Raw genomic sequence first — 261,439 nt, 5'->3', positions numbered from 1 at the left:
TATTCCTTTCAGCCCTCCATCCATATCAGGTTCTCTGGGCGATTCATAATAGCCCTAAATAAACTGCATTACCCAGGGGGCACCGGGGGTACCATGTGACGCTCACCTGTTCCCGTTCTCGCCTGCCTGCTTTCCTCCGTCGGGGGCTAGTTTAAGTAACGTTACATTAACCTTACAATAATAGCCTGGAGGACAACTGGACATAGAGCATAGTGATGCAGAGGGGCTTAGTTTGTGTGACACACTAAAAGTAGAGGGAAGAGAAAGTATCGGATTTCGCCGGGAATACAAGGAACTAAGGGCATCCCGGCCTGATGACTTCAGTGCACCACACGCTAAAGCTAGCGTAATCAAATATTTTTACTCTGTTAATTGAAATGATTGTCCCCTAGTATCTTTTATTCACTGTAGATTAATAATGATTTGCTGATGCCAACATGTGAATACGGGGTGGGGGGATACCACGTGGCCACACGGTCGCAAAGTCCCCCGGTTTGATCCCAGCCGGTGACCTTTGTTGCACGTCATACCCCTCCCTCTCTCGCCCTCATTTCCTGTTTACCTCTCCACTGCCACTGTAACAAGAAGGTTAAAATACACCCCCCCCCCAAAAAAAATTCTAAAAAACAAAACATCTGAATAAAGGGAGTACTGACACGTTTTTTTTTACACTCCAAGCACTGCTTTTATCGGCAATGAGGGAAATTTCACAGTTGAGGCCCCACCTTGTTTAAAAAGGGATGTTCAGCAAGTGACTCTTCTACGTCTGTATTGACTGAACATGCCTTGATATTAATTCTGAAATCAGTCCAGGAAATTTCAGCAGAAACTGTTGAATGGGTTGGTCAAAAAGGATGGGGGGGTGATCTCAAAATTTGGAGCATATTCTTTACAGTACATATGCAGGTTATACAGGTGTGAAATCAAGAGGATAAGACATAATTTAGTATAAATGAATGTCAGTGGCTATTTGGATGTATTGGAATAGTTAGAATCCTGTTTGAAGTCAGAGAATTGAAAGTATTGTGCTCAGGCCATCTTTGCGGTATGCCTCGTTACCCATAAGGTACCTATGTACACACAAAACTCTTTTTTAAAATAAACAATACAACAATACAATACAAACAATCAAACATATGCATTCCCCCCCCGCCCTTCCATCCCCAGAGCAGAGAAACGGGAAAAAAATTGTAGTACTGGTGACAATCATAACAAAGACAGAATTTCATACAAAGTCATGCCATTGCAGAAACAATAGCGTTCCTGCAGTACATGCATGGAAAGAAAAAGGGGGGACAAAATAACAACACTGTGTGTGCATGCATGTATGTGAAATACTCTCTCTAACCTTCTGCAGCTTTAGCTGTCCCCATCCTCTGGAGCAACTGTTAAGGTCTCTATATACTACTACTACTACTTTTGGCTGCTCCCGTTAGTGGTCGCCACAGCGGATCATCCGTTTCCATTTCTTCCTGTCTTCTGCGTCTTCCTCTGTCACACCAGCCACCTGCATGTCTTCCCTCACCACATCCATAAACCTCTTCTTTGGCCTTCCTCTTCTCCTCTTCCCTGGCAGCTCCATATTCAGCATCCTTCTCCCAATATACTCAGCATCTCTCCTCCACACATGTCCAAGCCATCTCAATCTTGCCTCTCTTGCTTTGTCTCCAAACCGTCCAACCTGAGCGGTCCCTCTAATATAATCGTTCCTAATCCTGGCCTTCTTCGTTACTCCCAGTGAAAATCTTAGCATCTTCAACTCTGCCACCTCCAGCTCCGCCTCCTGTCTTTTCGTCAGTGCCACTGTCTCCAAACCATATAACAATGTTGGTCTCACAACCATCTTGTAAACTTTCCCTTTAACTCTTGCTGATACCCTTCTGTCGCAAATCACTCCTGACACACTTCCCCACCCACTCCAACCTGCCTGCACTCTCTTTTTCACCTCTCTACTGCACTCCCCATTACTTTGGACAGTTGACCCCAAGTATTTAAACTGAAATGCCTTTGTCACCTCCACTCCTTGCATCCTGACCATTCCACTGTCCTCTCTCTCATTCACGCATAGGTATTCTGTCTTGCTCCTACTGACTTTCATTCCTCTTCTCTCCAGTGCATACCTCAACCTCTCCAGGCTCTCCTCAACCTGTACCCTACTCTCGCTACAGATCACAATGTCATCCGCGAACATCATCGTCCATGGAGACTCCTGCCTGAGCTTGTCCGTCAACCTGTCCATCACCATTGCAAACAAGAAAGGGCTCAGAGCCGATCCTTGATGTAATCCCACCTCCACCTTGAACCCATCTGTCATTCCAACCGCACACCTCACCATTGTCACACTTCCCTCATACATATCCTGCACCACTCCTACATACTTCTCTGCAACTCCTGACTTCCTCATACAATACCACACCTCCTCTCTCGGCACTCTGTCATAAGCTTTCTCTAAATCTACAAAGACACAATGCAACTCTTTCTGGCCTTCTCTATACTTCTCAATCAACATTCTCAAAGCAAACATCGCATCTGTGGTGCTCTTTCGTGGCATGAAACCATACTGCTGCTTGCTGATCGTCACCTCTCCTCTTAACCTAGCTTCTATTACTCTTTCCTATATCTTCATGGTGTGGCTGATCAACTTTATACCTCTGTAGTTGTTACAGTTCTGCACATCGCCCTTGTTCTTGAAAATCGGTACCAGTATGCTTCTTCTCCACTCCTCAGGCATCCTCTCACTTTCCAGGATTGTGTTAAACAATCTAGTTAAAAACTCCACTGCCATCTCTCCTAAACATCTTCATGCCTCCACAGGTATGTCATCAGGACCAACTGCCTTTCCACTCTTCATCCTCTTCATAGCTGCCCTCACTTCCTCCTTGCTAATCCGCTGAACTTCCTGATTCACTATCCCTACATCATCCAACCTTCTCTCTCTCTCATTTTCTTCATTCATCAGCCCCTCAAAGTATTCCTTCCACCTTCTTAGCACACTCTCCTCGCTTGTCAGCACATTTCCATCTCTATCCTTGATCGCCCTAACTTGCTGCACATCCTTTGCAGCTTGGTCCCTCTGTCTAGCCAATCGGTACAAGTCCTTTTCTCCTTCCTTAGTGTCTAATCTGTCATACAACTCACCATACGCCTTTTCCTTTGCCTTTGCCACCTCTCTCTTTGCTTTACGCTGCATCTCCTTGTACTCCTGTCTACTTTCTTCATCTCTCTTACTATCCCACTTCTTCTTTGCCAACCTTTTCCTCTGTATAATTTGCTGTACTTCCTCATTCCACCACCAAGTCTCCTTGTCTTCCTTCCTCTGTCCTGATGACACACCAAGTACTTTCCTAGCTGTCTCCCTCACTATTTCTGCAGTAGTTTTCCAGCCATCTGGCAACTCTTCACTACCACCCAGTGCCTGTCTTAACTCCTGCCTGAACTCCACACAACAGTCTTCCTTCTTCAACTTCCACCATTTGATCTTCGGCTGTGTCTTCACTCGCTTCCTCTTCTTGGTCTCCAAAGTCATCCTACAGACCACCATCCGATGCTGCCTAGCTACGTTCTCCCCTGTCACCACCTTGCAGTCTCCAATCCCTTTTAGATGGCGCCTTCTACATAAGATATAGTCCACCTGTGTGCACTTTCCTCCACTCTTATACGTCACCCTGTGTTCCTCCCTCTTCTTGAAATATGTATTCACCACAGCCATTTCCATCCTTTTCGCAAAATCAACCACCATCTGTCCTTCCACATTTCTCTTCATGACTCCATACCTTCCCATCACCTCTGTTCCCTTCACCAACATGTCCATTGAAGTCCGCTCCAATCACCACTCTCTCCTCCTTGGGTACCCTCTCCACCATGTCATCCAACTCACTCCAGAATTCTTCTTTCTCCTCCATCTCACACCCAACTTGCGGGGCATATGCGCTGATAACATTCAGCAATAAACCTTCAATTTCCAGCTTCATACTCATCACTCTGTCTGACACTTTCTTCACCTCCAGCATGCTCTTGACATACTCTTCCTTCAGAATTACCCCTACCCCATTACTCCTCCCATTCACACCATGGTAGAAGAGTTTGAACCCACCTCCGATACTCCTGGCCTTACTCCGCTTCCACCTGGTCTCTTGCACACACAGTATGCCTACCTTTCTTCTTTCCATCATGTCAGCCAGCTCTCTCCCTTTACCAGTCATAGTGCCAACATTCAAAGTTCCAACTCTCACCTCCACATGCCTACCCTTCCTCCTCTCTAGCTGCCTCTGGACATGCTTTCCCCCTCTCCTTCTCCTTCACCCAACAGTAGCATAGTTTCCACCGACACCCTGCTGGTTAACAGTACCGGTGGCGGTCGTTGGTAACCCGGGCCTCGACCGATCCGGTATGTAAGTCTTATTTATGATCCGCATATTTGATTTGGCAAAGATTTTACGCCGGATGCCCTTCCTGACGCAACCCTCCCCATTTGTCCGGGCTTGGGACCGGCACTAAGGATGCACTGGCTTGTGCATCCTCAGTGGTTGGGTTGTTAAGGTCTCTATATAGTAGTCCAGAAAAGTTGACCATGTTTTTTCAAAGCTTCTCATTGAACCTTTCAGGAAAAATCTAATCTTCTCTAATTTGATGTAGTATAACAAATCTTTGATCCATCTACTGTGGGTAGGTGGCGATACATGTTTCCATTTCAACAGTATTAGACGTCTAGCTAAAAGAGAGGTGAACGACAAAATTCTATGAAGATACAGGGGAGTGTAAGTCCTAGGGGAATGCCAAACAGGGCCGTAAGAGCATCAGGTGGAACGTTCACACCAGATATATCCCTAAAGGATTTAAAAATGCCTGTCCAGAATTCAAGTAAGCAAGGGCAGGTCCAAAACATGTGAAGCAGGTCTGCAGGTGATTGTCCACAATGGTTATATGCATCACTTATACCAGGAAATATCATTGCTAGTCTAGTATTAGTACAATGAATGCGATGTAAGAACTTACATTGTATAAGACTATGTCTAGCACATATTGAGGTGGTGTGAACTAGCCCCAGCACAGTGTCCCACATCCCATCCGTCAGCTCCACACCCAAATCCTGCCCCCAAGCAACTTTACAATGGCTAAGAGTTTTGGACTTGATGGAATCTATTTCAGTATATATAACTGAAATTTGGCTCTTTACATTGGGGTTCAAAGAGAGAATGGAATAAATTTTAGAATGAGTAGAATGGTTTGAAATTCTGGAAGTTGCTTTTGTAAGAAATGTCTAACCTGGAAATAGCGAATTGTGTCCAAATCTTGATAGTGTGCGTAACAGTTGGCATAGAGCTGACGACAGAGACAAGCGGTAAGCCTGAACATATTCCAGTCCAAAGACATGTAAGTCAGGTGAATTGGCCGTATTAAATTGTCCCTAGGTATGAATGGGTGTGTGTGTGTGTGTGTGTGTGTGTGTGTGTGTGTGTGTGTGTGTGTGTGTGTGTGTGTGTGTGTGTGTGTGTGTGTGTGTGTGTGTGTGTGCCATGTAACGGCCCGGCAGCCTGTCCAGGGTGTCTCCCTGCCTGCTGCCCAATGACTGCTGGAAAAGGCTCCAGCATCCCCGCGACCCTGAGAGCAGGATAAGCGGTTCAGATAATGGATGGATGGATGGATTTAGTGATGCAAATGCCCAAGTATTTAAACCCACTATCCCTCCATTTAAAAGAAAAGAGTGAATAAGGCATTCTTGTGGTAATTGGGTTTATAGGAAAAAGTTGGCTTTTCCGAAAATTCAGTTTATACCATGAAAATCTGCCAGACTGCTCCAGTATAGACATAATAATAGGAATGGAAGAGGTTGGATTAGATATATACAAGAGTAAGTCATCCACGTACAAGGACACTTTGTGGGTGATCCCACCTCTCCTAATACCCTCAAACCCTGCTTACACTGGGGTTCAAAGAGAGTATTGAATCAATTTCAGAATGAGTAGGATGGTTTGGAAATTCTGGAAATTGCTTTTTCTAAGAAATGTCTAACCTGGAAATAGCGAAATAGATGAGATCCAGGCAAATTGAATCTTTCAGACAGGTCTGAAAATGATGAGAAAGTCCCTTTGCTGTACAAATCTTCGACAGTTTTGTTTCCCTTGTCAAACCAGGTTTGGAAGGTGAGATCAATACACGATGGTTTAAACAAGTGGTTAAAACATATTAGGGAATGAGAAGATGGTCTGTTAAGACCAAAATGCCTCCTGAATTGTGTCCAACTCTTGATAGTGTGTGTAACAGTGGGCATAGAGCTGACGACAGAGACAAGCGACAAGCCTGAACATATAAAAGAATAACGAGACTGCTGCGAAGAGGGCATCTCCATTTGTGCCCAAAGAGGAGTGTTCACTAGGTTGGGCCAGTAGAGAAGCTTCTGAATATTACATGCTCAATAGTAATTAAGAAAATTTGGAAGAGCCATCCCACCTTTCGACTTAGGCTGTTGGAGATATGCTTTCTTAATGTGCCATGGTTTGTTTCCCATAGATAGGGGATATAGTCTGGTCTAATTTTGTGAAGAAGCTTCTCCTAATAAATACTGGGATATGTTGGAAGAGGTATAAGAATTTGGGTAGGACCATTTTGATAAGGTTAATACGGCCAGCCAGCAATAGGGGCAGAGTAGACCAACGGCTAAGATCTTCTCTACAACGTTCTAGTAAAGGTAGGAAATTTTCCTTGAAAATATGATGGAATGATTTAATGAAAATGCCCAAGTATTTAAACCCACTATCCCTCCATTTAAAAGGAAAGAGTGAATGAGGCATTCTTGTGGCAATTGGGTTTATAGGAAAAAGTTGGCTTTTCTGAAAATTCAGCTTATACCCTGAAAATCTGACAAACTGCTCCAGTATAGGCATGATAATAGGAATGGAAGAGGTTGAATTAGATATATACAAGAGTAAGTCATCTGCGTAGAAGGGCACTTTGTGGGTGATCCCACCTCTCCTAATACCCTCAAACCCCACTTCACTATGAAGCCAAATAGCTAATGGTTCAATGGCAATAGCAAATAGCAGTGGGGATAGAGAGCAACCTTTTTTCATGCCACATTTCAGAGGAAAGAAAGGTGAGTATAAGTCATTGGGGATAACTGAAGCTACAGGGGTTGAATATAAAAGTTTAATCCACAAAATAAAATCTTTACTAAACCCCATTTTTCCCAGAACAAAGAAAAGGTAAATCCACTCTACCCTATCGAAGGCTTTTTTTTTTTACATCCAACGAAAGGCCAAATTTGGGGGATTCAGAGCTTGGTGTATGAATTATGTCAAGAAATCGCCTTGTGTAAAAGAAAGAATACCTTCCTTGGATAAAGTCTGTTTGGTCAGTCGTTATCAGGCCTGAGACCACTTTTCGGAGACAGTTAAAAAGGACTTTGGCTAAAATCTTTTAGTCCACATTCAGAAGTGGGCTTGGTCTCCTGCTGCTACAAAGAAGTGGGTCCTTATCTTTCTTAAGCAACAAGGGAACAGAAGCTTGGAATAGTCTTTCTGGCAGCCTACCATTCAAAAATGATTCGTTATACATGCTTTGTAATTCAGGGCAGATAAGGTGGGAAAATGCTTTATAAAATTCCACTGTATATCCATCAGGCCCGGGGGACTTGCCATTTTGCATGGATTTCATGGCTTCTTGGATCTCAAGAAGTGAAACTGGTCTGCCAAGGCTGCCGGAAAGCATTTTATCTAGTACAGGTAACCTATATTGTCAAGAGGATTATTGTGGTCCCAAATATCGGGGACATTCAGAAGAGTAAAGATCCGAATAGAAGTTTAGAAAAGTATTGTTTATGTCTCTTGTGTCTGAAAGAACAACACCAGTGGATAATTTTATTTTAGTGATTCGCCTAGAAGCTGCAGCTGAATGAGCTTGGTGTGCAAGAAATTTACTCGCTTTGTCCCCTGACTCAGAAATACGTTGTCTAGATTTGAGCAGAAGTAATTCCACCTTACTTGTTGATAACATATCAAACTCAGCCAGGAGGTGAAGGCATCTATTATACAGAGCAGAGGTTGGAGCTGTTGCATACTGATTGTCTAATTGTAAAATTTCATCAGAGATGTCAGACAGTTTGACTGCTTATGACTTTTTGGCATGTGAAATAGAAGAGATTATCTGACCCCGTAGGCAGGCTTTAAATGTGTCCCGCATGGTGGACTGAGAGACATCGGGGGTTTTACTAATTTCGAAAAAGAATCCAATTTGAGAGGTAAGCAACTCCTTAAACGTATTATCAGACAGCATTGGAGAATTAAAGCGCCACTGCCTTGAGGGGGCATAGCTTCTAGAAAAGGTGACCTCCATAGAGGTAGGGGCGTGGTTCGATATAACAATACTGTGGTACTCGCATGACTTAACCTTCGATAAAAGTCTATCATCCACAAGAAGAAAAGTCTATCCGCGAGTATGTCTGGTGTGGGTGGGAAAAGATAGAGAATGATTTGGCTGATGGGAAGGTGAACCTCCAGGGGTCAGATAAGCCCAGCTGCTCAGTATGGGAGGCCATAACCTTAGCAGAACCAGAAAGGACCGCGTGTAACTTTTGACCCATGATCAAATTGATTGATTAAATTGTAATTTTGGTGTCTCTGGCTTAGCTCTCTCTTGGCTTAAGTCCTACTTAACTGAAAGAACACATTGTGTCTGCTATAATAATATTATATCAACATTTTCTGACATTAAATATGGTTTGCTTCAGGGCTCAGTACTTGGCCCTCTACTTTTCTCTCTTTACATTACACCTCTTGGCCAAATTATAGGCAGTTATGGAATAAATTTCCATTGCTATGCTGATGATACTCAGTTGTATGTGCCTATAAGGGCTGATGATCATACTCAAATCACTAACTTAGAGGCCTGCTTGGCTACTGTGAAAAACTGGATGTCACTTAACTTTCTGCTTTTAAATTCGGATAAAACCGAGATGCTAGTCACTGGCCCTGCTAGACACAGATACCAATTTGATCAAGTAACGATAACAATTGACAACTCTGTGGTTTCACAAAGTGTGGCAGCCAAAAATCTCGGTGTTACGTTTGATCCCAGCCTTTACTTTGATAAGCACATTAAAGAAATCACCAAGACTGCCTTTTTTCACTTACGTAACATAGCTAAAATTCGTTCTTTTCTCTCCATGGCTGACGCAGAGACTCTAATACATGCATTTGTTTCATCCAGACTTGATTACTGTAATATTCTGTTCTCAGGTCTGCCACATTCTAGTACTAAAAGGCTTCAGATGGTTCAGAATGCTGCTGCTAGAATCCTAACTAAAACTAGGAAATTTGACCACATTACACCAATTCTTGCCTCCCTTTATTGGCTTCATATCCATGTTAGATCAGAATACAAGGTGCTTCTGTTGACTTATAAAATCCTAAATGGGCTTGCCCCATCCTACTCGTCTGATCGCCGTAAACCTTACATGCCATCTCGAGCACTTCATTCTCAAAATACAGGGCTCCTGTGTGTACCCAAAGTTAAAAAGAAGTCAGCTGGTGGCAGGGCCTTTTCCTATCAGGCTCCATTTTTGTGGAATAACCTACCTGCTGCCATCAGACAATCAGAGTCTGTTGAGTCCTTTAAATCCAAATTTAAAACTCATCTTTTTGCCTTAGTTTACAATTAGTTGCCTTTAAGTTGAGTGCTTCACAACCTGTACTGGATGGCGGGTTGGTTTTCTGTCTCAATGAATTTACCAACCACTGTTCTGCCGATGAGATTATTGAGTATAGATTACAGTGTATAGATTATGATGAATTGATGACTTAATTGATTATGGCTAATGACTATTGCAAACTGTTCTCTTCTCTAACATATTTTTTCTCTCTCTCTGAATGATGTCTTCTCCTTTCTCTTTTTCTGTGTTTGAATGGTGTTATGTGAGTCTCTCTTGCATGCATGTGGAGTTGGTTCTCCTCCCAGGTCTCCGTGGTGATGGTGGTCGCCATTTGGATGCTGCCTGCCCCTCCACTCCTCACATAAATTCTTCTTTTATTACATGATGATGCTGGTCACGTGGCTTGGGTCCTGGACTGCTCCGTTGGCATGTGGACACTGCTTGGCATCCTGTGCATCATGTTCTTCATAAATTTTATGTCCATTATAATTCTGTTATCCTCTTTCAATGTTGTATTATGTAAATTGCGTGAACACAACATCCATTGCACGCTGTCCATCTTGGGAGAGAGATCTCTCCTCTGTTGCTCTCCCTGAGGTTTCTTCCTATTTTTTCTCCCTGTTAAAGGGTTTTTTAGGGAGTTGTTCCTTATCCGATGAGAGGGTCTAAGGACAGGATGTTGTGTTGCTGTTAAGCCCACTGAGGCAAATTTGTAATTTGTGATATTGGGCTATACAAATAAAATTGATTTGATTTGATTTGATTGAGATGACCTATCAAGAGTAGTGTCTTGGACCATGTTAAATCCATCCATTATCCAAGCCGCTTATCCCAATTGGGGTTGCGGGATGCTGGAGCCTATCCCAGCAGTCACTGGGCGGCAGGCGGGGAAAAGCCCCCCCTATAATTAAAAACTGTTGTCAGGACCTGGTAATGTAGAAAAGAATTTGGAAATAAATTGACTGTCGTCCCAATTAGGTGCATACACGCAGGCAAGGACTACAGGAGTGTTTTTGATGAGACCAGATACAATAGCATAGAGGCCATTGGGGTCAGCAGTGGAGCCGAGTAGTTCAAAAGCAATGTTTTTCTGAATTAAAATTGCAGCACCCCTGGCTCTACCATTAAACTTGGAGTGGAATAAATGCTCAACCCATCCCTTTTGAGCCTTGGAACCTCGGATGTGCATAGGTGTGTCTCTTGAAGATAAGCTATGTCAGCCTTCAAATGTTTTAAGTGGGACATTATTCAGTTTAATTTAGTGACCTTGTTTAAACCCAGGAGACAAAGCGGATACTACCCTGAGTAATGTTTAAATTAGCCATTTTTAATGTGGAGGAAGTAATGTTCAGTATATTGTCGTTGCAACCAAAGCCATAGAGTAGCTACACACACATGTGAGGAAGAAGCGAAAAGAGTAAATAACAATAAAAAAATTTAAAAAAATACTCTGCCCCCACCCATCCACCCCAAGTGCCTTCCCAATTGAGGCATCTTGAACCCAAAACCCCGTCACAACAAACGATTGTGCAGTTAACACAATTGTTCTTTGTCATGAAACTAACAAAGTAACTCCACTGAACAATTGACAGAAGTAGCTTGAGTTTAAATGTAAACCCTCGTAGCACCAATCAGTCCTATTCTCAAGTGAGAGGGGAAAAAATAGTTAACGACATACCACTGACACAATCTGAATAAAACAAAAGCAGCCAACTTTTTAAGCAGCAACTATTGAAAATTAAGCATAAAATAAATGAAAAACAAAAACATTTTACAAGCTGCTGCAAAATATGACGTGGGTCACGTCAACAGAGGCCCACTATTTCGAAAATGGCAAGACACAAAGCAAATCACATAGTAAGTCGTGTTCTCCAACGATAAGAATAATAATTAAAATGTGTCCTATGTGGCCCACAAACTAAATAAAGGCAGCCACTGACTGAATGGGATTTTAAAAAAAAAGTTACACCAAAAGGTGCTGCTATGGATTAACATGAATTTCCCAAAATTATATAATAGATAGAGGGAAAAAATTCCCTACGCAGTACACACAGCCAAAGCCAAGATATACCTCTCTCCTTTGGTAGGCTACATTATCTGCTGTCCGGTCGCTCGGTCGTAGGTTGAATTGTGGTCTGGAAGAAGAGGGGCGCCGCGTCAGGATTATCGAAAGTGTGGACAGTTCTGTTATGTATGCACACATCGACAGTGCTGCATTTGATTTGGTGCTGTTCTATTGTGCTGGGATCGATTGGTGATGCCTGCGGGCTCTGGGTTGTTTGATCGGGTCTGCCTTTGATGCTGTGTCAGTCTAAATAAAGAATGCCACGGAGAGGGTGTGTCGAGCGACAGCGCTGTGTCCTGACGTGATTTCTAAACTTAATATTGGCGACGAGGATGGCTGATATCTCCCTCCCACCACCTGCCCCCTTCCTGGCATTACCTGGCGAGCCTCCGGTACCATGGACTCGCTGGCTACATAGTTTTGAAAATTACATCATCGCCTCAGGGCTCGACGACGTGAGCCAGGCTAGGAAGACGGCTCTGTTGCTACACTGCTTGGGAGCAGAGGGCCATCGTGTGCTCGGGTCTCTGGGGAACGTCACAAGCTTTGCCGAAGCTGTGGGACTTATGAGCACCCATTTCGCTGCTCCACAGAGTGCCCTCCTTCGGCGATTTATATTCCGTCAGCGACACCAACTGCCTGGTGAGTCTGTGCGGCAGTACGTAGCTAATTTGCGAGGGCTAGCTAGCTCATGCAAGTTTGGCGCGCTTCAGGACGAGATGGTTCGCGACCAGCTAATCGAACACACCAACAACGCAAAGGTGCGTGAGACTCTCCTGCTGGAAAAAGACGGTCTGCTGCTGTCCAGAGCAATTACCATCGCACTACAGGTTGAGGTAGCAGCTGAGTGTGCTGCTATGCTAAATACACAGCAAGTGGCCACCTCCAGTCAAGCTGCCAACGACTCCTCCCTCTACTCACGGCTGCCCCTCGGGACGCAACCCAGCCAGAGCGAGGCGGGCGCCGACTCCACTGGGGACGTCTTGCAACTGCAACGACGGCGTTCTCGGCCCCGCCCTCAACAGTCCTGTGGTAACTGTGGATCTCGGTCTCATGTTTCAAGGGCTCAGAACTGCCCTGCCCGTGGCCAGACATGCCGTAGCTGCGGTAAGCACAATCACTTTGCCAACGTCTGTCGATCTTCCCCGGCTGGGTCAGAGGGCCACACCCCCCAGTCTTCAACCGCCGTCATTCACAAGGTGAGCTCTGGGCCAGTGTCATTCAAATCATGCACAGTCAACATTAATGATGTGTGCATCCCCCTGCTGTTGGACACCGGTGCAAGTGTGTCTCTCCTGAATGTTGATACCTACAGTCAATTTTTCGGTTCACTGCCACTGTCCGCACCCTCAGCTGTCCTCTGTGGGTATGGTGACTCCAAAATCGATCTGGTTGGCTCTCTCCAACTGACTGTCCGCTATGGAACCAAGCTGGTGCCTAATGCAGTTTTTCATGTGGCACGCCGTGGGGCCAACCTGATGGGCCTGGACCTGTTCTCCGCTCTGGGGTTCTCCCTCTTAGACACAAGGGGGGCAGCAATCCTGACTGTCGCCACACCTTGGCAGCAGAAGTGGCCATCGCTGTTTATGGGGCTGGGCTGCCTCTCCGCCTTCCCCCATCAACCTCTCCTCAACCCTGCTGTGAAATCTGTCATCCAACCACTGCGCCGCATCCCGTTGGCTCTCCGTGATGGGGTCTCCGCCGAGCTGCAACAACTGCTGGAAGCTGGCATCATTGAACCGGTGGACGCGTCACCTTGGGTCTCAAACCTCGTGGTGGCTAAGAAGAAGTCGGGGGGCCTGCGTGTCTGCGTCGATCTACGTGCAGTAAATAAGGCAGTGGTCCCTGATAAGTATCCACTGCCCACCTCAGAAGAACTCACTGCTCAGTTCTATGGCTCTGAGGTGTTCTCCAAGCTCGACCTCAGACAGGGGTACTTACAGGTGCCCCTCCACCCCAGGAGCCGAAACCTCACAGCCTTTGTGACACATGCAGGAGTGTTTCGCTACACCAGGATGCCTTTCGGTCTCAGCTCCGCCCCTAGCTGCTTCCAGAAAATCATGGTCTCCGTGCTGGCTGGCATACTGGGCGTGGCCATTTATCTGGACGATATAGTGGTACACGGGCCCACCAGTGAAATCCACGACAAGCGCCTTAACATGGTCTTCGCAGCCCTGTCCAAGCACAAGCTAACTCTCAATGCTGAGAAATGTGTCCTCTCTGTGCCAGCCATCGACTTCGTGGGGTTCCGGCTGTCAGCGAGCGGTGTAACTCCACTACATCCAACGTGGACGCCATTCAGGCCATCCCTGAGCCCAGCTCGGCCGCCCAGGTCGCCTCCTTCCTGGGTATGACAAGTTACTACCTGAGGTTTCTTCCCCAGTACTCTGCGACCACAGCCCCCCTGCGCCAGCTGCTGCGTAAGGACGAGCCATGGGTGTGGTCAAAGGCATGCAGTGACGCTGTGCGTGATCTCAAGACTCAACTGACTTCACCACCAGTGTTGGCTCACTTCAACATCTCCAGCTCCACCTTTGTGACCTGTGACGCATCAGCCACAGCGATAGGGGCCATGCTGTCTCAAACCCAGAACGGTGTGGAGAAGCCCATTGCCTTCGCCTCCCGTGCCCTCAACCTGACCGAGCAGCGGTACTCCGTGGGTGAGCGTGAGGCGTTAGCCTGTATCTGGGCTTGTGAAAGGTGGCACCTCTACCTCTATGGCCGCTCCTTCACCCTCAGGACAGATCACCAGGCCCTGACAGCGCTGCTGTCCACATCTGGGACAGGCCACAAACCCCTGAGGCTGCACCGCTGGTCTGACCGCCTCCGCCAGTACAACTTCAGCCTGCAGTTCACCCCAGGCAGAGACAATGTTGTCGCCGACCTGCTCTCTCGCTCTGTCTCCACCCCAGCTCCACAGACGGACACTGACTGTGTGGAAAAGGACATTGTCCAAATGCTACACACACCCCTCCAGGCCACTGTCTCTCTGCAGGAGCTGAGGGCAGCCTCCGAACAGGACCCTGTCCTCTCCCAGCTCCGCACCTACATCCAGAACGGCTGGCCTCACAAGGTCCCAGAGGAGCTGGCTGCGTTCGCCCGAGTCAGACAGGAGCTCTCCTGCTGGAACGACACCTGCGTGGCACGTGGGTTTTGCACAGTGGTCCCAGCTGCTCTCCGTGCACGTGTTTTGAATACGGCGCATGAAGGCCACCTGGGCATTGTGAAACTGAAACAGCGCTGCCGAGACCTGGTGTGGTGGCCGGGGATAGACAGAGATATTGAGGCTCTGGTGAAGGACTGTTCTGCCTGCCTTGTGAGTGGCAAGACTGGCCACCAGGCTCCCCCACCCCTGCAACCTCTCGCCTGGCCCTCTCAGCCCTGGGAACACCTGCAGTTGGACATTTGTGGTGAGATCCATGGAGTTCCCCACCACCAACGCTTCATGGTGGTCGCCTACGATCTACACTCAAAATGGCCTGAACTCACCACTTCCGGCACTGTGACCTCACAGATCATCATCGACTTCCTGGACTCTCTTTTCTCTCGCTGGGGCCTCCCAAAGGCCATCACCACTGACAACGGCCCTCAGCTGGTCTCTGCTGAGTTCACTGCTTATCTCGAAAGCAAGGGCATCCGTCATATACGCACTGCGTACTACCACCCCCAGGCCAATGGCGGCGTTGAACGTTTTCACCAGTCACTGAAGAACGGCCTCAGAGCACACATGGCCCAAGGGTGCTCTTTCATGCAGGCCATCCGTCACACTCTGCTACACTATCGGGCCACACAGCACTCGACCACAGGCGTCTCCCCAGCCTCTCTCATGCTAGGCCGGGAACTGTGCATGCCCCTTGACAGGCTCCGCCCCTCCACACCTCAGGCACCTCCCTCAGGGGTCAGAGCCTCAGTCACTCGTCAGCAGACGCGGATGAAGAAACGGTTTGACCAGTCAAAACGAACCAGGGTGCCAGACATCAATGTGTCAGACTGGGTCAGGGTCCGCAGGCCCCACAGGGACAATAAAATGGCTTCATACTCGTCCTCTCCTCTCCAAGTCACCCGTCAGCTGGGCCCAGCCACTTACCTCCTCAGCGATGGCACTCGGTGGCACTCCAGTCGTCTACGGAAGGTGTCAGCTCCGCCACACACAGCTGGTGACACAACCATAGCCATTCCCTCAGCATGGCGAGACGCCCCGGGGCTTCATGCAGCTCCTACACGGGCCCCAGACATTTCTGGGCCTCAGCTCCCCCTGCCATCTCCCTCCCCGCCTCGGCCTGCCCAGCCTCAGGCCGCCCCGCGACCTGTTCGCACACGTTTACGCCCTGGCCACCTAGAGGACTTTGTGTCAACCTTTCATGTTTGAAATCCTGCCGGGGGGGGGGGGATGTTATGTATGCACACATCGACAGTGCTGCATTTGATTTGGTGCTGTTCTATTGTGCTGGGATCGATTGGTGATGCCTGCGGGCTCTGGGTTGTTTGATCGGGTCTGCCTTTGATGCTGTGTCAGTCTAAATAAAGAATGCCACGGAGAGGTTGTGTCGAGCGACAGCGCTGTGTCCTGACGTGATTTCTAAACTTAATAAGTTCCCTAGCACGTAAACCGTAGTTTGGCAGGATGGGCCAGACCAAACTTCACGCCGGCTTGGTGGAGCAGTGCCGGCACGTCCTTAAACTCCGCTTTGCGTCGGGCCACCGCTGCAGTATAGTCCGGGAATATAGAGATCCTTTCCCCTTTGTATGACAGCTGTCCACGTTCACGGGATGCGCGGAGAATCAGCTCCTTCGTCTGGTAATAGTGCAGCTGCACGAGCATAGCCCTCGGAGGTTTGCCTGGTGGCGGTTTGGCCGCGACGGTGCGATGTGCTCTGTCTATAACCGGTGTGTTGGCGAAAGTTTCCTCGCCCAGGATTTCCTTCAGGAAGGGGCCCATGAAGGCAGTCCGGTTGGTGCCCTCTTCGCTCTCAGGTAAGCCAACCACACGTATTTTCTGTCGACAGGAGCGATTTTCTTGGTCATCCACTGCGGTTTTAAACTTGACATTCTCCGCAGCCAGGGCGGCTCAACGCCTCTCCAGCTCCGACAGCCTGTCCGTAACTTCATTGTGGGAAGTTTCCAGGGCAGCGATTTTATTTGCGTGGTCAGTCACCGATGTTATTTCTTCGCGCATAGTTAGAGCTGTTGTACGAAACTGAGCCATAATTTCTGCCTGTAGCGCTTTAACGTCTGTGAGGATGGTGGTTATCACTTCGTCCCGAGTGAGTGTTCAGCTCCGCCATTTTACCTGTTATTTGGCTAGCTAGCAGAGAGCTGTCGGTCGGCTTTGTTGACCTACTGTTCCCAACGCGGTTCTTATTTCTTCCGGACATTAAGAATTAATTAGTAGTTGTTGAGCTGGGGTGCGCAGTCTTCTTCTTGCATGTGGGAAATAAGCAAAGCTTGACTCTGTTTTCTCTTTAGCCCAGGGGTGTCAAACTCCAGGCCTCGAGGGCCGCAGTGTCTGCAGGTATTTGTTGCAACCGTGCACTACACCACCTGATTAAAATAGTTCCTTTCCCTCCTTGATCCAGGTGAGCTAATTAGTTAAATCAGGTGGTGTAGTGCACGGTTGCAACAAATACCTGCAGACACTGCGGCCCTCAAGGCCTGGAGTTTGACACCCCTGCTTTAGCCTTTAACGTTAGGCATATTTATTTAGGCAAATACAGCAGGTCTTGGCTCTATTACCGACTCTTCCAACACACACTGTCGCACACTGAGCACGTGGCGGCGGCACATCCGAATGTACCGCAATACAATGAGTAAGGGCGCCATCAAATAACAACACTTAACACCCCCACTCGCTCTTAGCTCATTGGATCGGGAAAAAAAGGCTTCTTCTTTACCTTGACAATGAGAACACACTCTTTGCACTTCTAAGTGCCAAACATGTCTTGAGCAAACCTCTTTAGCTTTAGCTTGGTGGCTGGCTTTGTCATTACATCAGCGATCATTTGCTCAGTAGGACAGTATTCCAGGATTACCTTTCCATTATGTTTTTTTCTTGTATACACACAGTGATCAGCGGGATTCTGTACAAAACCATTTTCACTCAGACATGTATGTAACATAGCGTTCCAGTTTCTGCCTGACTGCTTTAGACCATAGAGAGACCTATGCAACTTGCATACTAGCTTTTCACACGTTTCTGACTTTTTCTCATAACCCTCTGGTTGCTCTATATAGATTTCACAGTCAATTGGTGCATGCAAATAGGCTGTTTTAACGTCCATCTGGATTAAGACTAGGTTCTCCTGCGCTGCCTTCTGCATGACCACTCTTACACTTGTCATATCAGCTGTGGGTGAGAATGTCTCCTCGTAGTCAGTTCCTGGTTTCTGACTGTAGCCTTTTGCTACGAATCTCACCTTATACTTATCAGATCCATCAATATCACACTTGAGTGTGTAGACCCATCTACCCCCCCCCCCCCCACTGCCTGTTTAACTGGTGGCAAATGGGTGAGGCTGAAGGTCTCGTTCTCCTCCAGTGATCGCATCTCCTCGTTCATGGCATTTTTCCACTGCCTTGATTTGGTTGATGCTATGGCGTCCTGGTAGGTTTGAGGAATGTCGCATACTGCTCTATAACAAGAGTCCACGCATGTTTGCAGTTTGTCCTCTGTATCGTCAGTCTTGAATTCCTGTAGGTAAGCTGATCTCCTCTTGGTTCGCGGTGGGTTTCTTCTGATTAGAGTCTCGGTGACTTTGCCCGGCTGTGTGCGTTCCCAGAAACTCCACTCTGAACACCATGACCTGGTACATTTTCCACATTTTTATCAACAACATTTTCTTCACTGTCATTAACCCTGGGATGTACATTCCTATCACCATATTCTATGTATGACTCAGGTGTTTGTTTCGTTTTCTTTGGTTGTCTTGGTTGTGAACTTCACCAACGTGTGCTTTTGAACCGTCTCTGTGTCTGAATAGTACACTAGATAAGCTGGGCAGTTTTTATCGTAGCTAATGAAAACACCTTGCTCGCACCTAGTCTAGCGCCCCTTTCTCTTGCTTGTAAGCAAAACACATTGATCCAAGTTTTTGCAGTTTAGATATGTTTGGTTTCTTGCCTGTGAACAGCTCGTATGGCGTTTTCTTTGTGCACCTGCTCCTCACATAAGCTGCCATTTTGCTAATGCGGTAATTTTACCGTGGCCTACTAGCTTGCTATTGTAACGTGCATGGATAAGTAGACACGTTGGTCCTTGACTAACGGGTCGTACCCTTTAGTCGAGCGGTGAGTGACGTCTCCCGCGGTGCGGGCGATACGGGTTCGCGCCGCGGCAGTTCCTGTGGTTGCCCCCCAAATTCGCTACATTGGTGTCAGAAGTGGGATGGTGAGACCGTAAGGTCATCGGAGGCGTATAGGAGCTGATATGCTTAAGCGCAGGGACGCGGTTCCCGAAGGAGGGGGTAATGTTACATGCATGGATAAGTAGATACGCTGGCTAACGGATCTGACCCTTTAGTCGAGCGGTTACCGATGTCTCCCGCGGTGCGGGCGATACGGATTCGCGTCCCGGCCGCGGCAGTTCCTGTGGTTGCCCCGCGAATTCGCTACATTGGTGTCAGAAGTGGGATGGTGAGACCGTAAGGCCATCGGAAGTGTATGCGCCCAGAGGCGTATAGGAGCTGATATGCTTAAGCGCGGGGACGCGCTTCCTGAAGGAGGGGGGTAGTTTAACGTGCATAGATAAGTAGACACGTTGGCCCTTGGACTAAGGAGTCTGACCCTGTAGTCGACTGGTTAACGTTGTCGCTTGCGGAGTGGGAGACACGGTTTCGTGTCCCGGCTGTGGCGACGGTCTCCCGGGTTGTCCCCCCGAATTCGCTACGCCATACTTTTTCTTTGCTAAGCTAACTTGTTAGCTTCATTGGCTAACGCATAATACGTCGCGTAAAAGTTCTTCCGATAATATCAACACAGATTAAGAAACTCTGTGATATTAATGCTCAGTTATCTCCAAGCTTGTCCACATAGCCTGTAGAGGTTCCCTGTAATACTTTGCGTTAAACTTCTTCTGGAATGCTAGCTTGTGTCCAGCTCTGCCTGGGCCCATAACCTGTTGAGCTGGGGTGCGCATTCTTCTTCTTGCGTATGGGAAATAAGCAAAGCTTGACTCGGTTTTCTCTTTAGTCTTTAACATTAGCCATATTTATTTAGGCAAATACAGCAGGTCTTGGCTCTCTACTACCGACCCTTACAATACACCCTGTCACACACTGAGAACGTGGCGACGTCACATCCGAATGTACCGTAATACAAAGAGTAATGGCGCCATCAAATAACAACACTTAACAGTAGTAAATTACAGCAACAATGTGCAATGTTTCGAGAATTCAATCGTTGTATTTGTAGGAAATGTATGAAAGTTCAGTGGAGAGATTTCCGAACACGTCCTGACTCAGTCATGCCAAAACCGGAAGTCATCCACACAAAGCTCATTGATGGAGTGATGAAACATTCTCAAGGTATATAATTTTAAGAAGAATTGTAGGAATACAGTTGCACCCTAGGTGTGTGTGTGTGTGTGTGTGTGTGTGTGTGTGTGTGTCTCGGCCCTGTGATAGCCTGGCGGCCTGTCCAGGGCGTCTCCCCGCCTGCCACTCAATGACTGCTGGGATAGGCTCCAGCTTCCCGCGATGCTGGAATGACTCGGCGTCGTGCGCTGCTCTGGCGGCACATGATAGCGAAGGCTGACAGCGGCTTGAACAGTGCCACGACCCCCGACCGGTACCCTGTCCCACATATTCAAGATTTCTCCACCCACCTGGTGGGGACTACCGTTTTCTCCAAGGTGGACTTGGTGTGGGTCTACCAACAGGTGCTGGTCCACCCTCAGGATGTGCCGAAGACAGAAGTCATCACAGTATTTGGACTCTTCAAGTTCCTGCGGATGCCCTTCTGCCCAAGGGAGCGGTGCAGACGTTCCAGCAGCTGATGGACTGCTGCGGGACATGCCGTTCGTGTTTGTGTACTTGGACAACATTCTCATAGCCAGCACATCCGCGGAGCAGCACCTGGCCCACCTCTGGTGGCTGCTCAAGCAGCTCAGTGAACACAGGCTCATTATCAACCCAGCCAAGTCCAATTCGGCCGGTCAGCCATAGACTTCCTCAGACACCGAATCACCAAGGAAGGACCAGTCCCACTCCCCGCCAAGGTGGATGCCATGGCGAACTTTCCTTGTCCCAGGACCGTGAAGTCCCTGCAGGAATTCCTGGGGATGGTGAACTTTTATAACAGGCTCATTTCCTGGGTGGCTCACATTATGTGGCCCCTATATGAGACCCTGCAGGGTAGGAACCCTAAAAGTGTGATAGACTGGTCCCCAGAGATGGACAAAGCCTTCAAGAATGCTAAGGCTGCGTTGGCTAACATCGCCTTGTTGGCACACCCATCACCCACTGCCCCGGTTGCCCTCACAACTGACGCATCTGACTATGCTGTAAGAGCGGTGTACGAGCAGTGGGTAGGCGGGACCTGGCAGCCGCTTGCCTTCTTCAGTCGCAAGCTACGTGACAGTAAAAGGAAGTACAGTACTTTCAACCGGGAGCTCCTGGGGCTGTTCCTCACCATCCGGCACTTCAGGTTCCTGCTGAAGGGCTGCCGTTTCGTTATCCACAAGCCACTAGCATCAGCCATGACCAAGGCTGAACTGCCGAAGACTGGGTGCCAGCAATGCCATCTCTCGAAGATCTCTGAGTTCACCACAGACATCCAGCATGTGGCCGAGAAACACAACTTCATTGCTGACTGTCTCTCCCGGGCTGTGGCAGGTGCCGTACACCTGGGTCTCGACTACGCTGACATGCCTGTGGAACAGGTGGATGATGCTGACCTGCAGGCTTATCGGTTGGTGGACACTGCACTACAGTTGCATGATGTGGTGTTCGGCGACACTGGCACCACACTCCTCTGTGACTTCTCCACAGGTCAGGCTTGACCCATGGTTCCCATCGGTTGGCACCAGTGCATCTTTGACGCGGTTCATGTTGGTGGCTACTAAGTTTGTCTGGCCTGGACTGAAGAAGGACGTGAGGGACTGGGCGAGATCCTGCGTGGCGTGCCAGCACGCCAAAGTCCACCTTCACACCAGAGCCCCATTGGCCCCTTCCCTGGTTCCGGAGAGATGCTTTGACCATGTCAAATTGGACCTGGTGGGGTCCCTTCCCCTCTCCCGGGGGTTCACCCACCTCCTCACTATGATGGACATAACCGCCAGGTGGCCTGAGGCAGTCCCACTGTTGTCGGTGGAGGTGGCCTGGGCATTCATTCAATCCTGGGTAGCCCAGTTAGGCACTCCGTCCGACCTCTCCTCAGACCAGGACCCTCAGTTCACATCTGAACTCTGGACAGTCATCACAGAGGGCCTGGGAATACAACTCCATCGCACCATGGTGTACCACCCACAGAGCAACGGGTTGTGTGAGCGTTTCCATTGCTCCATGAAAAATGCTTTGTGGGCCAGCCTCACCGATGCCAGCTGGGTCGACCGGCTTCCTTGGGTCATGCTAGGCCTGCGGTCCGCCCCAAAGAGGATCTCCAGTCTTCATCGGCTGAGCTGGTCTATGGTCAGCCGCTACGGGTCCCGGGGGACTTCATTCCCATCACCACAACCCTGGTCCACCGCCTGTCAGCGGACCGAGCTCCTGGAGGATGCCAGCGCCTTTGCTCCTGTCCCCAAGTCAAGACATGGCCTGTCTTATGCCAATGTTCCTATGGACCTACTGTTGGCTGGGTACGTATTTATTCAACATGATGCACACATCGGCTGTGTGTTGTTAACGCACATTTCAAACTTGTCAGCTTTTATTATATTTACACCCTAAAAATGTAAAAAAAAAAGTAAAAGAAAATCAAAAACACATGCGCATACAGAAGGCACAGCTTTAAAATACTGAGGTTTTATTTAAAAGCCATCCATAAGAGCATTTGTCATTCAATCCAAAATGGAATCAAAAAAAGGAAGAAAAAAGTAACCGCATTTGATATTTACCTTCTAAAATTCAATATTACAAATCATTATTTTTATATATATAAAAATGCAGCATGCAACTTCTAGAAGTAGTGAACAGACTCAAATATGCCACATTTCGCGATCAGCAACTGAACAGCAGCATATCCACACTGTGCAGAGGCTTTGAGAAATGCATCTGCACAAAACTCGTGTTCCCTCTACTCAACACTAATGAAACCCAAAAGATGGCTGCCCACTATACTGAAAGGATAATAGGCATGATGGTATCCCCTTCACACAAATTAAAGTAAGAAGCAAGGGAGGAGAAATATCGGACATCTTACGTGGTCTTAAGTGGCTCCATTTCCTAACTCCCTGTGCTCTTTATTCTGATATTCTGACGCTTTCTGGGTTTGAGTGAAGATGTGATGATGATACGAAGGTGACTTGCTGTAGGATGCAGCAGAACAATAAGCCACTTGTGTCTACCAAATACAAGTGAATGTGTTCTCATCTCAGTAAACCAAGGAGAGAAGTGGAGATTATAAGCCTACTGATGGTATGAAGCTCTATTCCTAAAACATAGTGCACTGCACTGTGACCAATGCAAAGAGACATCCATTCCTAAACACGACAGAGCTAGATCTGATTTTGGCACTTGCAGATTCAGAGAAACTGAAAAAAAAAAAAAATCAGCTAAAGGTAATGCTAGATAGTGAGCTTGAGGATAAGCGCTTGGAGTTTGGGGTTCAGAAACGGATGCGGATTCGATCCAATGGATCCGTCTCCCACATCTTGGGATCCCACGCCTGGAACCAGCCAGTGAACGTTGGGGGCTCCGCTCCCTGTTTGATGGTGGTGATGGGCAGTCCACGGCGACCAGAGGGGTCTGAGTCCACATATTCTCTGGCTGAAATATAGAGAAGCAGATAAGCAGGGGAGGAGGAGGAGGAGGAAGGGGGGGCGGTAGAGTTCATGCTACAGTTACATTTTGTAGTTTGTCTTTTTTGGACACTTTGCAGTGTGGATTACTTCAACAGTTGGTAAATCTTTTTTTTTCCTCCCTTTTTCTCCCCAGTTGTACCTGGCCAATTACCCCACTCTTCTGAGCTGTCCCGATCTCTGCTCCACCCTCTCTGCCCATCCAGGGAGGGCTGCAGACTACCACATGACTCCTCTGATACATGTGGAGTCGCCAGCCGCTTCTTTTCACCTGACATTGAAGAGTTTCACAGGGGGACGTAGCGTGTGGGAGGATCACGCTATTCCCCCCAGTTCACCCTCTCCCCCAAACAGGCGCCCCAACTGACCAGAGGAGGCGCTAGTGCAGTGACCAAGATACATATGCACATCCAGCTTCCCACCAACAAACATGGCCAATTGTGTCTGTAGGGATGCCCGACCAAGCCGGAGATAACATGGGGATTCGAACCGGTGGGAAGATGGTGGCGCGAACTTGCGTTCGTGGCGGCCTCACCAGTGTCTTTGTCCACGTCTGCGTCTAAGTTTGTGTCTTCATGTGATGTTTTTTATTTTGTTCGTCGATTTTTTTTCGTTTAATGGCTAGGAGAGCTGGTGTTGGATTGGCTGAAAGAGCTTACAGCCCTTTCTGGAGCTGTACGGCCCTGCCCGGAGCTGTACCCGAGAGGAAACACCGAGGCGGTCTGGTGGCGGCCTCGCCTGGCGTCGACTGTGCAGTGTTTTTGTCTGTGTCGTTGTGTGGAGTGTGGGGAGGTGTGTCAAAGGTGTCCGGCTGGGAGAGCTAGCGTTGGATCGGTTGAGGGAGCCTGGTCTGCTTCGCCCGATGGGCCCAGGGACCATGGCCCCTGCCCGGAGCTGCGCCCAGGGAGGAAACACCGCGGGCAGTCAGGCAGGATGCAGAAGCGGAGCAGGCTAAGCTAACTGCTAGCCCATGCAGACCAGCAGTTCTGACGGTCATCCTGGCTGGCATTTGTTCTCTGGACAGAGGAATTTTTTGGACTGTGTTGCACTAAGTGGACTGTGTTGTTAACTGTTTGTGTTTTTGTTGCTTTGTTCTCGTTGTTTTTGGTGGTGTCGTTTTGGGGAAATTTGGATGTGTTTTTGTGTGACACTGCTGTGGGCTGGGAGAAACAAAATTTTGTTTCTTTGTGTATGCAAGTACATGTAGGAAATGACAATAAATTGTTCCTGATTCCTGATCCCTGTGTTGGTAGGCAACGGAATAGACTGCCACGCTACCCGGATGCCCGACAATTGGTAAATCTTGCTGTCTGTATGACCTACCATAAAAAAATACTCCATTACTGTGGAATGATCTTAGTATTTAGTACACATACCATAGGCTGTTCACTATTATTTTCTAATTCATTTAGAAAGCTTTTTTTCCCCCCTTTAGAGTCTTTCCTCGCCTGAATCTGAACCTGCTGTGTTGCCGTAAAGCCCCTTGAGGCAAATTTGTAATTTGTGATATCAGGCTATACAAATAAAACTGACTTGACTTGAATCGGGGGTCTCAGGATAGGGGGTGTTGTACATTGTACAGTGACTGTAAAGCCCTTTGGGACTAAAGTGTGATTTAGGGCTATACAAATAAATGCAGTTTAATTTTACTTGACTTGAAAGCACATTCTAAAGAACATACTTCACACATCGACAACCAATGATAAATACACCCAGGTAATATGTGATTTCATTCTATGTCCCCAAATTATGCATTTCAGAATACAGTTTTACAGTCCATGCTGCGAGATAGGGAAAAAGTCTGCATGTTGGTGGCGACAACAAAAATCCAGATCAGGTCATGTTGAATTTTGCAAATAATCTGAAAAGTACAACGTTTCACATAGACAAAATCATTACTTTAAAATGGACAGACATCCTCCAGGTATAAAAAAAAAATAATAATAATTATGCTCCCAGCATGTTGATGAAAAGCACCGTAAAACTGTATAAATACATTATCCACATGGGTGGGTTTCAGTGATAGATGGTTGTTTGGATGTGTGAACTAACCTCTTATGTAATTTAAAAGACAGACTGTTGACCTCATGTCAGTTTATTTAATCAATAACATAGCATTGAGGCAACATCCAGTTGCTTTAATGTACAGTATGTTGGATAAAAACTGTATTTAGGGATAAAAAATGGAGAAACAAGTTAGCTAACCAAATGGTTTCTGCAAGCCTTAATAGATCTTAACAAATAGATTTTCTTTTGTCTAGTTTGGATTTTTTTTCTCCCCCTTTTTTCCCCAATTGTATCCGGCCAATTACCCCACTCTTCGGAGCTGTCCCAGTCTCCACTCCACCCCTCTGCCGATCCAGGGAGGACGGCAGACTACCACATGCCTCCTCCAATACATGTGGAGTTGCCAGCCGCTTCTTTTCACCAGACAGTAAGGAGTTTCACCAGGGGGACGTAGCATGTGGGAGGCTCATGCTATTCCCCCCAGTTCCCCCTCCCCCCCGAACAGGCACCCCAACCGACCAGAGGAGGCGCTAGTGCAGCGACCAGGACACATACCCACATCCGGTTTCCCACCCGCAGACAATTGTGTCTGTAGGACACCCGACCAAGCCAGAGGTAACACAGGGATTCGAACCGGCGATCCCTGTGTTGGTAAGCAACAGAATAGACCGCCATGCCACCCGGATGCCCTATTTTGGATATTTACATATAAGTATACCCATATACCCCTGCCTGGATATTTCATTTGTGACAGTAAAATATATCTAAATAACACAGAGAAAAGCTTGATACTTAAGATTGTTTAGCTTCATATATATGTACAGCGAGGCAGTACGATGAGCATTACAGGTGATTCTTTCTGTGAGAATACAATGCAACAAACCTATCTTTGGCGCGCCAGTCCTCTCCTCTGCATTCGCGTCCTTGCCAACCCAAATGAAGATCTACAGGAAGGAGAGAAACACTCAGTTCACAGTCATTCAACCCAGAGAGCATTCACATACAGATTCACATGTGCATGCAGGTTCCTCAGTCCAGGCTGTGTGGGGCCTCTTCAGTGTGATTCAACAACTAAATTTTGTATATTGATCCAACTGTTCCTAAGGTTATCGTGATGATGACTGCAATAATGATGACTGAACGATGATTGGAAGTCATCTTACCTGCTCCCAGGTGTCCAGGAGCATGACATCATCAGTGGCCAGGTCCAACTGGGTGAAGTCGCCTGGTACCTCCTCCACCTTAGAGACAGTGCAAAGAAACACAGAGAGAACGTGTGTTTCTATGGATTGTAATGCTTATGTTTGCCTTACAGGGAAACAATAACGATTTTCAACATTATATTCATCTACATGTTGCAGGGATAATGCCCAATGAGCAGCCATAATGCTGAGCAGTCCTCTTTGTGCCTCTGAAACGCTGCCAAAATTGTGCAAAAAAGGTGTCCACTAGTGATGATGACATTCGGTAGTATTCGTTACAACAGCTGTATTTAGAACAGCAAATTCGGAAGTAAGGGTTGTAGTTTTCACAGTCACGGATTTTCCGCCAGTGACATGTTGCAATCATGACAGTTTCCTTTTCAAGTGTACAATATCTTTGTGTTGTGCAAAATGGTATGTTGGCGAAACAAAACTTTAACATACAAGCTTAAATAATAATAATAATGAAGAATGGTGCTCTCTTAAAGGGACAGTTCACCCCAAAATCAAAAACACATGTTTTTCCTCTTACTATTCCTCCATCTAGATCATTTTGTTGCGAGTTGCTGAGTTTTGGAGATATCAGCCGTAGAGATGTCTGCCTTCTCTTGAATACCATGGAAGTGTATGGCACTTGGCTTGCTCAAAGCACCAAAACAATTCATTCGAAAAACTCAACAGCAATGCCTCTTTCCAGAAATCATGACCCGGTTACTCAAGAATGTCCACAGGCCTTGTTGTGAGCAGTTTCATGTAGGAACTATTTTCTTAAGACCGAAATACACCTACATGAAACTGATCACGACAAGGCTTGTGGACTATCTTGAGTAACCGGGTCATGAATTCTGGAAAGAGACATTGTTTTTCAAAAATTTTCAAATGTATTTTTTTAGCAACACAACCCGAGTGCCATCCAGTTTCATTGTATTCGAGACAAGGCAGACAACTCTAAGGCCGATATCTCCAAAACTTGGCAACTCACACCAAAACAATCTAGATGGATAAATAGCACTAACGGTAAGAGGAAAAACATGTTTTGTTTTTGTTTTTGGGGTGAAATGTCTCTAACTTTCTGGGACTTACGTCGAGTCTGCCGGTTTTGTTGGAGCAACCAAAGAGACGTGGAGGCTGGATCACATTCTGCAGACTCTTGGAGGTTTGGTAGTCTTTCTTACCTCCCAGAGAAGACCAGAAGTCAGCTGGAAGGAGAAAGGAAGACAACAGAGTTCATGTGTTTGGCATTTTGTCATTTTCCCATTTGGCCAAAGCCACAATTCAAACGGGACTGTGTGGCAGCATTAAACATTGCAGTGAATGTACAGCCCACCGTTCAAATTGTTTTTACCTTTAGTCTCGTGATTTTGCAATATAACCTACTGTTGGTGTAAGCTCAGAGGACGCCTACCTGGCTCTTTGCCCTCTGACACATTGTTAGCGCTGCCACCCAGGAAGCCCACCACATGTTTGGCAGCTTCCATTTCCTCGTCACTGGCACCCACGCCTCGCCACACAAACATGCCGTTCGGGGCTTTGAGCACAAAAATGTCATTGGTGTTCAGATTGGAAGCAGAGGGCTCCACCTGGAGAGAGAGATGCACATCAGTTCGAGGTAGAGAAGGGAACGGGAACAGGGGACAGATTAATGTTAGGAAGAGTTCTATCTGGGTGTCCGGGTAGCATAGCAGTCTATTCCGTTGCCTACCAACAGGTGAATTGCCAGTTCGAATCCCTGTGTTACCTCTGGCTTGGTTGGGCATCCCTACAGACACAACTGGCCGTCTCTGCGGGCGGGAGGCCGGATGTGGGTATGTGTCCTGGTCGCTGCAGTAGCGCCTCATCTGGTCAGTTGGTCAGGGTGCCTGTCGGGGGGGGGGGGGACTGGGGGGAATAGCGTGATCCTCCCATGCACTACATCCCCCTGGCAAAACTCCTCACTGTCAGGTGAAAAGAAGCGGCTGGCGATGCCACACATATCGGAGGAGGCAGGGGCGTAACTACCATATATGCAGGGTATGCAGCTGCATAGGGGCCCGCAGTGATTTGGGGCCCGCCCTGCACGGCTGAATATGGCCAAGGCAGGCAGCGCGGCTGCACTGGGCCCCGCCGACGGAGGTGAATGGGCCTGTGCAGCGAGCCTATGATGTAAGTAGAACTTCTTTGGTGCACCATCACGTTATGTTTTCATCTGTGTTTAGAGGTGTGCCGTCACCGTTACGTTTTCATCTGTGTTTAGAGGTGTGCTGTCACTGTTACGTTTTCATCTGTGTTTAGAGGTGTGCCGTCACCGTTACGTTTTCATCTGTGTTTAGAGGTGTGCCGTCACCGTTATGTTTTCATCTGTGTTTAGAGGTGCGCGTTATGGTGATCCGACCTATTACTATAGGGCCCACTTTGACCATCTTGCATTAGGGCCTGATGCTGATTCGTCACGCTCCTGGGAGGAGGCATGTGGTAGTCTGCAGCCCTCCCTGGATCGGCAGAGGGGCTGGAGCAGCGACCGGGATGGCTCGGAAGAGTGGGGTAATTGGCCAGATACAACTGGGGAGAAAAAAGGGGGAAAAAATCCCCCCCCGCCCAACAAAGGAAGAGTTCTATCTCTGCCTCTTCTTCCTGGCTGACTTTTCGACATGCTTAGCGTGCTGCTGCTTGATTTATTACGTTGGTATGTCATACAGTGGTTCATGCAGGCACAGGCACAGGCATAAAGCATGGAAGCATACATGCAAACAAAGCTTACCTCCACAGCCCGTGTGGCACGGGAGGAGCTCTGCCTGATATGGAAAAGACGCGTGCTGCCGGCCCTCGTCTGTCCACCTTTGCGTGACGTCCCACCGTTGTGGATTATCATGGGTTTCCCCTGGAACAGGCTCATCAGGTGGGCAGGCTCCTGGCCTTGGGTAACTCTTACCTGTACATATTTGGTTAAAATTTAACAAGATGTAGGACAGGTAGAAAAACTGTTTTCTGCCATTTATTTTTTTTGCCGTAGTCTGCATGCATGTTGACTGACACAAAGTTTTGTTTGTTTTTTTTTTTGTTTTTTTTTTGCAAGGTTCTGTAGTTGCACTGTTAGGTACATTTGGCTTGGCAAGACTTATACAAACATGAAAAATATATTTATAACTTGAAGACGTATAAAAAAAACATACTGTGACACTGCCCTCTGCTGGTTACCTACAGATGACAATCATGCTCGATTGTGTGAGAATCATCACGCAATCAAGCGTGACTTTGTGATGATTCTCACTGTGATGACACAATCATCACACAAATGACTGCGTGAGAAACACAATCATTTGTGTTTCTCAAAGGGAGAAGGACGAGGGTTTACTGCAATAACTGATCTGCTGTCGGTTGTATGATTACCTAACCAGTGGTGATGATTGGGAAAGGGGAAAAAGTCACTGATGCATGTTAGGTCTGGGACACTCATTTCCTTTGTCTTTAACGTTTTACTTTAGAAATGTGATTTCTATGAATAAGGCCATTGGATGACTGAGCAGGATCAATTTAGAGGAAGAAATCAAAACAAGAATTATTTGGTCACAATTCCCAAATCTGTGACTCTGGGCAAAGTTTTTGATGCAGTTTGCCCATTTTCCTTTTCAAGTATTTTCAGCAATGTGGGACTGTACAGTACACACAGAGGGCAGTTGAAAAGTGTTTCTCACAGGCTAAGTCAACAAAACAAACCTGGACTGGGGATCCTCCCATTGAGTCATCCAACTTCACTGTCAGGAAAGCAGAGGCTGTCAGCTCATCTTGGGAGGACTTCAGCCCCTGCCTGAGAAAGGCACACACACACACACACACACACACACACACACACACACACGCATGCATGCAAACACATGCATACAGACGCACACTCATGCATGCACGCATATGCACACAGATGCGCACGTACACACACACAGCTTGTTTTAAATTGTGTCACTTTGTGCTCATTATATGGTCTTTCTTTGACTAAGTGTGGTTGTGTACAGTGAGTTGACTGCCATGGACACAGCTCCAACTTCACAATATCATAGTAAAAGCAGAATAATTAAGAGTCAAGGAGTCAAGTAGAACACACACATAAACACACACACACACACACACACACACACACACACGCGCACACACACACACACACACACACACACACACACACACACACACACACACACACACACACATATGTATATATAGCATTTTTTTCCGAAACCATTAATGCTGTTGTTATAAGTGCTCAACTAATGAGGAGCGGAATATCAATAAAGATACAGGAAAAAAGGTTAACACATTGCAGTACAGGCCTGTTTTGTGCGTCATGCACTCATCAGCTGCTAATACTATCTATCTATCTATCTATCTATCTATCTATCTATCTATCTATCTATCTATCTATCTATCTATATGTACGTATATATATATTTTTGTTAAAAGAAACAATCAACGGTAGGAAAAGGGCTCAACAAAATCATGCTGATGATTGCTTATGGCATGAAACAGGCTTATACTCTCTCAAAGAATTTACTTGAACTACTGGATTATATATTATATAATGACTGCTGGGATAGGCTCCAGCATCCCGTGACCCTGAGAGCAGGATAAGCGGTTTGGATAATGGGTGGATATATATAGTATATATATATCGATACAGATGCAGGAAAAAATATATATAAAGAAAAAAACTTTAATTCATAGCAGTACAAGGCTGTACAAGCTGCCAGTAGCCAACTTGGCAGCTGATGAGTGCGTGATGCACGAAACAGGCTTGTACTGCTATGAATTAAAGGGTTTTTGTCCAACATCTATCTTAATATTCCATCCCTCATTTGTTGAGCACTTTTATCAACACCATTGACGGTTTCCAAAAAAAAAAACACACACATATATATATATAGAGAGAGAGAGAGAGAGAGAGAGAGAGAGAGAGAGAGGTAGTCATAGATGTATAGCTCACAGTATAAACATAACTTCTCACATAACCAATGCCCTCACATCCTACCAAGTGTATATGATGTGTTGCTCTCGGCTTCCCTGTTTGTAGGTGTAGAGGATGAGGTAACAGTCTCCTCCAAAGAAGTGTCCGTAGGAGGAGGGGTCCACAGCTACACTGTCACCGCCCTCAACACGCCAGATCTGCAAACCAAAACACACCCGCATACAGCCGATAAACACAACTCACCTCTCTTATTTCTAAGCCTTTTCTCACATGATCTAAATTTTATCAAACCACATCATCTTGAGCCTGTCGGAATAAGTAAACAGTGGCCAACAGTGAGGCATACACACATGTGCACACATACGAAGACACACACACATATGTATGGACAGTCGTACCTGGACCTTCCCCTTGCCATCATCCACCATGCCATGCTGGGCAGCCATGACCTTGTTGGAGTGGAGGGTGGAGGCATCGAAGGGTACCTGCTCCACCTTAGCTATGCGACCAATGGTGTAGGCCTTAGTAGGGCCAGTAGTCTGGTCTTTGTCCTTCCAGTCACTGAAGAACTGCTTGAACAGGGTGGTCTCCCCCCCTGCAGGAAGAACCTGGATCTGCAGGGAACAGGAGGGGGATGAGGCTTAATAGTAACACTCAGCTGCTCTTCCTGTATTTACTTTGTTGCCATTTTGTTTCCTAGACACCATTTCCCAGTTGCTTCTGCGAGTGGCTTCTCTATTTATGCTCACAGAACTCGCAGAACTTGCAGAATCTTCCATATATTCAAATTTTACAGAAAAAAAATACATCCATGGTAATTATTAATTTTTCCCCCCTAATAGGCTGAGGTGGTGATACAAGGATTTGAAAACAAAGGTGTGATGCATTGCTACTGCATGAACCTGTTGTCTTATAAAAAAATAGTATACTTATCAGAGGGTCTCTTTACATATCTGGCAGGTTACCTGTGTCTTCTTGGAGTATCCCTTGTCTCTGATGAATTTCTCTGCTGCTGACATGGCAGCTTTACGCTCCGACGTGTTGGCCTTGGGACCTGTGTAGAACCAGATAAGGACGACACAACGGAAAAGTCATAATTCCCAACCAGTAACATTTACCAACATACAGGATCTGGTGGGGGGGGGGGGGGGCGTTCTTTTGCTATATTTGGGAGGGCATTTATGCAGGTGAAATGTAAGAAGAGATAGGGAGGGGCCAATTGAGTATGTCATCATTGTCGCTGAGTGGATACCTCCTATTTCAGATGTTTTGTTGAAGGTGTCCTTCAGCATCAACCACTGGGATGCTCAACAGTTGAGTTATCAACACCCAAAATCTTCCCATCGAAAACCGACACTGTCAACACGGATCAGTCACCTCGCGTATGTGCAAACTTACTTAGGCATTCAATGGAAATAAAACTTGAACTTGAATTTCATGCTTTGGTGCTACAACTGTAATCAAATTAAATCTGGGCAAGTGCAGCTGAGCATGCATTGCTGTATGCATGTCTTGAACGCCGTGTTTTGTGTGCGTAGGTGTTTTGCCGCCTAAATGAGTCCATTTTAAGTGTATAAATCAGAAAAGCAGTGGTGGGAAATGGAAACCTGGCAGCAATGATAAGGAGAACACAACGGCAAGTTACAGCCACAGCCATTCAGCCAACATTTCACATCCTCCTATAATCCCAGTCTCACCTTTCCATACAAAAACGTTCTTGTCAGGCCCATTGTCCAGGATGTAGCATTCGTCCGGAGTGAGCATGGCCTGTCTGAAAGGACTGGATTGGGCCACCTCTGATGTTTTCATGGTGCCGGATGCATCAGAGATCTACAAAACAAAAGGATATCTATCACTTTCAATTGTTAGTTCATTTCAAAGATTCACAACCAGTGAAAGACAATGCTAATGATTGTAATATATATTTTTTATAGCATCAAATCATGAGCACTAGTTGCAAACGTTGGAGAGCCTATCTGTAATTCCTGCACAGCGCCCTCCATTGAAACACTGTCGATGCAGCCGCATCTTTTAATAGATAGGTTGCTATGTGATTTTAATTTACCTCACCAGCTTGTGTTATGGATCTTGGACTTCTTGACTGACAGAGAGCAGAAGGTGTCTGTAAATGGCTGTCTCTCAGACTCTAGTTATATCCACGGGCTCACCACAAGGATGCGTCCTTTCACCCTTACTTTTTATTATGTACACTGATGAATGCAGGAACACACAGGAGGGCGGCTGTTTGGTCAAATTTTCTGACGACACTGCACTGCTGACCCTCCTCCGAGGTTCAGAATCAGTCCATGGGAATGCTCTCACTGATTTTATTCCTTGGTGTGATAACAACTTCTTGGGTTGTTTCTAAAACCAAGGAACTGATTATTGATTTTAGACGTAACAGAGATGCAGCCAAAGAGTGCATCATACATAATGAAAGTGTGGAAATGGTCCCATCATACAAATATTCGGGCACTATCATCGATGAGCACCTTCAATTTGATGTGAACACTGAGGCTATTGTGAAACGGGGGCAACAGAGAATTCACCTTCTCTGTAAACTAAATTCCTTTACTGTCAGCCCTGTCTTCCTCTGTTGCTTTTATCAATCTTTTATTGAGAGTCTTCTGAGTTTATCTTTTATCTGCTGGTTTCATAGCCCCATGGTAAAAGACAGAAACAGCCTTAACAACTTCGTTAAAATCTGTTCTAAGCTCACCAGAGTGAAACAAAGAGATCTGAATTCTTTTTGCAACCAACAAATCCTCCAGAAAGCAGCAAGTATTTTGGCTTCTTCTGGACATGTTCTAGCAAGTGAATTTTCTCTGTTGCCATCAGGGCGTCGTTATGTTTTACCTGCTTGTCAAACTAACTGTTATTCTAAATCACTCATACCTGTTGCAACTCGATTATTAAATGCTCCATAGTGTTTTTTATTAGATTCTTTCAAGAATCAGGAACATTTATTTGTCATTTCATTCATAACCTGAACCCATGAAATGAAATGAAATATCGTTTCCCCCAGCCCACAGCATTGCAACACAAAGACAAAAACACATATCCAAACTACAACACATATATCCAAACCACAAAAAAAACTAAAAAACTACAAAACACATATATCCAAAATATATATTTTTTCAAATTCACTGTCCAAGAGAGCGAACGTCAGGATGACTGTCGGAACTGTCAGTCTGCATGGGCAAGCAGTTAGCTTACTCGGCCCCGCTTCCGTTTCCTGTCAGACCGCCCTCGGTGCATCCTCCTTGGGCACAGCTCCAGGCAGGGCCGTGGTCCCTGGGCCCACTGAACACAGCAGACCAGGCTCCCCCAGCCAATCCAATGCTAGCCAGACACCTTTGACACACCTCCCCGCATTCCACACCAAAAACAGCCAATGTTAGGCGAGGCCGCCGCCAGGCCACCCTCAGTGTTATCAGAACTGCCAGTCTGCATGGGCTAGCAGTTAGCTTAGCCTGCCCCATTTCTGCGTCTTGTCAGACTGCCCTCGGTGTTTCCTCTTCAGGCACAGATCCAGGCAGGGCTGTGATCCCTGGGCCCACAGGACGCAGCAGACCAGGCTCTCCCAGCCATCAAACGAAGACACAAACTAAGACAGAGACGTGGACAAAGACACTGCATGGACAGCACCGGGTGAGGCTGCTGCAAATGTGAATCCACGCTGCCATCGTCTTTATCAAATTTATCTTATTGTGTTTCTTATTGTGTATTTTTATAGATTTTATTCCACATTTAGCCCTGGGGTGTTATTATTCATTGTTTGTGTTATTTGTTTGTTTGCATGTTACTGTGTTTTGTGTTCGCTAGCTTCTCCAAACGAACTGCCCCAGTGGGGTTAATAAAGCTGTTTGTATTGCATTGTATTGTATTGTATTGTATTGTAATGTATTTTTTTGTATTGTATTGTATTGTATCCAACTGCTGACTGTGTTCAAACGTTTATTGAATTGCAACCATTTTTTTAATCTGAAACTTAACACAGTTTTATATCTATTCTGAGGTGCAAGAGGTTTGTTTTCATATATAATGTTTGCAAACCTTTCTGTAAAGGAGACCTGTATTTTGTTTGTGGGAATGAGATAGGAAACCTTATTTTCTATCTTGTTAAAAGTTGATTATTGTGTGATTGCCCAGTGTTCCTCTGTTATACTGGGTCATGGTGTTGTTTTTAATCCAGCTTTTTTTGAGTTATACATTTGAGAAATTACCAAGAGTCCTTTTGTCAACCTTTGAAATATTGCTTAAATCCAATCTAGCCTACTGGTTGCTAATGCCGAGACCCTTATTCACACCTTCATGCTATCTAGACTAGATGATTGCAATGCCTTATTCTGCAGCTTGCCACCTACTAACATCAAGAACCTCCGGAGGGTGCAAACTAAATGCTACTAGAAACGACTAAAACTAGAAAAACTGACCATAATTACATTAATCTTAGCCTCTCTTCACTGGTTTTCTATCCATGCTATGTCTGACTTCTTACGGCTACATACAAAGCACTCATCGTCGTTGGCATCTCTCGTGTCCGAGGATCCATTCCAAGAGATTAAGGTGTGCGCTTAAAAATTTGGAGCTGTTCGCGAAAGCCTTGATTAAAGTGGTGATCAGGTCACGACGCTGGTCCACACTGCTTGACCTGGGAGGATCTAGTTCCATGGCAACACAAGAGTGAAGACGATGGGATCCGCCACAGGTTGCACCCAAGTGTTGGTCGGATTGGGAGTCAAAGCACTACATGGACTTATCTGTTTTATCCATCGGACATAAAACCTTACGTTCTATCCCTCAGATTATTTTTTTCTTCTTTTCACCTGACAGTGAGGAGTTTCGCCAGGGGGACGTAGCGCATGGGAGGATCACGCTATTCCCCCCAGTTCCCCCTTCCCCCAGAACAGGTGCCTCAACTGACCAGAGGAGGCACTAGTGCAGTGACCAGGGCACATACTTACATCCGGCTTCCCACCCGCAGACATGGCCAATTGTGTCTGTAGGGATGCCTGACCAAGCCGGAGGTAACATGGGGATTCGAACCAGCAATCCTCGTGTTGGTAGGCAACGGAATAGACTGCTATGCTACCCAGACACCCCCTATCCCTCAGATTCTAAAGTGTGGGCCTCTTTGGACTTTCAAATAACATAAATAAAAAACTCAACTTGATGGGCATCCGGGTAGCGTAGTGGTCTATTCTGTTGCCTACCAACACGGGGATCGCCGGTTCAAATCCACGTGTTACCTCCGGCTTGGTCGGGCATCCCTACAGACACAATTGGCCGTGTCTGCGGGTGGGAAGCCGGATGTGGGTATGTGTCCTGGTTGCTGCACTAGCACCTCCTCTGGTCAGTCAGGGCATCTGTTCGAGGGGGAGGGGGAACTGGGGGGAATAGTGTGATCCTCCCACACGCTACGTCCCCCTGGTGAAACTCCTCACTGTCAGGTGAAAAGAAGCGGCTGTCGACTCCACATGTATTGGAGGAGGCATGCAGTAGTCTGCAGCCCTCCCCGGTTCGGCAGAGGGGGCGGTGCAGCGACTGGGACGGCTTGGAAAAGGGGGTAATTGGCCAGGTACAATTAGGGAGGAAAGGGGGGGGGGGGCTCAACTTGACTAACACAGATACACATACATTTTAGGTGCTCAAATAAATTATGGCTGATACATTTCATCTTTGAAAATTGTGTTTGTATATGCGAGTGTTCTTCTGGCACAGGTCCACAAAGCACTGAAAAACCATAAAGTGGAACGTTTGTACATTGACACGCTGTCACTTTAGTTACTCACCATGTAGAGGGACGCCCTCTTCCTGTTGGAGGTGTCCGCCTTATCGTCATCCATGGTGCTGGGGGCAAGTCTGGGTTTGGGCCCCAGAGCCTACAGCACACCATACCAAAACACCATGGTGGATTAGTGCACACCCCATCTCTTTCACTTGTTCTTTCATCCATCCATCCATCACTTACTTATGCACAAACACACAAGTATGCACCCTTACATGCTCAAAGATACAGAGCAGCCTTGCTCTCTCTCTCTCTCATTCTCGATCTCTCTCTCTCTCATTAGCCCTCTTGGAGCTTATCCTCCTCTCTTGTTTGATGGCAGAGTTTACAATGCTGCTATGGCACAGAGCTGGCACATAGCGGGCACTGGACAAAGCAAGCTATTGTGTCCGCTCGTTCCCACAGTGAGTCCTTCAACAACGCATATGGAGTTTACTCACTAAACACCTCCCCTGGGAGGAATACTTCACTGTGTGGTAGAGAAGCCATGTAAAGTGGAGTGAAGGAGTGAGAGAATGGGGGGAAGTAGGAGGTAGGAGGGAAATACAAATGAGGCATGTGTGTGTGTGTGTGTGTGTGTGTGTGTGTGTGTGTGTGTGTGTGTGTGTGTGTGTGTGTTTGGGGAGAGAGGGGGCGTAAGGCAGCATATTTGGATGTGTTTGTCACCTGTATAATTTCTTGCGGCTCTGCTCCGTCATCCACCATGTGCACCTTGGCTCGGCCATTCCTCTCATTGTCCCTGATATCGAAGGCCACCTGAGAGGCCTTCAGCCTCTCAAAATAGTTACACTCTTTGCCACACCACTGGAAGATGTCCTGGAGCAGGAAATGGAAAGGAGAGGCAGGAAAGAGGGCAAAAAGAAAAACAGAGAAGACAGAAATTGAGGATTTTCTCCCCTTTCCATCTCTATCTGGCATGTCCAATGTCCTGTTCTAAGGCCCCACTGTTATATGACACCTACGATGAGGGGGCGCTTCGACTTCAACATCCACTGCATGATACACACAGAGTTAGTCCATCTTTTTCTTTTTTGTTTACACTTGCAGGTCTCTCTAAAGGGAATGTAATGCATGCAGAGGCTATTTCCCCCGGAGCCACCTGCAGCTGTACAGGCAGCCCGCCACCTGTAGGGGACGCTAATGGAACACATCACATTTGGTAACAGTACTTTACTGTCATGGCAGCTATCAAATCAGTCTGCTGCTCTGCACAATTTTTGTGAGTCTTCTTTGGCCTCTTTTGACTGGCCCGCTGTATTGTTGATGTCTTATTTGTGACACACCGTTCCAGGTACACACAGGACACTTGGTGGATGTTAAAGACCCAACAGCATGACAGGTCCTGACCCATTTAAGCTGTCACATCTGGCACCTAAAGACATACTCTGTTCGAAGGCACTTAAATCTTACTGCACTATCCACATTCCAACAAGTCTGCTTTAGCAAGGCCCCTTCCCCTCATCTACACTAAGTGAGGTAGACTTAACAAAAGAAATCATCTCGAGGTTGTAGCTCACCAGGTCAGTCTATTTAAAGGAAAGAGCAACTGACCCAAATGCCTTGTACATTGAGGGTGGGTATCATGGTTTCCTAAATTATCTTAATATGGTCATTGATAAAGTGCATCCCTCATAATATTGCAAATTATTTTCGTTAATTGATATAGATATAATAGCATATAATCACTTGAGAAACTCTGAACACACACACACACACACACCATGTCACCATATACTTGTGGGGACCCCTCATTGACTACATTCATTCCCTAGCCCTTAACCCTAACCTTAACCATCATAACTACATACCTAACTTTAACTCTTACCCTAACCTTAACCTAATCCTAATTCTAACCTTAACCCTTATACCTAGTCCTAACCCTAAAATAGACCCTGTTACTCATAAAATGTCCCCACAAGGTAGCTGGTTTCAGGGTTTTCTATCCTAATGGGGACCAAATGTCCCCATTAGCATAGAAAACCTGGCACACACACACACACACACACACACACACACACACACACACACACACACACACACACACACACACACACACACACACACTAGTCAGATTACCTTTCCCAGGTCAACTATGAAACAGTCTCCCTGGTTGAAGCTTTCCCAGGAGAAGGCAACCTCGGTGGCCCTGATGGCCCGTCGACCCTTGATGTGCAGCAGGCGCTTCACATTCATGTCATTGGTCACTACATGCTGGAAACCAGAGGCCACACCTCCATTCTGTGACAAAACAGGATTTAAGTTGAGGTGCAACGGCAAAGTCACAAGTCACATAGAGAACCATTTTCATTTATTTTTACATGTCAAGAAATTGCAGCAACATCAAACATTTCCTTGAAGTCTTTGTGAGCATGGTCACAGGAGGAAAGATGTTCACGTTTTTCAATTTTGTATGCAATCTGCTTGATGACTACACCCTTACATAATGATTATTAGTGACATTACCGACAGATCACAAATGACTGTTATAAATAAGACAAACAGCAGCAACAAAATGCACTCCTGAATGGTGGGAAACAGGATCTCACAAGAGGTCAGGTGAGGATATGGGACACAGACCAACCAATATAGTGCTCATAAAACAAGCTTTACACAGTGCCATAATCCAAGAATAAATGGCCATAAATTGGACCATGAGGTTATGGTGCCAATACCGTAGATAATTAGAACAACACAACCAATAAGACTGATCAAAAACAGAAGTGGGAAGTGCTCTGTCCTTGGAACCACCAGGATTTCTTGCTTTTTACGGTGAAGACTCTTATCTTAGGCTCCAGCCCCCCATGACCCCAAACTGGATTACATGAGCATCGATAATGGGTGGATGGATGGACAGATGGACGGATAGACAGATGGATGGATAGACGGATGGACTGAATCATGTCTGTCCTGCGTAACAGATTTTTACCTGGGGTTTGGGATTCTCTCGTAGCATGCCATCCTCAGTGAAGCCATTAAACAAAACAGGCAAAATAGACATGCAAATGAATTACTGAAAATGAAAACCAGAAACACATTCTGCTGAGGGTGAGAAAAGGAGGAACATGCTCTCGCACTGAAAACAATCATGGATTGAAAGCTGTTTTATTTGTGAAAATTGATATGGAAACTACAGTTCCTCTGATTCACAGCCAGTTCAACAGAAAGTTTAAAACAGATTCAGTCCTGTAGCTTATGAAAGGGGACTTTCAAGTTTGAGCTTTGTCCATTCAAAGCTGAGCATTTAGACCCAAAGAGTGCCCAGTCTTGTTAGCCTGGTTAGGGGCGGCTGTTCGTGCAAGGCTAAAAATGGGAAGCGCATTCACGCTGTCTTTGTGCCCTTCTCGAGAGAAAGGCAGTAAAATGTTCCATGGTAACAATTCAGCAGTGTTTGTTTTAATGGGGGGACCGTGTCCTGTTCTGACCGTGTGGTTACCAGAGGTATGGGGAGTTAATGAGGTTTGGTTGCGGCTCTCTTTCTGAGCAGCATTGTGTATGAGTGCGCACGCGTGTGTTTGTGCACATGTGCAAAACTCAGGCAGAACACAGGCGGATGGATGCAGTTAGAGCTGTTTACAACATTTTAAAAGCACCCAAGTACACATCCATGCAAATGAAAAACAGATGTCGAGTGAAGCTAGGCATGCTAGGGTCTTTCAAAATGGTTGCCCTTGATAGTGCTGTCGTAGTTATGGTGTCAGAGTTGATTCAGTCAGTCAGTCAGACACACCCAAACATATAAATAGAGTTTGTTGTGCTCTCTGGACTTCAGACTTCAAGCTTCGATGCATGGGAAAGGTCACGGGATGTTGCTAATCATTAAACCCGAGGTTAGCTCATCTTTGATGCAGGTCAACAGGATCTCAGATATAATATATTGATACCCTTTCCAACTCGTAACCCCTACCTCTATTTCTGTAATGTGAAATCCTCTGAAGTAGCCCCTCCCAGCTATCACTTTGGATTTTATGATACAAGGTCTGCCTTTGACGTTTTACTTCCCGATTTGTTCATCTTGTGTCCATTCCTTTTTTTGTTGTTGTTGTTTTTTCCTCACGACATCGGTCAATTAATCAAATAACCAAACACCTAATTAATCAGTCTATAATAGACCTATTATAGACCTATTATTATAGACCTGTTGCTCTTGCCAGTGTTCTGTCTAAAGTGCTGGAAAGAATTCTCCTAACTAGGTTGGAAATGTATGTTCTCACGACTGACAATCAGTTTGGATTTAAAAGAAAACACGGCACCGATTTGTGCATTTATGCTCTAAAGGAGATAGTGGCCAAATATAGAAGCCAAAATTCTACTGTATTTCTATGTTTTATTGATGCTTCCAAGGCATTTGACAGGGTTAACCATGAGAAATTATTTATGAAATTGCTGGCTAGAGGTGTTCCAAATGATACAGTCAGAATTCTTGTCTTCCGGTACGCTCATCAGACATTTCAGGTTAAATGGGACAATGATGTGTCTGCCCCATTCCATGTAGGCAATGGGGTTCGCCAAGGTGGAATTTTGTCTCCTTTTTTGTTCAGCATGTATACGGATGACCTGTCGAGACAGCTGAATGGGTGTAACACGGGCTGTCTTGTGGGTGGCTCTGTCGTCAATCACCTCATGTATGCTGATGATTTAGTTTTAGTTAGCCCATATCGTGCTGGACTTCAGCAGCTACTGAAGGTGTGCTCGCAGTATGGCGAAGAACATGACATTAAATATAACGCCAAAAAAAGTAAGGTCATGATTGTCAGAGCTAGAGAGGACAGGAAACCAAATTTTCCTGTGTTTCAGTTATCAGATATTCAAAGGAATTGAATCAAGTGCAACTGGACTTGGTTATATATCCGTGAAGACGTTTCGCCTCTCATCCAAGAGGTGAAACGTCTTCACGGATATATAACCAAGTCCAGTTGCACTTGATTCAATTCCTTTGGATAACTATGACCTGGATGAATGAGAACATTCACAGACAGTTATCAGATAGTCCTCTCGATACATGCAAGGAAATAAAATATCTTGGACATGTCCTCTCTGATGATCTGACAGATGACAGAGATAGATACCAACAATGCTGTAAAATCTATACCCAGGCTAATATGCTGCTTCGGAAGTTCTCTATGTGCTCTGTTGATGTCAAGTGTTCATTGTTTAGAGCTTATGTAACACCTCTGTATACAGCTCATCTCTGGTCTTCTTACAGGAAGAGAAGTATGCAGAGGCTCAGAGTAGCTTACAATGATGCTATGAGGTTGTTGCTTAATGTCCCCAGATGGCATAGTGCCAGTCTGTTGTTTGTGTCCTCAGACGTGCCTACATGTGATGTACTTTTAAGACAGCTAATGTATAATTTTATGTGTCGCCTGGATGTGTTCGAGAACAGCATCATGGAGGCTCTAACCAGCCCTACGAAAAGCTGCTATCGGTTCACATCCCGACTTCAAAAGCACTGGCGAGACAGCCTGTATCTGTTATGGACCAACTGTGTATGTGGACGCCTCACATGTTGTGTGTGTGTGTGTGTGTGTGTGCGCGCTATGGACCAGCTGTGTGTCCGAAATGAAGATTATTATTATAAACTAGAAGAGTGCAGATCCCCGCTGGGTGTATCTTCCTTTCTCTGGAGCTCGGATTTGATCGACAAACCAGCTCTTTTTTCGCCTACCAGGATGCGCCACTCAATTCTACGGTTGACTCAAATCGGGCAGTGACAAGAATATGCAACACTTCCTGTTTTGACTGCAACCTAGAGGAAGTTGTTCCTTTATAACATTGGAATTTGTTGGATTATCGAAATTCTTTTAATAACATTTGATCGTGTCGCTGCCTGAGCCGAGTCAACCGTAGATGTGAGTCACGCATGCGCAAGCGTAAACGCTTTACCAAGCTTTATTATATTATGGAAATAAAGACAGAGGTTATTATTTTTGGTTCATCCAGTGTTCCTCCAGTTCTCCTGTGCTGACATCAGCAGTGAATGATTTGTTGACTTGCGATATACGATCGACTTCTTGTTTACTTTCGAGACCCATTGACTCAGATTGGGCAGCGACAGAGAGCAGCGTTGGTCGAGTGAGCTAGAGAGTGAATGAAGAGAGGGAGCGGCGGTAGCGAGAACAAATGTTCTTCAAAGGTTTTGAATCACCACAACCACGAGAGGGTCTTCATCATACAGTCATAACTGTGTACAAAAAATATTGGGCTGATAGGCCCAGTAGTATGTGCGATTAGCCGCGGACAGATATACATATATATATACACACACACGCGTGCACACACCCACATACGCAACCAAACACAATATCCCCTCCCAGACTAAAGCCTGACAGGGATAAAAAAGCCCCCCATCATTTTTCAGACTCTCCCAGCCTCAGATTTTCCCTGCTGTGTTAAGCTCACCTGGTACTTTATGCCAGATTTGAAGTAACCCAGGAAGGTGATGGATTCGTTGTTCTGGACCTCCCTGAACTGCACAGGTCCTCCTCCCAGGAAGTCATCCAGCTGGGTTGCAAAGATGGCTGCTGCGCCACTCTCATCTTGAGAACACTCTTCCCCTGGAGGAAAGATTGATGGGGGGGCAGAGAGATGAGACATTTTTTTCACAAAGAAAAGACTGAAAAAAAAAAAAAAAAGAAGAAAGGAGTCCTGTAGGTAATCACGGATGTATTGAAGAAAAGCCAGTCTCGTGAAAACTGTTTAGTGTTGTCTGGGGGGGGGGCTGAAATTATTCATGATCAATGATCAAACTGGCGTTTTCAGTACTGTTTCTCAAAAGCTCATGAATTTAAAGGCTAAATCCTCAAAAGCCATGTTCATTTCAACACATGAGCATTTTTAAATTCAGGTTTTTTTAAGCTCTACGGTGACCTTATGTGAACCCCTGCGTCAGTCATGGAATATTTATTCCACAGAGAACCATACACAGGGACGGAGCTGGTTTGCTTTCATTTATCCCACAAAGACAGCGGCGGCGAGTGCAGAGTAAAACGTTTCCATAATGATAGATGATGAACATCCATCCCACATTAATTATGTTCTGGTACTTCTTTACTTTTTTTTTTTTTGCAACATCAAACAGACAGTTTGAGGAATGCCTGGCTGATAGTATCAAACGAGTATTTTCTTGGCTCAAGGAGGACATGTTGGGACTAATGCCAGCCTTCTGTGGGTTCCCAATGACTACTCTATAGAGCTATTTCAGATGTGAGTCAGCACGCACAAGCCGTGGCAGGCGGGTCAATGGTATAATGTGTAACAGAGGAGAGGGGGGAAAAAGGTGTGGTAGGCAATGCAAGCACAGAGAGAGACAACACGGTATGGGGAGATAATTTGCTTCACTTTATGGCTTTGGGGCAGCAAGGCGCTCTGCATCTGTTCAGGTTAATAGCAATGTTGAAATGAAGCTTATGAGAAGTAATAGGCAACAGAAGAGGAAGTGGTGTAGGAGAGAATTTCACTCAGTGGTACGATTTTGGGGGTGGAAAATTTCCATGACCTCCTCTCTTATGCTTAACCCCCCCCCAAAAAAAACCCCCAAACAAACTCAGAAATAGCGCTGAGATCAGACTCAACTCGTACCTGTGGTTGCCTCAGAGTAACTATACTGCAATAACCAGATGAGAAACTCAAAGAGGCAAACCTCTCATACCATGTCTCGTACTATCTATGTCCATCTCAATCGGTCTATAACTACCAAGGTGTATTAGTGGTTCTGTCTTGAAAGGTGCTAATCTAAATGTGTGCTTGAACTTCTGCACACATGTTTGAGCACGTGTGTCTGTCTACTCACCCATCCACATGTGTATGTAATGGGAGGGAGCTGGGGTGGTGTACAGTAGCAGGTAGGCATCCCCGGTGTAGAAGTTTCCATAGAGTGCCTTGGGAACCTGCTTCAGGTCCATGTTCTCAATACGCCACACCTGCAGCCCTGGCGCCTTTCCTGCACCCACAAACTCCTTATGGGACACCATGACGGCTCTGAGAGACAGAGAGAGAGACAGAGAGAGAGAGAGAGAGACAGAGAGAGAGAGAGTCAGAGCTAAAAGACAAACGCAAAAAGAACAGGACATGAGGAGAGTAGAGCAGCGGGGGCGGTGGGGATTATGGAAAAAATGGAGAGCATCGAAGAGACACCATGAAAAAAAGAGGGGGCTGATTTAAACGAGTATTTTGGAATTGTCCTTCTCTCATTTGCCAGTAGTGCTAGAGTTCTGCAGAAGTTCAGCTACCGTTGTTAAGAAAAGGGAAGATTTCAGTATTGCAAGTGGTATTACAAACTGAATGTGAGCTGATTCTGATGTGGGTGTGGATATCCTAACATCCTGCCTGAACGAACCTACAAAACATTGTTAGAGCAGTGCTTGGTTGAAAAGAGACACCAACAATAGGTATTAATGCCTGTGTTATCTTAACCAGGGGCCCCACACCACACTTCCACCATCACTATATGAGTAACTTCTGTCTCAGCTAGTCTAGTCTAACTAGTTTCTAAAACTATAATTAGACGCCGACTACTGCTGTCGTTGAAGAAGTCACATGGTCAAAGTCCCACAATGTGAACTAGAATTGCACTGGTGCCGACTACATGTTAAGTTTCATGACCCTTAAGCCCATGCAATAAAGCTGCATGGGAATCAGACTTGCTCCTGGATGTGGGTCATATCTAAAGAGCGGGAGAAGATAACCTTCGCTATAGACAACACAAAGTGGTTTAATGGTACCATTTCATTCAAATATTCTCGGACTGGATGGGTTGAACAACTCTTCCATGCAGGATGTTCGGATCCAGTGTCAATATTTAGATTTAAGGTGCAGATGGTTCTGCACAGCAGTTATAAGACGATCTCATTTCTTTTTATTTCAAAAGTAAACTAATTGTTCAGGTGCATTAAAATATTACTTTTATCCAAGAAATAATTACAATGCATAAACATTATCTATTTCGTTGCCTACCAACACAGGAATCGCCGGATCGAATCCCCATGTTACCTTGGTCGGGCGTCTCAACAGACACAATTGGCAGTGTCTGCGGGTGAGAAGCCGGATGTGGGTGTGTGTCCTGGTCGCTGCACTAGCGCCTCCTCTGGTCAGTCGGGGCGCTTGTTCGGCGGGGAGGGGGAACTGGGGGGGAGAATAGCGTGATCCTCCCACGCGCTACGTCCCCCTGGTGAAACTCCACAGTCAGGTGAAAAGAAGCGGCTGGCGACTCCACATGTATGGGAGGAGGCATGTGGTAGTCTGCAGCCCTCCCCGGATCGGCAGAGGGGGTGCAGCAGCGACCGGGATGGCGCGGAAGAGTGGGGTAATTGACCGAATACAATTAGGGAGAAAAAGGGAGGAAAAAAATCCAAAATCATAATAATGAGTAAAAGCAAATTATAAGCAATAATATTGGTGCACCAGTATATCCGCCTGGTGGTGTTCAGTACTAAGAGTGCCGTGGCTTGGTGTAAGGCATGACTCTAATATCACCGTGTCAAATTTACTTTAAAATCAATTTAAGATAATCACCACACGCTCAAGTGTTCATAATGCAAAACACATGACTTCAGCATATTCGGCTCACATGTCAGCGCCAAAAACAAATAGCAGTAACTTCTATTTCTGTACCGCTACGTCATATACTTTTCCCTTTGCAGCATTCTTCAATTTTATACAAGCGGCAGGCCTCCATCACTATGTTTATGAATCACCCACTGTCGCTTTTAAGAAATGTAAAAAAAAAATGAAGAAGTTGGATTTCGGAAGTTAGTCATCCTCGGGTTTTGATGGAAAAGAGTCCTTACGGTACCAAGACGGAGAGATTGTGCAGATTCCAGTCCAGCCGTATTACACAACGGGGAGATTACAAGGCGGTTTAACCCTGGATTATTGCTGCTGTGGCCATTCGCTCAGGGAGGCCCATAATGATAAACTGCTGATTTACAGACTTCCTGACGAAGGCGAGGCTTACATCTAAAAGCTTGTGCTCTAATATACATGCATTAAAACTCAAAGTTGGCCCACAGTTGCTTATTTACCCCCCCCCCCCGTCCCCTTGTGTGTTATCTTGTGCCGTCTTTGTTTCTTATAATTAGTATGTCAAATAATCACCAAAACACATCTGCAGTGCCAACACCTCTTGACTGCTGATGGGATGCTGCAGCTGGTAATTTGATCTGTTTTGTGAGTAGCCTCCAGCCGCCTCCGTAGCCTTCTGCTGCAGGGACTGGCCCTTATAGCAGAGCTCCGCAGTCTGACAGATGGATCGATAAAAGCATGCATGCTGCAAAACTACTTTCAGTTTGCTTTACATTTGTGCCTGGCTGCAACCACCTTTTGCCACTATTCACCACAGTAATTAACACAATTAGAAGGGTGGTAGAGACGGAGCCTCCCTTAGATAGAATAGAATAAATCATGCATCTTTTACATGAAACGCCATCTGATTTGAACTCCTCCGTCTCGCCTGGATCTTTTTTCCTTTTTTTTAAATCTCTCTGCATTTTAATTACGTAACACATTTGTCGTCGTAGCACCCACGCGTCTCCCTTTGCAGACTATGTCATTCATAAAGTACAATAAAAGGTATTTCAAAGTTGCGTCTTTTAGCTTAATATCGCACCGTGAACTGTGTGGTACTAAGTTAAACTAGGTTTTGTGCGAGTCCCCCCCCCCTCCCCTTCCTTTGCTCGTAACGGAACATTGCATGACCCGGGGATCGGATAGGCAGATAGAGAGAGGCTTGGCACAATTTAGGATCGAATCTTCTGAAACGTCCCGAACACAGAAACACGCGTTTACTGAGTTTTATCATCAGTGCACACCAGTTTTAAACGGCACGCGGACTACATCCAGTAACAGGCGGCTCCGCGAGCGTGCACGCTACGATGCCATCAGCCACACAAGGAGCTCGAAAAGACGCACATCGCGCACACGCGTGCACCGATATACTTCATAAAAGTAACTCACGGTCAGTTGGATGAATCACACGAGAGGGAGAGTGGTTCCGACGAGGCAGGGCAGCAGATGTGACAGTAACTCGGGTCGGGATCTCCTCTCGGAGTGTGTTTTTTTCCCCTCCGCTATTAAGGGGAGTGTTCAGTCTATGGGTCTGTCCATGTAATAACGCATTGATTGGTGGAGCGTATCAGCTAGCTACCATAAAGACGCCTTTACAAAGCGGATATTAACGAGCTGAGTGCACCAAGAGAGACTGCGGACAGAAACACAAGTTTTGATCGAAAGAGCAATTCAGTAAATCTCTCATTTGCACTGTCGGGGGTAGTTATTCTTGGACAGAGATGAGGAATGTGGTCCTATTCAAACAGAGGGGTGCAGACAATTTTAAAGTCCCCCCTCCAGTCATGGTTTAAGACATATAAAATGCTCTGCTTGATGTAATAAATTGTCTGGACCCCCCCCCCCGCAAAACAAGTTCAGTTATTTTGCTAAAAACCCTGAAAATCACGTCTACTCTTTCTCCCTCATTAAAACAAATCCAAAAACCATGAATACGCAAATGATCCCCGCCCTCAATCCAAACCTTCTCCACACCACACCCCTCGCCTGCAGCTCCCCAGCCTTCCGCCGCTCACCTGCAGTGCATGTACCTGCTCACCGCCGGCTCTGCTCATCAGACACGGACACCTCTGCTTGTTCACTGTGTTGCCTGCAACTGTACGCTACACACAATGGCAAGTGGTAATACAGGAGTAATTCAGACAGTTTCGAACCGGGAACTGATTCCAAAGAAGAAGGAATTCGGACAGGGTTGCCGTGGTCTGTTAGTGCCAGCGGGGAAGACACACCTGAGGTGACTGTGATTGTGGAGCCTTTATGGGCTCTCTCGGCAGCACGGTGGCCCAGTGGTTAGCACTGTTGCCTCACAAGAAGGTCCTGGGTTCAAACCGCAGGCCGTCCCAGGTCCTTTCTGTGTGGAGTTTGCGTGTTCTCCCTGTGTCTGCGTGGGTTTCCTCTGGATGCTCCGGTTTCCTCCCACCGTCAAAAAGACATGCATGTTAGGGTTAATACTCCTGTCTGTGCCCCTGAGCAAGGCAATGGAAAGAAGAACGGAAGTTGGTCCCCGGGTGCTGCACCACAGCTCCTATACAATAGGATGGCTTAAATGCAGAAGACACATTTCATTGTTATCAAACAACTGTACAATGACAAAAAAATAAAGTGGCTTTCTTCCTTTCTTCTCTTGCATGATAAGTGGAAACTGACCACCACTGCCACACCGGGCTGATGCGAATGTACCAGAGGATCGACACGGACAAGACAGATGAGAGCGATGGCAAACTGGTGTGGATGGAGGGAGAGACGGAGCGGACCGATGCCGCGGGGGAGTGCTGGCCCATGGGCATGGGATTGAGAGCGATGCCGCATGTGCCACGGACGGCACAGGACTCCGGGCAGGGCTGCTGCTGCTGCTGGCTCGCTGTCACTGCGAGGAAGCGGAGCTGGAGAAGGAAGGAAGGGGCGTGAGGTGCACCGGAGAAAGTTCTTGGTGTTGGCCAGCTCTGCGGCTGGCTCTACTGTTAGTGTCTGTATATATGTGTTGTAAGAAATATATCTGACGGATTATATTTGCCTCTGTCCCTCTGTCCAACCCCCCTTGTGGCAACAGACTTGCCACAGTCGCGTACAAGTGGACGCATCAGAATGGTAATGTATTTTTGTTTGTAGGCAAATTCCAGCCACTTCAGCAGTATACTGGGATTTTTTTTTTTGGTATAGTGGAAGAAAGCTCCAGGGTCCGGGTTACATCCAAAAACTGCACACTTCACCATGTTTGCTGTCAAACTCGCTCTCAGTACTGACAAGTCCGCTCTGCGCAGGAGGTTTCAGGTTTCTTTGCCCGCCCTACATTTGCATATTAGACAGCGATCGGCTTTTGGATTTGTGACGTACCAAATCTAGTTCGCCCGGGGTACGTTCGAATCTCAGATTTTAGGGAAGTGCACAGACATCTCCTCCTCCAGTAAAGGATGTGAAAACACCGCTCTAAGTGATAAACATTGCACCGATACAAGTCAGTATAGTCAAGGCCAGACATTTTGGGGGACAAACATAATAAAAACACATTTTAGAGTGAAGGGGATCTTTAAATATGTCAGAGGCGTTTCAATAGATGGATAACAGATTTTCAAGACATTCCCACTCTATGACTGACACCCACAGTCCATACAACAATGGGTTTGTAAGACCAGGAATAACATTCAACATGAATAGCATGTAATTTCTCTTGATAACTTTAAACCACTAGGCCTGACACTACTGGTAAAACTTGCTCCTTTCTAAGCTCAACACAAGGCAAATATCTGATGTTTTGATGAGGACCGTGTTATGATCAGTAGAGGCGGACCCAAACACAGACACAGGAGTTCAGTAATTTAAAAGGGGTTTACTGGAGCAATTAAGGGGAATGAGAATGGCAGGCAAAGCAGAAAGTAGAGAGCTGGTGGTGGATGGCAGAGCTGGGCTGAGCAGGACAGATGGATGAGGAAGTGGGCGTGGCTGGCAGAGGAAGTGAGCAGGTAGGCAGGGGAACCAGAGAGTAGTGATCCATTAAGCACAAGGAGAAACTCTGAATATACAACTCCAGCTCGGCCGAGAACTACAGACTACCACAGTGGTTGGAACAAATATCAGGGGCCTCGTTCATCAATCATTCGTAGGTACAAATCTGTTCTGGATTAGCCCTGAGGTTTGTCTTGAGAGGCAAATGTAGAACCTGGTAACCCTTGAATTTAGACACCAGTTGGTTAACATTGCAACAGTTGGTTAACACTGCAACAGTTGGTTAACTCTGCAAGCCTTGGTGATTGCTCATTGCAAGATGTAGACAACGGATGTTAGGGGGAAGGAATTACTAATAATCACCAGGCCTTGCTTGAGAGCTAAAAAAAAAAGCCATGGGTGTGTAAGAACAAATGTGTGCTTACGAAAGTTTGATGAATGAGGCCCCTGGTGATGAGTGGATGGAGGGGGTGGTATGGTGGCGCAGTGGTTAGCACGATCGCCTCACAGCAAGGTCCTGGGTTCGAACCCCGGGGTTGTCCAACCTCGAGGGTCATCCCGAGTCATCCACTGTGTGGAGTTTGCATGTTCTCCCCGTGTCTGCGTGGGTTCCCTGTGGATGCTCCGGTTTTCTCCCACAGTCCAAAGACATGTAGGTCAGGTGAATCGGCCATACTAAATTGTCCCTAGGTGCCAATGTGTCGGCCCTGTGATAGACTGGCAGCCTGTCCAGGGTGTCTCCCCGCCTGCCGCCCAACGAGTGCTGGTATAGGCTCCAGCATCCTGCGACCCCAATTGGGATAAGCAGCTTGGATAACGGATGGATGGATGGATGGATGGATGGATGGATGGATGGGTGGATGGATGAGTGGATGGATGGATGAGTGGATGGAGAATCGTAATAGATATACTGTTAAGTTGATGGAAGGCAGGCATGCAGGCTGGGCGGGTAAGGTGAATGAGCCGCAAATCGGGAGGGAGCTGGAGAGTGGCAGGGAAGAAAGCCACACATGCACGCACCCATGCCTGCACACACGCATGCACGCACACACGCACGCACGCACGCGCGCGCGCGCACGCACACACACACACACACACACACACACACACACACACACACACACATATACAAGGGGAAACAGGAGACGCCAGGAAAAAGGGAAACCCAAAGGAAACGGTTAGAGACACGGCCGGGGCCGTGACAGACTGTCCTTCTGTACACAGCCCGTAATCCTTTTCATGGACTTGTTGTAAGCGCTGGTTAAAGGGTTATGTTGACAGAAACATGTTTGACAGGTGGTGATCACCTCCCACTCCATCAGATACTGGACATTGCCATCCAGGGTGAGGTGAGGTGGGAGAGCTGTCTGTCGGGGTCCAGGTCATGTGCTACGTGTGCGGAGTGGAGTCCTGGGAGGCTGCACGGCCCGTTGCAGCTGCCCATGTTTCCTCTTTATGGGTGGTTGGGGGCATGACATGAGAGCCTTGGTAGAACTACCGAGGATAAACAGTGTGAGGTAAAATAAATAGAAAAGGTGGATAGGGCAGACAGAGTGACATATACATAGGCATACACAAAGACAGACACGTAGACTTAAGAGACGGTGGAAAGAAATAGTTCTACGTTACTGGTTCAAAATAGATCTACTTAACTGGTAGATTTTTTTATATAACTTACATTTACCTTACAATTTAAGTCTAATTACCAAAATGGCTCAAACTAAAGACCTTCTTTATAGCAAGTTTATGTGCATGGAGAGCTGCACAGATTCCAAACACACTCGCCAGTAATATCCCATTATGCAGACATAACACACCGTTTTCTACAGGCACAGCCTGCCTCTCTCTGCACACAATCTGCTCATTAAACACCCAACTAAAACACACAGGCCACACCCGATTTCTGCCACGTTCTTCCCTCAGTAGACAATGCTGGTTTGTACACAGCAAGATTCCTCGCCTCAGTGGAATGAGTAGTGGAGGCAATGAGCTTGTCCTGGTTGGCACTGCAGCGGTGGAGCCGTAAACCTTACGTACTTAGAAAAGACAGTGTATATGCAATCTGCAAGGGAAAGATCATACAAAGGCATGAACTAAGACAGGAAGCAAACTGATTTATATCGCAGGCATCGCCTCCTGCCAGCTCATGTAAAAGACGATCTAATATGGCTTTTAAATGACAAGTCTTTAGTTTCAGTTGGTGCCAGTTTGTGTAAAAAGAAAGGCATTGCATGCACAATCTGGTGGCATCTGTCTGACATTAAGCGAAATCAGTGTCGCTGAAACGTTCTCATAAAAGGACAGTCTTCCTAACCGATGACGCATCATCTGCAAATGTAACAGAGATTCTTATGACTTGGAATTAATGTCAGAAATGCGGCCTTATTTAACTCCTCCAAATGTCTCTTTGGTCTATCGAAATAAACAATCAAAATTTTCTTCTGTCTGTTTAGTGACTGTGGAGAAACACACTTGTCTTTGTTGCTTTTCAGTAATTTACAGTCAAATAGGATAGGATGAGGCAGTGCCACTCTACAGCATTAAAGCACAATGTATTATTTGAAAGTTTTGGATAACAAAATAACTAGTTTTCCAGTTGAAAACTTCCCCCCAAAATTAAACGTTATCTAAAACCTCTGTCAATTTATAATGTCAAATTTTGACGATAACCTTAATTTGATCAAGCTGCCGCATCCTGGTAAAGGTCATCCTATAAATTACGTAACAGGAAATTCACCTGATAAAGACAACACAAATTTCCACAGCTGCTCATTTTAGCCAATTACATCTGAAACCAAAAGGTCACAACACATCAACGAGTGTCTTTGTGCACATGCATGCTTGCAAATGCATGCACGTCATGTGAGCATGCATCAAATAAAATGAGCTCTAGCTAACTACTGAACTCTACCATGCAGATGCAGAAGTGATACAAAAGGGGAAACAGCTGAAACCGCTGTCTATTTTAACATGTGACAGGCTGGATAGGACACCTTGATGTCAGTCTTCTCCGTGCAGCCAGACTGAAATTGCCATTATGGCAGTTCAGTTGTAGCCATCCTATTTCCTGTTTGCAAAACTGGGTTCTTTTCAGCTTCTCTTGTTAAAACAAAAACAAAAGAAAACAAATCACAAAACTGGTTATACTCTATTATTCACTATTCCCCCCCCCTTCTCTGTTAATGTTTCTCTATCTTTGCGATTCCTCCAGCGAGGTGGCTGCATTACTGCTCTCAAATCCTTTGTGCAGCATCGGGCAGTGCCACAAAGAGGCGAGTTATATCATCATGACAACAGGATGTGACATGCAAGTTTCATGCCTGGCCGGAACCCCATTGTGTGACACACTGATAGGAGACTGATGCAAACCCTTTAGGGACAATACAACCAACTCAAAATGGATTAGGCCTCTTATCATCGGAGGCTTACGCTGTGAAAAGTGATGCTATCGCAGTCACCAACTTCACTAAAGCAAATGAAGCAGAAATCTGCACTTGCTGTATTCCTTTAAGTATACATGTTCATGACACATGGGATATGTGAAATAGCAGTTTGCTGAAAGTAGCATTGATTGCATGTGTATTTATGTTACTTTTCACACTCTCCTTACCTAGCCAGCCATCCAGTGTCCATGTTATATAAGTAGAGGATGACAGTGCCTTATATCTACAGTCCTGACAGAGAACCAACGCCAGTTCCCAAAAAAAACCTAGAACTTGCTCCATTGGAAAAACAGTGAGAATGCCTGAGGTAATTGAGGGTTTGGGTCCAGAAGCGATTATAAATCTTGTCATCCAGAGCTCAGACCTCCTTGGCAAAAACACCACCCATTTTACCTCGTTATCAACCACCCACTCTATCCAGTCTCCCCGGTAAAAACATGATCACTGGTTTGGATGACGACGGCCAATGGAGATACAGATATCAGTGATGAGACCGAGCAGGAACTGTGGATTATCCTGGGAAGGAGGCAGATATGTCAGTCAAACTGAAGCGACAGCAAGCACAAAGTCAACCAATACACCCGCAGACAAGGGGACATTATCGCACCACGCAATAAAGCAAACCACCATTACTCTGGGTTGTCCGAGAAACTGTTGCCAGGACGTCTACTTATCGCCTTTCTATTTAAAAGTTCAATTTAACAAGGGAAAGGTTAACACCAGCAAGCTGCTGCCTGGAGATTACGGCACGCTGGGGGAGGAGATAATGACCTTTAATAGTGTCAACCTCTAAAGGTTGTTTTCTATGCTGCTGAGTCATGCCATATCGATCAATCTGGCGACAACGTGCCACTTTTAACTGACTTCACAAAGTTGATGAAAAGCACAACCATGCCTTGAAGACAAGCCCAACATTAAACAGGACAAAAATCTGATTCAAGATTGAAGATGTCACATGGCTGACAATGAAGAATGCAGTAGCTAATCTGCCCATCTGTAGCCCAGAGTCAAACTAATGCAGCATCAGTACATATTGGCACTGTGCTGGAAAACGACAAGCTCTGATGTCATGCTGCAGGACGGGTCAGGCCTCCTGGGTGCATGGGCAATGATAAGGTCTCAGAGTGACCACTATCCTAGCTGTCAGATGGAGACAACACAGCTCCATTATGACTGGGATGGAAAGTTTTGTCACTTTGAGTGGTTGCCTTAAGGCCATTCTGTCATGAGACAATCGATAATGTAAGCTGCTCTACAGCCTGGTGACTTTCCCAGTGAGGGAAGGGGGCTTCCCACATGGCCATTAAACCAAGGGACTCTGAAATATTTAAATGAAACCAGTAAACATAGTTTTCTTCCAAGTATTTCGGTTTCTCCAGACTCATAGCAAAAGGATGCATAATGGTATAATGTGCAGACAGTAGTTTGTTACAGCGCCGCAGGACATTAACCTCATTCACCACTTCAGCACGCAGAGTAAGTTTAAAGGTCTCATATTACAGTGAACAAACAAGAATGCGCCAGATGCACTGAAATAAATTCCTTTTTTTTTAAAAATCTTGGTGTCTTTCCACTTCCTCGGTGTGGTTGTCTCAATGAAGACTACGTGTTTTAACTGTGGTAAGCTGGCATGTGTTAGATCAGGGGTCGGGAACCTTTTTGACTGGGAGAGCCATAAAAGCCAAATATTTCTAAATATATTTCATTGAGAGCCATATAGTATTTTTAACGTATAATAAATTAAATATGTCTTACTTTTAATGCGACTTCTGGTGCTGCATGGTTTTGCTGATGGCCTTGTAGTCTGGTTCATACGTGGTGAGGTTGAGCTTCATGCAGGCGTTGAGGCTTCCATCAGTTAAACGTGAGCGTAGGTTGGTCTTAATGTTCCTCATATGCGAGAAAGACTGTTCACATGCATATGTAGAGCCAAACATGGTCAATACGGCAATACTCACACGCTGCATTGTGTGGTATGTCACAGGAAGCTCGTTCCAAGTTTTAAGAATCAGCTGGTCTTCAGGTTGAAGATTTTTAATTTCTGTCCACTTGTGTTCCCTCGCCAGCTCTGCTCGCTGTCGCGCAAGACTTTCCAACTCTCCATTAAGTGACTTGAACTTACTCATCCACATGTCTGATGCCTTCAGGTCAGCAACTTCCAGCTCAAAGTCTCCGATAGAGACCCCGGGGATGCATGTCAGGTCGATTTTGTCCACTGCACACTCATGTGGATGAGTGATGAACTTGAAAAGACCAGTGCGCGCACGAAATTCTCCAAAACGTGCTTTGAATGACTGCAGGAGATTGAACGTAAAGCCAGCTAGCTGCTGGAGATCCAGATGTTGAGTGGAGTCACTTGCTAAGCATGCATCTCTAAATTGTTGCAGTCTTTCAAAGTGCAGAAGACGACCTGTTTCAATGTCCCTGAGAAAGACTTCCAGCTTGCTTTCAAATGCAAACACTGCTTGTTGAAGGGATGAGATTGTATTTCCAATACCTTTCATTTTCACATTGAGCTGGTTCAGATGGCCAGTTGTCCACGAGATAGTGAAACTGCAGGAGCCAGTCAGTGTTGTCTAGCTCCTGACGCCTTTCCTTTCAAGAAAAGTCCGGATTTCACTCAGACAAGCTGCAAAACGGCTGAGCACCTTCCCCCTTGACAACCAACGCACGTTGCTGTGTAAAAGCAGACCAGGATAATGATTCCCAACTTCTTCTAACAGAGCTTTAAACTGGCGATCATTTAAAGCTCGGGCAACAATAAAGTTGACCACTCGAATGACCAGAGACATCACCTCGCCAAGCTCCTGGCCACACGTCTGAGCGCAAAGCGCCTCCTGGTGCAGGATGCAATGAAAACTTAGGATGGCTCTCTTTTCATGTTCACGGAGAAGCGCTACAAATCCTTTGTTCTTCCCCAACATACAGGGTGCACCATCAGTACAGACAGAAATAAGTTTATCCATCGGTAGTTTTTTTTCTTTAGCAAACTCCATGAAAGACATGAATAAATCCTCTCCTCTTGTTGTCCCTTTCATTGGCAAAACAGCCAAGCTTTCCTCACGCAGTGTGTCACCTGCAGCATACCTGGCAATGATACTGCACTGAGATAGATGGCTAACGTCTGTTGACTCATCTAACGCGAGAGAAAAGTATGTCCCGGCGTTTATGTCCTTAATTTGTGTTTCCTCGACTTGATTTGCCATCATGATGCTACGATCGTGCACAGTTCTTGCTGACAGGGGCATGTCTTTTATTCGTTTGATTATCTTGTCTTTATTTGGGAAGTCATCAAACAGTTCATTGGCCTCATCAAGCATGAATGTTTTGGCATACTCGCCATCTGTGAATGACTTTCCATTCCTTACTATTGCCAAAGCCCCCGCAAAGCTAGCGGAATTCCCGTCACCTTGCTTGGTCCACACACGTAGTTGCTGCTGACTCGTCTGCACTCTCCGCTGTAGCTCCTCGCATGCCCTTTTCCTGCTGGCCCCCGCTGGATATTTCGATGCAAATGAAGCATGGTGCGTATCGAAGTGCCGCTTTATATTTGACCGTTTCATCGATGCAATTTTATCATTGCATATTAGACATACCGCAGATCCTGCTCTCTCCACAAATGCAAATTCCTCTGTCCACGCAGCCTGGAATGCACGGTAATCATCGTCTTTTTTTCTTTTCGCCATCTTTTCCGTTACAAGGGTTGAAGCGGATAAACTAGTTGGCTATCTGATAAAATTGATTTCTTCACCTTTACAATGACCCGGACATGCTCGCGAGCCATTGGTTCCCGACCCGACCCACGGGTGACCCGTGACCCGTGAAATTTATCTTCAAAACTAATTTCTGTTTACTTTAAAATGACACAGTATTATTAAGAAATATCACAAGTATTTTAAAATCAGTTCCAAACTGATTTTTTTGAAAAAAAAAATAATTTTCAACTCAAAATTGTCTGGGAGCCATATGCCGTCACCGGAAGAGCCATATATGGCTCGCGAGCCATAGGTTCCCGACCGCTGTGTTGGATGCTTGTTTTTTTGGGGCCCAATGGTCTCTGTGGTAACTCGTACCTGAAATTTACGAGTTACCAAAGAGACCCTTACTGCTGTCTAGGTACTAGTACTGACTTGACACCCGTTGGACGTTATCATAATTTCAGTATATTAAAATGCATAAAAAATGTATTATATACAAGTTCTACAGTATCCATAAGTACATGTGTGTGAATTTAGATTAATATGTCACAGGAGAAAAATGCACAAATCGAAGTCCTTCCAGATATTCTCAACCAAAAATCATTAGTAAGCTACTCTTTTCTATGGGATAATGCATTTGCATTTACTTTTCAATGGTATGAAGAGTCTAAACATGGGAACTAGCATGTCGAGGAGACACGCTATAGACAGTCAAACAAAATCACATCCTCTTTCATGCACAGTATAACAGAAACAGAGAGCGGGCCAGTCTCGAAATAGTAGATAATTTAGTGAACGTGAATGAATAAGTGAGCAAGTTGAGCAATATCTGAACACAAAGTAACTTAGAAATGTCGAATACATGGCTGGATTCTCTGCAGTAACTGAGTGAAATACTTTTAAACTGATAAAATTGATGCGTCACGGGGGCTTAAGAGACATTTTTGGCCAAAACACGTGTCCATCGTTGTCTTCACAGATCAGTTTAAGGGGAACTTCAGCAACCACACAGCAGCGTGGGACGGACTGCTCGGTCGCCGATGGAGAAGTCCTGAGTTACCATCTCATTTTCCAGAATAAACACACACCCACTCAGACTTTCTATTACAAACAAAAACACACACAGACACACACACACACACACACACACACACACACACGCAAACAAAGAAAGAGAGCCATTGTCCAACAACCACTGAGGCCTGAGGCCTGTAGTGCAGAAATGTAAATATGCACAAGTCACCTCGTGAGCCTACAAGGTACACAAATGGACAAACAAATTTACTCAAATGATGGCAGGTCAGTCTGCATATCCCAGTATTATATTATAGAGCTGTTTTTTTTTATATCGTATGGTCTTGTACTAGGGAACCACACCGGACCAGATTTGTGAATATGCAAGGATGAAATGAGATAAGGGAGTAGCTTAGCAAAATAGGCAAAGTTAACTTAAGAAAAGATTAAGAAGTAGCTTTTTGAAACTCATTTGAAGAGAATTATCTGAAAGGGGAATGGAGTCTCCCTTAATGGCGTTTCTAAAGATGCCAAGAACGATCCCAAACATCGTGCAGAGGGGAACGCTTGTTTAAAGCTGTTGACAGTGAAACAGTATCAGTGATCGATCAATGATCAGTCATCCTTTGATCACATGATCAAAAAGAGATACACATCTTTGACTTCAACTGTAGGGAAGAAAAAAAGTGCCTCGTTATCCACACCTTAAGAAACCTTGGGGAAAAAAATCAACCTATGATGAAAATCTTATCCTTCTGAGGACCGCTGTCCTGACATCAGTGGGCTTTTCTGACTGAAGACTGAATGTGTGAGGAGCAAAAAGTGCGTGTTTTGAAGTGTAAAATCATTCCAAAAACCAACCGCTTCACTTTTTTCCCCTGCCGTAGTTATATAAAGCATGTCAGTGTGCCAAGCCCTATTCAGCAGCCTTGGCTCTTACTCAGATTTAGCAAGACCCCCTCTGGAGGCCAGAAAGGAAATACCCGCTCCAAGTGGAAACTATCTGTTCCTTTGGCAACACAGCCCCACAGTCCCAAACAGCACGAGAACATCAAAACAGACCTTACTTATAAATCCTTTGACTTCCCCTGGAGAGGAAGAGAGGAGGTAGCAACCACAGCGAAGGGTATACATACATAGGGATATATACACCGCATATACTATCTGGAAAGAAAACGCAAAACTGTAACACACATTTTTATTCTATCAAAGCTGCTCAATTAGCTCATCTAAAACTATGTAAAAATATATATATTAAATGCAACATTTATATTAAACGACAGAACATTTTGCTGTAGCTCATTTACAGACAGGTAGCCAACTAGTAATCTAAATGAGATCTAAATGAGTGACAAGTCATGGAACCAGTCCCTAGCAGACAACACTGTCCATCCACCCATTATCCTAACCACCTATCCTGCTACCAGAGTCACGGAGATGCTCTGGCATCCCTGCGGCCGTATAAGTCATTCGGTGGATGCTCCAGCAGCCACCGGGCGGCAGGCGGGGAGACATCCCAGACAGGCCGCCGGTTTGTCTGAAACTTGATTTAAATAACACATATCAAAATGGACATATTTAATACGAAATGTAAAAAAACACCTCTAAGTTTACAAAATGTGCATAATGTACAAACACAGATTAAATAGTACATAGGTTCAAAGAAAGACTTGTAAAGGAAATCAATTATCCAAAAAGCCTGAGCAGACTGATTTCCTGTTTTCATAGTTCCTTGGTAGATCAGCTTCATGTCTCCTTGAAGTCCTTCTAAAAATTAAAGAGAAACACAGATCAGTGACACAACAGCAGAACATATTTTTCTAACTCATTGTTTTTGCTGAATTAACCATACCCACAGTATCTCCCATTGAGACATAGTGTGGGTATGGTTAATTCAACGGAGAAACACAGCAAGTGAGTGAGTTACACCCCTTTCACACTGGCCAAAAAACCCCGCTAACATCCGCCTTTTTACATTGACCAAAGGCGGATGTTAGTGGGTTTTTTGGCCAGTGTGAAAGGGGTATGAGTGAGTGAGTGGGTGAGTAAGTGAGATACTGTGGGTATGTGTTTCTCTAGTGCATTATGCACAAGAGAAATAGGTCAACACATGCTTTGAAGTTAACCTGCTTGTAAAGTACTGCCATACACTGATAAGCCAAAACATTATGACCACCCGCAGGTGAACCGAAAACATTGATCATCCACAATAAGGGTACATGTCAAGGTCTGGGTAGATTAGACAGTAAGCAAACGATCAATTCTCGTAGTCAATGTGTTGGATGCAGGAGAAATGGGCAGGGGTAAAGATCTGAACAACCTTTATAAGGGCCAAATTGTTATGGCCAGACGACTGGGTGGGCCTCCAGACTAACATTTCACACTGGTAGCACCAGTGTCCAATGTGGTGGTAAAAGAAAGAATGTGTATTGTCCTAGAAATGTTTGAATATTCCTTTAACATCAGACGTGTATATTTATGGGGAAATTAGGAGAGAGAGACTTTATATGAAATAAAGACTTGTGCAACTTTAATGTCTCATCTAATGTTTTGGTGCCAGATACCACAGGACACCTTCGGGGGTCTTGTAGAGTTCATGCCTCGGCGGACAGGTGCTGTTTTGGCGGCACATGGCAGACCAACAACATATTAGGCAGGTGGTCATAATGTTTTGGCTCATCAGTGTATATCATACCATCCACTATACCATGATGCATCAGTGTCATACACAATATAGCTCTTGAGCAGCTTCCTCATGGTGTGACTTTGTGATAGTGAGTGTAGTTTTCTTGTCTGCGAAAGTCTTGGTGGTAACTACAATAAGTCAAACAGACTAAAAAAATGTTTTTAAAGAGGTCAGCATCATTCGAGAGCTTAAAATTTCAAAACACGCTTATGACTGTATAATAACCTTAAAGAAAAAATGTACAGCTATTGACACTGATTCAAAGGCCTTATGCATGGAAAGACAAAATAAACAAACTTACAAACAACTGAAACTTGCCTAGCTTGCATCACGGAAAACAACTTTTGCTCTTATGCCTGTCAAACATTTGTAGGCATTGAATATCTCACATTTTCTTTTGGGTTCATTAGATAGTAATATGTAACAGAAGCCTTAATTTTTGTCAGGTGGAGTGTTGTGTGTTGTGGGGAGGGGGATCTATCATGCGGTGCTGTTGTGTTTGCTTTCATTTTCCATTTTTGTTTTCTGTTTATGTTTGTGTACTGTACCTGCAGACTACCATATGGAAAGTATGTTTTGTACTGTAACGTCTCAGGGTGTTTGAGAAGAAAAAAAAAATTAAATGACAACATTTTCTTTTGGGTGATCAGAAAACAAATACTAAGGTGGTCAAGGTTTAGTAAGTATATTAGTGTCCTTACCTGTAATGTGAGGTGAGGTCCAGGTTGCGAAAGCCTTGAGGAGCTCCAGAAAGAGGGATCCTCCTGCATGGCCAAAGTCTGATTAACAAACCTCAGCATCCCAGTCAAAGACCCCAAATCCGCCTCAGACTTCTCCTCCTCCTCTTCATACAGCCTGAAAACTGACTCCCTCCTTGGGTCTCTCATCTCCTCCTCACCTGCCTTGAGGTCCCTGTTGGGGCATCTGTCTTCTCCTTCCTCTGCTTCCTCGTTGTCTAGTTTGTCTGCCATGTAAGTGAGTGGGTTGAAAGACAGGTCCGTGCCCACGGTGGAATCCTGAGCGCTCAGGCCCTGCCAACTGTGGTCAACTGTGTCCGGGCAGGAGGAGATGGAGAGGGACTCCCAGGACTGCTGGTCCAGGGTTTCCTTCAACATAGCCTTCAGGCTCTGGGGTAGATCCAGAGAAGAGTCTGCGCTGTTGGGCCCTGGCCAGTCACAGGAGAGGCTTTGATGGGTGTGATGAGGCAGGTGAGGGGCCTGGACATGGACAGAGTGTGTGAGGGGAGTAGACTGGTCATATGCCTGACTGTGCACAGGTGTTGGTGAGGAAGAGACCAGCGTTTGAGTGACTGTCGTGAGGTGGTGCATTATGGAGGTGTCTGTGGGAGGGGGGACAGTTGTTTGTATTGTAGAGGAGAATGTATGTGTAGGCAGAGTGGGGAGAGAGTGTGTGTGTGTGGACGGAGGAGGCAGAGTACTGAGGAGCGTGGTGGGGATGATCGAACGGTGCTGCTCAGAGGCTCTCGCCAGACTGGAGATCTGGGTCTGGAGACGAGTCACCTCTGACTCCTACGAAGATGAGAGAATGATTAAATGCAAACCTTAAAGGTTTAGCAAGTGGATTGCATATCAATATAATAAATGCTACTTTTATGTAGAGTTCATTTTAACACCTTGAATGGGAAACACTCATGATTTTCAAAATGGTCTATATACACTCACCGGCCACTTTATTAGGCAGACCTGTCCGACTGCTCGTCAATGCAAATTTCTAATCAGCCAATCACATGGCAGCAACTCAATGCATTTAGGCATGTAGACATGGTCAAGACGATCTGCTGCAGCTCAAACTGAGCATCAGAATGGGGAAGAAAGGTGATTTAAGTGACTTTGAACGTGGCATGGTTGTTGGTGCCAGACGGGCTGGTCTGAGTATTTCAGAAACTACTGATCTACTGGGATTTTCACGCACAACCATCTCTAGGGTTTACAGAGAATGGTCCGAAAAAGAGAAAATATCCAGTGAGCGGCAGTTCTGTGGGCGAAAATGCCTTGTTGATGCCAGAGGTCAGAGGAGAATGGCCAGACTGGTTCAAGCTGATAGAAAGGCAACAGTAACTCAAATAACCACTCATTACAACCGAGGTATGCAGAAGAGCATCTCTGAACGCACAACCCGTCGAACCTTGAGGCAGATGGGCTACAGCAGCAGAAGACCACACCGGGTGCCACTCCTGTCAGCTAAGAACAGGAAACTGAGGCTACAATTCGCACAGGCTCACCAAAATTGGACAATAGAAGATTGGAAAAACGTTGCCTGGTCTGATGAGTCTCGATTTCTGCTGCGACATTCGGATGGTAGGGTCAGAATTTGGCGTCAACAACATGAAAGCATGGATCCATCCTGCCTTGTATCAACGGTTCAGGCTGGTGGCGGTGGTGTAATGGTGTGGGGGATATTTTCTTGGCACACTTTGGGCCCCTTAGTACCAATTGAGCATCGTGTCAACGCCAGAGCTTACCTGAGTATTGTTGCTGACCATGTCCATCCCTTTATGACCACAGTGTTCCCATCTTCTGATGGCTACTTCCAGCAGGATAACGCGCCATGTCATAAAGCTCGAATCATCTCAGACTGGTTTCTTGAACATGACAATGAGTTCACTGTACTCAAATGGCCTCCACAGTCACCAGATCTCAATCCAATAGAGCATCTTTGGGATGTGGTGGACCGGGAGATTCGCATCATGGATGTGCAGCCAACAAATCTACAGCAACTGCGTGATGCTATCATGTCAATATGGACCAAACTCTGTGAGGAATGTTTCCAGTACTTTGTTGAATCTATGCCACGAAGGATTAAGGCAGTTCTGAAGGCAAAAGGGGGTCCAACCCGGTACTAGCAAGGTGTACCTAATAAAGTGGCCAGTGAGTGTATATAAGTGTGTTTTAGGAATGACACTCCATTAGCAGTCATAACACTGAGCAGTGTTCTATGTGTCTTCGAATTGCTGCTGAAATTGTGCGGCAAAGTGATTGCCAATGAAGTCACGGGCAGGCAACCTGTAAAAGTGAAAACGTAATTCTCCAAACTTACTACTTGGTTTGCGAACAGGCTCCATTGTATGAGAAAATTGCAAATAACAACATGACATACAGCTGTATAACTTAGCATTGTTATCTTCATTTTCTTCCCCTCGGGGATGAATAGAGTATTCTGATTCTGATTATACAGTGCAGCCTGTTGGCAAACCACGTAGTAAGTTTTCACATTCACAGATTGTCCTCCAGCGAAGTCATAAACAGAAAAAATTTCAGCAGTGCTTCAGAAACACACAGTAGACTGCTCAATGTTATGGCTGGAGTGTTAATACTACAACATCTAGACAGAGATAATGTTGAAAATTATGACCATTTCCGTTTAATAAAGTTTTGAGATGCAAACATTTGAGGGCATCTGGTGGCCAGAGCCTGGAACTGCTGTCGTGAATGCCCACCCTTGTAACTTACTATTGACTGTTTCAGTAATAGTCATTACTGAACAGTCAATCAAACAGTAAGTAATTTCTCCCAATGTGGGAGCACTTAATTACATGCTATTTCAAATAGCTTTTCAGACTCATTTAAGACAACCAAAGTTTTATTTCTTTTGTTGTAAGATTAATCTGGTAATTTAAGTCAGCTAAAAACATTCAAAGGAAAGACCAAAACCTACTCATATTGATAAAATTCTCACAGAGATTAACTGTGGTATTAGGCTGAATGGGTGTTGTTTGGCAACTGGACAAACGCCAACATGGTAGATTTTACAAGGAAGAAATGATACTTCCTGCCTTCAGACAAAAGTCATTTATTGAGGCAAACCACTTAAGATACAGCAACAGACCCCTATCCAGTTGAAAGCCTGTGTGGTCTGTAGTACACAAGTTATTCGCCTCAAGAAAACTGACTATCTTGTCTAGAAATGGAAATAACTTTTAAACCTTTTTTTGGAATGTAGATTTTCAAAACTGTAAAAACCCAATTCTGCTTTCAAGTTCAGTCAATAAACAAGTTGGCTGTGCTTGAGATAAAACTCAAATTTTTTGTCAGAAATCTACCTTGATTAGCAGGGTCTCGCTGGCACTTTCCATAGTTTTCTTGGTGGCATGGAGCTGGCTTTGGAGCTGGGAAACCTGGACTCTGGCTTGATTCAACTGGGCCCTGCACTGCTCCAACTGGGCTTGGAGATGACCATTCTCGAGCCTTGTCTGCTCATACAGCATCCTAGCCTGCTCCAGTTGTGTTTTGGTCTGGACCAGCTGGTCTTGGCTCTCGTCTAACTGTGTTTGTAGGTGACTGGATCGCACCCTGATGTGGTCCAACTCACTCTTGGTTTGGTCTAGCTGGGCCTGGCTCTGCTGGAGCTTTGTGGTCAGCTGCTCCTGAGAGGAGCGCATGGAGCAGGAGATCTGTTCAGAGACTTTCAGCAGCTGGCCTCGTGTCTGCTGCAGGGACATCAGCTGGGGAAGAGAGAGGAAATGTGTTGTGAGAGAGGAATGATATTATGATTGTGTGACATTTGAATTGAATCCCACAGAAAAAAAAAACTTTTTTCTAGTTTGCTCTTCTCCAGGGAGGTCAGAATGAAGGGTCAGCTGTGGAACAATGCCCCTGGATCTTATAGGGACCCTGTGTGTGGGTGAGGGAACCTTCAGCCGGTATTGCCAACCAAGGGGCTGGTCTCAGGTATTCAGGCTGAAGAGCAGTCTCTTTTACAAGGCATTGTCTTCCCCTGGCAAAACTGGTGAGGAATAGGGAGCATGGTGGCCTTTGGGGTTAGACTTGCTAGAAAGTGACACCCTTCCATCAAAGTCTTAGAAAGAGAAACTGGTTTTGCTAAACACATGTTCACTCAATAACAAAAGCCTCATTCTCAATTAATTTATAACTGACAGTAACCTTGATTTCCTCTGCCTCACTGAAACCTGGCATAAGCCCCTGGACTCTTTATCAGTAAACCTGACCATAATCACAGGATTCACATATACGTTGATAAACCTCGTCTTGAGGGGCAGAGAGGTGGTGTTACAGTTGTTTACAGGAAGGACATTAAAACAACCATCATTACCATTCCTGCCGCTCATTCTTTCAAACACCTTGCCTTCAAACTCTGTGGTCCCACTCCCCTTGGTCACGGCCATTATCTATCACTCCCCCAAGCCAAACCCCTCCTTTCTCTCTGATTTTCTGACCCAGCCATAAGCCATCTCACCTTCGGTTCTGCTCCTGGATGATTTTAACATTCACATTGATGACACTGACTGTAAATCTGCCATAGAAATCCTGGAACTGTTACAATGCTTCATTTCAACTTCACACAACATATCAACTTCCCCACTCAGAGCTGTGGTCACATCCTGGATTTGGTCTGCTCCACTGGTATCACAATACATCATCTCTCCAGCCTCAACCTCAATATCTCCGACCAGCTGGCAGTCACCATGGACATTGTCACTTAGTCTTAGATTAATGTATAATTACTAATTATGTTACTGTCTCTGCCGCTGTGTGCATGACATGAACCATCGTGCGGCACATGCATGTAAATTTGACCGGCTCAGAATTGGATATATCTGAGACTGACCGGCTGGTCACCGGTCATGGCCAATCAAGCTGAAAATCGGCCGATTTCAGTCACCGGCTGATCGATCGGTGCAACTCTACCCACTACTGGTCCTTGCATTGCTTTTAATGGAACTCATCAGTGCCAGTTCGATTCATTCAAAGTACAGAGCCATGCTAGTTTTGTAGTCCCAGATGCCACTGTACCTCTGTACTGTGCTGCTCCCTCTCCAGCTCCAGCTCCTGCTGTAAGGAGGTGACAGTGTTTTGTAGCCTGGCCTCTGATTGCAGCCAGCGGGCTTCCTTGATAGCCAGCTCCTCCTCAGCACAACACAGCCGAGCATCCTACAAAGATGGAGACATTCTCACATGTGGGCACAAATGTGGAACACACGCACGCACGCACGCACGCACAAACGCACACACACACACTCACACACACACTGGCCTTCGATATCAGGGACAATGAGAGGAATGGCCGCGCCAAGGTGCACATGGTGGATGACGGAGCAGAGCCGCAAGACATTATACAGGTGACAAACACATCCAAATATGCTGCCTTACGCCCCCTCTCCCCAAACACATACACACACACACACACACACACACACACACACACACACACACACACACACACACACACACACACACACACACACACACACACACACACACACACACACACACACAAGAGAAGACGGCCACAAAACTCTTTTAGGCGCTCCTACCTTCTCTTTTGTCTGTTGCTTGGTTGTCTCCAACTCTCTGGTCAGGGCCCCACAGAGAGAGTGGGCACCCTGTAGCTCTACAGTGACTTTCTGAAGCTTCTCTTCACATTCACGCAGCTGTTGGCCAAGCTCACTGGACACCTGATACACACACGTGCACGCACGCACGCACGCACGCACGCACACACACACACACACACACACACACACACACACACACACACACACACACACACACACACACACACTTAGATGAGTTATTTACTATTACACAGGATATAACTAGGTTATTTGCATAACCCCAGTTCTCTAAGTAGTATGAGTGTCCAACTATGGGTAACATTCCTTGTGCGCCCTCAACAGAAGCCTTTTATTACATTACGCATATGTCGCACATGCTATAGGAGGCCACCAGCCCTCTCCGTATATAAAGGGCTGGCACACCATGACTCACTATTCGAAAATTAAACCACCTCTTCCTTGCTTCACACCAGCAAGGAGGGTGGTCTGGTTTGACACTCACTCATGCTGTTTAGAGAACCGGGGTTATGAAAATAACCTTAAGTTCTCTTTCAAAGCATTCATTTCGTGTCTCACTATGGGATATACTGACTCCCAGATTGCTTTGTAAGTCCAGTATAGCAAACAGTCCTAACCTCAGGCCTATTCATGTGTGAAGCCCTCATCTTGAGTCACCCCCACACTCAGCACCGAGTGAGCCAACGAGGGTGCTGTAAGGTCTAGGCTATAGAACCTACCAATATTAACAGCTGAAGACCAGCTAGCTGCTGCACAAATGTCCTGAATAGAGACACCCCAGTAAAATGCCCGTGATGACACCAATCCTCTAGTAGAGTGTGCCCACAGACCCACTGGAGGTTGCAAGTCTCCACTAGAATAAGCCAGAGCAATAGCTCCAACTATCCATTGTGAAAGCTGCTGTTTTGAAACTGTATTTCCCCTGAGGTTTTGCCAAAGATACAAAAAGCTGATCAGATTTTCTGAAATTTGCTGTTTTGTTCACATGTGTCCACAGAGCCCACACAGGGGACAGATTATGTAGCCGTTCCTGTTGTATACAGCCAAACAGCGGTGGGCTGACAGATTTCAGCTCTATTGGTATGCCATTTTAGGAATAAAGGCTGGGTTAGGATGAAAACATACACTCAAACTGTCAGGTGCAAAGTACATGTAAGCATCATTTACAGACTGAGCATGAATTTAAATTCAATTCAATTCAATAATGCTTTATTGGCATGACTGCATTAATTACAATGTTGCCAAAGCAGGTGACAGCAAAACAGGTCAACAGAGTACCCAAAAAAAAAAAAAATTAAAACAAATGGAAAAAGGAATAGGTAGAACTGGCAGAAACATATAACAGCACTTGAACAGCAACTGACAGTAACTGGAACAGTAGTTGGAACAGTAATTGAGGGTGTTTTGGTCACTCACTGACCCTTAGGCTATGGCATTCTGACACATATTGTGCCGCAAGGTGTGCACTTTGGCTCTCCCCTAAAATAAGTGGCCATTACTCTTTCTCATCCAGGAGTAGAAAATGTGGAATCTGGTTTTCAAATTTCTCCTGGTATTCTACCCTGGTAAAAATTTCACCCACTCTCTTTGCAGAGGTTAAAGCAATCAGCATTGCAGTCTCTAAAGACACAATTTTGATCCATCTGTTCTAGTGGTTCAAAAGGTGTCTGTGAAATAGCTTCCAGAACAGTAGGCAGATCCCACGATGGAGCCATGGATCTCACCGAAGGCAATTTCCTACATGCACTCTTCATGAACTGACACACCAGCAGGTGTTGGCCCACGGTGTGACCGTCAAAACCCACATGGCAAGCCGAAATGGCAACTTAATAAACTTTGACGGTGGAAAACGCTTTACTTTTCCAAAAAAAGAAACTACAGAAATGACAGAATTATCAATACAGAGCACTGAAAGGGAATGGCTTTATCCCACCTGTAACACTCATAAAACACTAGCCACTTGCAGTCATAGACTAACCTTGTGGACAGGGCTCTGGCACTTTGAATCATTTCAATAACATTCTGAGGGGGGACGTTTCCATAGCTGAATGGTTAGAATGCATACCACATGGCTACATGGTCACAACAATTGCCGGTGCGAATCCAGCCAGCAACGTTGTTTGCATGTCTTACCCTTCTCTTGCTCTCCCCATTTCCTGCCTGCCTCCACTGTGACTATTTGAGAAAGGTATAAAAATACAATGGGTATGTTCCCCACTGCATTTAAGCAAGCTCGGGTCACCCTGCTGCTCAAAAACCCTACTCTCAACCCATCCCAGGTTGAAACTACAGGCTGATTTCCCTCCTACCCTTTCTATCAAAAATATTTGAGCGCACGGTCTTTAACCAAGTCACTGAATTCCTTTCCGAGAACAATCTGTACGATCCGAATCAGTCAGTAACATACAGTGAGGTCCATGGCTGGGTAGGCAGTGAATTATATTTATTTGTGACAGAGAGAGGCACAAGCAGACTCTGCATCAGCAGCCTGCATTCACGAATGCTAGCTTTGGGAGCAAGCCATCCTGAATAGGGCATGCCCTTTACTGATAAAACAACAAGTTTTACATTATTTTTCTTTACTATTTTTCCACAAAAATAAATAAATAAATAAATACATACAGACATACAGACATACAGACATACATACATACATACATACATACATATTTTTTGGTAACTATCATGATATTTATTTTTCTTCTTCTTATTAGCCTGGGTGAGGCACTGCCTACCCTGCCTCCCCTGACTGCACATCACTGGAATCAGTCTGGCTTAAAGCAGGGTTACTCTACCGAGACTGTACTCCTGTCAGTAATGGAATTACTGCGTTTGGCTAAAGCTGCTGGTCAGTCTTAAGCTTTATTACTGCTAGATCTGTCAGTTGCCTTTGACACTGTTAACCACAAATCCTCCACTCCCACACTCATGTCCTTCCTCACAGGGAGATCTTTTAGAGTATCTTGGAGGGGAGAGGTGTCCAAACCGCATGGCTTATCCATAGGCGTGCCCCAAGGGTCTGTGCTCGGTCTCCTTCTCTTCTCAATATACACCACCTCACCTGGTGCTATCATCCACTCCCATGGTTTCTAATTCCACTGCTATGCTGACGATATCCAGCTCTTCCTATCATTCCCGCCAGATGAGCTCACAGTCTCGGCACAGATCTCGTCATGCTTTGCTGATATCTCTGCATGGATGAAAGACCACCACCTTCAGCTTAACCTATCTAAGACTTAGCTCCTTGTCATCCCAGCCAGTCCATCCTTACAACAACAGATCAATATCCAGCTCGGCTCAACCCAACTCATGCCCACAAAGTCTGCCCAAAATCTGGGTGTCATGATTGATGACTAACTAACATTTAAGGTTCACGTGGCCTTGATTGCTCGGTCGTATCTATTTGCCCTGTACAACATCAGGAAAATTAGACCCTACCTGTCTGAGCATGCAGCACAATTCCTGGTACAGGCTCTTGTAATATCACGCATTGACTACTGCAACTCCTTACTGGCAGGCCTCCCTGCATGCACTTTCAAACCTCTGCACATGATTCAGAACGCGGTGGTGCATCTGGTCTTCAACCAACCCAAAACAGCACATGTCACTCCACTGTTCGTATCCTCCATTGGCTCCCAGTAGCTGCCCACATCAAATTCAAAACCTTGATGCTCACTTACAAAACAGCAACTAAAACGGCTCCCGCCTACCTGAACTCCTTCATTCAGGTCTACACTCAGTCCCCTCTCTACGCTCTGCTAATGAAAGGTGCCTGGCACTTCCGCCACAACGGGGCCCTAATTCACTAACCAGACTCTGCTCTACTGTAGTCCCCCGGTGGTGGAACAAGTTACCAAACTCCATTCAATCCACTGACTCCCTCTCCATCTTTAAGAAGAAGCTAAAGACCCAACTCCTTCATGAACACCTCCACACCGGATGGTATTGATAAAAAAATACAAAAAATACAAAAAACAACTTCTATACAACCTATGCATTGCCTTTGTGCACTGCCTGCTGACCTATGTCCTATCAGACTTGAACCTAGTTTTTTTTTTTACCCTTACTTGGGTTGTTGTCGCTTGACTAGATCCTTACTTGTGTTGTATTAACTCTCAGATGTACGTCACTTTGGATAAAAGTGTCTGCTAACGAAATTGTAACATTGTGTAACATCGTCAAATTAGACCACTAAGGGGGCAAATCCAAAGGACCAGGATGGAATATTTCTCCCCACGCTTGCTGTACATGCTGCAGCAAACTGGTCCCACTGAACATTCTCTCAACAGTGTGTCAACAAGTTATATCTTTCTCCTCACGCTCTGAGTAAGTAGAGGAGCTTACTGACCCTCCTGGGGGCCAGCTTGAGTTGCTGGCTTCTTTGCCCAAGGAGTCTTGGCATGTGGAGCCCTTGGAGAAGCCTGTGCCCCAGTGAGCTTGGGGATCCTGTATCCAGGCATACCACTGCTTGTGCAAAAGTCAGCTGGGGGGGGGGGGCAGTGGTGCTCACTTCCTGGGCAGGCAGTGCTTTAGGGCAGGGGTACCTAACCTTTTTTGCACCGCAGACCAGTTTAATATTGAAATATTCTGGCAGACTGGGGGAACGGCAGGGGGTGAGTTAATGACGATCAGAATATTATTTAGGCTTATAAGTCAACAGTATCATAACATTTAAAGTAACGTTTGGATATTAAACACACAGCGCATATTTTCCTTGCATTAACATAACATACATATAACAACATTGCAAATCACCAATATCACAATCAGTGGAAGCCCTGGGCTTGTTTCCCTCCAGCAAGACGGTCCCATCGAGGGGTGATGGGACACAGCGACACCCGAAGGGTGTTTCTTATGTCCAGTCTATTCTGCAATTTGGTTTTCATTGCATTCATTGCAGAAAACCCCGCTTGACAGAGATATGATGTTGGATATGGAAGCAACGTTTTCAGCGCTTTCATGGCTATCTCAGGATACTCAGCCTTGACTTTGATCCAGAATGTCGGCAGAGCTGTTACATCAAACATACTTCTCAGCCCACCATCATTTGCAAGCTCAAGGAGTTGATCTTCTTCCTGTGCTGACATGGACCGCTATTTCATCAATTTTCCTTGAAACTGTGGTAGCTGAAAGAGGAACCTTTGCCACCTTGTTGGCTGCAGCGTCCCTCAACAGTTCACAGCACATGTCCTTGGCAGCAGGCAGAATCAATTCTTCGCCGACAGTGAAGGGCTTCTTAGCCATAGCAATACGACTAGCCATTAAGTACAACGCGCTCAGAGCAGCAGCATTTGTAGAGGTGGTGGCTCTCAGCACTTGCTTCTGTCCCGCTTGCTCACGTTGTTTTCACTCAAAGAACTCCACGAGTTTGTCTGTAAGTGCAGGATGCTTGGACTCAAGATGCCAAAGCAGTTTTGAGGGCTTCATTGCCTCATTAGACAGCTTTTCTCCACATATCACACACAGGGCGCTCGGAGCATGCGAGTCACTGGTCACAATAAGGCCATATTTTAGATACGACTCGTCGTATTTCCTATTGAAGGAAGCTTTCTTTCTTTCTTTCTTTTTTTGCTGTCTCAGCCTAGGCTGTCTCTGCATTATCATCACCATTAGACCTTTTATCTCCCCTACTTCTTCCGTATTGTTTCCTTGCGGTCCAGTAGCAAATGCTTTGCCGCCCGGTGCTGGTCTGCGACCCAGTGGTTGGGGACCCCTGCTTTAGAGCTTCAATTTCCCTTTTCTTGTCCTCATATCTTTTCTGCTTGGAGGCTACTCCCAAGCCAAAGAGACCTTGTGGGACAACAGGCATATCCAGGAGATCTTTTCTCCCTAGTGACTAAGTTGGTGAGACTTTGCCACCTGGCTCTTTCTTGCACGACCATCAAACCTATTGCTCTACCTGTGGCCTGGACTTCCACTTTATGGAGGTGTAGGCAGTAGTCAGTAATGATCCAAACCTTCTTCCACAATTTCAAGGTGTTGCTGTCATCTCTTCCTCCAGCTCTGCCTGGAAGGCCATCAGGAGTGAAGATGCATTTAGGGCCCGGACAAAGAGGGCAGCCACTTTATAGCTTTTCTGTCAGACTGGACTGAAAGCAGTCAGTTTTGGAGGGCAGGGAGAACCTCGACACTGACAAAGCAGTCATGGGGTCAAGATGACATTGCCAGTTACACCTGCAGCAGGTGACAAAACCCATGTATCTCAATCCCCTCACAGTCAAGCAGGGAGCCACCTGGGAAGGAGTGCTTGTCCCTGTATGGTTTGACTCGCCATGTAGCAGCCAGCTCATCCAGGAGTTCTGGGTAGATGGGAAGGAGCTGTTTTTCGATCTTTTTCACGTTGGGCAGCTTTTCCCCGTCGTAGCAAGATCTGGTTGTCTCCGTTTGTATGCATCCTGCATGTCCTTCAGTACAGCCGCAGATGAGGCTTTCCCATGTTGCTACTTGTTCGCTGCCATGGGTGAGGGTTTTGCAGCCTGACCCAATGATGCCAGGGAGGGGTCATCATCTTTGTCGTCATTGGAGATAGCAGCTCCGAACCCCCGTCTTGACTCACTGTCTGCCTCATCATCCTCCCAAAGTAGCTTTGGTATATCTGCCGTGAGGCAGTCCTCCATCGGCTCTTGTGGAAGGGGGTGAAGAGCATCCAGTTGGTCATCCCAGCTCACTTCTGCAGCAGTGGATTTCTCCAGGCTAACGGTGAGGTCAGACTGTTCTTGCGGCAATGCCATTGCACTCAAGAGGGATCCCCTCCCAATGGTTTTGCCTTACATGCTAGCTGTTGACAAAGCAGCTTGAGGAGGAACCGGGCACAGTGGATACACTCTCCAGGTGAGGCACCAGCTGTCCGAGCATGTTGTAGTCTCAGACAGGATGCACAAACCAGGTGAGAGTCCCTTTATAATATTTTATTACTGCACAGACAGGCTCGCACCATTAGCTTGTCCCCTGTGGTAGGAGCTGTCAGTATCTGTGGTATAGCCGTGATTAGCTAACTGCAGGTGTCTTAGCTAATAATCGTCTCATTAGCTGAGTTCTGTAAACAGTATCTGTACAGCTGTGTACAGATAGCTTTATACATGCTCACTGGCTGTGAAGCTGGAAGTGGAGCATGATATAAAGCATAGTATTGCTACTGCTCAGCTAGTGAGTTTGGGGAAAATTGCTACTTTCCCATTGCTCCTACGGGGAAACAGCGATGTTGCTCCGTGTAGCTGGTGTTAGCGATAACTTTTAAGTATTGCTACTCTACGGGGCTAACTGTGTTAGGTATGGCTGCCTAGCAAGTGGGGAATATTGCTACTCTTGGCTTGGATAGCAAGGAGTATTGCTAGTCTAACTGCTAGCTTGACACAAACAACTGGAATTGCTTCTAGCTGGCTGCTGTGCTCAAGCTTCTGCTTGGTAACAGTGAAGTTCAAGCTGCCCTACGAACTGAACAAACGACACAGAGCCAAGCGTTCAGCGACCGAGTTAGGTGCTCGTATTTGTGAACAGTTTAGCTAAACTCCAGAGTGGCTGTTCCGTTGTGGGCGTTAGCTTCTGTGAGGTGAATAGAGGTTTTTGAATAGTGAGTGACAACATGTCAGCCCTTTATATAGGGAGAGGGCATGTAGCTCCTATGGTATACGTGTCATCAAGGCCAGTCAACTGGCTAGCGTAATGCAATAAAAGGCTTCTGTTGAGGGCACACAAGGGGTGTTAACCATAATGAGACATGAAACGAATGGTTTGAAAGAGAACTCTACGTAGCAATGTTTGTGTCGTACTCCAAAGTGACCATTTACATCAACTGGTCTATCATCATAGAACTAATTTTAGGGTCCCCAGTCAATTGGATGATCTGTAATGGTACATGGGTTAATTTATCTTCCTGTTGTTACAGAGTTCTAAGATGTTTAATTCTGAACTGTAAACATAGGATCACATCATACAAAAATTCATTTCATTGAAATTCGATTTCCACACTGCTGACACACATATAAGTAGTGTTATTGATAGGTAGCACCAATACCACTAACTACTGATGATGAAACCAGTCGGTGTAAGCAGTGTCACTATCTATCTTCTTTTTTTTGTTGGTCAGTCTCTTTCTGTCTGTTTGTTCTCTTCTTGCTTTCTAGTTCTCACTCATATGTAACAAATGCATGTTTTTACTGCATCTAATGTCTCAGTCAGTGCAACCCAAAAATGTGCAGATCAAATAGGTGTGCAGAGATGAAAAGGTGTCTGAATATTTTCATTTAAATTACAATTCATGATTTATCTCCTTATTTTTAGTCTATTCTCTCTACTAGTTATTTTTTTCCATTACAAGGTTAATAGAAATGATAGGAGAAAGACAGAGAGAAAGACACGGGGGATGTGGAGGGTTTTGGACCAGTACACACATAATGGGTTTTGAGCACGACGATGATGAACAGGGGATTAGACTGTTCATCACCAAGGAGTCCATGAACAGGGGATTAGACTGTCTACGTACAAGCTTTCTACTTGAATTGGTTAGTTTTACACTAGAAAATCGAGCCAGTCTCAATAACAAGCTCTAATTTGGTGTATACAGCTCATAAGCAGCGCCACAGTGAAGACCGTATCCCACACAATATTCCAAAGGCAGCAGTGTCAAAAATATCAACTTTCTGGATCACAAGCAGCATCTGCATGTGAGACACAATTGTTTTATACGACATTACTGAGACTCCACAGTGACTGGCTCAGGACATCACCGTGACACACTAGGAAGTTCTTTCTCCTCAGTCTCGATGTCGGCTGCCAATTTCAGCCCCTGGGTTCACCAAGTCTGGACCAAATCCTAACCTCCACATCTCTGTCTTTGAGCTCTCTCTGTGCAGCTCTCAGCTCCTCTTCTCTGGCTTCCAAGGTCTGCTGCAAAGCTTCCACCTTCCTCTCCATCTCCTGTTTATGCTCTCTGATGGCTACATCCAACTGGCCCAGCTGGGAAAGAGATGGAAGCGGGTGGTAAAGAGAGAGAGAAGTGCAGAGGGGAGGATGAATACGAGGATGGGGAAAAAAAGGTATTGAGCAAAGTGCACAGAGTTTGTCACTGTATTCACATAGTCCTGGAAATACATGAATGCGTTTTATGTGTGCTTTGTCATACCAGCTCTGCTCTCTGTTGGAGCTCCCCCTGCCTTTCCTTCAGTGCATTGTCCAAGTCTAGAACCTCATGAGTCTTCTCCTCCAACTCCCTCTTGCACTCCCTGTGAAGTCATACATGCATACTGCTATTGAAGTGGTCGGCCAATCTATTATGAACCATAAATAGTGCTAGTTTCAATGGTAGAGATTTCTTAGTTTGGGTAAGGCGTTTGATGTCGCACAGGAGTCAAATTTAATGCAAAATGTATGGGTTTGATTTCTGGTCAGATGTGTTAATCAATGTTTCCTGACCTTATTTAACAGGAAAATCCAAAAACTGTAAAAACCGTCCTTCTTTGAAAAGGAGTGAATTCTGTTACTAACATGATATATGTTCCTTTTGCTAATATCTGCCTTTTGAGAGTGTTCTTGGAGACAGACTAAAATATCCATAGCTGGAATTTGAGGGAAACTGGCTGAAACTGATGGTGATTAATGGGCTGTGTGAAATATACAGGGGCCTGCCCTTGTTCATTTACATACAAAGTGTTTGTGTATTAAATTATTTATGTGTATTAACCCTCTCTAATGCTTGATGTACTGTATTTGTGCACAGTGGGATATGCACATCGTGCAAGATGCAACTGCACACTGTCAGCAGACAGAAGAAACTTCAACTGAATCCACACCAAGCTATTTAACATGACAACAAACTTATTTACAAAGCCAATTCTAAGTCACACTCTAGTTACACACTAGTTACAGAATCACATCACTTCTAATAGCAGAAATAACTACCCAATGTTAACCAAAAATTTACATTTCAACACCCTGTATAACAATGACTTTCCTTGATAAAAATCTTTAAAAAGAGCACAGCATGTAAATAAAATAAAGCTCAGACCATAAACAGTCAACTGAAATACGTTGCACAAAAAATACATTCAAATGTTACAATTTCATCTTGTCAAACAGGAAGAACATCTTCTTAAGAGACACTGTTCACGGGGCATCCGGGTGGCGTAGTGGTTTATTCCGTTGCCTGCCAACACGGGGATCGCAGGTTCGAATCCCCATGTTTCCTCCGGCTTGGTCGGGCGTCCCTGCAGACACAATTGGCCGTGTCTGTGGGTGGGAAGCCGGATGTGGGTATGTGTCCTGGTCGCTGCACTAGCGCCTCCTCTGGTCAGTCGGGGCGCCTGTTCGAGGGGGGAGGGGGAACTGGGGTGAATAGCGTGATCCTCCCACGCGCTACGTCCCCTTGGTGAAACTCTTCACTGTCAGGTGAAAAGAAGTGGCTGGCAACTTGACATGTATCAGAGGAGGCATGTGGTAGTCTGCAGCCCTCCCCAGATTGGCAGAGGGGGTAGAGCAACAACCAGGATGGCTCGGAAGAGTGGGGTAGTTGGCCAAGTACAATTGGGGAGAAAAATTAGGAAAAATCAAAAAAAAAAAAAAAAAAAGACACACAGTTCACAGAAGTGTAAAGACAACATGATCTATGGCATGTGGGCTACACAAAGAATATCTCCCTCGAAGTGGGACACCAAAGTAAGGTCAAGATGTTTAATCCATGAGATTCACCAAGGAGTCCATGTGTATAAATGTGCACCTACATGTATGTGTGATGCATGTGTACAGTATAAGTGCTGTTGTGAGCTATAGAGGAGTTGGGCGCAGTGGAGAAGCTCATCTGTGATAGGTTGGTATTTTTCTTCATGGAAGCTTGCCCCCTGTCTCTCAGTGTACTGGTACTTTTGCATAGGAGTGTGTGTCCTCACCTAAGTTCAACAGTCAGTCTTTCAAGCGAGGACTGGCGCTCATCAGCGGTGATCTGGGTCTTCTGCAGAACGTCCCGGAGCTCCTTTAGCTGCTCAAAAGTGTCCACCAGCTCCCTGCGTACCACCTGAAGCTGTCCTTCAAGTATATGGACCCGTTGGTTTGAGTTCCGCCTGTCTGCTTCACTTCTGTGTAACTTCTCTTCCAGATCCACCACTGGAATTGGAGAGAGAGGTGACAAGAAGAGTCTCAAATGTGTTTTAGTTGTCTTTTAAAAGCTTAACTTTACCAACTTGAACATTGGAATGGTGAATACTGATTAGATTGAGTCCAGCTAAGCCTTACTACCAATTAGAATTGCTAACTGCTAGTTATTTTAATGTTAACCATACCTAGGGAAGACCATTATTCTCTTTATGTGAGGTCTTACATATGTCATTCTTCTTGTCCAGAAGGCACTGTGTGTGCTGCAAACTGTGCTCCATTTTGCTGATCTGGAAATTCTTGTCGCCGGTCTCCTTCCTCAGACGCTGCAGCTCGGACTCCATGGTCGACAACTCTCCACGACATCTGGTCATCTCTGACGTCAGCTGACTGTGGCGGACATGGACAAAGAGAGGTGTGATAATGACAGCTTTTGCATGTTTTTTTTGTGTGAATGAAATGCATGTCTTGAAATGTGTTGCCAAGACAATTTGCTTTGTTAAGATTTGCAGTCCAGAGAAAAAAATTAAAATCAATAACAAAAAGCAACAATTAACAATGAATCCTAATAGTTAACAAAGAGAAATGAAAAATTTACTCAGATGTGGGACAGTACGTGTATGGCTAAATAGTATGAGAGACAGCAGATCTGGGTACACAGAACTTGTATAGACAAATGGACAGACAGATAAAAGCTATAACACAAACATTTAAAGCATGATGGCATTGTCTGTATTCAAAACAATTGCATATCACCCCTTTTCATTTCCCCACCTTACTGTGAATAAGGCTCCCATTGTGGTCTGAGCACTGCTGTTGCCGTCCTTTTGGGGGGAGAAAAAAAAAACAACCCAAAAACTAAAAATAGGCTAAAGTAACATGCCTTTTCCTGGTGGCAAACATTTAAAAGCTAACTCAAGACTAAGCTGATAAGGGATCCTGCAAAGTGAAGTTCTCACCACATTGTAGCTGTTTTCTACAAATATCTGACATTCGACCACTGCTTATATACACACCCGATCCAAGGATGGGAGGAGCGCAGGTCAGACAAGCTGAGAAGCAACAAGAACTAAAGCATGCATACACGCACAGGGACATGGCCCAAGGATGTGAGGAAAATATGTAGTCACAAGACATAACCGTGGCTCTTCGCCACAGGGTGTCAAGGTCTTTGCTTGTCTGTGCTGAGACAGGAAGACGAGCAAACTTACACAAGTCTTTTCACACTAAATGAATAGTAAGAAACAAAATCCCTATACACACAGTGTATTCAAATACTTTCACCCGGTCCGCGGTGGCGTAGCGGTCTAAGCATCGGCTCTGTGTCGATGCAGTTGCCCACTGGGGACTGGGGTTCGCGCCCCGGTCTCGTCAGATCCGACTATGGCCGGACTCGACGAAGCAGCGATCATTGGCAACGCTGTCTTCGGGAGGGGGGCGGAGTCGGCTTGTGTTCGTCACGTGAATGCGTCTCTGTGTGTGTCGGAAAAACAGTGGTTCGGCTTGGAGTCGCCTTGTCACGAAAGTGGGGAGGCGGTCTCCTTCGAGACTGCCGGCCGGAGAGATGCAGTTGGCGAACGCATACAGTGCGAGGGTGGGTGTTTGAATTAAAATAGGGATCGATTGGCCACTAAATTGGGAGAAAAAAGGGAAAAATCAGAAATAAATTTATAAAAAAAAAAAAATACTTTCACCCCATTTGGTCCAAACAATAAATTAGCTAAAGTTACTTAGTTAAATTGTTACTATGAATGACACCATCAAGGAGTACTGACAATGTGAATCAAGGTATCTTCAAATTATTGTACAATTAAAGTAAGAATATGCCTCAGGGATTTTATATAAGTGGTTCCAATATAATACAGCAAAAGAGATGTCAAAATCTATTTCAACCCCAGTTTTTGAAAACACATTTCCACCTTTTAAAATATTAAATTACGGTCAGTGGACATTTGGCCAACACTGACACTAATCTAATGTGTGCCCTTCAACTTTCAATTCAAAAACCTCTAACTTACATTTCACATCATGTCAGAGCTACTTGTAAATTGACCACTTGCAACAACAATGACTGACACTTCGATCCACCAATCAGTACCAAGCAACCTGATCCGCTTCCAGTGACACTGAGCTCCGACACCCATTTAGGAGCAAGAGAGAGCAGCTTTGATGCAATGTATACTAGATCATGAAGAATTAGCCATTAAATACCATTTTTGGTGTAATTAGCAGAGAAAAACACTGTGAAAAGAAGTTGTGAAAAGGCATCTTAAAAACCTGTAGGACCCAGTAACTATAACTCAGGAGGACAGGACTTAATAGAAGTTTTGCAAACGGTCAATTATGCCAACTTTCTGTTATCTGTGTTCTTCAAAGTTGTGGGTGAACATCATGTGAGCATTGTGGCTCTTACGTGACAGATTCAGAGAGTCTTGTGGTTTGCTGGCTCATCTCATGCACATCCCTGTCTTTCTCCTGGGCCGCCATTTCTCTGCCCCTCACCTCCACCTCTAAGGAGGACCGTGCATGCTCCAGCTCCCTTTCTAGACCAGACACCTGAGAGGAGACATCACAGTGTCAGTAAAACTCTCTCTAAATGTAATTACACAGTCCATCAGAACTAATGCACTACTTGAGAAAAAAAATCTTAAAAATAGGAGGAAAATAATATTTTTAAAATTGAGTTCCTAACAATGTGACATAGATTCAAACTGCAGTATTAATGCATTCATTTCCAAAAATCCAGGCTCAGACAGTATATAGTATTTAGTTGTATTTTGAACTGGTCAACGTGGGACAACTATTAGGAGGGGAAGATCGACTCCTTTTTCTCTGGTCACCTGACAGAAAAAACTGTCAATTGACAGAAAAAAAATATGAAAGTTGTGTGTGTGTGTGTGTGTGTGTGTGTGTGTGTGTGTGTGTGTGTGTGTGTGTGTGTGTGTATAAACTTAGCACAAAAAGTAAGGAAATGTGTGTTTGGTAGATTATTTCTTTGTTGTAACAATGCTTCTTGGCAATAAATCTTATATCAGGCACCTGATTGTCAGCACCTGGGGTACCAGAAGCTCAAAACAAGAGTCAATAGCAACAGCAAAATAAGCTGTTTGGCATTGGCAGAGAAGATTTGGCAAATGTTTCATGGGCACAACCCACATACTCAGCTCTGCTGCTCATCCCACAAATGCATGTTCCTTACAAATGTGGCACCATTTAAAAGAGAAATAAACAGGCTTTCCAGCGGTATAAGATTTATTGCCAAGAAGCATACAACAAAGAAATAATCTACCAAACACACATTTCCTTACTTTTTGTGCTAAGAGCACACACACACACACACACACACACACACACACACACACACACACACACACACACACACACACACACACACACACACACACACACACACACACAGTAAGAGTCCGTGGCTTAGACTCCTAATGCTAAAGCCAACTACCTCAGATCTGAGTGAGAATAATATCATTGTCGATTATTCATCCCATACCATCACCCTCCCTTACACCCTTTAAATGTTCAACATTGGTCCCCATGCTTTATCAAACAATCTCCTCCTTCCGGTAATTTTGAATCTAAGCTTCTCCAAATGGAGGATCTCACCCAGCGCTCTCAACCACTTCTCAAATGAAGGCACGGCATCAGATTTCCATAATCGCAAAAAGATTTTTCTTAGCCAATACAGTGCCCAGACACACCGGCCATTTGTCACTGCCACAGTTCAGAGCAGTGTCACTTGTGGACCCCAGAATGGCCACGAGGGGGGTTGGACTCTCATTACTTGTCAAACACTTTTAACAATTATTTTTTTGGTATTTTCTGATTTAATTAACAGTGACAGTAGAGAGAGACAGGAAAGAGAGAGAGGGGGGGTGACATGCAGCAAAGGGCCCAGGGCTGGATTCGAGCCCAGGCCACTGCAGTGAGGACTACCAGGTGAACCACCAGGGCACCCTTTGTCAAACACTTTTGAGTAAAAATCAAACACAGTCCAGAATGAATAGAGGTTGCAGCATGCCCAGAATTGGTTTGTAAGGGTGCCAGCTTGATTCTTACATTTGTTACACAATGCTGATACACTAAAATACATCTTGTTTACTTGCACTTTGAGTAGTGCAACCTTTGTACTAATTTAAATTGTATCAGATTATGTCTAGCATTTACCGAGTACTGGTGAATATTCATAAGACATGTTTCCCAAATTTCCTCTGTAAGGGGTAACCCAATTTCTGACTCCCACTCAGTTCTATACTTTTCTGTGCCAACTACTTCCTGACTAACAAGTGTCTGAGATTGATAAGATTGACACTGCTTTTCTACATCCTGGTCTAACCTTAATGATCATTTCAAGTGCATGATGTCATGGTATGCCTGGAAATGTAAGTATATGAGACCTTATAAAGTTCCAAATCTGTAGATATCGAAAAAAGTGTGAGGACGGGAAATCATGTTTGTTCCTTAATTGTTCGAAGGACATAAAGTAGCCCACCAGGTACAAGTCTTTCAAACACACCACTCCTTTCTCTTTCCAGTGAGGAAACATGGAATCCCAATTGGATGGTTTAAAGACGTGGTTGTCACAGACTGGGCTGTCTGTATACATACTTGGGGGTTTCAAGTGTGTTTCAACCCTTTTCCATATTTTCAAAGAGGTGTGTACCACAAAGTTCCCTCCATATAAAGATTTGTTTGTCTTAACAGGGCTGTTCAGAAGGGCTGGGAAAGAGGTTCGGTGAAAGACGCTTGCTTATAGAAAGCCAGGCCAGGGTGTCCTCCTCCATGCCCTCAGTGAAATTGCAACTTCTCCAGAAGGCCAGAGTGTTTCAATGTGCTGCCCAATAGTAACATCTAAAATTTGAGAGTCCGAAGCCACCCTCCTTTTTAGTTTTACACGGTCGTTTGTTGCTTATACACACAGCTTTATACTGCCAGATAATTTGATATGCTATATTAATCCTCGTGGGGAAATTCCTCTCTGCATTTAACCCATCCTAGCTGTGTAGCTAGGAGCAGTGGGCAGCCACTGTACAGCGCCCGGGGACCAACTCCAGTTTGTCTTGCTATGCCTTGGTCAGGGGCACAGACAGGCGTACTAACCCTAACATGCATGTTTTTTTGACGGTGGGGGACATCAGAGCACCCGGAGAAAACCCACCGCAGACAAGAGAACATGCAAACTCCACACAGAGGACAACCTGGGATGACCCTCCAAGGTTGGATGACCCCCCCAAGGTTGGACAACCCCCGGGGTTCGAACCCAGGACCTTCTTGCTGTGAGGTGACAGTGCTAACCACTGGGCCACCGTGCCGCCCAGATAAAGGGGGTTATAATTGTCTAATTTCTTAAAATAGCTTTGTAATATGCGTGACAGGATTGACTTGAAAGCGACATGCAAATCATGGGAGAGCCACCATCTTATTGGTGTCTAATCTCCCAACCATAAAAGTTTTCTCTACGGTGATGGATTCTAAGATCACACATACTCAAATGCAGGCGAATGACCATCACCTGCCACGGCAAAATTCGTATCTTGCCATGCTGAATGTGGGCAGTGTAGGATGTGAAACACGGAAATCAGTTTGTTAGTTTGTAGTCCATTTGAGTGGTTGTGGTTGTGGGTCACATGAGCGGTTACTGGTTTTGCAACAGGAAAACCTACACTGAAGTCCAGAGAAAGATAAATAAACGTTTTTACTTAATTGCCTCACTTGTACATGTTATCATAGTTTCATGGTCAAATACAGAAGAAGACCACTGATGTACAAGTTACATTTGTATATTGTGAAATATGAATTGATGTTAATAATAAATTTTCCATTTACTTATGTTCAACGACTGTCTTTCACGGGCAATGTCGTACAATAATGACTGGTTAGACACAGCAACAATCAGTCTCCTCCATCCTGGTTTACTAAGCAAACTATAGCCAATTACAGCCAAGTGGATTCAACCACACGACCCACACACTTCTTTGCTATTGGTTGAGGCTGCGGATTCACCAGTCAAAGTTCACCAAAGTTGAACACCACGCGACGCGAAGACACAAATTTCTTTTGCCACCAGAAGCTAATTTTTTATCCGCCCCGTCGCTCGCATAGAATGCAAGTGAACAGGAGGCGAATATTCGCCAATATTAATTTCACACATGTGTATTTGTACCCTAACCCCGTTGAACCCAAGAGTCGCACATTAGTAGCTTACATGGGTGCCACACAAAGCCCAACAAAGAAAACCACAAACTGAAGGAGTCTTTCCAATAATCTGTCTTTAGAGAGTGTTTTATCTGGTCAGTAGTCTGCTGTCGGATTAGATCTTTATGGACAGAGAGACTGGCTCCAAGGCATTGTTCCTTCTGTGTCCTCCCTCCTATGAATGGAAAGCATTGTGCTTTGTTTCGGTAGTGACGAAGACACTTCAGAGGGTGCAAGCTAAATTGTGTTGCGTTACGCAAAATCACAAGCTCAAATGTGTTTATTACCTCAAGCAGTGATACAGAATACCAACAACTTGGTTGTTTGTGTGGAATATCAGTACATTTTACCAAAAAACTGCAGTCCCCACTCAGAATCTATGCAAGTGTGCACAACAATTCATATTACAATCACATCTATCTGCTGTAGATAGGCATTTCAATAGTTTTGTTTAATTTGAAAAACGTGCAATATTTGATATCACTTCTGTGTTAAACTAGTTATTTTCCACGTTTTTTAACATGATAAGTGAGACAATATAGCATTACTTGGACGTGAGACCATTCTTATGATGGACAAGGACGAGGGGAAAGCCTAAAGCTTGAGGAAGTTTATATTCTTAGCTTATCTCTTTGCTTCTGTGATTGACTTTTAAGGGATAATATTGGTAAGGCTTTCAGAGCTTTCCATGATATTCACAGTCAAATTGTTAAATATCAAAATCAGTCTTAAAAATCTTTACAATTTCCATTAAGTAGTGCCATTTTAACTGGGAAAAAAATAACTCAAGTAACTTTTAGAGAAGGTGCTGTATCTTTAATGTTTTTAGACCCAGCAAGAGTTTAGAATGAAACTGTGGTACAGTCTCAGATTTTCTGAGTGTTTTGTGACTGAAAACTCATTTGAAATTCTCTGTGTTTCCCGGAACAAAAGGTAAGCCCGCGTTCCCTGTGGTCTTACCCGACTTTGCAGCAGGCTCTGGCTCTCTTCCAGCTCCGCGATGCGGGCAGCGCTCTCTGTTAGCATGGCCTGCCGCTGCTGGAGAGACTCCTGGAGGTGCAGATTCTGCTCACTGGAGCTCTGACACAACAGACTGATGCTGTGCAGCTTCTCCTGGAGAGAAGACACCTAGGGAGAGGCATGAAGACAGGGAGAGGGTTCATTTCAGAACAGGCCCCCAAGGCACAAACACTCACACTCACACTCACACACACTCACACTCTCTCTCTCACACACACACACACACACACACACACACACAAAAGGGCTGTCACTTACTCGACGTTAAATTCAAGTTAAATTCAAATATGTGTACCAACAAGTGTCTGGAAAACGAATGGGAGAATTTGATATTGTAAACAAATAATTATGTAAATGAATAAATAACGAGGGAATACTGAAAGTGTGGCAAAAAAAATATGAAACTCAAACCCCCTAATTTAGTCAGAAAGCAGAAATGAAATTAGATAAAATTAGAAATGTAATAGCAGCATTTCGCAACATGGTAACAGGGCTTATCGTCTCTCTGGATGCAATGAGCCTGATTGTCCAAAGAAAGAGGTCAGAATGTTAGTCATCTTAGCGTTGAGGCGCATTATTATTATAAACAGTCTTTTTTGTATCTAACTCTCTGCTTAGCGTGTCTGAAAATGTAGGAAAATGTGTATGTTCATGTTTTGCACCTTTTGGTTTTGTTTGTTTGTTTTTTTTTACTAAAGGGACAACACATACTAATACATACAAATACTATGAGAGAGAATCCTTGTATTATAACCCATTTTCATGGCGATTCCAAGATTAACCCCTAACCCTCAAATAAAACAATCCCTATCTCAATCCAGCAACTGGTCCTCACAAGTGACAGGTACTCTTGGGGTTCTGAGTATTTTGGGACATTTAGATCCTATAAGATAGTACAAATATGGCATACACTCACTCACTCACTCCTGGGTCAGTAGGAGTAACCATATCAAATACCATACCTTGACACTGTTCTGTTGCAGTTCAGTGCTGTAGTTCTCTTCAACCGCCTCCATCTGCTGCAGGTAGGAACTTAGCTCATCTCTACACACCGTCAGGGATGACTCCAACTCGCACACCTGACACAAACAGGAGTCACACCGCTTCATCCCGCTTGGAAGAATCAAAAAGCAACTCTTTCTGCAATCATACTGCAGTGTATTCTAGGTCTAGGTATGTGCCAGATCTGTTGTAGTTATTAGCATGCACCTTAACATTTCTGAATGTCCTTGTGATGGAATCGAGACGTCAATATGTCAAAATAGAAATAACAAATTGAAATTTTATGTTTCAATGCTATGATCAATAATCATGCAGCATCTTTGGGTTTCAGCCTTTTTTAGCCATGGGATTCTTGCATAAAACAAATGCGTCACTGATAGGGCGTCCGGGTAGCGTAACATACTTCTTTCTCTCAAAAAAATTTTTTCCACAAATTTTGTTATTTTATAAAATTACTGTACGTTTTCTGAAAATGAGGCAACATCTGCTGGGTCAAAAATATACATACAGCAAATCAAATATGTGATTACATGTCCCTTAGTCCTTTTCACCTTGATCAGCCGCTTTTGATAGCCATCAACAAGCTTCTGGCAAAACTCTGGTAAAACATTTGACCACTCTTCTTGGTAGAGTTGGTGTAGTTCAACCAAATTCGTTGGCTTTCTGGAATGGACTTGTCTATTCCACGTATTTTCAATAGGGTGAGGTCAGGATTTTGGGAAGGCCATTCTAAAACCTTAATTTTAGTTTGATTTAGCCATTCCAAAACAATTTTTGACATGTGTTTTGGGTTATTGTACTGTTGAAACACCCAACTGCAAGGCAGTCATTTTGACAGTTTGGGATTTTAAAAGTTTAATAACTTTGTGGGGAAAAAAATACAGACCTGCTGCTCCCTGAATGTTCCTAAAATTGCATGTACTTGCATTACAATGAGTTTTAGGACAATTGCACAAAAAGGTTATGATAAGACCTACCTAAAATGACTACGAGCAGTCAAAAAGACGGTGCATAATTTGTGCGTCATCATGCGCGTCATGTCACTATTTATGATGTGTGTTGGTCGCATCATTTCCTTTGCGAAGTTCATTGCTCTGTCCTAGAAATACACTCGCATTCTCCAGTGCAGAGTATTATTTGATTATTTCTAACATGTCTGGTTACAGCCGCCATTTCAGACGCACCATGACTACCACCGAGGTGTTGCAGTATTTACAGGCACTGGACAGCGGCCATTTTAAATTGTTTGAAAAATAGTATTCAAGTTGTTGAAATGTTAATTTTGGTGTCAGTCGTTTCTTAACAGACATACTAACATATGCAATGCATTAATATCTCAATTGGGTATTTATCTTGACAGAACATAGAGTTTAAAAACCGTGGGTGGTCATTTTGACCGCCCATGATCGTTCTCGTAGTTTTTAAGTTCCGGTCATTGTTTGGGACTGTTTCAATGGTTATTTTCAGTTCCTTTTTTACATTTCACATTTTATAGGCCTTGTTATATTTCTTAGATTAGCAATATGTGTTTTCCGTTTTGTTTTTCAGGTAATATTTTCACTTGTTCAATTTTGCTATTCAAGTTCGACCATGTCTCTCTGAAGTTTAAATTGTTAAAAAATAGTAGTATAGTTGTTAAAATTTTAATTTTGGTGTCAGTCATTTCCTATCAGACATACTAACATATACAATGCATTAATATCTCAACTGGGTATTTATCTTGACAGAATATAGAGTTTAAAAACGGGTGGCCGTTTTGACAGCCCATGGTCATTTCAGGTAGGAGTGAAATCCCGGTCGCTCTAGTGTTAAACTTTCCCATTGTAATGCCTGTGGCTCAGTCTAATGGTTACAGACAAAACTAGCCCTAATCATATGGGCACAGAGAAGTCACACACACACACACACACACACACACACACACACACACACACACACACACACACTCACACACAGTGTGCTGGGCAAGCTACTTGGAAAGTGCAGTGAGCTAAGCTACCAAGTTACTCTAAAGTAAATGAAGCTTCAGTACAATGAAGCAACCCCCTAGAGAAATGTAGCAATCTAAGCTACAGCAAAGTAGCAAAAGTAGTTCACTACATCTAAGCTTTTTTTTTTTACACTGAACCAACTTCATTCCAAGTCAATACTACCTCAATGATCAATAAAACTGTCAGTCAAACAGATAGCTATGCAAAAATGTTCAGTTCAATTGTTTATCAAACAATAAGCTTTGCTCTCTGCTCTCACTGCTCCAAAACCAATTTGGCAACAAAAACAAAACAACCAAAAAAAAGTACTCCATATAATAACAACAAGCAGGTGTTGAGATTGTGTGTATGTTCATCTATGTGTGTGTGTGTGTGTATGTGTGTGTGTGTATGTGTGTCTTCTCCATGAATTGTTGGATTGTCACCTTGCCGTGATGGACAAGCTTGCACGGTCCTGAGATCCCGAGAGCAATGCCGTCTGGAGCTAAGCTCCTAGTAGGGTCACCCATGGAGGTAAGGTCAAGGGGAAGGTCTCTGACAAAGAGCAATCCAACCAAGACCTCAACAGTGGAACAGGCAGAGGATAATGGCTGACTTTAGGGAAGCATCACAACAGCTGAGAAGGTGAATGAAGGCTACAGCAGAAATGGGCCCTCAGTCATCTTGGACTCAATGCCACTGGATCCTGACCCAGATCTGTCAAGGACCGTGTGGTGGCTGTCTGTGCACCAGTCTCCCCATGTTAAACAAGGTCACGCATATGCGTCCCCCATAAAGGAAATCCACCCTAACATCCCGGATTAAGTCCTATGGCGATCGGCAAGTGGCGACAGGGGCAGGATTGTGAGATCTGGAAGCCCCTAGTCATGAGCCAGCACATCAGGCGGTGGGTGCTAGATTCAGTCGCTGGGCTCTTGGAATGAGGTACAAAGAGCCCTTTGGTAGCTGCACCTATACAACTAAGCAGCCCTTTTCACTCTGCTCACTCCACCTGGGGAAGGGGCTAGAAAAGGTGCCCTAAAAATAGCCTGCCTTAAACCTCCTGACTGGATTACTGCATCCAGAGGGATCACCACATGCGGTCAGAAACATAGACACATGAACTTTGGAGCCTGGAATGTATGCACACTGATGGATAGTGCAACCAGCGACAGACCGGAGAGAACCGCAATCATCGCTAGAGAACTGAAGAGATGCCGGATTGACATAGCTGCCCTTTCTGAAACCTGACGGGCAGACGAAGGACTGCTGAAGGAGTAGAGGGGTGGCTACACTTTCTTCTGGAAAGGAAAAGCTGCTGATGAGCCCAGGCTCCATCACGTTGGATTTGCCATCAGGAACCAGATCATCAGCCACCTGTCTGAACTTCCTGTGGGGATCAGTGAGCATCTCATGACCATCCGTCCGGTGCTTGCCAACAACCAGATGGCAACAGTTGTGAGTCCCTATCCCCCTACTTTAGACTCTGAAGAGGAAGTAAAAGAGACCTTTTACGCCTGCTTAGATGAGACACTGTCACGAATCCCCATGGAGGATAAGATTATTCTCCTACGAGACTTCAACGCCAGGGTCGGCCAGGATCAACACCTCTGGAAGGGCACTATAGGTAAGGAAGGAATTGGGAATATCAACAACTCCAATGGAGTTCTGCTTCTTAGCAAATGTGCTCAGTATGACCTCGCCATCACTAACACTGTTTTGCCAGAAAAACAAATTTAAGGCATTTTGGAGACACCCCTGCTCCAAACAGTGGCATCTCCTTGACTATATTATTGTACAAACAAGGGACCGACGTGACGTGAACATCACGAGGGCCATGGTCGATGCAAATGACTGCGGGACAGATCATCGCCTCATCCACTCCATGATGTCAATCAAACCCAATCAAACCCAAGAGGAAGAGAGGGGATCAAAAGAAACAGATACAGCCAAGACTGAACCTTGAAAGCCTGAATGAAACTGCCACCCAGCAGCGACTTCAGGCCTCTCTTGGGGAAACCCTCCAACAGGAATAAGCTGATGACATTGAGAAGCACTGGAGACTGCAGAAATCCACCATATTCGACACCTGCAAAACCACCCTTGGGTAAAAGTCCAGAAAACACCAGGACTGGTTTGATGTGAATGACACAGAGATAGAACAGCTCATCTCCAAGAAAAAGAAAGCCTTTCGTACCTGGCAAAATTATGTAACCTGCAAGGCTAAAAGAATGGCTCACTCCAGAACCAAGGCGGTAGTCCAGAGACGGGTGATGGAGCTTAAGAACTCTTGGTGGACAGAAAAGACTCTGGAAATCCAGTGACTGGCAGACTCAGAGACATCAGAGGCTTTTTCAGCATTACTAAGGCCGTCTATGGTTCAAGCAACCAAGGCTTAAACCCCCTGTGCTCAAAGGACGGGCAGGAGCTGCTGAAGGACAATGAGTCAATTAATGTCCAATGAAAGGAGCCCTTCCAGGAACTCCTCAACCACAACAGCATAGCTGAACCAGACATTGCCAGCAATATTCCTCAGAGTCCCATCAGAGAAGACATTGGGGACCCTCCCACCATCAAGAACCTTAAGAACAACAAGGCCGCCAGTCCAGATGGGATCCCAGCTGAGATCTAAAAGGAAGGTGGACCAGAGCTCCTGCACCACATCCATGCCCTCCTCCTCAAGGTCTGGGAAAAAGAAGAACTTCCTTCAGAGCTCAGCGATGCTCTAATAGTGGCCATATTCAAGAAAGGGGTCAAGGCAGAATGTGGAAACTACAGGGGTATCTCACTCCTGTCAACAACAGGCAAAGTCCTTGCTCGTGACCTCACAAACAGACTGCTACAACTGGCTGAGGACGTATTCCCAGAATCTCAGTGTGGCTTCCGCCCATCCAGAGGTACCAGACATGATATTTACAGCACACCAACTCCAGGAAAAATGCTGTGAACAAAGGCAGCCTTTGTACATGGCTTTCATACATCTGACCTACCACCTGACCATACACCAGGCCTTGACTCAGTAGACTGCCAGGCTCTGTGGAGAATACCATCAAGATATGGCTGCCCTGACAGATACATCACAATACTGAGGCTTCTACATGACGGCATGTCAGTCACAGTGCTCAGCAACAGCAGCTCTGAGTCAGAACCCTTCGCTGTGGAAACGAGTCAAACAGGGATGCATCATCGCACCCACCCTGTTTGCCATCTTTATTGCTGCCATACTCCACCTCATTGGCCAAGAGTTGCCACGAGGAATCCCAATCCTATACAGAACTGATAACAGGCTCTTCAACCTTAATAGGTTCAAGGCCAAGAACAAAGTCTGCAAAACCACCATCATGGAGCTTCAGTATGCAGATGACAATGCCATCGCAGCATACTCTGCAGAAGACCTCCAGGACATTCTGAATGCCTTGTCTTAGCATACAGAGCCCTGGGTCTAGCATTAAACATCAAGAAGACCCAGGTCCTATATCAACCTCCACCCAATCAGCCATCTACCCAGCCCACCATAAAAATGGACAACAAAATTCTTGAAAATGTTGATCACTTCCCCTACCTCAGCAGCCTTCTCTCCTCAAAAGCTGACATTGACTGAGGTCAACCATGGCCTGAGTTGTGCCAGTGGTGCTTATGCCGGACTCAGGAAAAGAGTCTTTAAAGACCGAGACCTAAAGGCCCAAACAAAACTCCTGAGCCGTTGTTCTCCCCACCCTGTTGTATGGAGCAGAGTCATAGACCACCTACAGCAGTCACCTGAGAGCCCTGAAACAATACCATGAAAGATCCTTATGAAAGATCCTGAGGATCAGCAGGAAGGAAAGGCACACCAACATCAGCATTCTGGAAGAAGCAAACATGACTAGCATCACCACCACAATAATACAGCACCAACTCCGACAGACAGGCCATGTCATCCGTATGTTACTCCCAGCTGAGGGAAGATCAGTGAACTCCCGGTGGGCAAAAGAAATGTTTCAAGGACAATATCAACACCAGTCTGAAGAAATTCAACATCACATCAAGTAACTAGGAACACACTGCACTAGACAGGTGCTCCTGGAAGAAAGCCGTGCAGAAAGGAGCTGCACGTCATGAAATGGAACTCCACTGTGCTGCAGAGAAAAAGTTACAGCACCACAAGGAGAGAGGGAAAAGGGCTCAACAACCATCACCAACCACCACCACTTTCCCCTGTCCATACTGCACAAAAGTATGTGGCTTGCGGATAGGCCTCTACAGCCATCTGAAGACCCACAAGTAGATAACCCAACAGAGCGGACAGTCATACTCGCTTTAATGGACCACCGATGATGATGATGACGATGATGGTGTGTGTGTCTGTGTGTGTGTGTGTGTGTGTGTGTTTGTCTCTGTATTGCCCTGTAGCAGACAAGTTGCTGGCATCAGGCCAAGGATTGGTGCGTGATGTCATCATCATACAGAAGTGCTTCCGTCACCTACAGATACAGGTCCGTGTATGCCAGTGGCGTCACTTACTGTGATCCTTAGCAGTTTTTATTTCAGACCACAGCAGAAAGCTCCACTGCGCTTGAGCTTCAGAAATGTTGAAAAATGTAGTTTGTGTGGACGCCAATGCACTACTTGGTCAATAAAAGAGCATTGCTACTGAAAAGCTATTTGACTCAGAAAATAGCAACGCTACCACCATGTTACTGAGAAATGCAGCTGCACTAGTAACGCCACTACTTGTAGCAACGCTACTGCCCTATATATATGTGTGTGTGTGTGTGTGTGTGTGTGTGTGTGTGTGTGTGTGTGTGTGTGTGTGTGTGTATATAATTCATGCCATAAGCAATCATCAGCTGTCAATAGAGCTATCAACATCTCAGCTCTATTGACAGCTGATGATTGCTTATGGCATGAAAGAGGCTTGTACTGTCAATTAAAGAATTACTTGACTCACTGGATTATTTTGCTCCTTGTTTGTTGAGCACTTTCTCTACCGTTGAGTGTTTCATTTAATGAAGTTATAAGTATTTATATATACAAATATTGTGTGGTTTTAGGTTGACAATACAATTGTTCAACACACAAACAGCTTAATTTAGTCATTTTCTTGGGTTTATTTTTTCATATATATGTATGTCTGAGCATGTGTCATCTACAAACAACTTGTGTCTATTTATTACTGATTAAAAAATTGACCCCCCCCCCCCCGGTTACTGACAAGCTGGTGCCCATGCATGCAGGCAGATATGTGCAGGTTGTACTTACCTTAGTTGCAGATGTGGCTGCCTGATCTTTGAAACGCTGTAGCACTTCCTCACTGCGTCTCATCTCAGCCTCATTTTCCTTTAAATATGAATGGATATAAAACATTTTTGAACTTCAATCAGCTGAGTACAGTGACAATTATTATTAAACGGAAATGATATTGGGTGCCATATTGGCTTAAATCTTGGGTATTTTCTACAAAGTCAACTCAATCCCTACCTCAAATCTATGACTACAAGTAACAATTATTTTCATAATTGAGTAATCTTATCAATTTTGATTCATCATTTGGTCTGTGAAATGTCAAAAAAAATGAGAAAGGCCCATCACAAGTTCCCAGAGCACAAAGTGATGTCTTAAAACTGATTACATACTAGGACCAGCAGCCAAAATACCCCCTTAAGTATTCATTTTATAATGATATTAATCAGAGAAAGGCAAGCAAATGTTAGCAATTGTGAAACTATTGCCAGCAAATTTGTTATTTTCATCCTCCTCGACCTAAGTTCAGCCTTCGATACTGTGAGCCACAACATCCTGCTCACCAGATTGAAAGATGTCGATATTGAAGGCACCGTACTCAGCTGGCTCTAGTCTTACCTCTCCAACAGGTCACACTTCATCTCACTTCACAACCACTCCTTTGTTCCATCCACAGTCACACAAGGTGTTCCCCAAGGTTCTGTACTCGGCCCACTCCTTTTCATCATCTACATCCTCCCTCTTGGTCAGATTCTCCGCCATTTCAACTTGGACTTCGAATGTTATGCTAATGACACCCAGATATACCTCAGCACCAAATCCCCTCACAATCCACCCCTCTCTCACATCGACTCCTGTCTGTCTACAGTTAAAGTCTGGATGCAGCAAAACCACCTCAAACTCAACAATGACAAAACTAAACTCCTCTTCATTGGCTCCAAGTCCACTCTCAGCCAAATCAACAACCTTGCACTCACCATCGATGGCACTACTGTCTCCCCTTCCCCCCAGGCACGCAACCTTGGTGTGATCCTTGATCCCACCCCTCTCCCTTGAGCCACATATCCGCCAAATGGTCAAATCCTCCTTCTACCACCTTCGCAAAATTGCAAAAATAAGATCCTCTCTCACACGCCCTGCTGCTGACATACTGATCCATGCCTTCATCTCCTCCCGCCTTGATTACTGCAACTCACTCCTCTATGGTATCAGTTCTACCTCTATCAAGAGACTCCAATTGGTCCAGAACGCATCCGCCTGACTTTTAACTTTCACCAAATTCTGGCACCACATCACCCCAGTCCTAAAAGACCTCCACTGGCTACCCATCTCCCACCGGATCAATTACAAACTCCTGGTTCTTACTTATAAAGCCCTTCACAAATTGGCTCCCCCATACCTCACCAATCTCCTCTCCCCCTACCAACCCTCTCAGTTCCTCAGATCCACCTCAGCCTCCCTTCTCTCTACCCCCAGGTCCAACCTCCGCGGCTTTGGTGACCGAGCCTTCTCCAGAGCAGCTCCCAGGCTCTGGAACTCACTTCCTCAAATCATTAGAGACTCAGAATCCCTCTCACTCTTCCAATCCTGTCTCAAGACACACCTTTTCTCCATTGCCTTCTCGTGCCCCCCGTCCGCTCATACACCCCTGGTCTGGGGCAGGCTGGGGACTGAGCACTTGACCTGCATCTGTGATTTATGATGTTTGTTTTTCTTTCCCTTTATATCTGTCCAAGTCGGAGAGTACTGCTGGTGTCGTCCGTGGCTGCCGCTTCTCCCTCTCGTAGCCCCCCCTTCCCATCCACCCCTGTATGTCTGTGTTATGTTCATCTGTCGTCTCCATTTATTGTAAAGGGACTTTGAGTACTTGAAAAGCGCTATATAAGATTAATTTATTATTATTATTTTTATTAAATATAATTAATGGATTAATATTACAACTGATTATTTTCTGTCAGTCAACTACAGGATTAATCAACTAACCATTTCAGCACCACTCAAAACTAAGGTAAACAACTAAGTAGATGACACATCTTGGAGCAAAGAAATTGGTTTTACTGAGATGAGTGTTAAGTTTTGTTTGAATGGAACATGCTGATATTTTCAGCTATATCGTAGGATGTGATGAGTGGAATCGTCAAAAACTGCCACAATTACAATTATTCTGTCATTAATTATGTTATCGTAGTCACTGACTACTGAATACTACGCAGAATTCAGGTTAATGAGGATAATATATTGTGTGATATATGAATGAGTCTATGAAAGTATCAGCCCTGCCAATCCATAACCAGTCGTCGTCTTCTTTTGGTTGCTCTTGTTAGGGGTCGCCACAGCGGATCATCCATTTCCATCTCTTCCTGTCTTCTGCACCCTCTTCTGTTACACCAACCACCTGCATGTCCTCTTTCACCACATCCATAAACCTCCTCCTTGGACTTCCTCTTTTACTCTTGCCTGGCAGCTCCATCATCAGCATCCTTCTCCTAATATACCCAGCATCTCTCCTCCACACGTCCAAACCATCTCAACCTCGTCTCTCTGGCTTTGTCTCCAAACTGTCCAACCTAAGCTGTCCCTCTAATATACTCATTCCTAATCATGTCCATCTTCATCCACCTTCATCACTCCCAACAAAAATCTTAGCATCTTCAACTCTGACACCTCCAGCTCCACCTCCTGTCTTTTCATCAGTGCCACCGTCTCCAAGCCAGCCAACATAGCTGGTTTCAATACCATCTTGTAAACCTCCCCTTTCACTCTTGCTGGTACCTGCAAATCACTCCTGACACTCTTCTCCACCCACTCCACCCTGCCTGCACTCTCTTCTTCACCTCTCTTCCACACTCCCCCGTTACTTTGAACAGTTGACCCCAAGTATTTCAAATCATCCACCTTCGTCACCTCTACTCCTTGCATCCTCACCATTCTGCTGTCCTCCCTTTCATTCATGCATATGTATTCACGGCTGCTGGTCTTGCTGAATGCCTAATGAGGACAGTCAGTCATAACATAGTGACTTCCTCCAGTGCAGCCTGAAATTGTTCTCGTGCTTTACGTACACGTTTTAATAAGAGGAAAGCCACACCAGATGGAACTATTTTACTAGAAAATATCCTGACCTGTGTGAGCTGGTCTATGGTGGCTTGCTGAAGGAGGGCTCCACTCCGCGCCTCCTCTAGCTCTGTTTGGGCTGAACTCAGCTTCTGCTCCAGATCCAACACACGAGACCGAGACTCCTCGACTGACAATTGCAACTGAAGAAGAGAGGATATGCTGTTATAACTGAAGCAATTAAAACTTTTGAAAAGCTTTGTTGTAATGTACCTCAGGCTAGTATATACTACTAAGCAGCTGATACAAAAAAATTATAGAAGAGAATAGAGAGGGAGAGAGAGAGAGAGAGAGAGAGAGAGAGAGAGAGAGAGAGAGAGAGAGAGAGAGAGAGAGAGAGAGAGAGAGAGTGAATGAAAATTACCACGTCTATTTTGTGTTGTAGCTCTGTTAAGTGTTGAGTTTGTGCTCTTTTACACTTGTCCAGAGCTTGCTGGTACTCCCTGTGCTTCTTGCTAATCAGCGACTGGTAATGCTGGACTGTGCTAGTCTTCTCCTGTAGAGACAAACAGGTATATGGACAGAGGGAGGAAAGTTAGGAAACAGTACACAAAAATAAACAAGTACAGTTTCTGTGCTTTTCAATGATGCATTTGTGTTTTTTCTGGTTTAAAATGATATCAGCCATAATTGTATGTACTCAAACACTACTGATTCTTAGACATAGACATGAGTTGTCAAACAAACGCTTATAAATTGGAGTATTTCTCATTTAAAATGAGCAATTGTCAACGAAAGTCATTGATTCCCTGTGGAGTGAGGTGGCATATATGCTGACAGGGATCCTTGGTGCGGATTTCCGGTTTTTGCCCAGGACATGCCTGCTGGGGGTCCACATTGAGCACATTCAAAGCAATAAGCAACAAAGAGTGATTGCTCTTGCGTGCCTTGTGGCAAAATGTTTGATCCTAATGAACTGCAAGGTGAGGAAACCCCCCTGCTTCTCTAGAGACAGGTGGCTGGAGGACTTCCTCCATCTCTCAAGCATGGAAAAGCCCCTCTCCATCCTCAAGGACTTAAACCAGGATACAAGTGAGGTCTGGGATAATGTAAGATCCTTACTAGACTCACAAGAGCAGATACTTCTTCCCCAAACACTTATTCAGTGCTCAGTGCTCACAGTATGCCTGCCCATTCTACACGTTACTACAAACCTAAGATCTTCCTGTCGACAGCATCTATCCTGTCTTGCCAACTGTTTTGTCTGTTAACCTATCTATCTATCTATCTATCTATCTATCTATCTATCTATCTATCTATCTATCTATCTATCTATCTATCTATCTATCTATCTATCCATCTATCTATCTACACTCATCCACTCGGGTGTTGACATATGACATATGTGCACCCCAATAGAATTAGAGCACTGTGCCCCCTTCTCCCTCCTCTAAGTCACTGTTGTTGTCTTTATCATTGTTGTCATTGTTGGTATTGTTATTTTTGTGGATCTTGCAGTTGTTGCTATTGTTGTTTCATGTGCTGTCTTTGTTTACGCAAATGCAAAGAAAAAGAAAAATCATACATAAAAAAATAAAGCAGCTGTCATCTTTACAATGTGAGGATTCATGGTTGTTTGAATTTTAACAAACAAATAAAACATAAATTTTACTTCCTTTCTGTGAATAGATACTGTTTGATAAAGGGCTCTGAATCAGGATGAATTCTGCAAATGTAAAGGGTCCAGACCTCTGAAGTGTGTCTCAATTTTGATACAAAGAGGTTGCCTCCAACTGCATCCAAAATATTGGATGCAGTTGGAGGGCTTTAAAGCTGAAATTGGGGCTGGATTACAGACTTGGTCAGGTAAGGCTGGACCCGAGTAGGTCTATAGTATGTCATTTAAACGACTGTTGCTGTACCATGCGTCATCTCTCCCTACAATATTCAATTAAGATAATCTAGGTGGCAAAAGGAATCAAAATCATTCATTTCGCCAGTGACAAAAAACAGAACGGATCCAGATGTACTCTGAAGGACTTAAACTGATGTCATCAATTTACGGGTCCATAGAGTGATGTTTCAGACACTTGAATGATTGACCTGAATTTGCAACTAAATGCCCATAGAGTCTTTGGAAAAACATTGCTTGCAGAATCAAAGTATACCATAACTAACAATGTAATGATGAAATATGTCGAAAATGTGTTGCATTTTAAATTGGTGTACCAGTAGCTGTTGCTCCAGCTCAGTGGTCTTCAGTGCAGCCTGACTATAGGCAGAGGATTTCTCCTGGAGCTGTTTCTCCAATGCGGCGACACGTGCACTCTTCCTCTTCAGCTAGAGACCAGTAGATAAGAGACAGTCTCTGAAGAACTTCATAAATGTCCTTGGGATAATGTCGTTTATTACACATGACAAATAAATTATGCAGGGATTCAAAATGATACATATACATATAAACAGCCATTGTGCTATGTCCCGTGACCCTGATTGGAATAAGCGGCTTGGATAATGGATGTGCTATGTCCGTGTACAATAGCGATTCTAAAAACACTTATGTCATATGATCCAATGATTTATCTTACTTACTTGTGGGTTCATGAACTGTACTTGTTGCTACAATGTGATTAAAAAAATGGATTCTCGTCTCCAAGTCACGAAAAATACCGTCATGTTTTTGTTGTGTCGAACATATTATAATGTTCATGACATTATACAACCATGCTCACTGCTGTGGATTTTTGTCTATCCTATATTGGTAATCCTATTCCATGTAAGCATCTAGAGCAGGGGTCTCAAACTATGGGCCCACGGGCCACATCCGGCCCGTGAGGCAGTTTTGTGTGGCCCACGCTGTTTTAGATTTATTAAGAGATCCGAACCGCACACTTTCATGGGTTTTTTTTTGTTTTTTTGTTAAACGTTAGTTGTGAGGCCAGTTGCAGATGACTTAGCCCAATGTCAGTTTTGCAGCACTCTCTCTCTCTCTCTTCCCCACACACACACACACACACACACACACACACACTGTAGCCAGGCAACGCGAGTACATAAACCCAGTAGGCTAGCCCACTGTGAAATATATCTCACGTGAGCTTGATAATGTGAGATACACTGTTGTTACTGCTTGCAGATGTTTTATAAAAATGTCACTTTCAAAAGCCAAAAGAAAAGCTGACCAGGAGCAATGACAGTTCAGAGAGAAATTGACATATGACTTCTACTTCACTGAATATAATGCGTTTGCGATCTGTCTAATTTGCAAGGAAAAAGTTGTCGTCCTGACGGATTTCAATCTGAAGTGACATTACACTACTAAACATGCAGAGGAGTATGATCGGTTCAAAGGCGAGGAGAGGGAGAGAAAGGCAGCATACTTTCAAAAAAGTCTGTCCTGTCAGCAGAACTTTTTTCACAAAGCCAAAAAAGACTGATGCAGCTGTCAAAGCTTGTTGAAAGCACAGATGTAACTGACAATGCTCAGCTGGCTATGTTTGTAAGGGGTATCAATAAAAGAAGAACTGCTAACTTTGTATCCAGTGCAGGGAAAGACTACAGCCAAAGATATTTTTCAGGTGCTGTGCAATGCAATTGAGGGTGTTGGTTTACCCTAGAATAAATTGGTTGGAATCACCACTGGTGATGGTGTCAATGACGGGAAGAAAAAAATGGGCTTGTAGCACTGAGTCAAAGAAAGCTGGAGGAAGAGAATGCAGATCCCAGACTTTCATTGCACTGCATCATTCGCCAGCAGGCACTCTGCAGCAAATGCTTGAAATCTGACAGCGTTATGACTGCTGTGGTGAAATGCATTAATTACATCAGATCAAGAGATTTACAACATCGTCAGTTCTGTGCATTTCTGGAGGAAATAGATGCAACATATGGATACATGTCGTACTTCACAGAAGTGCGCTGGTTGAGCAGGGGCAGTGTCCTGAAAAGCTATTTTGAATTGAGGGAGGAAATCACAGAATTCATGAAAGAATGCAGGCTACATGTACCTGAGCTTGATGATCCCAAATGGCTCATGGATTTAGCTTTCTTAGTTGACATCACACAGGCACTTAACACTCTTAATTTAAAACTGCAGGAGCCAGACTAACTTGTCACTGTAGCATTTGATAGCGTGAAAGCCTTCTCTGTGAAACTCAGAATATGGAAAACACAGCTCACAGAAAAAAGATTTGCCCTCTTCCCAACATCACAGTCAATTATTGATGATGGTGCCAGAGTCAATGCTGACAAGTATGTGACTTCCACTGACAATCTGTAGCAGGAGTTTGAGCATCGCTTTTCTGATTTTAAGACTCACAGCACCACTTTCCAGTTGTTTGCAGACCCCTTCTCCTTTGACATGGACAGTGCTCCAAGCACATTTCAAATGGAGCTCAGAGACTTGTAGTGCAACACTGAGCTCAAGGCAAAGTTCAGAGAGGCACAAGGAAAGCAGGAAATACTTGGACAGTTTCTCAGAGAGCTTCCCAAAACATTCCCACAGTTGTCCAAACTGTTCAGGCAAGGTCATATGTCTTTTTGGCAGCACTTATCTGTTGAGAAACTGTTCTCAACTATGAACGTTAACAAATCAAAGCATAGGTCCAGACTGACCAATGAACATTTCCAGGCTGTCTTCAGGGTGTCCACTGCCCAGTCCCTGAAAGCAAATGTGCCCCACCTGTGTCAGCAGAAGAAGTGCCAGGTTTCTGGCAAGATGTAAGCAAAATATGTAGGCTTAGGCCAGGCTACACTATGTACATAGTTACCTATTCATGCAAAAACTCTGAAAAAATGTGAAATAATAATAAAAACAATGTGAAGGTTATATAGTCGAAGTTTTTTTCTTCATCCCTATTACAATGGCCCTCGTCCATAAGACCACCTGTCAAGTGTCCCCCGGGTAATTTGAGTTTTGAGACCCCTGATCTTGAGTAGCCCAATTAATCTCACTGACTTTCTAAATCAAATTTCCTCCCTCTCGTGGTTTCTAAAGTAGCTGCTCATCTGAAACCCTGTCAAAGAATCTATTAGAATCCTCCAGTTGAAATATCTTGCAGGACAGGCACAAGTGGAAGATATGAAATGCAAATGGCTGTAGTTCTCATTTAGACAGGTTGAAATTTAAAAATAAAAATGCAATTGGACAGTTGGGGAGTAGAGAAAACAAAAATGTAAAGATAGTGTAAAATACTGGAAAAGGAAAAAGGGAATGGAGACAAAAGAGGAGGCCATTTCAAGTGGGGATTGGCATGCATGTTTACTTCACAACCCTTTTTCCTCACCTCCTTCTCCGTATCTATGGCCTGGCTGACTTTTTCCAGCAGCTCAGTGTGGAGGCTCTGGTAGTGGGAGGCTCTCTGGGCCATGGAGCTCTGCAGGGAGGAGATCTCCTCCTGGGCCCTGTTCAGACGATCCTGGAGCCGCTGGGCCAGACTGCTCTGCCTGACCCTCTCAGCCTCCACTGACTGGAGCGCTGGCAGCAGCTGCTGGTAGCGTTCACCTGAGAAGGTGGGGAGCCACAGAGAGGTATGGAAACAAAGTTTGAGATGGGTGAGTTTTGATTTTGGTTATCTGTAATATTGAAACTCCTTTTTCGCAAACAAAGAATGGATTAGGACAATGCAAGTGTGCAGAAGAGTTCACCTCTCCTGAGTTTGTTACCACCGAGCTGTCTCTAGACCTTCTTCTGAAGACCCAGAGACAAACACCTAGACATGTCAGGATAAATGACCTGAAAGGAAACAGTTTAGGTATCTTGGGGATATTAATTGCAGATATTTCCATATGGATAATCTAAAAATACTACATCATTTTCACTGCATAAACCTGACCTGGCCAAACTTCACCAACATGTGCATCGCTATAGGAAGTATTGTTGGTTGCAATTGCTCCCAGAATCTGACATCACACAGAAAATTGATAAAATGGCAGGTAAAACACTGAATGTGAGTTGAACAGTTTGCATGACAGCTGGTTCCATTTTCTTACTTGTAATGGTAAAATTAACATTGGCAGCTCTAGTAAAAAAAGAAAATTTAACATTTTTTTTTAGCTTTAGGACTTTCGTACAATGACACAAGATGTCAGTTGTCAGTTCTGATGACATTATTCATTAGCCAACTTATCCGTCATCCATGTTCATTTGCAAAAGAAATAACTGACTGACTACAAGTCATTTAGCTGTGTTATCTATTAACAAGATTAAAGGACATCAATAATTGCAAATAAATCTCACACTATGCCGTTGGTTTCAATTTTCATTTGCTAAATGGATTATCTTTTAATTCATTAAGATTAAATAAAAAATGACATCCTTATAAAAACATGTACAACAGTAGACAATATATATTGAACAGAGGATCAAACTGTGCTATGTACTGGAACTAGTCAAAGTTATGACTGGATCACTTAGCCAATAGCCAATGACTATTTTTGATGACCAAGTAGCATGTCAGCTGTCCAGAAACTCAATTTACTTCACTTCCTCCTTTCCTACACTACCCCTCATCTCCTCTGAATTCCTTCCCATTGGGAGACAAGTGATAGAATGGGAGAGGAGGAGAGGAGTAGTACTGAAAGAATTATGGGTCACACTCATCGTTACCTGTCTTCAACTTGAATAGGGGTGTCGTTACTGAAAAGTCCACTGGTGGCATGATACAGGGTCTGACACAAAGTGGCCCCTCAGGACCCTGCAATACAAAACAACAATATCATGAGACTACTACTGCTACTACTACTTTTGGCTGCTCCTGTTAGGGGTCACCACAGCGGACCATCCGTTTCCATTTCTTCCAGTCCTCTGTATCTTTCTCTGTCACACCAGCCACCTCACCTGCATGTCCTCCCTCACCACATCCATAAAACTCCTCTTTGGCCTTCCTCTTTTCCTCTTCCCTGGCAGCTCCATATTCAGCATCCTTCTCCCAATATACCCAGTATCTCTCCTCCACACATGTCCAAGCCATCTCAATCTTGCCTCTCTTGCTTTGTCTCGTAACCATCCAACCTGAGCTGTCCCTCTAATCGTTCCTAATCCTGTCCTTCGTCACACCCAATGACAATCTTAGCAACTTCAACTATGCCTTCTCCAGGTCCGCCTCCTTGTCTTTTCGTCAGCGCCACTGTCTCCAAACCATATAACATAGCTGGTCTCACAACCACCTTGTAAACCTTTGCTTTAACTCTTGCTGGTACCTCTCTGTCACAAATCACTCCTGACACTCTTCTCCACCCACTCCACTCCGGTTGCACTCTCTTCTTCACCTCTCTACTGCACTCCCCGTTACTTTGGACAGTTGACCCCAAGTATTTAAACTCATATCGTTTGTCACCTCTACTCCTTGCATCCTCACCATTCCACTGTCCTCCCTCTCATTCACGCATAGGTATTCCATCTTGCGCCTGCTGACTTTCATTCCTCTTCTCTCCAGTGCATACCTTCACCTCTCCAGGCTCTCCTCAACCTGCACCCTACTCTCGCTACAGATCACAATGTCATCCGCAAACATCATCGTCCATGGAGACTCCTGCCTGATCTCGTCCGTCAACCTGTCCATCACCATAGCAAACAAGAAAGGGCTCAGAGCCGATCCTTGATGTAATCCCACCTCCACCTTGAACCCATCTGTCATTCCAACTGCACACCTCACCATTATCACACTTCCCTCATACATGTCCTGCACCACTCCTACATACTTCTCTGCAACGCCTGTCTTTCTCATACAATACCACACCTCCTCTCTCGGCACCCTATCACATGCTTTCTCTAAATCCACAAAGACACAATGTAACTCCTTCTGGCCTTCTCTATACTTCTCAATCAACATTCTCAAAGCAAACATCACATCTGTAGTGCTCTTTCGTGGCATGAACCATACTGCTGCTCGCTAATCATCACCTCTCCTCTAAACCTAGCTTCTATTACTCTTTCCCATATCGTCATGCAGTGGCTAATCAACTTTATACCTCTGTAGTTGTTACAGTTCTACACATCACCCTTATTCTTGAAAATAGGTACCAGTATGCTTCTTCTCCACTCCTCAGGCATCCTCTAACTTTCTAAGATTGTGTTAAACAATCTAGTTAAAAACTCCACTGCCATCTCTCCTAAACATCTCCATGCCTCCACAGGTATGTCATCAGGACCAACTGCCTTTCCACTCTTCATCCTCTTCATAGCTGCCCTCACTTCCTCCTTGCTAATCCACCGCACTTCCTGATTCACTACCCCCACATCATCCAACCTTCTCTCTCTCTCATTTTCTTCATTCATCACCCCCTCAAAGTACTCTTTCCACCTTCTCAACACACTCTCCTTGCTTGTCAGCACATTTCCATCTCTATCCTTGATCACCCTAACCTGCTGCACATCTTTCCCAGCTTGGTCCCTCTGTCTAGCCAATCGGTACAAGTCCTTTTCTCCTTCCTTAGTGTCTAACCTCTCATACAACTCACCATGTGCCTTTTCCTTTGCCTTTGCCACCTCTCTCTTCGCTTTACGCTGCATCTCCTTGTACTCCTGTCTACTTTCTTCATCTCTCGGACTATCCCACTTCTTTGCCAACCTCTTCCTCTGAATACTTTGCTGTACTTCCTCATCCCACCACCAAGTCTCCTGGTCTTCCTTCCTCTGTTCTAATGACACACCAAGTACCTTCCTAGCTGTCTCCCTCACTATATCTGCAGTGATTGCCCAACCATCCGGCAACTCTTCACTACCACCCAGTTCCTGTTTTAACTCCTCCCTGAACTCCACACAACAGTCTTCCTTCTTTAACTTCCACCATTTGATCCTTGGCTCTGCCTTCACTCTCTTCCTCTTCTTGGTCTCCAAAGTCATCCTACAGACCACCATCCGATGCTGCCTAGCTATGTTCTCTCCTGTCACCACCTTGCAGTCTCCAATCCCTTTCAGATCATGCCTTCTACATAAGATATAGTCCACCTGTGTTCACTTTCCTCCACTCTTATACGTCACCCTGTGTTCCTCCCTCTTCTTGAAATATGTATTCACCACATCCATTTCCATCCTTTTCGCAAAATCCACCACCATTTGTCCTTCCACATTTTTCTCCTTGACACCATACCTACCCATCACCTCTTTATCACCTCTTTTCTCTTCACCAACATGCTCGTTGAAGTCAGCTCCAATTACCACTCTCTCCTCCTTGGGTACCCTCTCCACCACTTCATCCAACTCACTCCAGAATTCAATCAATATTATGAGACAATCAAACAAAATGAACATTGTGAATCAAACTGCAGTGTGTGTGTGTGTCTACCTCTCGTAGATGCAGTAGGGCTAGTATGGCCTCCAGGCTGGACAGTTCTTCTTGGCTCTGCTGTGCCTCTCTGTGGCACTGAGCCACCCTCTGCTCCTGGCTCTGGGTTAGTGCTCGGAGACCTTCAAGCTCCCTACGCAAAGAAGCTAGCTCTCTGCCCTCCACAGCCCGCTCAGCAAGTTCCCTCTCCAGCTGTGAGGTACGACATCTGGCGTCCTCGAGACGAGCCTGGAAGGCCGATCGGTCTGCAGTCTGGGACCTAGCTTGTCTCAACTCATCCGACAGTTGGCTGTGGGGTGGGGGGGGGGGCAGTGTCAGAGAAAGCATGAGGATGTTATCAAAGAATGCTGAATCAGTTCATCTGGACATAATGTTTATAAACATTGCATCTAGATGAACTGATTCAACCTTCTTTGATTTTCTTACCCAGATTATTGAGCATGCATAAAGACATGAGGATATTACATTTATAACTGAGAAAGGGAAAATCAGAAACTAATTTAATTTTGGGGTGCCTCCATAGCCGAATGGTGGCTGCGCATACCACATGGCTGCAACCGTCACCAAGTTTGATTCCAGCCGGCGACCTTTGTTGCATGTCTTACCCCTCTCTCCCCCCATTTCCTCTCTGCCTTTTCGCTATTTATAATAAAGGTGAAAATGCCCAAAGAATAATCTAAAAAAAGAAACTAATTTTATTTCAAAATATTTGATTGGCAGTGGTACACATTTGTAATCCTCCAATTTACAAACCCCCATACGCAAAAACAAGAACTTCATGAATAAACTGTCTGTGGCCCAAACCTTTTAAATCTTCCCACACACATAAGAGTGCAGGGTAAATGAGAATAGAATAAGGTACAAATCCCTCTCGTGTACATACCTAATTGTTTTGCTCTTCTCTGCCGTCTCTCTCTCAAGTGCAGTGCACTTCATCTCAAACTTGACTTTTTCTCTGTCGCACTCGAGCAGATTCTCTTTTAGCCTGTCCTCGCTCTCCATCACCTTCAAAAGACAAAAGACATATTTCTCAGGTGGCTCATTTAAAAAGATATTCAATAAAGAGCTAGACGGTGACATTGGAATGAGATTACCTTGTGAAGTTTAAGAGCAATGGTAGCCTTGTATTCTTTATATGCCTCTTTGAGTTCCTCCGCATTGTGGAGCGCTTGGTTCCTCTGTTGCTCGGCCCTGTGATAGGGGAGGTGTTAAATCAGTGCTTAAACTAATATATCCCATGTTGTGTATGTGGAATTCATCTGTATTTAAGGACAAGGCCTCGGCGTGTCCCCAAGGTTAATCTTTTCTTTCACTTCTCTCTAAATGTTTTAATGTCATATGCAAGAGACAAGTTGACCTAAAAACAAAAAAAAGATAACTTGATTCTGTGTCAGGTATTTATATGTGTGTGTGTGTGTGTGTGTGTCATATATATATTTGGATATATGTGTTACTTTGGATATATGTGTTCTCGTAGTTTTTGGATATGTGTGTTTGTGTTGCACTACTGTGGGTTGGGGGAAACAATATTTTGTTTCATTTCATTAAATCACAAAATGTTCCTGATTCCTGATAGTGTAGGAGAGCCTGACGGTGAGCATTTTGTCGCTTACTTGAAAATCATGCCCGCTTTTCATTGATATTCATAGTAACTGATAAACTCATCACCGTTTGCTCACTGTTGCCTTATTGTTCATCTCAGCTCTGAGCGCGCTCAGCTCCTCGGTTAGTTTGGTTACCAGACCATCACTCTGGGCTGCTGCCACCTGACAACGTTCTGCCCTGAGCTCTGTTGCCCTGCAGGGAGGGGGGAAAAAAGTCCGGACAATAATCAGTGGTTAAGTCAGCATGGCAGCAGTGGCTCAGAATGTAAACCCATTGATCAGCAATAGGAAGGTTGCCGATTTTATCTCGGATCTTCCTCCTCACCTCAGGTCAAAGTGTCCTCGAGCAATAGACTGAGCTCCTATCTGTTCCCAACAAACAGGTTGGCACCTTGCTTGGGAGCCTCTGCCATCGGTATGTGTGAATCCATTGTGTTAGTGGGTGAATGTGATGCTCTGTTGCTATATAACTGCTGTTCCTTTACTATTATGTCATAGCAAGGCAGCCTAGTGTATGAGACCATTTCATAGACAAAATGGGTTAAGGGACAAGGGAGACTGAGAATGTTTTCCTACAATAGCCTCACGTCTGCCCCGTAATAAATAATAATAAAAACAATAACAATGATAATAATAACAACACTAATACAGATACATATGCATCCTACATTGTGGGTCTGTTCCATCCTCGCATCATCAAGGATGGAACCCACCCACAATGTAGGATCTGTGGAAAGTACAAAGAAACTGTCAACCGCATTGTCTCAGGCTGCCCGGAACTGGCAAATAATAATAATAATAATAATAATAATAATAATAATAATAATAATAATTACATTTATATAGCACTTTTCTAGACACCCAAAGCACTTCACATTGAAGGAGGTAACTCACTTCAACCACCACTAATAAGTAGCACCCACTTGGGGGATGCAGGGCAGCCATGTTGCACCAGAACGCTCACCACACACCAGCTTAAGGTGGAGAGGGAGGACTCACTGAGCCAATCACATGGGGGGATGATTAGGTGGCCAGATGGAGACAGCCAGGTTGGGAATTTTGTCAGGACATCGGGGAACCCCCTACTCTTTGCGAGAAGTGCCATGGGATCTTTAATGACCACAGTGAGCCAGGACCTCGGTTTAATGTCTCATCTGAAGGACAGCATCTCCGACAGCAGTGTCCCCGTCACTGCACTGGGCCATTGGGAGTTGATATTTGTTGTTTTTATTAGGACCAGAGGGAAGACTGCCCCTTACTGGCCCACCAATACCACTTCCAGCAGCAACTCAGTTTTCCCGTGAGGTCTCCCATCCAAGTACAAGCCAAACCCATACCTGCTTAGCTTCTGTCATTTGGCAGAGCCAGGGTACATGTTGGTATGGCTGCTGGCAAAAATCGAGTGCATCAAACGGCACAAGGCAGCGGCATACCTGCACTGGAAGATCTGTAGGAGTTATAAGATCAAGACGACTGAAAAGTGGTACAAACATAGCCGAACAGTCACCGAGAACAACGATGTCACCATCCTCTGGGGAAATGCCCACCCACACTGACAGAGAGATGAAAGCCAACAAGCCTGACATCGTTAAAGGACGGGAATGGAAAGAGGTGCATACTCATCGACATAGCAATACCATGAATATCACAAACAGAATCGGAGACAAGGGACAACCTTGGCGGAGTCCAACACCAACTGAAAACATGTTTGACTTTGTGCCGAGAATGTGGACACAGCTCTCACTTTAGTTATACAAGGACTGGATGACTTGCAGCAACTGCCCCGGTACCCATACTCCCACAGTACCCCCCACACCCCGGGGTACACGGTCGTAAGCCTTCTTCAAGTCCACAAAACAAATGTAGACTGGCTGGTCAAACTCCCATGTATCCCTCAGCACTTCCACAAGGGTAAAGAAAGAGTTGGTCCGTTATTCCACCGCCAGGATGGAATCCGCATTGTTCCTCCTGGATCCGAGGTTCAACAATCGGTCGGAGCCTCCATTCCAGCACCCTAGAGTAGACTTTCCCAGGGAGGCTGAGCAATGTGATGCTCCAATAATTGGAACACATCCTCTGGTCCCCTTTTTTAAATATGGGAACCACCACCCCAGTCTGCCACTCCACAGATAGTGTCCCCGACCTCCACGCAACACTGAAAAGGCATGTCAGTCAAGATAGCCCAACAATGTCCAGAGCCTTCAGCATCTCAGGGCCAATCTCATCCACACCTGGTGACTTGCCACCGAGGAGCTTCTTAACTACCTCAGAGACCTCTGCCAGGGATATGGGTGGGGCTTCCCCCGAATCTTCAGACTCTACCTCCTCCCCTGAGGACAAGGTAGCTGGGTTCAGGAGTTCCTCAAAGTGTTCTTTACACAGCCCAACAACATCCCCAGCCTGAGTCAGCAGTTCCCCTCCCTGGCTGAACACAGCCTGAGTCAAGCCCTGCTTCCCCTTCCTGAGTCACCGGATGGTTTGCCAGAACTTACTTGAGGCCAACCAAAAGTCCTCCTCCATAGCCTCACTGAACTAATCCCACACCTGAGTTTTTGCTTCCACAACCGCCGAAGCTGCAGCCCTTCTGGCCTCCCAGTACCTTTCTGCTGCTTCAGGAGACCCCTGGGCCAACCAAGCTCAAAAGGCCTCCTTCTTCAGCCTGATGGCTTCCCTCACCGGCGGTGTCCACCAGTGGGTTCTTAGGTTGCCACCTTCACAGGCACCAATGACATTATGACCACAGCTCCTACCTGCCGCATCTGGAATAGAGGCTTTGAACATGGCCCACTCAGACTCCATGTCCCCAGCCTCCCTCAAGATATACGACAATTTCTTCCAGAGGTGGGAGTTAAAGACCTCACGGACAGGGGCCTCTGCCAGATGTTCCCAATTCACCCTCACCACATGTTTGGGTTTGCCAGGTCTGTCCGGCAGCCTTCCCTGCCATCTGATCCTTGCCTGCCGCCGAGCTCCCTTCCCAGGTCTGGTTCCAGGAGGGGGCCCCGGTTTCCCTTTTCTGGGTGAGGTGCTGTAGCTCTGCTGGTGTACTTTCATTGGGTTTCTTGGGAATCGCTCTTAGTCTGGCCCCTCCCCTGGGACCAATTTGCCTTGGGAGACCCTACAGGAGCTATTGCTCCTGACAACACAGCTCCCAGGATCACCAGGACACCCAAACCCCTTCACCATGTTAAGGTGGCGATTCTCAGAGGGGATAATAATAATAATAATAATAATAATAATAATAATAATAATAATAATAATAATAATAATACATAATTAGTGAACCCTTTTCTACCCTACTAATGTGAGTCTCTACAAATAACTGTTTTAACGGCCAAAATTAAGCCTCCCATAGCAGGAACGTTAATCTATAAAGACTGACCACACTTGGTCCTCTCGTTAACTTTCTTTATAAGATGTGGTGCAATGACATTGGAATACCATTGGACCATAAACTAGCAACATAAATAGAAAAGCACGAGCTATGAAGCAACCACTGTAAAGTTCTATAACTGCAGTTATAGAGCATGTTACATAATCATACAATGCACTCTATTCACTGTATAACAATGTTCACCAATTCGTCAGTTCATTAATTTCTCAAACAGGATTCATATGTTTTTCTCTGCAAATTGTTTGAACAGGAGTCTACACAAGCAGTGGGGGATTTATCAAAGTCTTCTGGGTTAAATTAGGTCAAAAAATGTTTGCATCTTACAAGAACTCTTTACTGTACATTTTACAAATGGAAACATGTAACTCTGTTATATCATTGTTTTTTGGTGCATATGGAGGATATCAATCAATGGCTGCTCATAAGTAAGGGTTATTTACATGTGAAATAATAAATAATCTGGTCAAGTTGGAGTAGACTATCTAAAAAATGTCAACAAATAATTCAAATGCACACCTGAAATAGCAGAAAATTGTGTATAGCACAAGAATTTGCTAATGGCTTGGCCTTTATGTCTTGCAGGAAGAAAAGGGGAGCCAAATTATCAATATCAAATGCTGCAAACAAAATTCAGGCTATGAAAGGGGCAAAGGTGGCCTATGTTTTGCAATGACTGGCTTCACACTACAAAAGGATTTAGCACATTCCACAGGGCAATGTTAAGAGACAGAACAAGAATATTAAGGGGCCAGTTTACATTTTTTTTCCTTTTGCTAAGGATAAAGAGGGGCTCATGAGTTTATTCCATATACCACAGCATCTTCTACTGATGGTGGGTCACACTTTAGAACCAGATCTCATATGAAACACACAAAGATCCTTTGCTATTCCCATTCACATCCAGGTCATTTAAGTACTTGGCTACAACCATATTGAAGAGGGAGATAAGCAGATGTTCTAATATGAGCTGTATACTCCCTAATGTACTAAATGCCACCAATAGGTTTTTTTCTCTGAATATATTTACCCCTATGACGCTCAGGAAAAAACTTCAGTGAAGCACAGCTTCTTCTTTTTTTTTTAACTTGCCGGCCAACCCCAACAACATTTGTGCCACTGATAGCACTCAGATGCAAATTAGTGCCCTGTCAGCTAACACATTTGCTTATCTGAACAGGCAAACATATCACTCTGTTAACAAACAGCTGAACTGCTTTGCCTTGTATGCGGCTTTTTTTCTGACATGAATCACTTTTTGTCAGATGGTTATCAATTTACCTCACCAATGTTGCACTCTATAGAGGACACTGCATTGACCTCAGCTATAAATTCTTTCCAGAATTTTTTGGTCTGGCACAGGAATCTGCTGAATAAAATGTGTTTTGAAACTATATATATATATATATATATATATATATATATATATATATATATATATATATATACACATTCATTTCATTTGCCTTTATTTAACCAGGTTAGTCCCATTGAGATTAAAATCTCCTTTACAAGAGACCTGTCCAAGAATGGCAGACAACAGAATAGCTCAAAGTGCAAAATAACATAAAAATTAAGGGAAAAGATACAAACTTGTTATCAACTGAAACATTTACAATTTATAATAGACTCAGATTCCATAGATTTAACCATACCTTTAAATTCGGATAGAGTAACCAATTCCTGGAGTTTAAGTCTATTCTGCAGGCTATTCCAGGCAGATGGTGCAGAAAACATAAAGGTCTTCCTGCCCAGCTCAGTCCGAACTTTAGGAACAGTCATTTGCAAGGTGTCCTGAGACCATAACCCATAAGTGCCATGTTTTATGGACAGAAAGATAGATGAATAACAGGGGAGGGTACCCAGAATGGCCTTATAGATAAAAACATACCAGTGACTAAGTCACCGTGTTGATAGAGCAGGCCAATTGACTTTGGAGTAAAGGACACAGGGATGAGTGAGGGATCTATAGTTTGTAACAAACCATAATGCTCCATGATACACAGTGTCTAACATATGAAGACAATGGGCTGATGTGTTCATGTACAGTAAGTCACCATAGTCAAGAACAGACAAGAATGTTGCTTCAACTAGTCTTCGCCTGACATCAAGAGAAAAACAAGACTTGCTCCTAAAATAAAAACCTAACTTCAATTTCAACTTTTTCACCAGACTCTGTATATGGGGCTTAAAAGAGAGGTGGTCATCAATTAAAAATCCCAAGTATTTGTAGGTGGAGACTGCCTCAATTTGTTTACCTTGAGTAGTAACAATGTTCTGATTTAACTGTAACTTCCTAGTGTTTGAAAACACCATAAGTTTGTTTTTTTCAGCAGTCAAGACAAGCTTCAGTTGATAAAGCTGTTGCACTGTTAAAAGCATTTTGCAGATACTCAAAAGCTTTGCTGAGAGTAGCCACATAACAACAAATAACCGCATCATCTGCATAAAAATGGAAAGATGGGTGTTGGAATGGAAAGATGGAATGGAAAGATGATGAAGATGCACTTATACCTCTGATGACTAGCAGTTCTCCTGGTTTCCTATGTTAAATGCACTTATTGTAAGTTGCTTTGGATACAAGCGTCAGCTAAATGACTGTAATGTAATGTAATGAAAGACGAGTTTTGAACATTTTCTCCCATGCAGTTTATGTACACAGTGAATAAAAGTGGATCCAGGACAGAACCCTGAGGGACCCCCTTACAGACTATTTGGACTTCAAAAGTAAGCCCCTCAAACTGGGTAGCCTGAGTCGTATCTGTAAGGTAATTGATAAACCAACCTACAGCCTGTAGAGAGAAGCCAGTGTTAACAAGTCGCTGTATCAGAATATCGTGATCCACGATATCAAAGGCTTTGGACAAGTCAATAAAAAGAGACACACGGTGTTGCTTTTTATCCAACGTGCTGCTGATGTCATTTACAACTTTCATGGCAGCTGTAACTGTGCTATGCTTCTTTCTGAACCCTGACTGATGATTGGATAGTATTAATTGAGTGTATAAACACTCTTTCACCTGTTCACTAACTAGGGATTCCAATACTTTGGCTACTACATAAAGTTTTGAAGTTAGTCTGTAATTATTTAGCATGGTTGGATCCTCTCCTTTTAAAAGGGGTAAAACATAGGCAGCCTTCCAAACCTTAGGGATTACATTTGTAACCAAAGTGAGATTAAAAATATGGGTCAAAAGTTCAGAGATAATATTTGCTGCTAATTTAAAAAAACCAGGATCCAAATTATCCGGACCAGCTGGTTTTCTAGAGTTCAGTTGTTTTTAGGCTTTGTGGACCTCAGCCACAGTAAAAGGAGCAAAACTAAAAGTGTGGTCAACAACCACAGTATTGTCATCAATGACAGATTCCTTAGTAAAAGGGGTGTCAACATTAAACAAGAAACCCGATGAAATAAAATGCTCATTAAAACAATTCAACATTTCAAACTTATCAGAGACAGTCACATCATTTTTGATTATACATGAAGGAAGGCCAGTTGAATTATCACAAGCAGCAGATAAGGATTTAACAACTTTCCAAAACTTCCTCGGATCATTCAAGTTGTCAGTAGTGACGGATAGATAAAAATCAGCTTTGGCTTTTCTAAAGAGAGAAGTAAATTTGTTCCTCAGCTGTCTAAAAAGAAGCCAGTCAGCCTCAGTACCTGACTTTCTTACTTTTGCCCAGGCCACATTCATGAAGCAGGCTTGAGAGCTCAGTGGTGAACCAGGGATTATCCCGCCCCTTAATTCTAAATTTACGAATAGGGGCATGTTTGTTTAAAATATCCAGAAAACTATCATGGAAAAATGTCCAGGCCATTTCAACATCATCAATAAGGGCGATTCTATTCCAGTCAACATGAGATAAGTCATGTAGAAAACCCTGCTCAACAAACATCTTCATATTGCATCTTTGGACAAAACAAGGTTTACACTTAGGGACCTTAGTATCTCTGATAGCAGCTATCACACAGTGATCACTCACATCATTTGGGAAGACACCGATAGCTGAGTACTTATAGGGGGCATTAGTTAGGACTAGATCAATGAGAGATGATTTCTCAGGACATTTGGGATTTGGTCTTGTAGGAGAGTTAATTATTTGCGTCGGATTCAAAGAATCACATTCTGCTTTAAATGCATCGGACACAGGCAACAACCAATCCCAGTTAAGATCACCAACCACAACAATCTCATTGTAGTGCATCTTAGACAGCAAGTTAACAAGTGTAGATAAAGAATTAGCAATCGCAGATGGAGGTCTATAACATCCAACCATCATGACATGGTGATCCTTAGACACTTCAAGATTTAGGGCCAGGAACTCAAGTTGTTTACTCAATGATTCTGAGAGCACTAACTTAACGTTGAATTTGCATTTGATGTAGATAGCAACACCACCACCTTTTTTGAGACAGTCGGAGCGAAACACATTATAGCCGTGAATACCAATATCCTTGTCAAGAACAGACTTCATTAGCCAAGTTTCAGATAATACAACAACATCAGCATCAGTTGAATTTATCCAAACCTTTACCATATCCAATTTTGAGATTAAGCTGTGAACATTTAGGTGAATAATACCCAGACCTGACCTACACTTAAAATCAGCTGGAGTATTACAAGTATTGATATCAGAATCAGCAGGGACAGGGTTTGGTTGCTCATTGCCAGACATTAACAACAAAAGAATGACAAGATATCTCCGTTTAGTATTTACACTGCAAGGCAATGTATTTTTAGAGTGTAACATGGTAACAAAATTAGCGAGAGAATTCTCAGAAAGCATAAAACAGCTTTTTAAAACAGAGAGACACAGAAGATGGAGCAACTCAGTCCCCGAGTCAGAATCTCCGTGAGAATTCCTCGGCATCTGCTCACGCAGTTTAGGAAAAGTGCTAGTAATCGCACAGGGTACAACCGGTGGAGAGTGTACCTTCCCCGGTACACTCTCCCGTCGGAGGTTGGTTTGCCCATAGTCCCAGAACGAGAGTGCAATAACCAGCACAAGAGGGAAACTCATTTCCAGAAATGTGCCTGTTCGAATGTTCGCAATGTGAGGTGATTCAGTTCAAGTTCAACCCTGTATGTGCGCATGCATGTGTGTATGAGCGAGTGCGTGAGTATGTGTATAGGACAGGCCTAGTCAATAATCCTCGGGCCAAATCCGGCCCGAGGATTATTTTTTTCCAGCCCTTTGATCAATTTTTATTAGAACATTAAAAATTATAATGCATTTTCCCCTCGAAGAAAAATCTTTTTTGGGCAAGAATGCGCTCCCATTCAAAAGGGACACTGCCGTGTCCCACCCCTAACTGCTCCCGACGCTCCCTACGTGCACGCCACCAGCTGCCAACGTAGTGAGTGTGCCGCGCTAACCTGCTTGCTGCTGCTAACTTGCAAACAAAAAACCTCAAAATGTCGCTGTCCACATTGAGAAAGAGGAAAGTTGACACTGAAAATCGCCAATTTGATAATGAATGGACCGAGAAATATTATGTTTGCTAATATCAGAATGAAGCCGTTATGTTTGCTGTGTAACAAGTCTATTGCTGTCTTCAACACAAATTGTGTCTTCAACACAAATTTTCCACCACTTGAACAGACATAATCTGCAATTGCAAGGTCAGGACAAAACTGTTAGCGACATAGTGGACAATCTGAGTGGATTTAAAAGGAAACTGGAGTTATTTTCTGCCAACCTGACCCCCACAAAAATGCTGCACTTTCCAACACTGTGTGATTTGCTCGACAACTCGTCATCAGCACAGATTACCCCAGCAATGACAGCATTCATTGACAAACTGATTGTGAATTTTGCTGTGAGGTTTGATAATTTCAGTATACCCGCACAGGTGATGCTATTTACCAAGGACGTCTTTGCTATTAATGCTGGGGGAGAGTTTGCAGCCAAAGCCAACAGGTGCTCACGTCACTGGATGAAGGCTCCCTGCAGTTAGAACTGATAGACATCCAAGCATCATCTGATTTAAAGCAAAAACTTAAATCTGTGGGATGTGAGCAGTTTGGGTGCAACTTAACCAGGTCCAGTTCCCAAACACCAGAAGGTTGGCTCTTTTTCTACTGACTATGTTTGGTACAACGCATACATGTGAGTCAAGCCTCTCACATATGAATGCAATAAAAACCAAACACACGTGCCTCCCTTACAAGTGCCCACCTTCACCAGTGTCTGCAGATTGCTCTCACTTCCTGTGAGCCTAACTTTACATCCCTTGCAAAGTCAAATAAGTGCAATTTTAGTCACTGATTAGACAACAAATAGTCGGAGCACTGGTTTCTAAATGTATCTATGGCTGAGGCCATTTCTTTTGAATTGAAAGAGAGGTGTTCTGTTGTAGCAGATGTGAAATGACACTGATTAGAAGACAAATAGAGCACTTGTAGATGTCCATCTGCCAAAATCTGTTTTGAATGCATCTTTGTTTGGGGGCTTTGATAATACGCATTTTTGAAAAGTGATTCATTTGATAAGACTAAAAAATGACTTGTTATGTAATTACTCATAAGTAATAAGAGGTGAGGTCGCAGAGGTGAGATGGCATGACTCACTGATAGAAGACAAACAGCACTTGTAGATGTTTATGGCTGCGACCATTTCTTTTGAATTGAAATTACTTGTTATGAAATTTGAGTGATAAGTGTTGAGTAGTAGCACAATGGTGAGAAGGTGAGAGATGATCATGATATTTTAACAAGTAATACAATGTTTTTTTCATCTGCCAATGTAATGTAATTTGTTTTGAATGTATCTAATTGGGGCCTTTTGATCATCAGTATTTGTGATGGTGAGAAGTGATTCACTAGGTAAAATAAATGTAGCCTATATAAACGGATAAATGTATGAAATGACTGCCCTATTTTGTATGTTACATAAACACATTGTTAATAAACACTTTTGATACACAGTATTATGGGTATTTAGCGCTGTTCTTCATGTTCACATATAAGTGCTAAGATCCGATATTTACTCTGAAAAAAGTTTGGCCCCCTTACCATTTACATTTGAATAAGTTGGCCCTCATAAGAAAGTAGCTGACTAGCCCTGGTGTAGGTTATGTCAGCCGGGAAGCAGGGAGGGGGAAAGGGCAACACAGCGAATGTTCGGTAGGCTATGTAAAATAGTTCAGTTCAGTTCAAGTTCAAGCCTATGTGTTTGTGAATGTGTGTGTGTGAGAGTGTGTGTAAATTGGCCAAGGAAGCCGGGAGGGGAAAAGGAAGAGCGGGACCTTAGTCGGAGGTGGGCTGGCAACAGTCGGGGGGAGAGCGGCAAGCAAGAGCAGGGCAGCAGGCAGGCAGAAGCGGCAGGCGGCAGCGAGGGAGGGCGGCAGACCCAGGCCAGGCAGAGCAACAAGCGAGCGAGGAGTGGAGCATAATCCAAACAACGATAAAATACTTGGCTTAGCGGAGTATAGCGTTTTTTTCCCCCGAAACCATCAATGGTGTTGATAAAAGTGCTCAACAAATGAGTGGAATATCAATATAGATGTAGGAAAAAAAAACTTTTAATACATAGCAGTACAAGCTTGTTTCGTGCGTCGCACACTCATTAGCATTAACGTTATCATTAACATTAGCAGCTGATGAGCGCGCGACGCACGAAACAAACTTTTACTGCTATGTATTACAACTTTTTTCTACATATATATATATATATATACACTACCTTTCAAAAGTTTGGGATCACCCAAACAATTTTGTGTTTTCCATGAAAAGTCACACTTATTCACCACCATATGTTGTGAAATGAATAGAAAATAGAGTCAAGACATTGACAAGGTTAGAAATAATGATTTGTATTTGAAATAAGATTTTTTTTACATCAAACTTTGCTTTCGTCAAAGAATCCTCCATTTGCAGCAATTACAGCATTGCAGAACTTTGGCATTCTAGCTGTTAATTTGTTGAGGTAATCTGGAGAAATTGCACCCCACGCTTCCAGAAGCAGCTCCCACAAGTTGGATTGGTTGGATGGGCACTTCTTGCGTACCATACGGTCAAGCTGCTCCCACAACAGCTCAATGGGGTTCAGATCTGGTGACTGCGCTGGCCACTCCATTACCGATAGAATACCAGCTGCCTGCTTCTGCTCTAAATAGTTCTTGCACAATTTGGAGGTGTGTTTAGGATCATTGTCCTGTTGTAGGATGAAATTGGCTCCAATCAAGCGCTGTCCACTGGGTATGGCATGGCGTTGCAAAATGGAGTGATAGCCTTCCTTATTCAGAATCCCTTTTACCCTGTACAAATCTCCCACCTTACCAGCACCAAAGCAATCCCAGACCATCACATTACCTCCACCATGCTTAACAGATGGCGTCAGGCATTCTTCCAGCATCTTTTCATTTGTTCTGCGTCTCACAAACGTTCTTCTTTGTGATCCAAACACCTCAAACTTGGATTCATCCGTCCACAACACTTTTTTCCAGTCTTCCTCTGTCCAATGTCTGTGTTCTTTTGCCCATCTTAATCTTTTTCTTTTATTGGTCAGTCTCAGATATGGCTTTTTCTTTGCCACTCTGCCCTGAAGCCCAGAATCCCGCAGCCGCCTCTTCACTGTAGATGTTGACACTGGTGTTTTGCGGGTACTATTTAATGAAGATGCCAGTTGGGGACCTGTGAGGCGTCTGTTTCTCAAACTAGAGACTCTAATGTACTTATCTTCTTGCTCAGTTGTGCAACGCGGCCTCCCACTTCTTTTTCTACTCTGGTTAGAGCCTGTTTGTGCTGTCCTCTGAAGGGAGTAGTACACACCGGTGTAGGAAATCTTCAATTTCTTAGCAATTTCTCGCATGGAATAGCCTTCATTTCTAAGAACAAGAATAGACTGTCGAGTTTCAGATGAAAGTTCTCTTTTTCTGGCCATTTTGAGCGTTTAATTGACCCCACAAATGTGATGCTCCAGAAACTCAATCTGCTCAAAGGATGGTCAGTTTTGTAGCTTCTGTAATGAGCTAAACTGTTTTCAGATGTGTGAAAATGATTGCACAAGGGTTTTCTAATCATCAATTAGCCTTCTGAGCCAATGAGCAAACACATTGTACCATTAGAACACTGGAGTGATAGTTGCTTGAAATGGGCCTCTATACACCTATGTAGATATTGCACCAAAAACCAGACATTTGCAGCTAGAATAGTCATTTACCACATTAGCAATGTATAGAGTGTATTTCTTTAAAGTTAAGACTAGTTTAAAGTTATCTTCATTGAAAAGTACAGTGCTTTTCCTTCAAAAATATGGACATTTCAATGTGATCCCAAACTTTTGAACGGTAGTGTATATATATATATGTTTCTAATCTACATCAAACACTAAATTACAAAAGTTCTTATTTTTCTGTCTTTTGGACATCATTCTGCTCTTCTGTTGAGATATGGGCCCCCTTCTTTCCTTTATAAGTGAGTTTAAAATTGTCATTTAATGGTAATCAGTTGATACATGGATGGACTTTTCATTTAACAAAGATTTGTATTTATAAACATACACACTTGAATCCAGAGGAAATCTGATCCCAAATGTTTTTATATTTAGTTTGGATATTAAAAAAAACAAAAAACAAATATTTATACCAACAGCTTGATAACTGATGCTTGCACTTGGGCCAAATTACCTTAGTTGTTTGGTCTGAGCCTCCAGCTCTGCCTCAAGGCCAAGAATCTGCTCACTCATTACTGCCACATTATTGCTTTTAACTCCAACCTTGGAGCCTAGTAAGGATATCTGAAAAGGAAGACACACGCACGCATTTCATTTCATTTAGCTCCTGATAAAAGTGCTTGTTTATATCACCAGCTTTTTAATCTTTCATTCATGTAATTTGAAATTTCAGACACAGAAAATATGCAGCTCTAAATACAGATAACACTGATAATTAGAGGGGTGACAGTTTAATTAAAAATGTAGTTCTAAGCCCCCTGTAGCAGGAAACTGATCGTCTATCACAGTAAAAAAAGGTATTTCAATTTACAAGATTTTACCGGTGTGTGTGTGGGGTGGGGTGGGGTGGGAGGGTTATTCTACTGTTCAAGTACAGGTTTATGTTTATCCTACCTTGGTCTTAGAGGTGGTCAGTTCATATTGTTTAGCCTCCAAGTCACCAATGAGCTGTTTGTTCTGCATGGTAAGACAGGCATTCTCCTGACGTAGGCAGCCCAGCTTTTTCCTGAGGGGGGCGGACTCCATTTGGACTGAACTGGGCTTGTGTGTAGGGAGTTGCTAGTGGTGGTGGTGAAATCAAAAGAAAATAAATATTGATGTGTGATATTAGGCAAACATCCTTTACATGTGGCATAAACATGCATCTCACATGGTGATTGTGTCCATATATGATTGAGCTGGGTTAGATTTACTCTTGACTTTAAAATGTGTCCCCATTATATACAATGAGACTGCATTTTACCATCTGTTCCTCACAGAATATTCACATCCTTTAACTACTACTATTAGTACTACTTTCGGCTGCTCCTGTTAGGGTTTGCCACAGCGGCTCATCCATTTCTTTCTGTCCTCTGCATCCTCCTCTGTCACACCAGCCACCTGCATGTCCTCTCTCACCACATCCATAAACCTCCTCTTTGGCCTTCCTCTTTCCCTCTTCCCTGGCAGCTCCATATTCAGCATCCTTCTCCCAATATACCCAGCATCTCTCTTCCACACGTCCAAGCCATCTCATTCTTGTTTCTCTTACTTTGTATCTAAACCATCCAACCTGAGCTGTCCCTCTAATATACTCGTTCCTAATCTTGTCCTTCTTTGTCACTCCCAATTAAAATCTTAGCATCTTCAACTCTGCCACCTCCAGCTCTGCCTCCTGACGTTTCGTCAGGGCCACTGTCTCCAAACCACATAACATAGCTGGTCTCACAACCATCTTATAAACCTTCCCTTTAACTCTTGCTGGTACACTTTTGTCACAAATCACTCATGACACTCTTCTCCACCCACTCCACCCTGCATGCACTCTCTTCTTCACCTCTCTTCTGTACTCCCCGTTACTTTGGACAGTTGACCCCAAGTATACTGCTCAAAAAAATAAAGGGAACACCTAAAAACACAATATAGACCTCGATGAATGAAATATTTCAGCTGAAAATCTTTATTTATTAGACAGAGGAATGTGTTTAGAGCAAAATAACCTAAGAATGATCAATGGAAATCAAAATCATTAGCCCATTAAGGTCTGGATTCAGAATCATACTCAAAATCAAAGTGGAAAATGAGAACATAGGCGGATCCAACTTCTGTGGAAATTCTTCAAGACGATTCAAAATGAGGCTCAGTAGTGTGTGTGGCCTCCACGTGCCTGTATGCACTCCCTACAACGTCTGGGCATGCTCCTGATGAGACGACGAATGGTCTCCTGAGGGATCTCCTCCCAGACCTGGATCAGGGCATCGGTCAACTCCTGGACAGTCTGTGGTGCGACATCGCGTTGGCGGATGGTACGAGACATGATGTCCCAGAGGTGCTCGATTGGATTCAGGTCTGGGGAACGTGCAGGCCAGTCCATAGCATCAATGCCCTCGACATACAGGAACTGCTGACACACTCTGGCCACATGAGGACGAGCATTGTCATGCATGAGCAGGAACCCAGGGCCCACTGCACCAGCATATGGTCTGACAAGGGGTCTGAGGATCTCATCCCGGTACCTAATGGCAGTCATGGTACCTCTGGCTAGCACGTAGAGGTCTGTGCGGCCCTCCAAGGATATGCCTCCCCAGACCATCACTGACCCACCGCCAAACCGGTCATGCTGGAGGATGTTGCAGGCAGCAGAACGTTCTCCACAGCGTCTCCAGACTCTCTCGCGTCTGTCACATGTGTTCAGTGTGAACCTGCTCTCATCTTTGAAGAGCACAGGGCGCCAATGGCGAATCTGCCAACCAAGATGTTCTCTGGCAAAGGTCAATCGGGCTGCACGGTGTTGGGCTGTGAGCACAGGCCCCAATTGTGGACGTCGGGCCCTCATACCATCCTCATGTATTCTGTTTCTCACTGTTTGAGCAGAAACCTGCACATTAGTGGCCTGTTGAAGGTCGTTTTGTAGGGCTCCGGCAGTGCTCCTCCTGTTCCTCCTTGCACAAAGGACCAGATAGCGGTCCTGCTGCGGGATTGTTGTCCTCCTGCGGCCCCCTCCACGTCTCCTGGTGTACTGGCCTGTCTCCTGGTACCTCCTCCATGCTCTGGACACTGTGCTGGGAGACACATCAAATCTTCTTGCCACAGCACGCATTGATGTGCCATCCTGGATGAGCTGCACTACCTGAGCAACTTCTGTAGGTTGCAGATACCGCCTCATGCCACCTCTAGTGGTGAGGGCACTAGCAAAATGAAAAACTAACCAAAGATCGGCCAGAAAAGATGAGGACAGGCAAATGGTCTGTGGCCACCACCTTCAAATCCATTCCTTTTATAGGGGTTGTCTTGCAAATTGTCTAATTTCCACCAGGTGGAAATTAGACAATTTACCAACAGGTGAAATTGATTCACAAATCAGTGTTGCTTCCTAACTGGACAGGTTGATATCTCAAAAGTGTGATTGACTTGGAGCTACATTGCATTGCTTATGTGTTCCCTTTATTTTTTTGAGCAGTGTATTTAAACTCATACGCCTTCGTCACCTCAACTCCTTGCATCCTTACCATTCCACTGTCCTCTCTCTCATTCCCGCATATGTATTTCGTCTTGCTCCTACCGACTTTCATTCCTCTTCTCTCCAGTGCATACCTTCACCTTTCCAGGCTCTCCTCAACCTGCACTCTTCTCTCTACAGATCACAATGTCATCTGCAAACATCATAGTCCACGGAGACTCCTGCCTGATCTCGTCCGTCAACCTGTCCATCACCATTGCAAACAAGAAAGGGCTCAGAGCCGATCCTTGATGTAATCCCACCTCCACCTTGAACCCATCTGTCATTCCAACCACACACCTAACCACTGTCAAACTTCCCTCATACATATCCTGCACCACTCCTACATACTTCTCTGCAACTCCCAACTTCCTCATACAATACCACACCTCCTCTCTCGGCACCCTGTCATATGCTTTCTCTAAATCCACAAAGACACAATGCAACTCCTTCTGACCTTCTCTATACTTCTCAATCAACATTTTCAAAGTAAACATCACATCTGTGGTGCTCTTTCATGGCATGAAACCATAATGCTGCTGGCTAATCATCACCTCTCCTCTTAACCTAGCTTCTATTAGTCTTTCCCATATCTTCATGCTTTGGCTGATCAACTTTATACCTCTGTAGTTGTTACAGTTCTGCACATGGCCCTTATTCTTGAAAATCAGTACCAGTTTACTTCTTCTCCACTCCTCAGGCATCCTCTCACTTTCTAAGATTGTGTCAAACAATCTAGTTGAAAACTCCACTGCCATCTCTCCTAAACATCTCCATGCCGCCACATGTATGTCATCAGGACCAACTGCCTTTCCACTCTTCAACCTCTTCATAGCTGCCCTCACTTCCTCTTTGCTAATCCATCGCACTTCCTGATTCACTACCCCCACATCATCCAACCTTCTCTCTCTCTCATTTTCTTCATTCATCAGCTCCTCAAAGACCTCCTTCCACCTTCTCAACACACTCTCCTCACTTGTCAGCACATTTCCATCTCTATCCTTGATCACCCTAACCTGCTGCACATCCTTCCCAGCTTGGTCCCTCTGTCTAGCCAATTGGCACAAATCCTTTTCTCCTTCCTTCGTGTCTAACCTCTCATACAACTCACCATATGCCTTTTCCTTTGCCACCTCTCTCTTCGCTTTATGCTGCATCTCCTTGTACTCCTGTCTACTTTCTTCATCTCTCTGACTATCCCACGTCTTCTTTGCCAACCTCTTCCTCTGAATAATTTGCTGTACTTCCTCATTCCACCACCAAGTCCCCTGTCTTCCTTCCTCTGTCCTGATGACACACCAAGTACCTTCCTAGCTGTCTCCCTCACCATTTCTGCAGTGGTTGTCCAGCCATCTGGTAACTCTTCACTACCACCCAGTGCCCGTTTTAACTCCTCCCTGAACTCCACACAACAGTCTTCCTTCTTCAACTTCCACCATCTGATCCTTGGCTCTGCATTCACTCTCTTCCTCTTCTTGGTTTCCAAAGTCATCCTACAGACCACCATCCAATGCTGCCTAGCTATGTTCTCCCCTGTCACCAACTTGCAGTCTCCAATCCCTTTCAGATCGCGCCTTCTACATAAGATATAGTCCACCTGTGTGCACTTTCTTGCACTTTTGTACGTCACCCTGTGTTCCTCCCTCTTCTTGAAATATGTATTCATCACAGCCATTTCCATCCTTTTTGCAAAATCTACCATCATTTGTCTTTCAACATTTCTCTCCTTGACACCATACCTTCCCATCACCTCTTTATCACCTCTGTTCCCTTCACCAACATGCCCATTGAAGTCTGCTCCAATCACCACTCTCCCCCCCTTGGGTATACTCTCCACCACTTCATCCAACTCACTCCAGAATTCTTCTTTCTCTTCCATCTCACACCCAACTTGCGGGGCATATGCGCTGATAACATTCATTAATAAATATTCAATTTCAAGCCTCACGCTCATCACTCTGTTCGACATTCTTTTCATCCCAACACACTCTTGACATACTCTTCCTTCAGAATTACCCCTACACCCATTTTTCCTCCCATTCACACTATGGTAGAAGAGCTTGAACCCACCGCCGATGCTCCTTGCCTTACTCCCCTTCCACCCGGTCTCTTGAATACACAGTATACCTACCTTTCTTCTTTTCATCATATCAGCCAGCTCTCTCCTTTACCAGTCATAGTGCCAACATTCAAAGTTCCGACTCTCACCTCCACACTCCTACTCCTCCTCCTCTCCCACTGCCTCTGGACATGCCTTCCCCCTCTCCTTCTCCTTCGCCCAAAGGATTCACATCCTTTAACACTGAGAGTAAACTACCCAGCACACTTGTTGTCCAATTCACAAGTATCCTGATAGTCCATTTCTGATAAGTGTTATACTGTTATTATCCAAACTCTGTTGCCTATTTGACTTGCAACGATTTTGTAAGCTAGATCTGTGGGGTAAAGTTTTTAATTTACATAGCTGTTATAACAGATCCCCCTTTTATATAGCTTTGTTTTTAACAGGGCAAATTTTCCTCCAACTACCTCTTAAGGTTCAAGTGATCACGCATTTCATTACATGCTTAGCACATTTACACCTGGATTTTCAACTTTTTTGCTCTAAAGCAATTTCAATTCAACATATCTAAGGACATATGTTAATATGAGGAATAAAGAGGGTCACTAAGCTGCACAGTTGGGATTTAATAAATGAGAAATACTGTCTGTTCAAGACTTCACTGCATATGCATACACATGGAGCACAACACAAGATGATTAAGTCTTACATTTGCGTGTGTCTCTAAGAAGCGCACACAGACATACACACACACATTTTCACTCTCACCCTGGACTTGGATGATGGAGGGCTTAGACTGCAAGCTGCAGCACTTCTTTCAAATGATCCCCCCTGGCAACCACTGCCTAACTGGGACAGGTGGGCATTTGGTTTCTGCAGATCATCTAAGGTGAGGCGACCTGGAAACGCAATTGGGGGACTTTGCTGCACAGACTGGTCGCTGTCATGTCCTCCTGACTGACTACAGCAGTTGTTAAGAAAAAGAAAGAAAGAAAGAATGAGCAGCTGAAAGAGTGAAATATGGGAGAAGAGGTAGGAGAGTATTTCTACAACAATCTTTTAAAAACGTTGATAATTCTCTCATCCTAAATTACTTCCTACACTGTTGCTACTCGGTTCGAGGTTGTATTTCATGCCTTGGGAATAGAGGGGGTATTTTATCGCCGTCTGGGTCAAGAGTCAGATTGCACATTCATGTTATTAAATTTTCTTACCTTAACTGTTCTCCAACACTTTGCAGACTTAGCTCCGTTAATCGAAGCCGGTTTCTTAAATTGGCCACATCTTCGAAGAGATCCTCGTTTTCAAACATTAGTGCATTAGTTCAAGCTCTAGCTGCCTAACCATGCTATGATGAGCTCTCACTTGTTCAATAAACATGGCAAACTTGTGCGCAATGCTGGAGAAGAGAGGGTACATAAAGAACATGGCATTAGGATGGCCAATATGCAACAGCATCACAACCTGTTTATTAGCTAGCTACAAATGCTAAACGTAAACACATCTGATCGCTAGATGGGCAGGTTGCAAACGGATCCTGGGAGCCGACTGAGAAACCATGCCATCTGACTAAGGCGGTAAAGATGACGAGCATGCCTTTATTTTATTACGATAAAAGTTCCCAAACAATGAAAACTGGGATAACCCACTGATAAATTAGCAAATACTCTAGAGTTACCCCGGGTAGACAGCCACTTGTAGCTCCATTTCCCTCCCACATTGCAACAAAGCGTCTTACGATTGGACAGAAACGACGCTCTACAACCTGATTGGTTTAGAAAGTTGTGACGTCAAACCGCGCGTCGCAGCGCCTTGATACAAACTGTCAAATTCAAACAATTTGTTGTAGTTGAGTGCCCCCCCCCCCAACCCGGAACAAACAACAAACTGAACAAATCGTTCAAAATATCTTTTTATTCATCCTTAACAATACAGGTCTGGAAACGACACGCCAACCTATATAGTAACGTATAAAAACGTAAGCTGAGGAGACGAATAGAAATAATGGAGGCATTATTCTTTGGCCATAGAAGCCTGCTCAAAGCCACTTAGCAAACAAGCTCTAAGGTCTAACACTGGCAGGACAAAGAGGAAGATGCCTCAAATGCACTGTCTAACAACCTTAAAACACAGAGGTATCAATGTCAAAAATACCTATCCCCTATGCTGAAAGGGTAGGCTCTGCAATTTTTTCTTCTTTAAAAGTAGCAAAAAAAATATCTCCAAAATGGAGATAGTGATCGAAAGAATACCTCTTGCAGTAAACTACAGCATACGGCGGGGGGTTCCAGTGATTGTGGTTGATCATTCTCAAACTCAACATTGACACGTGAATATGTAATTACGGATTACAGCTGATTTCGCTCATTAAAAAAAACTAGTTTACAAACGATTTATAGAAACGTTACAACTTATGGAATTGAAAATCCGACAGAAATACTGACACCATAATCAGTTAAAAAATGTTTCATTAACAACTCCTCTTTTCACACTCCATATGCTGGCATTTTACATAACACAGTTTAGTTTCTGCACATGTATCCTGAGTGTGAGCTTGGTGGTAAAAGAAAACCATGTGCACACTTTTGAAGGTGGCAAAATAAAACTGCAACTCAAGGACAAGAAACCGAAGCCTGAGTCAGATGTTCACACACAAAAGAAAAAAAAGTTGCTAATCAATAATGCCACACTTAAGAAAAAAGTTGTATGTAAGAGAGATACAAAAAAAAGATTTTCATATGGGTGAATTGCATAGGCAGTGCACAAAACAATACAGAGCATGTCAATTCTGAAATCAGTTACATATGTAATTCTATTTTCTTTTCAAACCTCACTTAAATTTACTTGAATAACTAGAGGGAAGAAAACTCAACAGGTCCTTACACTTGTAAAAGTCGACGAGTTAAAAGTAAAAGTCAATTCCTTAATCCTTTCCAATCAATTTGCTTTAAATGAGATTAAATTTGTACTATGCAGACAAGAAAGCTAAATGTATAAGAAAACACAATTTAAAAACTTGAGCAAAATATATATATTCTTACTATGCCAGATAAAACACAAGTTAAGCGACTACCAGTATCCTTCTCAGATGCCATGCCTTGGAAAAAGACAGCAAACAAAAACTCGAGTTTGGACATCTGAACATATCTGTTGAAGTAACACTGTTTATTTAGAGATGCTATTTCTCAGAATACTACACTAAAGCTTAAGCTGCTGGGAGAGTTGCTTTTTGGGCACTGAAGAGGACAAAATAAATTTCGCCTCAAATAAGAATCACAGCTTTGAATAACCTGACAAGATAGAGCTGACCGAATGAGATGACAAGCCAATGGATGAAACTTGATATGTGCAATTAAGTCCCTATACATAAGAATATCAGAGCAATACACCCTTTTGGATGGAAAAGGCATATCAGAAAATAGGTAGAAAAGTTAATATTAAGTGTAGCTTAATCATACATAAAATAACAAAACAGGTTTGCAGCAGCAAAACATTGCTCTCTTATGCTTTCCACCTGAACCTGAACTACTCACAAACGAGCACTTTCCAAACCAACCTGAAAGACACGTCTGCTCGATGCAACAAGAGGTACTCAAACATAGAAACAGAGATGGGGAATACACACAAATTGAGGCACATTTTTTTTATTTACCCAATATTGTTAAAATGTTAACAAATCTGATGCAAATTTGCACAGCACAGGACCACATTTCTCAAAATGCATGGTGCCCATGCTGTGCCCCCAGTGCTGCATCCTCAATTTCCTCGCTTCTCTAATTCTCCTAGATTCAATCATTCACTGCCTGAATGTTTACATTCTGTCAAAAACCAGTCTGTCTTTTCAGTTTCATACAAAACTGGATAGAAACAACCCAGAAATCAACAAAAGCGCCTATAAATGGATGAAAAAAAAAATCAAGCACAGTAATGTTTCAGTGAAAGCCTAGAGGTATAAGCGCAATGATAGAATTATTTGGCAAAGAAAATATGGAGAATTCCACACCAACAGTAGAATATGAAATTAAAGATATTCAAAAGAAAATAATCTTCCTAAAAGGCGATTTTAAGATATATACACTCTTTGCCTGATGTGAAAAGTCATCACCATGATGTGATTATAATCTGCAGGAATCATGTCCTCCGGTTGCTTTATATCAGTAGGCTTTACAGTATGCATTACTGGCAAAACTCGCTCCTTTCAAAACCGAACAAAAGGCAAACAGTTAATGCTTTTAAGAAGGGCTGTGTAAACATCTTCAGCACAGTCATAAACCTATTGCAAGCGCTGGTTAAAAGGTTACAATGACAGTAATAAGTCTAAGAGGCAGTGACGCCCTCCCACTCCACCAGGTACTGGACCTTGCCGTCCAGGGTGACCCGCCGGGCTAGAACTCTGTACTTCTCTCCACAGGCCAACCGCCCCGCTGCCCCAAAATAGCTGTTAATGGAGCTCTTGAGGTGGGAGAGCTGGCTGTCAGGGTCCAGGCCATGCACTATGTCTGTGGAGTGGAGCCCTGTGGGAGAGCTGGCCATCTCTGGGGCTGAAGAGTGGGGGTGATTGGAGTCTGGGTGGCTGGGAGCTGGAATCTCTGGGTTAGGAGGTTGCAAGGCCCGTCGCGGCCGTCCACGTTTCCTCTTCATGGATGGTTGGGGGACAGACATGACGTGGGATGCTGTCTGTGTCTTGCTTGAACTACAGAGGCTAAAAGAATGTGGGGGGGGGGGGGAGACCTGAGTGCTTCAAATTCGAAGGATGATAAATACAGATATAAAAAATTTGAATTTGGTTATAGTCTCATCTGCACAATGTTTTTGGGACAATTATAGATAATAGATATATTGAATAGCATTATAAATACACACACACACACACACACACACACACACACACACACACACACACACACACACACACAGTGTATTGCAAACATACCATATTACTGCTCACTTTTAAGGCTTTAAATGGTCGTGCTCCTTCATACATTTGTGATTTATTGACTTGGTATGTCCCCCCTCGACCATTAAGGTCTGCAGATGGAGCCCTGCTAGTTATTCCCAGGTTTGTTACAAACGGTGATCGGGCTTTTGCTGTTAAGAGCCCCCACACTATGGAACTCTCTTCCTGTCGAACTAAGACAAACTAAGTCTCTAGCTTCTTTTAAATCTCTTAAAATTTTTCTTTTTATGAAACCTTTTACAAATGTTTGATATTTGTTTTTATTTATACTGGTTTTATTTTACTCTTATTTGATCTTGCTCTTATTTTTGCCTTGTCTCGTTTTATCTTTTTTTGTGAAGCACTTTGTAGCATTATTTTAGAAAAGTGCTATATAAAAAAATTATTATTATTATTATTATTATTATTATTGTTATTATACCTGGACTGTCTTGAAATGCTAGTTGAGGTAGTTTCTGTTGTACTTAGGGCTCCAATGGATTCCACATCTGAGGTTCGAGAAGACGGTAAAGACCTGTCACACTTGCTGCTGTGGAAATGTTATGAGAACAAGAGGGGAAGAGAGAAACACCACATCATATACAGACTGAGAACCAGAATAGACCCTAATACCTCAGTCAGAAAACATTGTACACAGACTTCACAACCAGTTACAGTCACAGGGGTCAAGATTGCTTAAGACTTATGTAAATTTTGCTCCACATTCTGTTGACTCACTTGTTAGAGGTTAAGAGATCCAATGAGTGGGTCTCCAGTGATAGAGGCTTCCTTAATTCCTGTGAGAGGAAATCATACCTGTTAAGTCTCAGTGACTTTACCACCAATAAGTTCTCATGTTATTTAACAAAAAAAATTAAAATCAATGGATGAAACCGATATGTGCAGTTAAATCCCTATACATAAAATATCAGCAATACACCCTTTTGGATGGAAAAGGCATATAGGTAGAAAAGTTCATAATATGTGTAGCCTAATTATCCATAAATAAAACAGCTTTGCAGCAGCAAAACATTGCTCTTGTTATGCTTTCTACTTGAAATACTCGCAAACGAACCGACCTGAAAGACACGTCTGCTCGATGCAACAAGAGGTACTCAAATATAAGAACACAAAGAGATGAGGAATATATACAAATTGAGGCACTTTATTCACTCAATGTTATGTTAAAATGTTAACCAATCTGATACAAATTTGCACAGCACAGGACCACATTTGTCAAAATTCATGGTGCCCATGCTGTGCCCTCATTGACTTTACCTCCAAGAAATTTTCACGTTATCTAACGGAAAATACAATAACATTATGCTCAATTTTGTTTAATGAGTGGCAGTGTGTAATGAGGCATATAAATAGTATGCAAATACACACCTGCAGTATGCTTTGCACACATGCAGCTCCTGCCTAGACACGCATACGCACATACACACAAATACACACACCTGGGTGAGGATTTCACTGGAGCGTCGAAGCTTAGCCAGAGTCTCTAGAGACTGTGTTCCTTGCTTCCTCTTCCTCTTTTTCACTGTGCCATTGGTTACTGCATTCAATGTTCTGAAATAAAATTAATAATCATTTTTTTCAGGGCACCACAGTGCATCATATTCAGATGCGATACTGGAACAGCTCTACAGTGATCAACTAGCATGATATAATAATTTGTTCTTAAGGGTGCATCAAAGCATTTTGTCAGATTTATAATTGCTTGGGATGTTGTTGTTTTTTTAATTTATTCTTTTCATGGTGTTCCTGGTAAATAAATAGACACAGAAATATGCTAAGGTTTCCAACATGAGCAGCTTACTTTTTCTAAATGCTTATCATTTATGTTGTAACAGGGGGTTGGTATTGATATGTAGATGAGTGTAAGGCTTGATAACACAAAGTTCACTTTCCACAAGGTGCATTTACAAGTGCCAGGGCGGTTGAGAAATGCTATGCTACTAAAACAGATCAGGCTACAAAAAAAAAAAACAGGACTGCAGGTAGTATTTTGCTACCCAGAAGTTTTAAACACAGGAAGTTTATAAACAAGGCTATTGTCCTACCTGGTGTTAGACAGGGCTTTGGTGGACTTTCGCCCCTTGATGGTGATCTCATGTGAGGCCCTCTCCAGCACTCGGTTCGCCGGCTCGTCAGAGCACGAGGGGGCAGGTGGGAAACGGATCCTCAAGCCAAACAGGTGCTTCTTCTTCTTTATTTCTTTCCCCGACATGAACCTATGGAAGAGGGAAGACAGAGAGGGGGACAAAGACCAAAGAAGAGAGGAAAGTACAACAGGGGGTAGGAAAAGACAGAAACAAGGAAGAAATAATGAAGGAGAGGGAGGGAGAAGATGAAGGTGTAAATATAGTGAGGGAGGAGACAGCGTAACATAGTGAGGAGGTAACAGACAAAGGTTTCATCAACAAGAAAAGCACGGAAATGATTTAATTGGGAGTTAAAAACTTACATGCTATTGTTGCCATTCAGAGCTTCCAGGATACTTTCATATCGTTCTGCTCTCGGAGTGTTGGCAAGCTGGAGATCGGCACAACAACAGGTGAGAGGAATTTTTGAAATAATTTTTTTCATATCATTCATATATCAGACAAAATTAACAGACTAGTTTTTTGTGACAAAAATCTGGCACAGTGCAAATGTTAAAAAGAAGTAGCTTTCCTTCCTCCCTGGCTGATGAGGACAGGCTGATTATGTAATGGACTGGCATCCTTTCCACTGCCATGTATTTGCACTAATCTATTGGAACAGTCAATCTTAAATGGAGTTTTTGGTGTGACCAGTCATCTAACCTCCCCGAGCTGCATCTGCTCCCAGTTGTCGTTGATATAGGTCATCAACTCTATCTCAGAGTCAAAGTATTTCTTCTTGTGGATTACGCTCAGATTGTACAGGCTCAAGTGTGCAACGTCCTCCCTGTAACATATGTTTAGAAATTTTTAACATCCTACAATTAAGATATTAGGAGCAAAATACAACAGCTATGATGTGTGCTGACAATGTTTGGTGTTAAATAAATGGCACTGATAATGATCAAACAGCAAGGATCTGTGCAGAAAAGTGATCAAAATGCATGGCAAAAAATGTGTCCCTTTCACACCGTCACTATAATTTGAACTCCTGCCAATGTAGCAGTTACCTTGTTAAAACACACCCGAATTGTATCAGCTGCCACAGTGTCCAATTAGCTAAAAGTACCTCTTATGGATCACACAAGATTAAGTAGCAGACAAATATGAGTTTCACTCACCATCTGAGAGGCAGTCGGCTGAGGTACTCTGGTCCACCGTTGCAAACAGAACATATAAACAGATAGAACCTGAGGAGAAAGAAACACAACATTGTAATTATCCATTTAAAATGTCAGTGCATATAAAGCACAAAAAAGGGGGGGGTAAGGAATCAACATCACAGAATTTGTGAAAGAACCAATTGTGGGGGATAATTTTTAAGAAGATGTTATGACCCATGAATGGAAATGTGGCATAATAGAAATGGATACAATGAGTTTCCATGCATAAGAAATGTCATTACAGAGGGCCATATTTGCACCTGTCTCCATAGAGCATGGGCATCTGTAAGCATCGGAGACATGCCTCATGGAACCACTGCTGACACCTGTTACACTGCAACATCTTCAGGTACCACCTGAAGAGAAAAGAGAGGCCTTAGCAGTTTCCTTTAAATTATGTCAAAACTTCCCACATGGTTGAATACTTGTGTGTGATACTCACTCTCCTGGACCTCCACAGTAGCAATAGCACTGTTGGATGTTGGTTTTGTGGCCCTGGTCCCATACCAGGTCCCCCACGGCGTATGGGAAGGACCGCTGCCAATCCACATGCTGCTGCTCCTGTTTAACACTCTTTGCATTCAGTCCCTTTCTTTGTGCACCACCCCTCTGAACCACACACACGTACATGTACGTTTACTCCAACGAAACACAAACTTTATTAAAGCTGGAAATAGACCAATTAAACTTAGTTGAGTTGATCAAGTCTTGACAAAAATTAGTAGCTGCATTTACATGGACCCTAACATTGCACTAATAATCGGAATAATAGCCCAATCAGAATAAAAATGCCACATGTAATCACATCAATTGTAGGAGACTGGCCCTATCATAAGGAATTTTCAAGTGGGTTGAGAGGGGTGGTGTAAACCTTTGATAATCCATTCAATAGGAAAATATTAGCGCCTAATGACCATGTGAACACTTAATCCGATCGTTTCTCTCTGGTTGGGAAAAATATACTTAGCACAAAAAGTAAGGAAATTTGTGTTTGGTAGATTATTTCTTTGTTGTAATAATGCTTCTTGGCAATAAATCGTATACCGTTGGAAAGACTGGTTATTTCCCTTTTAAATGGTGCCACATTTGTAAGGAACAAGCAGAACACGCACAGCTGAGTATGTGGGTTGCGCCCATGAAAAGTTTACCAAATCTTCTCTGCCAATGCCAAACAGCTTATTTTGCTGTTGCTATTGACTCTTGTTTTGAGCTTCTGCTACCCCAGGTGCTGACAATCGGGTGCCTGATGTAAGATGTATTGCCAAGAAGCATTGTTACAACAAAGAAATAATCTACCAAACACAAATTTCCTTACTTTTTGTGCTAAGTTTAAATTCTTTCTGCACGTTTGCCCCACGTGGGGGTAACATTAGGTGACGTGAAAGAGTTTCTGGGAGGGACAGAAACATAGTGGTAGCAAAACAAAACTGGTCTGTGGCTGATACAACTTTTTTGTTGGAGACCTTAAAAGATTTAAGGATTGCTGAACGCCTTGATGGTTGAAAGGCTCGAAACAACGAGTTGTTCAAACAAGTGTTTGAAAAGATGGACGAAGTCAGAAGCCGGAATGAAAATTGTATTAACAGGCGGAACCACTTCATCTGTTATATTTCCGGCAGATTAGATGGTTCACAGCAGGCAGAACCACTTTGCGAATGTCATAAAAGTTATATTCTGATTAAATGCTTTGGGGCATGTAAATGCACATCTTATCAGATCACTTTATTTAGCGTCCATGTAAACAGTTAAGCTGGAATCTCTAATCAGGTTGACTTCAATTGGGTTGAAGAAATATTGTCCATGTAACCGCAGCTGGTGACTGGTGAGCATGACTGCCAATTATTTGCTGTGTGGACAGATCCTCAAAAATGGACACGGGTAAATGATAATACACTCTGGGTGCTTGCTACCAACAACTTATTATGAATGAATGAGTCAGTGGAATTCGTTTTTTATCTCAAGGGACATCTGTACCTTATTTGTAGCAGCAAGCTCACACTCCCCGCAGAGCCACTTGTCATCTGAGTCAATGACAGTGGCATCGATTACGGGGGAGTGGCACAGCTGATGGTACCCTGAAAGAAAACAGACACATTTCATTAACAAGACAGTGGGTGGCGTGATTCCAAATGTAGTGGAACATTGTTTCCCAAATAACACCCTCTCCCCCTGCTAGCCAGAGATTTTTTTCATATCAGACTCAATAAACAAAAAAAGAAAATCATAAAATGGAAAATGTAAGCTGTATCACAGGGCAATAAGCATGTAAAGGAGCTTTAAAGACTGGGGACAGTACCTTGTCCACACTTGTCACAAATCACAATTTCATTGGGTTCCTCTGAACTCTCATCCTGGCATATGGAACAGACTATGTCATCTTCCTCATCGTCCTCATCATCCTCATCCCCTGAAAGAGAACAAATCTCAAGTTAGAACTAGGAAATACTTTGCTCTAATGTAGGCTAGTTGTTAGAGGGTAAAAACCAGCGACGTCTCTAAACCTGAAGTTAATGGAGTTCATTGGACTTTAATTCCATTGACCACAGATGGATTAAATCTAAGCGACATTAGCAAAAATAAGAGCTCAAATCTAGGAAAACCCCAGCAGGATAACACCACGAAACCTCAAAAGACTGACATGATGTCATCAAGCTATTCTTGAACATTGTGTGGGGGTGTTGTAATTCATCATTTCATATATATGTGTATATATATGTACACACACACACACACAACTTTATTAAATGAAACCAACCCTCAACGGGAAGGACAGTGCTCAACAAACAAGGAGCAAAATAATCCAGTGATTCAAGTAATTCTTTAATTAGACAGTACAAACCTGTTTCATTCTCTATGCAATCATCAGCTGTCAATAAAGCTAAACGGCAAAGAACATAAAATATATATAACTGTGTTTGCCGTTTAGCTTTATTGACAGCTGATGATTGCATATAGCATGAAACACGCTTTTACTGTCTAATTAAAGAATGACTTGAACCACTGGATTTTACATACATGCATACATATATACATACATACATATATATATATATATATATATATATATATATATATATATATATAGATAGATAGATAGATAGATAGATAGATAGATAGATAGATAGATAAAGTAATGATAGCTATTGTGCTTGTATTTTCATTTGAAAGTGGACTGACCCCAACCCTGCTGTGTACCTTCCCTATGCTTATCTGCAGATGTAGGCAGTTGACTGGTGTACTGAGGCCAGTAATTCTGGGGACTGTTAACTGTTAGAGGCAGAGTAGAACTAATATCTCCTGACTGAATAAGGCAGATAGGAAAGCAGACAGCAGAAGTGTGCGCTTAGCCAGAGAGTGAAGTCAACAACAGATGAACACAAGAACGAAAGATGTCATAAACACTGAATTACAACTTCCTCTGTACAAAAGCAGAAAATGCCCAGCTGTGCAGGACTCTGTGGTTTCATTTGCATTTTCAAATGGATATATGCAAATTAATTCTTTTCTAATGGATATATGCAACTCGTGCATATGTAGGTGTAAACAACTGCATCCTCCTACAGTTGTGATAACATTGTAAAGTGTTGGCTCTTGTTACATTATACACCATACACAATGTGATAGTGAGTCAGTGGGTAACAATCAGAGCCTTTGATAAGATGGGCCAGCAACAGAAGAGATACTCAAATTGAGGGTCTAATGATAGAGTATCATCCATTGTGGCTAACTAAATCGACCTGTTTTTCATTACGTGACTGTAAATGCCTCTGACATTGTCACTGAGGTTTGAGGCTATACAAATAAACTTGACCACTCAGAGAAGGACAACCTTTGAAGGAAAAAAAAGGAGAGGAGCACTACCAAAAAGTGACATAAAGCAAAGAGACTGTGGTTAGAATGGGGAAAATGATTGGGACATGGGAGCCTAGTAGCCTGGGAACCAGACGAATTCGCAAATGCTAATTAGTCTGGCTCCTCTCAGTTCATTTTGGATTTCCAAGGGGCGTTATCAATGGGCGCACACCAAAATCCCTCTGGACGCAATTGGATAGACCTACAACCAATCAGAGCAACAAAACATGTGACGTAGCACTTAAACTTTTTATCAAATCCTGTCGGAAGTATGGCAAACACATCTTTCTTATCAACAAAACCTTTAGGTGCAGTTGTTTGTTATTCTTTTAGAGAAAATATACAGTCCAATTCGTTTAATACTGTCGCGATAGCAGATTCAACAGACCGTTCCATATCAACGGCAGCTGACGGCACTCCTCTGTACATCAGTGTTATTTTTTTCCCACCCGCATTCCCCTACTCTGCCTCTGATTGGCTAACCCTATATCTAACCCCACCCTAACCTTAATCAACTTAACCAACGGAGGCAACGAGTACTCGCCAATCAGAGGCAGAGTTCCCGGAATGCGGGGGGGGGGGGGGGGGGGGGATAAGTCATCATTATCAAACCCGTCCCATTAGATAACGATTGTTAATTGGCTCAAACCGGGCCAGGTTGGCTGGAAATCTGTCTGAACGGGAGGGTGGCCTGACGTATATGCCAGAGCAAATGTAAAACATGAGCTCAAAGATTCGTCTGGTTTCCAGGCTAGGAGCCTAGGTGACTGAGCCTAAAAAATACGAAGTGCTGGAGAAATAAGGTTATCTGAGTTAGCTGCTGTAAGCCACTGCTGCTGCTACCAGCAGGAATGGGAGAGCTTACAGATTTAACACAATGGAAAAAGGTTTTCCTCTGGTTACTGCACCAAGACAACTTGATGTTTTTCAAGTTCTGCAAAACATGTTTGAAAGCAGTGGTAATTTCTTATTTTGCCATGTGGAACACAAATTTGACACTACTTTTTGGTTTAACAAAATCTCTCCAGAGCATCTCTGATTAATGTGAAACTATACAATGAAATTAGGAGCAAATATGCTCCTCTGAAAAAGTGTTGTCAAATCCCATCTTTTCCCTGCCTATCAATTAATACATGTTTTAATTCCTTCCTTAAAGTTAATTGATTGAAGCTTCACTCATTTACAAAGATTCAAAGTATTGACATATTACTGGTACATTAATTGAGATGGGCTGTGCTGTCAGAGAACTTACCAGTCTGAATATCCTTCCAAAGAACCCAGGACTTGGAGTGGTCTTCAAAAACCACAAAGCATCGCTGCTTGTAACTATCTATCTGAAAGGAGAAAAAAACATGTACAGGATCTTCAATAAACATTTAACAATTAAAATGATACAAAACCATAATCTTGAAATGATTCAACTAGCAAAAAAAAAAGATTTGAGCACTAAAATTAAGAGTTTAGGCTTGTGTTTGCCAGCATTTTTACAAACAGGCCTCATATATTAGTAGTTTTTCCTGAGCAGACAAATCACACAATCAAAAACGAGGCTCTCTTTTTAACATTTACCTTGGCAATTGTCCCCAAGTAGAACAAGCCATCTGACCATCGGGCCAATACATCCTGTCCTTCTTTGAACCTGCGAGACAACATGGTGTCTTCTCCATACTCTTCCTTGACAGGAAAGTTTGCAGGGGACAGAGATGCTACCTGCTGCTGGGGGTATGTTTTTTGATGGACAGAAAGGTGGTCCACGGCTGTTGCCTCTCTGGTGGTGGTGATGGGTTGTGTGTGTGTGTGTGTGGGGGGGGGGCAAGAGAAGCTCATTTAAGTTAGGATTCAGACGGTAACATGAAATTACTCAAATTGGCATTCTTTATTTACAGCATTTGGTTACATGTTTGGATACACCAAAGGCATACAAGGCAAATTTTGACGGGAACAAAAATGACACTTGTAGCAAATATTTCATATGAAGCAAATCATACATAATATTCATTCAATTCATATTCACATTGCAACATCACGTGGCCAGCCTGTTTGGCGCACAACAGGTGATTATAATTAAACAGCGGCTGATAAATTTGTGTATTAAAGGCTAATGGGCAATGTTTGGTGCAACGGGGCATATATTGTTGTGAATTGTGCGAAACGTGACGAAAGTAAAACAAATCCCACGCAATTAGGGACCAGATAAAAAAAAAGGTCATAATTCAACTGACAATTGGGCGCCAATGACAGAAACAAATCATGAACCTGACGTCCAATGTTGCCTTAGAAAAAAAAATATTCTGTGATAAATTTGGGGAATAATTTTAATTTATTTTATTTATTTATTTTTTGGTCACGGTTAAACCCGGACACGGATAACTACCCCAGCCCCGCTGCACGTCACTCACAGAGCTTCCCTTTGTTCGCCGTGATCACGGTCAACTCTTACGGCCACTGTAACAAAACGACAAAACGGTGCAACTTTGAAAATAACACCACACGCCGAAACACCGTTTGGTTTGTCGTTAAGTGCACAGGGAGAGCAGTAAACCATATTAATCTTAAAACACGCAACGGCACAACTGTCAAGTCAGGTCTCGAAGAAAACGCTCGCCAAAGACCCTCGAACCCACACCCCCCTCGGAAGGGAGGAGGAAAACATGGTGATGCGAGTTAAGATGACAACAATACCTCATTCGGTCACCTCTGCTGGGATACACAACTAAGCAAATGGAAATGACCGGATTGGAAGTGACCTCTTGTCGGCTCGTTCCTGCGTCGTCAAAGTGGCTCCGCGAGTGCGACGCGAGAATTCGCAGTGCCCGTGTGTTCTTTAGAAAATAACAAACGGGTCATTTTCACCTAGTACATTCGCCATTTTGGTTTCCCGCTGAGGATCCGGGGAGTGCATTGTGGGAAGTGTTCGAGCAGGGGCTCGTTGTCGCAGCGTTGATGGTTTTTTTTTACATTTTTGAAATTTGTAGGCAGGGCATTGTCGAACATGACACATCCGCGACTTAATTACATACCGTTTATTCTAATTTATTCACCACATTTCATCTGCAAGGCCAGTTTATGCAATGTACATATGCTGTACGGAGGAAGCACAGCGGGACACTCACAAAATAGTAGACATTGGCTAAAGTTTGCATGAGGTAAACATGGCAAAACAGAACAAGTATCCTACACTGAAGTGGTGTTGCTACGTCTGTGACCAATATGGCCGCTTGCTAGCGCTGTAATATGCGCTTTGGTCATAATGTAGAGATCACAGAAGGGTTAAAAAGAAGCCAAACTCTCATGTTGTAGGCGTATCCTGTTATTTACGTCTATCGTTTATCATCGATAATTGCCATTGTGTAGAGTAGAAATTGCCATCATTTACGCTATAGGTAAATAATAACTCGCGTCAGCGCTGTCCTATGAATCATTTCGTGGTCAATTTAAAACACATTTTTCTTTCGTTTGGGTGAACGCCCACAATTTTGAACCAGCAGTCAAAGGTAGGACTACAGATGTAAATGTCCAAGGTTATTTGGGAATGAATATTCGTGTTAGCTCAACAAATGGCGCCTGCACCCCCTTAACCTGTTCGGCTGGAGGTATGAGTCGCCTACGGCACACTGGACGGGGCGGGATCAGATTAGAGGAAGGGTAGAGGCGTCTGTCGTATGTGCTGACTGGTCAATGCAAAATTACATCGCCCCCTACAGCACTGCAAGGTTTTTGCAAATTCCTATGCACGACGTAACCCCCCCCCCCACCACCACCACACACACACACACCCCACACACATACACACCACACACACACACACACACACACAACCTAGCTTGTTGAATACTATCGCGGCTGGATTAGCACCGTGAACAGTCGCCAACTCTCACGCTTTTGGCGTCAAACTTTCCTGGTCGTGTCTCACGCTCCGCAAAACGCAAATCTCACGCCAATAATGGCCGAGCTGCGACACTCGGTCCCAGCCAACCTTTGTTGCGTTCCCTTTTCTGCACAACAGGATGCGATTGAGTCAACGCCGTAAAGACTGTGGAGTGTTTATCTTCAAAGGCACCTCCCCCTTTTTATGGTACACAACCATAAATAAGTGTAAAGCGCATAATAGATAAGTGGAAAATGAATTGTGGCGATTGAATTAAAATCCCTAAACGTTTATGGAAGTGTCTCGCCCAAACAAGAAGGAACAAATAAACGAAAATCACAGTATTTGTGCATAGTAATTTTTTCTCTCACTCACCTTTCGTTGCCCATCCTTACTTTTTATGAGCCTTATGTGAGTTTGATCCTGTTATTGGTACAATATCCTAATTGAACTGATTTTCTTTTCTCACTCAACCATTGTTGCTCTTGCACTGCAATCCCCATTAATTTAAATTGTAACCCTCCCACCTTTTGATGGTGGTGAGACTTGGGAGTGGGGGGATGGGGGGTTGAGGCATGTCTTCTCATGCTTCTCATGTCTCCAAACGTGCTGTTGTCTGTCTACGTTAATACATGGAGCAAGGTAGGGAGACGGTGGCGCTCGTTTCTAATTCAGCACTTCTCCTGCAAGTTAAATCATTTTATACATCATTTATTTTCAAGCGTGAATTTGTTATCGGAAGAGAGACGTCGTAGGAGCTTGTACCTTACGTTGCTGCGCAACCGGAAGTAATTTTTGTTAGCGGCGGATAGCATATTTCAGACTATTGTACATAGTGTGCACATGGTTGAAGGGCTCTGTGCATCATAACAGCTTAATCACTGATGTGCACACATCCTGTTATAAGACATAGTGGTAGACAGGGGCTCATTTGAGGGGGGGGGGGTGCCTTCACGCTTGTTAAACAAATGGGCAAAAACCAGTTTTTGCAAAACCCCCGTTTTTCTAATGGCACAATGTGATATAGTTTACGTTTCAAGAAATGTATCATCGCTGTTTAAATTGTATCCATTTTAGTGTTCTGTGGAGATTGTAGTGAATAAATACTGTAAAAAATAATTCTTAACAGTCAAAAGCATATCAAGTGTAGATTTTCTAATAAATGCTGTGTTATAAGCAAAAGGGGAGTCCAATTACAAAGGCATATGGCTATAAATTAAATGGTGATTGTGGGATCTTTTTTCAAGCGTCCCATCCATCCGCCTACCGCCAGGATGGTTGTCCCCATCAGATCCCCACCACCACCACCCCCTCGCGTGTGTGTGTTTGTGTTTGTTTTTTTTACATATCTATGGAAGCCCATTTCCGCCAGTAAAATGGGCGGAAATGGCCTTCCATACATATCAACTACTGGTACTGAATAATTTTGATGACCTCTTGCAGTAATTATTCCTTATGTCTTCTGGAATGAGGACCTGCCGCCAAAGAGAGGGCAAAGACTCAAAGCCTGATCTGAGTCTTTGCTGATTAATTTAGGGCAGAGAGCTTTTTTTAAAGCTCTCTGCCCAAAATTAATCAGGACCACATTCTCTCTCTCTCTCTCTCTCTCTCTCTCTCTCTCTCTCTCTCTCTCTCTCTCTCTCTCTCTCTCTCTCTCTCTCTCTCTCTCTCTCTCTCTCTCTCTCCCTTTTACCAAATGCTTTTGACAACCACTAATATTATTGTATGTGTCAGCATACCTTGCATCTTTTATGTTGCAAGTCAGCGTGTAAGATTTCCAATGCACCAGCTGCAAATGGCAATAAAGCCCCTACAATCATCAATCAGGTGTTGAATTAGTATCTTGAAGCATCTGTAGCTTTAGGATAGATCTCTCTCTCTCTCTCTCTCTCTCTCTCTCTCTCTCTCTCTCTCTCTCTCTCTCTCTCTCTCTCTCTCTCTCTCTCTCTCTCTCTCTTGCACATTTGCTCTCTGTCTGTTTAGGAAGTCAGGCACATTGAGTGCAGCTCAGTGATGTGAGAGCCTGGGAAACTCCAACGTAAACGTGCAGATGCCAGAAGTACTACAAATGAGTAAAGAACAACAAATAAAGGCTCTCCATCATTTTGACGGCATAGATGATGAGAAATAAATGTGAATAAAGTTCGATTTAATATAATTCATGGCTGACATTAGAAGAAAGAAAAGGGAGTTTTTTAATTCTGTTTGCTTTATTGTGTACCTGAAAGGTTTATAAACAGTGTAACTGATTATCAAACAGTTCGTTGTCTGTAGACACTACAAATGTGAACGCACACAACTACAGTCTGATTTAAGCAATTTTGTAAAATATAGGTAAATAAATATACCCCCATTACAAATGGTGCTTCAAATACCTGTATTTAATTGAAATTGTTGCAATTCTTGCCTTGTTAGAAATGTTCAACAAATAGAAATTTACTGATAAAATCAGAATCAACTAGACATGTTTGCATTTCCTGAAGAAAATGCATGTGGATGCTGCATCTGCTGCTGCTGTTTCTGGTGGTTGATGTGTTCATGGTTCAAAGTTCTGTAAATTGTCAAAACATAGATTGCATTTTCACAGTAATTACAAGGGACACAGGTACAATTTTCTGAAATTGTAAGCATTTTAATGATAGTATTCATAAGAGAAAGATAATGTGGTGTTTTATTAATGACCACAAGGTGAAGCTATTGGTGCCATATATATATGATGTCCACAGGCTCATGAAGAAGCTGTGTACAACGTTTCATCTTATTAAACACAACAGAAATGGAAATGTCATGTTATACTGTCACTGTAGCGCCCCCTGTTGGTAGAATTGTATCAACTGTGACAAACTTATGCACTTGTGCATTGTGGCTGTATGTAGAACATTTACAAAATTGGTTGCAACCCAGTGTTCCATTAAAGACTTATGATCCATCAAATGCATCCGGCCATGCATTTAAAATCGTGATGATAACTAATTACAGACAAACGGTAAACGATATCAAAAAACCAACTCGAGGTCATCTAAATATGGCATGTATCAACTGCAGTGAAGATTCTATGGAATATGTGCCAAAAGAGGCAAACCTTCTGTTTACCGAAAAATCCAAAAGGGCGGAACATTTTTAATAGGCGCAAGTGGGCGTGGCCTAAATTAGTCAAATCAGTTTCGTCCATGGAACCCACTGTGCAAAATTGTTTCTTCTGCTCCTAACGGTACATGAGTTATTAGCCAAAACATAAAATACTTAATAACCGATCACATGGTGACGCTATTCATTACATACTTTAATATGTTCAGCTCATCTCCATAGGGCACCAATGTACCAGGTATGATTACTTTAGCATGTATAGTATTTGAGATATTAATGAATATACGCGCTCTCCCATAGACAGACACTAAAAAATTATTACAGTAAAATATTCATATAAGATTATATATACTTTATTGTTCCTGAGGGGACAATATGAGCTCTATGTACCACTAATTGCCTTGGGCAATAGTGCTACACACAGCTGCAATCAGCTTAAAACAATACATAACCAACAATAGTTGTATGTCAGACACAATAATAAATGACATACAACAAATAAATATATGTGAGTTTTGCATATGCCCCGTGAGATAAAGATAAAACTACATGAACATAAAAAAAATGCTTAGTGAAATCATAAAAACCATACAATTATAATGTCTAATGCATAGAACTTAAAGCAGCAATATCTTTTTTCTTATGAGGCATTACATACACATCTCAATAACTGTAACAGTTATCAAAAAGATAAGTAATAGCCACCATGACACACATATGCTTTACATGTGAAAATTGGAACGATGTGTCTATCTGCAAAAGGATGCGAGTAGATGTGATCCAAAAACCTTACGGAAGAATGGAATTAATAATGATGACAATAAAAAATAATAAATAGCGAAGAGCTGGATATAGATACATACAATGGTTGGCATAAACTCTTTCCCCAGTGTCGTGATTTACAGTGCAGAGTGGCGCTGTATTGGCCCCGCCCATCAGACATATGGTCCCGCCCCCTCGCCAGCTCCGCCTCATTCTGTGCTCTGCAGCGGGGGTATTTGGCTGCAGAAGCAAAACCAGCGATGTAGAGAAAGTGTAATAATACCTTAGTCGTCGACGCGAATTAAAAGATAAAAACAGCAACCCGGGGACGAAAAAGGTTGGGAATGAAACTGGTTTGTCGTGATCTGTTATTGTATCAGTTTATCCATCGAAGCATTTTTGACAAATAGAAAGCCGCATTCCGAGCGCACAGTCTCCATGTATTTTGGATGATCTCCCGCAGCCAGGTCCACGTATTGAGATGATCTATTTTTGTAATGGCGAAGGGTCTTTTTCCACGGGCCTGGGTGAAAAAGTCATTCTACTTCCAGGTAATATTGGTGTTTTCAGCCGCTCTCTGCGTTGTGTGTAGTGCGGACAAAAATGGATGAAAAACTGCATCTGTAATAGTGACATCGTGTTGCCACTTCAGGTTGACAGCTGGTGAAACAGTAGTGCGTCGTTATTCATGAAAGTGCATGTTGCTATCGTTACGTCCCAAGACTGTTGCCTTTGGTGAGTTAAATTTTAAATGCTATCTATCAATTGAAAAACAGTCCGGTTCCATAAAGGTCAATTCACTGGCCCAATAATTCTCAATGGTGCGTATATAACGTACCATTCTGCAGCAGTTCAGTAAGGCTGTGAATGTGCACGTGCATTAACAGCATTCAGACATTACAATTGGGGGAGTGGTTCTCAATACAAAGATCCATGGGTCTAATCTAATCACAAACTCAGTTGCACCTTGGATAAGAGGCGAATGTGTTCATCTATCCAAAAGAGATAGAAAACTGGCAGTAAAGATCGACTGAGGACCACTCGTCATTTTATTAGTCATGGAGGCACCTTTGGAGACGCTAAGGGTCAAAGGGGCCTTTTTTAACTACTGGGTCATCTCACGTCTTTTGGAGTGTTTCCTTACATATCTTTGAATTAAGCTCTTTTGGGACTTGCAATTTAAGCTTGCAGCTCAATCTATGGTTGCATCAAATGCAATGCTTGCACAGCAGAAGTAATCCTCTTGGAAAGATAATAGTGTGAAACCCAGTGTATTGTGTAGCCTACTGGTGACCTGCAGCCGGGGACAATTCCCAATACTGTAAGAAGCTTAGTTTGAGAAGAACTGGCTGCAGTTGATTAACAGAAGGAAACCACACTCACACTGCATTCCAAAATACATTAGAACCAAACTTGGAACATAGAGGAGTAAACATTTCTGATGTCTAGAATTTGCTGAAAGCTTGGCCACATTTCTGCTGAGTCCATTTGACCTGCTGGCAGAACAGAATGTAGAAGTTTTACTACTTCAGCCAGCACCTTACCACTACATCCCTAGCAATCTTGTGGCCTGGTATGGGCATTGCTATCTCAGTTGACTGGCTCTTGCTTTTGCTGAATTATCACAAAGGCTTAGTTAACATGTAACATACTCAAGAAGTCTCAAACTAGATTACAGTGGATTTCGTTTACATGTTAACCTCATGTACCTGTATATAATAAGAGTAGCCTAAAATGAAAATGCCAATGGATGTTTTCATATTTATAAGATGCACATTTTGCCTTTGGAATAATAACGCATGTACAAACACAGACACACACAGATGGTCTCTCTCGCATGCACACACGCATGCACACACGCATGCACACACGCACACACAAACACACTGTGCTATCCAGAGTGACTTGGCCATGCAAACCAGCAGGTTACATTTACATTAACAGCTCTGACCAACCTACTGAGGTTACCTATGAAAGACAAACCAAGACTCTTGAATACATTTTTTGACCAAAGTTGTTTGTGTGCGTGTGTGTGTTTTGCATATATAGTTTTCTCATATATCAGGATTAATTTTGTTTCTATGAAAGTCACTCATTAGATGGCATATTGTCACCGACATTGAGCTGTGACACATTTTTTATATGATCAACTTGGTACTTTGCATTTAGCCTACTGAGCCTGCAATCTTACCACTTTCTGCTTTTATATTTAGGCCTATGAGACGAACTTATCAAAATAATTTCAGTTTATATCTGACACCCAAAGTGATGACAATACTTGTTGTTGGCAGGCCAGGTATTTTATTTCACATAGTAAAATGTGCTCACATTGGCAGGGTGTCGCAGTTTTGTCACAGGATAGGATTTCTAGTTTCTGGGATAGGACTTCTAGCAGAGACCTCCAAATCTTCACATAAACTACATATTTAGTGTATTGGACAGCACTGCACAGCTACTGACCCTCTACCTGAAAGCTTTCTTCATATAATCATTCAATAACAAGCTTATTAGGGCTATCTGAGACTAAAAAAACAAAACAAAACAGACATTCTTAAGCTTATTTCAGTTGATGTGTAAGTATGTCTTTGGTGCTGCTGCTTTGCAGAACTGGGTCTCTTTTTGATACTGTGGTCAAACATGGAGGTTTGTTGCCTTTTTCTGCTGCTCTTTGGGTTAGATAAACTATAGAGTACTTTGAAGCATTTCGGTTGAAGAGTTTATGTTTACCTGAGGCAGGCATCAAATATTGACTTCAAAGCAAACAGAAGGAAATGGCAGCGTTCACTGTTCTGGTTTCACTGGTTTCACTTCTCCAAGTTTAGAAAACATGTGTTTTCATGTATTCATATGCTGTACAATGACAGGTTGGGGCACATTGAAAAGTACGAAGCAAAAAGTGGTTATTTAAAACGGAGGCTTACAAAGCTGCCCCCCCCCCCGCAAAAAAAAGAAAACAGATTTCATGGTATATAAACGCATGCATGTACACAATGTGCATGTGATACTCTCAAACCCGTGACATGCGGCGTTTATCTTACCATCGCAACTGTTTAAAGCACATACCAAAAACATAGAGGCTGAATGGGTCAGGTCGGTGGATGCTGGATTTGTACACCCCCGATGCCTTCAGTCAAGGTTCAGTCGACTTCCTTAAGATCTCTCTGTCTGTTTGTTGATCTCGCCGGGATATTGCACACTAGAAGGCCAGTCTGCTCTACCGTGACTACAGCTGTAGTTTGGACTTCATTTTTCAAAGACCTAATCCAAAACTACTGGATTAGTGTTGAGAAGAAATGCCTCTCTGTCACCAGTGAAGCATATAATTTTCCCCCCCTACTTCCCTTGCCTTTGCCACAGCTTCAGTGTTGGTTTACAGTGGCGATGCATTCCATAAATGTATCAACAAACTTCCTCAAACCCCTCCGCCCCCCCACCCCTGTTCTATTTGTGGAGCTTTTTGATACTCAAAAGCCACGAATAAATCACACCATTAGACTTTATGACAAATTACAAACAACTGAAGCAAAATTGAGGTGATATTTTCACCTGTCGACATTCTTCTGTGTGCAATACAAGACATGGATATAAGGTGTGTGTGTGTGTGTGTGTGTGTGTGTGTGTGTGCGCGTATGTGCACACATATGTACATGTACATGTGCATGTACATGTGCATGTGTGAGGACCCAAAACAGCAGGATCCTGAGCTGCGATCTAGATCAGGCCCGATTAGCGGGTATCAATGTCAAAGGCTTTTTGTCCTGATGCTTCCCTCACAGTGTTTGTATTTTGGTCAGATTTGCTAACAGCAGCTGACTCTTCAGGTACACCACAGGGCCTCGACATGGTGTATGAGCTGTTCTTGTCACATTTTCACAAATCTAGCTTAAATCACTATTTAGTCTCGGATATCAATAGAGAAATTTGCTCTGCTGGCAGTTGTACCGAGAGTTATCAGTAATTAACACGGAGGGGTTTACCTCAGTCACTCAAAACCCGTGTTTTCTCCCTGTGAACTCCCATACACAGGTTCACACCCTCAGACTCGGATCATGCCTTGCATCTGTTCGACTGGTTCCCATCCACCTTTTGACTTTGCTGTTTTAGATATGCCTTAGGGCTGTATCCTGTGTGTACTTGCACACATGACACAGGCACAACAGGACCTCACATAGAATGCAAAGCAACAAAGGTGCTTTTACACTGAACATGCAAACCCACTATTGGCTACTTGTTGCACTGCACATGAGCAAATTTGCATGGATTTGAAGTCTGTTCCTGCGTGGCATAAGCCATAGGAAATAATGGGGTTCAGAGCATAGGGGTGGAGTTGTGGTGGCCTGTGCATAGGCCCCGTGTAAGGCATGTGATGTGTGAATCCTGTGACATTCTGTAACCAAATTTATTTAATGCAGCTTGTGACATGTCGCATTGGAATAACTGAAACCAGTGTTTCATCTCAGGAATGAGTGTTCCTAGCTCAAAGGGCCATTGTTGGGGATGGTGACCGGTCAGCCAGTCAATACCTTGTTATGAGACACCCGCTATGCTGTCACCATGGTAACCTATTACTGGGCTGCAATTTGGGCTGATTAGAAACCGCCAGCCAGTTTTCTGGTTAAGTGTGCAGTTCTTATACTCTCTGTTGTTGCACCGTTTACATGTGTGACATGCTGATAACCGACACCTGCTCTGAAATCGAACTCGCAGAAATACCGTGATTTGAAAGAGACATATAACCTATGCACCAGACAAGCCCAGGGATGAAACGGGACCATTTGCAGCATTACATAGTAGACCGAGCAAGATGGAAAGTCAGTGCTGAAGGGATCCAAGCCATTCCCATTAAGGGAGAAAATATATTAGCCTGTTTGCCAGCTTTGATGAGATTTACCCTCTGTTCTCAAAGTGCACACAACCCGGACTTAAATTGTACCACTTCTCATCAAATTCATCACTTTTCCTCTCGTTCTGTTTATTTTATGCTGCCTACTTGCTCTTTACAGGCTCGGATCTCGTTTGTGCGGGTGAAGTACCTGTTCCTGACCTGGCTGACTGTGTTGGTAGGGAGCTGGGTGCTCTACGTGCAGTACTCTACCTACACAGAGCTGTGCAGAGGACACGAGTGCAAGAACTCCATCGTGAGTGACTGTCATGGCAGTTATTTAATTCCACTCTGACATTAAATGAGGAGCAGGACAAAAATCTCATAAAGTATTGTCACACTTTAATAATATATGTTCACGAGCAGACACACTCAAGCCTAGATGCTTGAATGCGCGCCAATCAGTACAGTACAGTGCAGTCTCTGTTACAGGGCAGTTGTTTGTTCTTCCCCTCCTTATCTCATGTATTGCAGCTCACATCCCACCAAGGCCATTTCTCCAATTAGTGTGTGCAGACTTCCATACATTCCTCTGCTATCTACCAACAGTTAACAGTAGGCCTTTGTGCACCTGGAGAAGACACTTTACGAGACTACCTTTGTTCTGTTACGCATGGACATTTAGCATATATCTAAGCAATGTAAAATAAAGTTAAACATGGTCGGCCCTGTGATGGCCTGGCGGCCTGTCCAGGGTGTCTCCCCGCCTGCTGCCCAGTGACTGCTGGGATAGGCTCCAGCATCCCTGCGACCCTGGGAGCAGGATAAAGCGGTTTGGATAATGGATGGATGGATGGTATAGGTCACACATGGTGAAAGATTAAAAGCAAGCAAACATCAAATATGAATTGCTCTCACAATGACACTTGGCCATCATTTGACCCTGTCTTCATTGTACTTGACATTCTCATCTTATTTTCTTCCTCCCTGACAATCCTGACAGATTTTTATGTCATATTCCGAATCTTAATTTGGACTTGAAGGGAAGAAAAATCATGTTTTTGTCCTGGATTTCTAAGATAAGTGTATTAATGGTCTGTGAAACCTCTTTTGTGTGACTGACCTCAGAAGAGCACCATAGAGAATGTTCCGTCCGCACATGTCAACCTCCAGACCTCAGATGTGGTTGCTACCCCAAAGTGCTTTGGAAATCTTTGGAAGAGCGATACTTGAATCAAACAAAGGCTGTAGTGTGCTCTGAGTACTTCAACTAAAGTTTGACTTTTGTTAATACCGCCACCTTGTGTTCAGCCTATAGTATTACATCAAGTAAAGGGCTTAGCAGAATGTTCATTAATTTTGTTGCAGAGAGAGAGAGAGAAACCAAACAAGTGTTTTTCCTCTATCTATATATATATATATATCTGTCTGTCTGTCTGTCTGTCTGTCTGTCTGTCTGTCTGTCTGTCTGTCTGTCTGTCTGTGTCTATCTACCTATCTATCTATCTCAGTGTGATAAATACAGGAGGGGAATCATTGATGGCTCAGCCTGCAGTAGTCTGTGTGACAAAGACACTCTGTATATTAGCAGATGCCTCTCCACTCTGCCTAATAACCAGGTGGGAGAAAATTTTTTTTTTATATTCGAGGGATGCTTCGAAATAAGTTTGAACATTTCTTTCACAAATACATGTTTCAGACATGAACAATCATCATTACATATGTCAGACTTAATGGACTGTTATAACCCCAAAAGACTGATAGCTACCAATGTTAGCGGTTATTGCTCCTATGTGCATGTTTGGAGGTTAAAAGCTGTGATATTTTGTTACTTTGAGCATGCTAAACCTTGCTTTGTTCGTCATTCCATCACCACCTAGGTGTACACAGGAAGCTGGGGTGACTTTGACGGGATCATCCGCTGTACACTTGGGGAAGTTCTGCACTATGAGCTGGGTGAGGAACCGGAGCCACGAAAAGAAGCCCCTGCCTTTGACAAGCCCACCAGAGGCACATCTGTGGAGAAGTTCAGAGAGATGGTCTTCAACCATCTCAAGGTATGGCACAGCGGATAAAAGAGATTCTCTCGCCAAAAAAAAAATAAAAAAATTTTTTGTTCAGATATTATGAAATAGATGTCCCAGGACATGAATGAGGGGGGGCTATGGTCTTCAAACTGAGGGAAGGTATGTGTTTGCGCAACAGCCTAAAGAGCCTATATTAGCTTAAAAGAAAGCAGGTGTCCATGTTGGCTGAGGACTTTGTTTCATCCATATTTTGCCACAATGTAATTAAAACCAGTTTCATGGGCGCCCGGGTAGCATAGCGGTCTATTACGTTGCCTACCAACACGGGGATCACCAGTTCAAATCCCCGTGTTACCTCCGGCTTGGTCGGACGTCCCTACAGACACAATTGGCCGTGTCTGCAGGTGGGAAGCCGGATGTGGGTATGTGTCCTGGTCACTGCACTAGCGCCTCCTCTGGCCGGCGAGGGGCCTGTTTGGGGGGGAGGGGGAACTGGGGGTGGGGGGAAATAGCGTGATCCTCCCATGCGCTACATCGCTCTGGTGAAACTCCTCACTGTCAGGTGAAAAGAAGCAGCTGGCAAGTCCACATGTATCGGAGGATGCATGTGGTAGTCTGCAGCCCTCCCCGGATCGGCAGAGGGGGTGGAGCAGCGACCGGGATGGCTTGGAAGAGCGGGGTAATTGGCCAAGTACAATTGGAGAGAAAAAGAGGGAAAACTCCAAAGGGGGAAAAAAAACCGTTTCAGAAGTTGGATTTATACATATTAGAAATTTTACTTGGCTAGTTGCTCACATAGATCTCATTAAATGTGTCGGGAAAATGCTGACCTTTATTGCCTGCCGGTAAACTTCATGGAAAATAATTTTCCTGTTCATTTTTCCATAGGCGAGTCTTAAAAATTACTCTAAACTTGAACATTCACACATCAGTAGTTCAAAGAAAGCAAAGCAAGAGAGTCATAGAGCCCGGGGGGAAAAAACGAGTGAACCTTGGCCCGTGTGTGTGTGGAAAGCAGGAAGAGGGTGGCTGTCGTCACCCTCGTGTCAGAATGACGCTGATGACAGTCAAACTGGAATTAAAACATTTTAGGAATGAAAAAAGTAAGTGTCTTATCACTCCTCCCGTTCCTCCTCCCTCTCAACACCTCTATTTTTCTCCTTCAACCCACCTATCCTTAGTCCAAACTGGGAGAGCAAGCTAACCTTGGCAGTCTGGTCAGCCAGATCCTCTTCGTCGCTGATGGAAACAAGGATGGACGGGTGTCGCTGCCGGAAGCCCGCTCTACCTGGGCCCTCCTCCAGGTGGATGAGGTACAGTGTACCAGTCACACAATGAATAAACAATTTTAAAGCCGCAATTATTAAGATTTACATGCAAACAAAATATTCTCTTTGATACTTTCTTTTGTCGCTGTATTTAAGACAGAAGGTCCTCTAGGAATATCCTTAAGCGTGAATGGCTTTGTTGTAGCTCATTTTAATGGTTGCTGTCTGGTGGGACTTTCCCGGGAAAGCTGATCAGGTGCTTAGCATTTTACACCACCCCGCAGCCTAATGCTGCAGAATGAGGAGGCACAGTGGCGCAGTGGTTAGCGCGGTTGTCTCACAGCAAGAAGGTCCTGGGTTTGAGCCCCGGGTAATCCAACCTTGGGGAGTCGTCCCGGGTCGTCCTCTGTGTGGAGTTTGCATGTTCTCCCAGTGTCTGCATGGGTTTCCTCCGGGGGCTCCGGTTTCCTCCCACAGTTCAAAGACACGAGACATGTAGGTCAGATGAATCGGCTGTACTAAATTGTCCCTAGGTGTGTGTGTGTGTGTGTGTGTGTGTGTGTGTGTGTGTGTGTGTGTGTGTGTGTGTGTGTGTGTGTGTGTGTGTGTGTGTGTGTGTGTTGGCCCGGTGATGGCCTGGTGGCCTGTCCAGGGTGTCTCCCCGCCTGCCATCCAATGACTGCTGGGATAGGCTCCAGCATCCCCACGACCCTGTGTAGGATAAGCGGTTTGGATAACAAGTGAAATGGATGTCTGGTGGGACTTTCCCAGGAAAGCTGATCAGGTGCTAGGCGTTTCACACCACCCTAGCAGCCTAATGCTGCAGAATGAGGAGGGTAGCAAGGAGTTTGAATGAAGTTTCTTACAAGCAGATAAGGCAGACAGAGCTCACACAAGAGCTTCACCAAGACATACTACATCATCAATAGCTAAAACCCAGGTCCAGCCATGTTCTTTTTATTTTGGTGATGTGGAAGATGCTGACCAATACTGCCATGTCAGTAAGTTAAACAAAAAAAAAGAAAAGAAAAGGACAATGTTCATGATTGCAGCTTAAACAACTATCCAAACAGATTGCTCCCATTCTGCAAAATCTTTTATTTGCATTTATAGAGGAGGAACCTTACCCATTATCTCCTGCACCCTCTCAAGGAAATCTGCAAACAAGAAACTAGAATGACTAATATCAAATTAATTCTGTTCTAGCTCTTTGGTCACACAAATGTTTAGATTGATGTGATTGCTGTTTTTTGAGGTCTTGCTGGGCTTGCTGCTTCAAGACCGTGGACACACCCCTCGTCTTCTGGGATACTGTGGAGACTTGTACATGACGGAGCGCGTCCCTTACGGACCTTTGTATGGATTGTCCTTACCCTGGCCGCTGGTGGCCTGGGTCCCCACCGGGATGCAACGCACCCTGGACCAGTGGTTCACCCCCTCCTGGCCTCGCAAAGCCAAGATTTCTATGGGCCTGCTGGAGCTAGTGGAAGACATCTTCCACGGCACCTACGGCAGCTTCCTCATCTGTGACCTTGCCGCGTCACACTTCGGCTACACAGATCGCCATGAACTCCGGCTCACCGACACCCGCGCAGTGGTGCCCGAGAACGAGTTCCGACGCACTATGCGAGCGCTTAGATGTGAGACAGATTCAGACTGTTTGTATGGGGCGGACTGCCAGACATCATGTGACATGACAGAGAAAAGGTGCAGGGAGGACCCTATCCAGCCGAACTTGTCCAAGGCGTGCAGTGCACTGAAGGACTACCTACTGCGGGGGGCACCGTCAGAACTTAAGGAGGAGCTTGAAAGGCAATTGTATGCGTGCATGTCCCTCAAAGGCAATGCTGGACAGATGAACATGGAGCACTCGCTCATCCTCAACAACCTCAAGGCTCTGCTGTGGAGGCAGATCTCACACACCAAGGATTCGTGATGGGAGGTCATTGAAGTTTCCACAATTTTTAATCATTTCACATAACTAAGTAGGTAACAATGCTGGAAGAAAAAAAAAAGAATAGTTTTTAGTCACAAGAATTGAGACATCTGACCAGTAAATGACATGTGACCTTTAAATTGATGCGCACCAGCATCAATTTAGTTCATTCTGTTTGGGGATCGAGGAAGTTGAATCCAGGATTTTAGTTGTATGACCCACCAGCCTAAAATATAAACAAAATGCACTGTTCGATCACAATATGAAGTGAAAAACTACTAAAACTTTGAAACAGATAATGCGAGTCCAATTCAGTATTCCATAGGCAAGTTTTCTTCGGTCTTTATAAACGATTGTGCTGTACATTTTTTGATGAAATTGACAATGCTACATCAAATGATAGAGAAAACGTTTAACAAAAATCCTGTTTTGTGAAGATCCTAGTTCTACTTCTCACACTAGAAGCAGCACATTTGTAGTGACTCACCTACTTATTTAATTACTGCCTAATGGTGCCATAAACAAGAGATAATGCTGGAAATAGCCTTGCTGAATGTTTACCGTTGATGAAGGTATAGACTTAGCACTTATAGATGAATTGAGGTCCCACACATTTGAATGCTGTCAAGATTACCCACAACTCCTTCTGGAAGTTGCTCAAGTAATGTCAACTGTGATTGCATTGAACAGTCTGTAGTTGTGAATACCTACACACCCTTAGCTGTTAACCCACTTGAAATGTTACCGAGCTAAATCTAAGAACACATTCAAAAACTGACAAAACCCAAAAGCATGTGGGTTAGAAATTCAAGATTAGTCATTGCTGTTAAATCTGCAATATTGTAACAATGTTTACCTTTTCAGTGAAACCAGCATGATTTTGCACAATAAAACCTACCATTTCATTGCAGTTCCTCCTGCCGTTTGTCATTGGCGAACAAATGACCGTACTGTTTGGAACCTGTATGCTAGAGTTTATTCATTGGTCTTTCAAAGGCAAGCGATTCAGTTAATCATTTCATATCTTTGCCCAATCTTAAACAAGTGGGTAGAAAAATGAAGAGTTTGCTTTTGTCTGTCTAAGAAATTGGACTAAAAGGACCAGCTTTCTCCACCTTCACAGAGCCACAAAAAAAAAAAAACAAAACAACTACAAGCCATTTAACAACCCCAATTTAAAAAAAGAAGAGACAAAAAGGTTTGCGTTTGTAATAAATTTATTTGGATGACGTGGTGTTGTGCATCTTTGAGGGAGGGGGATGGCTGTGTCTCTAACCATCCCCTGCCTCTTGTTCTTGCGCTCGTAGAAAACTGGCCTTTTTCTGGGCAACGCGGTCCTTTCTCTGTGCCAGAGATAACTTGGCGCGGTTCCACCTGCCCAAAAACCGAACAAAGCGTGCATTAACATTCAGCGCACCACAAGAGGGACATGATCCATTCACCTAGCATTGATGTTCCCAACACAGCCATTCATTGATTTGACATAAGGGTAGATGAAGTTCTTTCCCTACCAGTCCACATTAGCTGATCTTTAATAAGTTAATATCAACCATGTCCCCATGAGGAAACTGTACGAAGGTTTGAACAACCTAATTGTATCATACGTATATAACATTGTCATCTTGAGCTGTGGTGCGCCTCAAAAGGTATCTTTCAGTGTTTCCCACAGGTCTGTAGTATACTTGTAGTGGTTGTCTATGCACCAGAGAGATTGCATCGGTACATTTCCTTCCCTCGTGCGAAGCAGAGCGATCGGGGAAGATAGTACTCAAATGGATTGTGAATAGTTTTCTCAGAGGCAACAAGAAAACGCAAAAAAAAAAAAAAAAAAAAATAGAACTCCAAATATGGCCAGGTAAAACTGTGGGGGGGCCCCAGTTTGTTTCAGTTTGGTCTGACATTCACTCACTCGTTTTCAACATATATGAATGAATAAAAGAGCGATAAGAACATGGAAGTTATTAAAACCCACCTCTTCTTTTTGACTTCTTTTTTGGGTTTCTTTTCATGTATGGGATTTGCTCTGATGGCAGCATGCGCCTTTTTGTACATCTCCTCTACCTGAATTGGACAAAGATGACTGGTCAGTAATGAGATACCTGAGAGTTGTCAGACATTCCCGTCAAAATGTATTGCTTCTCTCAGCCCCGTCTTGAAAGGACAGTAAACATCAGCCAGTGCAAATGAAGGACCAACTACATTTTGCTCAGCATGTTTCGTAATCATCATTAAGAAGCAGACCTCAACCCCAAAAAGTGGATTAAGTGTATACACTCCACATTTCTTTGAAACAGATTGATGAGTAAATAATTTAGAATATAAAGAACAAATGATATGTGATTTACCCTATGCAAAAATAAAATTAGCAGTTGTCTATTTTCATGAATGGGTCTGATCTTACCGTGTCTGGCGTTACACCATTCTTGATGAAGCGGGAGAATTGTCTCTTGTAGGCCTCCTCATCGTCCTCCATCAGGTAAGACATGTAGTCTGAGACATTCATGCCCATAATGTGCTTTCGATGCAACTCCGCGTTGAACTCCTTACTCTCTGGATCATAACCAGGGAAGCGCTTCAAACTGGACAAAAGAGCAGAGATGGTTTAGGGTCTGACAACTGCATTCAAGTCACAATGAGAACAGCGAGTGCCAATATGCCAGATGTGGAATTTCGGAAACATTCCCGGTCTCCATCTCTCTCCCTTTCATTAGCTCCTACACCATTTCAAGCCCTTTATCCCTTACAAAGTTGTTCTATAGTCACAAATACAGGAGAGCATCAAAGTTTTGACCATTGTGGTAATGGCTACCTGAAAGTTTGGTGAACTGGAAATTAAAGCTTGTTCTGTTGTCACATTTACTGTAAAAAACTTAAAAGTTATTTGGCATCTGGGCAGGGTTGGGTGAACGGATGACACAGTCAAGCAGGTCACACGCCAGTAATGTGGTGTGAGAGCAATAGGGGCTATTATGTGTATTTTGTGGTGTGGTGTCCTGATGTTGTAGTTGGCAGTCACAGATAATGATGTATGGGAAACATGGGGTACTGAATGTGACGCCAACTATATATCAAGACTGGCTTTAAGCACACAGGAAAAGCACTTAAAAAGTATACTTTGGTTTGCTTTGCTTCCCTCAGCCCCGTCTTGAAAGGACAGTAAACATCAGCCGTTGCAAATGAAGGACCAACAACATTTTGCTCAGCAAGTTTGGTAACATCATAAAGAAGCAAAGATCCAACAAAAAAAATTAACAGACTTAAGAAACTGGTTAAAGATTAAGCAATAGCAATACAAAGATAAATAAATGTACTTTTCAGCAGTGTTCCGATTTCTGAGATAATGTGACATTTCATTAGGTAGTTTGATAGACAAAGCGCCAAGCATGCACATTGCACAACTTCAAAGCGTTATTTTGCTCAAAAGCTGAAGTGCAGTCAATTGTGAGAAAGAAAATATCCTCAGTAACACTCCTATGAGCTTCCCTTTACATCCAGCACATCAGACATTTACTTTTTCCCCATAGTGCCATCTTTGCCCCTTGTTTGTCTAAAGTGAATTAGTAAGGCACAAACTGAATAAAAGCAGGGATGCAAAGTTATCAGGGGTGAGAAGTTATCAAAGATGTCAATTTTTCTTTTTTAAATATCAGCTTTAAAATGTGGATTTACAGTCGATTTCAGCATGAGAATATAGGGAAAAACTCACCCTAGAATCAATGTAATCTTACTGCTATGAAAGTAATGTAAGGGGGACATCAGTTCAGGGCACTCTGTTTGACAGTGAGCCAAAAGGGCATGTGAGCCCTCACTACCGTAGTTGATAGCTTTAACACTAAATTTGTCCTGGTGTGCAAACTTCCTAAAAAAATCTGACAATGGAAACGCGTGTGCTGCATCCTTAATGTCCATAGCTGCCTCAAGCTTCAGCCAGCTTCAGCTCCACTTGCATCTCACACCTGCCTCAATCTGCTTTACCAGCAGTCCCTCGCTCCCCCCTAATTCTCTCATTCTGAAATGGATCCAGATAATGAACATTCAATTCACATACCGCAGTTAAAGTAAATTGTTACAACCGTTTCCACCCATCTTGCATTTATTCACAATTTTGCCATTATGACATTGCTATATAAACTGAATGTTGTGTGTGTGTGTGGTGGGAGGTAGCTAGTAAAAATTACTGTGGATTTTGCTCTTTGCAGCTATTGCAACTGCTGTTTAGTCAATTAAAAGACAGGGCTTAGATATGACGTTTAGAAATTGATTTCACAACCAATACAACTAAAAGAAAAACGATCAGGGTAATTTCAATTCGGCTTCTGTCATTTTTAGTGAGTTTTGCATTTGCCCCCTTCTCAGGCAACATAATTAGGCTACTGTAACAAGCATTCCTTTTAAATATATCCTAAGTAACATGGGTCCATTTTAGCTAAATGTCTACACCGTTGTCTCATGAATTAAGTGTCATGTTCCAAAACAAGGCCAAAAGCAAAATGTTTAATTATGTCATGGTTATGACAGCATTAGCCTCTCTAATATTATCTTAGCATAAAGAAAATGGAATCGTCAGGGGCTAACGTTAGCGTTAAGTTGGCACTTTGGCTGAGGAGCTCAAACTATGTCGTAATCGCCAGCAAAATGGTAACCGTAACATTAAACGAGTAGTCCCTGAGCCTGAACGGCAGTAACGTTTTACAAGTGGAATTTGGAGTAACAAGTACACTAGTTAACGTTAGACTCCAAGCAAATAATGTTAACACCTAACGCTACATCCCAATTGTGATGGCTAGTGTTTGTTAAAACAACGCAACCTTATCAGCTTAACAAACAGTCCCAAGTCTGATGTTATCATCATGTAAGCCAATTAAGGTTATCAAAACTGTATGAGATCTTACTTTAAGGCATGCAAACAGTCAAAAATTGACCCCCCCCCCCGCATTGCACGTACCAAGCCAGGATTTTTTTTTTTGACAACTCAGAAGGCATGATTCTTATTTCATTCTCCTTGACTGTCCTCACAGATCCCCCCCCCACATTTTCAAAAACCCATCGGATCTACACAAATGACCTATTTTGATTTTCCCTGAAGGGTGACAAGTTTGCATCCCTGAAAAGAAAAAAGTTTGGATTCATGTTATTGAGTTTTCGACTTCATAAAATAGTCATAACAGGAAAATGTAAACGGAAAGCAAAGCATAGCTCACATGGGCAGCAGGACACAGCACACACTGTTGCCGATTCTCACGTTCTTTGACTATTAGATATTCAGATAAAATCTTGTATGGCTTCTACACGATTTATTACAAACCTATGAGGAATTGCGAGACCCCCGTCAACTGCCCCCTTCAGTGCTCCAAACACCTTGTTTCCTGTGGTGGTTCTGGCCAGGCCTGCATCAAGGTAACAGGTGAAGGCCCCTGGCTGCCCATCAATACTTTCTACATTGAACTCATCCCCAGTCACCTCCACCTGGCCCTCATACACCTGGTCCAGACCAAACTTATTCAGCAGCTACAAATAGAGCAGGAGAGGAGAAACAGAGGAGTGGTTTAGATAGATGGATGACCTGAGAAATACCTTAAAAATCAACATTGTGCATTATTTCCCCCCCAAAAAAAAGCAAAAACGTGGTACTCTTCCTTATTATGTGGGATTGTGATTAGTACAAAAGTGAATTATAAACTCTTTAACAGACTGAATAGATTGAAATAATAAAAAAAAAGTCTCATCAGTCTTAATGTAGGAATATATAGATTCAATTTTTTGACCAGCCACCATTTACAGATCGAATTTGGATTGTACACTTCTTTGTTCAATAGCTGTGAATGTTAATATCTAAATAGACATTTTTTCATAACTATACCAATTCAAGTATCTACCTTGAAAAAATGCATTTTCACTGAATACAACTTAACAGTATGTTTGAATTGTACATACATATTACCATTAGAAAAAAATCTGATTTTTAATTTTGTGATTGCCAAACTTTATTGTATTCTTACTGAAACATTTGCAAATGCTTAGCGTTAATATCTGCACTGCAATCACCATAATGTTGATCATCCCAGTTCATAAGGGTAATATGTACATGGTGGCTGGCATGTCAAAGGGCAGGTAAGTGCTAGAATTTGCTGTTTTCATGTGTGAACTCTCACCCTGCGTGCCAGTAGCAAGCCTGTGCAGTAGGCCGCCGCGTAGTTTGTTAGGCCTACAGCAATACCATACTTTGGCAACTCGTGGGAATAAGCAGCACACACTATGTGGTCTCCCTCAATCTTTGCATAGGCAATCTGGAACAAAGACACAGAAGATGATGAGTACAGCTTTTCCAAACCTTTCAATGTGATCACAGTGAAACTCACTCATTTACCAATTCAATCAGTCACTAACCTGGCAACATATATCCCTGTTGGAGAACCTGACAATCATCCGGTACTTGGGTGTGTTATACTTGTTCTTGTCTTGGATGACCAGGCGCTTGCGTGCAAAGTAGTCAGTTTTCCCCTCTGTCAAAAACAAAATACATTCGATTGAATGCAAATGACACTAGCTATGGTTTCAAGCACTTGGAACATTTCAGAGACAAATTGAAAAAAAGAAAGAAGAATCGTGCATCTGCAATAAAGTTCCCATCTGGAGAGGCATTTATGTGTCCATTTACCTCTCCTCCTCCTGAATTTCACCTGGTACCTCTTGAAGTAGGCTTTACTCTTCACTACTTTGACAAAACCCTGCGAAAGACAAGAGTATCTTTACATCCTCTGTGAAGAAAATAGGGCCTAATACCACCGTTATCCTACCAGAGACTAATTCACGAAACAATCACATTTCAAAAGCTCACTGTTGTTGGAACTTGAGTGACATGACGGTTTGCTGTCGTATTACTTTGTTTCTGAAAACAGTAAATCACTCTCAAGTTGCAGACATGATGGCAGGAGCAGTTTCATCCGCCATAGCGCCACGCTGGAACGTAGTCTTTCGGCCATACCGGCGAAACGAAATGCTACCAAAATCCGACATCATCTGACAATAGAACCGCTACAGACGCTTTTGTGCTACCAACATACACCGGTAAGGTAGTGTCTAAGCTGAATAAAATGCATATTTCTTGAATAACTGACCATTTTGACGGTAAATCTCCCTTTCTTCCCTGCCGATTCAGAAGTTCTCTTCACCGGAATCCTGACGCTGCAATATAGTTTGCTGTCTCCCAATGGGCCTGAGTAGCGCCCTCTACTGGGGCGGAGGAACGAGCTGCCGTGAAAACCAAGAGGGGGCAGCAATGACCAAGTGCACCAATTGTCCCGAGTCTTGCGTTGGATATTGATTTGTCCTTAGGGAAAGCAGTCCGCTTAAGTGTTATTTCATTATACTTAAATCTCTCATGGATGTTACCAGATGCTGTACGACATGTGTAGCCAGACAGAGGAGGTGTTTGGGAAGGAGCACCCGACAAATTACTGAGCCGGCCCAGACCGAAAATGTGTTTGTGCTTATTTCTTGGCTTATAACACGTCAAGTCAAATCAAGTTTATTTGTATATCCCAAAATCACAAGGTAGTCCCGAATGGCTTCACAATCGATACAATATGTGACAATAAACAACACTCTCTATCCTTGGACTCTAGACACAAATGAGGAAAAACTCCATATGAAAAACCTTATCAGGAAAAATATGGGAGAAACCTCAGGAAGAGTAACAGAGGAGGGATCCCTCTTTCAGGATGGATAGACATGCGATATAGATGTTGAATGCACAGAATACACGAAAGCAACAGAATTATAATGTAACATCATAGATTACACACAGAGCACAGTAATGTAGAATACAAACCCCAATTCCAATGAAGTTGCGACGTTGTGTAAAACGTGAATAAAAACAGAATACAATGATTTGCAAATCCTTTTCGACCTATATTCAATTGAATACACTACAAAGACAAGATATTTAATGTTCAAACTGATAAACTTTATTGTTTTTTGCAAATATTCATTCATTTTGAATTTGATGCCTGCAACACGTTCCAAAGAAGCTGGGACAGGGGCAACAAAAGACTGGGAAAGTTGAGGAATGCTGAAAAAACACCTGTTTGAAACATTCCACAGGTGAACAGGTTAATTGGAAACAGGTGAGTGTCATGATTGGGTATAAAAGGAGCATCCCCCCCCCCAAAAGGGTCAGTCGTTCACAAGCAAGGATGGGGCGCGGTTCACTACTTTGTGAACAACTGCGTGAGCAAATAATCCAACAGTTTAAGAACAACGTTTCTCAACATACAATTGCAAGGAATTTAGGGATTTCATCATCTCCAGTCCATAATATCATCAAAAGATTCAGAGCATCCGGAGAAATCTCTACACGTAAGCAGCAAGGCCGAAAACCAACATTGAATGCCCGTGACCTTCGACCCCTCAGGCGGCACTGCATTAAAAACCGACACCATTCTGTAAAGGATATTACCACGTGGGCTCAGGAACACTTGGGAAAACCATCGTCAGTTAACACAGTTCTTCGCTACATCTACAAGTGCAAATTAAAACTCTCCCATGCAAAGCGAAAGCCAGATATCAACAACACCCAGAAACGCCGCCGGCTTCTCTGAGCCAGAGCTCATCTGAGATGGACTGACACAAAGTGGAAAAGTCAGTGTGCTGTGGTCTGACGAGTCCACATTTAAAATTGTTTTTGGAAATCATGGACGTCGTGTCCTCCGGGCTAAAGAGGAAGAGGACCATCCAGATTATTATCAGCGCAAAGTCCAAAAGCCAGCATCTGTGATGGTAACTTGGGTAACTTGCACATCTGTGAAGGCACCATTAATGCTGAAAGGTACATACAGGTTTTGGAGCAACATATGCTGCCATCCAAGCAACGTCTTTTTCAGGGACATCCCTGCTTATTTCAGCAAGACAACGCCAAGCCACATTCTGCACGTGTTACACCAGCGTGGCTTCATAGTAAGAGTGCGGGTACTAGACTGGCCTGCCTGCAGTCCAGACCTGTCTCCCATTGAAAATGTGTGGCGCAATATGAAGCGCAAAATACGACAATGGAGACCCCGAACTGTTGAGCAACTGAAGTCGTACATCAAGCAAGAATGGGAAAGAATTCCACCTACAAAGCTTCAACAATTAGTGTCCTCAGTTCCCAAACGATTCTTGAGTGTTGTTAAAAGGAAAGGTGATTTAACACAGTGGTAAACATGCCCCTGTCCCAGCTTCTTTGGAACGTGTTGCAGGCATCAAATTCAAAATGAGTGAATATTTGCAAAAAAACAAAAACAAACATGGCCAGAGCAATTGCGGTTTTAGTTACCTTGCTCTAGTCCCAGGGGAAGGAACGAAGAGTGCTACTCTTCAACTTTTCCTAGCATATTTTTTCCTGTGCAGGTCAGGAGGGTTTAACCGACAGGCCTTCTCGTCAGCTGGACAAGTGCATCTAATGCAACCAGTAAACCATGTCTCAAATAGAGTCAAAGGAGAAAGAGGAGTCTCCTGGCCTCGGCTACTTTATTGAGATCCCTGGGAGAAAGTTTCCTTTTATTTTTACCACCCTCACCGGGCAGGGTAAGCAACAAGGAACAGCAGCCACAGATGCTTGCCATGCTTGAGGCCTGAGCCCAAATTGTTGGAGAGGAGTCTTTTTTCTTTATCACCGGTGTGCCCCCTCGCCATCAATATGTAACATATCACATCTGGGGAGAGTTCTCTCCTGCTACCCATCCTGTTACTGCACAGTTTAACATGGTTTATGGGCTATAGATAATATTATACCCGATGTGAAGAGAATCAGTTCAGCTGCCTCACATACTATTTTAGTCATGTTACACCACTCGGCCAGTATTATCTTCCTGTTAGTCACTTATTCTGCAACTCTTGGGTGGTTCGAGCATTGCAGGCATGCGGGCTTCCTCAACTCTGCAGTGATAAGTCATCCCTCTGTGTTACAAAATTCAGCGGTTCCAAAGAATGCTTTTGGGTTGGGCTAAAGATGTCATAATGAACAAATCTCAGATTTTTAGTTTTTCAACCCAAGGGAAGTTGACAAATGAGGTGGGTCCTCTTTTAAAATTACACACACTAGTCTGAATCAGAATCTGCAAAAACTCTCTCTTCTTCCTGAGGTGACCAGACCTCCAAAATGGTCATGGTCGGTTCCCTGAGCGAAGCGTCTTAGGATTTCATCACTGTGAACATGCCTATATAGGATAAATCAGATTATAAGTCAGTAGCATTACTCAGGCCTCGCTCAGTGTCATCATGCTGTAGTCTGACAGCCTAGCACACCAGCTACAGTCAGTAAGAGGCAACACCCCTCTCGCAACGTGGATCCTCCTTTTCCCAGAGAAGGATGCTGCTGACGGGCATCGTGAAACACTCCTCTGCTGTGATTAACATGAGCGGTAAGCGTCATTCGCATGATGCCATACAGAGCGGTCACTGTCATTCATAGAGGTCACGGGGGTCAGGAATGAGTTCAGAAGCACTGATTGTAATATCGGCATCCTCCGTCAGGCCAATATTACATGCATGGTATCTGTGTCGAAGAACTTATTTTTTTTGCACTCAGAGCAAGATGCTGGGAAAGATCTTCATGCAAAAGAAATGAACCCAATCAAAAGGCGTCAGTATGTATCATTCAGTGTTGCATCACATTACCATTTAAATGCGTTGTCCTCCAAGAAAAAACCAAAAGCAAAACGCGTGTACTTTCAGTTCAGTAAATTTAGTGAAATGCATGAAAGGCTCCCGACAAAATCCGCTTTTTGTCGAAGCAGGACAGAGAATAACCCTCCCTGGTGTTTTTGATGCTCGATAAGAACGGCAAAGTCACTCTTGATGGCAGGAAAGTCTGTGGTAACACTACACTGCAGCGTTATCAATTCTTTATTAAAACAATACTGATATGATACTGGAGTCTACCCAATAGGGTTTTACGGGGGGGGGGGTGAACAGGCTGAGCAGATGACATGTCTGCTGAGTTAATAGAATAGAATAGAATAGAATAGGAATAGAATACTCTTTATTAGTCATTTTGTACATGCATACAGATGAAATTTGTTCTCTGCATTTAACCCATCCTAGTTGTGTAGCTAGGAGCAGTGGGCAGCTGCAGCACCTGGAGACCAACTCCAGTTCTTCTGTCCATTGCCTTGCTCATGGGCACAGACAGGAGTATTAACCCTAACATGCATGTCTTTTTGATGGTGGGAGGAAACTGGAGCATCTGGAGGAAATCTACACAGACATGGGGAGAACATGCAAACTCCACACAGAAAGGACCCCGGGCGGCCTGGGGTTCGAACCCAGGACCTTCTTGCTGTGAGGCTACAGTGCTAACCACTGGGCCACCGTGCTGTGAAACCAAAAGAAGATTGAAACGAAACTCTGCAATGATAACTGTGAAAATACACAGGGAGATATACGATAAACAGAAATCAGAAACAGCACTGAATGACACTGAGACGAAGAGGGGAATGCGTTTTCATCTTCACCAAAACTGAGACGCCTTTACACCTCATGCAGAAACAGAAAGAAGTCGGCCAACAGTGTGAGATAAAAGAAAAAGAAAAGAAAATCTTGTCATGCCAGACAACAGATTTCAGCACATCATTAAAGGAAACTCCCACTTGTCATGGTGTGGAAATCCAAGCCAAACAGCTCACCATGGACTGAGGTGGAGGAACATTTCATTACAAGGTGAGGAAACGTTTTTAGCAACAGGTATTTATACACAGAAGACAAAAAGTCTGATGATGAAATCTGGACGGAGGTCGTTATGACATTTTATGCTAACGTGGAACAAGAGTAGGGCAGAGGACACGTCTCTAACATCAGGTCATTTCTGTAACAGGAAATATTGTAGGTCCGCATAGGGGGGGTAATCTATCACACACAATCTGCACCGACTTACCACTCCTATGTCCCGCAAACTCGGGGGGAAACTTAGGCTGAACTATATGGCTGCTGACCTTTAACCGTTCAAATGGCTGTCCCGGTCCCCCAGAAATGCACAAAGACACAATGACCAGGAAGCAAGTGAGCGGGTTTCTGCACGTCTGCAGAGCAATGTCTCCTGCTAGATTTGGAGTATTTGGAGAGGAGGGGAGGGGGTGTGTGTGAAATTTACAACCAGAAACAGACTAGTTGGTGAACAAGGATTGAGCTGTTGATCACTGTGATGGATGAGGGCCTCCACACCAGTGATATATGGACTGTTTATGGCATATACCCAAGGAGTTGTTCGGTGGGCCTTAGCAATGTGCTCCCGTCAGGGTTTTCGCCGTCATTCCTGGAAATCACACCATTTCACCGTGGCCTAAGCACCACTTCAGAATCAGCTTGGCGTTTGGTTCATTTTTGGGGAGCGGTACTACACTTGCGATCCTCAACCAAAAGACAAGCCGGCTCCCACCGGCCGCTTTATCCTGACTTAAATGCACGTCTTTTAAACGCAACCGAATGAAACATTACGCCCCGGCGTCCCGGAGTGAAGGGAAAAGGTTTCTTTCATTCAGAATCCAACCAGGTCAGAGATAACAGAACCTACATCAAGCCGGGAACATGATTTAAAAAAAAAATCCTTTGGACTCACTAGATAGACAAAATGAGCATGAATAAACTGACTGGTGCAAAATACTGCAACCCCACACCCCCCCTTTTTTTTTACTGACCCCGAACGAAAGATTTGAAGTGAGAATAGCTGAGAGAGAGAGAGAGAGAGAGAGAGAGAGAGAGAGAGAGAGAGAGAGAGAGAGAGAGAGAGAGAGAGAGAGAGAGAGAGAGAGAGGGGAAAAAACAAGGTGTTATAAACCTCCTGTGTGAAAGAAAGAAGAACTGCCTTGTGGTTAAGGGGTGTTCAATAAATCATTCTTCATGTTCCCACTCAGTCCCTATCTGGTGGCTGCAGTCGGGCCGGCTGAGGAGTGGGTCAGACTGGGCTGGTCGCTCCCAGGGGGCTGTGGTTGAACACGGATGCACGACTAAAATCCCACTAACAGAAAGAGAAAGAGAAAGAGAGCCGGGTGAGACACAGTGAGAGGATGTATGTGTGTGTGTGAGAGCGAGAGAGAGAGAGTGTGTGTGTGTGTGTGTGTGTGTGTGTGTGTGTGTGTGTGTGTGTGTGTGTGTGCATGTTTAGCTATCCTTGTGTGGACCAAATGTCCTCATTAGGACAGCAAATCCTGACAGCACCTACTTTGTGTGAACATTTCAGAGGTCCTCACAAGGAAAAGCGTCTATCTTAGGGTTAGGACTTGGTTTTAGGGTTACGGTTAGAATTAGGGTTAGGTTAAGGTTAGGGTTAGGCATGTAGTGTTAGGGTTAAGGGCTAGGAAATGTAGTCAATAAGGGGTCCGCACAAGGATAGTGAAACCAGACTGTGTGTGTGTGTGTGTGTGTGTGTGTGTGTGTGTGTGTGTGTGTGTGTGTGTGTGTGTGTGTGTGTGTGTGTGTGTGTGTGTGTGTCACACAGTGTGGGTGTAGTTTTGGGGCCAGAGGAACCTGTGAGAGGATAAGCTAGCAGTATGTGGTTTTTCGATGGGCTGTCACAACATGTGGAGGATGCAGACGTACTGGCCCGGCTCGCTGACCAACTGCATGGTTTTCACATGGGATCACGGTGTGGGATTAATCTCAGTGAAAACTCGTTTTTTTTTCTTCCCCAGCCTTTTTCCATTTTTGTATTCGCATGCCTTTGTCATCTGAATTCACAGCAAACAGCAAAGCGTGTGAAATGCGCTTCACTTTTGACACCCCCCCACCCACCCAAGAAAACGCAGCAGAAATCAATACATGCATTTCCATCCTGGCCAGTGTTTGCCTTATCTGTACACACTGCAGCTGAGAGTTTTATCTACACCTTCGAGTTTACCTCACATCATGGGTATCGACTCGATCCTTAACTGTAGAATTCAACAACGGGACATCAGCGTCATTTTGCAACAATCAGGGATTTGGAAAAAAAACAAAACCCAAAAAAACAACATTTAATCAAAACAGCTAAATGAAGGACGATTATAAGACTCGCTGGAACCTTTGAACACTCAGCTTTCACATGCATGTGGTGTGAAACCCATAACCTCAGTTAAAAATAAATCTCATGACAGTCACTCACACACTCACGTTCTCCCCGGCTCATTGCAGCGGCGTGGGCCTCGGAAGCGAGGGCCGCGCTGCACGGTCAGAGGCCCAGGTGTGTGTTTATTTCCATAACTGCCCCCTGCACCTCCGAGAAGATGAAGACCGGGGAAACCTCATGCGCTGTATCAAGGGGACTTGGCTTCTATTTCAATCACATACTTGATGTGAGGACTGAAGAGTGAGAATCAAGGCCGGGTGCGCGTGTGTGTGTGTGTGGGGGGGGTGTAACTATCACAGCACTGATAAAAGTGTCTCCTCAATTCTCTGGTTGATTTCCTGTTGCGAGTTACCTCGCAGGGCTTTTCTGCATTGTCACGCTTGTTCTGCTTTTCGGCGTGGCTCTCCCCCTCTGCCCCATGTCACATGGCAGGACCGAGCTTATTTTGCAGATAGCAACAACAAAATAACCCACACAGCCCGCCGAATTACTGCAGTTACTGTCATACAACGGAGAAGAATAGAGCAGGTACTGACGCATACATGTACTCATATGGAAACAGGATCATCTGAGGTCAAATGTGATGTGAGTATCAAACAGGGCTTCTGTGACCCCTCGACTTATGTCAGACAGGACCACATTGGATTTTCATGTCAGCTATAAAAAAAAGCACAGATCTCTCTCTCTCTCTCCCTTCTCTCTCTCTCTCTCGCGCGCGCTCTCTTTCGCGGTGACTGTACGTCTTGAAATGACGTCAGAAAGACACATGTCACAGACAGGACAGGGAAAGTTCGGTATGATCTCGCCACGTGACTGCACGAATCACTTATTTCGTACGTGCCTCAGATGAGTCGGTGGGTACAGAGATTATTTTAGGGGGGGGATCTGACCATCTTGTAAAGGGACATTTCACATGACAGTGTTGTGCGGCTCAATTTAAAAAAAAAAAAAAAATGTTTACTCATAGCAAATGATGGTTCTGTGTGTCATGACAGTAACAGGATGCCTGGAGGTGGGGTGGGGGACTATCTTCTTTTCTTTTTTTTCTTTTACTAGGCTTGGTAACGTGACAAAACATTCATTTTTGAAAATCCCCGCTTTATTATAGACGCTACATAAGTAGAGACAGACAGACAGACAGAGAGGGAGAGAGAGAGAGAGCGCGCACCTAAATGGCTAATGAGAATAAGTGCGCATATCGGTCTTTTACTACAACGACATTTCAGCAGGATGCGAGTTTGAAAGCCGAGGCTTGTGCTCGTGCTCAGCGAGAGCCCGGATAACTACAGTGTGAGTATGGACCATGTGTTCCGCCTTGCTGCGGCTATCTCCACCTGCAGGACCGGTTACAGGTGCATCAAACAACACCTTTTCTCACATAAGCAAAAAAAAAAAAAGGCTCGATATCGCTTTGCTTTCGCCCAACCTTGAACACCCCCTCCAAGCTTAGCAATGATTTTCATTTGGAGTTTACTGATTTCTGGGCGAAAGTGAAAACTTTTTTTTTGTTTTGTTTTGTTTCCCCCCCGGTGCGCTACACGACGGAGCCGCTCTGATGATACACGACAACACGGTTTAAATAGCCGGGGTGAGCCGACGTAGCGGAGCCCCCGCCGGCTCAGCAGGGATCCGCTTACTGGGACAGCCGGGTCGTTATTCCCACCAGCACCGTGCTGCTCCGTGGAAACTGGGAATTTGCGTTGATTGTGCAAATTCCCAATCACACTCAGATTAGACGGGTTTAGACGTATGTAGAGTTTCGAACGTGTTTTTTTTGGTAAAAAGTATTAACTTATACCTATTAAGATAGGCTTAGACGTAGGTTTCTTCCGATAGATGACTTACAAACTTTAATTTAAGTCCCATCATCGATCTTAACCGGGCGGCTCTGCGCGCGAGTCTAATCTCGGTGAATTCACCAAATTTAAGGCGAAGGCGTCCTGTTAGAAAGTGGTCTACATTTCATTTAGACACCTCTTCTATAAATGAAAGGTTAGGGTTTTTTCCGTTTTAAATAATATACCCACCGAGAGACCCTTCGGCCACGGTGGTCTTTTTTTTTTTGGCCACCTGCCCAGCGACACCTGGTAAACGATACATTTGCTTTGCGCATGCGTAATCGACTGCCAAAAATCCAGGATCTCTTATCGACCAATGGTGTTCAAAATCTTTCTAGAGATAAGGTCAGGGCAGTGTGGTGGGAGAGGATTTCATCACAGAACGCTACTGACGCAGCGCATCGAGACTCGGACTGGTCCCAAAGAGACCGACTATGCCGAGGTCCTTTCTGGTGAAGAGCAAGAGGGCCCACAGCTACCACCAGCCACGGTACCTGCACGATGACCACGCCAGACTGGACCCTGTTCTGGCCCATGTATGCGGCGCAGGTAGGATTTTTTTTGTACGTAATTATACCTCCAAAGTGTGACCTAATGTTAAAGAGTAATTACGCCTTCAGTGGGGTATTATTTGTCGTGTTTTTTTTTAATCAAATGTTTTTGTTGTGTAATAAAAACAAAAGAATTACAACTTTTCAACCCTTCCTCCCAAGACACCCACCAGTTGCGCGGTTTACGCATCTCAGACCAGGGTTTCTGTCTTCCCCTAGAGGCCAAAGCTCCGTTGGTGTTCGAGGGGAACTTGGAGGATGCCAGTGACATTCACCATAGACTGTCTCCGGAGTCCCAGCTGGTACGCACAGCTGGCCTCTCCTCCAGCTCTCCGCTGAGCTGCGAAGGCAGCGTGTGTGACCGCTCTGCAGGCTGTGACTTCTGGCGCCCTCCATCTCCTTCTTCATCTCCAGGTCTGGTAACCATTCTCTTTATCGATTCTCGATTCTCTTTTCCAAGTTTTTTTTTCTTCTTCTTCTTGGTATTTGGTAGTGTTACAGGCGTCGTATAGGCCATTCGTTGCGCGTCAACTCCGAATTTTGAAAATGTAGCTATTAAAACGTCACACATCGCAGGACTTGTATTCATAACAATACCACTGCTCACAATTGACATCTCATTTCCAGATGCAGAGACATGTCCCACCCCAGCAGCAGGGGAGGGTCGCCACCTCAACATGCCATTTCTTCCGTACGCATGGACACGATTTTCAGACCCGGAGCTCCGGCATCTGATTCAGAGAACTTACCACCACCATCACCACCACCACCTGTCGAGGCCCAAGGATCCAGACTCGCCCGTCAGCATCTACGGGGCAGAAGACGATGGCCCCGACGCCGTTTACGCGCAACAGGTCTCCGTCACTGGACGCTACACGGATTATCCTTCCACCCACCAAACCTGCAGGACGCGGGACGCGGGGTTGTACATGGATGTGAAGGGGGAGTCCTACGTCTCTAACATTAAGACCGAGAACAATGCCATCCGTCCTAAACTCGATTCCAACGGTTCCTATATGTGTGTCAAGTGCCGCAAGGTAGGCTACGTCTTGTTTTCATGGCAATGAGTGACATGCTGCCGGCGTCTTCGTGCGTTATATGCGGAAACATTTTCTCTCGTCTTTCTTTCCATCTTTTCACCCCCCCCCCCTTCCTTCCTTCATTAGGTCTTCTCGACGCCACACGGACTGGAGGTCCACGTACGACGCTCCCACAGCGGCACGCGGCCCTTCGAGTGCGACGTGTGCGGTAAAACGTTCGGACACGCCGTGAGCCTGGAGCAACACCGGGCGGTGCACTCGCAGGTACGTGTACGACGAGGTCGAGCGTTTTACACACGTAAAAAAATAAAATGGGCATCACATGTGAATAGGCACGAACACCACGGACTTACGCTCGACCCTCCCGTTTGCGCAATCCCATCACAGGAGAGGAGCTTCAGCTGTAAAATCTGCGGCAAAAGCTTCAAGCGCTCCTCCACGCTGTCCACGCACCTGCTCATCCACTCGGACACCCGGCCTTACCCGTGCCAGTACTGCGGCAAGCGGTTCCACCAGAAGTCGGACATGAAAAAACACACTTTCATACACACCGGTGCGAAGGTTCACTCGCCGCCTCTGCGGCCTACACGCACATATGTACATGTAGTTATACGTCGGCTGACTCTGCCACATTTCCAACCGGTTTGTGATTTCGTTGCTTATTGCAGGTGAGAAGCCGCACAAGTGCCAGGTGTGCGGCAAGGCCTTCAGCCAGAGCTCCAACCTGATCACACACAGTAGGAAACACACGGGCTTCAAACCCTTCGGCTGCGAGCTGTGCGCCAAAGGCTTTCAGAGGAAGGTGGACCTGAGGAGACACAAGGAAACGCAGCACGGACTGAAATGAGGAGACGTGCTTCGATTCAAACAGGACCCCCCCCCCCCGTGGCTGTAACGCATGTCATAATAGGCTGTTATTGGTGTTTGCTGTAACATATTTAGCATATAGTCCACACTGTCCAGCTAATCATTTAGGCTTTCATATTGGCTGATATAGGAATAAACGAGTTTGTCACCCCTGTAGCTCATTTCTCAAATTCGCCACAGCAAATGGGCCTGCGGTACCAACGGCACGTTTTAAACCACACCGTTATGCTAATTAGTTGCTGATAATGCACCTTATTAAAGCAGCAGTATTGCATTTTAAAATTTGACATTTTTAATTTAAAAACGACGACGGTTTACTATGCGAGGCAAATTTAAAACGAAATAACCTAAATTAAAAAAAACAAAAAAAAACCGTAGGCACAATCATTTCAGGTATAAGACTATTTCGATTTTCACGATTACACTCGTCCGTTCTGATAAACGCTCGTTCATTTCATTTACATAGGCCGAGTCGACGGAAGTTAACCGAGGCCATCAATCACGTCCCAGTTTCCATGGCAGGTCAAAATAAAACCTCCCGGATGGAAATGAACAACGTCTTCTAGCGCGAACCACCTGGCCATAACCAAACATTTCCACATCCATGTTGTGTTAACATCCAGCCTCGGCAAATGAGCTTATGGCCCCATAAAGCCTCGTGTGAAGGCAGCCGGGAGAAATAGCGTCACGTTTATTGCTCCGCGCGCTCCTGCGGCGCAGCGCGGCCACATGGCGTTTTCACGCGACGGATGAAGAAGACATGGGTGTGATTTATTTCACATGACAGAAGCTTTAAAAGTTAAACATTCAGGGGTCTTTAACGCGCCTTTGAACTGATTTAGACGTGCACAGGGAGCGGACTGTTTTATATATATCTATATAAACATATTGACCTCACCCGAACCCAGTCTAGCAGTAATAGTAGAAGATATTGACCTCACCCGAGTTAAAACCTGTACTTAGTTTGGTACCGTGCATTAGCGTAAACAAATTACAATGAGTTTGGTACATCATGTTGCCTTTTTGGGTGTATTATTTCAGAAGCAATTTTTAGCCCGAAAAAAGCAACCTAATCAAGGGAGGATGGTATTCCAAGCTATACGCTATGATTTTTCTTATATTACTTCAGAATGTGTGATATATACTCACTTTTCCCTTCCGAAAATTCATAGACAGAAGAAAATACATATAAAATACGTGAAATAAATTATGACAATAGCTGTTGTGATTTTATTTTCCATATATTTTAGTCAGTCATAGTGTGTGTGTGTGTGTGTGTGTGTGTGTATGTGTGTGTGTGTCTCAAGGGCCTGGTGTTTTGATCAGATGGACTAAACTCAGCAGATCTTGTTGCTGTAGACCGAGCTGCTGCATCAGTGTGTCCAGGTATTCCTCTGATGCCGGGCACTGCAGCGCCTCCCGCACCACTGACGACACATCTGACAACCTAAAACATAAACGCACACAATACAGGTTGTTGTGCATACACAACAGATGAGAAGATGAGACACATACTAGTGCATTTGTGACACAAATACACATGTAAAAATGACTGAATTTTAGACAATAACTACAGCATACATGTGCATAGCAGACAGGAAGCGATGAGGGAAGACTAAAAATTCTCCGATACGTCTCTGACCATCTGAGAAGAGGGCAGTTTTGTGAGGGAAATCTATTTATAAACATCAACCTCTTTTGTACAGACCAACATAGACACAGCCAAATATACTCCGACGACAATCACTGAGCGAACCCTCTGCTATGATAGAGGGGCGGTAAAACTCATAACTTGTACTCCTGCCGAACAACTATTAGAAGTTATTTCGCCTTGTCCCACCTGCCTAACTGCCTGAGCAAAATCTACGCAGGTAGCTTGCACTGGTGACTATTTTATATCATTTTACTCTTGTGCTATACCTGCTGCGAAAGCCATCACCAACTGGGTCAAGTGAAGATATGAGACTTGAACATGCCTTCCTTCACTGTACGCATACTTTTTGCCGTGAATGTTCCTGCTGTGTGTATGTCGCTAGCTGGGCACACCTCTACCTGTGTGTACACCTCCACCTGTCTTTTGGCAAGCTGTTGATCTCCACCCCCCCCCGTCTCACCCACCCACCCCCGTCCCATCTACCTGTGTAGGTGTACTGTTGGCTAATCTCCAGTTCCCCCCCGGGGTCTAGTGTTGCAGTGGGACCATCCATTATTCAGCTGGCCTGAACAATAGAGCTCAGACTAACAACACAGCTGCCATGCAGCAGACAGATAAGACGGCTCAACCAAATTATTCATGACGGAGGGATGGAAAGATGGAGGGAGTGGAGGAGTTAACCGGGGTACTAAAGAAATCATAGAATACCGGCCGGACATGTGACAAGACAAAGGCAAACGAGAGTGCAGCCAGAGGGGATTATTATCAAAGCTGATTGAGGAAAAAAAGAAAAAAGGCTTTCAAAGTGAATATCAATATTGGCCTGATGTATCTATGCCGCTGCGACCATGTGCAACATGCTAACATAAGCCCAATATGGTAGAAAGTCATCACAAAGTTCATCAATCAAAGTAGAATTTAAATGTATCTTGGCTGAGCACAGCATTATAATAGACTTAAAGTCCATGACTGTCAATGAGAAAAGAAACTACAAGTGAGGGTTTGATCAAAGCCAACACATGGAAAAGGTAGAGGTAATAATATTCATGTGCCCTTGGAGTATATATTTATGTTAGAGAAGTACCATGTATAAAAGCAGTAGCCAGGAAGAAAGCCCCCCCCCCCGTGTTAAATTAGTTTTCGTTGCAACCTTTGCAATGATTTTTTTTCCCTAATGAACCAAACTAAAGCTAAATAATCAGGCATAATTAACTCCAACATTCAGTTGCCTAATTGACTTTTCAGGGATTTTGTAACAATTTGATGTCATGTTAGAAATATTAAAAGATGTAAATCAGGCTTGCAAGAGATACAGAATGACATTGAACAGCAAAAAGACCAAAGTAGTGATTATGGGAAAATTGATAAGATCAAAATTAAACTGGAGAATTCAGAATTAGAGCAAGTGCACAAATACAAATACCTGGAAAGTTGGATCTATGAAAATGGAAGATGTATGGAGGAAATTAAATGCAGAACTGGACAAGCAAAATTTTTTTTTTTTTTTGGAGAGTAAAGAACCTCGGAGAAGCAACATCAACATTGCAGTAAAGAAAAAGATCATCGAAACCGATATCTTTTCTGTTCTTACATATGGATATGAGACGTGGACATTGACAGAGGAAGCAAAAAGGGTAAATGCAGTTGAAATATGGTGCTACAGGAGAATGCTTGAGATCAGCCGGAGAAGAATGATAAGGTTCTGGACCCGGTAGGAGAAGACAGGTATATCATGAAGAAAACTGCAAAGAGAAAATTTGAGTTTGCGGGGCACATTCTGAGAGGGTCCAGTGGAAGGCTGATGACGAGGCTTTTGGAAGGGAGGTAGTGGGAAGACAATGCATAATGTGGCTAGATGACATAAAGAGATGGAGCGGAGAAGAGAAGATATGAACAACTCAAGAGAAAGTCAACCTTCGGATGGAGGACGACACAAATGAATGAATGGACTGATGGCATAGCCTAAAACCTTTGAGATTTTTTCTCGATTTCTCAAGGGTCTGCTTTTTCCTGATTCATCTGAGTCCAACACAGACTATAAAAATGTAGCACCAAAAGAACAGTTTGCAGTCATTTATTTGTTTCAAAACTGGAAAAAAACAAAACAAAACCGTGTGACTTCACCCAAGTTCTAAATAAAATCTTCGAACTGAAGCAAATCACCAAATATAGTTGATTGCAATCGACAATTATCTGAAAGTATGCCATTGATTCTTACGGGTGTAAATGAATCAGTCATATTTGAGCTCTCTCTACTTGTTAAGGCTCTGTTAAGCATCAGATGAGACCGTTCCCTGGGTAATTTATGTGTGCATTGAATTTAAGTGTGTACGTAACAAGTGCATGTGTGTGTGTTTGTTTTTAGTTTAAAAGTTTACGAGTGCCGTGTGTGCCTTTCATACTATATCATGGACACAGAGAGAAGCAATCAGGTGGAGATAAGGCCATGAGCCATTTGTGTGTACTCAGACAGGAGCAGCACGGAACTGCTCAAGAATTGCCAGGTCTATAATCATACAAATCACACACACACACACACACACACACACACGCATGCAAACACACACACACACACACACACACACACACACACACACACAATTCAGGACAACGGCCTTAGCAATGTCACGTAGCCTTGAGAGCTTTACAAAATACACATACACTGCGGACTCAACATGCTTCAACTTTTTCACATTTTGTTCCTGTTGCACTTCCAAATTTTGTTGCATTGAACGAAGTTTTCCTTCCTTCATGCAAAAAGAAGCCAAAACTTTTGTTGATGATAAACATTTGTTTTTCAAAAGTTAAAGACCGCCATCACGTATTCAACTGCCTATAATTAATACCCTTTGACAGCAATTATACATGTTATGTTACTTGCTTCTGTATGAGCTTTATAGTTTGATTTTGGAATCTGTGCTCATTCCTTTATGTAAATTTATTCTAACTCTGCCAAATTAGATAGAGACCATTGGCGGACAGCAACTTGTAGGTCAAGCCACATTTTAAATGGAATTTCACTCTGCGCTTTGGATGGGCCATTCAACAAAATTAACCCCAACCTTAACAAAAACTATAGACTATTGTCATTGCTAATAGTTGCTCATCACCACACCTAAATATAGCAGAGCCATTACTCATTTTATTATCTGCAGCTGTGTTTCCTGCTACGCTTACATCACCTGGTCCAAAGAGCAGCCCAGCGCTTACGGATGGCTTTTCACCTTTAGATGGATGCAAACTCAGAAAAGTGGTATTTGGGTCTAGTTGGTCTTCAAGAATCATCTGCCCATAAAATCTTCAACCAGAACGTCTCATATTTTATCACACGATTTCTAGCAAACTCTAGCCATTACTCACCAGGTGAGGCACCGGCGCACCCCCGTGACATATACAAAAAGAGTAAACCTGGAGTCTGATTTCTCAGTTTGGTAGGACAGCCTGATTTTGGTAGTGTCTGGGGTAGTGCCATGTATTTTTCCATTCAAAACATGCACTTAAATACAAATGAATTTGAAAAAAAATTTTTTTTGAGGGGGGGATTGCCCCCCTTTTCTCCCCAATTGTACCCGGCCAATTACCCCACTCTTCCGAGCTGTCCCGGTTGTTGCTCGACCCCCTCTGCCGATCCGGGGAGGGCTGCAGACTACCACATGCGTCCTCTGATACATGTGGAGTAGCCAGCCACTTCTTTTCCCCTGACAGTGAGGAGTGTTGCCAGGGGACATAGCGCGTGGGAGGATCACGCTATTTCCCCCAGTTCCCCCTCCCCCCCAAACAGGCACCCCGACCGACCAGAGGAGGCGTTAGTGCAGCGACCAGGACACACACCTACATCCAGCTTCCTGCCCGCAAACACGGCCAATTGTGTCTGTAGGGACGCCTAACCAAGCCGGAGGTAACACGGGGATTCGAACCGGCGATACCCATGTTGGTAGGCAATGGAATAGACCGCTACACTACCCGGACGTTCCCATGAATTTGAAATTTGTGGATGGCTGCAGACTCGCATGGTAGAAACCGTAAGAGAGGATGTTTTCTGTTTATTTTAAAGCACCAACTGATGCAAAGCAAACAAATTTTAGTCCCATAAATCAGATGAGTGCATGCATCCATAGGAAGGAAAATTCTCCACTTCCAGCTGTAGCTACGAGTTGGCTCAAGCTCAAATAGTATTCTACTACTACTACTACCTTTGGCTGCTCCCGTTAGTGTTACTCTAAGAAAATAATGCTTGAGCCATATTTTCTGTCTCTGACTCTCTTCATCTCCCTTTCTCTGCAAGATAAACCCTGCTAAGGAGCATACAGTTAAACTGTTTGTACATGTGGAATTAGCCATACACATATACATTCAGACACAGAAATGCACTAGAAACTTACAGATGGAGGATGACCACTGCTATGAGTGTCCACTCTGGAGTTCTGTGGATGATATTGCAGTTGGTGAACCTGCAGCAGAGACAGACAGAGAGATTGAAGGTGTAAGTAAATTACAGAAGCCCGTGTTAAACAGCATCTGTTTTTACATAAGAGTGTTTCTTCAATCAGGGTCAGCAGTGGGCTTACAGCTCAGTAGGTTCCCACATTACAAGAGCAGCAAAATTATGTGCCTGGGTCCTGAGGTGGGAGGATACATTACCCCCCCTCCCCTAGTCCCAACCTTTTTCTGAAAAAAGTTCAAGAATCACACAATGTTATAGTGTGTTATGAGAGACATTAAAAAAAAAAGCCATGGAAGAAACTACTTTCACCCTCAGCTTTGATATTTATATTCAATATAAATATTCTTCACAGTATAATCAAAGAAGCCTTTCTGGCTATTAAAATTAATCTGCGATAGGAGCTGGTCATAGATATTACAGCTATCTGATTTGGACATTAAGTATGCTAGGAGATTGGTAAGAAAAGGGCCTGACCAACCATCAAAAACACACCCTTCAATAGAGGGATGATGTATGTTTCTCTGACAGCGTTGTGTATATTCTTTGGTTTAAACTGCAGAGGCCATTGAGCAGGGCCTCTGAACTGCAAAAAGAGAATTCCTGGAAGCAGGCCTTTGGACGTGTTACCCTGTTGCCTCTACTGCTATTAAATCACTGACAAAGGAATTCTGCCAATTACCACTTCCTGTTGACCACATCCTTACCAGCCAATCAGTACATTGAGAATCTGTATGGCAGGAAATGAGTTCAAGTCGGGCACTTATTTTCTTGGTTGTTATCTCATGACATTTTATACTAAGTAGGAGGGACACTGTGGTAAATCTGACTACTAAATAGCTCTATTGTCCCTTTCCCAGCATCATAGCGAAGGATGAAAGCGAATATAGAATGAGAATACAGGTTCTAAATTTTGCATAAGCAAAGGCATGCATTGGTGCTATGCATGCATTTTGTACATATTGTTCAATAAACAAAATAAATGGAGAGCCACGGGACAAAGCAAGTGTGTCTGTGTGCCCTCAGCTAGGCAGGCCTGAAGGAAATGCTGGCATTACACCTACCTGAATGTCCGCACTAAGTTGTTGAGGTCAGTAGAGATGTCACTCATGTTAAGTCTTAATGGCCTCACAATGTCTCTAAGACTACATACCACAGAGAAACAACACAAAATGTGTTAACAAATGTCTGAAGTAACAGTATTCATAAAAAGACAAGCTATTCTAGTTGTCAGGGTAACACAAGTTAAAAAGAAAATCCTTTTGCAAATCAATTAATGAATTCAGAGATCCAAGCATTTAAGACAGAATTTTTAAGTGGAACTACAAGTTGACTCTTAATTGTAATTTCTTTGGTTGTATAAAGTTTTATTATTGGCTCAATTGAAAATCAATTAACCATTTTTAAAAGATTTCTTTTGATTTATCAATTGACAAACAACAACTAATCACTTAAGAGCATCTGTAGTTTTTGCAGTGACATACTTAAGTTTTATATTCATTGGGCTATACAAATAAAATGGACTTGACTTGACTTTGACTTGACTTTTCCGTATACCCCAAAGGTTACAGGATGGAACTGACACTGCAATTTATTATTAATTTATACATGGATAAAGTTGTGCGCTAAAGTCAAATTTATGCAGAAAAGCTCTTATGGTCAAGAACACCATGTGCATGCATGCAAGCATGTCCGTGTACACACACACACACACACACACACACACACACCTTCTGATGAGCTTCTCCACTGTGATGCGTTTCTGGATAAGTTGTTGAGCATGAGAGTCAACAACAGGAAGAACTGGGTCTGTCCCACTTTGGTCCTGGGCTGTCAGCTAACAGGGGGAACAAAGGATAAGTAAACAGGGATGTGGGTGTATTGGGCTCATTAACTAAATGCACGTGTACCTATCAAGTTTCTCCGGTTTGTTTTCCATATAGTGCCCCCCAGTGGCCCTTGACACTTACAACAACACTCAACTCACATTGTATTCCCTGATTCCTTCCCACCCTTCCTTGTACACTCGCTCCCCCCTTTTTAATCTACTCCTTTCTCACCTTTGAGTGTCCAGGTGGCGGACTGTCCTCCTCAGGCACAACCCAGGTTCCTTTGAAGAACTCCTTGACCCTGCGCTCCATGTATTGTGCCTCCTTCTGCAGCATCATGTAGCATGGAGCTGGAGCTAACGGCCTGTCCTGAAAGGACAGGTGACGAGCCATGGCTCTTCCCCTTCCCTCCTCTATCTCCTCCTCTTCCAGGTCATCTTCATCCAACTCCTCCACAACATCTTCCTCCTTTTCTTCTTTTCTCTCAGAGGGGAGAAGGCCTGAAGGATTGTCGGTGCCATACAGAAATTTCAGCGTCTCCTCAGTTCTCCATTGCTTCAGAGTTTTTCTCAGGCCCTCAAGAAGGTTCTGTCGTACAGAATCGCATTTGGTTGTGGTCGTGTGCTGCTTGAGCAGGTCCCTCAGCCCAGCTGCCCCTCTCTTACTCATACCCACCTGGCTGATGTTGAGGTTGAGTTGACTGGGCTGTGCAAAGTTGGTGCTGCCTTTAGCGATGGGGGTGGGAGTTGGAGATGGCAGATTGGATTGAGATCTGCTATCTGGTGGGTTTGAGTCTGTACATAAAGGAGAGGTGACGTTAGTCATGTGCTTTGCCTGCCGTCTGCCCTGTCTCAGGGTTGTGTCAGTCAGTAGGGGATTGGTTTCTGTGACTGACTCAGTCATGGTGCACAAACCGAACCTGGCTATAGCTTCATCCACAGACTGTCCCTCAAGCAACTCTCTTTCCCCCGGGAGCAACTCCGGTCCGCTGGGCTGGTCAACATCTCCCATGTGAGGTCTTTTGGCACTTTCAGCATCAGCGCCCATCTCTCTTTTGGATCCAAGCAACTCTCGTCTATTTTCTTCTCCCTCTGTTCTTCGCCTCATAACACTTTCACGTTGGATCTCTTTGTGTAGATGCACTTCATTTTCTTTGTCCCTCTCTCTCCTCTGTATGGACTGCCCCTCCTCCTTTACGCACTGTCTTTGCCCACCCTCATCTGTGCGTTTTGGCAGATTGCCCCAGTGTACTCTGGGTACCTGTTTCTGGGAAACGACACTGGAGACAAAGTCCTGTTCACCATCACTACTATCACTGTCTGAGAGGGCAGCAGAGGAGTATTCCTGCGAACTGCCTTTAGAACTGTTGAGGTCAACAGCTGGAGGGTTCTCTATATCCTCCTCTTGGAGGCACCTCTCAGTCAGCGTCACCTCCTCACCGGAACAACCCCTAAACACAGACAGGGATAGCGAATTAATTAGTCTCTATTTCTTTTTAAGCCTAATTTAATCCATCCATCACACCAGATCACTATTTGGACCATCTCTTTAAAGGATATTACATATCCCGATATTTCATCCATCCACTTTGACTGGAAAAAAATATAAGTGCAACAGTTACATACCCATCTCCTTTCTTCATCAAAGTAATTTCTGGAGGACTGCCAGTGTGAAGGAGAGTAGAAATATGATCTTTAGAGTGTGTATGAGGCTTTATTTTAATCTTGATAAACGCGCTCTTGTCAGACTATTCACTTCAATGCCACATCTGAGCGTTTTATCATGATTCAGTGGTGTAATAGGAAACAATACATACCTCTCATTCTGCCTGAGCCATAGAGGGGTTTTTGATATCTGCAGCTCAAACTCCTTGGAGGCTTTGTAACAGAAGTTGCTGCAAAAATACTTTGCAAAAGAGAGAAACAGAGATAGAGAAAGACAAAAAGAACCATCACTTCATCTCTGTTAAAAATACACATTAACTAGCTAATTTCTTATTCGTACACAGAACTCACCTTGCGTTCAGTGATGTCATATACCTTATTGGTCTTGGTGGAAATTTTGTATTGTTGAGTGGGGATCTACAATATCAAATATGTAATGTCAATACAGTGAGACAGGTTGATAGGGCACAGGACATGATAGCCACCTTTATATCTGGTGTGAACTTGCATCTCATATCCAGACTATTTACAAATTGTGATTTAAGCAGATTACACAGACAACTTACCAATGTGTCATAAAAACATTTAAAACAAACTGATTTTTATCATTGCAATTAACAGATTTTAGTGCAGACTAGTTATTATCTTAATAATCACATCCTGGAGGAAGACAAAAAGCCAAATGGAAACTGTGTTGGTCTTTGGACATTTTTCACACTTGAAAACAGCGGCAGAGGGCATTTTACATAAAATGGTTAATGAAAAGACAGCTTTATGAGACTTCCGTTATTGCCATTAAGAGTTTCTTCAGACCACATTAACATCGACAGCGGACATCTAGTATTACTTGCTCAACATCCATTAGTAAACTGACGACACAGTGGCTTCAGGAAGTATTCAGACCCCTTCACTTTTTGCACACTTTGTGCTGTAGATTTGATTTTACATGGATAAAATTGCCATTTTTGCCCATCAATCCACACTCAATAACTCATAATGACGAAGTGAAAACATGTCTTTAGAAATTTTTGCAAATTGATCAAATATCAAAAACTGAAATCTCCCATAAGTATTCAGACCCCTTGCTGTTGTTGTACTCTAAATTGTGGTCAGGCGCACCCTGTTTGCTTTAATTATCCTTGAGATGTGTCTAGAACTGATTGGAGTCCACCTCTGGCCAACTGAACTGACTGGACATAGTTTAGAAAGGCACACACCTGTGTATATAAGGTCCCACAATTCACACTGCATGTCAGGCCAAAAACTGAGCCATGAAGTCCAAGGACCTCTCTTGTAGACCTCCATAATAAAATTGTGATAAGGCGGGGGCGCCCTAGCGGCTCACCTGATACAGCGCGTACCACATAAGACCGAGTCCTTACCACAGCATCCTGGGTTCGAATCCAGCCTGGGCCCTTTTCTGTATGTCATCCACTCACTCTCCCCCCTGCTTTTCCTGTCTCTCTCGACTATCGCTATCTAATAAAAGGCGTAAAATGCTAAAAAATAATCTTTGAAAAAAAAAATTGTGATGATGCATAGATCAGGGCAAGGGTGGGTATAAGACCATTTCTAAAGCGCCGAGTGTTCCCATAAGCACAGTGGCCTCAATAATTGTGAAAAGGAATAAATTTGGTACCACCAGACTTCTGGTTATGGAGGCATAGAGAACAGATGTGTGGTACCAACCTCTGCTAAAATTAGCCTTCTGTCAATTCTTAACTGAAATAATTTGATACCATTTTTGCTCTCATAAGTGAAAATACTGAAAGTGGGATTATGTTGCTGAAAAAGAATGAAGCTACAAAAACAAAGGACGAGAAAAGTAGGCAAATATCCTCATCGAAGGCTAGCTATGATGGCAGCGAACCAGTGTCAAGAAAGTAAGGCTTTATTTTGAGAGCTACCTTAACTTTGGTTTTATGGAAGGACAGGACAAGTCTCGGCCAGAATGTGTCATGTGTGGTGAGAAACTAGCTAACGACAGCATGAAGCCAAGCAAAATTAGACGACACCAAGAGACAAAACATCAAGAGACTATTGGTGAAAGTGAGGAATTTTTTGAGAGGAAAAAGCAAGTGGCGCTATCAAGAAGCTCTGTCGACATCAGAAAAGCATTTGAATGAGCAGGCAGTGATTTGCACAGAGCCACGGAGACATCATTTGAGTGTTCGCTATTAATTGCCAAGGCTAAAAAGCCACACACTACTGGAGAGAAGCTTATCAAACCCGTCTGTCTGAAAATTGTAAAGAGGCTGTGAGGTCCACACGCGGTTGATAAAGTGAAAATCGTCCCACTCTCTGACAACACCGTCAAAGACAGAATTGATAAAATGGCTGGAGATTGTCTGAACCAGCTGCACGAGAAGCTTAGGAATGTTCCCTTTGCCATTCAGTTGGATGAAACAACAACAGTGTCAGACGAGTCCATGCTCATCGTTTATGTGCAATATGTTGACAGTGATGACTTAAAACAAGACATTCTGTCTACCAATCTAACCAAAACGCCAGCAGGCCAGGATATTTTTATGGCTGTGGACTCCTAGCTCTCATCCAACAATCTGCCCTACAAGAACCTTGTTGCATGCTGCACAGGTGGGGCTGCAGCTATGATGAGCTTGCTGACCTTCAAGCCGACTCGGTGTCAACGAAATATTTCCAGGAGAACGGATATAAAAAGTTTTGGATAGTCAAAGGACACGCTGTTGCACCCAGACTGGCCAAACATGCAGTTACAAGGGTTATTCTCCCATTCAGCACTACATAGTATGTGTCTGAGACAGCCTTCAGTACCCTTGTAACAATAAAAACAAAAGCCTGCAACAGACTCGATGTACACCAGGACTTTAGGCTGGCTATCACAAGCACCGCACCTGATATTCCATCCCTGGTCAAAGGTATGCAAGCCCAAGGTGGCCATTAGTTTCTGAATGAACAGGATGGCACAGACTCAGTAAAAAAAAATGTAAGCAGGAAGTTATTGTTATTGTGTGTGCCAAAATAACACACACTGCCTGTCAAAACCCCCCCAAACAAACAGTGTTATTGGTTTATGAATGAACAGGATGGTACAGACTCAGTAAAAAATGTAAGGAAGAAGTTATTGTTATTGTGACTGTGTGAGCCAAATAACACAAACTGCCTGTCAACCCCCCCCCCCCAAAAAAAAAACAGTGTTATTAGTTTATGAATGGACAGGATGGTACAGACTCAATAAAAACGTTACTGTTAGAGCCAAAATAACACATAGGCCTACTGTCTATCAAAAAAAAAAACAGTGTTCACAACTTTACATGATGTGCATGTGGATGTCAGATGACAACAGTACTAATATATTGTTATTTCAATGAGCCTGAGTCAGATGAAAACTAGTACTATGTTGATGTTTCAATGAGCCTGAGTCAGATGACAACAGGCCTAACTCTGTTGGGTTGTTAAAAGGAAGAAAAAAAGAAGTTACGCTTACACAAGACAAGATATTTAAACACAGATGTTCTGAGGATGGAAACGAGACATTTCTTGAAGATAAAGGTGGAAAAAAACTATAATTGATGTTAATTTTTGCAAATAAATATTTGGAATGAATCACTTTTCTCTTGGCGTGGGTCCTGGACTGCTCCGTTGGCACGTGGACACTGCTTGGCATCCTGTGCATCATGTTCTTCATAAATTTTATGTCCATTATAATTCTGTTATCCTCTTTCAATGTTGTATTATGTAAATTGCGTGAACACAACATCCATTGCACGCTGTCCGTCTTGGGAGAGAGATCCCTCCTCTGTTGCTCTCCCTGAGGTTTCTTCCTATTTTTTCTCCCTGTTAAAGGGGTTTTTTAGGGAGTTTTTCCTCATCCGATGAGAGGATCTAAGGACAGGATGTTGCATTGCTGTTAAGTCCACTGAGGCAAATTTGTAATTTGTGATATTGGGCTATACAAATAAAATTGATTTGATTTGATTTGGCGTATGTGCACGGGCCAGGGGGGGCTCAGCTTTTCTTACAAGTAGGGGGGGCTCCAAGGAAAAAAGGTTGGGAACCACTGGCTCAGAAGAACATTGCTAGTAGTAATAGACTATGGCGATTCCTCATACACCTGCTCAATGATGCAGGTTAAACTTATCAGAAACAACACTGACAGTTTTCTTGGCATTAACAAAGGGACTGCCTCACCAACAATTATATGGGAATCCTTAAAGGCTTATTTGAGAGGTGAGACTATGTTATGCATCATGGAAAAAAAAAGGGCAGTATCTGTTGAAAACCAAAATACTTGTATCAGAGATTAGGTATCTTGAAAGGGAACATTTTCAAACACAAAATGAGATGACTTTTGATTTTCTAAACAAAAAAAAGCATTGAATATGACATGCTAACCACTCGGGTAATTGAAAATGCCATGGCTAGAACTAAACAACAGTATTATGAACATGGGGATAAAAGTGGTAAATTATTAGCTTGGCAGATCCGAAAAGAGGATCGCTCAAGAAGTATCTCTTCAGTCAAGATCAAAAGGTAGTGCCACTGTAGTTCATAATCCTAAACTTATCAATAAGACCTTTAATGAATTTTATTGGGACTTATACTCTTCTCAGGGTGTAGATACTCATAAAATGAACAACTTCTCAGAAGGACTCGCCATTCTGGGGATGACTGCGGAGAAACGGGACAATCTAGAGGCTGACATTACTAAACAGGAAGTTCTAGATGCAATAGGAAAGCTTTCAGGAGGAAGATTGTCAGGGCCAGATGGGTTCCCTATGGACTACTACAAAGCTTTTGCATCTAGTCTGATTACACCACTAATTGATATGTTTAAGCAAGCAATTGAGCTCTACCAGCTACCTAAAACTTTAGAACAGGCTCTGATTACAGTTCTGCTAAAACCAGGTCAAGACCCAAAACTCTATGGATCCTATAGAGCCATTGCCCTCCTATCATCAGAATATAAGGTGTTTACCAAGGTTATAGCCACTAGACTGGACAATGTAATACCTAGCCCTATAAATAAAGATCAGACCAGCTTATTCAAAATCGCTTTTCCTCTGATAATATTTGAAGGTTCCTCAACATAATTCATTGTGCTAAAAAAATTAATACCCCTGTAGCTGCCCTTTCATTAGATGCCAAAAAGGCATTTGATCATTTAGAATAGTCCTTTCTTTTTGCAGTTTTACAAAAAATGAATTTTGGTCCAAATTTGATACGAATGATACAGATACTCTATCTCAAGCCATTAGTAATGATTTGAACAAATACTAATGTCTCATCTCTTTTCTCCTTGTCACGTGGTACATGCCAGGGTTGTCCCTTGTTCCTGCTTCTCTTCTCATTGGCAACTGAACCTCTCGCAATTGCTACAAGAGCTCACCCTGTTTTAGAGGATGTTATGGTTGAACAGGAAAAACCTGTCATTTCGCTATATGTTGATGATATTATGTTGCACATGACCAATGTGGTGTCATCACTCCCTGCCCTTTGCACCCTATTAGATGAATATAGCATCTCTGGATACAAAATATTCATCCATTTATTCATTTTCAGCCGCTTCTCTGGGGCAGGGTCGCAGTGGCAGCAAGCTAAGTAGGGCACTCCAGACGTCCCTCTCCCCAGCAACACCCTCCAGCTCCTCCTGGGGGATCCCAATGCTTTCCTAGTCTCTCCAGCGAGTTCTGGGTCTATCCCGGGGTCTCACCCGGAAAACTTCCAAAGGAAGATGCCCAGGAAGCATCCTAATCAGATGCCCGAACCATCTCAACTGGCTCCTTTCGATGTGAAGAAGCAGCGGCTCTACTCTGAGCTCCGTCCGGATGTTCGAGCTCCTCACCCTATCTCCAAGGCTGAGCCCAGACACCCTACGGAGGAAACTCCTTTCAGCCACTTGTATCCGCAATCTCACCCTTTTGGTCACTACCCAAAGCTCATGACCATAGGTGAGGGTTGGAATGAAGATTAACCGGTAAACTGAGAGCTTTGCCTTCTGGCTCAGCTCCTTCTTCACCACAATGGTCCGGTACAACATCTGCATTACTGCTGATGCTGCACCAATCCGTCTGCAATCTCCTGCTCCATCCTACTCTCACTCGTGAAGAAGACCCCGAGATACTTGAACTCCTTCACTTGAGGCAACAACTCATCCCCAACATGAAGGGAGCAATCCACCATTTTCTGGTAAAGAACCATGGCCTCAGACTTGGAGTAGCTGATTGCCATCCCGGCCATTTCACAGTCAGCCACAAACCACCCCAGTGCATGCTGGAGGTCACGTTCTGATGAAGCCAACAAAACTACATCATCTGCAAAGAGCAGAGATGCAATTCTGAGGTTCCCAAAACGGACACACTCCTCACCTTGGCTGCGCCTTGAGAGCTTGTCCATGAATATCACAAACAGAATTGGCGACAAGGGACAACCTTGGCGGAGTCCGACACCCACCGAAAACATGTTTGACTTTGTGCTGAGAATGTGGACACAGCTCTCACTTTGGTTATACAAGGACCGGATGGCTACAAAATAAACACACATAAAAATATGATAATGCCTCTCAATTCAGCTGCCCAAGAAATATCAAGGGAAAATGTTCCTTTTCGCTGGGAATCTTATAAGCTTTGTTATCTTGGTCTACAAATACCCAATCAATTAGATCAACATTTTCCCCTCAACAACGACCCCCTGCTTAAAATGGTGGAAGTAGATCTGGAACGATGGAAGTCTCTACATATATCCCTAATTGGACGAATAAACTTTATAAAAATTAATATCCTACCCAAATTTCTTTATTTGTTTCTAGCCCTTCCAACACCAATCCCAAAAGCCTTCTTTAAAGATTTAGATAGACGGATTTCCAGATTCCTGTAGAATGGTAAAGTTCCTAGAGTCAAGCTCAAAACCCTCTGCTGTCCCACTAAACAAAGAGGGGCTAAACCTACCTGACTTTCAGTTATACTATTTGGCTGCTCATTCAGAGCTATTTGGACATGGATTAAAAACTTAGAACACCCTCCAGCATGGAAACAAATTGAACAGTCGCATACAGCAGAAGTGCTGTCAAGTATTCCATTTATTTACTCCTATCACAATCAGAAAAGCGTAACTCAAAATCCAATGATAAAACATATATCTAAAATATGGAATGAAATCAGAGTAAAGTTTTTAAGTGTCGGCACAATATACAGAACTACCCCATTCTATTTTAATCCCGTTTTACCTGGGCCATTGAGAGATGGCACTACTAGAGACTGGTATAACATATATGTACATTTGGACATCTATATGAGCATAACAATCTGAAATCATTTGAACAATTGAGATCCTATTATGGGCTTCCTTCAGCACACTTTTTTAAATACCTACAAGTTAGAGATTATATTAGAGTACAGCAGGATGGGAAACTTACCCCTTTAGAGGATCTACAGATATGTTTTTCTTGCATCATAATATCTAACAGACTCATGAGCCTTACAGAAAGTTCTTAATGCAAAGATTAAATGGGAAATGGACACTGACTATACTTTCGAGGACTCTGAATGGAAGCCGATTTGTGATATTTCTCAATCATTTTCCCATAACAGTCGACACAAACTCCTACAGTTTAATCTTATACACAGGGTTTACTGGATACCTCAACGTTTCCATAAAATAAGTAATAACTACTCAAAATATTGTCCTAGATGTAAGACTGAAACAGGGACTCTTTTACATATGTTCTGGACATGTAGATGTCTGGAGCAATACTGGCGATCCATCTTGGACATCATAAAAAGAATTGTGGGAGTGGAGATCCCAACCAACTCGAGACTGACACTACTGGAGGACTTCACAGTTTTACCACTCAATATGAGGGGCAATATTCACTTTATCAGACTAGCCCTAATTGCAGCTAATAAATGTATAGCCATTCGTTGGAGAAGTGAGGAGCCCCCCAGTGTATCTTTGTGGCTTAAAGAGCTTTCATCATACTTACCTTCAGAAAAGATTATGTTTAATCTTATCTTTTTGATAAATGCTGGGGAGGCTTTGTAACCTTTTTACAAAATAGAACTTCTCTTAATTATGATGTCCATGGTCAGACTTAAAGCTACACTGCAGTGCTCTGTGGGGGTCTTGGGTGCTCCCTGGGGCTGCTGGCTGCACTTGGGAAGGCTCGGGTTGTTGGGGGTGGGGGCGCGGCTGTTCTCTGGGGCCACATTTTGAGGGCATCTGTGGGGATGGGACTGGATTTGTCCCTGTAGGTGTCTCTGGGGTTGGGCTTTGGGGGGTGGCCACGCTCTCTGCTTCTTTTGACCCGGGTGGTCCGAGGCGTTTGCTGGCCCTGGTGGGTGCCTAGGGCTTTTGTTTGGTTCTGTAAACTACTCTAAGTTTGGGTAAGCCATCAAAGGGCCAAGAACACTGCAACATTATGTAAGAGAATAATATTCTGCATGCATTAACCTGTTATTATGTCTATCTCTTGTACTTACAAAAAAATTTTTTTTCTCATTATGGACATTTTGGAGGGGGGTGGGAGGACCTTCCTCACCTGGCAGACAAGATCAGTGCATTCAATCGAAAGCTTGAGATGAGAATCTAAGAGAATTTGTTGAAACCAGTGATTCTGAAGCCACCACAGTGATTTCACGTCTTAAGGAGCACATTTCTTCCCTGAAAGGATTCCCAAATAACAGTGCCCAGTATGACTGGGTGACAGACCCATTCAATGCAGCAGCACCTGCTGATTTCAGTTTTGCTGAAGAGGACCAGTTCATCAAGATGACATCTGACTCCACCCTGAGGCTGAGTGAATTCTGGCTTGCTGTGGAGAGGGAGTATCCACTCATAGGACAAAGGGCTGTGTGCATTCAGCTTCCCTTCACCACATCCTATCTTGGTGAGATGGGCTTTTCTGCTGTTGCCTCACTTAAAACAAAGTAAAGATCTAAGGTCAACATTGAGCATGACTTGAGAGTGGCAGTATCAACCCTGCAACACTGTTTTGAAAAGATTTGCAGTGCAAAACAAGCTCATTGCAGCCACTAATGCAGTGAGAAGACTTGAGCTCTCACAAATTGACTTGCTCATTGTTTTTCCCAAATATCTACATTTGGGTTTTTTTTTGTTGCACAGATTGCACCTTAATGTTAGTGTTCTAGCAAAGTGATTTTAAAATTTTATTTCGTTTTTCTCCATTTTTGCAAAAGAACACAGACTGATGGAGCAATCTAGTGACAAATGTCACAAAAAGAGGTTTGATAAAGTCGAAGTGGAACTTGCGTTTGTTATTTGCACAACAGAAATTACTGAAAGAAAAGTGAAAGGAATGTTCATGACCTTCATGTTATTTTAAAGTGAAACTTGGCCCATTTTGTCACCATTTTGTTGGGTCGGGGGACATGAAAATTTTTCTTTCTCCAAAGTGGGGCATGACAGAAAAAGTTTGAGAACCACTGCTCTGGTAATCCCGTGTTTAACATCACAACACTATGAACTGCGGGTAATTCCCTCAGGCAAAGTCTGTAGACATGCGGACTAAAAGAAAGAGTGCATACAGGGGTGCCCCGGTGGCTCACCTGGTACAGCATGTACCACATCAGGCTGAGTTCTTACCGCAGCGGCCTGTGTTCGAATCCAGCCCGGGCCTTTGCTGCATGTCATCTCCTCTCTCTCATCTGCTTTTCCTGTCTCTCTCTCGACTATCGCTATCAAATAAAAGGCGAAAAATGCCAAAAAAAAAAAAAAATCAAAAATTTAAAAAGTGCAATAAAGGGCTCAAAATGTCTGCAACACAGCCCTTATGCACTTGATGATTTGACAGTGGGACAGCCCAAAGCCCTCATGGACTTAGCAGGAACATGCCGCAAAGTCCGAATATGAAGAATGAGATTGAGCCCTACCCAAGAAGACTCGAAGCTGTAACTGCTGCCAAAGCCAAAGGAACTTCTACAAAGTACTGAATTACGGGTCTGAATACTTATAATATGGATAATGGATTTGCAAACATTTCTAAAAATATGTTTTCACTTTGTCATCATGGGTTATTGAATGTAGGTTGAGCAAAAAATGGCAATTTTATCCATTTAAAATGAAATCTACAACATATTAAAGTGTGCAAAATGTGAAGGGGTCTGAATACTTTCTAAAACCACATATATACATACACACAAACACACACACATGCGCGCGCACACACACACACAATGACACACACACGCACACATCCACACACCATTTCAATATCACCAAGTATTCATTGTTGGTGCCAACCCAGCCACTGAGGATGCACAAGCCAGTGCATTCTTAGTGCCGGTCCCAAGCCCAGATAAATGGGGAGGGTTGCGTCAGGAAGGGCACCCGGTGTAAAACCTTTGCCAAATCAAATATGCAGATCATAAATCAGATTTTCATACCGGATCGGTCGAGGCCTGGGTTACCAACGACCGCCACCGGTGCTGTTGGCCAGCAGGGTGCCATTGGAAACTATGATACTGTTGGACGAAGGAGAAGGAGAGGGGGAAGGCATGTCTAGAGGCTGTGGGAGAGGAGGAAGGGTAGGAGTGTGGAGGTGAGAGTCGGAACTTTGAATGTTGGCACTATGACTGTTGGCACTATCACTGGTAAAGGCAGAGAGCTGGCTGATATGATGGAAAGGAGAAAGGTAGGTATACTATGTGTGCAAGAGACCAAGAGGAAGGGGAGTAAGGCCAGGAGCATCGGAGGTGGGTTCAAACTCTTCTACCATGGTGCGAATGGGAGGAGAAATGGTGTAGGGGTAATTCTGAAAGAAGAGTATATCAAGAGTGTGCTAGAGGTGAAGAGTGTCAGGCAGAGTGATGAGTATGAAGCTGGAAATTGAAGGTGTATTGATGAATGTTATCAGCGCATATGCCCTGCAAGCTGGGTGTGAGATGGAACAGAAAGAAGAATTCTGGAGTGAGTTGGATGAAGTGGTAAAGAGTGTACCCAAGGAGGACAGAGTGGTAATTGGAGCGGACTTCAATGGGCATGTTGGTGAAGTGAACAGAGGTGATAAGGAGGTGATGGGTAGGTATGGTGTCAAGGAAAGAAATGTAGAAGGACAGATGGTGGTGGATTTTGTGAAAAGGATGCAAATCGCTGTGGTAAATAAATTTTTCAAGAGTAGGAGGAACACAGGGTGACGTATAAGAGTGGAGGAAGGTGCACAAAGGTGGACTATATCTTATGTAGGAGGCACAATCTGAAAGGGATTGGAGACTGCAAGGTGGTGACAAGGGAGAACGTAGGTAGGCAGCATTGGATGGTGGTCTGTAGGATGACTTTGGAGACCAAGAAGAGGAAGAGAGTGAAGGCAGTGCCAAGGATCAAATAGTGGAAGTTGAAGAAGGAAGATTGTTGTGTCGAGTTCAGGGAGGAGTTAAAACAGGCACTGGGTGGTAGTGAAGAGTTGCCGGATAGCTCAGCAACCACTGCAGAAATAATGAGGGGGACAGCTAGGAAGGTACTTGGTGTGTCATCAGGACAGAGGAAGGAAGACAAGCAGACTTGATGGTGGAATGAGGAAGTACAGCAAAGTATACAGAGGAAAAGGTTGGCAAAGAAGAAGTGGGATGGTAAGAGAGATGAAGAAAGTAGACAGGAGTACAAGGAGATGCAGCATAAAGCGAAGAGAGACATGGCAAAGGCATATGGTAAGTTGTATGAGACGTTAGACACTAAGGAAGGAGAAAAGGACATGTACCAATTAGCTAGACAGAGGGACCGAGCTGGGAAAGATGTGCAGCGGGTTAGGGCGATCAAGGATAGAGATGGAAATGTGCTGACAAGTGAGGAGAGTGTGTTGAGAAGGTGGAAGGAGGTCTTTGAGGAGCTGATGAATGAAGAAAATGAGAGAGAGAGAAGGTTGGATGACATGAGGATAGTGAATCAGGAAGTGCGGTGGATTAGCTAGGAGGAAGTGAGGGCAGCTATGAAGAGGATGAAGAGTGGAAAGGCAGTTGGTCCTGATGACATACCTGTGGAGGCATGGAGATGTTTAGGAGAGATGGCAGTGGAGTTTTCAACTACATTGTTTAACACAATCTTGGAAAGTGAAAGGATGCCTGGGGAGTGGGAAGGGAGCATACTGGTGCTGATTTTCAGGAATAAGGGCGATGTGCAGAACTGTAGCAACTACAGAGGTATAAAGTTGATCAGCCACAGCATCAAAATATGGGAAAGAATAATAGAAGCTAGGTTAAGAGGAGAGTTGATGATTAGCAAGCAGGAGTATGGTTTCATGCCACGAAAGAGCAATAAGATGCGATGTTTGCTTTGAGAATGTTGATTGAGAAGTATAGAGAAGGCCTGTCTTTGTAGATTTAGAGAAAGCATATGACAGGGTGCTGAGAGAGGAGGTGTGGTATTGTATGAGGAAGTCGGGAGTTGCAGAGAAGTATGTAGGAGTGGTGCAGGATATGTATGAGGGAAGTGTGACAGTGGTGAGGTGTGCGGTTGGAATGGCAGATGGGTTCAACATAAAGGTGGGATTACATCAAGGATCGGCTCTGAGCCCTTTCTTGTTTGCAATGGTGATGGACATGGTTGAAAGACAGTCTCCGTGGACTATGATGTTTGCAGATGACATTGTGATCTGTGGTGAGAGTAGGGTGCAGGTTGAGGAGAGCCTGGAGAGGTGGAGGTATGCACTAGAGAGAGAAGAGGAATCAAAGTCAGTAGGAGCAAGACGGAACACATACATGTGAATGAGAGGGAGGACAGTGGAATGGTGAGGATGCAAGGAGCAGAGGTGACGAAGTTGTATGAGTTCAAATACTTGGGGGTCAAATGTCCAAAGTAACAAGGAGTGCAAAAGAGAGGTGAAGAAGAGAGTGCAGGCAGGGTGGAATGGGTGGAGAAGAGTGTCAGGAGTGAATTGCGACAGAAGGGTAATAGCAAGAGTTAACAGGAAGGTTTACAAGACGGTTGTGAGACCAGCTATGTTATATGGTTTGGAGACAGTGGCACTGACGAAAAGACAGGAGGCGGAGCTGGAGGTGGCAGAGTTGAAGATGCTAAGATTTTCACTGGGCATGACGAAGAAGGACAGGATTAGGAATGAGTCTATTAGAGAGACAGCTCAGGTTGGACGGTTTGGAGACAAAGCAAGAGAGGCAAGATTGAGATGGCTTGGACATGTGTGGAGGAGAGATGCTGGGTATATTGGGAGAAGGATGCTGAATATGGAGCTGCCAGGGAAGAGGAAAAGAGGAAGGCCAAAGAGGAGGTTTATGGAAGTGGTGAGAGAGGACATGCAGGTGGCTGGTGTGACAGAGGAAGATGCAGAGGACAGGAAGAAATGGAAACGGATGATCTGCTGTGGCAACTCCTAATGGGAGCAGTAAAAAGGATAGTGAGCATCTATCCGATACATTCTGACAGGATCTTACCTTGCCTAGTTTATTTGAACATACAGGATATCCACAGAGTTTAATGATGGATCTCTCCTCTATAGTGTCTTTGTAATTGGCCGATGTGATCAACTTCGCCTTTGAAGAGAGAAGTTTGAACAGACGTTACACCATACCAAATGCATGTTACATTACCTTACATACGGACAACTTCTTATTGAAAAACACCCATAAAAGAGGCATCTTAACTCATGTACATAAGTGTTAATATGCTCAGTACATAGTATTTTCACAGTATAACAGAGGTAATTAATTTGTTTTCTTAAAGAGGTTTACAATCCTTAAGATTTCCAAGCAATCAAATGTCATTTTTGATACTTTCCATCACCAGAATATTTAAGACAATAGCTAATCAATTTATATTAAAATCGTAAAACACATTTGTAGTTGGACATTTTAGTTTCATTTACTAGTGTCTGGTGGGACTTTCCCAGGACAATTATACAGCATATCGTCACCTTCTTAAAATAATGGCCTAAGTCATATTTTCAAGTTTTTCAAAGAACAGAATATGCTGAAACTGAAACAAAATTTGTCAGTTTATTCTGGCAGGGAAGGAGCCTGAGCTGGTGCGAGAGGTGGAGCGGTACCAACTAGACATAGAGTAAACTGAAACAAAATCTGTCAGTTTATTCTGTTTTTTGAAAAACTTGAAAATATGACTTAGGCCATTATTTAAGAAGGTGACGATATAGCATTTTATGTCTGCATTTGGCTGCTTCATAATAGCAGCCAAAATTTTTCTTACAGTGAGGAAGGTGCTAATGGATCAGCACTGGTAAAGGTTTCATTGGGAAAAGGCTGTCCAGGATCTTTAGGAATGTAACACAACGATTATTTGTTAGCAGAATTGCATGTAGCATTGAGGTTTATGTTTTGTCGGCTTAGTTGGTGTTTTGTGCATGGAGGCCTGGATTTAAATCCACTCTGGATTGCACTTGTGATAAATAGCAAGCAAGATACATCCATCCATCCATCCATCCATTATCCAAACCGCTTATCCTGCTCTCAGGGTCGCGGGGATGCTGGAGCCTATCCCAGCAGTCATTGGGCGGCAGGCGGGGAGACACCCTGGACAGGCCGCCAGGCCGTCACACAGGGCCGAACAAGATATGTCCCTCTTTGGATTTTAAGGATACTATAATTCAGTTCAAACTGATGACAGACTCAGAGCTTGTGACTTGTTTGAAACATGGCTCCTTGACACGGCTGACAAATCTTTAGTTTTATATGTGAGTAAACGAGATAATGTTGCAATAGCAGCAGGCAAAATCTTTGACTATACATACACAGTCAATCAAGAAGTCTTCGGCCACACTTTCCTCCAAGAGACGTTCAACCACCTGCAGGGCTCTCTTCTCCAGCTCAAGCTTCTCCCTCAGGGTCTGCTTTAGGGCTTCTCTCCTGGAAAAAAATGAATTAGCGTTAAAAAAACAAAAACTGAATGGATGACGCTGACCCTAGGAAATTAAGGAATGTATCATCAGTTATTTCAAGAATTTAAATATCAAGGAATGATATTGGGCTATACAAATACAACTGACGACTTGACATGGTTACCCCCCCCCCCCCACACACAGACACACACGCACCTTTTTGCTTCCTCTTCGGCATTACGTGTCTTGACAGTTTTGCCCCCTGCCAAAACAACATAAGTTTGCTTACTAATAGCAAGCAGAAAGCATGAGAAACGCTTTGCGAGCGAAAGAACACTACCATGCTATTGAAAAAAAATCTGCGGTTCTTAACGTGCATTATAGAAACACAATTGTAAACACAGTGACAGTTACCCTACAGTGTGTGTTATCCCCATCGTGTAAAGCTCACAAAAACCCTTGGCACCCTTTTCCTACGAAAATATTAGACAACAAATAGTCTATCAAAGCCAACACAACCGGAGTCAGACATTTCTCAGTGAAACCGACCCTTTTTGGAGGTTTTACAGCGGCCACCCGATCTCTTCCGTTCAATTTCCATGTCTCTTCTATTTCAGCGGTTTCAACTTTGACTCATGACGTAAACACCCTACGGCAAGTCCCATCAACCATTTCAGCACAGGGCACTTCCTAGTTTCGCGCGTTTCTTTTTCCTCCAACATGTAAGTAAACGTTGTGCTGCTCAACATCGACTGTTGTCAAAATTTGTTAACCGGTTTTTCCAAACTGAGAATGCATTTACGTTGTTCCACCGCCAACAGCCGAGCTAGTTCAAAAACAAACAAGTAAGAACATGCGCGCTCCCTCCCAGTGTACCAGACTTTGCGGATCTGTTTTAAATTCTAGCTACATGATTTTAAGATGTGCAATCTTATGTTCTCTCGCAGCTAAGCACATGTACACCTGCTCGTTGTAGATATGTCATGAGTGCTGTTAATTTCACTGAGAGGTATCGATTAGCTGGAGTATTCCAGGTATTCCAGTATTCACAAGGATGTTAATGTCAGTTAACCTGAGGCTTTCTTTTTTTCTTATTTTTTTTCTTTTTTAATTTAGGACTGCTGTGTAAAGGCGGACCCCACCTTCAGATATCAGAGAAGCAGGAATGGCCCTCGAGCAGCTCAGTGATGTGGTCCAGAAATGTGTAAGACAGGATTTTTCATTTATGGAACTGGAGTGGGTTTAGTAAACATTGTTTACTTGGTGAAGTAGCTAAATCATATCATGTATTCCATCCGTCTATCCATGCATCGTTCCCTTTTCCTTCTCGCATGATATATATGATGTTATATGAGGTCACTAATAAATAACCCTTAAATAATCGTTCATCTCTTCCTCTCTGTCACACAGCAAGCAGTTCAAGATGACAGCTACACTGCCGAGGATTATGATGTCTTCACGATTGCTGGACGGGCCTGCATAGAAGAGGGAAATAGTGCACAGGTCCTCAGTATTGTTGTGGATGAGAAAAACAAGGTGAGTGTGTGCACATATGTGTGTGTGTGTGTGTGTGTGTGTGTGTGTGTGTGTGTGTGTGTGTGTGTGTGTGTGTGTGTGTGTGTGTGTGTGTGGTTGCTGTCCTCTGCCTTGTTGTTGTGTTGCATTACTTTAATATTGTACTGTGTAACACGTGCTCCTCTGCTCCTCTTTCTCTAGGACTTAGTGAGATGTATGGGTTGGAACCTACTGCCTCCCCTGATTCAGATTCTGCTGAAGAAGGAGGACAAGAATCTTTCTCACTGCTTGGCCATTCTCCAGTACCTCCTAGAGGTCTGCTCACCTGCTTAAACCAGAATGATCTGAATGTTACTAGGCTGTATCTTACACTGGACTGAGGGCAGACAGAACAAATATACTCTTAACACAGAATGAGATGAAGGCTATGGTGTGTCCTGTCCCGCTCATGGGCTGGCTATGACACTGACCCAGCAAATGATCCTAGTTTTCCCTGTGGCCACCCATGTTTATGCACCAGTACTACTCTATTACTGTTATCACTACTGCTATTACTGCTACTACTATCACTACCGCTGCTGCAATTAGACCTGGTTTTGTTGAGAGACAAAATAATGTGCATTAATGCAACATAAAGAAACTTTTGAAGATACTTTTGTCTTTTAACTGTGTGCGATTGTTTTACTGTAGAATTTTCCCTCATTGGTAATCTGTTATTGGCCAGGCCTGTAGTCCAAAAGAGCTGCTGGTTGGTTTGCTGGAGCAGGTGGAGGAGGTGCACCTTGATACCATAGAGGAGACTTTCCAGCTTCTACTGAACCCTCTACAGAAAGGTATCCAATGTCATTTCACATCACACATACACACAGAGTCACAAACACCGAATAAAAAGGTTTTGTTAGAAAATATTACTGTTGGTGACAACTGAAGTGGAGAGGCCTTGGTACTCTGCAAGAAAGAAAACACCTGCACATTATCTTGCTGACTTAATGTCTCTGTTCTGACATAGGTCAGAGGAGTAAATTGTGTATTTTAACATGGGTTCACCAACATTACCTTAGATACACAGACCCCTTCCCCTTTTACCCTTCCTCTCACATTCTCATTGCTCTTGCCTATCATTTTTAACTTTCTTGATCTGAAACGCCTCTATTCCTTTCTGACTTCTCTCTGCTCTTCCCTTTTCCCCCCTGCCTTTTGATCTACCTCTGTCAATTCAACTCCTTTCTCCTCCCTTTCCTTCCAACCGCTCCACCCAGTGCTGCTTCGGCTGGGGAGCCGTAAGGCCTCATCGCTGGGTATGGTTCTGTCCACGCTGCTGGAGCAGGTCGCCAAACTGCCGGTGCCCCAGACCAAGGAGGTCTCCCCCTTGTGCCGCTGTTGTCTCCTGCTGATGAACTTTGTCAGGCCCTTTGTCCACGAGGCCAAACAGAACTTAGTGTGCAGCAAGGCTGAGGAGGAGAGCCCACACCAGATAGGGAAAAGTGGAGACAGAACATTATCGGACAAGGAAGATGAACTGAGGACGGAACTACTCAAGTTGTAAGTCATATGATTTGCTGTGTTTTTTGGTCTGTGTACTCCAACATTTTTTAATTAAAAATGTACATTCTATTCTTCGCATGTTAACACATTTGCCCTCACTCTTGAGTCTGAGAGAGTCTCCTTGAAGCATTGCCTTTATGGAAAATCCCCATCAACTATGTGTCCAAAACGTGTCTTGTTTTATTTCCAACTTAACCCATTAACGCATGCCTTACCATCTCTCTCTCTCTCCTCTACTTTTTTTCACCTAACACAATTTAGCAACAACAGAAATAATCACAATTAAATCAGAGCAGCCCTAGCAATTGCATTTTGAGTCACATTGAGTAATATGTAATACATTTTTATAACACTCAAATAAGCATTGACTTTGGCACTGTGTCTCTGTTTCATGATTGTATTAACTGGCTATTCACATTGCTAAAAATCATAACAGCGGATTCGAATACATCCCGAGCCCTTTGCTGCATGTCATCCCCTGCCTTTCCTGTCTCTCTCAACTATTGATATCTAATAAAAAATGCGGAAAATGCCAGAAAATAATCTTTAAAAAAAAATCATAACAGTGTGTTATGTGCATTAGTGATAGACCTCTAATTACCAACAACCCCTGAGAATATTTAATGCAGATATGATAGTTAACCTGTAAGCCTCTGTCACAGGACGAGAGGTCCTTCAGGGTGAATTCTGTGTATCTGTCTCTTTTCCTCCATAGCTGTATGAAGAGTCTCTTTGAGCCTCTGTTGAAGGTCCAGCTGAGTGAGCCTGACATCCTGCCTGTGTCTCCTCTCAGGACCTTTGCCACAGAGATTTTGGTAAGTTATCTGTATAAACCCCAGAGCTGAAAAATTGCTATGTGATGTAAATGATAAATGGACTGCATTTATATAGTGCTTTTCTGGACTACTGGCCACTCAGAGTGCTTTAGAGTGTATGCCTCACATTCACCCATTCACACACACATTCATACATTGATGGCGGTAAGAATTTTGTCATTTGGTAAGAAGTAACAATTGCTACCCATACGTTGCCATTAATATGAACATTAGATCAGTTTTAACTGTCTAACTAACACTTGGTAATACTGCATCTGTTTTCCAAAGTGCAATTTGCTCAAATAATATGAAATCAGTTGCTGCTGATAGACATTTTGGGTAATTGGGCAATTAAATGTGAAGAGCAGTGGAGAAACTGCCTCTAAAACTGTGGATGGATGAAGTAAAAAATTGTAAAGAATAATGTTGTGTGCCAAAGTTATGCTCTTTTTAAAAAGCCGAGTGGGAAAACAACAGTTTGAAAAATGTGTTTGAGTTGGGAACGTTACATCAGCATGATGCCAATAACTATGGCACACTAAAAAGATCATTCTGCCCACAGGTATTGATGTTGTTTTTTCCAAACCATCCAGGTTGAAACCCAAACTCACTGCAGTGTCCAGATGCACAGCTATTCATGCAGTCAATCTAAGTTTTTTTGTATCCATCATAAAGGAACGGAAGTCCGAAAATGGCAATATGTACAGAAATGTACACAAGTTGGTGATCAGGGTGATGCAGGTTGACACATGCTGCTTGTTTGATTGATTGATTGATTGATATCGCAGCTGAGTACATTGGTTGTATTTATTTATCAGCTTTCATCAGATGGTTTTGTTTGGTAGTTAATCACATTCTGTTATCATTTAAATTCTTCACAAAGGGCTTCATATCTGTTATGGAAGCTGAAGTGTTTGTCATCGTCAAATGATAGTTGTTGGTCTGTTTTCCTCTGTGTGTGTGTGTGTGTGTGTGCGTGTGTGTGTGCATGCGTGCACACAGGCTTACTCGTGTCCTTGTGTACATTTTACAGAGCACTCTAACTGCTATCGGGGAGTCCCTCCCAAACCTTGTGTTCCACCCACTGTCAAAGAGGAAGGAGGTACCAGGCTTCCTAGAGGAGGAGGTACGCTATCCTAAACACGCTCTAGCCAGCCTGGCTCACCTTTTGTTCGTCCATCACCTGGCCATGGACAACTTCCCTGCTGTTTTCAGGTAAACGTGTGTGAATTTCAAGGACTTTAATGTCCAGGTACAAAGGCACATGGCCAGTTTTCTTATATTTGGAACCACATTTTGTTCGAGCACCTCTGTAGACTTGTGTAGGCAGTGAAAAGCAGTTCATTCATGCGCTTCACAAGCAACAATCTCAGGTCCTTTCCACCATTCGCTTACTGAGCAATTATTAGAATTGTGTTCTTCTTATAAAACATAAAAATGATGTTATTAATGACGTCGGCACCACTAAATATCTGTCTGTGTATTTGTAGTCCTGTGTTTGTTCTTCGGTGTAATATGGAACACGTCAACCTGCTATTATCAAGGTAATTACATGCTGTCATTTTCTGATGTTACCTGCCATGCTGTTGCTGTTGTACTACCACTGTGACCTTTCTGATCTTGGCCAACTTTCATGCTGCTACTTTTAAGGCCAAAGTAAGAATTGAGGTGGCATTAGTCTGTCATTTCCTCACTCAAGCAATCACTGGATTTATTGATTTGGCCTTAAGACTTTTTTTCCCCCTCAATCTAATGAGTCGGTCACTATTAGTCACTTCTACAGTGAACACTTCTTCCAGAAAGGGTTTATTCTCATCAGCAGTTTCCCCCTTTACATCCTCTTTCTTACCATATGTCTGATGTTTTGTTGGTAGAACCGAGGAATTGTGGATTCAGAAAGGACTGGTAAGTCTAAATCTAAATCTAAGCAAAGGCTTTCGACACTCGTCATAGTATGCTTCATATTTACATAGCCATAAGCTGCATGGATAATGGATGGATTTTCTGGTGACTGGAAAGAATAAGATTAATTTCAAGGTGTAAACATTGACATTAAGATTGCTACTGCAGGGGCGTCCGAGTAACATGGTGGTCTATTCCGTTGCCTACCAACACGGAGATCACCAGATTGAATCCCCGTGTTATCTCCGGCTTGGTCGGGCATCCCTACAGACACAATTGGCCTTGTCTGCGGGTGGGAAGCCGGATGTGGGTATGTGTCCTGGTCGCTGCACTAGCGCCCCCTCTGGTCGGTCGGGGTGCCTGTTTGGGGGGGGGACTGGGGGGAATAGTGGGATCCTCCCACGTGCTACGTCCCCCTGGCGAAACTCCTCACTGTCAGGTGAAAAGAAGCGGCTGGCAACTCCACATGTATCAGAGGAGGCATGTGGTAGTCTGCAGCCCTCCCTGGAATGGCAGAGGGGGTGGGGCAGCGACCGGGATGGCTCGGAAGAGTGGGATAACTGGCCAAGTACAATTAGGGAGAAAAAAAAATCCCGAAAAAAAAAAGATTGCTACTGCAGCAGAGAGGTGAATAGGAATAGCTGAGAATGAGTGTAAAAACAGACACTTGCAACAAACTGAAAAATATATTGTGGAAAACACTTTTGGAGGCATGTGTGTGGAGCCAAGTGTTGTGATACCAGCGTCAAAACACTTTTTTCCCCTTTATTAATTTGACTAGGAAAAAGTTGCGTAAGGTTTCATAAATGTTAATTGGTAATTGTTTACTTTTAATGCTGTACGTGTTTGTTTCTCTGTCACCAGGAGCTGTATGAGAAGAGTCTGCTGAGGACGGAGGATGGCAGTCTCTCTGTTTACTTGCTGGAAATTAAAGTCTTTATCAGTGTCCCCCAGGTAAACACAAATATACATTCACATGTTTTGCTTGTTTAGTTGTTTTTTTTTTATATTGAACCGTTGCCATCTTCCGTATCATACATGGTTGTTTTTATTTCGATGTTGTTAAATGTATTGCTGTTAAGCAAGTTGGTAATTTTTTGATTAAATGCTTTTTTAAAATTTAGTATTACACAAGTCATTATTGAAGTACATATCCTGTCATATCTCCCTGATGTTATGTATATATTACTGATATTATTATTCTACTGGTTGTATTTGGGGTGGCACAGTGGTTAGCGAAGTCACCTCACAGAAAGAAGGTCCTGGGTTTGAGCCCCAGGGTAGTCCAACCTTGGGGGTCATCCCGGGTCATCCTCTGTGTGGAGTTTGAATGTTCTGCCCGTGTCTGCGTGGGTTTCCTCCGGGTGCTCTGGTTTCCTCCCGCAGTCCAAAGACATGTAGGTCAGGGGAATCGGCCGTACTAAATTGTCCCTAGGTGTGAATGTGTGTGTGTGTGTGTGTGTCGGCCCTGTGATGGACTGGCGACCTGTCCAGGGTGTCTCCCCGCCTGCCGCCCACTGACTGCTGGGATCGGCTCCAGCATCCCCGTGACCCTGAGTAAGGACAAGCGGCTTGGATAATAGATGGATATTTGTTGTGCAAATGTAACTAGTAAAATAATAGTGATAATGATTATTGTTTTTTTGGGTAAAATCTCTCTTTATTTTTTTCAGAACTTGGTTCATGTCATGACTTTATGTCCAGAACTTCATTTGGTAAGGTTTTACACTTTTGCCTTATTAAGTGTGCTGGACTTGTGTGTTGACTCGTGTTAACAATGGCTGGATCTCAAGGATTTGTTGTTTTGATGGTAACACATTGTAACGTCTGTGGTAATAAAATTCAGACACTGACTTTTTCTGTTGCTGTAATCGGCATATCTTCGGCTTGTGACTATGTGCATTTATATGAACTTAGTCGCCCTTGATTAAATTTTAAATGCAAATTGATGTTTTTTTTTCTCTCTCTCTTTCTTTGTGGCAATAGAGAAGAAAAGGACTTAAGGTGCTTCAGCTGAGCATAGATAAGTTGGACACCGAGGCCAAGTACAAATTTTTCCAGTAAGTTCCATTTCTCCTTCATTCAAATCAAAGGAGTTCCTCTGTTCAGGTGCTACCGTATAGGAGATTTCCTGGCTTTCTTGTTTCAGGTGTCTTTTTAAAGTTGTCAATCACTCGGGTGTGGAAGGCTACATCATCAAAAACATCAAAAACCAGATTGACTTTTCTCTGAAGGTAGAGATGGATGTTTAACCACATAACACAGGAACTCTGAATTAAAAGATCATACTATTGTATATATGTTTTACACACATATATACACAAGAAAAAACAAGGGTAGGTAATGTTTACCGCTCTGATTGCTCTCTCTCTCTCTCTCTCTCTCTCTCTCTCTCTCTCTCTCTCTCTCTCTCTCTCTCTCTCTCTCTCTCTTTTTGTCTCTCTCTCAGCCAGGGAATGGTAATGAGTGGTTCGAGGGGGTCCACTTACTCCCTCTACTGTGCCAGGTGTTTTGTCTCCCAGATGGTCCTGAGACTGATCTCCTACAGTATTTAGACAGGTCCGTACACACACATACTAGATTTGCAGTTTTTATCTTTAAAGCTACAATCCTGAAGATTTTTTTTTTGTTTAGCATAGTAACGCTTAAGGTGATAGCTGCATTGCTGAGAAATTGGGCCCTGCCATGTTTCCTCGAGTTTTTAGTGGTAACTAGAGAGACTAATCTGATCGTGCATTGACACCCTCCCAGGAAGGAGGTATTCAGGGCAACCATCAAAAAAAAAGTGACCAGCTTAGGGGTAACTGCTTGTCAAATAATAATTCGAATAAGTAGGTTTCTCATTTTGAATCAAAAGGACACTACAGAATTTGCCTCTCTGGTGTCAGAAGAAAGACTGGGAATATAGAGGAGGCCTGCACCTTGGGATATGAGGGGGAAAAGTAGTCTTGGTGATATCGCTCTCATGCTTTGCTTGGCTAAAATGTGGCAATGATGGAATGTGTCAAAAAAGATGTTTGCTTGCATGGGAATGTCAACAAAAGTGAAACTTCAGCTAATTTGTTTCCCAAAGTGGAAGGTTCTCGGTGAGGAGAAATGTCTCGGTACCCCTTTATAAGAGAGAGGACAATAAGTCATTTGAGAAGTATTCTTACTATTGTAATTGGATCTTGCAATCATGTGAAAGAGATACTGAAGCAAAACAAACAGAAAAAGGAAGACAAAAGTCTTTCCGATTCCATTTTTGAGGAAAAAAAATCATCTGGAACTCTTACTGTGATTTATTTTTGTCCTCAGAGTCATGGAGTCTCTGAACCTCCTGCGCTACCTGCTCATTAGAGACAAAGTGACGGAGAACCAGGTACCTGGATCTTACCCGTTCTACTGTGATACGATCTGAGTCCTTGCCAAGTAATGTGTATCATTTGTCGTACCCTTCTCAGGTGCAAAATGTAAATAATTTGTCAAGTAAGGTCACAGAATTTGTGACAGACACACATTATGTGTCATGAAAGGCAGCCGAGGAAAAGCTCAGTGAATCATAATGGGAAGTATATTAACAGAAAATACAAATGGAAGTTGTTTGCTTTGTGTATAATGGATTTTCTTTTTGACTGTATCAATAATATGAACGTATCCAAGCAAAAACTTCCCAAGCCGGTGAAATCAAAAGCTAACAGTTTATTTGCGGGGGTGTCATTTGGGTTCATTTGGCTCTGATGTGACCCCCCCCCACTGGTTTCTGCACTACACAGCAAAGTTTCTCAACCAGTTTGGCTCCCGGCATCTATAAACACTGTGATGGCTACTGGTGACTGCCAGACAAGCATGCATGCATGCATGCATGCATGCATGGAGCAGTAAACTGGCATTAAATACCAAAAATTTGTTTCCATCCTTTATCCAAACCGTTTATCCTGCTCTCAGGGTCACGGGATGCTGGAGCCTATACCAGCAGTCCCTGGGCAGCAGGCGGGAAGACACCCTGGACAGGCCGCTAGTCCATCACAGGGCCTCAGACACACACACACACACACACACACACACATTCACACCTCGGGACAATTTAGTATGGCCGATTCACCTGACCTACATGTCTTTGGACTGTGGAAGGAAACCGGAGCACCCGGAGGAAACCCACACAGACACAGGGAGAACATGCAAATTCTACACAGAGGATGACCCTTCTCATGAAAATTTGTTTCATGAGAGAAAAATGTTTATTGCAAAGATTGGAGACATCTCTCATATTTCTACATAGGAGATATTGTTTTTCCACATCCCATATTACATCGTATGACCCCCAGAAATCATCTTGTTATCCCCATGGGGGCCCAGACCCCCAGGTTGAGAGACCACTGCTTTAGGGTAATAGGCCCAAACAGATACACTTTGATAACTGTCTGTCGCTCATACCGTATGTCTGGTGTTCCCAGACAGGGATCTGGACGGAGCTGTATAAGATAGAGGACAAGTTCTTGCAGCCTCTGCGTATTGGAGTGAACATGTCCAGAGCTCACTATGAGATGGAGCTGAAGAACACCGTGGAGAACAAGAAGAGCAAGGTCAAAGGTCAGTAGCTGAATTCACAAACTCAATGGACCCTTCTTTCTGTTTTCCGGCCCTCTCGGGACGAAACACATCTCCCGAAAGTTTCCCCAAAGACCAACAGGGTTCCTGTGTAGATCAGGAAAAATATTAATTTGATCATTGCTATACATTGACTACACATATTGTAGTTGTAGACCCACTCTCTTTTTTTTCAAGATAAAGGGAGCCATTTTCCTTTTATCTGTTATGCACTTTCGCTTAATGCAAAGCACATTACATTGCATTTTAAATGTATGAGATGTGGTGTATAAATTTGATTGATGGATTAGATAAGATAGTTGTCAGACACCATCACATCAACAGCATATCAAAAATTGACTAAAATCTTCAAGAGATTAAGGCATGGACAAAATTAGGATGTTTGAAATGGAAAATTAGTTGGAATCCATGACTAAATCACGATGTGAGCCCAGAAAACATGATGGACTTTTTAATTTCTCAGGCATATGATGCACATTAGCATTCCCCCAACAGCTAAAATGACCAAGAGACAATACCTAACATTCATTTAGAAAAACATGGCCTATAAAATAGGATACTGGGTGGTTACCTAGGTTTTTTCCCTAGTTTTTCCTTAACAGACCAGTCATGAGACAAAAAATAAAAATGCCACATTCTTTTTATGTAGAAGTGTTGTGACTTCATTTATTGGTCCTTTCCACAGAGGAGTCGGTGCTTTCTGTGACTGTTGATAATGAGAATTTGCCAAACATGACACCAGAATCACAGATGCAGGTAATTGGCTCCTTTAATAAAATGAGTATTTTTTGGCAAATATTTAATGCTTGTTGTATTTTATATATCATGTATGTATTCAAACACACTGAACTTTACTCTTCCCTCTCTAGGCTTTGCACTCAGCTCTACACACATTTGACATGATTGAGAGTGTGTTGGTGCGAATAGAGGAAATCACCGAGGGAAAGGACAATCCTTGAACTGTTAAATTTCAGTACCAACCATAAACCTCTATCCCTGAGCCTTGTCGTCAATATTGACAAAAAATAAAGAGAGAAAATACCTCAGTTGTTCTTGGTACATGAGGAGCACTTCATTTACCTTACAGGATACTTGGGACAGTGTGAAATATGGATGGATCACTTGGAAAAAATGGCATAGCAAGTGCTTGTTATTCAATTAAGCATTTAACCATTTGAGTTATTATGGCCAGGACTACAGGTCATCAAACCTTAACTGTTACTGTAAATAAGACAAATTCCACTACATCAGTTGGAGATAAAAGATTGAATTAGTGAACAAGCACTTTGTGCGTAATTTCAAAATAGTGGTTTTTGCCGGTTCAAGTTTGGTCGGCAACCTTTGTTGCGGGTCATATCCCTATCTCTCTTGCCCCCATTTCCTGTCTCCCTCCACTGTTGTTATCCAATAAAGGTATAACAATACCAAAAAAGAATCTTAAAAAAAAAGAAAAAAAGTGGTTTTCAAATCAGTTGAGGATTGAGAACTCATCTCATCTTCAGCCGCTTTTTCTGGGGTCGGGTCGCAGTGGCAGCAAGCTAAGTAGGGCACTCCAGACGTCTCTCTCCCCAGCAACACCCTTCAGCTCCTCCTGGGGGATCCCAAGGCGTTCCCAGGCCAGATTGGACATGTAGTCCCTCCAGCGAGTTCTGGGTCTAGTCCGGGGTCTCCTTCCAGTTGGCCGTGCTCAGTAAACCTCCAAAGGAAGGCGCCCAGGAGGCATCTAATCAGATGCCCGAACCATCTCAACTGGCTCCTTTCGATGCGAAGGAGCAGCGGCTCTACTCCCAAGCTCCCTCCAGATGTCCGAGCTCCTCACCCTCAGATCGAGAACTCATCCATCCATTATCCAAGCCGCTTATCCGAAGTTAGGTCATGGGATGCTGGAGCCTATCCCAGCAGTCATTGGGCAGCAAGCGGGGAGACACCCTGGATAGGCCGCCAGTCCATCACAGGGCCAACACATTCACACCTAGGGACAATTTAGTATGGCTGATTTACCTGACCTACATGTCTTTGGACTTGATGTATCATTGAAAAAATACATTATTCAAAATACTGTTTTAGCCATAATAATTTTGTCCTCATTAACGAATATGCATCAAGTAGTGTGTATGTGTGTTACCTGCCCTCCCCTCTCCAGGCACTGTTATGAATGAGTCAGAGGACCTTTTTACCTCTGTGTTGTAATAACTCTCAGATGTACGTCGCTTTGGATGGAAGCGTCTGCTAAAAGAAATTGTAACATTGTAACCTCTTCTCTCTGATAGAAACCCATGAGGCAAAGGGCCTGAAACTCTGTATAGAACACTGACACAACTGTAGAGAGGTGGGATTGAGAACCGCTGCTCCAAAACACACTTCAAACTGAAGAAAGGCTGTCAAGTAAACTTTCTTGGACTATTTGTTTCTACTTACCAAGCTAATGCAGAACTCTACTCACACTTGGTTAATTGCAAAAAGCCTGAACATGCAATATGTAATGCTGACTGATATTGTTCAGCATGTTAGGCTCTGTATAACTTACCATTTAAGAATTTGTACAGATGGTAAAGAAGATAGTTATAATTTTTCTACATAACCAGACGTTTTGTCATAATTTATTGCCCCCCTCCCCACCATTCAGTGATTTATCTCTTGCATCATTTAAAAAGCACTAAAAACTAGCATCGCCAGCTAGACCAACCTTGCAAGTTGATCACAGTGACCAACATCTTAGCGTGATTGTTTAACACAAAAGTGACACTCCAGTAATTTTCTTCGTCTGGACATTTGTACCCGCAGCCCACAAAAATAGAATGCAAAAACCATTGTGTACAGGGCAGCCCCTAAGTTTTCCAGTAACAGCAACACAAATCAAGTAAAAAATTGCTACTGGTGTAGATGGGTTAGGGTCTTGTTGTAGATGGTTTGTTTATTAGGTAAAGAAAGCACAGGGGTGGTTTAAAGCAACATTTTTACCCATGGCACATCCAGACTTAACGTGAATGAACTGTCATGGCCCATTGCTCACACAGAACAAATTTAGGAGGCATTAAGATTTATTTATTTCATGCAGTTGATCATTTTAGTATCCAAACACAGTAAACTGAATGAGAAAACCCCAGTTCCTCACCTGCTACCGAAAGGGATGGCGTAACCTTAAATGGACCTCGGGGCACAGCGGCGTCCTTGACAATGGCTGGTAAGAGCCCATTTGGCGCCAGACTTTTCGGCAGGGTGGCACGTCTTTGGTGAAAATACTTACAGCAGTCTATTCACTGTTCTAGAAAGGTTTGGCTTCGATTCATCATTCCTAGCAGCATGGGTTAAATATATATTGTTGGGCGTCCGGGTAGCATAGCAGTCTATTGCGTTGCCCACCAACACAGGGATCAGCAGTTCGAATCCCCGTGTTACCTCCAGCTTGGTCGGGCATCCCTACAGATACAATTGGCCGTGTCTGTGGGTGGGAAACCAGATGTGGGTATGTGTCCTGGTCGCTGCACTAGCGCCTCCTCTGGTTGGTTGGGGTGCCTGTTCAGGAGGAAGGGGGAACTGGGGGGAATAGCGTGATCCTCCCACGTGCTTCGTCCCCTTGGCGAAACTCCTCACTGTCAGGTGAAAAGAAGCGGCTGGCGACTCCACATTTATCGGAGGAGGCATGCAGTAGTCTGCAGCCCTCCCCGGATCGGCAGAGGGGGTGGAGCAGCAACCGGGACAGCTCGGAAGAGAAAAGGGAGAAAAAAATCCACCAAAAAAAAAAAAAAAAAAAGATTGCTACTGCAGCAGAGGTGAATAGGAATAGCTGAGAGGTTATATAACCATAACTTTAAAACACTATTAGAACAAACAAAACAAGATTTTAAAAAATGGTCAACATTAACAATTTCATTAGCAGGCTGCATTAATATAGTTAAAATGGCAGTCTTACCTAGATTTCTCTATATTTTTCAAATGATGCCCATATTCATACCTAAGACAACGCTTCAACAACTAGATAGGTTAATTTCATCATTCATTTGGAACAATTCAAACCCCAGCATGAAGAAAATATACGTGGAGGTCCTTAAGGAGACAGGGGGGTTAGGCTGGCCTAACTTTATGTTACTACTGGGCTTCGAACATTGTAAAACTTTTACGTTGGGCATTTACATTTAAGAATAAACAGGGCATAGGTTGGGCTCATAAGAAACTCTTATCCAATCCTTTACCGATACTCACCTTTCCACTACCATATAATCTTAACATACAAATAACGAACCCGGTGGTTAAAGCTTCACTTAGGATATGGCTACAGTTTAGGAGGCATTTTGGATTAAAGCATGCTAGTGGGCTTTTTCCAGTAGCAAATAATCAATTCTTCTCATCTGTGTTAGATAACCCATTTTAACATTGGCACAGAAATCGACTGGTGTTTCTCTGTGATCTATTTACAGACAGAACGTTCACCTCATTTGAGACGCTTACCAAAGACCATAGCATACCCAGATCCCATCTTTTGAGTTAACTTCAAATCCATAGTTTTGCCAAGAAAGTGTTCCCCTCCTTTCCTTATCTGCCACCCAGGAGCCAATTAGACATGATTCTGGAGCTAGATCCCTTTAGGAAGAAAGATGTCTCTATAATCTACACACTAATACAGGGATTAAACCAGATGTGCTGGGACAAAACAAAAACTGCATGGGGGAGGGATTTGGGTGTAGAGCTTTCTGAAGAGGTGTGGTGGGACAGCTTAACTCATATACACACTTATTCATTGTGTATACGACATGGGTTAATTCAATTTAAGGTGCTTCACCGTCTTCACTACTCGGGGGACAAGCTTGCCAGAATCTTTCCCACCACAGACCCTGGCTGTCTGAGTTGCAGCCATAGTCCAGCCTTGGTGGGACACGTTGTGGGCATGCCCCTTTCTCAAGTTACTGGGGACATATATTTAATGTATTCTCACATATCTGTAAACAGACCATAACCCCTGATTTTCACGTAGCCATCTTTAGCATACCACCCCCTCACTGTAAGGTCACAACTTCGCAGGCAAATGCTCTAGCATTAGCTTCATTGTTAGCTTGCAGACTTATTCTTTTTAACTCGAAGTCAAATAAAGCCCCATCCTTTTTTGCAGTGGTTAAGGGGGGTGCTGTCCTTTCTACTGTTTACCTCTGATATGAAATATGTAAAACTCACAAACTTCGCTTTGACCCGGAGTTCTTTCATGGACGTTATTGAAGGTTTTCCCTTTCACTGAATGTACTTTTTACCTGGTTTTAACTACAATGTTTACCCAGATGTATATGTATACTGTTGTCTTCAAAAACATAGTTATCATGAGTCATTGGAATAAGAAGTGCCTGCAGTCTTTTTTTTTTCTTGAGCCTTGGGAGGAGGTGAGATTTCTACATACGTTCCTTTTTTTTTTTATTTGGTTGATTGTTTGTGTATACTGCACACCTATTCCAGTGACTTGAAGGTCTGAAAATAAAGTTAAAAAAAAAAAACTTACAGCAGGGTTGCAATTTGACGAAGGATGAAGGTGAAACATTACCTTCCACTGTTAAAACTTATTTACTGGCACTAAATTAAGCATAACTTCCATTTATGTACTAACCACATGTCAAATTTCCATTTACATACTAACCACGCATCCTCCCTTGTAAAACATGAACAATGCCCCAGGGACCCAATGATGGTGTTACTGAGTAAACCCCTGGTTCAGTCAGTTACTGGTCTACCAGGTCTTTAAACAGTGGATGCTGTAGGGCCTGAGCAGCTGTAATCCTGGTGGCAGGATTCAGGTCTAGCAGTCTGTCCAGCAGGTCGTAGGCCTCATCAGGAACGCTATCCCAGCCCCTCTCATCCCCGTGGACCCTGCAGTCTGTTTCTGGCCCCACACTGCACAGGTTCTCGGGGTCTCTGGAATGGCCCTGGCTGCCTTGGGTGTCACTGCTTTTAGAGGGCCTGGCAGTGAGGTGAACAGGGGCTTCTTGGGGTTGATTATTGGGCAGATTATGTTGTTGGGAAGTCTTTCCAGGTTGACCATGTGTGGGCGTGTCCTCTCGGATCTTGGTGTGATGGCTTGAGATGATAGAATCCCTCTTGGTTTGATAGTGTGGAGTCGCTTCATCTTCTGGTAATGACCTGTGTCCCCTCAGAGTCTCACACAGGGTCCTGAGGTCCTGACGAGGCAGCTCCCTACTACACACCACGGCTTTACCTGAGATTAAACCCCAATGTCAGTTTTAATAAACTACAAAAGGTCCATATTCTGGGCTTTATTTTTGGATAACTGTGAAATAGAAAATTCAAGGCTTTTGATTCCCAGATTAAGACCAATAATACAAACCAAATGCTTTAGCAGCATGGATAGTCTCTCTGGAGCCTCGTATGGTCATGATCTGAGTGAGAGCAATCAGGTCATCGTTGGCTTTAAAGAATGGGTAGCGACCACTGAGCAGAGAGAGCAGGATCACTCCGGCTGACCACATATCTATAGCTGCAAGAGAGGAAGATAGGGGAAAGTGCAAGAGAACATTTGTCAAAGCAGGAGAGGGCAAAAAAAGAAAAGAAAACACTTTCACTATTGCACAGACCCCCAAGCCCAGTTTAACATTTTTTCCTGGACATTAGTTTGACTTTACACAGTTTTTACTTAAGATTGTAAAAAGCCACAGAAAACTGTATAATGTGAGAAATGCATGGTCAAGTCAGGTTTATTTGTATAGCCCAAAATCAAAAAGGTAGCCCCGAGAGGCTTTACAATCAGTACAATATACGACAGTATACGACATGTATGGTCATACATTTCTGGGGAAAATAAATAAATAAAATAAAATAAAGAATTTGGACACGTATACATGAGAAGTAGTTGGAGCGTTAGATATACACATGACCAGATGAGTGTTGAAAATTGTATATTTTCTACCTGCCTGGAAGTTAATCATAGTTGCAAACACCCACCTGTCCCTTGGTCAGGGCACTTGAGGAGAACCTCTGGTGCTCTGAAACCTGGTGTTCCAGCCCTGGGAGCCACCTGCTGCTTCCTGAGGTCAAAGAGTGACGACATGAAACCATTTAGAGTGTTAATCTCACTTTAAACAGCAAACTGTTTTTCTATTGGTTCTTATATTTTTCAGGCACCTCATAAAGGAAGGACATCTATGTCACACAAACAATAGTGGGGGAATACAAGTATCAGACACATGGTACCCTGACAAAGCCAGTGACCGTTAAATGATCACATAACACATGCCAACATTGGAAATGAGTAAAAACACTTTGCCTAGGGAGTGCAAGGATTTGTTTTTAAGATTTACATATTGCAAGTGAGGCTGCCTTCTAAGAAAGTATCAGCTTAAAAAACAGCACTTCTGTGCTTTATTTTTGTTTTGTTTTTTAACCTGGACATGCAGACATTGCAGACATGGTTGGTTAGGAAGCAGTCACATGTGAGGCCCAAGTTGACAGCAGCAGTCTTCTGGAGTTTCTGACTGTTACTCTGAGTCTTGACCGACAGGTGACGCTGACTCGATGAGACATGCCGTCGATTGGCTGGGTCCATAGTTTTACTTGGCTTCACTAACTTGAAAAATAAAGCAATTCAAATTGTATAAATTGAACTTGAGAGGTTTAATTAAGGAATAATTAGATAAATGAAGACAGTTGGAATGCTGCACAGTATAACAAGGGAATGGCCACTTTTCTGCTATTTGATGATTTTCTGTTAGTATCTTTGGCATACTTAGGATAAAATTAAATTAATAATGGGATCTTTAACTTCAACAACAACAGGAGGACAACATTCAGTTATTGCTGCAAAGCACTGATGGGCCAAGTTACTTACTTCCATCTTGGCAGCAGTTGGTTTGGTGGTGGAGGGAGCTTGAGTGACACTATTGAGATTCCTCTCTCCAAACACAGGCCGTGGGGCTTTGCTTTGTTTTGCCAACTCCTAAATAAAGAAAACATGAATGACAAGAAATTTTGCCCAAAACAAAACACGTATTAGTACAGACAACAGAAAAAAATAGACAAATCAAGACAGGGGAAACTTCATTCATCACCAGTGTGGATTAAATAGCAATTTTTTTTTACATTTATAGAGTACAAAATAAAAAATATGTTGCTATGGATCTATTCTGGTCCCAATGCTCACGGGACAGAAAGGGCTTAAAAATTTGATAACACTCCATAACACCAGTGTTGCTGAATTCAGGTAAAAATATCAACTCAGTGCAGACACCTTTGTGTATTTGGTCCGAGAAGTGGGAATGGTGGCAGTGACAGAAGGACTTCTCTTAGTTGGTTTCCCTGAGGCTGAGGAGGTTGTGGTAGTGGAGGAAGAGGTGGAAGAGGAGGATGGTGGGGCTGCAGTGTGCTGTCGGTGCAAAGGAAGTGAGGTGGTGGGTGGGGGTTTAGGTGAAGCCTTCTTCCCTAGTATGGTGTCTCTTTTCCCTGTGGACCCTCCACCTTTCTGGGAGGCCTTCTGCTTCACTACCTTCAGTAGCTCAATCTTTGTGTCTGCTGTACCCTGAGCCAGGCCAAAATCCACCAGGGCATATCTAGTCAAATACACAACTTCTAAGTAAAGAAAAATAATGGCAGCAACACTTTGGTTTTTTTTCCCCATTGTTAAAAATGTAAATTCGATTATCTGAATCAACAGATATTTAGTTAAACATGAACAGAAAAGATAATCATTGGAGCTTGAAATGTAAAATGATTGTTATATCTGGGATAGCTCCGATTTGCCAATGACTCAGTGTGAATACCAGGTGTTTTCCCCAGAAATGGAAGCAGAAATTAATTGACAATCAGACAATATTAGCACTGCATGATTTTAGTTTCCCCAAAGAAAATGCATAGACTACAGGTATATAGGCAGCACTGTGACATTTATTTCACTTAAAAACATCTGCTGTGGTAAAACATTCAAGATGTAGATATGAATTGTCAAAAAGCAAGAAAAAATACATGTTCTTTAAATCATCAAAAGCGGTTACCCTGATTAACACTACTTATGCGAAAATATGTGGTCATTATAACCTACGGCAAGTGGCGGCTACCTCAAGGGGTTAAACTTTTTCCAACCGACTACAACAACAGCAGCTTTCACAAATTACTCCAAAGTCTCCTGTTGAAATTTTGCTAATTTGTGGAGAATTTAGTTGGAATGAACCCATGACCCTTGATGGTACATGGTTGGCTTCTCCTGATTTTAACAATTATTGTGTAGCCCTCGCAGATACAGATGAGACAAAGGTGTGTCAATACTCACTTTTTATCCTTACGATTATAAAGAAAATTGTTGGGCTTGATGTCTCTGTGGATGATGCCAAACTGGTGTATGTGTTTTAGGGCCTTCAGCAGGTGGTAGATGTACTGACGTACCTCGTCAAAGCTGAGCAACCCAATAACGTCCTAAGATAAATTCTGATTAGTGTTAAGTGGTCCGAAACATATTCGACTGTAGCTTTACAGAAGAAAAATATATCCTCAAAAAATCTACAACAAGAGATTTCACTGCTGAGGGGCTTTACACAGTAGCTCACTTTTGACTATGTAAATCAGATCTTATCACTGACTCACAGCAACTTCACTACTGATAGAAACTTGGTGACACAGGGTAATGATATTTGTCAAATAAAACATCTTTGACTTACCACAATGGCCTGATGCTCCATATAGGGCATGACAATCACCACATTATCCTCCTTCCTGAAGCAGTAGGTTACACCAATGACATTCTCAGTGCCTCTATGGAGAAGACACACTTTGAGAATACAGGACACTCTTTTCTGCATCTCTTACAACTACATCATTAAGACAAGGTAACCTGGGCCTTACCCAGCTACAGTGAGACACTGAAGCTCAGCAGCAATGCGAACAGGGTGGCTGGTTGGGATGAGGTGCTTAAGGGCAAACCTCTCTCTCCTTCCATCCAGCATCTGAGCCTCTCCCAGGAACACTGCGCTAAATGTACCTAATACACAAATACAAGTTCAACTGAAAAATGTCCTCTTATTTGCTGGTTTTGGAATATTATTCTATAGTTGTTAATCAGCAAATACATAATCTTTATTACTTTCAATAATGCTTTGACTTTGGAGACAATGCCTTCCAAGACTACACTGTTGTTTGAAGGTATGCAAAGCATGTACCTTCTCCTATTTTGTCGACGACTCGAAAAACCTTGGCGAGCTGAGGGACAGCTTCATAGAGGTACTCAATTTTCATCTCCACGTCCCCTGCAGGAAGAGAAGTAACCGCTGAAATCGTTCTATCATCTCCATTTCAAAATGTACTGATATCTGTACTTTCGCCAACAGTTATATTCAGTTTAGCTCACTTGACGTATTGCCTCTCCTGTGAACCCTGTTCACTTTGTTGACGCATCCCTCTGTGCTGATGCCGTCATTGCAGACAGGTAACAGCTCCATCTTGACGAGTGGGGGTGGTGGTGGTGGTATCTAGGCAGAGAGCAAATGGATGTTTAATACGACAGCAAAAAGTGCTCAGTTAACGATGTGGTCAAGACAGCACATAAATCAAACAAGGCTTTGTTTCATTTCCGCGAAGCACTTAAAACGTCAGCATGCCGCTAGCGTCACTGAAAAAACACACTGAGGTATAAGCTTTGCTGTTGTACATGGCACGCAGGGCTAACTCTACTTGTTAAAGCATCCGATTAATATCCAAAATAAAATGGCTAACCTGAAAACAAGCTTGTTTGCAAACTGAGTCAGTCGATTTTTTTTTATATATCAGTTCCGTTTGTCCTTTCTACTATAAGTAACATACTACCGTGCCGGTGTCGGGGGCTAACCCAGCAAACAAGCTAACTAAAACTTTGCTAGACAAAACCAAAAGAAACAAACCCCTATGGGCTCGTTACGTCTGACCGTCTTTCTTATGCGCGTTTTCACAGCAAAACACTAAAAGCTCAAACTAAAATAAAAACCTATATGGGTATCCCAGAGTTAGTCACAAAGCCGTAAAAAACAAGGCAAGTGAACGCTGTTGACGTGAGACTACTCTTCCCTGTTCCCTCTTGTGCCTTTTTTCCGCCAACAAACTCCGCGCTAAAAGTGACGTCACCGTCGGCGCGTCAGCGAAATGGGTCACATGTTAAATGGGATCAGAGTTGTGGATATGATCGTTAAAACCCACAAATAAAGTGTATTATATCTAAGCAGAAAATGCATAGCATACCTGAACTCGTTAGCGAACAACATCGGGTCACTGGTCAAATCACAGCCCGTGAATCTGTCCTCAGACCTCAGCACTTACTGCAATGAATGCTCAGCCATAGTAAACGATTGTTTTATTACGTTAATACCACTGCCACCACCTTCAAATGACAAAATGAATTTCAGTTAAACAGTGAACAGAATCAAGAATAAATCAACACAGACATTATATATAACATTTTCAGTCTGAGTAAATATAAAGTGACGACACATTCAATATGGGAGGGTTTCCGTGCAACGCCATCACAGGGATGCGTGCGCAACTAGGGGGCAGAACGCAGCTACAGCGCAGGGATTTTAACCAAGATAGAGCTCAGATACAGCAGAGATGACGCGCAGTTGTTGTGCAATAACCACCAAAAGGATGGGTGGAAAATGTTCAACATTCTGATATGATCAAATAGCAAGAGGATAAATAGGCTCAATAACCAATCAGTTAAGATGAGCAAAATTCATAATTGTCAGCAACCCATAAAGGTTTCTGTGATTCGAATGGCTCTTTTTAGCAAACAAATTATTTGATTAACTTAGTGGGGTAATTTCATTCAGAGACCGATAACTAGCTCTAGATAGCCTAACTATTGCTAGCTAACATTTTGCAAATTATATTAATATACAAATAAAAGACAAACAAACAGGCAGAGCCATCTCTGATATTTTATTATTAAATGAACAAGAACTTATAAACAATGCGAAATCTAGTTGATTACAACTGTTGATTATAATCTTTTGAGAGCTACCAAAGCGGTTTTGCCCCCTGACTGCGCACGCACCTGTTATGTTCGGGTTTAGAAGGATGAGGCTTGTTTTATTCTACTCTCAACTTATTTATTAATCAACTCATTCAGTTACATCCATGTGCATTCGTAGAGTGTTTTCTTCATCTAATCTAGTTCACCTAGATCTCTCAGGTAAGTACTAACAGCTAGTGTTACCCAGTGGACAGAATGTGTAACAACATCCCATCATCACATCCTCCTTTCTTTGAGGCAAAATGCAACAGAGGTAAACGATCAAATCACTAGTCAGTTATCGCAACCATTTTTCATTTAACATAACCTCAAAGCACATACGCAGTATACGTATCATGAATTAACCTGCATAAACACAAATCTAGGCCAACACCAAGGCCTGCAAGAACACATTAGCAACATTGACTAATATGCAATTCTTCACATTAACAACATTGACCAATATACAATTCTTCACATTTATTTATTTATTTTTTTCTGATTTGCTTGCATTTCCTTTTATTCATAAGTTCAGTCTATCAGGCTTTCTGATTTCTCTTGTGGATCTTCTCACCCCAGGTTCACTTGGAGTGTTTGTGTTGGTGTCAGTGTCAGTGTTACAGTCCATAGGAGGTATGTGGATGGATTGAGATTCACTGTGGACTTCACTGAGCTCACCGGCTGTCTCTGGTGGAGTCTTTAACAGACTGTGATGATTGCGTCTGAGGATTTGGCCGTCCTCAGTTCTCACCGTGAACGATCGTGGAGCTACCTACAGAACCGTCGCTTTTGTCTTCCATTCATCAGCATCCCCCATCCTGACTGTGTCGTTTGCTGGACACTGGAGGAAGATGCTTGGCTGTTATGTCGTCGAATGACTTTTGCCTCATTTTCTCCTACCGCAGCTTGTGTTCCAGCTTTGAGGGTTTCTTTTGTCTTAATTTGTTGTTTGGGTGGCTCGGCAGGGTAGTGCGGAGCTTCCTCTTCATCAGCAGCTCAGCAGGTGATAGGCCGCACTGGAGAGGTGATGCTTTGTAACTGAGCAGAGCATCACTCAATCCCTACAAGGGGTTGAGTCCTCATCAACAACAGTTAAAGTTAGCCATCACATACAGATGAGCACAATAATTTCTCGGTACAATTAAGACATCAAATGCGAGGATCACGTAGTATAAAATTTTGCTTGCTTACTTACTTTTGCGCCGACGCTTCATCAAAGGAGGGAGCTTTTTATAAGCCAGCCTTTCCTTGGCCACCATATAGGCGGATCTGAATGAAGTTGCTGTTTCTTCCATTAACTTGGGATAAATCTCGAGTGCCTTGTTTGGCAGTATCTCCGTTTGCTTGGTTGCTGCGACTTCAACGGCCCTTTTGTGTGCTATGCTATCATGATGTTTGTAGACTTTTTTTGCTTAACTGATTCTATGCACGGCTGCTTACATCCCCGTTAAGCCACTCTTCCGATAAGTGCATGCCAATGACCTTTTCATAAAGCAGAAGGGTTTTTGCGTCTCTGCTGTGCATCCCAAGCTTCCACCCTTATCGAGTATGTGTTACGAGTCTTCCATTCCCTCCACTGCTGGCTGGGCCAGTTAGGCGGGAGAGAGGGGCAGGTGGAGTTGGCATCATCATCAGCCTCTTCCCCTTTCGAGCTGTTACCCCCCCATCTCCAGCTTCTTCTGTCGGCTTGTCCTGCGTTGTCACACCGGGCGTTGGCGGGTTTACGCTGACAGCAATCCGAGCAGGTGTAGCATCAGCGTCGGTTGTAGAAGACGCCTCTTGCTCTGGCTGCTCTTCGATTTTTTTTAGGAAATCCAAAATTTGCGACTAAACTCCCTTTTCTTTTTGACGCAGCTGTCTGTGTGCTTACTACAAAATGAAATGAATAACGGCGATTCGGCGCGCAAACTTGAGTGGGACTAAGAGAGTTTGTTTTTATCCATGAAGTTTGTTTTTATTTCTGATTGCGCCGCCACGCCTCGATGGTGATGGCAAGAATTGCATGCATGCCGGTATCTATTAAAAGTGAATTAGTGATCGGATCCTCATGTATGAATCATGCATCAGTAATAGCCCAATTTTACGCATGATCTATGGTGATGAAGACACAGAAAAATGGAAATGCATAGCACATTGTCAATATTTCAGAGACCCCCCAAAATTTCACAAATCATGTTTTCAGGGGAGCGCATCTTATTAATTAAGGCTCCCCCTGGCTCCCCCGTAGTTCGCACCCGGGCCTTGACCGATCCGGTATGGTCTTGTCAATAATGATTTGGCAAAATTTTACGTCGGATGCCCTTCCTGACACAACCACTAACCCTATGGACGGGGGGCACAGGTCAAGCGCTGGATGCCACCCCAGTATTCACGGACTTTGTGCCCATGCCTGTCACCATAGGAAGCATCTCAACTGTCCCAGCTCATAAATTAGCTAAGAGGCTGATGGTCCAGCTTGGCCAAAGTAGTGGGCAGTAAATACATAGCCTCCCTAACACTTACACTCCAAACATCTCCTAGGAACGACTGGTGTACTGCTACCTTGGCAAACCTTCACTGCATTGACTTCTAGTTTAGTTTGTCTAGACTCATTTAACATTAACTCTAGCAAAATACTGTAGCGAATTCGGGGGACAACGCAACCACAGGAACTGCCGCAGCCGGGAAGCGAACCCGTATCGCCCGCACCGCAGGAGACATCGCTAACCGCTCGACTTAAGGGTCAGATCCGCCAGCCAGCGGCCAGCGTGTCTTGTTATCCATGCACGTTACAATACAGTACTCCAGTCTGTCTTTCCTGCTCTGAACAGCTAAACGGCAGAAAATTATTCACAGAGTACTCTGCCTGAAATAATAATCCCAGGATTTTACATGCATTTCTTAACTTTATTTGAGCTATATGGCAACAGTGTCTCAAGAAATTTTCAGATAAATCAAAATTCAGTTATCATTACAGCAAAAATGCAACTCAAAGCCAACACTTTTAAAGGGGGAAAAATCAGATGCACTGAATTGAAAATATATGAAATATATGAAATATAACAATTCAACATATGCTACTATTTACTACAAATCCATGAGTATATTAAACACACAGAAAACACATTATACTCAAGGCATAGCTATGACAAGAGACACATTTCTAAAATATTCCATCAAAAATGCCAATGAATGCCGCTTCTTCTTTGGTGTTGCTGTAAAGTAAGATAGAAAGAAGGGAGAAAGTCAAATAATTGAGGGTATATCTAAAAGTGTATTTCAGAAATGCCATTATTTTGATTCTTAAAAAAACTAAAAAATATTTTCAAGTGTCAAAACATAAACCTAGGTATAGTAGTATTTCCCTGTACCTGCTGTTGCCAGACAATCTGTCACTGGTTGGTATGCTCTGCTTTGAAAAGAAATCAAATCTTCCTGTTAGTGGGGCTGTGCTTGTCTCCGTGTTCTCCAAGAGTGATTCTGGTTCCTTCATCATGAACCGACTGAATATGCTCTGTCTCTGCATGTGAGGAAGAGGCAAGAGTCATTCCACGAACCAGCCCCCAGCTATGGGTTAAATAGTGCCTCTGCCTAGTGGATACCTCAGGAGAGGAATAGATTACGGGAGTAAACCCCTACAGAAAATCAACGTCTACAGTGCTGCTTTTTGTTTTTCTTGCCCTTTTGTATCTGTTTAAGTCAGAGACTACTGCTGGCATTGTGTGTGGCTGCCGCTTCTCCCTCTCGTAGCCCCCCTTTCCCATCCACCCCTGTATGTCTGTGTTATGTTTATCTGTTGTCTTGTTTCACCACCGTTTATTGTAAAGCAACTTTGAGTGTTAGAAAAGCGCTATATTAAGTTTGATTTATCATTTATTAACATCATTCACTTTGCCTTTGTAATTGCAGGTAAAATCCCCCCCCATACACACACACACACCTTGTTATTCAAGGGCGTGGTAAGTCTATTCGGTAGCTGCATTGTGAGGGTGTAGTCTCCCACTTCTCTGGACACAGGTGTGACAGTTGACGGGACAAACATAAAATACAGAAAATGTGAAACTGTTATGACAATTAGTTATCAAACCTCAGTCGAAGCATGAATAATTTCTGAAGAATGATTTCAAACACTGTTTGACTCTAGAGGGTTTAAAATGCACTGTTACAGTGTGCACAGCTATAAACCTTACCTCTGTGACGTATTGGCCATCGAGAAACAGGGTTCAGACTGTACATGACTGAGGCCAAGTGGTGGTGACTGAGTGGTGTTACCTGCAGATATAAGGTATGCTTGGTAAACACCCATGTAAACACAAGGGATGTGAATTCTTACTTCTAACAGACACAGCCTTGGCCAATTTGGATGGCTTTTTAAATGCTGACACAAGGCAATGTGAAAAAAATAAGCAATCCATCACTCACAAAATGAGGCACATCCAAGACATTTTAATTAAGTGGTTTACTAAAATTTTCAGTTTTAATGTAACACAAAATGCAGTCTACCTTCTAGCATGCTGTAATCATCAGATTGTTGGACCTTAGCTTTCGGTGCACAGGAGGACATTGATGTCTCACTGGCATGCACCAAGTTCTCATCAAAATCGTCCCAATCATCCCATTCATTTCCAAGGTCAAAGTTGACACTTGGTATTTGTGAGGTAGAGACATTATTGCTGTTGACGGTTGTCTCATGAGGCACTGGTATAGATCCCCATGAGTTTTCTGAATAAGCTCTCTCTCTCTGTATTACATGGGGTCTAGGTTTCAGACTCTCACAACCTCTGGCACCTGGTCTCCTACACACTGAGGAGCCTGAAATCAAATATGAACTTTATCATATACTTGGTCATATATATTTCTGCACAGTATAGTTCATGAGACCCTTCCAATTTGTTGAAGATATTAAATTGCATTAGTTTTGGTAATAAAATTTAGATGTTAAAGATAATTATGAATACTGTAGCCACTCATACTTTGAAGATCAGAAGAAGGCGTGCAGGCAGTTTGTGCCGGTGGTGGAGCAATCCCTTCTTCTGGTATTTCATACAAGTCCTCCAGACAATTGTGATGATCTCCAAGAGATAGAAGAGAGTAAATGCAGAACAGACAAAGGGAGTTTTCAAGATTCAAATACACTGTTACAGAGACGTTTTTAAAACGACAGTCATCAGGATTTACATGCAAACAAATGCCATTCGCATACTTCCTATTGTTGCCTTCGTCAAGCCAACAGTTAATCCACAAATATCCAAATCATGAATGTTTCTGTAGTTACTCATTTTAATAGCTAATATCAGTCAAGACTTCACAAGGAATAATGATTGGATGCATCGCATTCTCCATCTTCACCATGGAAACTTAATGGGAAAGAATATGAAATGAATCCCTGGGATTTAGAGTGGTCAAACACTGTAGTTACCAGTATCTACACAGATGTCAGTAAGTTAAACAAAAATGACAACCTTCAGGATTGTAGCTTTAGTATATCTGTGAATGTTCTCATTAGCTTTAGAATAATCCTCTTTACACACCTTCCTTACCATAGTCAAGTTCCTCCTGATCAGCTATATGTTGTAATACTGCACAGTCATCGCCAATCAGATCCACACTCTCAGTATGAGGTCTAACTGAAGACATATACTGATTTCCTCCATCTCTGTAAATTATATACAAGAACAGGTCGATAATTTTAAGCTTCAAGCTGCCAGATTTACATCAAAGTAAGTTTTTGTTCTATTATGTTTTTAATAATCCTATTGTGTTAGTGATCAAAGAAGGTTGAATCGGTTTATCTGGATACAACGTTATACCCAGATGAAATGATTCAACCTTCTTTAATTTTCTTACCTGGATTATTGAGCATGCATCAAGATATTGTGTTTGTAGTTAATGAAAATAAGTGCAAACCACTGTTTGCACTTATAGATAGTCATCAAATAAACCCTTTGAATGTCACTGTAATTGTTTACCTGAAAAGTACAGGGAGCCCCTCTTTGGATTTGTAAGAAAACTGTTGCAAGTTCATAGACACCGGCTCCCCATTTATCTTCATCTAGGGACATAAAATGAACTGTTTGAATGAGGGCACGTCTATAGGAGTGGGTTCTCAACAGTTTCTTGCTGTCAATATCCATGCTCCGTATTAGGTCTATGGACAAAACTTCTCTTAGTGCGAGTATAACAAGTAACATATTAGATATCCGAGCTTGGTTTTCCATTACTTTTTTACAAATATGTTTCTCTCCATTCCCCATTGTTTTGGCAGCATAACCTTGATTAAGTTAAAAAACAAATGAGCAAAATAGAAAAAAATTAAAATATGCCACCAAATGCACTCCGGCTGCATCAAAATCATAGCTGAAGCACAAAGAGTTTATTTGATATACGTGATCGATTTCCAAATGGGGGTAATTCTTTATTCACCCTGTGGCGAGGGTACGGGGTTTAGCTAACTGGAAATAAGTATTTATTTTTTCATTCAAGGATACTTTGACAAGTACAACTACAGTACATGGGTTGCAGAGCTCGGGCCTTCCAATTGACCTCAGTAACTGCCTGATCACCCTGATGAAAAGCAGCAACCAGATCAGGACGCAAACGTTCAATTCTCTAATTTGAAGTCGGAAAACATTATCCATTAGATCACACATCTTTCTTCATTTAGCCACCATTTTATTGGTGCTCTGTGTCAAGGATTTGCAAGGATGGTTTTGGAAACCCCAGTTTGAGAGTTTACATCCCATAATGCTCAACTACTTTAAGAAGTCCACAAGTCTGCATGCTGGCTGCTTGGTTAGAGAACATTATTCGTGGGTTCCGAAAGATTTCAGACATCAACCGACTGCCCGTCTGTTTTCACCTTGAGGCGTTTGACAGGAGTCTCCAACAGTGTGTCACGTCTGCTCTTCAGATCCCTGAGGTGTGAGGAAAAAGCAGAGTCCTGGTACACTGGCCTCTTCAGAACCACTTGTACACCTAATTTGCCTTGAAGGAACACAGACACAAAGACATGATCACCGTTTTCATCTCAAGAATCTCAAGATTGACATTAATAAAAGTGTACATTTAAATACACACACACAAACCGATTCAGGTTGAACTACTTTAATCAACTCGAGGTAGTCATTTAAAAAAGATGTTCATACACAGGCACACAAAAACACAAACACACACTGCAACATGTTTTTTGTTGTTATGTATACTCCAATTTGTCTGAGATAAATGGTCCCTCTTATATGATCCTCTTTTCTTATTATGACACCTCAGCATCTACAGTGAATAATGTGTAGTTATACTCACAACAGTCATGGGCGCACAGCTCCTTATTCTTGCAAAAATGGTTGCACTGTCTTTTATCTGATTGAAGAACCCACATTCAGTAAAAAGGGGTTAAATATTCATCTGACTATAGGAATCATTACAGTGTAAAAACATAAAATACATTCACCTATTTCACAACAATGAACATCACCTTGTACAGTAATGGAAGTGGCATTCCTCTTCTGTGGGACAGTCTTTTGCGTGGACTGAGATTTTGTTGTCGATGGCTGGTTTCTCTGTCCACTAGGATTGTATGGGATTTTATCCCAATCAGTTTGTTGTGTTGGGCCCATGGACTCAGCCCCAAATTTCCTTAGTCCAGAGTAATACACGTTGAACATCTGCTGGATGTCCAAGCCCACTATAGCAGGGGAGAGTCTAGGTTTTATCTGACTGTAATACACTTGGGATAGAGACAAGTGTGTCACAATGTTTATTGAACTGAACAGGTGTTTACTGACACCTCATCCTTTGTCTTCCTTTACAGAAAAAAACAAATGAATTGCTATGTTGTTACTTCAAAGAAAAACAAATAGCTATTTGTTCAATAATTTCTAATATAGTATACAAGGTGGTTGAAGCATCAGCGGGACATGTTCAAGTCAAAGGAATGGATAACTGCATGGTTTACTGGCTCACCGTATTCTGAGCTGATCAGATTGACACTGATCTCTTCTCCCTTTAAGGCCCTAGCCACTTCAATCTTCTTCGACCAACTGCCAGACTTCAACAGCACCATGTCCCTTTAAAACAAAACACAGAACTCCACCTGGAAACACCCACACAACTCTTCACAAAGGAGATTTAAAATCCTGCCTTCTATGCTAGGATGCAGTTCCCCGATTAGATAGTTGAGAAGAGATTCAATTTAAGTTTCTCCCCTGAAGAGGTTTAAGTTTAGTTATCTTCCAAAAGGTTAAGTTTAGGTATCTCTCCTGAAGAGGTCAGGTTTAGGTTATTTCCCCTGAAGTGGTTGAAGTAAAGAAAACAGGTTGAGGCATCAAAGGCAGGACTGATGATATGGGAAAGGAAACCAATTCCTGAAATCTCCTGTAATCTTTCTAGACACCATCCATATACTCACTCTAGCTACTTTGAAGCTTTTTAAATAACAAGGACAGTCCAGCATGTTGCATAATTTTATGTGTGAGCACTAGAGAGAGAAAATGTGAATCCCTGTAAGCTTATTTCCTTACGTGAGCTTCTGTAGGAAGACCACGTTATTGTCCGAGTCTCCAACAATGATTGTAACATAGTGGTGGTCGGGTGCTGTCCTCTTGGACAGCAACTGCTCCTGGTTTTTCAGGTTCACCGTCAACACAATCTCTGCTGTTGCACAGCTGTACCTTGGGAGCTTGGTCATACCATATATAACACTTCAGAGTTTTTAAAGAGCAATAATTAATTCTACATGCCACAAATTTTCCCCATAAATCGAGAGCATAAAAAGACTGACAATCAGGAGCTGATCTGTTCTAAGGTATTCCTTAATACTCCCAAATATGACAAGAGAAGTGGTGTTTAACTTGTTCCATTAATGACCAGATTGTGACCACAAAACTACTTTTACCTGCTCCAAACTAACTTCATACTTTGGGAGGTTGATTACAGATTCTTTGATTTGATTTCCAAATGGCGGGTGTCTGTTGACAATCTGCAAAAAGAGGTGGGCAACATTTGAAAGCATACACTCATCATTTATTACACCAACAACCTTGAAATGGGCAACTCCATCCTTTATGACTATGCATGACGTGCAGAGTCAAAATTTTCCATTTAACTGTTGTTCTTTTGTTTTTTGCATAGAAGAGATATTTTTAGATAATCAAAATCTTTTTAGCACTGAGAAAGGGGAAACTAAGACACTAGATCTGTTACAGTGAAGCCCTTTGGAGGTGTTATGGGTCAAAATGGATAAGCCATTTGTGACAAGTGATGCCTACTTGACAATCCCAGTGACTAAACTGCTCTCACCTACCCTTCTTTCCTCTAAGGTCCAAGAAAACATCCTACCTTAGCACTCGGCAACTGAGAACCAGGAATGGTGAAACTGCATTGTGTATTGATGTAAAAGTGATTATATTCAATTCCTGTTATTCAAACTGACCAGCTCAAGCTCCCTTGCATTGATCTCCTCGATCTTGTTGAAAGTGGTAAGCCCAGCATTCACCATAGCAGTTGATAGGGTCAGGCCTAGGACACAAAGTGGTTATGTGTTCATTCTTTTAAATCTTTCGAAAATTCCAGTCACCATGAGATAAATCTAAGATAAAGACAGTTTGTTCTACTGATTCATTCAGTGTTGACTGTAGCATCGACATTTTCAAATGAAATATGGGTCAAAGGATCACTACTCCAACATTTGAATAAATCTCTGTCAATAAATAATATTACAATCAAAAAATACATTACAATTTTTGTATTGACACAGAATTATATTGTGCGTATTAAAAATTCCTTTTAAATGTATGTACATTGTGTCTGTAGCATATTGACAGCCTAACATCCCCACCTATCTTCTCCAGTTGTTTAGATACATATGGTGAGTTCTCCCACAGTTTGGCCCTGACGCACTTAGCCAGAATCAGAGAGCTGAGTATAGCAGTGAAGCCTGTCTTGGAACACTGGCCCAGAAACTCTGACAAGCCTGATTAGGTTCAAAATAAAATAATTCACACACATTTTTAAAACATGTGATAACAAGGTCAATTCCATGGTGTAAGTTATGTGACCAACAATAACTGTGAAGACACTAATTGCTGAAAGCTTTTGATTCAGTTCACTTTAAAAATCTTGGATTGTTCTATCACACACACACACACACACATACATACATACATACATACATACATACATACATTTGCTGATGCGTGTTAAAATCGTGAAGATTTTTGCAGTGTCCTGTATGAGTCCAAACTCTTGAATCGGGATGGAACCAAGCTGAGTTTGAATCAAGCTAAGAACAAGGCAAGCATATGTATTGTAATATAGTGAATAAAAATCCCACAAGAATGTAAATTGCATAATGAATGTATAACTCCTACAGTCTTTTTTCAACATTGTTATTTATACAGAGATTACTCATTTTCAAATCTAACCATCCATCCATCCATTATCCGAACCGCTTATCCTGCTTGCAGGGTCGCGGGGATGCTGGAGCCTATCGCGGAAGTCATTGGGCGGCAGGTGGGGAGACACCCTGGGCAGGCCGCCAGGCCGTAACACAGGCCCCCCCACACACACACACACTCTCTCTCTCATACCTAGGGGCAATTTAGTACAGCTGATTCACCTGACCTACATGTCTTTGGACTGTGGGAGGAAACCGGAGCAACCGGAGGAAACCCACACAGACACGGGGAGAACATGCAAACTCCACACAGAGGACGATCTGGGACGACCCCCAAGGTTGGACTACCCCAGGGCTCAAACCCAGAACCTTCTTGCTGTTAGGCGACCATGCTAACCATTGCACCACCGTGTCGCCTCAAAGCTAACCCCACTGTTGAAATCAACAATAATACACGGGTGTGCTGTCCTTTTTGTACATACCAGTTAACTTTCATCTCTTTGTTTCTGATCTTTCCCTCCATGGGAAACCTGGGGAACCACATCAATATGCTCATTTTGTTTCATTTGTTCTCCCTTATGCAACTTTGCCACTCCAGTCCCCGACTAAATTATCTAATTAAACCTAATGGTCACTGGGCGAGACATTAGGCCTACATTACTGCTGCAAAATAATGTACAGAAATAACTTACTAAAAAGAACTGAATTTTATTTTTTAATAATTCTTAAAAAAAAATGAAAGAATTTTCTTCCAGTATACTTTTACTGTTCTTGCTATTGTATAAGGCTTAGTCTTGTTGCAGGACCGGTAAGTTCTCAAACGATTCTCTACATTATCTGACCTGATAGTGATCCTATTCTTGTCCTTGTTCAAGGTATTCAGGGTTCTCTTCTCATTCATTCTCAAATGCACATCACTGAATTCTTTGCTTTTCGAGACCAGCTCAACCTGTACATAGAATCACTTTTTATCTGGGTCCTCTTTCCAATGCCAGACACCACATTTAAATTAAGGAATTAGTCACCATTAAAGGGATCTAGTCCCATATGAATTTAAAGATCTGAATTTTGCACCTAAATCTGGGGGGAAAATGTATTTCACAGGTTTCCTTGGGACACCTACCAGGTCTGTTAATGTCTCAGAGCCAGTAAGGGTCCTGAACTGTTTCATGGTGTCAAAGGCAACACAGTACCTCGCCATCAACCTGCCCGCCTCTGGATGGAACAGAACCTAAGTAACTTAACAACTGAAGCTGAATAATACATAGGATTCAGTTGAAACACTCATTTAAAAAGAACACAGATGAAGATAAGAACTGCAGCTCCACCACTTTCTAAAATTAATCAACAACAGGTGTGTACTACACATAAGTATACACTTGACATTGATGTCAACCACAACATTTACACAAATGGCCTGGCGAAGAACCTGTAGGTTTGATGTTGACATCCTCGTCCATGGTGATCAGACCAATTGAGGACAGAGAATTGAGGTTCTTCAGACACAGTTCTGAAGCAGGACAGGAGACAAACATCAATCACTTCCTATTACAGTCGATGGGATGATGTTTTTTGTTTGCACAGGTACAATCAGAAAGACACATCAGTCCTCAATGACCGATACAGAATTGACAAAGACCTCAACAGGCCTAACATGTCAGGCCAAGGCAATCAAACCTATTCGCAATGCCTGTTGTTCTAATGTATTTATAGGCAACGCCTAACAGTAAGGTATTTAGAAGGTACTTTAATAGGATCAAATAGAAATAAAAGAACACCTTGTAGTTTTGCTTCGATTCCACATCTGTCCAAGTCAATGGGGAAACCTGCAATGGGAATAATCTTTATCACTGCCTTTTAAATGCTTCAAAATTGGAGTATATCAGAAGAAACATGGCTTCTTAAGTATCATTAAGTGTGGACCCCACTGCAGACAGAGGTACTTTCTTGGATCCCTGCAATGAATTCTAACCATAGTGTTTGGGGTTCTTCAGAGCTCTGATATAGAGGAAGGTGGAGCGTATCCAGTCCACAGCCATGTTGACATTGCTGATGGTTTGAAGGACAATCTCAGCATTTAGGTGCTCTACCAGATGACCATGTAAGCTGGAAAAAGGAGGATATTGTTAAAGGGTTTATATATTTGTGTTAGTGAGTGAGACTGACAGAGAGAAATATCTGAAAAACAAACTTGAAAATCTTAAAAAAACTTCACCAACTCACACACCAACCACCAACCCTGCATGCAGACACTCACACTGAGAGAGAAAGAAAGAGGGGGAATGAGAAAGAGAGAGAAAGGACCTGCTCTCAATAATTTCCATCCCATTCATGAGCTTCATGTACTTGTCTTTGGTCTGGACCTTGGTCATGATCACAGCAGTGGCTGAAGTATCAAACTGGAAGAAGAAAATCAAAAACACAAAGATAATGTTTAAAACCTGAAGCTGTATACTTTCTCTATGAAAAAGATCACAGTTGAACTTAGCCATTCATTTGCTTGCCCATTGCTTCAACGCTCAGCTACCTCAGCAGAAATCAATTGATACCAACTGAATGTAGTTTCCTTTTAGAAATCACAGAAGGTTGAATCAGTTTATCTGGACACAACGTTTATTGAGAGAAACGTTTCATCACTCATCTAAGTGACCTCGTCAGTCTCAACTGACTGCAGTTATCCCCATCCTTATAAACAATACAGTTGCATAATGATCAAAAACAAAGATCAGTTTCATTGAAAATTGCTGTGACCATTAAGTAGAGTTACAATGGCCATGTGTACCATTCATAGAGGATTGGGGAATAGTTGCAATCACAGCACTGTGATGGCGATAGATGTACTCTTGCCCCCCCCCCCTTCAGTTCAGGGATGGTCGTTCCCTCTTTGATGTCAAAGAAAGTCAAAGATGGCCTCTTTGACTCCGGTTCAAACCAGCGTTCCTCCCTATCAAGGATGTGCACATCAAGTCAAGTCAATTTTATTTGTATAGCCTATTATCACAAATCACAAATTTGCCTCAGTGGGCTTTACAGCAATACAACTTCCTGTCCTTAAGACCCTCAAATTGGATAAGGATCAACCCCCTAAAAAACACCTTTAACAGGGAGAAATAATAGGAATAAACCTCAGGGAGTGCAATAGAGCAGAGATGTCTCTCCCAAGACGGACAGACATGTAATGGATGTTGTGTGTACGCAATTTACAGAATACAACATTGAAAAAGGATAACAGAATTATAATGGAATTATAAGATATATGAAGAATATGATGAGGAAGATGTCAAGCAGTGTCCAGATGCCACCGGAACAGCCCAGGACCCAAGCCATGTAGACCTGACAGGAGGACAGACTACACACGCACACAAGAGAGACTCGCATCACACCATTCACATACGCAGGAGAAAAGTCAAGAAAAAAAACATTACTTACATATCGGAGCGAGAGAAGGATATTACATTGGCACTGGATAACAAAATTATATGGATTTAACAGATTTAACAAAAAGAAAATGTGATGAGGGGATGCCAAGTAGTGTCCCGGTGGTGACCACCATCACCACGGAAACCTGGGAATAGGAGACTATACGTGCACACAGGGGACACTCACATAACACCATTCACATACACAGAAGAGAAAGGGGAAGGCATCATTCAGAGAGAGACAAAAGGCATGTGAGAAAAAAGAACAGTTTGCAGTAGTCAATAATCTGTACTCTATAATCTCATTGGAAGAACAATGCTTGGTGAATTCATTGAGACAGAAACTGACCCGCCATGCAGTACAGGTTGTGAAGCACTCAATTTAAAGGCAACTAATTGTAGCTCTGTGATGGACTGGCGAACTGTCCAGGGTGTCTGCCTGTCACCCAATGATTGCTGGGATAGGCTCCAGCATCCCACGACCCTAATTAGGATAAGTGGCTTGGATAATGAATGAATAAATTAATAATAGTAGGCTAAGGCAAAAAGATGAATTTTAAGTTTGGATTTAAAGGACTCAACAGAATGATTGTCTGATAGAAGCAAGTAGATTATTCTACAAAAAGAGAGCCCAACAGGAAAAGGCCCTGCCATCAGCTGACTTCTTTTTAATTTTTGGGTACACACAGGAACCCTGTATTTTGAGAGTGGAGAGCTTGAGATGGGATGTATGATTTAAAAAAAAAAATTATTTCTGATTTTTCTCCCAATTTAGAGGCCAATCAATCCCTATTTTTTGTAGTTCAAACACCCACCCTCGTACTGCATGCGTTCGCCAACTGTATCTCTCCGGCCGGAAGTCTCGAAGGAGCCACCTCCCCACTTTCGTGATAAGGCGAATCCAGGCCGAACCACTGCTTTTCCCCGACACACACACAGACGCATTCATGTGACGAACACAAGCTGACTCTGCACCCCTCCTGAAGACAGCGCTGCCAATTATTGATGCTTCGTCGAGTCCGGCCATAGTCGGATGGAATGTATGATTTAAGGAGATCAGATAGGTATGATGGGGCAAGCCCATTTAGGATTTTATAAGTCAGCAGAAGCACCTTGAAGTCTGATCTAACATGATAGGAAGCCAATGAAGGGAAGAAAGAATTGGTGTAATATGGTCACATTTTCTAGTTTTAGTTAGTATTCTAGCTCTAGCATTTTGAACCATCTGAAGACTTTTAGTGTCAGCATGTGGCACACCTGAAAATAATATTACAGTAATCAAGTCTGAATGAAAAAAATGCATGTATTAGAGTCTCTGCATAGGGTTAGTGGTTAGTGGTTGTGTTAGGAAGGGCATCCGATGTAAAATTTTGCCAAATCAGTATGAGGAATGACAAGACCATACCGGATCGGTAGAGGCCCGCATTAACAACGGCCAGCATTGGTGCTGTGCCCTCACAGGGTCTTGATGGAAACTCTAAAATCCACTGTGGCGACCCCTGAAAAACAGGGAAAAAGCTGAAAGAAGGAGTGTCTCTGCATCAGCCATAGACAGGAAAGACCGAATTTTAGCTATGTTACATAAGTGAAAAAAGGCAGTCTTGATGATTTCTTTAATGTGCTTATCAAAGGAAAGGATGGGATCAAAGGTAACGCCAAGATTTTTGGCTGCCACACTTTGTGAAATCAGAGTTGTTGATTGTTATTGTTACTTGATCAAATTGGTGTCTGTGTCTAGCAGAGCCAAGGAACAGCATCTCAGTTTTATTCAAATCTAAAAGCAGGAAATTTAGTGACATTCAATTTTTCATAGCAGCCAAGCAGGCCTCTAAATTAGTTATTGAGTACGATCGTCAGCCCTTATATGCACATACAGCTAAGTATCAGCCGCATAGCAATGGAAATGTATTCCATGACTGCATATAATTTGGTCAAGAGGTGAAATATAGAGAGAAAAGTAGAGGGCCAAGAACTGAGCCCTGAGGTGTGCCACATTTGACGTCAGCGAATTTTGATGTAATATTATAGCAGACAAAATGTTTTCTTCCAGATAAGTAGGACTTAAGCCAAGACAGAGCTAAGCCAGGGACACCAAAATTAAAATTTATTCTAATAGTATACAGTGATCAATGGTGTCAAAGGCTGCACTGAGGTCCAGTAGTAGAAGCACAGAAGTGGAATCAGAGTCCATAGCAAGTAGAAGATCATTCACCACTCTGGTCAGAGCAATTTCAAGTGACAGGCCCTGAAAACTGATTGAAAACGTTTGTATAGATAGTTTTTTTTTTGTATATCGGTCGAAAGTTGATGATACACAACTCTTATACTTTAGAAATGAATAGAATATTAGAGACTGGTCAACAGTTATCAAGAAATCCTGGATCGAGGTACAGTTTTTTAAGTAGAGGTTTGACCACAGCTGTCGTAAAAGTGCTGGGAACAGTGCCAGTAATATAAATTAACAATGTCTAGCATTGTAGGTCCCAGGAAAGGCCCCCTCTGCACCTCTGACCCTCAACACAGGAGCCCTCCAGGGCTGCGTCCTGAGTCCCCTCCACTACTCCATGTACACCCATGACTGCGTGGCCACACAGAGCTCCAACTTGGTGATAAAGTTTGCTGATGACACAATGGTGGTGGGCCTGATTACCGACGATGACAAGACGGCATACAAGAGAGAGGCCAACGACCTAACAAAGTGGTGCCAGGAAAATAACCTCTCGCTCAACGTTGACAAAACCAAGCAGCTGATTGTGGACTACAGGAAGAGAGGGGGGAGGCTGGACCCCATCACCATCAACAGGTCTGCTGTAGAGAGGATCAAGAGCTTCCAGTTCCTCGGTATCCACATTACCGAGGACCTCACCTGGGATGAACACACCAGCCATGTGGTGAAAAAGGCTCAGCAACGCCTCTTTCACCTCAGGCGACTGAAGAAGTTCGGCATGGGGCCCAGGATTCTACGAGCCTTCTACAGAGGCCAAGAACATCCTGACTGGATGCATCACCGCCTGGCATGGGAACTGTACTGTCCACAACCACAAAACACTGCAGAGGGTTGTGCAGACAGCCCAGGACATCAGTGGATGCGAGCTTCCCTCCATCCAGGACATATACAATGGACGCAGTGTCAGCAAAGCCTGTAGGATTATCAAAGACCCCAGCCACCCCAACTATGGACTGTTCCAGCTGCTACCGTCAGGCAAGCGGTACCACAGCCTCAAAGCTCAGACCAGTAGGCTCCGGAACAGTTTTTTCCACCAAGCAACCAGGCATTTGAACAAAGAACATTAAGGACACTAAGCCTGGTGCCGGACTGACTGGTACTGACCTATGGTCTTCAGCAGCTCATCAGTTTACACACAAACACACACGTAGCTTGGCATACACAAACACACACAAACATACAAACAACTACATACACGTATGCACATTTATTAAGGTCGGGCCTACACATACACATACACACACACACACACACACACACACACACAGCATCCTACACACACTATTTATTGTTATTACTACTTTTTTGTTCTGTTTTGTTGTTATTTATTACTATTGTTGCTGCAGTGTTGAGGAGCCGAAACACAAGAATTTTACTCTCTTGTACTTGTTTATTGAGACATAACAAATAAAGAATCTTGAATCTTGGTAAAGGGTCAAGTAGGCAAATAGTTGGTTTAGAAGCTGACACGAGCTTAGTCAAAGTATCAAGAGAGATAGTCTTAAAAGCTGTGACTCATTGTATATAATTGAATTTGGTAAGACATGATCTGCAGAAGTCATTGGAGTTTAAGAACTAATTTTGTTTATGAGCTCATCAACCTTATTGCAGAAAAAGTCTAGAAACTCATGGGCCATGAATGGTGAGCAGCTAATAGTTAATACAAACGTTTGTAGTTAATAGCAGTTTCCCGCTTCCGGTGTGGGAAGATCAATTAGTCAATGAAGTTGCATTTTATATAGTGCTTTTCTAGCTGCAACAGCCACTCGAGATGGCAGCGCGAATTCACATTTGCAGTGGCCTCACCCAGTACCGGTGTGGGAAGATGGCGGCGCGAATTCATGTTTGCATGAGCCTCACCCAGTACCATCCATGCAGTGTCTTTGTCCACGTCTGCGTTTAAGTTTTGTCTTCGTTTGATGGCTGGGAGAGCTGGCGCTGGATTGGCTGGGAGAGCTTGGTCTGCTGCATCCTGTGGGCCCGGGGACCACGGCCCTGCCTGGAGCTGCGACTGAGGAGGTAACACCAAGGGCTGTCTTGACAGGGCGTGAAAGCGGGGCAGGCTAAGCTAACTGCTTGCCCATGCAGACCGGCAGTTCTGATAACACCGATGGCAGTCTGGCACCTTGCCTGGCGTTGACTGAAGTGTTTTTGGTGTTGTCGTGTGGAGTGCAAGGTGGTGTGTCGAGGGTGTCTGGCTGGGAGAGCTGGTGTTGGATTGGCTGGGGGAGCATGGTCTGTTGCATCCGGTGGGCCCAAGGGCCATGGCCCCTGCCTGGAGCTGCACCAGAGGAGGAAACACCAAGGGCAGTCTGACAGGACGCGGAAGTGGGGCAGGCTAAACTAACTGCTAGCCCATGCAGACCAGCAGTTCCGACAGTCATCCTGGCCAGCGTTCATTCCCTTGGACAGTAATGTTTTCTTTTTCTTTTCTTTTTTTAGTTTAGATATATGCGTTAGTTTGGATATATGTATACATTTGGATATGTGTGTTCTTGAAGTTCTTGTAGTTTTTGGATATGTGTTGCACTGCTGTGGGCTGGGGAAACGACATTTCATTTAATTTCATCTCAAGAAGTACATGAAATGAAATGAACTGTCCCTGATTCTAATAGACAGTTGCTTTTTCGCTTCCCGGCCGCGGCAGTTCCTGTGGTTGCGTTGTCCCCCGAATTCGCTACATTGGTGTCAGAAATGGGATGAAGCGACCGTAAGGCCATCGGAAGCGTATGCGCCCTGAGGCGTGAAGGAGCTGATATGCTTAAGCGCGGGGATGCGCTTCCCGAAGGAGGGGAGTAGTGCAACGTGCATGGATAAGAAGACACGCTGGCTGGTGGGTCTGACCCTTTGGTCGAGCGGTTAGCGATGCCTCCTGCGGCGCGGGTGACACGGGTTCGCTTCCCGGCCGCGGCAGTTCCTGTGGTTGCGTTGTCCCCCGAATTCGCTACATTGGTGTCAGAAATGGGATGAAGCGACCGTAAGGCCATCGGAAGCGTATGCGCCCTGAGGCGTGAAGGAGCTGATATGCTTAAGCGCGGGGACGCGCTTCCCGAAGGAGGGGAGTAGTGTAACGTGCATGGATAAGAAGACACGCTGGCTGGTGGGTCTGACCCTTTGGTCGAGCGGTTAGCGATGCCTCCTGCGGTGCGGGCGATACGGGTTCGCTTCCCGGCCGCGGCAGTTCCTGTGGTTGCGTTGTCCCCCCGAATTCGCTACAATATATTAAGGCGACACCCCCCACCTTGTTTATTTGCCCGAGCTGCATGGACATAAGTATAGTCAGGTGGGGAAGCTTCATTTATGGCAGTGTTACTCTTAACGCGGCTCGCGAGACTTTGTTTTGCGCCTCATATAGATCCACTGATAACAATAAGAACATAGCTATAACTTACTTCTTATACGTTCCGTTTGTGTCCTGTTTTAGCACATTGAAATTAATTATCCAGCAGATGGCAGCATACTGAAGATAAGTCAAAACGTAGGCTAAGTAACAGCGTGGGACCATGGGTAGACGTATAGCCTATGTATGTAGCTTTGTATTTGTGAAATGTTTTGCAAGTTTAGCACATAAGGTCATATCAAATATTGTCTCGACCTCCACCCCTCTCAAAATGGACAGATTTATTATTAGAATCAAAAGAGATGTAAGGATGGAAAGCATGGTACTATATATTTTTTTTAAACATACACAAAGATGGTAAATATCTTGAGAGTGATGACATAAAAAAACAAAAACAAAAAAAAACACCCGAGCTATATCTGCGGCTCTTTGAGGAATCGTTGTTAGGGTTTGTGGAAGACCCCAAGCGCACGACACCAGACAGAGATGGGGTTAGCCGAAAACTGGCGTACTTTATTCCTTACGCGTACAAATAGTTAAACATCGGAAGGCAATGAGCGACAAGGAAAAAACGGAAAGTCCAAGGGGGGAAAAAAACTCGCGGGTAATCCAAACGGGAACATGTCAGGATACTTGCATGGGGAAACTTTGCAAGGGAAAAACATGAACCAAGGGCTGGGATGAGTTCGTAGAGAAAAGGACCGTGGGAGGAGAGTAGCCGCTACCGCGGGTGCGGGGAGGTTACAACACGAACTGACAACGGGCACGTGGGAGGCCACCAAACTTAAGCCCAGCCCTGATGACTAAGCCCGGCCCTGACGAGCCGATTGGCTGCCGGCGCGGGGTGGGCGGGCCACGGCGCGGGGTGAGCGAGCCATAACAGTACCCCGCCCTCCACGGGAGCCACCAGGCGACTTGCCCGGCTTGTCGGGATGGGAATGATGGAACTCAGTGAGCAGCCCAGGGTCCAGGATGAACTGGCGGAAGACCCAGCTACGTTCCTCCAGACCGTAGCCCTCCCAGTCTACCAAATACTGGAGCCCTCGTCCTCGGCGCCGGACGTCCAGCAGCCGGCGGACCTTCCACTGGGGGAGCCCATCCACGATCTCAGGGGGAGGCGGAGCCGGGGCCGGAGGCATCAGAGGACTGTGGGAGACAGGCTTAACCCGAGACACAGAAACACGGGATGGGTCTTCAAGGAAGCCGGAAGCTTAAGACTCACCGCCGCGGGGCTGAGAACCTTCCTGATCTCAAAGGGCCCGACAAACCGGGGGTTCAGCTTCTTCGCGGTGGACTGAAGCGGGAGATCCTTCGAGGACAGCCACACCCTTTGGCCTGGTTGGTACGTAGGTGCTGGGGACCGGCGTTGGTTGGCTCCCCGACTGGCGCGCTCAACTGCCCGGAGCAGAGCAGCTCTGGTCACCTCCCAGACGCGACGACACCGGTTCAGATGGGCCTGCACGGAGGGAACCGCCACTTCCGACTCCTGCGCAGCAAAGAGAGGCGGCTGGTAGCCCAGGGACACCTCAAAAGGTGAGAGGCCGGTGGCAGAGCTGACCAGGGAGTTGATGGCATACTCGACCCAGGGGAGGAACCGGCTCCAGGAGCTGGGCTTCTTGGCGGCCACGCACCGGAGGAGAGACTCCACGCTCTGGTTCATCCTCTCTGTCTGTCCGTTAGTCTGTGGGTGATAGCCAGAGGAGAGACTAACAGAGGCACCCAACCCCTTACAAAAGGCCCGCCATACCTGGGAGACGAACTGGGGCCCTCGGTCCGAGATGACGTCCAGGGGAAGGCCGTGGAGACGGAACACGTGGCTCGTCAGGAGGTCCGCCGTCTCAGAAGCCGATGGGAGTCTGGGGAGGGCCACCAGGTGCACTCCCTTACTGAAGCGGTCCACCACTGTCAGGATCACAGTGTTACCCTGGGAGGGAGGCAGTCCAGAGACAAAATCCAACGCCACATGGGACCAGGGCCGGCTTGGAGTTGGGAGGGGCTGCAGCAGACCCGCGGGTGCCTGGTGAGAGGCCTTGCTGCGAGCACAGACGGAGCAGGCCCCTACGAAGTCCCTGACGTCGTTCCTCATGGTGGGCCACCAGAAACGCCGAGCCAGAAAGGTGAAGGTGCGGTGGACACCCGGGTGGCAAGCAAACTGACTGGCAAGGCCCCACTGGAGAACCCGGGGCCGGACTGCGTCCGGGACGAATAGGCGGCGTGGAGGGACGTGGCTCGGGGCGGGATGGGAGCGCAACGCCTGCCTGACCACGGTCTCGATGCCCCAGGTAACCACGCCAACCACCCTGGCCTCAGGAAGGATGGGAGTCGGCTCCTCTGTAGCTGGCTCCCTCCTCGGGTGTTGTCGAGACAGGGAGTCTGCCTTCGTGTTGCGGGACCCGGGGCGATAAGTCAGCGTGAAGTCAAACCGACTGAGGAAGCTGGCCCACCGTGCCTGCCGACCATTGAGGCGCTTGGTTGCCCAGATGAACGTCAAATTCTTATGATCCGTCCAGATGGTGAACGGCTGTTCCGCCCCCTCCAGCCAATGGCGCCGCTCCTCCAGAGCAGCCACCACTGCCAGCAGCTCCCGGTTCCCGACATTGTAGTTCTCCTCGGCGTGGAGGAACCGGCGAGAGAAGAAGGCGCATGGGTGGACCTTCTGGTCAGACGCTGACCGCTGGGAGAGGACAGCCCCCAACCCGGTGTCCGAAGCGTCCACCTCTACGATGAACTGCCTCTTGGGGTCGGGGTGGAGCAGGACCGGGGCACTGGTGAACCTCTCCTTGAGGGACTGGAACGCAGAGCGGGCAGCCGGGGACCAGATGAACGGCTGGGAGGGGGAGGTCAGTCTGGTGAGAGGTTCTGCCACGCAGCTGTAGTTCCGGGTGAACCTCTGATAGAAGTTCGCAAACCCGAGGAAGCTCTGTAATTCCTTCCGTGATGTGGGATCGGGCCAGTCCACCACAGCCTGGATCTTGCGGGGGTCGGCCCGGGTCTGTCCCCTCTCAACGACAAAGCCCAGGTAGTCAACAGAAGGGGAATGGAACCGGCACTTCTCTTCCTTGACGAAGAGCCGGTTCCAGAGGAGACGTTCGAGTACCCGGCGGACATGCTGGACATGTTCCTCGAGGGTCCTGGAGAAGATGAGGATGTCATCGAGGTACACCACCACAAACTCGTCGAGCATGTCGCGGAGAATGTCATTCATGAGAGCCTGGAATACCGCCGGGGCGTTGGTGAGGCCGAACGGCATGACCAGGTACTCATAATGACCCCGGAGCGTCTTAAAGGCTGTCTTCCACTCGTCCCCCTTCCGGATCCGGACCAGATGATAGGCACACCGGAGGTCCAGCTTACTGAAGACTGTAGCCTGGGTGAGGGGCTCAAGGGTGGAACTCATGAGAGGAAGGGGGTACTTGTTCTTGACGGTTATCTCATTGAGTTGGCGATAGTCAATGCAGGGTCGGAGGCCCCCGTCCTTCTTCTTCACGAAAAAGAATCCAGCTGCCACCTGGGAGGACGAGGGCCGAATGAGCCCCGCTGCCAAGGACTCGGAGATGTACTCGTCCATCGCCGCTTTCTCGGGGATGGTCAGACTGTACAGACGACTGCTGGGAAGGGGTGCCCCAGAGTGGAGGTCGATAGCACAGTCATAAGGCCGATGAGGAGGAAGAGATTGGGCCCGGGTCTTGCTGAAAACCTCACCTAACTCATGGTACTCAGGGGGAACAGAGGAGAGGTCGGGAGGCGGGGTACTAGGGGCACGTCGGGGGGATGGGGCGGGAGCAGCCTGGAGACATTGGGCATGACAGGAGGAGCTCCACTCCATGATGGTACCGGAGGCCCAGGCGATGTGTGGCTCATGCAGCACAAACCAGGGGCGCCCTAGGATCACAGGGACTAACGGGGACTGGATGATGTAGAACCGAAGTCTCTCCACATGGTTACCTGCTATGGTAAGAGAGACAGGGTGGGTGCGTTGGGTGACGCTGGCCAGGCAGCGCTCGTCCAGCGCGAAGGCCTCCATGGGCTTCTCCAGCATCTCCAGCGGGATGTTAGCCTGGGCAGCAAACTCCGAGTCCAGGAAACACTCATCAGCCCCCGAGTCGAGGAGTGCACCCACCGTGAGCCGCTGGTCAGCCCAGGCCAGGGTAACGCTAACTAGATGGTTCTGTGGGGCACGACGGCGGGAACAGGAAAGTCGGCTCACTAGGATCTCCCAGGGCCCCAGTGAGCCTAGTCTTTTGGCCGAGTGGGGCAGCCGCTGATCAGATGTCCCTTCTGGCCACAGTAGAGGCACTGACCCGCCTTGAACCGGGCCTCCCGTTCGGCCGGGCTAAGGCGCGTGCGCCCCAGCTGCATAGGTTCCTCCCCCGTCGTGGTCTGGAGCGCGGGGGGAGAAACGGCCACAGGGAAAGTGGGGCGAACAGGAGTAGGGATCCTGTTAGGAGTGCTGGACGACTGGGGAATGGACGGGGATCCACACAGGGCTTGCTCGCGCCTCCTCTCCCGGAGGCGTCCGTTGATGCGGATGGCGAGCTTGATCAGGTCCTCGAGGGAGGTGGGCTCCTCCCGGGTGGCTAGCTGGTCCTTGACAGCCTCGCTGAGACCTCTCCGGAAGGTGACCCGAAGTGACCGGTCGTTCCAGCCGCTCTCAGCTGCGGCCAGCCTGAACTCCACCGAGTAGTCTGTGACACTGCCACTGCCCTGCTGGATACTGCTCAGCCGAGCACCAGGGTCCTGGCCACCGACTGGATGGTGGAAAACCTTCCGTAGTTCCGCCTCAAAGGCCTCATAGGTGAGGAAGAAACTGGCCTTCATGGTCCAGGAAGCAGTGGCCCACTGAGCTGCTCAGCCTGTGAGCAGGTTGGTCACGTAAGCGACCCGGGCAGCATCAGACGTGAACATGCTGGGTTGGTGCAGGAAGACCAGCTCACACTGCATGATGAACGTGGCACAGGTCTCAAAGTCGCCATCAAACGGTCGTGGGCTGGAGAGGCAGGGCTCCCGGGGAACTGGGTTGAGCCCCACAGGGTTAATCGGGGCAGCGGGCCCAGGGGGTGGGTTACCCACGACTCCAGGGGCAGGCTGGCCCGGCGGCTGGATGGTGAGAGCCGCCGTGATGGTTTGCAACTGCCGCAGGATCTCTGCTTGTTGGCTCGCCAACGCCGCCTGCTGCCTCGTTAGGTTACCCACACAGGCCTGGAGGGGCGGGACCCGATCTGAAGATCTCTCACCGCGGCGGAGGCCGCCTCTAGCTGCTGGGTGTGGGAGTTAGTCAGTTGGATCTGTTCGATGAGAGCCGCTCGAAGCGGGCTGGCCGGTACGCTCTCTGTGTCGGCTGGGGTCGTCATGGTCAGTTCGTACTGTTAGGGTTTGTGGAAGACCCCAAGCGCACGACACCAGACAGAGATAGGGTTAGCCGAAAACTGGCGTACTTTATTCCTTACGCGTACAAATAGTTAAACATCGGAAGGCAATGAGCGACAAGGAAAAAACGGAAAGTCCAAGGGGGAAAAAAACTCGCGGGTAATCCAAACGGGAACACGGCAGGATAATTCCACGGGGAAACTTTGCAAGGGAAAAACATGAACCAAGGGATGGGATGAGTTCGTAGAGAAAAGGACCGTGGGAGGAGAGTAGCCGCTACCGCGGGTGCGGGGAGGTTACAACACGAACTGACAACGGGCACGGGGGAGGCCACCAAACTAAGCCCAGCCCTGACGACAAAGCCCGGCCCTGACGAGCCGATTGGCTGCCAGCGCGGGGTGGGCGGGCCACGGCGCGGGGTGAGCGAGCCATAACAATCGTCTTACTCATAAGTGGCTCTCCTAAGAAAATTAGTGAGTACCAGGGGCGTAACCCAGGCCCACCCATTTCAAGCCCAGGCCCACCCAATCACGCTGGCTTACAAGCACGTAGGCCGGCCCCTTTTACGTACGTAGAACTGCAAAATCTGAGCGCGCATACCATCACGCTCTGTATTTTTCACTGCTGCTAACTAGCCAATTCCCAACGTCTTAATTTAGTACTTTGCACCGCATCGAAAGTGTCGGGACACGTCAGCACTTTTTTCGAGACACTGAACTCTCTATACAGTTTCATGACAGGTGCGCACAGACACGCTAAACTCCTCGAAATACAGAAAGAGTTTCATCCTAACAGACGATGCCTGGAGTTAGAGCGCTCAACAGACACAAGGTGGAACTCGAAGTCAGGATCAGTGAGCAAGGTTTTGGTGTTACTTGACGTTATCTTGGAAACGCTAGCACAATTTTCCGAAACTAGTGGTCACACTAAAGTTGAAGCCGAATCACTTTTGCAGCAAATTCAGACGAAGAATTTTTTGTTTTTGCTGGTTACATTCGGGAAATTATTCGAGAGCAGCGATTTTGCAACAAAAGGTTTACAGAGTGGCTCATTGACTGTCACTGACTGCATAGATCTAATTCAAGGCCTCAAAGACAGTTTTGCACAGTTTAGAGATAATTCACAAGGTGATTTCAACAAAGTGTTAAAACTAACAGAGGAACTGATGGAAAAGAATGACGTCTCCAGCTGGGATGTCACCGGCGCTCGGGAGAGAAAGCTGCCCGCGAGATTCAATGAGTCGGTGGTTACCACTAGTTTGGGCAAAACTACAAACGTGAGGAACAACGCTGACCTGAAGCAGCCTATGGATTAACATTCTGGACAGGCCGATTACTGAGCTGGACAGTCGCTTTCAGCAAGATCAGTATGGCGTCATGCGAGCAGCCGCTGCTTGTTTACCAGGATCAGTTACGTTTTCCCAGAAAGAATCATTGCAGCATTCGTGTGATCATTACCGGATATCTATTGAGGGTTCGGAATGGACCGTTTTCATTCAGGCACTGCGTCGTAAAGTGGAGAGGGGTCAGTGTTACCCATCCCTCATTGAAGTGCTGGACAGCTGCAACTCTGACGTTTTCCCAAACATTAACAGACTGTTAAGGGCAATGATCACCATTCCCCTGACTTCATGTACTGTTGAAAGACTCTTCTCCACTACAGGCCATATCAAAACATGTCTAAGATCTTCCATGCTAACTGCACGCCTCAACAATCTATCCTTGTTGTCCTTTGAAAGGGAATTTACTGACTCTTTGGACTATGATGAAATAATCTCGATCTTCAACGCTCGCCCTCGGTGTCTACACATTGTGCTGTAAAACGTGTACTATAGGCCTATAGCTTACATGTTGTATCATGATCTTTTAGACCGAGTCGGGCTGTTTTCCTCAGTGATGTTTAAATGGTTGTGCAGAGCCTGGCGAGAATGACTGGCGTGGTATTTGTTTAAGTGGGTTTTTATTAAAGTTTTAGTATGTTTCTTGGTCACGTACTAAAAACCTGTGTTATGTGTTTACTGCTGTAATGTGTTCGAATTTGCGTCTTGTTTGAAGGATTATTGCTGGAAAATTTTGGCCCACCCATTTTCACTCAGGCCCACCTAAAAAAATATTCCTGGTTACGCCACTGGTGAGTACCACTGATTTATGGGAAGGAAAACATTTGGTTTCAGCCATGTTTCACATAACCCAGTCATATCAAAACTATGTTCAAGATCAGATCATTTATTAGTAAGGTTTTGGTAGACAATGATCTGATCGTTATGACACCAAATTTAAGCATCTTACTGAAGTGATCAGTAGTAGGCAGAACTTCAGCGCTACCAATAGGTGAAATATTAATTAGAATTAGACGCCTTGTATTATTAGTTGACAATTTTGACAACCTACGCTTGGGATGATTTGTGATCACACTTTTGATAACATTAGATGTTTGATTCTGTAGTTTATTAGATACTTTGTTGCACATTGCACCACCAGCAGTGGTAGGAATGATTATTAGATTATTGTGATTCACACATTTAGGAGAGTAGCACTTGAGAGCAATACAACAGAGTAGGGAGACAGTCTCCATGTTATAGACCAAGCTGTCAGTCTGATAATCTATGCTATGAAAAACTCGCTGACTAAACATATTAAACTAGTTGACTCCACAGCCGCACTAGTTTTAAACATATCAGGTTTTCTAATCACCTGCAACCTGCTGAATGGTAAGTCCCTATCGCTCGACAAAAGAGTGGCACCGTCCCCAGTAGGGTAAATGTTGTCCGCTTTCTGCAGGTAAGGGTGGCCCCAGAAAGAAGGCCAACATCCTCATCCTTGAAAGAGTGGCCACTGACCTGTATGGGTGTAGATGGCGGAGTCCCCCAGCACAAACAGAGCAATATAGTGTATGCTGATAAGTGCCAGGAGGATTGCTGTGACTTGTACATCGGGGAAACCAGAGAGACGCTGGCCAAGAGGATGGCACAACACAGAAGAGCTAAAGCATCAGGCCAGGACTCTGCGGTCTACACCCATCTACACTCTTTCAAGGATGAGGATGTGCACATCCTTGTTAGGGAGGAACGCTAGTTTGAATGGGGAGTCGAAGAGGCCATCGATGTGAAGAGGGAACAACCATCTCTGAACCGGGGGGGCTAAGAGTACATCTGTCACTATCTTACAATGCTGTGATTGCAGCTATTCCCCAATCCTCTATGAATAGTACATATGGCCATTGTAACTCTAGTTAATCAGAACCAGAATCAGAATCAGAGTCATGTTTATTGGCCATGTAGGTATGCACATACATGGAATTTTACTCTGGGTCTGTGGCTCTCTCAGTGTACTTAACATAGAATAACAACACTACAACACAATAATCTTCAGATATATACACAAGCATTGACTATATACAGGCGAAATAAGAGGCATTAAAGTGCAATGGTAACAGCAATTGCATATGAAACCGAACGTTGTTTTTGGTCAATATGCAACTGTATTGTATAAGGGTGGGGATACCTTCAGTCAGTTGAGACTGAAGAGGTCACTTAGATAAGTGATGAAATGTTTCTCTCAATAAGTGTTATGTCCAGATGAACCAATTCAACTTTCTGTGATTTCATTACCTGGATTATTGAGCATGCATAAAGACATTCCTTTTAGAAAGCAAAAACAAAATAATTTTCTTATATATATATTTTTTTCTCTTTCTTTTAAGTATCAAGTACCAATTTCTATTATCGTGACATTAATTTTCTTGCTCTACGTCGTTTGTATCAGTTTTTGTATTTGGCTTCAAACCCTTTGCCTTGATGGCTCCACATACCTGTGGTCTTCCAGCTCGACCTATCATCTGCAGTATGTCAGCTTCGCTGTACTCCTCACAGGAGCCTGCGACGTAGTGCATGGTAGACTTGACCACCACCAGGTGAGCAGGCAGGTTCACCCCTATGGCTAGTGTGCTAGTAGTAACTGAGACATGGAAATAAAACCAGAGCATCATAGTTCACTGCCCCGTTAAAAATATAAAGGGTATATTTGACAGAAACAACAACAACAATACCACACCTAAAAAAAACGTATTTCTCAATATGGATATTATTCAGGATACAAAATCAATGTGGGAAAAACAGAAGTTATGGATATTAATGGCCAAACACCACAAATTATAAAACTCCAGAGTGGGTTTACATGTTCGAAAGATGGTATTAAGTATCTCGGTATATACATCCCCAATTCCGCACAAAACCTTTATGATGCCAATTATAAGAAAATAATTCGGTGTATTAGTAATAATTTGGACCGATGGTCTATACTCCCTCTGTCCGTACTAGGCCGTACTGAAAGCATACGTATAAATGTTTTGCCCAGCTCCTTTATTTATTTCAGATTTTACCTACTGAAGTCCCGAAATCTACTTTTGATAATCTGGATAAATTGATTTCTTGGTTCATATGGCAAAGAAAGCACTCAAGAATTGGGCTTAAAACATTACAGCTATCTAAGCCACATCGGGAGCTTAAACTTCCTAAATTAAGATATTACTTTTGGGCCACAGAGATGAAGCCTTTGCTAATGTGGACCCAGGGCAGCACATAAACACGCTGGCTTAATATTAAAAAAAGCACGTGTTCACAGCCCCTGCACATTCTACCATTTCTGGATGCCCCTATAAAAGAAATGGGACAATGGACTGCAATTACCTTAAAAGTATGGGGAAAAAAATACAATCAGCATATGGACTACCAAAAACAATCTCGCCACTAACAAGCATTGGATGAATGAAGACCTTTATGCCTAAGAATTTAGATACAGGGTTTAAATAAATGGTCAAACATGGTTTAGCTAAATTGCATCAGATATCGAACAGTCAATCTTAAGACATCTGAACAGTTAAAAAAGGAACTCAATCTCCCTAGGGCAGACTTCTTCAGATAGTTGTTACTAGGACATTTTCTTACTACACACAAAGAATGGGGGAAAACTCATAAAATCTACCCCAATAGAAAATTATCTCACTGAATTGCAAACGGGAGATGGAGAAAGGAGAGTAATTTGTAAACTATATCAAATATTTTTGACTATGAACCAAGATAGCTCTTTAAATATAAAGCAGAGATGGGAATCAGAATTAAACATGGGTATAACATAGGATACCTGGAAGGAAATATGCATAGAAGCAAACCTAGTGACAAATTCAAACACATGGAGGGAATTTAAATGGAAAGTAATCACTAGATATTTTTAAACACCAGAGATAGTGTCAAAGATGGGTCCTACACACACCAGCTCATGTCGGAAAAACTGTGTAGCACAAATTGGAAACCATACTCACATATTTTGGTTATGTCCTAAGTTACATGTCTTTTGGAAAGAGGTATTTGATGCTCTTAAAGAATTGTTACAGCAGAATATTCCACAAGATCCTATGGTGGCACTACTGGGAGTAATACCTGATGGTATATCTAGAGAGGAGGTCTAAGAAATATTTCCTAGGAATACTACTTACAGCAGCCCTGAAGCGTATTACGATTAAATGGATGAAACTACACCCTACGCCCCCCCCCCCACACACATATATAACTTATGGGTCCAAAAGGTGTGGGATGTCTACCATATGGAGCAAATAACATATTTGTTAAGGCTCCAAAAATGTATATTTACTAAGCGGTGGGGCCCTGTCGTGGCTTTACTAATACAGTCAGGTCTTTTTTTTTCTCTTTTTTTTTATTCTCTTCTCTCACTTTCCACTTTCATTTGTTTCTCTGGTTTATAACATATCCCTTGTTTATGTGGCTATTACCTTACTTTGGAGTGGATCTTTTTCGTTGTTTGTCTACTTAATATTTGAAAGTCAATGTGAAGAATGTATAGATACAGCTGGAAAAGGAAAAGTGTCTTTGTATGAAAATATATTTGGTTCGGCCAAAACAGAATTAAAACAAATACTTATAAACAAACAAAACAGCATTTCAACAATATTAGCAAGTGTGTTTGTAGGAAATGGCTGATTGTTCTCCACCAATGTTGAAAGCATTTCTTGGTTAATTACATTTTTGTCTAATCTCTACACACTGATACACAGGCACCACCTAGCATGCTCACAGAGGACAGGTAAGTCTCCCAAAGTGAAGGCCTCTTCTACCATCTTTCTGTCTGACATATCAACTCCTGCATGATGATAACCAACACCATGCATCACCAGCTCTGGAACACAAACAAAACATATAGGAAAAAACATCTGACTTTTATATAATCAAACATGAGATGTGATCAAATATGACTGCTTTTGCATTTATATCAGTTTTTGTTACTTAATGGGCCAATTTCAAGTCCATCTCTGGTTTTTCCAACATAAAAAGAGCATCAGTGTGTTGTAATAAGCTTGGGTATTGGGGTTAGCCTGATGTAAATCTACTCAATTTGGGTTGCAGCAGGTCATGAAGAGAGTTTTTGCTACCTCATGCGAATTAACCCATAATATTTGAAGTAAGTGACAGCCCTTGAGAGTGTAATAAAAAGTATATGTGGTACTGGAAGTTATCTGAATGGATTAACCTCTCAGTTTTGAATCCAGGATAGAGTTTGCATATTTCATCAACCTGCACAGGATTGTAGAAGAGAGGAAAAAAAACAATCAGCAAAATTATGCTGCCAGTGAATGGTTGTGTATGCATACAATTGTTTTTGTTAAGGGTAGGGAAACAACCTACCTCTGTTTGTGTTCAATGCTCATAATGAAACTTGCTTCCTTAGCCAGAACAGTGGCTGACTGTTGAACTCCTTTCCTTGTGGAGCAAAACTACCGAAACACGTAATAATCAACTAACGAAACACGTAATAATCATCACTAAATTACCATTAGGTTTGCTGTTTTCAATCCAGAAATCAATAATTTAAAACTAGACTTTTTTTCCCCTTTCAGGAACATTGGAAATTCTAAAGGTCAAATCCTTAAAAAGATATTTAAAAGACAAACAGACATAATTGTGGCCCTCCACGTCAGCAAACAAAAATTAGAGAAGACAGTTTATCACAGTATTCCTTCCCACCACTAGCGTAGGCCTCTGGTCAGAGTAGGTCTGTATGATGTTGGCCATCTTGTAGTTGAGAGATAAGTCAAACTTAAACTCCGTCTGGTTTGGACTATGGGGGAATCCCAGCACTACTTTCCTCAGTGTCACTGGGCGATAGCTCTCATCCATATCCACATATGTGGCTGGACCGCTCTCATTGCAAAGCCAGTCTGCAATCTAGGCATAGACAAGCAGAGTGACTATTAAGCAAGGGTTATGGTTTAAACTAATGAAAGATGTACAAATCTGCTAACAGCATAAGAACACCTTAGCATGAAATGTAGTTCATGCATAACTAAGAACTCAGCCAGAAGAATACAGCAACACCGTTTTTAACTCTTGATAACCCAGCAACCAAAAACAGCTACAAATGAAGGAACATTAGAACAGAATATGTGGTTGAGATGGAGACTGTGAAAGTCATTTATTGCAGCATACTTTTAAGAAACCTAAATCCTCACAGCCAATTGTCTAAATGGAATCAGAATATTGTTATGCAACCAATTTCTACAGGCCCCTTCACTTACATCAGCAACGTTGGGTATGGTGGCTGACACAGCCAAAACCCTCATGGATGGGTCTGTCTGTAGGTTTTCTGCCATCCTGTGGTTCTGCACTGCCTTCATTCTGCTGACCACCACTTCCAGGGTTGCACCACGGGTTGTATCTCTCACTACATGTATCTGGAGACAAGTGTGGAAGGATGTATCAGCAACCAGTGGGTATCAAAAACATCTCACCAAGTACTGCAAGCAGGTAAAGCCCATTTCCCCTCCTTTCACTTGTATTCTAATATCAAGCCACGGGTTCATTTGGTGCAAAAATGAGAGGTTACATCCACTATCACATCAAACCTGCATCACCAGGTCATTATTGGTGTGCCATAATCTTTGACTGCCTTAAAGCCAATCCTCAAGTTAAAATAAACTGCTGAGGCCCAAGATTAAATGTTCCCTGACTGACAATAATGTAACATGGCATAATAAAAACACACCAGAAGCAGTATATTGTCAGTTCACACACAACAGAACTATTCAGTACACTGTTAAGTGTGCAGTATTAAAAGTCTCATATGAGATACTATAACCCAGTGGTCCATCTTGTGCCATGGTGGACAATATGTATGCAGATTTCCTCCCCAACCCAACTCTATACCAACTGATTTCATCTTCCACCAGACAGCAGAGATCTAATCAGTGAAATCAGCTGTTGTCATGTTGGGTTGGAAAGAAAATCTAAATCTATAGACACAGGGCCCTCCATGGCATATGTTTGAGGACCACTGCTATAAACATTTGACGGCAGACATCAGGCCCGTGAAATTATGTGCTACCTCGTCAATGAGGAACAGCCTGACTTGCTGTAGCAGACTTTTCCATTTCCTTGTGATGCTGTCCCATTTTTCCTGAAAGAAATATCAAATACTTACATAAAAAGTTATTTTTTTGCAACAATTTTTCTTTCCAAATAACTTTGATCAGCACTGTTATTGGTTTCCCCCCATCCCTCAACATTTCTATCACTTTTCTGGTTTAGAAGCAACCTATTCTCACTCACTGGTGTTGTCATGATTATGTGGGCATTGATAATCTCGAAGAAGTCATCAATCTCTGTGTCCCCGGTCAGCTCCTTACATCTCAGCCCCAGGGGACCAAACTTCTGCTTCCAGTTCTCAAGGCGTTGGCTACATAGGGCTTTGATGGGTGCCACTGCCAAAATCAGTGAATCTCTTTCTTATACTGTCTTTTAGATTCAAGATCTCACATATACCCAAAACAGTATTAAATAGGTAAAAGTGTGACTGAATCATGAATGTAAACACTGAGTGTTAGCTGTGAGCAAGTCAGAAGTTGAAATTCCACAGGGAAAAAAAACAACATAAAACTGGATGTTGAGACCTTAATCTTTTTTTTTTTTTTGTGGATTTTTTCTCCCCAATTGTACTTGGCCGATTACCCCACTCTTCCGAGCCTTCCCGGTCACTGCTCTATATTGTTTTTCTAAATTACTTGTATATTTTGTATATATTTTCTTGTTTGTTTGCTCTTGTTGTTCTAATATTGTATATTAACTATGTTGCATGTTTTTTTGTATTATTTCATTATCCTAGGATGTCTAACAACATCAGGCAAAGGGACAGCCAATGGAAACTAGCCCATTAGCTAACTCGGTTACATTTATATTTGTTTAGAATGTTGATTAATGTACATTGTCCCTTCCCAAATAAACATTTGAACTAAACTAAACTAAACTTAGTGACCTCTTCAGTCTAAACTGACTGCAGATACCCCCCCTTATAAACAATACAGTTGCATAACGACCAAAACCAACGACCAGTTTCATATGCAAATATGGGTGTGCAGCTCTTTTGTTTATAAGGGGCGGGGATACCTGCAGTCAGTTTAGACTGAAGAGGTAACTTAGTTGAGGGATGAAACGCATCTGTCAGTAAACGTATTCAGATGAACTGATTCAACCTGCTTTGATATTTCAAAAAACCTTTTGGAAAATGTTGATGCCAATAACCGTTCCAGGTCTGGAAAACACAATCTTTGATTTCAATGTCACAAGTCCTCCTTAATCTCTATTAGTATAATTCAGCTCTAATAAAAAGCCCAATACCTGGGGGTTTAGGCTTTACTTGTATTTTTAAATATCCTATCCATTAACAATCTCACTATAGATAGTCTTTATGTCTCTCCAGGGCTCTGAGGTCTCCATCAGTAGGCGAACGATCGCTAACTCAAACAGCACTGTTTTGCCAGATCCAGTGGGGGCACAGGCCACAAAATTCTTGCCAGTGTAAAGAACCTGTGAAGATACCAAATATATATTGAGAATAATTTTAATAATGTAGTAATACTGAATAATTCAGTGATGCTTTGCTTTTCAAAATTCATCATGCATTTGTGAATATGGTTTTAGATGTAACCTTCAATATTCTGTCCATCATAGCCTTTATATATATATATGTGTGTGTGTGTGTGTGTGTGTGTGTGCCTGCATATGTTTATCTGTGAACCAAAAGTTAAATATGATGACAGTCTGTTTACTTACATCATCCAAGGCTTTGGACTGAACATAGTTGAAAAAAGGAAACTCTCTGAAGATGGATCTGAATTTAGCTGCTGTGCTAGGGTCAGGAATAAAAACCACATCCAAAGTACAGTTGTATTCCAAGAATTCTAACATATTTAACAGCATTTTCATCTGTAGTTTTGTTAATACCCAAAGCAAAAAGGATACAGATTTCAGAGACTGGTCTCAATATTCCAGACCTAGAAGAACCTAACAATGTTCCAGACGGAGAAATGTCATGGATTTTAGTCAGACACTTGATACAATATGTATATTCCTTTCAGATCAAACGTCTGTTGATTTCATCAGTGCTGGTAATGTTCACCACCTAGTGGCCTCCATATTTCATTACAATAAAGTGGTCATTGGAGAGAGCTCACCTTGTTTCACCTCATCACATCCTAACACACTATGGCAGCTGCTGCCATGGCTGTACATGGGCAAAGTCATTAACCAAACCACATCATATTAGCTATTCTGTGTTTGTACTTCGTAAATCAGTAATACAGCTGTGGACATAATGGTTGTGTGTGACTGTGTCAGTGCTGTGGACCACCTTGTAAATGGAGTGGCTGAGGCGTCATGGGGAGAACATGGGCTCTCTTTGTGCCCTTGTCTTGCATTTCCGCCTGTGCTGCCTGCTGCGAGGGTCGACCACTCGCTGCAGATGAGCCCACACAGGGGAGGGAGAAGTGGGGCTTTGGGGGGGGGGGGAGGGTTGACTGGCTAGCCGTCGCTGGCGGTGGTGGCTGAAGAGAAGGAGGAGGCACTGTCACCATGGTAACCTGACTGGGTAAAGTTTTAGATCTGGATGTTGCCTGAATGCTGCCACTGCCAATGTTGCTGAGGTCATTTGTGTTTGACGAGTCGCCTTTGCCAATCAACACCTGACCCCTCGAGGCTTTGAACAAACTACCATAGAAAATAGAAACATTAGAAGAAGGATCTTGGGAGAGAAAACAATTCATAAGCTTTAAGGCTTCTATGGATGGCTAAGTATTACGGACACTGAGAACCGGAGAATGAATGTGCACATTCATTTATATGAGAGTACACTACAGATTAAAAGAGAATGAAACCATGTGTTAAGGTTTACCTCCTTTCATGCCCTGCTCTCTAATGACTTACACATCAAGACAAAAGTAGTTGTATTAACATCTTAACTAAGTATAATGAATCCACATAACACTGGCCTTAAGTAGCAGCAGATTTATCCCAGTAAATCACTGGCTCTTGCCTTCTCCGTAGAGGTGGACTTTGGCTAAAGTCCAGAGCCAAACATCTCCTGCTTACAACCGCATGACCAGAGTACAGTGGGGTTTCAGCACGACCCTTGGAGGAATCCACAAACCCCTCATCCCCCCCAAGGTTACCACACCCACTGGTGCTGCCTGGGCTCCCCTCTACCTCTTCCTCTATCCTATCAAAGCTCTGAGAACCAGAGATTTTTGTAGTGAAGACTGTTGAGCCAGCAGACAATTTAAAAGGAGGAAGGTATTTCTTGGACTTTTGTGAGAAACCTGTGAGAAAGATTGAAATGGAAAAAAAGGATGTGATGAATTTGAGTTTTTAGGAACTGTGATTTTTGTGTTTGTTGTTACATTCTGGCTATGGAAATTGGTGTTGGCTTCTTCAACCTACTCAAAACAAAATGGAGTTTGGAAGGACATTAAGATTAAACTGATAAGATAAAAAAAAGACAAAAATAAAATGGCTTTCTTTCTTTCTTTTTTCTTAAAGATCATGAGCAAGGAATCTACCATTCCATTTACACTGACAATTGAGTGGATATTTGACAAAAGTTTAGCATGCCTGCCACTGATTTACTAGTTCAACTCAAATAAAATTGTGTAGGCATTCCAGTCTATTCAAGCATCCATGCCAGTGAGTCACACACTTAAATTTAGTAAGACTTTGATGGGCCACATTCTGAGTTGTACACGAATCATGCGAAAAGGAATGAACTGACTACTACATACTATTCGAGGATGCAAAGGTTTCTGCCTCATTCTGGATATCCTGAGTGGTAGGGATCTGAGACAGAGATGGAGGGACATCGAGCTTCCATGGACTGGGCTCTTGGCACGGTGGCTTTCTGTCAAGTAAGACACAGATGGGGGAAATATAAAACATCCACTGAAATTATGGGTGGGGGTCCTGCCAAGTGGGGGGGGGTCAAGAGGACTGAGATGTATAATGGTTAATGATGGGCACCCCACCACCACTCACGCTTTGAGGACAACAGGCCTCTCAAAAAATAGACCGTCCAGGGGGAAGGTGAAGTCGTCAGAATCCAACATCTCAACAGATGACCTAGACACGCACACATATAAATGTGAATGTGAACCCCCCCAAAAAACGTTAGGCACTACAGATAACGAGTTTCGGTTAAACACTGAGGATTCAAATCATATATTAATAGTCTTTACATATATTAATAGTTAAAACGGGTAATATACCCGTCAACGATTGGCAGCGTTGTTTCCCCGTGAGCAAGCTAGTTCTGCTAGCTAGCTAGCTAACGCATTTACGGGAAAAAAACAAGCTAGCGTTTAGTGACCAACAAAGTTTACGAGTTAGTTGACTACCGTAACTTAACATAACCTTCCACACACTTAAAATTGTCAATCTAAACATTTGAATTCGTTTTTTTTATCTTTGTATACCCACCCACCCAGTGACTCCAACGACAACCGTTAAGGGAAAGGATGACCCCCGTCTGTTTGACAGATCTCCAACGCGGCGCGCCCGCACACGTGCACGCAGACGGGTGTATATCGTTCCGTGATCAGAATATATTTTCTAATTTATGTCGCTTTAAATCATCATTGACATTTATAAATCAAAATGACGTGGTGGTAGTTTTCTCACCTTCCATAAATAACAGACTATTAAAAAAATATACGTTATGAGATAAATAATTGAATTAATCACCTGCTACGGAGGCAACAGACCTATCAGAAAATGACAACCATCAAAGGGATTGTGAACATCTTTGTTTGGTTGGTGTAACATTTTAGACAGTGTTTCAAGAATCAGACTCCTTATGCAAAATATTTATTTTCATACGAATCAGCCAAATGGTGATACAGCACGTCTCGACTTTTCATATCAATCAAAATGTGATTAAAGGTTTCCAAACCTAAAAAAAAAATCTGCTACCTCTAAAGAGATGATCATTAACTCAGGTTTTTTATGCCTCTTGTCTGGAATAAACCATTTTATAGTTCGGGGGAACACGGTACTGCGCGCTTACTTTTCATCTCCAAAATAAAGGAAATTGGCTGATTATCTTGTTAACAGCAAAATAAATACAGGTATACCCAATAAGCGTATATGTATATTTGACGATTAATTGGAATTTTATGTTACAATACTGTCAATGTGTCCACGTTAACCCTTTCAAAAGAAATAACCTGGCCTACACCAGACCACCACGGAAAATGGCGACTGTGAAATGGATGGAAGACGAAAGTAAGAAATAATTCAATGCAGTGTATAAAGTGCACCCTTTCTCCATTTATATCGTTCGGAGGTAAGGTTTGTTTGTTTTTCAGTGATTTACGGACGACTGTACAGTGAGTAGTGAGGCCCGATTACCATTAGCTGTAGTTAGCCTGAGGATTTGGTTTTGGTGTGGAACAGAGCCTAAATGGAACGGGCTGCAGCTCCTGCAAGCAGCATCCAACAACACGGCGTGGTATAAACGCGAGAAAATGCAAAACGATACCCTCACGTAACATTTAGAAAACCAGTGTTTCATCGCTGTGACCGTGCCTCAGAAAGCACACATTGACTTTATTTTCGGCTGGCATGCAAGTGAACTACTGTGCTGAAAGTTTCATCTTGAGAATACGATCCATAATCGCTCATCAGAAGCCATTTACGAAAATAATAGCATATCTGTGCAGCTGTTTCGATCATATCAAAAGCCTTGCGTTGCCACGACAAGGCTGGCTTGATCTGACACTTTTATTGCCTCGCGACAAGTCACTCGACCGACCTTGCACCTATGCCAAACTAATACATTAAAAAAATGTGTATTTTGTAGTTATCATTGTTAATCTTGCTTTCTGTAGCCAATGGACGTCAGTGAAACCATGACTCTAAACCAGGAGTTGTAGGTATTAGAAGGCTGTTTGCTGTTCTACATATAAACATGGAAACGTTCTACAACACAGCCGTTTATAATTGAATACTACGATAGGCCTCAAGATGTCGCTGTTCGTCGTGTTCTTTTTCCGTTCATCGCGAGTCCGACGCGATTGCTAGCGAGTTTACATGCCCCTCGAACTGGTAAAGGCGTTACTCCGACTTTAGAAACAGTCGACTAATTTTTTGGGGGGTAATCGTTATCAGGGTAAGCTCAAATTGGGGTAAGCGTAACCCAATCATGGCACCCAGGTTTTTTTTGCCCCTTCGTTTGGTTGATCAAGTCACATAAACAGCCTAATCTGTTTACAATCCCTTTTGAAACTGCATGCGGAAGGACACAAAAACAGTAAACATTGTTTTGACAACGTATACCGTACACAGCGAAATGCCATGTTTTTAGTGAGACCTGAAATACAAAACGGTAATTATCGAATTTGATCCATGTACCGTCGCAAACTGAATAAAGCGTTGTACAGTTTCACCATGACGTGGCATGTCGGCGATCTGAACCGTACAAAGGCGAATTAATTCATTTTCACCTTTTATACCGGTAGATAATGGAAAAGACACGATTTAAGAGAGGTGGGCCTTTGCTCGATAGTTTAGGTAATGAGCATGTAAGTCAAGCTTGTACATTTTTTGAAGACGACTTAGCATGATGCCG

At 43.8% G+C, this 261,439-nt stretch overlaps 10 protein-coding genes and 1 long non-coding RNA gene across 11 annotated transcripts; 3 read left to right on the top strand and 8 right to left on the bottom strand.

Moving 5' to 3' along the window:
- Positions 1 to 22,646: 22,646 nt before the first annotated feature.
- Positions 22,647 to 48,701, bottom strand: scinlb (scinderin like b). The gene is made up of 17 exons (XM_056293723.1): positions 48,545 to 48,701; positions 45,384 to 45,571; positions 43,994 to 44,148; positions 39,671 to 39,832; positions 38,261 to 38,410; positions 37,599 to 37,688; positions 33,498 to 33,630; positions 32,766 to 32,854; positions 32,199 to 32,414; positions 31,864 to 31,997; positions 30,564 to 30,654; positions 29,608 to 29,778; positions 28,276 to 28,450; positions 27,954 to 28,069; positions 26,832 to 26,909; positions 26,552 to 26,612; positions 22,647 to 23,629 (listed from the first exon to the last, which is right to left on the bottom strand). Exons 2-17 carry the CDS (start codon positions 45,562 to 45,564, stop codon positions 23,469 to 23,471), a joined length of 2,163 nt encoding a protein of 720 aa, XP_056149698.1. The 5' UTR covers positions 45,565 to 45,571; positions 48,545 to 48,701; the 3' UTR covers positions 22,647 to 23,468.
- An 11,750-nt stretch (positions 48,702 to 60,451) lies between these two features.
- On the bottom strand, positions 60,452 to 122,318 carry ccdc18 (coiled-coil domain containing 18). The gene is given in 24 exon segments (XM_056293404.1): positions 60,452 to 61,019; positions 62,640 to 63,467; positions 65,999 to 66,400; positions 67,710 to 67,847; positions 68,231 to 68,371; positions 77,087 to 77,224; positions 77,391 to 77,490; positions 79,150 to 79,363; positions 79,578 to 79,741; positions 81,765 to 81,907; positions 86,522 to 86,689; positions 87,544 to 87,660; positions 94,795 to 94,872; positions 97,899 to 98,033; positions 98,255 to 98,386; positions 100,060 to 100,170; positions 103,116 to 103,333; positions 104,438 to 104,525; positions 107,118 to 107,406; positions 108,001 to 108,122; positions 108,212 to 108,308; positions 108,786 to 108,914; positions 121,747 to 121,843; positions 122,168 to 122,318. Coding segments are annotated over 24 exon segments (4,221 nt in total). The 3' UTR covers positions 60,452 to 60,998.
- A 5,412-nt stretch (positions 122,319 to 127,730) lies between these two features.
- LOC130124040 (uncharacterized) lies at positions 127,731 to 128,538 on the bottom strand. Its single transcript, XR_008811354.1, has 3 exons — positions 128,511 to 128,538; positions 128,047 to 128,231; positions 127,731 to 127,793 (listed from the first exon to the last, which is right to left on the bottom strand). It is a non-coding gene; the product is annotated as an uncharacterized LOC130124040 (long non-coding RNA).
- Positions 128,539 to 128,737: 199 nt separating this feature from the next.
- Positions 128,738 to 141,777, bottom strand: mtf2 (metal response element binding transcription factor 2). Its single transcript, XM_056293238.1, has 15 exons — positions 141,613 to 141,777; positions 140,500 to 140,698; positions 140,183 to 140,264; positions 137,375 to 137,485; positions 137,053 to 137,153; positions 135,521 to 135,687; positions 135,339 to 135,434; positions 135,037 to 135,105; positions 134,579 to 134,702; positions 134,239 to 134,306; positions 133,835 to 134,005; positions 133,229 to 133,340; positions 132,507 to 132,565; positions 132,211 to 132,318; positions 128,738 to 131,534 (listed from the first exon to the last, which is right to left on the bottom strand). The coding sequence occupies exons 1-15, from the start codon at positions 141,615 to 141,617 to the stop codon at positions 131,150 to 131,152; spliced, it is 1,857 nt and encodes a 618-aa protein (XP_056149213.1). The 5' UTR covers positions 141,618 to 141,777; the 3' UTR covers positions 128,738 to 131,149.
- A 5,105-nt stretch (positions 141,778 to 146,882) lies between these two features.
- dipk1aa (divergent protein kinase domain 1Aa) lies at positions 146,883 to 157,599 on the top strand. The gene is made up of 6 exons (XM_056293288.1): positions 146,883 to 147,198; positions 151,651 to 151,785; positions 152,981 to 153,088; positions 153,350 to 153,526; positions 154,678 to 154,809; positions 156,020 to 157,599. The coding sequence occupies exons 1-6, from the start codon at positions 147,145 to 147,147 to the stop codon at positions 156,698 to 156,700; spliced, it is 1,287 nt and encodes a 428-aa protein (XP_056149263.1). The 5' UTR covers positions 146,883 to 147,144; the 3' UTR covers positions 156,701 to 157,599.
- A 306-nt stretch (positions 157,600 to 157,905) lies between these two features.
- rpl5a (ribosomal protein L5a) lies at positions 157,906 to 163,903 on the bottom strand. The gene is made up of 8 exons (XM_056292935.1): positions 163,819 to 163,903; positions 163,359 to 163,428; positions 163,088 to 163,203; positions 162,853 to 162,987; positions 162,006 to 162,208; positions 159,102 to 159,279; positions 158,673 to 158,761; positions 157,906 to 158,074 (listed from the first exon to the last, which is right to left on the bottom strand). The coding sequence occupies exons 1-8, from the start codon at positions 163,819 to 163,821 to the stop codon at positions 157,972 to 157,974; spliced, it is 897 nt and encodes a 298-aa protein (XP_056148910.1). The 5' UTR covers positions 163,822 to 163,903; the 3' UTR covers positions 157,906 to 157,971.
- A 9,096-nt stretch (positions 163,904 to 172,999) lies between these two features.
- Positions 173,000 to 176,275, top strand: gfi1aa (growth factor independent 1A transcription repressor a). The gene is made up of 6 exons (XM_056293027.1): positions 173,000 to 173,164; positions 173,386 to 173,580; positions 173,794 to 174,203; positions 174,333 to 174,470; positions 174,594 to 174,759; positions 174,875 to 176,275. Exons 1-6 carry the CDS (start codon positions 173,050 to 173,052, stop codon positions 175,051 to 175,053), a joined length of 1,203 nt encoding a protein of 400 aa, XP_056149002.1. The 5' UTR covers positions 173,000 to 173,049; the 3' UTR covers positions 175,054 to 176,275.
- A 22-nt stretch (positions 176,276 to 176,297) lies between these two features.
- On the bottom strand, positions 176,298 to 200,045 carry rpap2 (RNA polymerase II associated protein 2). The gene is made up of 12 exons (XM_056293026.1): positions 199,984 to 200,045; positions 199,651 to 199,696; positions 199,348 to 199,462; positions 198,038 to 198,136; positions 185,013 to 185,078; positions 184,814 to 184,902; positions 184,623 to 184,658; positions 183,229 to 184,447; positions 182,899 to 183,005; positions 182,233 to 182,313; positions 181,110 to 181,178; positions 176,298 to 176,520 (listed from the first exon to the last, which is right to left on the bottom strand). The coding sequence occupies exons 1-12, from the start codon at positions 200,033 to 200,035 to the stop codon at positions 176,376 to 176,378; spliced, it is 2,124 nt and encodes a 707-aa protein (XP_056149001.1). The 5' UTR covers positions 200,036 to 200,045; the 3' UTR covers positions 176,298 to 176,375.
- Positions 200,046 to 200,116: 71 nt separating this feature from the next.
- glmna (glomulin, FKBP associated protein a) lies at positions 200,117 to 211,147 on the top strand. The gene is made up of 19 exons (XM_056293448.1): positions 200,117 to 200,156; positions 200,551 to 200,638; positions 200,845 to 200,970; positions 201,151 to 201,264; positions 201,674 to 201,782; positions 202,209 to 202,491; positions 203,210 to 203,309; positions 204,343 to 204,524; positions 204,800 to 204,853; positions 205,184 to 205,214; positions 206,076 to 206,165; positions 206,885 to 206,926; positions 207,198 to 207,271; positions 207,361 to 207,445; positions 207,661 to 207,770; positions 208,509 to 208,572; positions 209,648 to 209,783; positions 210,487 to 210,557; positions 210,671 to 211,147. The coding sequence occupies exons 2-19, from the start codon at positions 200,600 to 200,602 to the stop codon at positions 210,758 to 210,760; spliced, it is 1,800 nt and encodes a 599-aa protein (XP_056149423.1). The 5' UTR covers positions 200,117 to 200,156; positions 200,551 to 200,599; the 3' UTR covers positions 210,761 to 211,147.
- Positions 211,148 to 215,262: 4,115 nt separating this feature from the next.
- cdc7 (cell division cycle 7 homolog (S. cerevisiae)) lies at positions 215,263 to 220,266 on the bottom strand. Its single transcript, XM_056293675.1, has 11 exons — positions 220,129 to 220,266; positions 219,941 to 220,027; positions 219,627 to 219,762; positions 219,443 to 219,536; positions 219,058 to 219,200; positions 218,023 to 218,341; positions 217,624 to 217,731; positions 217,181 to 217,362; positions 216,741 to 216,823; positions 216,127 to 216,276; positions 215,263 to 215,997 (listed from the first exon to the last, which is right to left on the bottom strand). Exons 1-11 carry the CDS (start codon positions 220,217 to 220,219, stop codon positions 215,504 to 215,506), a joined length of 1,887 nt encoding a protein of 628 aa, XP_056149650.1. The 5' UTR covers positions 220,220 to 220,266; the 3' UTR covers positions 215,263 to 215,503.
- Positions 220,267 to 222,656: 2,390 nt separating this feature from the next.
- Positions 222,657 to 258,931, bottom strand: hfm1 (helicase for meiosis 1). Its single transcript, XM_056293841.1, has 39 exons — positions 258,850 to 258,931; positions 258,600 to 258,715; positions 257,858 to 258,140; positions 257,177 to 257,532; positions 256,789 to 256,830; positions 256,600 to 256,670; positions 256,221 to 256,353; positions 255,100 to 255,251; positions 254,876 to 254,947; positions 254,070 to 254,225; positions 253,519 to 253,719; positions 253,180 to 253,268; positions 253,025 to 253,068; positions 252,572 to 252,673; positions 250,293 to 250,438; positions 234,434 to 234,528; positions 234,102 to 234,235; positions 233,908 to 233,955; positions 233,559 to 233,639; positions 233,253 to 233,344; positions 232,972 to 233,078; positions 232,612 to 232,659; positions 231,918 to 232,015; positions 231,572 to 231,706; positions 231,167 to 231,252; positions 230,630 to 230,713; positions 230,256 to 230,413; positions 229,699 to 229,802; positions 229,211 to 229,420; positions 229,039 to 229,095; positions 228,599 to 228,723; positions 227,709 to 227,791; positions 227,280 to 227,395; positions 226,243 to 226,437; positions 225,930 to 226,011; positions 225,680 to 225,746; positions 225,111 to 225,259; positions 223,318 to 223,486; positions 222,657 to 222,821 (listed from the first exon to the last, which is right to left on the bottom strand). Exons 1-39 carry the CDS (start codon positions 258,918 to 258,920, stop codon positions 222,657 to 222,659), a joined length of 4,722 nt encoding a protein of 1,573 aa, XP_056149816.1. The 5' UTR covers positions 258,921 to 258,931.
- Between the last annotated feature and the right edge of the window lie 2,508 nt (positions 258,932 to 261,439).

Source organism: Lampris incognitus, chromosome 14, assembly GCF_029633865.1.
Source record: "Lampris incognitus isolate fLamInc1 chromosome 14, fLamInc1.hap2, whole genome shotgun sequence".
NCBI classification, from domain to species: domain Eukaryota; kingdom Metazoa; phylum Chordata; class Actinopteri; order Lampriformes; family Lampridae; genus Lampris; species Lampris incognitus.
The sequence above is the reverse complement of the archived record's forward strand: the minus strand, read 5'-3'. Positions and strand labels throughout refer to the sequence as shown.

Bases quoted from the DNA above. Each gene is read 5' to 3' on its own strand.
- gfi1aa (XM_056293027.1), top strand. From the start codon at position 173,050: ATGCCGAGGTCCTTTCTGGTGAAGAGCAAGAGGGCCCACAGCTACCAC. The intron at 174,204-174,332 runs GTAGGCTACGTC...TTCCTTCATTAG, and splicing joins TGTGTGTCAAGTGCCGCAAG to GTCTTCTCGACGCCACACGG. The intron at 174,471-174,593 runs GTACGTGTACGA...ATCCCATCACAG, and splicing joins ACCGGGCGGTGCACTCGCAG to GAGAGGAGCTTCAGCTGTAA.
- mtf2 (XM_056293238.1), bottom strand. The intron at 135,688-137,052 runs GTACAGATGTCC...TGTGTGGTTCAG, and splicing joins AGCTTGCTGCTACAAATAAG to AGGGGTGGTGCACAAAGAAA. The intron at 132,566-133,228 runs GTGTGTGTATTT...TTCCTCTCACAG, and splicing joins CCAGTGAAATCCTCACCCAG to GAATTAAGGAAGCCTCTATC.
- glmna (XM_056293448.1), top strand. From the start codon at position 200,600: ATGGCCCTCGAGCAGCTCAGTGATGTGGTCCAGAAATGT. The intron at 207,272-207,360 runs GTAAGTTCCATT...TTCTTGTTTCAG, and splicing joins GCCAAGTACAAATTTTTCCA to GTGTCTTTTTAAAGTTGTCA. The intron at 208,573-209,647 runs GTACCTGGATCT...TGGTGTTCCCAG, and splicing joins ACAAAGTGACGGAGAACCAG to ACAGGGATCTGGACGGAGCT.
- rpl5a (XM_056292935.1), bottom strand. The intron at 162,988-163,087 runs GTTAGTGACTGA...TCTTTGTTCCAG, and splicing joins ACAGGGATATATGTTGCCAG to ATTGCCTATGCAAAGATTGA. The intron at 158,075-158,672 runs GTGGGTTTTAAT...GTTTTTGGGCAG, and splicing joins AAAGAAGTCAAAAAGAAGAG to GTGGAACCGCGCCAAGTTAT.
- hfm1 (XM_056293841.1), bottom strand. From the start codon at position 258,920: ATGTTGGATTCTGACGACTTCACCTTCCCCCTGGACGGTCTATTTTTT. The intron at 233,079-233,252 runs GTAGGTGTCCCA...TTCTATGTACAG, and splicing joins CTGAGACATTAACAGACCTG to GTTGAGCTGGTCTCGAAAAG. The intron at 232,660-232,971 runs GTCAGATAATGT...GTGGTTCCCCAG, and splicing joins AAGAATAGGATCACTATCAG to GTTTCCCATGGAGGGAAAGA.
- scinlb (XM_056293723.1), bottom strand. From the start codon at position 45,564: ATGGTGTCCCATAAGGAGTTTGTGGGTGCAGGAAAGGCGCCAGGGCTG. The intron at 32,855-33,497 runs GTGAGACTGGGA...GGTTCTACACAG, and splicing joins GAACGTTTTTGTATGGAAAG to GTCCCAAGGCCAACACGTCG. The intron at 26,910-27,953 runs GTAAGTCCCAGA...ACTGTCTCTAAG, and splicing joins ACAAAACCGGCAGACTCGAC to GTGGAGGAGGTACCAGGCGA.
- dipk1aa (XM_056293288.1), top strand. From the start codon at position 147,145: ATGGCGAAGGGTCTTTTTCCACGGGCCTGGGTGAAAAAGTCATTCTAC. The intron at 147,199-151,650 runs GTAATATTGGTG...TGCTCTTTACAG, and splicing joins AAAAGTCATTCTACTTCCAG to GCTCGGATCTCGTTTGTGCG. The intron at 154,810-156,019 runs GTACAGTGTACC...CTGTTTTTTGAG, and splicing joins CCCTCCTCCAGGTGGATGAG to GTCTTGCTGGGCTTGCTGCT.
- cdc7 (XM_056293675.1), bottom strand. From the start codon at position 220,219: ATGGAGCTGTTACCTGTCTGCAATGACGGCATCAGCACAGAGGGATGC. The intron at 219,537-219,626 runs GTAAGGCCCAGG...TCTTCTCCATAG, and splicing joins CAGTGTCTCACTGTAGCTGG to AGGCACTGAGAATGTCATTG. The intron at 217,732-218,022 runs GTGTCTGCACTG...TTCTTTATTTAG, and splicing joins CTCGGACCAAATACACAAAG to GAGTTGGCAAAACAAAGCAA.
- rpap2 (XM_056293026.1), bottom strand. From the start codon at position 200,035: ATGGAAATTGAACGGAAGAGATCGGGTGGCCGCTGTAAAACCTCCAAA. The intron at 199,697-199,983 runs GTCGGTTTCACT...TTGTTTTGGCAG, and splicing joins CTGTAAAACCTCCAAAAAGG to GGGGCAAAACTGTCAAGACA. The intron at 198,137-199,347 runs GTATGTATAGTC...CTCTCTTCAAAG, and splicing joins AAGACTTCTTGATTGACTGT to GCGAAGTTGATCACATCGGC.